This window comes from Camarhynchus parvulus, chromosome 2 (assembly GCF_901933205.1).
Source record: "Camarhynchus parvulus chromosome 2, STF_HiC, whole genome shotgun sequence".
NCBI lineage: Eukaryota > Metazoa > Chordata > Aves > Passeriformes > Thraupidae > Camarhynchus > Camarhynchus parvulus.
In genome coordinates, this window is record NC_044572.1 from 16,669,785 (window position 1) to 16,934,181 (window position 264,397).

Below are 264,397 nucleotides of genomic sequence, written 5' to 3' on the forward strand. Positions count from 1 at the left end.
AATCAAATATTAATACAACATTTTACCATGCAAAAGAAACAGAACAGTAAAATATGCCCTGCATAATATTAAAATGCCATGCAAAATAATTAAAATATCAGTTTTTAATTCTTATGCAGCCATGTCTTCTAGATTACTAAGCTCCCTATTATTCTCCTGAAGGGTTCTCCAAAAATCCTACAAACCTGTATAAATAGAAATTAAGCAGTTCCTGGATTTCTTTTATTTAGAATTGAATTCAACAATGTTTTCACTCCAGTGAATTCATTCTTTCACTGCTATGTCTTTCCAATATTTTAACATATTTTGTGAATCATTGATACTACTACTGGGTACTTGTATTAATGTCAGAGGCAATAGATGACTGAAATATTGCCTCCTCCATGCTCAATATTCTCACTCTTACATCCAGAATTCATTGGCCCTTTTGGATATAGAGGTGGGTGAAGACCTCAAAGCACAGGATCTCCTTACGCTACTTGTAGTCAAGGACCCCTGTTATAAGTGTGTACTCTTAAAGCTGTTGTTTGGAGTGGTGGGAACAAGACTGGGTTGCAATCACTTTTGCTGTTTGGGAAACTAGCTTATCAGATTGTTCTATCATGCCAGTCCGTTCTTTTAATTATTTGTCGCTGTGAGAATTTTATCAGCAATGATTTTATTGTTTTCTTGGAGGCTAATCAAAATAAGTTAACCAAAATAAGCTAAGTCAAACAGGGAGTCAAGATCAATATACCCTTTATGACCACTTTTGAAGTCTGTCAGCATTTTTTTTATTTAATAGACACCATAATGTTTTTCTATTCAAATAATTATTTATTAATTCTTTAATTGTAGTTTCTTGAAGTGTTATTAAGTTAGATATTTTACAGAATAGAAACACATTTCTACAATGCATTTATTCAATTTGTATTCTCACACCAGAGGATATTGAGTTATCCTGAAAATATGTATACTTCTCCATACATTCCTATTGATTTCCATTAATTAAATTGTTCTTCTTTATTTTTTTCTTAGTCGAATCTCCTGTTAGTCATTCTGCCATATACTTGGGATCAATATTAAGTTGACAGGACTATAATACCTATATATCTCTTTTCAACATTGGTACACCCTCTGCTTTCTTTCAGTGCTCTGGAACTTCTCCAGTGTTTGAAAACTGTCTGAAAATGAATATTAACAGTCCATAACACTCTTTGCTGGCTCATTTTAAAATTTTTGGATGTGATTAAACTGTATGTGCTTATTTAAGAAGATCTAATTTTAGAAGATGCAGATAACTAGATCTCCCTTGTTTTTCATTTTAATGTAAATAAAAATATGGGTTTTAAACACTGTAATTAAAGCTTTTGATTAGTCATGTTCTCTATTCCAGAGTCTATCATGATAAATGTACTGCAGACATTATTTACTCACTTTCTTTTTCAAAAAGATTTAAAATAGTTAAATATTTGGAGAATATATTTATGGTTTACAATAGAGGGAACAGTGCAATGACCAATTATATACATGTATATTTGTACATACATGATACAGTATAAAGTAGTGATGTTCTACATAAAATTGATAAGTACATTATGTGCTATTGGTAAAATCATAAAATCATCAATAGTTTTGGTTTTAAGAGACCTTTAAATGTCATCTTGTCCAAACCCACTGCAATGAGCTGGCACATCTGCAACTAGATCAGGTTGTTCGGAGCCCCATCCAACCTAATCTTCAATGTTTTCAGGGTTGGAGCAGCTACCAGCTCTCAGGGCAACCTGTTCCCATGTGTCACTATTCTCATTGTAAAAAATGTCTGCCTTGTATCTAGTCCAAATCTACTGCTTTTTTGTTTAAAAACTACCCCTTGTCCTATTGCAACAGGCCCTGATAAAATGTTTGTCTCTTTTAAGTACTGAAAGGCTACAACAAGGGCTCCCTGGAGCCTTCTCTTCTCCAGGCTGAGCAACCCCAACTCTCTCAGCCTTTCCTCATAGGAGAGTTATTCCCTCTGATCATCTTCGTGGCCTCCTCCAGACCTGCTCTAATGGGTCCATGTCTTTCCTGTAGTCAGGACCCCAGAGGATGCAGTACTGCCCACAGGCTCTCCCATGGATTAGGCGAGTTGTGCTGTAGCTCACACGGCTGCGCAAACCTTCTGACCCCACTCCCACCACAGCTCCCCCTTTATTCTGCATAAATAAATCCAAAATTTTGCACTGGACAGAGGAAGGAACAAAAGACATTCACAAATCAAAGACCAAACTACTGTAACCACAGCCCAAACATGTCTTTTGAAGATAAAACAGCAGTTGTGTTGACTTATGCTCACATTCAAGCTCAACATCCAGAGCATCACACTGATTTTGTAATAATAAAATTAAGTCCTATTTACAGGAATTTCTGGCTGTCAGGAATTCTGGCATTGTGGTTTATTTTCCTGCCACCTGCCATTCCCCTTATTTCTTGACTCAGATTTGCACTCACAGTAGACTCACAGACGGATATTTTCTAAATCATTGTGAAAGAGATTCATGGTTGCTAGATGATGTCATCTGCATGACCAAAGCATCATGGTAATATATTTCATTAAAGAATGTGTGGCATAACTGGTATAGGGAATCAACGATAACAGAATAAATATGCACAAAAATTATAAAATTATTATATTTCTGACCACAGATATTGAAAATATGAAGCTATCTTACATGTGTTGAAATGGGAAATTTGAAGGTACAAAGAAACAGGTTAAGCCCCCAAATCAATGATTCTGGATATTTTATATGACTGAAAAGAGATATCAAAAAGTGATTGGGAATGACTTGCGAAAACACAATTTAAACAGTTGTAGTAAAAGCAAGTGAAAGCTCATGCCTGTCCTGAAAAGCAGCTCTGTGGTGGTGGTTCAGTCATTCCAAATGAACCTTCTTTGCTTCCTCAGGTCTGCATCTCTTTCTATTGTGCCACAAATTACGTGCTTTATGGTGGGGCCCACCATATTCAGAGCAGTTTGTTAACACACTGAAGCTCTTTAAAATGCACACCATGTGTGCACAAAATGTCCTCATTTATCAGATTAGCTCACAGATCAGGCACAATTCAAAAGAGCAGGATGGTGCCAGAACAAGAGTGTCAAGTCACCCTGCAGTGTAACTCAACTCCCCCTTCAATCCAAGGCTGGAAACGAAAAACAAAGAGAACAAATTACTAATTTTCAAGCTTTACCCCATTTTAACTGACAGAGGCAAGTTACATTTTAATGAAGTAAATAATTTTTAAAACCTCTTTCCACAATTTTGGGGTGCATTCACACATTCCTTGCAAGCTACTTCAAAGAGGCCGGGGTGAGGATCTCCTGCACGTCTACAGCTGCTGATTGCTGCCCCTCTGAACTGCCTCTGAAACTGCTCTCCTTAATGCTTCTCTCCTTCTTCCAGACAGAGCAAAGGAGGTTCAGTCAAACAGTTTAAAGGTGCTGACCAAGGCTCTTTACAGATTTGAGCTCATGGGGCAGTGTGAGGATGGCCAAATCTTGGCCACAAAACCATTCCAGCACAAGCCTCTTGCATGGATGCAGATGTCTGAACAAACCTCCATGGCCATGGCACAGCTGGGATTGTGCCAGGGATTAGTGACACTGCCCTGAAGAGCCAGGCTCCCACAGCTGAGCTGAAGCACTTTGGCAATACAGTAACAGGTATTTCTATCCTGCTGGAGCAGGCTGTTTATGAGGTAGACCCACTTATCCATACACCCCTGCACAAAAGTCAGGTGTGTCCTAAACATCTGTGATAAGTAGATAGACAGGATTAATTCTTTCATCATGTAATAAGATCCTCCCTGCATAATAGATGTGGCAGTATGTTTTATAGTATTCAGATTTATGTCCTTTCCTTTCTACAAGCATGATATTGAGAAATGGTTGAGCAACACCAAATAACTTTAAGTGGTAGAAATATGTGCTAAATTATTCTGGATTAATTATTGAGTAATATAATCAAATATCAAACCAGAAAATCAAAATGTCAAGAATAGTGAGAAGGAAGAAATTCATACCAACCCTCCAGCTAAAATCAGAGACTTATTGTTTCTGTGTCCTGATTTCAGCTTTCAGATTACTGATCCATATGAAAATAAACCCTCTTGTGACTAAATCTCTTCCTACTAACCAACAGAGAATGATAAGAAATATGAGATATATCAAATAGTGGTATTTTGCTTTAATATATAACAATACATGCCCACTGAGGGCAAAACATATCCTATCATTACTTTGAAGTCTCTTACTCAAATACTCAAATTCAGAAAACAAATGATAGGAGAAATCTGCTTGGCAAGGGGAGGAGGGGGAGGAACACACAAAATCCAGCCTGCTATTGTGAGATTTCAGACATAAATTAAGGCATGAATTTGAAACTGATATAATAGTTTTGGTATTACTCTGCATATGAATAAAAATTACTTAGAATCCTAGAATTGTCAAGGTTGCAAAAGACTTCTAATATCATCAAGTCCAACCATTAACCCAGCACTACCATGTTCCCTACTGAAGTGCCCCATCCACATGTTTTTTCAACACTTCTCATGACAGTGATTCCACCAGTTCCCTGGGCAGCCTTTTTCAATGCTTAACCACCCTTTCAGTGAAGACATTTTTTCCTAATATCCAATCTAAACATCTCCTGGTGCAACCTGAGGCCATTTTTTCTCATTCTGTCACTTGTTACGTGGGAGAAGAGACCAATTCCCACTTGGCTACAACCTCCTTTCAGGTAATTGTAGAGAGTTGCAAGGTCTCCCCTGAGCCTCCTTTTCTCCAGGCTAAACAACCCCAGCTCCCTCAGCTGCTCCTTGTAAGACTTGTTCTCCAGCCCTTTCACCAGCTTTGTTAACCTTCTCTGGACATTTCCTTTGATTTGATTAAAACCTTTTATACAAAAATGGTTATGCATTAGATAGCATAATTTATACAGGGATTGTGAATTTTGTGAATAAGCACTAGCAATGGATTATAAATTGTTAGATTGTTGCTGTGACCCTTATTCCTAGGCACTTATAAATAAATATATTCCCCTGTGGCTTCACTAAACCTTTGAAAAGTGTATTTCTATGCAAATCTGTGAAAAGCTATATAGCAGTGTTATATGGCATTGCACAAGTTGTCTGGTACCGTAGCAGACTGTGGGACAGCCTGACAGCTGATGGATTGGAAGCTCTAGGCCATTTTCAGTAGGTACATTTAAAATTAGAGGGTATAAAAAGCTGGATATAAAGTACAGAGGACGATTTTGCCATATTCAATATATGTACTGGATAACCTTGTATTAATATCTTAGTTATGCACTGATAATACACAATATTCACATGGTCCTCTGCTAACTCTTACTAACATTGCTTAAGCAGAAAAACAAGTGATCCTCTGATGCAGAAAATGTAGCTGTCTGCCATGCACCAAGGGAATGCCTGGCAGCTGCCAGCCTCCAGCCTAACCCCGGAGTGTGATGGCCAGTGCTGGAAGGTGGCAGGGTTGGGACAGGCTCGCTGCTGCTTGAGCCAGCACCTCCTGAACCGCTGAATGGAACGGCGTCAGCGACAGGCTTGGGTTACACGTTCATGCAGTTTATATCCACCACAGAACTGCAATGGGAAATCACTTGATAGCAATTTATTGTTCTAATAGACTATTATAGCAGGAGGCTATTGTAAATAATACTTAAAGAGGTTACTGAAATGAGGCTTTTTCTGTTATGAAGACATAATATCTTTGAATAAGGCACTGTATGTCAGATTTGCTGCTCTTTTCCTAATGCAGAACAAAAAAGCATTTGAATACTGAATTCTATTCTCCGAAATGAGATAAGGAACCTTTAGGCCACACAATAAAAATAATTTAAAATTATATGTACTAGGCACTCGAGAAAGGATATTCAGCCCAACTTTTTTTTACAAAACTTTTTTTACCAACTTTTTTTTTCTTTCACTGGAAACCAAAGGAATTTTCAAAAGAGAGCCTGTTTCAACAAACTTTTTTAGGATAAAAAGGACCTGCCCCCTTTAGTAGCTTATATGATAATACTCAACCAATTATGACATCCATAAGATCATAACAGATGATGGCACTCCCAAGGTGATTAACTGACCAATACATTGTTTAAACTTGTTAAGAATTTGGTGTGTGGCCAACATAAGTACCAACAAGATTTGATTTTCCAGACCTACAGCAAATGGCCTTTACACCGCAGGAGTAATCGGTAATGATTGTAGACTGTAGTCCATAGATTCCCATGAATTTTTTGGCTATTGTGAGAAAACAAGAGAAAATAAGGTCCTGAGTCCAAGTCTATATCCTGTGCGGGAAGTGTTTGTAGCTTTTTAGAGCTTTCCACAGCCCTCCTGTTCTGTGCTATAATCAGACACCACATATCTAAACAGTCTTCAATCTCATCACAGTTCCTCTTTACCTTTTATTCCTCTTCTCCCTTTTCACACCTGTACATGCCCCTTCTATCTAGCCCTTGCAAGTGTCTCCACTATTTCTTCTCCCAGAATTCATCATACTGTTACATTCCAGATGCCAGGGGACACAATCCCTCTATGCCATTATCCGTCACAGTGATATTGTATGAAAAACCAAAAAAAGTGCAGAGAAAATGCCTTGACCCTTGCAGTGCACAGTGGAACATTATCAGCACAGCCCAGTTCCTCAGTGGATAAATTCTAGCTCTTATAAACTCTATTGAGAGTATGCAAATATATTAGTTCTAAAACTTCAGGAATTCACCAAACGTTGTCAGGTTTTTCAGGAAGAGCAGGAAGTATGGCTCTGAAACTACCTTCTGCTAACTACCTTCATCATTCAAAACAGAGCTCCTGGGGGTGTAACCTCTTGGCTGAAATATTTGTAATGATGCTACAGAAAGCATTTCTTCTTTTTCCTGTCTCACAAATTCCTTGGATGGGAAAAATAAAGTCTGAAATAGAAATATGTGCTACTTGGGCTAAATTAAGACTGAAAAAGGTATAAGCAACTAAAAGCAAAGCACTACAAGGGGAAACAACTGCAAATTTCACACACAGCATAGTGAGGGCTCTATAATATATCTTCTATGTAAAACAACATCTTGATCTCTTTTTCAGACAGAACAGAATGAGTCTTTTTTTTTTTCTTAGCATGTAAGAAAAGATATCTGGTTGTGAGACATCTTTCAATTGATGTAAAAACATAGATAGGCTCTACCTTCCATATTGAAGACATTTTGAGAAGTACAAACATGTCAGATACAGAATGACGAGTCAGACATTTAAAGGGAAGTGATGGCACCCATAATTATCCATCTCACATTCAGAATTACTTTAAAGAATGTTAGAAATATTTTTAATACTAAGTGTGTATTTATTAAATGACACCGTTTAAAAAGTCCCCAACCCTTTAGGAAACACACTGGCCAGAAAGATACTGTGGAGTTATTATGGTTATGACCAAATAAATTAAAACATTCATAGCTAATGGTGACAGCAAATAGCTGAGCACAGCAGGAAGCTGTCATCAGTAATTTACATATTCACTTCTAATTGTGCCAATGCATCATTAAGATTGTTCGTATTTGCATTTGCTGTCCTCTGAACCAAGTCATTTTCCAGTGGCATATATTCACTTTCACTGCAGGTAACTTTCATTACTGGTAATTAAAGAACAATTTTTTACCACATTATTCTACAGGAAACAAGAAGTGGTTGCTGAGATTGATTAATATCTAAACTAAGTTTGAGATGCAATCAGTCTCAGAGGCACAAGAGATTATTCCAGTTATGTAATGAAAAGTAGCAGGAACCCCTCCCTCCCATTTGTTTTTTCTTTTTTTTTTCGTTTTTGAATATCCAAAGCTTATCCTTTAAAATTTGTTGGAATGTACTAGGTGGCCTGATTTATTTTTAAATGTTCCCAACAGAGAATAGCCTCAGCCTATGTGTAATGACTTTTTACCCTCATTTCTGCACAGTCTGTGTTTGAGCTCTGACTGAGAAAATACCAAGGAGGATGTCAATGTTATCTTAGTGTGGAAGTGATTTTCTAGTATACAACTGCACCTGAAGGTTGCTGTGCATCCAGTCGAATCCCTTTTGCCTTCACTGCTATTGAAGGTGGTCTTTTTCAAACACCACTCAACCCTACAGACTCAGCATTGCTTCCAGTTGAAGCTTTACTCTTTCACTGGGAGCTGGAACAGACCCAAGAACTGTAATGTGTTTTCACTTGCTGAAAAAAACCCTATTATGTTGTCCCTTATTTTGCCATCCAAATACTGTGCTTGGTAATACTATCACTGCAAAATTGCTGTCAAATATTTATTTTTATTGGGGAAATAGTGCTCCTTTCTGTAGTAGCATGATGTTATCATTTAATTATTTTTTCTTTTCTGCTTTGTGATGGAAAACTGCAATTCAATGAAGTATATATTTAAATGCAAAAGAGGCACACCAATTAATCAGTACAGAATACGAATGCTTTTAATCTGCATCAAAAAAACGGTGGCGCTTAGAAAAACACCAATCTTTTAAATAGAAAGAACATAAAAGTAATTCCTATCCATGCTCAGATTTCCTCAAATTTCCTCAAGTACAATGAAAAATTGGAATTGTGCAATTAGATTATCTTCACAATAATATATTCTTTTAAAGCTTTGCATTATGCTAAGCACATTTTGATAAGCCTTTGATTTCTTTTTTTTTAATATAATTTTAGTTGTTAAGAAAAAAACCACAGAGATAGGTCAAATGTTGGCTCTGAAACACAGATGTTTACTGTTTTCTGGTTTTTATTCATCCACTGTACCAAGCACAGAAACTAAGTACTGAGTATAAGAAATAAATTAGTCTGGGTATATATATATATAAAGCTGGATATAAAGTACAGAGGACGATTTTGCCATATTCAATATATGTACTGGATAACCTTGTATTAATATCTTAGTTATGCACTGATAATACACAATATTCACATGGTCCTTTGCTGGGACCATGGGTATATATAGGGTATATATGGGTATATATAGGGTAAGTTAGGTATAGCCAGGAGCATGAAGTAATCAATTCTGAGGTGTGGATAAACTAGGTGACAGCATAGTACAATCAACTCAATTATCTGGGATCATAGGATACTGGGAACTGATGGAGAAGAGAAAAAGAAAGGTAGTGGAGCTGCTCCAAGGAACACCAGAGACACTTCAGTTCTGTGTGTGGCAATGTAGTCCAGAAGAGCTTATTAACTCTGTGTTCAGCACTAGGCAGTGGTCTCAAGGCATTGTTTGGAGTGTTGCATGAATTTGCAGAGCCATCTTAGGCTCTGCTTCTCAAGGAAGCAGTTACAGCTCTGCAAACCATGTCTGAGCCTGTGAGTCTCATTAAGCCTGGGTTGGCTCTATATGCATTATCCCAGGAGCATTCTTGGTTGCGCTATTCTCATAGCCTTTATCAAGCAGCGCAAAACAGAACAGAAATGGTGCTAAAGGTGTTTTCAGACTTCAAAACATTTCCCAAAACCTTAAGCAATGTTTTTCTTCCTCTTAGGGACACTCACTCCAAAGAGCTGAGCAAGTAGGACTGCTGATATGGGCCATCTACCCTTTGAGCGCCTGCTTTCAATTCAGAGTCACAGGAGACTTGTCTTCAGGTCTGTTATATTCCCTTTCTCTGCTAGTTTTGCAAATATTACTTTTTCCTGGGCAAGGTGTCTGTCTGCTTTTGACCAGGAGCTTCATGTAGGGTGAAAAACCTTTCCCAGGAAAATTTTTATTTCGTATGTACATATCAAAGAAATTCTTCAATTTTAAAGGATTGCCATCCTCCAACAAACAGCTATTAACTCAGGAAATCCTAACCTACCCTCTAATGAGTGTGCCAAACCTGCATGGGTCTATTCAAAAAGCTGACTTTCACTCCATGCCTACCCCTTGCAATAAGAAGGCTCTTTTCATATTTAAATTACCTTTCCAAAGCCATAAAATAAAAGAATGAAAAAAAATGCTAATAAAAAGGATTACTGCCAGAAGCCCACCTCCTGCTTTAAGTGGCTGCTCTAAAGTCAGCCCTTCCTCAAAATGTTCTTATAACAAAACAGTTTAGCTCCATTTGTTAGTGGTGTAAGAAGCAAGTCATCTTGGCATTTGTCACACAATAGCCATCTTCCCAGGTAGGTCTAGGAGAAGGAAATGGGCTGTCTGAGGTTCTCCATGTTTCTGGCTGCACCACCAGAGTCTAGATCCCCCATTTTCCCGATGTTCTTAGGGCAGTGGATGCCTGACAGTATTTTGAGGGATTAAGAAGATAAGCCTACCTTGTGATGGGCAGCTGGAAGTGACAGAAGCAGAAGGGACCTGGACTGGGAGCTGGGAAAAAGATGAGAGGAATTCCTTGACGCAGTGAAAGTGGAAAGGAAACATCAGGAGACAACCTGATGGCCAAAGGCTGAGCTGACAAATATGCAAGAATGAAAAACAAAATTAAAGAGGCCAAAGGAACAAGGGATCCAGTGGAACACAGGAGGAGAACCACTGAGATGACGGATGGAAAAAAGGGTAGCGGAGGTGACGGAAAAGGAGGATTGCTGACACCAGAGTACTACTGAGGAGCAAAGATAAGCATGCAGGAGGGATGAAGAGGAGAGAGTTTTATGAAAAATGAGGTTGAGACAGAAGGCAAATCCAGCAAGTGAAAATATATTAGAGGAGAAAGGTCATGTCAAAGTACAGTAAAATTATTTATTTTTTGCCACTCTTATCTTGTGCATTCTTAAGCTGCAATTTTGAATCTTATTACTTCTGTGCTCCCCAGCAGCTCAGGCTGCCTAGCAATGCCTGGCTGTGCTGCACAGAGCTCGTGGCTGCCTAGCAACTGCCAGGGGGCTGTGCTGGGGTCTCTGACCAGCTCTGGGATGCAGTCCTGCCCCAAACACCCCTGCTCCCCTGGCAAGCCAGGAGGCAGCATCTCCAGCTGTTAACAGCTTTGATGAAAACATTAAAAATATTAATTGGGAAAAAGGGCACACGCAGGTGACCACAAGAGTGCAGAGTGCATGACAAATTGTCTCCAAAATGCAGGAACAGCCCCCATTCATCTCTGCAATATTCAAACAATCCACGAGGACAACCGAAATATCGATGTGGGTCATTATTCTGGTTCTTAAATAAGGCTCTGTGCTAAAGCAAAGGAAAGCAGCCCAATGCTGCTATGCACCTCTTGGGCAGCTACTAAACAGGTGGAGGAAATACCAAAAAAAAAAGTTAGGAGTATTAAGCATTCACAAAGGCTCGTCCTAGCACAGCCATACTTGTGTAACTATCATTGCAATCAACAAAAATTTTCTTACAAGAAAAGGAGACTTGGCATTTGGCAGCAGAGCTGATGTGGCTGATCTGAACAGCCCTGTGTCCTCTGTGCTTCCAGCTGCCCCCTCAGATCCCTCATCTCCCTTTCCACTGCACTGTCAGAAATGCTTGTGCAGCTAAACAACCGAAACAGGAATCAATCCAGCTGAGAAATGGTCCAACAAAAAATAAAGGGTTATTTTCCAATCAACACTACTGAAGCAAGTACTGTTCGTTCCCAAGGGAAAAACAAAGACACATGCCAATCTATGGCCAAGGAAAGGGAACAGACAGTTACAGAGCTACACAAATTACAGTGCAGGAGAAGTTGCTGCAATACTGCTAAACAGCACTTAGAATACAGTCACATTTCTCTTTCCCATCCAAAAACGGCCTATTGTCCCAGAAAGACAGGATTGCCCCTGGAGATCTCATGCCCCACTGAGGAGGAGAAAATCTCAGATGTAAAGTTGAGACATTGAGAGATATATAAGCACATTTTACTCTGGATAGGATCTCATTTGGGTGATTGTTTAGGTGGAGATTGATGGACATAATTACACGTTTTCCTCTGCCAGTCCAGCAGCCCAAGCCAGGAAAATTTTAATTCCCAGCTCTTTTGCACACTTGAAGTATCTTGTATAAGTTAGGTAATTTTTTTTTTCTAATTAGCAGTTTATTGCTGGTGCAATGAGAAAGTGTGACAGAGCAAAAAAGCCCAAACCCAACAAAATAAACCAAAATTAAAAGAACAACAAAATAAAACAGTTTCCTAAAAGAAACCCCAGTGAAAGCAGTTTAGATACACACTAGTATCTTCAGCAAATGTCAGCTCAAGCCCAAGGTTTATTGATTGTGTCTCAGTGCTGGTTCTGCTAGATTTGCACTCTTTCATGTACTTTAGAATCACTCGGTGTACACACCACGCAGACTCATGGAGCCAGCTTCAATCTATTGCACCTGAGTCAATGCACCACCCAAGAGCCTCAGACACAAAGACACCCAAGGGACCCTGCAGAGAGTTATTGAGAGAGAAGGAGGGCTAACATTGGGCAAAAGCTAATAAGGCCTGCTGATCTTATCAGTAGGGCATATCCACACCACAATTCCCAGTACATCTTACACTGTGAGGCCCCCACAGCAGCACTGCCATGGTTGTATGGCACCCAGATGACAGGTCCTGCAGGAGTGGCTCTGGTTTGGTTGTTTATCTAGCCCAGGTCTAACCCGCGGGCATGAGGACAATGCCTGGCCACGCCACGGCAGCTGCAGAAGAGCCTCAACGCAGCTGTCACAAGGTGGCGACCTTTGATGCGCTCCTCCAAGGTGTTCCTGCGTTGTGAGAACATCTTGAATACACTTGGTGGGGTTTGTTTCAGGTGGCAGCAGGGCACGGGGCTGCAAGCGCTCCTGGAGCCGCTGCTCCACTGTGCGAGGTGGATGCATCCCCTGGGAGCCCCCAGTGCTCCTACCACGGCCTTGCAGGACAAGCTTGTTCACCAAAGTGAAACACAATACATTTAGCAAAACACGTGCCACTCATTCTTCTCATACTGAAAAAAGTCGATGGGCAAGGCCCCACACATTTGTCATTTCTTTTACAGGGGCAGCTGTAACATTTTAAGAAGAGCCAACAATAATTGTGCAGCATTTATGGATGTTAACAGCTTCCATGAAGCCAGTCCGTGATCTGTAGGCAATTACAGACTCATTCAAGCCAATGGGTGTTAAGCAATTTGCAGCCAAAATGAATAGAGAAATCGAATTTGTATTAATATACAGCTGGAAACAAGAAGTCAGTACTGGAAACAAGAAGAAGCCAGTGCCCAAGAGGGGTGATGCCTTGTAAGGCTGACCTAGAACAGAGGCTAGACAGAGGTAAAGAATAAAGTAGGTGTTTATTAGGAGACCTCAGTGGATACACCTTGGGCAGTACAAGAGCCCAGCCAGGGCTACACCCAAGATGAACCCAAAATGGTCACAAAATGGACAACCAGTCACGGGGTCTCTCACTTTTATAAGTTCTGTTCCATTTGCACATTGGAGTTAATTGTCCAGTTATAGCTTTAGCTTATGAAGTCCCAGCCTTCTTGTTTTTCTCTCTTCAGTCCACATTGTTTATGTTCTTAGGCCTGAAATTTGGATCATTTGTCCTTCTCTAGCTTGGTTGCCAGCTAGAGAAGAAATTGTTTTGTCTACCTACTCTGTGAAGAGAGCTTACTATTCCCTAATATGAAGCTCAGAACTATACACTAAAGCAGTACAGAATCTGAAAAATATAAAAGCTAAAACCTGAGGCATCAGGGGTCCTGGTCACACTTGCCTTGGGACACATTTAAAGCTCACCAATATCTTAATACAAACAAACTGAATTATTTTACCTTAAAAGGAATCCAAAATAAAGTGTTTTATTGAACATTACAAGCTGCCCTAAAGAGAGTTATTGAAACCCCTTTGGAAACAATTTTGCTAAGCTGCCAAGTAAATTAACCATCAGAAGATAGCAATGTAGATGCATTTCTATCCCACAGCAAGTGCTGCAAATGTACCAGCTCCTTCTGCTCCTCAAAGAGCTCTCAAATACTTTTCTTGGTACCTGTCTGGCTGTTCCCAGACAGGGGGTGTTTTTGTAACTCCAGCTGCAAAGAGTTTCCCAGGCCCACTGGTCCTTTCCAGGCTCCTCACCTTTCATCCTTGCTTCTATAATTCTGGGCTGAGATGCTGGACTTTGCTGAGCACAGAGGCGAAGTGAGATCTATTTTTTCCCCCTCCACCTTGATTTAGAGAAAGCAACAAGTACCCAAAGCATCCTGACCAGAACAGTACTGCAAACAGGAGACAGACTACAGAGAACATGTAAAATGTCACATGATTATGGAGAGATGAGCCAGTGTTCTCTTACTATAATGTGAGCTTGAGACTGCTTTTTTCTGAAACATGCTGACTTTTTACCGCTGTGTGGATTTCTCTAGGACAACTACTAAAATGCAAAGACTACTGCATTTGTGTTTGTGACTGCAGACACACAGCACATGCCATGAACAGCAGAGCCTTGGAGATGGCTTTTTCTGGGCCTGTTACTCATCGCAAGAGCAGGCACGGACATCTCAGCAGAGCAGTCACCTGCTGTTACTGGCTTCTCTTCTGGCACGATTGCAGAATCAGGATTTTGCTTACAAAAAACACATGCAAGAAAGATTGTACTAAGTAATCACCAGACCTTTGTCTTCCATACCTTTGCTAACGGCCAGAGGAAGCCCTGAACAATGATTAACAACTGAGGTAAATGAGTGGCAGGAATACTGTATTCATCTCAGCCAAGTATTTAAGCTCTTATGAACCTAAATCCAGGCAGCCACTTACTGTTAGTAGTTATACTGGGCAGGTCTTGACTAAGATCTACACAGTTTGGATTCAGTATTTCTCCCTCCAAGGGGGTAATTCCCTGGAAGGGACTAGTTGCCTCAGGCCATGATCATTCTAACATCTTATCAGTCTTTTGTTATCTTTGGAATGGTCTGCCCAAGGAGGTAGTGGAGTCACTGTCCCTGGAGCTGTTTAGGGAAACACTGGCCATTACATTTAGGGTTGTGGTCTAGTTGACATGGTGGTGCTCTCAATGATTTCAGAGACCTTTTCCAACCTAATTGATTCTGCGATCTTCCAAATTTTTAGCCTGCCAGACGGCAGATAACGAGAGCAGTGCTTCCCTCCCAGACCCTTTTGGTCTCTCCTGCAGAGGTGCGCCGCCTCCGGGCAGCACTGTGGGGCTGGGGCTTTTCTGAGCGGGGCGGGGGATGGACATCACTGTCTCCCCTCGTCTCTGGGCTCCCAGCAGGACAGTCCGGCAGTCCCGGCACAGCAGCCAGCCAGGCCAGAGCACTCCGGGACCCACCGCGTCCCTCCGGCCCGCGGGCGGTGCCCATGAGCGGCGGCCGCCCCGCGCATGCGACCGGCGCTGCCTACAACTCCCGGCTGCCTTCGCACAGCGAGGGCGGGCTTTTCCTCTTTTTTCTTAGTTTGTTTTTTTTTTTTTTTTTTTCCCTCCCCTCGGGGGGAAGGATGGGTGGGGAAAGCGAGCGTTCACGAAAGCGAGGCGAGGAGGAATCCCACAATACCAGGCGGGTTGCGAGCCCGGCGCTGGCGCTGTCTCTTTAATGCAAGAGGAAGCGATGCGGAGGGGTGGAAAATGGCAGAGTTGCAGATGTTGCTAGAGGAGGAAATCCCTTCTGGCAAGCGGGCTCTGCTCGAGAGCTACCAGAACCTCACTCGAGTCGCCGACTACTGCGAAAACAACTACATTCAGGTGAGGGGCGGCGGGGCAGCGCACCGGCGGCGGGGCTCGGCTCTCCGGTGCGGGCGGCGGGGCCGGAGCCGCCCGAGGGGCAGCGGCGCCTGGCTGCCCCCGCCGCGGCTCCCGCCCCGCAGCCGGTCCCTCGGGTTTGCCTTTTCTTTCAACTTTCCCAGCTGAACGGCCAGACTTCCCTTCCCCCGCTCCAGAGGGGAAGGGAGGGGGTTATTATGTCAGTCCGGCTCCGAGGGTGTGTCTTTTTTTTTTTTTTTTTCGTTTTTTTCCTCCTCCCCGCTGTATTTATTTATCATGAGTCACATCCCGGAGACCTCTCAGAGCTGGGGTGGGGGTAAGGGAGGCGTGAGGGCCCCCGAGCCTCTCCGTGCGGCCGGCTACGACCCGGTATCCCGGGTTTCCCCACGGCTTCCCGGCGGCGGGGCTCCCTCCGGGGGCCGCGGACGGGCCTCGGGGCGGCGGTCGGTGGCGGTGGCCGGGGCGGATGCGCCGCACGTGGGGCGCGGGTGCCGGGCGGTCCCGCACCGCGCTCCGCCGGGGCCGCCGCCGCAGCGGCGCGGGGAGCGGAAGGGGCCCCGCACACGGGTGACATCACGGAGCTCGGGGACCCGCGCCGGGTCCTCCTCGGCGTGCGGGTCCCGGCGGGGCCGAGGGAGCCGCGGCGCTGCGGGTCTGCAGCGCTGCCGTGAGCGGCGTGCGGGGGCAGGAGGCTGCCCGTGGGCTGGCAGCGCCGTGCGGGCGTGAGGCGGTGTTTCAAAATGGCAATCTGTGCCTCTCGCAGCCTGCCCGGCTCCGACACCCTACAACAGGGATTGCAGACCGCGTCTCTCATGCGGGAAGAGGCTCCGTTGGTTGTAGCCTCTCTCCACCGGTCGGTGTGGATTTTTTTTTCCATCCCATAGATTGCCAGTGCTTCTTGGCCTTCTTTTAAGTCTGCTTTTGTGAAGCTACTTTAAGCACAATTTACTATTATTATTTTTTTCAGGATTTACATCACGTGACTCTAAGTCTCGGTCTTTAGTCATACTGATCTGGATGCAGAACCATCCAGAGATGCTGAAACTCAGCTTTTTTTTTTTCCCCCCATAAAAAATTTGAAGGGGAAAGGCAAATAAACTTTATTTACTAGACAACTGGTAAACTTGTTGAATCTAATACTAGATTTCCTGTGATAAGTATTTAATACAGGTTACTAACATCTTTGGTATCCATCATTGCTGGTAAGCTATCTTACTATTTTTAGTAATGGAGCAGCAAATATGGAAGCACATCTTTAATAATATGAAGTGGGTTTTTTATGAGATATTTGAATTTAAAAACTGCTCTGACAAGCCATATTTTCAAGTTTTGATTTTTTTTTTGGTGGTATACAAGGTAGTATGAGTTAATGTCTATTTAGGCTTCCGAGTTGTTTGCTCCACCCAGAGAAAGCTGCTGATATAAATGCTTCTAAGAGGCGAGGTTCATTTGGTTTTACTCATGGGAAATATGACAAATACATGAGTATGGTAATTGCAGCACAAGTTTTGACGTGTCTCCTGCTCCTGACTTTTCCCTATGTCAGAAAGATGCAGAGAATCTTCAGTCACATAATTTTCTTCAGAGTCACGAAACTTGTCTTTTCTTACTTTCATCAAACAAACAAATAAACACAACACTTGAGCGAATTCCCATCCGGTCATTTGGGGTGGCTTTTCCTTTTCCTTTTTTTTTTTTTTAATTTGGTAGCTCATTTTCACCTCAAGTATCAAGGTCAGCTGGATGTGGGATTGGTGGGGTCTGTTTTATCTTTGTACAGCTGTGTTTACCCCTTTTGAAAGGAAGCCGGAATTCTAAAATTCCTAATGCAGTCTTGTACAGTAGCTTTGGAAGATGTATATACCTCACTTGTATTTTACATGTATTGTACATTTGCTCAGTAAAAATGGTAAATGTATGGATAAAACTATGTATTTTTTAATGTGTTTGATGGAGGTGGTTTTTTTAATCAGCACTTGATGCAAAGCCATCTGCTGTCCAGTTGGACTACTGAACAGATTATACTGTCAGTGCATGTGGTGGGGCCACTGCTGGATTAGGCAATATAACACAGGGCACTGGGTTATGAGATTTGGGTGTATGAGTATTGTGGGTGGGAAGGGAGAAAAGGAAAGGAAGAGGCTTAACAAACATACAGTACAAAAATCTACGTGTTTAATGTAATTGAGCATTTTATAAAAAACACAGACCACAACAGAGAACCTGGCCATGAAGTGAATGTTAAAATACTTCACTAGTAGCTGAATATTGTAACTTACCCGGTAGCATGTAGCTGGTTCAGTTTAGTCACTTTGAATTTGGAGGGGTTTCTTTTTTTTCTGTGGAAAAAACGAAGTGCTCCATAGCGGTAAAAATTACCATGTGCTGTTACCCGCTCTGAGTTGTGCCACTGGGGTGAAACAGGTTTGTCAGACTATTCTGAGTGCTGGCACTAACAATTTATAGTGATTGTAATAGGAGACAGAATGATATTCTCAGTGTTATTGTTTATATTCTTTGCTGACTTAAGCAGGAAAGTAATTTCTGACCCCTAATATTGCTGTATTCAAGCTATATATTTATATGTATTTTATTTGAAAATACAGGCATTTTGTTTTGTCTCTCTTACTTAAGCTGAGAATAATTCTGGTAAAATTTCAGTCATGCTGATTTCTTGAGGAAAACTTGTATTCAATGTCTTTCGAGATTCCTCAGGGGAAAAAAAAAGAGAGAGAAATGGGGAGAAGCTCACCTGGCTGGAACTTGCCTGCCTGATGGTGGATGTAGCTGTGTGGAGAGTAAGTATTCTTTTACTGGAGCATTTAGGAAATATGACAGCATTTGGGAATCTCCAGTTGAAAATTGCTGTTCTCAGAAAAGCAGGAAGCAGTTCCTTGCTAAGACACACTGTGACTGTATCAGAATGCTGGCTGTAACGCAGTTCGCTCTCCAGATCATCATGTATTCTAGTTATCTAGGAAGTTTATTTGTTAGGGAAAGAATTCAGGAGAAGCACAGCACATAAGCTTCTAAGGAAGACCTGCAGTGCTAAAAGGAAAGTACAGTATGGTGGCAGTCTTGAGGGGGATGGGATAAAAAGGGAGACAGAAAAAGGTAAAGAAAACCAAATGTATAAATAGTAACTGAAGAACATTGTGTTGTTTTGGTGGTGATTTTGGCTTTGAATAGAAGGAAAAGGGCATTATAAGTACATTGATGTATTTAATCTCTGACAATATTTAAAATCTGTGATGTTTCTGGTTGGAAGCTTCAATAACAATCAGGTAGAAAATGAGATTCCTGTTTTAGGTCAGAGGCTTAAACTCTGAATGGTTTTAAGAGCAGGTTTTGAACCTTAAATCTCTAAGGCATATTTTTGCCTCCTGGAATAATTTTTCTTATATATAGATGTATTAATTTTTAAAAAATATTTTCAAAATGTAAGTTCCCATAGTTGATGTCTTCCCCAAATCCTTTTGCCTGCAGGTATATTCTGGGACTAGTCCTTTTGGTGTGCTTGTAACCAGAAGGCTGTCTGAAAATCTGCAGCATACAGCTGAAGGTGCTAGTGAGGAGTTCTAGTGTCCTAGACAGTATTAACTTGATCAGTGCTACTTAATACAGAAATAACAAGGGGTTAAAGCATTTGCAGTTCTAGTTATGATTCTTCAGCTGATAACTTCCAGAGAGATCCAATAGTCATTTTTCTAGCTGTATTGAGTTATTTTGGTGTTTTAAGGAACTTATTGTAAATAACTAGCTTATGAAGCATTAGAACGACGCAGGAAATCAGCTTGTGCAGCGTTACTGCAATGATGACTTCCTTTTGAACAACTTCACTTGACTGGTGTATCCCAGAGAGGCCTCACTGCGCTATAAAACTGCTTACATCTCTCCTGCTGTCTAAATCAAGTGTTCCTTATAACCTTGTTTATGCATATGCAGATACACATAGTTTTTGTCGGTCTCAAGCTTCTAGACCACTTGTGAAGATCTATTTGTAATTTTTGTTTTTAAGCTCAAATATAATTTTAGTATGACTGTGAGAATCTCTAAACAAATATTTTGCACTCCTTGTATAAATTCTCATCTTGATAGTCTCAAGTGGGTAGATTTAGCAGCTTTAGAAAAATAAATTGAGAGACCTTTTAAGGAAGTAAGCACTATGTTGCCTAAATGTGTGTTTTTATGTCATGTTACTTCCTTCTGTAGCTTCTGGCTGGTATGTGGAAACTCAACGGTGAATTAACAAGCTCTTCTGGGTAAAACAGACAAAAGCATGGACTGATCTCAGTTTAACTGCTATTGCAAAAAAATTATCTCTCCAGTTGGTAGAAAAGTAAATGTGCGGCATTGAGCAGAAGTGTTGTATGCAGAAAGTTTCATAAATATTTGTGTTATCTTCCAAGATGCATAGAGGAACTATTTTTGCTTGATAAGATGGATGTTCTACGCTTTTACACTGTAGATATTTCCTTTCCAACACTAACGAACCTTTTTTTGTGGCTTTTCTTTAAACATTGGTAGCTGGTCAGACACTCAGTTTCATTGCCTGGCACATGGAAAGTGGCTTAACTTAGTTCGGTACAAAGAAGTTCTCTCAGAATGTCTAATTCAGGAAATGAGCTGCTCTAAAAGGATAAACTCCTTAAATTGTCACTAATACAAATCCTTTATGTGCTGTTAGAACTTGTATGCTTTTATGTTCATAGGTTAATTAGTTTGAGAGTAAATACAGTAATATTTTTTCTTCCATGAGTTTTCTTGCTAAATTTGGAACATTTAACAAAAAAAGCAAATTAAGTTCACTTTCTGTAACACCAAATATAGTTCAAAATTAGAGAGCAATGAGATAAAATACAAATGTATCTCTTATGCTTTGTAGGTTTAAATAATATTCTTTTTAAAAAAGGTGTTGCATTATGCTTTGAAATAATGTTCTTTTTAAGGTAGTTTAAGCAAATATACTGTTTGCCAACAGTATAAACGGCACTGGATGTTTTGTGTGTGGTTTTGGGTTTTTTTTTTTAGAATAATAATGTAAGTACAGGTTGGTGGGTTAGGCTTATAGCTCTTCTGTGCCTTGTGTAGGTCTCCTGTGCCTATGCAAGTGTTTATTTTGGAAAATAAAGCTTTAACTCATAGGCAGCAATAAGACCGTAGCTCAACTTTACTGAATCAGCACGTGATTACACTGAATTTAAAGAAGACAAATCCTAGGGTGTTGTATGTCTGGTTTGTGTCCAGAGAAGGTAGATGATATGAGATGAGCTTTTCCAAATTTGAAATGTTTTTATTAATTTTGGTATATTTGGTTTGAGAAACCAGGAGGATGTTGTTTGCTATTCCTGCTCCATTTTTCTTAAGTGCTACCTTAATCAGGTGCAGTAAAGTGGATTGGGATAAGCTTTTACAGGTGTGAACTGTTTCTTTCACAAGGGAAGTGCTCTCCACCCCCTTCTGTTTGTGCATCGTTGGAAGGAAGAAGCTTGCAGGATGTCTGCAGTCAGTGTATGCCGAGTGTGATCCTTGCCCCCTGTGCTGCTGTTGCTGCGCACAGACCTTTGGAATTGTTGGAAAGAAGAAAGAAGTGTGATTGAATGGGGCAACAATCTAATACTTCCCCCTGGTTCTCTGGGAGGTTGTTACAGTAAGTAGCTCTTCTGGTAAAGAGAAAATAGATGAGCCTTGGGAAGGTCTCGTCTCATAAAGTGGAGAATGAAGGCAATTGTAATGAAGGTGAGAGTACAGGAGCAGGCTGAGTACAAGTAGGAAGTGTTGTACTTCTGAGGGCAAAGTTCCTGTTCGTATCTAATCTAAGTTTAACAGAAGAAAAAAGCCTGAACTCTGAAACAAGAACCGACGCAGCTTCCCAGTATCTTTGTTTGGCATTTTGAAGTGTCTTCGTTTTACAAAAGCATAAGTGGAGGCATGGAATTTGTAACTGGCTCGTGGAAGGTCATATAGGGACATCTTGTCAGATTTGGGAACAGAACCTGATTGTGTGGACTTGCAGTGCTGTTCCCCCTGCCACCCCACCCCTTTCCAGACTGCCTCTGTTGTACTGCAACACAGCAAAAAGTGGGTATCCACAGAAACACAGAGACAGTATGCACAGAGGCAGTGTAATGACTCTTTCAGGAAAATATGCACCTGAAACCATCATTGAATTCATTAGCAGCAATTACTTCTTACGAATTTAACGTATCACCTCTCATAAGAGCCTCGAGATTCTAATTTTTTTTGCTTTGCCAACGTCAGGAGTTACATAAGGCTCACAGCACTGTTTGTCTGCGTGTTGGTGGGTCTTGGCAGAGGCTCGAGAAGATGCTGCTCTATTTCTCATTGGTGAAAGCAGTCTGTGTTTGACATTTCTGGTGACCGAAATCTTGCTTAGCTACAGAACAGTGGGGTGGCAGCTGTGTGGACAAAGTCAGTCCTGGCATACCAAGGCAGCCTTGAGGGATAAGGGGATATCTTGCTCTCTCTGCCTGTGTTCAGTCCTTATTTAATGACTTGGAGGTTAAAGGAGCGTAGTGTGGTTTTTATTGTTGCATGGTAGGAAATTGTTTGTGGGACGCTGCATACTCAGTGTCCAGGCTTGTTCATAACTACCTGAGCATTCTTGCTCTCTTTAGCATCTGTGTTCCCTAGTGTGGTGTTCCTTTGATGTTATTCCTCCCAGCCCAGTCCGAAATCTGAGCACTGGTGACAGAGGTGGGTGGGCTTGGTCAGAGTGATCTTCACCTCCCTCCACCCCTATGTAAAGGCAAGTAAATGCAGAATTTTAAATGGTAGATACTGTGCCTCAGTCTGGCTCCTCCCTTTTCCTGACAGACTTGGTGTCTGCTGTGGGTTGCAGAAATAGTCCTTTGCACCTCAAAACTTGCAGAGAGCCTTGAGAGCCAAGACCAGGGTGCCGTGGAGAATAAGTCTTGGTGTGCTCCTGGAACACAGCTCTGAGTAAGATCGTACTGCAGGTGCCTTTCCTCCTGCACCCCCAGCCTGTCAGTGCGTCCTGATGGTGCTGGAGGTAGGCTCACTCAAGTGTTTCATCAGCTTAGTGCCAGGTAAAGAAATAGAATATAGAAATAGAATATATAGCATTTCTAACAGGTGGGCTCTTGAAAGAATCAATTTTGTAGGCAGCAGATGAAAACAGAACTCTAAAATCTTCCTTCTGATTTTAGAGGGAGTGCGTTACTTTCCTTGGGTTAATTAATAAGAGTGTAGATGCCACCTTTTCTTGAGACTGTGCAAATAGTGTTGCTCATTACTTATGCAAGCCCTTAATGCTGTTAACAGGAGCCATGCATGCTTGCTTTGCAGAACATATATTTGTTACTGTGATGCTGATAGTTCAGAAGAAAAGGAGGGGTGGGGAATTCTGCATGAGACTTTCAACTTGGAGTGAAGCATGAGTATAGCATTTTCTCGTCTAACTTGTGAAATTCAGCAGTTTGTATTAACATGAATTAGAATTTGTAGGTAACCTGCAGGATGAGCTAAAGAAGCAGGTTAGTTTAACTCTGAAAAAGACTGACTACTTAAAAGGGGACTTTATTTTTGTCAAACGTTCCAGCTCAAGTATGTTTATTAAGCGCTGGGGTTTGGCAAACTGAAAAAGTATCTGAAAATCAAAACTTCCCTTTGTTTGAGCCTCCCCTGTGATAAAGTCTCTTTATAGAGATGATGTGTGCCATGCTGTATCTTCTGACACTGTGAAATCTTCTGAAAGAACAGTAAAAGTTGTCACTTCTGCAATGAGATTGCATCTTTCTTGTGTTTCTTATAGCAGATGTATTTGTGACAGTGTCATCCCTCCCTCTCTGAGCCCAAAATAATTAATTCTGTATGCTCTTTTTACAGCAGAAGTTAAAGTGCAAGCATGCTGCTCCATGTTCAAGAAAGCTCTGATACTGTAGTGGTGTATAATTAAAGGGCTCATGAGGAAGAGACTCTGCATCCCTGTCCTAACTTTGTTGTAACCTCAAAGACAAATAGGGATAAAATATGATACCATTCCTACTTTTGTTAAGAGCAGGAAGACCTCTCAGAACTCACACAGAGGAGTCTTACTAAAACAAATGTTGGTTTGACATCCTTAGAGTTGAATGTAATGTTCTTACTGGGTGGTCTTAAAGTTATAAATAGTTCCAAGAAAAAAATGTTTGTTTACCACTTGAAGCATAACAATTCTTGGAAAAGAATTGAAGTGTAGACTCTGTTGGCTACTTTCACACCAGTGTTTCACATGATAATACTTTTTATAAGCTATGCCTTATCAGGCAAGTGTGGGATTTTTTGTGGCTCTTTTTTTTTTCATGGATGATCTTTTACCAGATGCATATCTTCACTTTCATTTTCTGATCTCCTCGTTGTACTTTGGGGTCAGCAAATCTGCCAAGCAGTATTTGTCCTGCAGCAATCATTGTCAGCTGTGCATCTTATTTAACTTTGTTGTAGCAGGTGTGCTACAAGTTAATACTTGAACTGTGGTCCTCATGCAATAGTTCTGCGTTTTCTGAAGCCCATGATAAGAAAAACATCTGCATTAAAAAAATAGGCAAGAGAAGAACAAGGTGTCCAGGCAGGTGCATCAGATTACTGCATGAACATCTAAGTAGTTGCAGGATGCCATGCCATGGCTTGTCTTTTCATGTACCTAGTAATGTTACTTGTTCTTATGTCACTAAATATTACTAGTGATGTTTCTCTCTTTCCATGTGCTTCTCCTGGGCTTAGGATCTTAATGTGAATTTGCTGATTTCTCTCTCCCTGCTCAAGTCTTCTGCTTGCTGCAGATTGCTTATTAGACCTTTTGTCTCACTTTCATGTTGTTTACTTTGTCTCATTTCAGATCTGATCTGAAATCCTATTCTCCCTTGCCTATTTCTTTTAATTAATCTCTTTCTGTTATTTAACTGCATATTTTACTGCCTTGCAACTTATATTATGTAGCTATTTTTCATTATGCCTTTCCAACAAACAGTTTCTACTAGCATGGGTGGTTTGCTAGCAATTTGAAATCTGCAGCTACCAAAGATATTTATACACATTTCTTTTTAAAATTATCTTTGCTGGCACAGAGTTGAGACTAAAGCCTTATCTCTGCAGTAGTCTCTAACTATGTGAGGAAGCCATGATGACCAGGGTACGGAAGAAATGGAATGCAGCTGAAAGACAATGTGGAATAGGACTGATATGATTCTCCCTATTAGTAAAATTCTTATGAGGCCTCTTATATGTATATGCAGCCAGACATTTTCTTTATGAGAAACCTGTCTTCTTCAGGAAACTGGTCCTTTTGTTACTCTTTTGAGACTAAGGAGTAGAATGGTCATAATGAAACTCCTCTGCTTGGAGGGCTTTGGTTCTCTTAGCAGCAAAGGAAAGTGAACGTGGCAGGAGGAATAGCATTCTCTTAATGTGTGTGTGTCCACAAAGCAGAGATGGACCTGACCCTTAAAGGGTTTTATAAAATATGGTTATAACCTGCAAGGTTTCCACTGAGAAGCCTCGTAGCAGGTGGCTTGGATGATGTTTCAGTCAAGGTCCAGAGAGTATCAGACTAAGTAGAGATAGGGTGGATCAACGCACTTACGTTGGCAAGATCTTCGAGACCTGGCTGGGGATTGTTCAGCTTTTGCTTGGCTGTCTGACTTGCAGGATTTCTAAATCTCTGGGAGGAGCTATTGTTTCTATGATGCAAACTCCTGGCTCTAGCTGCATTTGATAAAATATGCGTCTGGTTTGGAAGTGCTTGGCTCTACAAGGGCTCTCTTCAAATACCGTGGGTGTGTTTCCTGCTGCAGCACACCATATGTTCTCCCAGCACTGAAATGATGTGGTTGCCACAGTAGTCCTGGGATTTGGCTTAAATGGCAGCAGATTTTTAATCTAATTTCTAAGGTGTCTTTAACTTTGAATGTTAGAGAAATTGTTGTTGCCATAGATGTATTTAGAGCTTGCGCTCATACAATGCAGCTTACTTTGTATGAAATCTTGTATCTCTTCAGTAGTGACTGTCATTTCTAAATGTGTATTTCATTCTTCTTTATCCATCTGTCCTTTAACCAGTGGAGAATGATAACAGCCAGTGGAAAACTTTCTAGCACACATTCCCTATTTGAAAACCTACTGTCCATCAACGCAAACTGTAAAATCAGCTCTTCTCAGTACTCTACAGTGAATGAATATTGACTGTTCAGAGACTGAGGGAGGTATTTTTGTAATTATGAGAGAAGCTTGTTTACTGGGGATAGAAGCCAAATATGCAGGCGTATGGTACCTGTTGATTTTTGCTTCTCTGCTGGAGAGAGAAGTAGCTGGTTTTGGTCCTGAATGTCATATGTATGGAGCATTTAAATGTGTTCCTTGGGCATGGAAGGAGCTCTAAGAGTAGATAATCTATGTTGGATAGCTTTCTGCCTTGCTGATAGAAAATGGGAATGGTTTGAAGGATTGCTGCAAAGCAGTTTGAGGGTCTTGAGAAACTCCCAAGTTTCTGGTGGGAATAAGAGCACAGGAAGAATGGGGAAGAGAGTGTGTAACTTCCTTCATTGTATTCAGCCACTCTCTCTGGCTAACTGTGGTGCTCAGAAGGACAATATGAAAAGCAAATACTGTTACTATTTGTTTCCTGCCTACAGCAGAGAAATAGCTTTACTTTTTCCCCAGATTGCTGTAAGGGCTTACTGCAGCAACAGTGGGCGTGGGGGAGTATGAACTGGAACAGGTACTTTTACTGGCTGCATAACATCCCACGAGGCCTGGGGGAATGAATGTGGGGAATACTGTGAGTCATACTTGTCAGTCTCATAAAGCAAGAGGCTTTTTAAAATTGGCCTTGGAGGGGAAGAGGTGTTTAATGGAGCAGTTGTGCAGGAGTTATGCAAATAGAGAACATAAATAATGAGCAAAGGTACTCATTTAAGCTTCTTGCCTCCTCAGAAAACGACTAAATGCAAACAACCATTGTGAAAGTTAAAAAAAATGCATCATCATTTAAGTAAAAAGGGTGCAAAAATACGGCCTTCCATTATGATAAGAAAATTCTTTTTTGTGAATAGCAAAATTAATTTCTCTAGTTGTTGAACAGAAAACATGCTTGTTGTTGGTCTGTTTGGTTTTTTGTGCTTGAAAATTTGCAGTTTCCTTTGAAAAACAACAAGGCAGGAAGCTGAAAAGCAGTTCCCTGACCCAAGAGCTGGTGGGGAGGGGAGGTGGTAAAAAGACCAGTCTCCAGTTCTGCTTTGGACATATCTTCAGTGTTTAGGCTGGTTTTGTAGAAAAAGTTTTTTCTTCTCTGTCCCCCTACTCCTGCAGGATTTAATTTACATGTAAATACTGTGTATTCTTCAGTAAAACCAAGAGCATGTTTTTAGAGTACAGCTGCATTTTTTTTTCTTTACTGACACAGCTACTTCTTGCTGTTTTAAATTAGAGTTTTAAACAGGGCTTATGAAATGTAATTGTTCCAGTCCTGGGCTTACTTGCAGACGCTCACATCATAGTGTATCATAGTGAGAATCTTATCTCTGATAGTAAGTCTTACCAGCAGACTTAATGGGCATAAAATTTTCTTGGCAGAAGTAGTAACTTCTGCCTCTTGCAGTGTAGAGAGGCCATCCCAAGCTTTGAAGCAGTTGGAAATGACAGATCCACCATCCCACATGCTGCTCCACTGCTGTACATGTCCTCCCGTGGCCTCCCCTGTGTTTTAGCCCAGCTTCCTCCAGGGTGTACAGGTGCAGAGGTAGTGGCAGTGTGGCTATGGGTGGATACGCAGCTGTGGTGACGTGTTCCTCTTGTCAGGTGACTGTTGCTCTGAGCACAGCTCCTCTGCAGCTGTAATAAGGCCACTCAAGCTGATGACAGAGGAGATAGCAAGGTGTCCTGATGGCCCTATGACAAGTGCTGAAATAGAATAGTTCAGGTTTTGTTTTACTGCTGGCCGGGCCGGGGGAGACAGAGTGATGTGGATATGACTGTTCTTATGCATCTGGTTGCATGGAAATGCAGCTCTACTGTCACCTGTATGACTCTGCACCTCCTGCATATGCTTAAATCTGCCCTCTACTTTGTACATGAAGGGGAAGCTGTCTTTAAAATAATATGAAGGTGCATCTTAAAACCACCAGTGCAACTTCAACACTGATGAGAAAACTTTCCTGTAATTGTGTCTGCAAGAGACATTGCAGCTGTATTTCTAGGGAAAACTGCTCACTTGAACTACTGCTGTACTAGCTAACAGCACAGCAATTGTCTCACCAAGGACTTTGTTTAGAAAACCAAACAAAGCAATTCCCTCGCTCCTGAACTTGATGCTGTATTTCCTATTAAAGAATTTGCTTGCTTTCTTCTGTTGGTTTCTATAAGTTAGGTTTTACCTAATGCTGGATGTAGATATTACCATATTTATTTAGTTCTGGTTATCTATTCTTCTGTCCCCTTTTTTGATGGAGAAAGAAATGACTTGCTGAATTGACTCGCCCTTCCTACTCCCTCTCCTCCTTTCTCCTGAGCCATCTGTTTTGCTCTGTTGTGTGTGGTTTTTAGAGGAGATAAATTTCTACTTGTTGCAATTTAAATAACCCACGATGTAAGTAAGCTTCTGTGTGTAAGGTTTTGGAATGTTGTTGCTAACTGTAGGATAAAATTTTAACATAATAAAAATAATTATGTAAACAGAAGCTGGATGTAGTGTGCTTACAGATGCTATCAAATAAAAATCGTACCATCAGGTGCAGGAGTACATCAAAGTCTGAGCAGTATTTGTTTATGTGATCAGATAGAAACAGAAACTAGGTTGATTTTTTCCAATTACATGTAAGTTCTTATAAAAACAATCACTCCTTGTATTGCAGTCCATTACTTTATTGCCGTGAGATCACTGTATAGCCTGTGTGCTATGTGAGAGTATGCCTTGTGCTGGGAAATAAGCTACTACAAAACTGTGGGAATCCACTAGTTTCTGATTTACGTGCGCTACTAAGTACAGTGAGACGTGATGATTTTCTCCTGGACTGAGTATATTCATCTTCAAGACACTAAATAGTCAGCTGTGTAGTGATACAAAGCATGAGTAGAGAATTTGATCCTATAATGGCCATTGTTTTCTTTGTTTTAAAAATACTGTGATGTTTGGGAACTGCCTGAACTGTAAAATCTGGGCAGCAGCTGTGTGTCTAAAGTGACTCTCTTAAACCTGAGAACTGTTCCTGAATTAGGAACACGTGCAATCCAGAAATTTGCTGATTGTCTTAAAGCCAGTGTAACTCTTTGCTCTACATTTTGTTGCCTTGAGATTCTCCCTGGAGCTGGACAGGACAGCTCCATTCAGGACATGCTAATGACTTTCTGTGCCCTCTTTTCCCACTTCCCTGGATGCTTTGTTGCCCTGCAACGTCTCTGACATCTCCATGGGGAGGAACCTGTTGCAGTGCAGAGTGGCTTTGAGCCTCCTTGTTTTTGGACCAGTCCTTTAGTGGATGCTGATGTTCAGTGTGTTAGAATGTCTTTGACAAGTGCCAAGGATTTCTTTTTCTGAGACAGTCCAAGGGTGGCATTAGAATCACAGAATTATAGAATTTAGATTGGAGAAGGCCTTTGAGGCCATCAAGTCCAGTCATTAACCCAGCATTGCCAAGTCCATTAGTAAACCATGTCCTAGGTGCCACATCTGCACATCATTTAAATACATCTAGGGATGATGATCTAACACTGGAGCTCTGGCTGATATCTCTGATGTCAGAGCCTGCTTTATGTCTGCTCTGAAGAAAATTCTGTTTGATGTCATAAGGCAGATCAGATACTGCAAGAAAGTTCAAGGTGTAGTTTTGGAGAAACTGTATGTGCAGCTATTGGGCAGTGCTTTACAGGAACAAAATACTGTGGTTTCTGTACTGAAGCTTATATTGTCTAAATCATGTAAAACACAGAATGTAAGACTTGGACCAAATTTCTTAGCCTTGCTGTGTGTGCAGCCTTGAAGCCTTACTAATTGAGTGTACAAGGGTTGTGTGAAAATGACACATGGGCATGTCTGCTTCTGTCACTTGAGTTCAGTGTGGCATGCAGTTATGGTTGTATAGACAGACTGTGACAACTGACAGTAACAATGTATTGTGCCAATATATTTACTAAGACATCTCTTTGATTTGATTTGGCAGAAGAACTGAAAATTACATTTTCAACAGTATTTTTATATATTGTATATAAATAATATATATGTGTAAGTTTTTAATAAGAGGAGTGGCTTAGTCCAGAGCCAATGAACCTTATTTGTTGCATTGGGCAGAAAATGCTACTAACAGAGCAGCTGGCATGTACCTTCCCAGGCTCCATCTGTCAGAGTCTGCATTGCTTTATAAATCGCATTCCTAGTGGAGAGATTTATTTCTTGTTATAATGTTTGCAGCCTGGATTAAAATGGAATTCCTCAGTTGTTGTTTTTAAAATTTATTCATTGTTTAAGTATGTATGTGTGTGTTTATTTATATATATATGAATGATACATGTATGTCCCTTAAACTTTCTATTAGAATTAACTTCTCTTAATAAAGAAGCTTTTCTCCCTCTACCTTCCTCAAAAAAGAGGATAATTTAAAAAATTGAGACTCTTCTATTTATAGTTAATCAACAGAATAGAAAACAACTTTCTTTCGAGTAAAAGAAAATCAGGGACACAGTCAGATCGACTAAATTTTGTCTCAGCCCATAGAAATGCTAATTTGCTATCAAGGCTATTCAGGACTGGTCAGGGGAATATTATTGATGGAAATGAAGGATTTGCTTCTAGCTGATTGTCTCGTGCATACAGGATTTGGGGGAAGGGCTTGTCTGCAACAGAGTTTGGGAATTACAGGCACTGCTGGTTACACTGCTGTATGTGTTTGTTAATTTGGTGTGTGTCTTGACCCTTGAGATAAAGAAGCTGCCTAGTCAATGTTTTTTGTCAAGATAGTGTTTCTAAAAAGAAACAGACTGAAATCTTGTTTGTGGACTGCGGTGTAGTGGTGGTGGTGATCATCTCATCTTCTGGTGCCCTGAATGAATTCCAGCTTTATTGTGCAAGGTCTTTACCTGGGGAGAAGAGATTTCAAGTTCTTCCAGTTTCTCTGTGTTTTGTATAGCTGAGTTACTGCATCTTATCTGGAGAAACTCAACAGACATGGTATTATTTCATACCAGTGGGTTTTTTTGTCTTAGATGCTGGAAGGAAATTCCCTGGAGTTGAATGGTAGATGCTAACTTTGCTGTGTTTATTGAGGGTTTCTGCCTTAGTAGATGCAAAGAATTACTGTTTACTGAATGAACTTGAAAGAATTTTAATCATGCTGGTTTTAGTTTTGGGGTTTCCATAGTGAGAGGTGTCTTGGGTGTCTTGCTCTTAATGGTTAGGCATCCTTCTGTACCTTACCTGGCTTTCAGATTCCTACATACTCCTGGAACAATTAGTTACTTAAGTGATTGAAAGCTTTGATATTTCTATTTGACACTGCTTTTCACTATGTGAAGAGAGAAGTGTGCTGAATAGTCTGTTCTACTTCTTGTTTTCACTGTCAGTGAAGGATTGACTGCCAGCCCCCCTGGAGAGGCCTTGGACAGGAGGTGGACATGTTCAGTGACTGCAATATGTTGCTATTAATATCTTGCAGGCTGTGGGGTAATTAAAATCTTGAGCTTTTACTTGCACAAATCACACAAATTCAGGAATGGTAGAAAACTACAACGACATGACAAGTTACGATAAAAATCACTTCAGTAAAACCATTGAACATTTTTGTATTGCATGAACTTTAGTACTGATCTCTGTGATGCAGAATTTTAGTTGAGATTTGCCAGTGGTCTGGAATGTGTGTGGCTTTTTGGCTCTAGTGCTGCTTCGTATGGAGGCTGGGTTGGTCCTGTCATTTTAACAGGCTGTACTTGGACTAAGTCCCTTCCTGTTCTTTGTCCCCACAAAGCTTGCTTTTTAAATTTCCCACAGTTGTTTTTACTGATGATAATAATGATATGAATGGCAGAGCATGGGGTTTCAGTAACAAGAATATGGATAGTGATCTGCTTAAGTTGAACAGAGACATTAGGTGAAGTGTACTGGTGACTCTCTACAGCCTTGTCTGTGGTGCTGTGGGAGGGTGTCTCTTGTCCTAGTACATTGGACAAGGGTTGAGTTTGAACTTCTGAGCTAACCCTTCTGATGGCTTGCTTCACTTTCCAGTGGGGGAATTGGGATGCTGATCAGTGAAGAGCAGTCCAAGTTGTAGGCAGGTAAATTCCAGGCCAGATGTAACTCTGTAGATATTGGGATGCACTCAGCACATCATCCATCCCCTTGAAGTATTGCCTAGCCTAATGCATCACAGAGAGAATTTCTTCAATGGAATTGCTGTATGGCACAAGTACTGTAAACCTGTTGCTGGAGACAATTGGCATACTGATTGATACTCTTATTTTTACTGATTTTTACTCTTATTTTATTGCATGGCATATGTAATGTAAGCAACCCCTTTTGTAAATTTTGAAACCTTAGTTTCTGATGCCACTTTGGAATGCTGTATCATATATCCCTTAAGGCTGTATCTGTGGTGATAAAAACCCTGAATGCTCCCTGCTGAGTACCTGTTACTAATAACCACAGTCTGTGTAGATCTGCTTGGATGGCTTCCAGGTAGGTACTTGGCTCCTGAAAGTTCTTCAGAGTATAGAAACCTGTGGCACTTGCTGCTGTGACTTGTCAGTGGTTCTTTCTTTAATGTATAACTGATACTCTGATGTAATAACCATCCATAACAGCCAAAAAGTCTACTGTGGTGCAGTGTGTTTACAAAGCAGTCTGACAAGCTCTATGAAAAACAGATAAGGGAGAACCTGTATCTGTGTGGTACCTACTTATTTCAGTATGTTACTCTTCAGTTATTTGCAATAATCTAAGGCATGATATTCAACATAAATTACATTTAGCTCCCAAACCAAAAGTCTAATCTAGTGTATATGGCATATTTAAACCTTTTAGAAACACATTACTACTGCTTAGATGTGAAATACTTGGTCTAAGAACATATATTGTGAATAGTTTAGAGATGTCCAAGCTTTTTGCAATTAGCTGTCAGAAGTAACGAATAAGCCCTCAAGACCAGCTTTGATGCGTTAAAAACGTTATCAGATCAGTGAAGCAGCAGCTTCAGACTCATATATCTGAAGCTCCACATAATGTTACAAGCCATCACTTTAGGGAGGTGTGTTCCTGTTTTCTGAGTGTGGAAACCACTTTTCAGAAATCCATTCCTTCTATTTCGAAGTGTCCCCAGGTATTTCTGAGGCAGGTTAAAGTACTGATGTCTAGGAGTCTCTAAGCCACTTCCAGAATGTACTTCTTCACCATTCTGTAAAAGTATTTCCTATTGACTTGAAAAATTAGTTGCTTTAGGTTGAAGTTAACATAAGCCCATAAGATAAAAATTTTGACTGAGCGGTTGATACGGATCTCTGAGCTAAAATGGCAAGACCTTAGTGAAGAAATCAGGACTTGGAAACCTGGACTGTAGTGCTTGTGTTATCAGAAAGCATTTTGTAAGTACCAAAAATAGATACATGATGAGATGAACGAAAGAGAATATTAATGAATGTATTGATGACTTTGCATAGTTGCATTCTGTGAATGCATTCTGTGAATGCATTCTGTGATGCATGATAGAGACTGCTGAATTCCTGTGGCAGCTGATTGTAGTAATCCTAATTTTATCTTTAATCAAGATAGGTATAATTCTTTTTCAAAAAGACCAAAGCATAAAACTGAACAATTTTCTTGTGTTTGCTTGTGAAGCAAATGCACATGTACTGCAGTGTTGCATTTTAAAGGTGCATAAGCAGTGACAGTAGAGGCAAATAGAACTGAGTGTAAAGTGGTTCCTGTAGCTCAATTGCTGAGAGTGATCAAGCCCAGCAAAAGAACTCCAAGCATCTGAAGAGCTATTGAGCACCAATACTTTAGAGCTCTGTTTCACTTACTGATTATTGGGCTGCTTTAAGGCAGTTCTCTGTTAGTTTATCCTGGATGAAGTTTTCTCTGCTTGAATTTGCACATATTCCAACAGCTTGGAGATGAAATATGCGGAGAACCCATGCCACATACTAAGGAGGCATTTTGATTTGGTTTTGCTAGGCCAGCCAGCTTTGGTGTGATCTGATAAGCTGCTTTCTGACCTTTGTCAAATGGAACCAGTTGTTCTGGTGGGGAATTTATCTTACAGGGAGTTTCAAGGACAGCGAATGGAACTGAAGTTGAAAGAGGGAGAAGAGAGGTTGGACAGCAAGTACTGAGGGACTGGTGTGTTTGCAGGGGAAAGTTTGACTTCTGAAGATGATTTTGCAGTGTGAGCTGGTGAGATTTGTGGAGGGAGCCTGTACATGCTGTGTGCTGTCTGAACTGGCACATGGTGGGAATTAGCTGAGAGGGAGATGAGAGGGCAGATGGCTTGAACAATGCACACACAGTGTTGTGGGGATGTGCCTGTGTGGGTGGCAGTTTGGAGAGGGGGAAGATGTGACTTGTAAAGATCAGCTGTAGAGTGATGGAGAGGTTCCTCATCATTTGACCTTGACATGTCACTGAACTGAAGACTCAGTAATTAAGCTTCTACTCTGTTTTTATTGTGTCAATTGCTTGGGTGTAGAACCAGTTTTGACTTTACAATGGTATTTGTGTAAACTCTTCAAGGAAGCTTTATAATACAAGTTTAATTTGACAAAAATACATGGTATGCAGTGTGGAGTGCCATGCAGTTTTAACTCTCTTTATGTACCCCATCAAATTATATGAGAGGGTTTTTAAAAAAAAATTTTTAGTTTTAAATCTATTTATGTGAAGGCAGTTTCAAACAGCAATTTTGTCATAGTCACATGGCTGTTGAAGGTGAACTGGGGATACAGGTGGGAGTTTACAGGAGGGAAACTTCAAAAGCTATGATGTTCTGTAAATAATATCCACTTTGCTACTAAAGGGGATCAAATTTTTGTTTATATCAAGGACAATTCGTGAAAAAACAATTTCTTTGAAGCTTTTAATACTAGATTGCAAAGTAATTCTGAACCATTAGGAAAGAAGTCAGATGAAGTCTTTGAATTGTGTTGTCTCAAATTGAGTAGTTACCTAGTGCTTATGTGTTACATTGAATGTAAACACGTGTGCTGTCTTCTAGTCTGCTTTCAGTTTTTGCTTAAGAAGAGATGTGAAAGTAACAGTTGAAGAACATTGGAACTCTCTGCTCCCTCCTGTTTCTGTCACACAGTTCTTGGCTTCTCCCTCTACCCTCCTGCCTTTGCTGTCTGTGAAGCTTTTAGCTTATATCTTGTGGGTGCCAGCAGTTCGCATTAAAATAATGCAAAAGATTGTATGTCAAGTTAGTTCTAATCTAAACTGTTAATCAGCAAACTGAAATTGCCTGAATTATCTGCAAGGCTTGAAAATGTTCCTGATCTAGTTCTTACAGGACATGAAGTGCATTCCACATCTCAACTTTGTTCATTTAATCCTGCTGCCAATGTAGTCATTTGAGCAAATAACTAAAACGTTTGGTGCTTAGGCAAATGAGAACAAGACATTTAATCAACGAATCATTACAGATGAAAAGAAACTTGTTATACACTGAAGTTTTCTTCTTTGACAACACTCAGTAATGGAGTGCTGTGACTTTGTCACCTCTTAGTGTTTAGCCTAATAGTATTTAATTGAAACTTCATAATAAGAAAACTGCTTGAGTAAAGGCTGCAGATCTCCACTTGAGTTTATATGAAGTTACACTAATGTTGGCTGCTGCTTTATTGGTTGTATCTAGTTCGGTTAACCTTTTATTTCAGGCACCATTGATCTGCTACCTGCATTTTTACCATTTTCCACAGTGGCAGAAATTCAAGTATGAATTATCGGTTGTTTTCTTTAGGCTGTAGTTCAGTAGGGCAATGTTTTTAAAGTCACTGCTAGTTGTGAGTTGAAGTTTAAAATGCCTCTTTGGAAAGTCAACTTTCAGAATTTTGTTTCTTGAACCTTTAGTAGTTGTTTTGTAGGATATGTTTTTTGAAGATGCAAAGTGACTTTTACTATTTTTTCCTGACAGCTAGAAATGTCAGTACTGTTTTTAGATGAAGGGTAACTTTGTTTGCATTTGGAAATACTAAAAAATGGAGTTTTACATAGTCTGTCCTTAGTACATGCAATAGCTGTTCTGCCTTTTGGCAGCAGATTACGTTGAACCATTCTTGCTGCTTCACATTTTAGAAGGCATCTGTATATGGATTCCATTTGAAGGATGGCATTAACCAAGTGTCAAGTGTCACTAATAAGTGTCAAATGTTGCTAGGAATGTTAGTCATGAATATGAACAAAATTCCTGGATTGGGGGGAACTCACTGGTGTTTAAATAATATATGCGCAAAATGTAGCAAAGCATAACATGTTGAAGTATTTAGGTAATGATGCAACTTTTATAATGTATATGAACAGCTTGCCTTCTGGTTTTCTTCTCAAAAATAAGAGACAGGACTTAAAAATGAATGAGTGTTTGGAAACTGGAAAACATAGGGCTCAGTTGAATGCTAATGGAGTGTCTTTGTTTCCTTGCTTTGTGCTTAACATTGTAACTCTTGCGTACGATGTGTGTAGAGTGTTATTCAAAGAAATCAACAATAAAAATAGAAGTCTAATTAGAAGGGGCTATTAATATGGACTTTTTCTATTGGTTGCTGAGGTCTACTGTTTGTTCAACAAATTCATAAAATTGGGACGAAACTAGCACTGAGTCATTGTGTACAGCAAACTCTTCCTTATGCGGTGCATCTCTATTGCAAGTGGAAGGAAATTCTGGATAGCTGCAGTTTGCAAATTGGGTAGCAGATGAAATACATGGCCTCCACTGCCATCTCCTAAAGTGTGATACAGGGAGTGCTTCAAAAGAGGTTTTGTCTGTGTGTTTTCATGGTGGAGATGCTGTAGGTATCTCCCCTCCTGTCAGAGAGGAGGGACTTACTTGGGCCATGCAACTCAAGTCATGTAAACAGTTCCTGATCTTGGGCAGTACCCTGCCCTCTGACTAGGGAGCTGTCCCTCACGACAGATTGAGGACTTTACCTTAGTAAGGTGGAATTTCAGTGGGAAGGTTACCCTTTCCCTGTATTTTTACCCTTCAGGGGAAAGCCTGTCTTCCCTTCTGATACCTCAAAATATCAGTGATGAACTTTCTCAGTTGTCAAGGGAAGTTTGTTAAGCTTTTGTGTGAGGAGGGATAATTTCACAAGTACTCCTGTATGCAGGAGGCCTCTGTACATGCCATCTTGATGCTCTACTCATCCTTCTCCTGGTCTGTGGGAGCAGTAGCCAGCATAGCTGGAGGGTGGGCTTTGTAGATGGCATGGAATAGGGGACACCCAACTGTGGGAAAATATTTTTCTGTCTTAATTAGCCCGGGCTGCATGACTTCATAAGAAATGGCAAAAGGAGAATTTCAGTGGTCATGGGGATTTGGAGGCTTTTTGAGAAATGAGGGATTGGACAGGCTTTAAAAATTTGACTCCAACAAATCACGGTAGTGTTGTTTTTCCTACTGAATGAATTGCTTCTTGGCATCTAAATTTATTATTGTTAAATATTTTTCAAATACTCTCTCGCCTCTGTATGATCGAGATTTTTTAAAATCTCGTGCAGATCAAATACTTTGGCTGCTCAGCCAGACCTTTTTGATTACAGATTCTACCAAATGCGGGTTGTATTTTTTGTTCCTGTCCTTTTTTCCCCATCCTCTTCATGCCCTAAAGCAGATGTCTTGTTTTGCTTTACAGGCTCCAGATAAAAGGAAAGCATTAGAAGAGACCAAAGCCTACACAACTCAGTCTCTAGCCAGTGTTGCTTATCAGATCAATGCACTGGCCAACAATGTATTACAACTGCTGGACATCCAAGCGTCCCAGCTACGGAGGATGGAGTCCTCCATCAACCATATCTCCCAGGTAATCTCTTTTCTTTTTTAATAGAGGACTGACAGTGTCGGAGGAAGCATTATTGTGTCTCTTATTATTGAGTTGGATAGTTTATGTTGATTTCTTTATTGTGATAGAAAATGGTAAGGCTTTTTTCTTTCTAATGTTTATGAAACATGCTTTGTGATTAAGGTCATGACCAAAGTAAAATAGTTCCTGTATCAAGAATGCTGGAATTATATTTGATTTAAAGCAGGAATTAATTATTAAAATTTTAAGATCTGAAGCTGTGGTTGAGGGAGGGGTAGAGAGAAGGATTCTGTTTCTGAAGGAAATCCAGTTAGAAGTGCCATATGGGAGGTGGTATTTTATTTAACACATGCAGTGAGTTCGTTTGTTTTCATAGCCTTGCAGGATATAATTTCATGTGCTGTGTGGAAGGGGAGAGGGGTTCACATGCTGCCACTACCTGCTCAAGCCAAACTCCTTCCCAGCCCAGGCAGTTGAATGAGTGAGCTGACCTGACTTGAACTGTGACTGCAGTATTACTGGAGTTTCTGCAGTGAGGACATGGAGATAGATGACAGGAAAGAATAGGTCTATCCCTCTCTGTGGCAGCCTGTATTTCCCTGGCTGAGGCTTCACCCTGGCTGCCTGCTTCTGTGGGGGGAAAGCATTGCTGCTGCTGCCTGCCTTGTACCTGATCATTGGCCTGATTGTATGCTAACTCAGCCAAAAGTGTCTGCTGTGTTTAATCTGGAAGTGGCTTGCTGCATAACCAGGTGCGTGTCATCTTAGTGCCAATGCAGGCAGGGACAGGACTCAGTTATTTCACCCTTACATTGCTGTTCTGAAATGGGCTTGAGGGAGTTGTTAAAAGCCCAGTGTCCGTTCTCTTGTGCTCTTACTGAAATTCAGTCAGATCTTCATTGAGCTTTGTCCTATGTCTCTTTGAGATGTTTTGTAAACAAATAGCACAGGATGCAACCTAAAATGTTCTTCAGTGCAGCCAGTGAATTAAAAACCCTAGTTGGTCAACCAGCATCCTGTGGGTGGTACACCTTAGACCAAATACATGAAAGAAAATGCTTCTTATGGTTTCTGCTGTCTCCCTTCCCAGCCCTGATAACTCTTACTGGTTTTTTTTAGAGTTGTGAAATGGCAGCACAGTGGTTTTATCAAAAGCATGTCAGCAGGGAGAAGATTCCAGTGCATATGGAAGGGCCCTCCTAGTAACAAACCTATCAGAAAGGCATGTGAGGCTGACATGTGCTGAGAACTAAACAATGCTAGAAGCTGTGTGAAGTATTTAAAAAGTACCTGCCACTGGAACAGGAAAATAGGAGGAAATGAAATTGCTGTAGATAAGCTTTTTTTTCCTGTTAAGTATTCAGAGATGCTGGGATTATGACTATCTTTTAAGAAATGGCTGAAAAAAGAACTAAATCTACAGATTTTCCCAAGCATTGGATGCCGTCTTATACTGAGCACATCTTTTCTTAAGCATTTGAGAGCTGCAGTGTGTGTGAGAAGTGATTATTGTTAAATTCTTATTGGCCACTAGTATGGCTAACCATGGAAAAAGCCAAAATGTTTGATACTAGCATAAAAGGTGTTAACCCACTGTACTATTTGCTGCTTGGACTGAAGGCACTATGCTGGAAGCTATTGAGTCACCTGATACATGAACTGTTTGCTAAAGGCTGTGAACAATCAGTGCTTTGTAAAGCTTTTGAGGAGTGTTTAACAAGGTCACTTGCTTGTAGTTTCTGTCCTGGTTGGTCTTGCCTGAAACTAATCCTTGCTTCTAAATGAACCTCTGCAGACTAATTTTGTAGAATTAAACTGGATACAGATAATGCACACATACCAGCTCAGCTATTTGCTTTGAAGTGTTTCTGCTCAAATGCTTCAACTGCCTTTCTTAAATTTGCTGTCCAATTGCTGTGATAGACTGTTGTGAAATGCTTTGGCATCTCCAGAGTCTCCTTCCCCGTGCCTGTATCAATTGTGAATATTTTCATGTTACTAAAGCATGAGGATGAACAAATTCTCAAAATGGCATTCTAAGAAGTATTGCCTAGAAGCACAGAGCTGAGGCATTGCCAGGTCAATTACTCGATTCTGGGGTTTGCAAAAAAGAGCAGCTGTCTGTGAAATAAGATACAATTTGATAGTTCTTCTAAGGAAGAAAGTCCTGTGGCTCTTCTGAGCCCAGACAGTTTCTGTTTCCATACTGTTTTTCAGTTCACTGTGCGTGTTCTCCAGAATGACTCTAAGCTAAATCCCTGGATAGCTAAGCCTGATTAGTAGCCACTCTGTATTTTTCGTAGCTTTGTATCCTCTTCACTGGAAAAAAACATTCGTGAAAAGTTAGGTGATGGACTAGTGTGTTATATTGTAACTGAAGCCTAATTTTACAGATGGAAATTGTGCTTGGTTTTATAGGAAAAAAATTATTTGGCTTTGGTTTCTGGTTGAGCACAAACATAGAGGCTTCACATGAGTAATCACAGTGTGGTGAGGGAGCACTTTTCTGAGGTGGAGGCAATGGAATGGCTTTCTCATAGCAGCCAGAGCAAAAACCTGCCCAGCTGCATCTGTATTTTCTGTAGTTGCAGTTGTCTATCAAGCTGTAATGCCTGGGTCTGCAGTGACCTGCCATGTGATTGTTTACTACACCCAGTACAGGGGGCTGTGCACATAGAGCTCAGCTCTTTGGTTTAAATCCTTCATGTTGACCTGGAGCATTGCCAAGCTGACCTGACCTTTCCAAGCTGATCTGATATTGCAGAGCAGAGACTTGGTCACTCTTCTGGAGAAGTTTGAAAACCTGTCTGGTATAAGGGATCCTAGTTAGCCTGTTAGGCAAGATCTGGGGGGAAAAAGATAGTAAGTGTATACTTGGCACCAGCACGAGCATCAAGACTTCACTGATGGCATTAACTTAGCAAATGTGCTAGACACCATCCTACAAGGAAGGCCAAATGCAGGATCCAGGGAATACCAGCCTGTCAGCCTGACCTTGGTGCCAGGGAAGGTCATGGAACACATCATCTTGTGTGCTAACATGTGACACATGAAACCAGGGAATCAGGCCCAGCCAGTATGGGTTTGTGAAGGCAAGTCCTGCTTGACCAACCTGATCTCCTTCCATGACAAGGAGACCCACTTAGTAGATGAGAGAGAAGCTGTGGATGTGTCTGCCTGGATACTAGTAAAGCCTTTGACACCATTTCCCACAGCATCTCTGGGACAAACTGGCTGCTCGTGGCTTGGATGGGTGTGCTTTTTGCTGGGTAGAAAACTGTAGAGATGGCCAAGCCTGGGAGTGTTGGTGAATGGAGCTACATCCAGCTGGTCACTGGTCACCAGTGGTGTTCCCCAGGGCTTGGTATTGGGGCTGGTCCTGTTTAACAGCTTTATCAATGGTCTGGATGAGAGGATTGAGAGCACCCTCAGTCAGTTTGCAGACACAGCAAGTGGGGTGGATGTGTTGGTCTGCTGGAGGGCAGGAAGGTTCTGAACAGGGATCTGGACAGGCTGGATGGAATGGAAGAGGCTGGCAGTCTGAGGTTCAATGAGACAAAGCGCCAGGTGCTGCAGTTGGACTACAACTCCATGCAGCATTCCAGGCTTGGAAAACTATCTGGGAAGCTGCCCAGCAGAAAAGGACCAGGGGGTATTGGTCAACAGAAGCTGAACCTGATGCAGCATGTGCCCAGGTGGCCAAGACCACCAGTGCCATCCTGGCCTGTGTCAGAAGTAGTGTGGCCAGCAGGACTAGGGAAGTGATCGTCCCTCTGTACTCAACGCTGTTTCTTGATTGTGCTCAGTTCTTCCTCTCCTCTTCTTGGAAATGAAAGTTGCCTTAAAACATGTACTTTAAGATACATTTTTTGCTGCTTCATTTCCATAAAGTTCAAGAGAATGAAGATGGGGTAGCCAGATTTCTCAGAGGAGAGAGGTTGACAGGGGCATCCTTGTTTACTGTGTCAAAACTGAAAAATGTAACAGATCAGTGCTCGTGTTTATGTCAGAGCTGCAGCACTGGATGTAGCAACTATTCCTTTTTTTTTCCCCTCTACATACATAAACAGTTTTAAAATAGCTCAGTATTTAAATCTGAGCATGAAGAAAGCAATAGTCTCCTTTTAAAGAAATTATAATTTTCACCAGGAAACACTGCCCCCCTTAAACATTCAGTGTGAAGATTTTCTTTTGCATCCGAAGCTCTCCTCTAATACGAAATAGGGACTATTGCAAAAAAGTGTTCTGAAAGCATCACTCTCAGCAAAAAAAGATACACATTTTTTGTTACCATTTAAAGTTAGTTATAAGCTTTTAGAACTAAAAAAAATTTAAAAACTTCCCCTGAATTAGTTCAGAAGAATCTTGCCTGTTACCATCCATGTCTAATTAATTGCATGTATAATTAAAGTGCTGTATGCAAGCAGAAAGCCAAATGCCTTATGTTGCTATGGCATGGATGTGTAGGTAAAGTCAGGGCAACAGTGCAGATGCACAGATGTCTTCTTTTAGGCTTTCTGAATCCTACAGCTGTAGCCTGTGTTGAATCACACATGGACAATTCCAAATACTAAGGCCTTTCCATTGGGTTAGCTACCAGTCAGGACTGGTGTGGACTAGGTTTCAGAGAAGTCCTGCTGAACACGTTCTGGGGCTGTAAGGGGTGAGCTCCAAAGCAGTAGCAAGGTGGTGTTTGACAGGGAAGAGGAGCACAAGAGCTGTTACGTGCTCAGCCCATCTCTGGTGTTTGAAGAGGCACAAGGCAGTGCAGATACAGTGGTGACTCTTTATGATTGAGTTTTTGTGGGAAAGAGCTTTCAGAGTGTGTGTGTACTTTGGATTAATGTGATACTGCATTTAGGGATTGTGCTGTATGGTCACAGCACAGTTTAATTCATTTTTGAAAGCCAAGAAGTAGAAACAGGGTAGAAAATGTGACAAATCTGCTGATGAATGTGGATGGTCATGCCTAGAAACAAGCAATTACATGAAGTACTTTAGTGCACTTACAGATGGGAGCAAAAGACCTTTCCAGATCCTCTTAATGGTGACTGTGCTTGCAAAGTGCAGCTGTCCAGGTACTTCTATGCTGAAGTTGCCTCATTAAAAAGAAGTAAATGCTTAGACCCCTGACCTTTGTCTCTGGCCTAAAGAACATGTGGGCTAGATGGAAGGACTGTTAATTGGAGAGAAGATTAGTCAGAACTAGCAAATGGTTGACTGCTACTATCAGCAGGATCAGTGCTGGAGCCCACAGTGTTCAGAACATTCTTTGGAGACCATTCAGAATATAAAGCATTCTCAACAAATCTGGGACTAATTCTAAGTTAGGAAAGATGATTCGTATGCTGAATGGCAGAGCTTCAGTACACAAGACTCTTATTGAACCAGCAAAATCCTCGGCAAACTGGGCAAGGTGCAAGGTCCTACTCCTTAGGGTAGGGCCCCACGTGCATTTGTATGCACTGGGAGGTGACTGTGTGAGTAGTAATGGGTTGGAAAGGAGTGGTGTGCTGATGGGTGCTGTGCTGAGCATGAGCCAACACCACAAGGCTATCTGAATAAGTGTGGTGGGGCTGCCTTGGGAAGATTGTGGCTGACAGATCAAAGGCAGTGATGTGATTTCATCGGGAGTGCTGGGTCTGGCTTGTTGGTTTTTCTTTTTTTCCTTTTTTTTTTTTTTGTTACCTCTGTATTGTTCAAGAGTGATTTAGGGAAACCAGAGACAGTCCAGCAGACAGGGATGCAGAGATGGTTAGGGGCATGGAGCATGCAGCCTGCAAGGAGAGGTTGAAGGAGTTGTGTTAGTTTGCTCTGATAAAGAAAAAGCAAAGCAGTCGTTTTATGGTAGCCCAGTAGTACTTAAGTCTGTTTCTGTCTCTGCAGTTAGTCTTTTGCCTGATAGTGACAGTGTAATGTTAAACAGCTAGCCATAAGCTGAAGCTTGGCAGATTAGTATATGGAGCTGGGAAAAGCCTTTTTATTTTGGAGTGTGATGCAGCACTGGATCTCTGCCATGACTCTTTTTGGTATTACACTGCAGCAGCTGGATGTATCCTAAAAGCTGACTTTGTATCCTTGAAAGGCATCTGATAAGTTATAGGAACTGATTGGTGATGGAAGGGGGAAGATAATTCCAAAATCAGGGGAGAAACTGCCATCACATATCTACAAATGCTGTAAGTTCCACTTCCATTCAGACTTTCCCCACATTCAGAAGTGCTTGGAGAGACCAAAAGTATCAGCAGGAACTAGTGCATCATCGAATGTTGTATACATTAGAAAGCTAATGTCTTCTGTCTGGTTCCCTTGGACTGCTTGTGCCTGTCAGCAGCTACAAATACTCTAAATATGGCAAGAAACTTGCACCTTTTGTTTAGATGAAGCTTGCCTTGGGTGACGTTCTCTCTCCTAATAAAGTGCTGACAGTTATCTGTGGCCTTTGCTTCACATCCTGTTCTTCATGTTCTCTCCCTGATAGAGGCCAAGGCTCCAAGAAGTTGTGCTGTGCTTGCTCTGTTTATCTGTCTGCTTATGAAAATTGTTTTCAACTTTGTGCATATCAGCTTCTACATGATATATATAAATTGCTCAGAAAATAGTATAATGTGTAAGAGTTGCCTTGTCAGCCATTCAGCTGAGAAATTCCCTTCATGTCCACAAATGAATGCATGTAGGATGTCTGTAATCCCTGTGCAGTTCAGTTGATGCAGTCAAAAAGAAAACTCCAGCACAACAAACAAATCAAAGTGGCCCTCCCATGATACTCAGTTATGAGCACCTATGAGAGAGCAACCACAATGTCAGCCTTTCTGTGAGGGGGAAGAGCAGTTGCTTTGATGAAGAAGAAAATGAACGAGAAACTTTTGGTTTGTACACTTTTTTTCCCCCCCTGTGAAATGCAGGGTTTTGAACATATTTTTTGGGAATGAGCAAAGTTGCTTACTTTAATAGCCATTGACTATCATGAATTCCTTCATATGCTTATTCCCATTCCACTGTCTGCTAGAAGGGAAATCTGAATGCATAGTTTTCAATGTGTTTTAGACCATTAAGACCTTTCTGCTCTATGGTTATTTTGCCATAAGCTCTAGATACCTCATTAAATACTAAATTAAGAGGCCTGATGCAGCCTCTTGTTTTCTGAAATCAAAGCCAAAAATCTGGGCCTGTGAACATGACTCTGAAAGGCCTTTTTGACAATTTTCTGTAACAAAGGAGTCATCAGTGTTTGTGCAGTCTTTTTAATGAAAACCTCTCATATCTGAGATACACCACACAGACGAAATGCGTCACTGACCTGATACGAAGTCACATATTGGACTTTCCAAGGAATCTTGGTTTTTTTTTTTTCAGATGCATCTGGTTAGCTTGCTGCCTGAAAGTGATTTTTCTTCTGTTTCAAGTCTTAGTAACCCACCAGTCTTCACATATGAATAGTTCCTGGTTTAGATAAAATTAAAGTTTTATCTCTGTCAATGTTTTAATTGCATAAATGCAGTGTATGAGATGATAAGAACATTGTGCCTAATAAAACAGCAGGTAGCCAGCAACCAGAGCATTTACTCAGTTGTTGTACCTGTGCCATCCAGTGCAGCTATTTGGAATTTTGGTTTTTGTGGCAGCTGGGTAGTGGTGTGCTTTAGCTGACTCTTTTGGGGGGAATGGAGGGGAAAAACGAGTACAAGAAGCTTACTGTGAGGAAGATGAGCAAGAACATTCAATGTACACCATCATTGGAGCTGCCACTCAAGCACAAGAACAAATCCTGCTGGGTGCTTGTGGCTGGACTTCTTGTGCTATTCAGATAGGAATTGCTTAGTATTTTCTGCTGGCTGGTAATGAGTGCTTAGTTAACTTTGATCTGTGGGTGGAAAACCAAGTAATGATTCACATGAGTGTTTATCAGCCAATAATAACACTGCCACTTTTTATGCTGCTGATGATTTGACTTTGTTCTCTTTATTAGTTGCCTTTCGGGACCCATTAAAATATGTTGTGCATGTCTTGTAAAAGCCCCCTTACAGGTCATGTATATACAGAGAACACTTCATAGTTCATGGGAGGTCTATGAATTACTTGGTAGCTGTTCTTCTAAAGCTGGGACAACTTCTGTTGCTTTCTTGTAACTTTTAAAAAGTGTGTATGAAGTGTGACAATCTGTCCAACTATGTTAATCTTACTAAACATTTGTTGTGTGGCTCTGGAGCCCCAGTGGGAATCTCTTCCCTTACCAGCATCATCTCTGCATCACTAGGGCAGTCACAGACCACAAAGGGAAGTTTCCCTTTACTGCACAAAAATGTGAAATGGTGTTGAGTGATATAATTTGTGGCTAAAGACCTAAATAAGTTATCCTGAACATTGTTTATTTGGGACAGCTTATTTTGCTGGAGAATATTGTTAATTCTTCCCTGACACTGCTGCAGGTGCCATCACAGAGAGGGCATTGTGGCCACAGTGAAAATAGAACTGTAAATTTGTTTGTTTAAAAGCTGTACTCTAGAGAGGTGGGTTTTTTTTTTTCTTTTTACAAAACACAGAATGTGTTTTGAATGAGCACGTTGTGGGTGACAATTAGCTACAGTCGTCATTTGCTCTTTCAGTCATTCCTGTTTGGAATGTTTACTATGCACATAGAAGTAACCAGCATAAAAGTATGTGTGCCTCTTTCTTAATTCTAAAATGCAGATTACTAAAGCTGTGATTTTTCTCTCTAATATTAAATTCTGGTTCCAACAAATAGTTATATTATTTTATAATTTTGGCTAATATTGTACCTAATTCTATCTTATGGGCATAAAAATGTAAGTAATATGTAACCACAGAATTGCGTATTGATTGTAATGGTTTTTTGTGTTGTTTGCTTCCTCTTTGAGAATCTGCTGAGTAGCTGTGACTTCTTAATGAATGTATCCTTGTATGAGTGCTAATGTTTAATGTAGCTTCACCTGTTCATGCCTAAAAGCATTTTCTTCTTCCCCTCACACGTCGTCCTAAGATGATTATTTACAATGGATCCAATGGTACAATTCAGCATGGTCTCACCCCAGGACTGAAGCATGGCTTGCTGTTTCTTTTACTGGCTTCTCTGTCCTTGCTTGCAAGAGAGAAATAATAATCAACCTGATCTTGTCATGCTATCTCAAATTCCTCTGTGTGGCAAGACCAGGAGCAGCAAGGGTATGATTAAAAGCTATTAGGCTTCTATATATAAACTAAGAACAAGTAGGATGGGGACCTTAGAGTTGAGAGGGGTCATAATGGAAATAATAAAACATATAATTGCTTCAGAAAAAGTCAGTTGGGCCATCATTTGAAAATATAAAAACAAGGAAATTGAATAATGACTGAAGGGCTTGATTTGAATGTAGGAATTTCTGCTTGCTTGTTGAACTCAGAGTCTTAGAGGATTATTTTTTTCATTTTAAGTTATTATTTTTGAACTGTGTTCAAAACTGGGCTTTATAAGGTTGCAAGATAAGCCTTCATACCACAAATCAACCTTTATCAGACTGGAAAGAAGATAAACGTCGTCTTTGGGAAGCTGATCCTTCTTTGTCCATTTATAGGATTTTCTTACGTGTGTTGTTAAGTCAAGTATTGAGCGAGATGCAGGAATGGCCAGATGTAGTACAGGACTAGAAAAGATGAGTTCTGCTGTGGAAAAGCAAGCTAGGCTGAAAAAGGTGCTAACTGAAGTTTTTAAGCAGGGTACATATTTTTTGCTCTTTAATAGCTCATAGGTAGTGTATGATAAGCTAATAAGATGCCTGCTGTTGTAGACTAGCAATTTGTGTAATCCTCTAAATAGTTATTGAATTTCTTTTAATTAAAACTTAGATTAAAAATAAGAAAGGAACTTAACTTGAAATGATGCAGTTGACCTGCGCTTGTGTCTTAGCAGATTATGCCTTCTGAGAGTGTAAGAATGGTAGAAATATGTTATTTCAGTACTCCACCTCATGGCACTTTTTGCCTGCTGTGGTGATGAGTGAGATGCTGAAGTAATTGAGGACAATCTCCATTTGTGAAATGGGGGAACCTCCAAATCATAACAGAAATGTTCTAACCTTATGTAATTATGAGTCATTAAGGTAAAGAGAGAAGTCCAGTCAAAAGGCCTGAAACAAATTAGCCTTTCTCAGCTATCTAATCTCTTACCTGTGTCAGTGTATTCTGATTTAGTTTCCTCGTGCATTTTGAATCTCAAGTTAAGAGCCAGCACCAGTAGGGTTATATCACCTATAAGCTGATAGGAGCCAGATCATCCTTTATTTTATTTGTTCCACTCTTCACACTGAGGATGGCCATCACACCACTTCCATATCCCTGGTTTAGCCTCATCCTAAACTGATGTGTAATTAAGCATATCTGGTTTTGTGTTATGGGTGGTATTCAGACCTGTAGATATGTCTGCTAGTGCCTTATTTTGATGGTAGCATGACAGCTGGCCTCAGAAATGCTGCATCTATTACAGTTTCAAAGCACTCATGATGTAGTGGTTGTGTTTGATGGTACTCTGGAGTCTGAATGCTAAAACTGAAGGAGAGAGTTTCTGGGGGTGTTCATGGTGCTTTGGTTAAAATAACAAGCTTTTCCCTTTTCTGAGCTCAGGCTGTGGCACATGAATAAATAACAAAAAGCTCAGGAAGCGGGGGATGGTTTCCATAAGCCTTCACTGAGCAAAACTCAAGTTCAGTCGCTGGGGATTTTGCTGCTTTAAGCAGCAAATTCCTCCTGCAGTGCAGTGTGCCTCTGGGCTGGCAGCAAGAACATCAAACTTCACTCCCAGTTAGCTTGCTTCATACTTCTAGACCTCCATTCGAGGGAGCAAAAGGAGAGTGAGGGGACCACAACTCCAAATTACTGACATCTTATTTTCAGCTCAATAACTTTAAGACTGTTTCCTCAAGCTGCATTAATGTATAGTCCTTCAGTCAATGCAAAAATTTCTTCAGAGGTGCTTTCTACTAGAGCTGGCTTAAATACTCAGACTAAATATATCTCACATAAAAAAAAATACTTGGAAAACTTTAAAAATACTCATTTTCATGTGAAATGTTTGCCTAGAATGTGTTTCAGAGAACGCGGCTGATTGGTCATTATTGGATAATGACAGGTCACCTACTTTGAGAATATTGAAAAGCATCATCTAATCAGTAGAAACTGATTTAAGAAAATGTGGAATGAATTTTTCCAAATGCATTTTTAGAAAGCAGAGGTTCTGCAAACAATTATGTGACTTAAGCAAACATCCTGGGAAAACAGATTGTGAGCAGTCTGCAGATCTTACTTGGATAATTTTCCTGTGTACTCTTACCCTCCTTCCCCTTTGCTGAGATTCCTTAGTCGTGGTAACTGTTAAAACAAATGTGTAGTTGTTGTTTATATTAGCTGTATACTTCTGGGAATAAACACACTCTGCATTGCTGAGTGGATATACACAGTTTAAATCCAAAAAGTACATTGACCTCCCCAGACTCTCCCAAAGCAGTGGGGGGAGGTACGCCACAGAAGTTTGCGACGCTGTCTTTAGTAGCCCATGAAATAGTGAGTGCTGTAATGTACCCTTCATCTCTTGGGGAAGTAGCAGCACCTCCCTCCCTGATTGAGGTAGCTGTCTGTCAATCCCCACCACTCTCCTGTGCGCTCAGGTCTCCTGCAGGTGTTCAGAGACTCTTCAGTGTGTGTTTAGCTGTCCAGCACTGCACAGGTCAGTGTTCAGTCGTGCACATCTGTGGTGGTTGTTACTGTGGTGTGGAAGAGCTGCCTCTTGAAACTGTGTGGTGCCATTCAGAGGCTTATAACCCACCATGGTGTTTGGAGCATCCTCACCAGGGCACGCCTGTGCCCTCCTTAGTTAGCTGTAAGCATTTCAGTGGTCAATATTTGTGTAGCATATGTATAACTTCTGCCTAAAGTGACAGCAGGAGATGGCCAGTCTTCATTTTCCTGCCATTCTCTTGTGACAAATAGTGTTTTGTTCTCTGCCCCCGTTCCCTGAAATGTGGGCTCAATTATCCTGGAGACAAGGTCTTGAAAACTGCAGATTTCCAGCTGCTTCTTTGACTGGCTTCATTCTCTATGTCTTCTCCAGTGGCTAATGCTCTGCTTCTCCCCAAGTGTTTGCAATCATATTTAATCAATATGCTAATAACTGCACAGTGGAAATTGCTGATTTCTGAGCACATTACCAGTCTAATGAATTGACTGTAGCAATAGTAGGATGATACATTCAGCAGCAGGGACATAGTGGTGTGCCTGTGTCTCTGTGCCTATGCACAAGACTTCTCTTCAAGACTTGCCCTGTCTCTTAACCTGCCATCAGGCTGCAGTGTTTGCGTTCAGGTGCTCTTGCACAGGATAAAGTCAAGATCTCAGTTTTGGGTGTGTGCATGTGCAGGCCTGAGGTGTGATCCAGATGGAGGGGCTGAGTTATGGCGCAGCTGCTTCTTGGGCCAGGCTCCCTCTGCCAGTAGGCCCCGCCTGAGTTAGAAAAAGTTTATGGTGGATAAGGCTGTGGCTCAGTAAGGGTAAGTGCTGCTGGGACTGCTGGGGCCATCTGGATATTACCAAGAGATGGAACCGCAGTATTTCATATCAGTTGTGGCTAAGGGTTGGGAGGCTAAGGGCAAATCCTTTTACAGAAACAATGTGCAACTTCCTGCTTGAGTTCTGTGTGGAAATAAAAATGGCAATGGAGAATTAGAGCAGCTTTAGCAATTCCATCTCTGCCTTGGCCCTTCCTTCCCACTCTGTTAAACTGGTAAATGTCATACATGCTTGTGATTTGCTTGTCTGTCTTCTGCTTTTACTTAATATATCCCAAATTGCAAGAAGTCTGTATGACTCAGTCCAAAATAGTAGCACAGTCCTAGGAAACATGTGAGGGCGTTTTTGTCAACTCTCCTTTTTTGCCTGAGTATCATAAGTTTGAGCTGATGGAAGTTCATAATCCTTCTGATCTTGTCCTGTATTGATGTACCTTCTTGCTGAAGGGGGTTTGAGAAAGGACAGGCAGAGTAAGGAAGTTGATCCATTTTGTTCTGTGTTTGTCTTTGAAAACGAAAGGAAGAAACTTGTCAGACCCAGATTGTTTTGGTATTCAAGGAACATGGAAGAGCTCTTTGCTACAAGAATATGCAGAAGACAGTAATATGAGTAGTAAGTGAACTGTCAAATAGAATATGTGTACTGAAAACTTTTAGATTGGAATGTATAGTGGCTGAGGATTGTCCCTGCTGCCCTATTTTACTGATGGGCCCAGGGGGACAACAGGAAACAAATCCTTGTTGTTGATTATCACTCCATTGGAGTAGCACCTCGTAGTGCTGCAACAAAGTTGTTTGCTGTAGCATCTTGCCTACTTTTTTATTAAAATAATCTTTTAAAAGTCCAGAACTTTAGTAGTTCTCTTCTGGATAAAGTGGAATATTCAACCCTTGAACATTTAGGAAATGAGAAATAGACATTTCATGTAGGGTAAGCTGTGTTGGTAAGCAAATCCAAGAGGGTTTGTGGTGTAGATAGTATGGCCTTTAGCCACATGATGGCTGTTGAATTAATACTCTTGAGTTACTCCTGGTGCAGTGCTGACCCAGCTGAAAACCAGCACATATTCCACTAGCTTGTATCACTGCCATCAGATGACATGATCAAAGAGGGATAGAAGGAACATTGTGCCTTGGGTAATTTGTGGTCAGGCTATGTCTGCAGGTAGCTAAAGGATGCCCATCATCATTCCAACGTGTTGTCCTTGTTTTATGTGTGTGGGAAACAGTCTCTGAGAACTGTCAACCTTAGACATCTCATAGGCTCTGAATTCATGTGGAGAAGGGGGATGCTTGGGAGAGGTGTTTTTGTGTATGTGTTTATGAATTTGTGTGTGTATGTGTATTTTTTGATTGGTTTTAGGTCATTTGGTGGTTGGGATTTTCTTGTTTTAACAAAAATGTGTCTGAAAATTAATCCAGACCACTTTCAAGTAAATACCAGTGATAAATGAGAATAGCTTTTATGTAGAGAGTTTTTTTACTCTTTAGCATAATAATTATTTTGAAAAATACAGTAAGTCCACTATCCCATCCACATAACATAACCTTTATTATTGGAAAATATTTTATTTTTGCTATTAGAGCTGATTAAATAAAGCACTGAAGAGGTGATACATTAAGGCTAAGGCAATATTAGCTCACTTTCTCTTGGCGTGGGTTCTGTTCCATGCTCTTCCCAATTTGACTTGCCGACTTACAACTAAACGTGAAGTATTGGGCTTTGGGCTTTTTCTTATTTGTTGTTCAGGCATAAGCATTCTGACTCATCATTGTTACAGCTTTATCAACCTCTTACCTCAGACAAACTTTCAGAAAATTCAGACTTGTTCTGTTGAGTTTATTTTTCATAGGCTTTTTTTAGATGGTTTCCTTTTCAGCCACCTGCAGTGCTCTTTGCAATTGCACATGTTCATCTCCTATGAAGTTGCTTTTTTTGGCAGACGAAATGCTTTTCATTTGACATACAGTTTTGTTCTACTCCCATGGTAGTTCTTTAGTGAGTCCAAACTACTGAAGAAGCCATTTAATTTTTCCTTTCTGTTGTGCTTTCCTACAGTCAAAAATATATTTAGGTTTGTATGTTTTGTTTAATTCTAGACAAGTGCATTGCTTCCAGTAAGGAAAAGAAGGACTCAATCAGCTACTTTAGGATGCTGGAACTCTTATGTGGAAGCTTGCATAAGCATATTTCTTTTTCTTCTTTTTTTCTGTTGAATTGACTTAGTCATGCACATCTTCAGGAATACCCAGAAAAAAAAAATTGAAGTTACTGATATCTAATTTCACAGACTGAAATACACTTACACATATAGCTGGAATTTTGACTTCGTATAATCAAAAGCATTTATCTGCTCTTTAGGGCTGAATACAAATGCAACATGACTACACATCCCAAATGTTGTTCTGTCAAAAATCCATCAGATTGTACTGTTGAAACACTTCTCTTTTGAAGTGTCTTCCAATTTAAAGACTGATTTTAATCAGCAACTGGTGTTAGTTAAGTGTTGAAATGTCTGTTCAGTTCACTGTGTAGAGCACTAGAGGAGAGGAGGGGACACCTTGAGAGTTCTCTTATTGGAATCCTGTCTTGGTGAAGGGGAAGTGGTGGGCCAGAGGAAAGGCTTGAGTAAAAGAACTGACATTCAGAAAGATGTTTGTGGCAGTGTGAAACTCAAGTGAATGGTTACCAGCTGTTAATTTGCCATGTGCTGTAGTTTTGATCTGATGCAGAGCTGGGTCTGTACTTCCTGTTTTGCAGTGCTTCTGAAGCGGTGGGGTGTGGGGTTCAGCCACAGCTGAATCTCCTGCAAATACTGGAAGCCATATTCTAGCGTGATCAGGGATTTTGTATCAGAGCAAGGATGACACCATGGAAGCTATTTCTTTCTCTTCCCCCAGTCCTGACATTGGGTGCTGAAAAGCCATAGACTTTAGGAGGCAAGTGAGACTTTAGGAGGCAAATGCCTTGTCTCCTCTATCTTCCCACAGACATCTACATTAGTGATGCATTTTTTTCTGTTTATTATACTCAAGCTCTTGAAGAAGGTGTTGAAATAGCAGTTGCATTTTAAAGAAAAGAAGGTTATCTAGAACACAAAAAAAAATGTTTTACTCCATATAAACATGTATTGCAGGTCATTGGAGGGCTAGTGGGTTTATTTTTTAAATAATGTTCATAACAGACTTCTTAGTGTTGGGTATGTACATTTAGTTGCTCGAATCATCAAAATTGACAGTAGGTTTTGCCAAAGCACAGGAAGCATTATCTGTAACTCACTTGTGCATTTTCATTAGCAATTAAAAACATCAGTGGAAAATGTTTAACAGAGAAATCTGGCCTGTCTGTCACTGTGTGTCACTGTGCCCAGAGCAGGCAGCTGTGGCAGTGCTGCCTTTACCTGTGCCCACCTGTACTCTGTCTATTCCTGGTGCAGGTGCACAGCTCCAAGCCCAAGCAGCAAAGCTCCTTGCTTGGCATAGCACAGGAAGTCTGGCAGAGCCAGGAATAGAACTTCAATCTGCTGTTTTCCAGGCTCTTGCTTTGAGGCACAGCCCCATCCCACCTCTTCACTGGCTGACATGCTGGCAGACAGCCGCCTCCTGCGTGCGGGGCCAGCTGCTTCTGCAGCGCTGTCTGACCTCCATACTCCAGATGTTTGAAGTTCCATTTTCCCCATGCTTATGTGAACTTTAGCAAAGTGCTTCTGGCATTTCACCAATGCAGTGGAGAGGAGAGAGGGCTGTTGTCTTAACTGTTTTCTTTCCTCTCTAGAGCTGTTAAAGATCTCTTCCTCTGTAGGACTCAAAATCCATTTGCGTTCAGTTGCCATCTGCCAGTCTTACTTCCCACATCCTTCTCCCTGTTCCCAGAGATCCTCTGTGGACCTCTCCTCCTTATGCTCTGTGTTAACATCATCTTCCTTTCAGTTGGGGAAATTGGGGAGCGAGGGGTGAGGGTGTGATGAGGCTTCCTTGTATCTCTCCAAAGATGTTTCTCATTCACAGACCCTAATTCTGTGAGGTGGCATTTTACAGATGAGACCTACTGGCTTCCATCAGGTGTCCCATTTTATCTGATGAGCCTCTCACGTGAACATGCCTGAAATAACCATTAAGAGAATAATGTGAGAAGCTTCTTTCCTTCAGTGCTGTCTGAGAGATGAGCGTGTATCCTCCATAGCAGTCCTCCCATTTGCACTTGGCACCAGGAAAGAAAAACCAGGCATGAACTCAAGTCTGGCTCTTGGACGAGTGGGCTGGTTTCTTTGCTCTGATTCTTGTCCTAGAATGCCGTGTACCGCTCCCAGCCCCTCTGGTCTGTCCTTGCCCTGTGTCCCCTTTCTGGCAGCTTCTCCAGCAGAATGCATGACTAGATTTGCCAATAGGGTACTCTGAAAAGCATTTATAGAAATAATCTTTCAGCCGAACAAGTCTCTCTTTTCCTTTTCTGTACTGTTGTATAGGTGTATGTGCCACTCCACAGGCTCTGTTGTGGAAATTGGGATCCAGTTGGGCTCCAATTCTCAGTGAATCCTAGTCTTCCTTTTGGAAGAAAGGCTAATGGTGGGGCTATTTGTCTATGGCTAGTAATCTTTAAGCCTGTTTCTCTAGCTTCTGTTTTCAGTTTCTTGATTTTAACCACCCTTTTTTTCTTATTTAAACACTTGCAAGCACATGTTCTGTTAGTCAGGAATCAGGTTTTTGTTAAGTATGCCTTGAAATGAATACAGCTTAAACTTGCTATGAAACTGTGTGCATTATTGTTTTGCGTGCTGTGCTTCTGAATTCTGAAAACATACAGTCCTAAATGGGATGTCTGTGGTATACTTCACTACCTGACCACCCACCCCCTATAGCTGTCCTGATATCCCAGAAAAAATCTATGTGAAGTTAGAAAATATCTTCAAGTGTTGCTGAAATCTGGTTTGCTTTATGCCAATGGCAATTACTAGGAGAATATGAGAAAGAATTGCTAGTGTATATAAAAATATGTAAATTCTAAATGAAGGGCTAGCTCCACAGGATGAAATTGATATATAATCTGTGTTCAGACATAATTGAAGAAACAGTGATAGACAGTCAAAATAAGGCCCATAATCAACACTTTTTAAACCCTTCTCTCCATTGGATAATATTAGTAAAATGCATTGTTAGCATTGTGATTTATTTTTTCTATATATATTTATATTTTATGTATAGAAATGTATTTTGAAAGTGTACCTTTATGTATGAGTTACTTCTGGAAGTGGGACTTAGTATTTCTCTCATTATTTTTTCTTTGATCTCTCTAGTGCCTTTCCCCCTCTGCTGGTGACAAACATTTTATATGGACTGTGAAAGTTGCTGTATATATCTGTGTTGATGGCCTTAGTTCATCGTGTCAATCTGTAAAAGCTCTTGAATGTGAGCCCTCTGTGCAGGAAAAGGAAGGTGGCATATCAGATTACATGAGATATGGCTTATCTGGCTCCTCTAGCCTTTTACCTTAAGAGGCCTGGATTTACCAGGACTTGAGGAGATGAAGCTTTCTGGAGAGCCTGTCCTACTATTGTCACTTGTGTCACTTGTCTGTATGTTGACGAGAATGTGTGAGAAACTTCTGTCTATAAACCTACCAAAAACATTGCTGGGTTTCCAGCTCTGGAAATACAATCCTTTAATCTATTTCAGTTGCCTCCTACATTGCCAGCAACCCCATACAAAACAAACACACAAGGTGAAACTCGGATGTCCAAATGCTTCAGAGACCTTAATTTCATGGTGCAGATTCAAAAGACGTGGCAGGATATTCTGAGGATTCTCAAATGAATTTATGTAGTGGTATTCAGGCAACTATTAGCCTTAATGAAAATTGGATTGAAGGGTTGTAATGGTAAGAAAGGCCACTCCCCTTTTTATTATGAAAGTGAAAGATAACCAATAACTTTTATTATGAAAGTGAAATATAACCAATAACTGAAGATCGGTACTTCAGTCAAAGTTTCTTTCAGTTTTTTATATGCTTCTCAGTTGTTGGTTAACTTAACCAGGTGTCTCTGCTGAAGAACTGGGAAGAGGCAAATGCTCACCAAACTGACCAGTTTTGTTCTGTAACTGAGTTGGTGTGGTCACAGCTGGGGTATTCAAACAATTCATAGTCAATGGAATTGAGAGTTACAGTTCACAGTGCCAGTACAGCCTCACACTTTGGGATCTCCCCATGGAATAAATGTGTGCAAAGTGATGAACAAGGGTGGCCAATGCCACTTGTGCCCATGCTCTGCTCTCCGTGTCTCCTGTGAGGCCAGGCCTGCTTAGTGCTTAGGCTCTCCTGGACAAGAGAGGGAAGTAAACTATTTTATTTCTGCAGGTAAACTTCTTGAGATTCTTGAACAGTATCTTGGTGGGGATCAGACCATATGTAAGCAATAGTTTCAAGTCAAATACTTGAGTTATTAGTACTTTCATCAAGAGTTAGTGAAATAGGTAATTTGTAAATTGTGTGGATAGCTGAGTATACATTGTGTCATAAAACCCCAGACGACTTGCTTGAGCTTTTTCATGCCTGATGTGCCTTGAGCCCATAATTGTTCTTTTCTGTAGAATATTTATTTGCAGTTTAAATATGTTCACATGTTCCTGTCTTGAATTTTCTTTACAAAATAACAGCATAAAATGGTGCTCTCACTGAAGAAGTCAGCTGTCTGACTGAGCTCATTAAAGTTGGGGATTTTATTGTTCTTTTTGTAGGTCAAACTGACTTCTTTGCAGGTGGCCTGTGCGATGTGCATTGTCCAGGTCTCTTCAGCTACTTTACTCAATATAACTCATTTATTTAAAAGGTCTTACTAAATATGCTTTTTTTCTGGAAGTAGCAGTGGAATAAACTTGTATTTCTAAAACAGAGCAAGTTGATGTTCTTATTCTCACCAGTTTTCCTTTCAGGGAAGCTTATTGTATAAACTATAGAGGAAGACAATGAAATGTCTAATTTTGGAGAATGACACTAAGGGTTATATTAAAGCTGGGTTTAAGAACAGATTGCAAAGAGCGAGGGTTTGGGTTATTTTATTTATTAAGGGATGCCGAAAGCATCTTAGCATTTGTTTCTTAAGTTGTTTCCTTTGGTTAATACATTTTATAGTCTGGGTGTGGGAACTTGTAGAAAATATTTATTTGTGTTATAAAGTTTAAAACTATATGTATTTTATTGCTGTGTATGACCAAGCAAATCTGAAGCTGTGACTGATTTTTTTGTGGGCAGTAGAACGGATGCTGCCTTTCATATTGAAATGTAAAGAGGTAAGCTTGGAATCCAGACAGTTGTACCAGAGGTTGAGGAAGGAAACAAAACTTTCTCTGCACCACTCACTGTCCCATGCATTGCACAGTTCTATTGACAAAGTTCAGTCTGACACCTGTGCCTTTGCCCAGTATTTTGTGTCACATCCGGCACAGTTTCTGCTGAAAGAAGATACTGTATTTGATGGATTGCTGGGATGTGATATGTCAAATCTAGTGTTCCAATTGCCTTGTCTTTGACTAGATGTCTTTGGGTTCTTTTTCCTTACGCAATTCTTTTATTTTGTACTGCCAGCAATGCCCTTTGGTTAAGAGAATCTTGCTGTTCAGGTATAGAATGGATGAAATTCTGTTCTCTAAATTAACTTGGAATTCAGCGATGCAATGTTTAGTATACAATCATTTAAAGTTAGAAGGAACCAGTAAGGATCATTGAGTCCAATTCCTTAAAGCTCAGCCATATGACTTAGTGTCATCTAGGTGCTCCTTGAACTCTGACAGGCTTGAGACCCTGACTACTTCCCTGGGAAGCCTGTTCCAGTGACCAACCACCCTCTCAGTGAAGAATATTTCCCCAATGTCCTGTCTGAAATTCCCCTGCCATGGCTTGTTCCATTTCCTTATATCCTATTGCTGCTCACCAGAGCAGACGAGCACCTTCCCTTGAGGCATTGTCCCCCTTGAGGAAGTGGTCAGCTGTGATGAGAGCACCCCTCAGCCTTCACTTCCGAAGGCTGAAGAAACAAAGTGGCCTCAGCTACTTGTATGGCTTTCCTTTGAGACCCAAAGTGCACACAGGACTTGAGGTGTGGAGCAGATTCCTTTGGAGAAGTACAGCACCAAGTTTGTGCAGAACAGTTTGCTGAGCCTCAGGACATGTGATTACAGTGAGTGCAGTAGGAAGATGGGGCTGCCAAGTGGTAGCAGGTCATGCTGCTTGCATGGCTGCTATGTCTGGGTTTTGTTTGTATAAAGTAATTGTAATCTATTCTGCTGACATTTAGGTATGTATAGCACTGATGCCCTGTAATCAGGGCTCTACTTGCCTGAAATAAAGTGTTAGTAGGAGACCCAACCCTATATTTAACCACAAACTGAAAAAGCAAAAAAGAGAAACAATGTCAAAATTACAGAAAACTGTTGCCAGTAACCTTTGCTTAGTCTTCCTTGTCTCCTTGCTTTAGAGAAATTGGCATGTTATGGAAGTCTGTGGATTGTGATCCTACATTCCTTCTTCTCTGTGTGAGTTTAGGGAAAAATTGGAAAGTTACTGGTTTGCAGCTCTGTGTGGCACAGGGCATTTGTTTGTATGATGTGAAAGTTCTTAAAAGTATTGCATGAAATGGCCTGTAAAGCTGTCGTTAAAAGTAACCTTAGGATTTTTTTTTTTGGTCTTTTGTGTTTGAATGTTAAATTTTTAAGACCAAGGAAAAGTCCTTGGAGTGACTTTTTGTTCTTCCTTAAACTCATAAGTTGCAGTGGTTCAAGAGTAAAAGGAGTTTGTTTTTCTTTTTCCTTTTTTATTTTAATAACCCCATATGTGTGAGCTTATTAAAATGTCTAGATACCCTTATTAGCTTGGCCAGAGATACTTCAGTCTCTATTTGTTGTAAATTGTTTCTGGGCTAGCATGCCCTAGCACATGAGTAGAGTGGTGTCTGCAGCACAGGATAATAAAAGAACAACTATTTGCTGTATCATTGCTGTGCTTTACTTGGCCTTGAGGCTACTTCTAAGGAAGCAAACAGTTAAATTTTAACTCCACATCCTGTTGTCCAACTGTCTGTTGTTTTTTTTTAAATTTTATATGATTTAAAGACAAATAGTGGAGTCAGCTAATAATTAACAGTTCCTTCAACCTCCAAGCTTCTGGATTAGCTGGCATAGTCCCTGGCACTCAGTTGAAATGGCAAAGGAGTTTGTTTGACGAGTTCATTTAAATTTGCTTCCCAAAGGAAACACATTGTACTTCTGGAAAGACTGTCTTTTCCCTCTTCTCCAAATCAATACAAAGCTGGGCTTTGTTTCACTGAATTATGTTGTCTAGGAGTGAAAATCCCTGCCCTTTTCCCAACAAACAAATTTTATGCTATGTATTTGTTTCAGCACAGGTCAGAGATACCTGAAGCTGGTCTGACTGCTTGCAGGTGCCTGTTAGCCTGTGCTAACCCATGCCAGTTAGCCATACTTTGCTCCTCTCCATCTTTGGTATCTAAAAGTAGATTTTGTGCATGAAATCACAAACCAACTACTGCTCAGCTGTCTTGTTACCATATCAGAGCAAACACTCATAGCTGCAGATGTCAAGTGTGACCAGAGCTTTGGGCATGGTCTGTTTTGGCTGTTACCTGGTATATGTGGCTTGTCTTTTTTGGAAATTTAAGTGTTGACTGGCTGGAAAGCTTTGCTGTCCTACTAAAAATTGCTTGTGTGTTGAGTTTTTCCTCTTTTGAAAGTGAAAAATATCACCTATGACTAAACAATAAACTTCCACATGAACATCAAGCAGATAGAAATGAAAATAGAAGAATGACCAATTGTTGTGTGCTTTATTTTGCATAATGTTCACATAAGACTTAATAATATGCAGATCTAAAAAAAGTCCAATAATTTCTTGAAGAGGTAAGATGCTGTCTGGTAGCTCTGACAGGCAGCCTATTGCTCTGGGCAAAGCATATGCTGTGAGCCTTTGCTTTGCATAGGGGTAAAATCCTGCCTTGCTTTTCCAGTGCACCAGATGTGGTAGGAGTTGAAGTCTCGTTTGCTTTGAACAGCAAATTAATCTCTTGCACAGGCATATCTGAATGCCTTTCAGGATTTACATATGTGCCCTGTTGTTGGCCCTGCACTGTGGTACAGATACTCTTCTTTTTCTCACTGAAATTCATGCCAAGACCTTACAAATCACTGCTCCATACTTAATTTTGGATAAGCTGTCTGGTAACATTAATATATAGAATTTTCCTGTTCAAAGAAGTATTTTCATTAACAGCGATTTGTTGCAATATTACTTGAGTCTGTTTCCAAAGCATGTATGGTACAGCATGTGTTCCTGGGATTTCTTATCTACTGTTCCAGTAACTCACAGAACTTTCATTGTCCATTGAAGGGATGAAAAGTCAGTTTTGTGGACTACCTGCTAGAAAAAGATGCCTTTTTTTTGTACTCTGAAGGGCTTTGTTTTGTTTTGTCTTTTTTCTTTTGCTGTCAGTGTTAAGAGAACTCTTAGTATAAAGATGCATTTTTGTCCGCCCACTGAACAAAAAATGAGTTTCTTAGTAACAACAGGTTTGGTTTGTGAGGATTAAGTAGAAGCATGGATTTATTTCTAGGGACCTAGCTATATTTTAGAGAACCCTACTTTGAAACACTGTTGTATGTTGTTTAAATTGATGTTCTCAGCTTCCTAAATTGCTGTGTTATTCAGGGGACTTTAAAATTAGTTCTTTTTTTCTCCTATGCAGTGCTCATGTATTACAAAATATGGAGAGTTGCTTACTATTTAAGAGTTTTGTAAGATAGTTTGAGACCTGCAGTTATCATTGAACAGAAAGGTTCAGGTTCTGCAGGAAGATTGGAAGAGAGATGAGCATGTAGCACAGCCCTCATAATTCTTTTAGCAAGATCAAGAAAACACTGAAGAGGCAGAACTAATATATATGTTTCAGTCTCTGAAAGGAAAAGAACAAATAATAGCTGCATTTGAAAAATTAGACTAATCTCATTCTTTAGTCTTCATTCTCTCATCTGTGAAATTGACTGCCAGAGAAGACGTGGTTGCAGTGGTTGATACCTGATACTGATGTAGATAAATACTTGATGTATTGGACTGTCTTATTTGGAAAGGCATTTTTAAAATTCCTGACTTAGGGATTTTTCAGAGTGTGAGCATTTAGAACAATAAAGCTTGTTCCAAAGTTTTACTGGGATATTTAATTAATTTATTCCATATAAGCTGATGCAGACATACACACTTAATGTCTTGCATTGCTCTGGAAAATTACAACTCTTATTTCTATTAAGATTCTGTGTGCTTTCAAAGTAAAAGAACCTTTTGCAGTGTTACAAGTAGTCTGTTATTTAGCTGAAGCTGTGAAAACAAGATTGCTTGGTATGACTGTTCTTAGGTGCTTCTCTACCTGTATTCCTGCTTCTAATCTGCAATGCTGCCTAACAGAACTGTTAAGGAAGGGTCTTAACATTTTTATGTCTTTGTGTAGTCGGGAGAATTTAAGATTATTTGAGCATGTGCACCAGTTAATGAAAAAAAACCAGTTCAGCTGAAGACATTTCACAGTGACCACTGAATGCTGGCTTCCCTAGAAATGTTAATTTCCTGAATACTAATCTTGCTTTTTTTATCTTGCCTCATATAGGAGCAGAAATATCAGCTAATTTTGTCCTTCATCTTTGACTTCGCTTCACTAAACAAAACCTTGTCCATCACAATATTCATTTTAGATTAAACCATTTCTAGATATATACCTAAATGAGGTAGGATTTAGGATGACAAGGATTTTTCTTTCTTTCTGAACCTTCACCTTTTTTTTCTGTGATAGCCTTTCTAGGAAGAATTGATGCTAATAGACTAAGATTGATTTTCCTCAGTGGATAAAGTGGTGGCTTGAGAGGTTTTGCTCAAAGGGGCATTTTGTTGTCAGATACCATCTCCTTCAATGAGATCCTGAGGTTCTAGTAGGTACTTAAACCAGTACACTCAATCCCCGAGTCTCGAAATAGGCCTCCTAGAAATGGGACTTCTGTGACATCCAATGCTTGATTTGCACTTGTTCTTCAGCTAGGGTTTAAGCTGTGATTATATTCCGTGAGAAGAATGTGTCTGTTATGTGAAGCTTAGTTTGATTTTTCACAGACTGCTGGACTGATCTTTATCTCTTTTTTTTTTTCTGAATAAAATGCAGCGTATTTTATATTCCTTTACTTGCATCTTTAAAGCTTTGTTTTAGTCTTTCAGTAAAGCTGCTATGAACAGTATGACTGAAACTAGCCCCAGTGCTGAAATTGGTCTCTACCTGTGCAGACTCTCACTCTGATATGCACTGATGGCTTTGCTGAAAGAAATTACCACACAGACTTCCCAAGCTGAGTCCCCTCCGGGGCTCTGAGCAAATTGCTTAGCTTGTCTGTCCTGGTTTCCCAGCTGTGGAGTTGGAGTAATTTATTACTAGTGTCAGTCATAAGAACACTGAGGGTTAATCTGTGAGGACTGTATCTGCATAGTGTCTTTAGGGTGTCAAAGCAGTAACATGTAATTGTAATTTTATTATTAATATTGGTTATTTCATTAAGGTGTAATTTTCTTACAAGGTTTGTGTAGATTAAACTCATTTCATCAATAAGCTGGCATCCTTCCAGAGGCATTAACATTCAGACTCTTTGTCTAACAGTGAAACCTAAACGTGTAGCTAGCTCTGTAAAGAAAACAGCAAATGCCTAAAGAAACCCATACTTTCTTGTTTTTAATCTAGACTGTGGACATCCATAAAGAAAAGGTGGCTCGCAGAGAGATAGGCATTTTGACGACCAATAAGAACACATCAAGAACTCACAAAATTATAGCACCAGCGAACATGGAGCGTCCTGTAAGGTATATTCGAAAACCTATAGACTACACGGTGCTGGATGATGTTGGCCATGGCGTGAAGGTAAGAACTCCTGGACACTTGAGGACCCAGAGTAACACAGACCAGGAGACAGGGTTGGGGCAGAATGTTACTGGTACTAAAATGTTTAGCTCCTTTATGGTAGGAAGGATTATGGGTGTGATATGCTCCCACATACAAACATTTCAATAACATAATGGATTGTTTTACAGTGAGGGTTTTTTGAGCAATGTTTTCCTTACCCTTGTGACTGTTAGTGACAGTCACAGTGTCAGGAAATAATGGCTCATGATCTTAGGCTAATGACTTGTCAAAAAACCATGACTGACTTTTAAAATTATCACTACTTCCTCCTCTGCCTTATCACTGCCACTCAGTTTTTCTCAATAACTATAGAAATAAAGGAAGTCATCTCTTATGGGGAAGTTGGCTGTTGGGGTTGGGGTTTTTTGGTTGGTGAAGAGAAGAAAAAGGGACAGCTAGTTTGCATTTAAATCTCAGTGGCATTTGATGTCTTACTTCCATTGGATAGCCTCGCTTTCCTTTTCTCTAAATAAAAACCTTAGTAAGATAATGTCTACCTCTCTTGAAATGGTTGTAGTTAGAATGAATTAATATAATACCATTTGCTCCCTGGTTATCTCTTTGTAAAAAATACTTTTGTATCCCTCCAGACCAGGTGTTCAAGGTATATTCAGTTTGCAACAGTCTTCTCTTGGATGGCATTTATTCAAAACCTGTGTATCCTCAAAGGATAGCGCATCCCTTGGTGTGCTCTGGTCAGTGATTTGTGCAGCTGTATCAGCCCATCATGTACCCTTTGATTCGCTGAGCTTGAGGAACAGATCTTTGGAATGACTTGGCACAGCAGAGACCAGAGTACCACCTGCTTCATAGTAGCCCTCCAGATGTCCACAGGAGTCTTAATTCCAACACAAGTTAGAAAGCAGTTCTATGCCATGACATCTGTAGACTATGAATTAATGTAGTGACTTTAGACTACCCGATTTTTTTTGTTTATAGGTGAACCTGTATTAAACCTGTAGCTCAGGTTTGTTTTCCAGTAATAAATTAAGCCACTCTCGATGAATAAGTCTTGTGTAGAGGCCTGACACAGACAGAAATGTTCTGAATTGCTATAAAATAGAAACACTGCAGTCAGAAAAACTGATGATTTTTCAGTACAGCCTGCATTTGAGGAGAATGTTCTACGAATAGAGAGTACAGAAATTCAATGTCAGGTTATTGGTTTCTGCATTTAAGCGCTGCTCCAGGGATCAAGTGCTGTAGAAGACTTTAAAAGTCAAATAATTACTGTTAGTCTCTGAAATTGATGCTTTGCTGAACTACTTCTGTTAATGCAGACTCAAAACAGGTTGCTTGATCCATGAAGGCTGAGGTTATTAAGGGTTAACTGTTGCATCTTCCAATATCAGTATTTGCTTTTTGGAGTACTACTGTCTTTATTAACGTGACCCTCTTTTTTTAGTGGGTGCTGTTTACTCATTTCTAGGTAGTTCTTATGGAATGATTTTGGTAAAGGGTTTTTTTGAATGTTAGTGGTTTATTCTATATTGAAAGCTTGGTCTTTTCAGAGGTAAAAAAGCCTCTAATAATAACCAAATTGCCAACTCAATGACAAGACTGCTGCAAATTATATCTTTATATTGTTTCTTTGAGTGACTTGCCTAAGTCTGTTTTACACCTGTCAAAGGCATGAAACAGTTGGTATTTTCCATGTAGACTTGTTACACAAATAAAATAAACTGCCAGCCAGACCTCAGGTATGTAGTTCAAGGTGGCTGCCATGTGTTAGAGACACTGTTGAAAAGAGTGTGCTGAGTTAATGACAAATTAAATGTTTTAGCTGTCTTATTACTTGGATTCCAAGAGTGTGACACACATCGAGGTTCTGACGGAAGTAGCTTACTTAGTCACATAGGTGTAGGCAGTGATGTTACCAGAAAATCAAACCAAAACAACTTCAGAAGCTGGACCAAGTCCTGTTGGAAGTCAGCACAAATGAAAGATGATGCTGAGAATCTGAGTTGCCTCTTGAATCTGCAGTTAGGGGAGAACATACAATAAACTGAATTACAAACTTGTCTCGTCCAGAGTGGTCTTAAAAGATGCTTCAGTCTCTGTTAAGTCTTATTTTCTTGGGCAAAGATTTCACCCCAAATTGGACAGCAGCATGTCCAATAAGGCCTTGGAAAGCATGTTTTTCTAGAGAAAAAGAAGTTTGAGGTCTGCTTAGAACAGTTGTCAGTTTGACTAACTTGCAGATCCTTGAATGTTTTCTGTTATACCAACTGTCAATCAGATACAGCACAACTCATATATTGGCATTTAGGTATAAAAATTATACAACACTTTGAAATCTGTAGACGACAATTTATTGCTGTTAGTGGGACTCTCTTCTGGTGTAGGATTTGATAAAGAAACATAAAGGAAAAATACAAGGAGGAGAAAACAAGGATATTGGATTCAACTGGATTATACCCTGTCTCTGCTTTTACGTATTTAAATATTGATCCTAGGAAAAATGTTGTTTGAATATGCAGTATATTTTATAAGGTGATCCTGAATTGTTTCATATGGAAAGTGTAGATAAAAATGTCTCACAGAGTTAAATAATGAAATTAGGGAGGTATGTCATCCTCAGGGTAAATGCTGTCTTCACCATATGTCTTCCATCTGAGCCAATGCAAAACCACCTCGTGTGTATACTCACACTTCATTTTCTTTGTTTGTCTCTGCTTGTTGTGGCTGTGTGGAAAGGATGCAGAAGCAGATGCATGTGCTTGGGGCATGGAGAAGGGCTCTGCATGCCCCCCTGTGTCTCCCATGCATGCAGCAATTTCTGTGGGGGCAGGTGAGGGTGGAGGTGGCAGTGGTGGGAAGGCAGCTGCTCTCCATAGCAGTTTCCTCACTGATGGGAGACACGTCCTTGGAAGGCAGTGCTGTTTCCTCCTCCAGCACGATCTTGGTTGAAAAGCTTTTGTGGAGCATCCTAGGATCACAGGTGCTTTCTCTTTCAGCCTGAAACCTCCATGGCAGCCCCAAAGTGCCCCAGCTGTTGCACTCCCTGCCCCTTCCCTTTGCAGGGACAGATACAGACAATGTCTCCAAAAATTGCTATTTTTTTCCCTAATATATGTCCCTATGAAGCTGAGGCTGGCATCAGTCCAAATCTGGAGGGCTTGTAAAGTTGGTTTGCTAGCAAGAAGGCTTTCCTTTGCAATACAAATATATGGTGATGGCTCCAAGAAACACACAGGGAGGCATTTTTGCTGGTCTGTTAAATGGTTGCTCAGCTGTCACCCTCAGGCATAGGGGATTGTAGCTAAAGTAATTCTTTGTAAACAAGAGTAAGTGTTTTTATGTACCTTCCTGTGTAGAGTTTGGTTTAAAATTATTAGGCAGAGGCTACTTTAACATTTCCTTCCTCCTTTTCTCCTTTTTTTTTTTTGTGAAAGGAAAGAAAAAAATACTGTGCCAGCAAATAAATAGGTCAAACACAATTACTCATACAGAAAATCCTTAGTTTAAGAGCGGTGAGAAGGAAGAAGCTTTGGAAGCTGCCTTAAAAACCTTAAATTTCCACTTAAAAACCAAATTCAAATTGGCCTTTGAATTTATAATAATCTTCTTTTTGAATAGAAGGCAGGTAGAATTGCAGCAGTTTGTAAAATGGCAGCTAAGTAGGAAATTGAAGTGATGATGCCTTATGGTTAAAGGCAGATAAAATGTTGAGTGCATGCCTAATTGAAATGCCCAACAGCTGTAATTGGATCAAGTTTATTTTGTGGAACTAATAGTTCTTCAAAACCAAACTTCAATTGTATATGAAGATTGATCCCTTTTCAGTTTTATTTTTAAGGGAAAAAATTGTAATTTTGTCACTATAAAGAAATTTTCATTTGGCACATGAAAGCTGTAAGAAGCTTTTGTGCCCAGAAAGTTAAACAGGAGTTAAGCAGTCAGAAATCTTTCTCAAGCAAATGGAAGTGGGAAGGACTCCCTTAAAGTAGGGATTGGGTCAGAACTTGATAAACACTAAGCTTAGAGAAGGGAGTCTTGCTCTTACCCTTCTCAGCATGTCCTGCTTGTCTGCAGTCCATGCTTATATCTGTGTCAGTGCAAAACGAAAATGCAGATGAGATGCTGATGGGAGGGTGAAAGGCTACCTAATCAAGCTTACTTACCCTTTAGGATAAGACTTTTTATGTGTAGCTGCTGGAATATTAAATTTTAAATAATTCACCCTAATAAAACCCAAGTGAGATAGAGATTCTGAGCTGGAGCTGCTGCTGCCTTTGTCCCCTTCCCAGCCTCTGTCAGACATTCACGCTTCAAAGGATGTCATGTTGCCAATTTCATTAATGTCACATCATCCCTCTGGGGTCAGGCCAAACAGTAAATATTGCTGTAGGGTAAAGAATGCTTCTCTGGGGGAAAAAGGAACTTCCTGTTGCCAACTCTAATGACTCTGTTGTGAGTGTTAATACTGTGTGCTTTCCATAGGGCACTTGCTACTGGAAAGTCAGAAGCGTGCCCAGTGTCATCTGACATAATGTAGGTTTCAAGCCTTTCAGCTTGCAAAAGAAATGCAACACTTTGAAGTCTCTTTATTTTCTAATTTTTTTTATGCTAGTCTTACTTTATTGTAGTTAGATTCAATGTCACCAACTCAACTGAAAAGTCGAACTATTTAAAAGCAGGAATCCATGTATCTTTCTCTGAACAAGACTAGGGAGTGCTGAGAGAGCAACGTTCAGTTTGTCTATCATCCACAACAGGTTTTTGTATGCTAATGCTTTTTAATTGGAAAGTTAAATGAAAAAAAAAAAAAAAAAAAAAGAGAGAGAGAGAAGCAATACTGATGAACTACATCTGGTTTCCATTAACAGAAGACTGATGACTCGGTTGCAAATATTAGCAGCACAGGTTAAATTTCCCTGAAGACAAACTTACCTACATATTCAATTTTTAAAGAAATATTAATTTGAAAACTACCTTTCCTGAAAATAGTCTGCTTTACTATAGACTATAAGGAAATATAGGCATTCTGATAAGAAAATTGAGACAGAGGCATAATTTCTTTAAAACTGCACCAGACTAGTGTGGCAGAAGTGTTTTATCCTGAGTATCTGACACCCATATACAATCTGCTTGCTGAACATCTTTGATTACATATTCTACCAAACTCTGTATCTTGATTTCTGTAAGGAAACCATGTTCTAGGCTTGGTGCTTTACTTTATCATTTCCTCAATCCTTACCTCACATACAAGGACCTTTCCAGCTTCTGTTTTTCTTGCTCTGTGTCACCATGTCATATTTCAGAACTGCCTCACCAATGAGAGAAGAGGCAATCTTGTGCAGAATTGCCTAGCTGCACACATATAATAGCATTTCAAAAGATCTTTTGGCCAGCTACCTTTCTGTAGGGGCATTCTCCCATGACTCATAAAGGAAGTACCTTTTTAAGTAAAAGGGAAGTTGACTAAAGAGTCAAGAGTGACCAAGTGGGGTTTTTTCTGTGACAACTGTGATTACTGGTCAAAGATAACCTGTCTTAGGCTGAATATTGCTTTTACAAACCCCATGTATAAAAGTTTCAAGTTTGCCAGATACTTACTGTTAATGGAGATCAAACTGGCATACTTTGAACCCTTGTTTCCATTGAAGAGCATTTATATTGAGTGGTCTTTAATGACCTCTTTCAGTCATCCTACATATAGCAAGATATAGAGTGAAATTGGCTCTTTAAATTCAGGAGTCAGAGAAATAATGAGCGAATACAGCAGGGGAAGCACAACCTGCATAGAGATTTGAAGTTTCTGCGCTCTGAAATTGGGGAGTTCATAGCTGAAATGTGCAGGAGAAACTTGCTGAATATCAGCATGATAAGGATTTTGCTTCTGTGTGCAGGTGGTCTTTTGTGTCCTTACAGATAAATTTGCTCACATAAGTGAGCAAATTTGCAGTCATCCCTACCCCTAGTTTTCCAAGCACAGTTTATAGCTCAAATGATAGATTTATAGTTCCCTGAATCATGACTAATGTTCCCCCATGACTTGTTACTTGGCATGAAAACTATTAAAAACAGTTAGATGGCTGCCTCCTGAGGCCAGCCCGTGGAGTCCCTTGATGTCTTGACATCCTCTGACTATGAGTGTGTACTTTTGATTTCCTCACACTCTTTTCATGCCAATCTTGGTCTTGTCCCTTTGACCTCAGGTACAGCAATCTGCAGTACTGCCTTTGGCAGCAGGTCTTTTTGTACTCTTCAGACTACCAGATCTGAGTATGCTGGAACTGCCAAAAGAGTTGCCTTAAGCAAATAAGTCTCTTGGTACTAGCAAATAAGTCTCTAGGTACTAGCAGTCATTACTTGCCCTTGCAAACCCACAGCTGAAGTTCTGAAGTCCAGGTGCTTTGGATTCCTGGCATGAGTTACAGGAACAGGCTCAATTTTGGCTTTGATAAATGCCTTGCATGGCTGTTGCAAACACCTGTTCTGCCTGTTGCTTTAATTGCTTTGCTCCTTTCCAGCCCATTGCTGGCTCTCAGTCCTAGGCCAGCCTGCTCTCCCATGCTGTCCTAACCCTATGGATGTGTCACTGCTCTAGCTGTAACATTTTGGAAATGAGCAGCATTGACTCTTATTTCTCGAACCTGAGGTTGTGGTTTCTTTCTCCTAGTTTTGTGACAGCCCTTAAAGCTTTATACAGGACAGCCACATGCTTGTTGGGTTTTCCCTGGAAAGACAAGATTTTTCTGCTTGCTTCCTTAAAACATCATCTGCTATATCATTGCAAGAAACCCCAACCAGTACTGCTGCCTGTCCTGTTTCCTTTCTGGGAACATCCTGGTCTGTCTAGTTCTCACCCTCAGCATCACAAGCATCCCCAGCAAGCCTACAGACTGTTTTTGTTCTGATGTGTGTCATCCAGGATGCTGGTATTGGGTTGAGAACTGTCTCCTGTGTGTGCAGTAATACAAGTAGCAGGAGAAGGGAATCATGCTCCTCACAGCTTCTGCTGGAGTTCTCAGCAATGCTCTTCATTTAACTAAGCTTTTTTCATTTTACACCTCCTGTCTCTTATTTTATACCCTCTCAGAACAGTCTCTTCTCTCTTCAAGCTGTGAACTGTGTGCATGCTACCACTTCTCCTCCTCATGCCCTGCATGTCCCTCCTTCTTGGCTCTGACCTTCCTGGTACTGATCAGGCACTTGGTGATGGTTGTGTTCTCCTAACAGGCTGTCAGGCCTAGAGGCATTTGTAGAGAGATGTTTGCATATACATAAAGCACATATCTGCCACTCCTTTAGGTTTTCTGCTGCCTTTTTTCACCTTCTTCTTCAAATCACACTGAATCTAGACCCTGCTGCATAAACTGTTCTTGATTCCAGGCAGGTTTTTAATTGCTTGGAAAGCATCACATTTGGTTTTCAGACCAGGAAATGCAGCAATGTTGACCTAATAAGCTCAGCCAATAAGTTAAAAAAAAAGTCTCCTCCTAATTAATTAGCTTGTTAACCATGATTAGATAGCCATATGGTTCATATTGCTTTGGTTCATTTGCTTTCCCCCCTTACTTAGGTCTTTTGGATCAGGAGTTGCTTTCCCATGTGAATCCCAGTTCCTTTTGTGTTGTGGCCTTCTGTTTTCCTGCTTGTATGACTCTTGTTTATATTGACAACAACAGAGAGGAGATCTACAGACCTTTTTTCATATAGAAAGCAGTATGACAACAGTTTCTAATTCTTCTGAACAATCATGTGTGTATCTGTCTGTATAGTGTTTAACTGCTAGCAAAAGAGATGAAGCTCACCTGCTGTAGTCCTAGGGACAGGAATAAAGGTCAAGAGCTGTTGGACTTCAGATAAATGTTTGGTGAACTTAGCAGTAGAAAGGTTTGAAATAAGAAGAAGATGAAGTGAATCATTGCTACATGTTGATATTCATACTGTCACTGCAGTGGAGACAGAATTTAACAGGGATTAGGAGGGGGAGGGAAGGTACTGACCATAAATGCTGAGTGACACTGCACAAGGGAAGGAAAGGAAGGAAGCTTTTTCCTTTTTTTTTGAGGCAGGCAAATTTAGTACTAGTGGCTGGATAAGAAACCGTGCCACCCTTCCTTTTAAGCTTTCAAAAAAGTTTCTAGCTGTGTCTGCTGGGGAAGGACAGAACCAAGAGTTTCATTTTTTTGGCCTCCTTTAACAAATTCCTTGTATTATGCCATTGCTGTTGGCAACTGGTGAAGTAAGGGGAAGGGTCACATATTCCTGTGAGAAGAGAAAGCAAATTTCATTACTAAAAGCCTGTTTTAAAAATACACTACTTGGGAGAGTACTCTGGCATCTTGGGAACTGAATCTGCATGTTTATCCATGAAATGAGTATGTGGGGTCAGAAGTGGTTTAAATGCCTGTGAATTCTGCTGATGAACTTTTGCCCAGGCTAGGAGTAAATGGATTGACCTTCAAATTTACTTACCAGAGCTAGACTTTTTAATCTGAATTTTGGAACAGGATTTATGTTCCTATTCTTGTAATATGAATAATTTAAGGGCAGTGGCTTTCAACCTCATTTGATTGGTAAACCAAACTTTTTAAGCTGTAAGCAAGCTGTTTTTCATTGGTTTTGCAGACCCTGTCAGAAGTCTCAAATGCACGTTTGCTGTATTGCATGTTTTAATTACTTTGTTTTACTGAGTTAATGGATGCCTTTACACTAGTCTGTGTTTCTTGGAGGAGGAGGAGAAGATGCAAACTCACAGTTTGAAATGCTCTGCCTGTGAAGGCTTGTTCTGGAAGTAACAATTTAATTCCAAACAACCTCAAAAAAACCATTGAGGTAGTTTTGGTTTGGGTATTTTTATTTACTTTTTTTTTTAATTGGTGAAATTAACCCTTTCAAAAATATGACTGCCTATCCCCCTGACCCTTGCTCCCATGACCCCCTTGCTTCCCCCAAAAATGAGAGAACTTCAGTTTATTTAAAATGTTACATTTTCCTCATGAGGCCAAGTTTTGATGGTTTTCCCCCCTGCAATCATGAAGGCTGTTAAAATGATACAGTGGAGTCATATAATGACTTGATTCTAAGAGGTAAAATTTCAGAATAACAATCATTATATCCCTGCCAAAACAGTTTTGAGCAGCCAGCGTTGTGCTGGCTTGAATCAGATTTCAATCAATAAACCAGAGGTGAAAGGCGCTGCTGCTCATCCTGTTTAAAAATTCCCTTTTCTTTATTTACCATTCAATGCAGCAGCTAGGATTTCTTGAAAACATGTGGAGGTTAAGTGTAAAAGCAACAGGCCTGTCAATTCTTTGCATATTGCTGAAACTGTGGTTTTGTGAACGAATTCTTAAGTGCATATTGCCATTGAAATAGCACTGATGTGGTTTTGGACTTGAATGGTCAGCAGAGGGCTTTTCAACTCTTTACTGCCCATGAGGAACCTGGCAGACATATCTGGCAAAGCTTAGCTAAACTTAATTTTGACACAAGTGCTTTTCCTGTGGTCACTTCGTCAGACACTGAATTTTCAATAACTGACACAGCAGAATCTCTCTTAGTGTACTGGGATGAGCTAAGTATCAGTAGACACAAATGATTTCTTTAAAATGTAATTATCTTAGTTTAACCTGTCATATCAGTTGTGATGGATCTGCCATTAATTTCTACCTTTTTCCCCCCCTTTTTTTGCCAACGTTAAGTGGCTAAAAGCCAAGGTAAGAAGTGTTATTTCTCCTTTGACCCACAGTGCCTCATGTGACTGATAGTAGAGGCTGCAGAGCCATTAAAACTGAAAACTAGTGCTCTCTTACACTCTCTTCTGCTTTCCATAGGATACCTAGATTAAACACGCTATACTTTTTTTTTCATTTACAGCATTTAGCGTGTCAATATATCTGCGATACATTGACATCTGCATTTATACATAGATACATTAATTTCTCTAACACATATAGTGCTTTGCTCTGAATTCAGTAGATGCCTTGATTCCCTTCACTTACATTTTTTGCAGGAGACTTCCCAGACAACCTGAATGACTCTGCTAGTCATATAGCAGGGGCAGACTGAGAAATTGTGGGCTATACTGGCTGTATTTTACAGTCAGTGTTAAAGTTTGATTTAAATTATTAACATCCCAATGACAATGAATACAAATGTGGCTTCCCTTTAAGGAAAAAAATGATAGAAGACATTTGTGCATGAACTTGTCAATTGCCTACCTTTCTGATGTCTGTTGTTAATTAATAGTGAAAATAACATTAAGCTTGTGTTTAGACTCTTTGTATTTACTGGTGTCTGTCTCGTGTGTAGCTGAAAACTTGTTGTTTGACAGCTGTCTGGGAATTCTCACTTCATATTCTTACACTTAAAAAAAAAAAAAGCTGTCAGTAATAGAGCTGCTCTGTTATAAAAATAAAATCATGTTTTCCCTTATTTCAGCATGGAAATAACCAGCCTGCAAGAACTGGCACCTTGTCAAGAACAAATCCGCCTACACAAAAACCACCAAGTCCTCCCATGTCAGGCCGGGGAACTCTGGGGTAAGAATGGACTGGCTGGTCCCTCCTGTGTAATAGAAATTTTTAATTGTGCCAGTGTTGGTGTTTCTTAAATTCATGGATAGATGGAAATTCTGGTTGCCTTTAGCAAAAAAAAAAAAAACTCACAATATCCCTTTCTGTATGAACTCCTTCAGCTGCATTGACTCTTGTTTTCAGGATGACTGCAAGAATTTTTTTTCACAGGGAAGGATTTAATATGGATATAGGTAAATGAGGAGGCTGTTGTTATTCCTGACTTTTGGGAAGAAATCCTTAGTGACAGAAACAAATCCTAAAGTTTTAGCTTCAGTGGGGGAAGGACTTTATGAGTAAAGTTCTTGTCTACTCATTTCTTAATATTAGAAGAGCTATGAAGTGCCTGTTTGTGCTGTAGTTGTTGCATTATCTAAGCAAAATTTATGGCATTGTGGCAACATTGATTCTTGCTGGCTTGTGCATTTTCATTTTTATACTTAAATGAGGAAGGATTTTGCTATTCCCAAGTCCCACCGTGAGCAGAGTTCCCTGTATCTGTTTTGCTGCTGTGGCCTGTGGGGAGTGAAATCTGCTTATCTTGGTATGCCAGCAAGTAGTTGTTGCTAGAGACCAAAACTTTAATACTGGAGAAGCTCAGTGCACGTGCCGTATGGTTTTGTCCAACTGTGCAAGATCTTCCAAAAGACATCCTAAATGACCTTCTACTTGTTTCTCTACTTGTTTGTCACACTCAGCCCTCTCCTTATACTGTGGGGGACTGAGGCACTGTAAAGCTGGCTAGCATAGTTGTGGTGGCTCCAGGTATTTTGTCTCAGAGAGGCAGGATGCTGGAAAAATGAGGAGTACTGAGATGGAGCAGGGTGGAGATCAGGAGCAATGATCAAGGAAAATTAGAAGCAGCAACTCTTTTTGTTGAGGACTGAGTGATTTTTAATCCCTATTTGATGCTATGGTGGTAGTGTTTGCTGCATACTCCACAGAGAAATTAACCTAGAGGTTTCCTCAGCATGTTTTCTGAAAATTCCCGTTGCTCAAGGGCATGAAATCAGTATTCCAATTGTGTCTCTTATCCCAGCTGAGAGAGTTGTTTATCAGTTCTGGGAACCTGGGTAGCACTTTCATGTCCTCTTGGATGCTTGCTAGTGAAACAGAAGCGTTGATGTACTGGTGAGCTGCCTCTCTCAATACTCCCCCCTGAACAAGCCAGAGCTGTTTGGTTGCCTTGGCTGATGCCTGATAAGGATTAATCAGCTGAATGTCATTTCCAGATGAGCTTGACAAGCGGCAGCAGTTGGCTGAGGGGGAGGAATAATGTGGGTTTGTAAGAGAGATTTCTATCTGCCCTTCTTGTTCAGGAAGTACAGTTCTTGTCTTGAGCAGCCGTGTTCTGCCAAGGCATGAAATATCACAGGCATGACTTACCCTAATTTATGCAGAAAAAAATCGCTGGAAACCGCAAGGATGCTACTCTGCTCCCTTTGATCCAGAAAACGGAGATAAGTATATAAAACCAGAATGAGCAACATTGGTCTTAAAGTAGGTGCTGCCTGTTGTGCAGCTTGTCCCTCCAGGGCAGGACTATCTAAAGGGAGTCCTGCATGGAAATCAGCAGAGTGAAAAGCAGAAGGGGATGAAGTAAGCAGGAGTCTCTTCACAGGACCAGAGAGAGATTGTGGAAATCATTGGGTGCTCTGGTTTGAACTACCATGGAAGAATAAGCGAATTGCTGGAACTGGATGTGGTGGGAGTAGTTGGAAATCATTCCTTGAGGGTTCTGGAGCAAAGCAAGGTTCTGGGCTCCCTGTAGCTCTCCCTGGTGGCAAGGGCTCCCAGCATCACCCTGAAACATTGGAGGACAGTGAGGTGGGGAATTCTGAGCAGTCTTCTATCTGTAACAGTTCTTTGTCTTCCATCTATAACAATTTATTATTAAAATCTCTTAAAGAAAAAAGTGGAAATACTGTAACTGTTTCCAGATACTGTGGTGTTTGTAAATTAGCTTGTCTATATGAAGAAGTCTAGATGATTTTAATATGCAGGGTGTCACCACCTATAGATCTGCCAAAAGAGATCAGTTGTCGAAAAAAGAAGAAATTTTGTATTCTGGTTGTAAGTAGTAGAGATCTAAGGACTACCAAATAAAAATGATAAGCAGAGAATACTGTTACTGTGCTTCCAACTGAAATAACCTTGAAAAGTAAGTTTAGTACTGTTGCTTTTCACAGTGTAGAGAGAAAGTCAGTAAGTTTCTTAAAATACCAGGAAGCTGTATAACTTAGCAACTCTGTTATAACCAGTAATTTAACAAATTATTAAATGCCAACAGTTCGGTCTTTTTGTTTTTGCTTAGCTCTGGTGCATTGCCAAATTCTGTATTTTGCAATGGACCTGTCAGTTACTGCTGAGAACTGAAGAGCTCTGCGATTCAGTGCAATAAATGCGCTGTTCTTATGGCAGTAATGGGTCTGGTAAATACATCTCAAAAGATCTGTGTTATATTTCTGACTTGATGCAGCCTGCTCAGTTGGAGTTCTCTGGGCTTCTCTTCCTTGGGCCACAAAATGGAGACAGTGAAGGTTATCTATGAGGCACTTTCAGATCTGTTTATGTGAGATGAGGTGCTTGATTACTGTGTGAAGCAGTGCTCCTAGGAGAAGCACTGGTGATTGCAAATGTCACTTGTTCTGTGAATCTTGATTCAGCCTTGCTGATGTCTTAATGAGATGAATACCTTTAGCCAAGAATACTTTTGGAAAGGATTCTGATGGGAAGGGAAGGGGGGGAGGGAAGAAGAGATTGGTACAACGGAAATTTGTCACGTGCTGACGGTTTACCCAGAGTGTTGTGAGATGTAGCTATTGTGTGTTAGGTTGCTCAAATAATGTATTTCAGGTGGTTAGTTTAGTTAGGCTTTTTGACCAGTCTGTGTGCTGTAGGCCAACTTGTATGGATCTATGTAAGAGTACTTTGGGCTGTTGAGTGTGACCTGTCTACCCTGCCCGTTGGAATTTTAATATGTCACAGTGTGGGTCACTGCCATGATCTTTCACAAAAAATTTAGAAAACAAATGGATTTACAACTTCACTTATTTATCCTTCTAATCTACTGTTTCTTTATCTTTCTGTCTTCAAATCTTTTTTGTCTTGACCAGACGAAATACTCCTTACAAAACCCTGGAGCCAGTCAAACCGCCAACAGTCCCGAATGATTACATGACCAGCCCTGCCAGGCTGGGCAGTCAGCACAGTCCAGGCAGGACAGCTTCCTTGAACCAGAGACCACGAACACACAGGTAGGCTGTTTGCCACAGTAACTCTCTTCTGCCTGGCCAGCCAATGCTTACTAAAGTCACAGAAAAGCCTTGAAGCTTTATGCCTCTTGGCTTTTTGTTGGAAGGCAAAAAGGTGAGTTATTCTACCACTGCATCAGCAGAGCTTTACTGCATAGCTGACTTCCCTAACATGAAGTGCCTTCATATTCAATATTCTGAGTGTAGCTTTTTAAAACTTGTTATTTTCTTCTTGAATTGCAAGGCTAAACGTTTCTCTGTGTCTCTTGAGCGAGTTCATTTTTTTTCAATTTGATTTTTATCACAGGCTTCAAACTGCAGGGGAAAAAACAGATTAAAGAATTCAATGTATTTAAAAGGTTAGCTTGTATTTTAGAGAGCTTCTTTCTTAATATTTTTCTTATTTTAAAAACTCCCAGTAGGTAGCTAAACATGGTAGGTCACTAACAGGGACTGACATGAGAGAGTATTTTAGATACAGTTGGTGATATGAAATACTGTTAGACTTAAATAACTTCTAAATGTCGCTGCATGAGGATCTCGTTAGTCTGTTTAGCTGGCTACTGTGAATGCTCCTCACTCCCATCTCACAAGATCTTCTTTTATGTAGGCTGCAGTTAGAAATTCAGCTGCAACCATGGTGACAGGATCAAGGTCTTCAGCAGACAGAACACTAATTTTGAAGGAATTATCTTGGCTTCCATTTCAGATCACCGATTTTCTTTTTTGTAATGTTATTTTCTAAAGAGATATATTTGAATGGTTTGCACTTGACTCTTGACTGATTTATAGCTATCCAGGAGTGGTAAATAAACTAGAACTTCACTGAGTACTCTTAATTAATATGGATGAACTAAAATGAATTTTTGCTTCAAGACATCTTATGTGCTTAGTTTCCTTTACATTATCCATTTAACGCATATAAATTCAAAAGTTAAACTAAGGAGTGCTCTTAGATACAAATAAGGATAGATTCTGCCTGAATTTTGATTCTTTTTCATTTCCTTCTAAGAAAATAAATGTTACAGCCTCTGAAGGCATGTCTAGAAATGTTACCTAATAGTTTACTATGTAGTTTACTGTGTTTTGCATTGCTGGCCTCTGATTTGCATATCATATAACATTAGTTAGACAAATTTTGAGCTGGCTGTACTGTTAGCTTTCAGACCATCTTAGAAACAAACTTATACATAAAAGGTGTGTGTATGGGTAGTGGGGACTATTAGATACATAGAAAATTAAGCACACCATGCCCCACACTCCACCCCAGGTGGTTTATCATATCCATTCTCAGTTGAAAACTTAGCAATCTAAAGTTCTGCTCTGAGTAGAGGAAATGTTCCTTCAGCTGACAGCATAATTAATCCTAAATAATTATTTAGAGTTTAGCCATGAAGTCGTCCAGCCTCAGCATACTACTTTCAATTATTACAAGGCCCCTGCAATTGTTACTCCATTGCCTAGAACTTGCATGGTTGATTACCTTTTAATTTCTTGAAGCATTTAATTGCACATTTTACTAATAATGATGTTTATCAGCTTAGCTAATTCCATTTATTAGGAATGTAATGCATCCAGACTTGATTATCTGTATGCAATTGTAGGTAAAGACAGAGACATTTAATAGGGAGTTTTTCAACAGTCTGTAATTGAGCTAGGCTAGAAGAGCTCACACAAGAAGTGTGGCTGTTGACATGCTTTTGTAGGAGATGCTCATACTTGTGTTTTTCTTGTGCAGTGGTGTTGTCACCTTATTGTAAATCTTCCATACCTTCTGGATGATTTCTCATGGGCAGTTCCTCACAGCACTGACTCCTTCTTTGCAGCACAGCCAGCAAACTCCATCTTTCTCCTCACCCAGCTAACCCACTCTTTTGTAGCACTTGTCTTCTTATTGGACACAACTGTGGCCTATTTAAGGGCAGGCCTGTTCCTAATATTTGGTGATTAGTGCGGCTTCAACTCCTCAGGTGTGAGATTACCTTCTGTACTATTTTCTTACATTCTATCCTTCCACACAGTGGCAGCAGTGGAGGAAGTGGCAGCCGGGAGAACAGTGGCAGCAGCAGTATTGGCATTCCCATTGCCGTGCCTACCCCGTCACCGCCGACCATCGGGCCAGGTATGTGGGACCCCTCCCTGCTGGCTGCAGGCTGCCAGCTGCTTCCTGTGACTAAACATGATGGGGTACAAACTGTCCTGAAGTACAGTCCTACTCAGGAAATCACTTATGAGTGCTGAGTGATGTCTAAAAGTTTTAATTCTTTACCAAGAGTAGTTGCAGGACACTCAGTTACTGAATAATGGATAGTTAAAATACCTTTGCTGGTCCATGTTTTTACAAGGCAATCAAGAGTGTGGAAGAGGAGTAAGAAACAAATGTATCCTTTTAAAGCTTAATTGTAATTTTAAATGTGTATACAATTTGGCATTTCTGGATGCCCTGAGAGCAGCAGCAACTATGTACATGTTTAATGGGAAATACTGGCTTCTGAAATACTCTGCTAACTTTGCCATCTTTGAGGAAAGAACCATGAGCGATCTCTCAGTGTTGGAGGCACACTCCCTTGAGTTTAACAATAATGAATGGTGAGATTGAGTAGGGTCCTTCTTTACTATTATTATCTTAGTAACAAACCAGCCCAGTCACTTACTTTGTGTTTTGCAAGCCCATAAGACATAAGAAAATAGTGGAGTTTTGGTATAATTTTGCTATTGCAGAGATTTCTCTTTTTCTTGCATGACAAGTCTTCACTTCCTTATATACATAAGTGGACTTTACTTTTCCAGGACCTTTTCTGGTCCTGCAGTGGTATAAATAGGCATGAAATCTTACTATCATCTGGCATCCCATAAAAGTAAATGAGAATAAAGATTGGCATGTACAGAGCCCTGGATAGGATCAGGGTCTGAATTAGTATTAGTTAATAGAAGTTGAATTTTTATATTTGTTTGGGAAGCCTATCGAGTGCCTGTACTTTCTTTTTTTTTAACTTTTAATAATATGGCCTAATTAGGAATATAAACTATTTTATTAGCTCACATTTCTGTTCCTCCTGGAGCCCCGCCAGCACCACCACTGCCTCCACCTCTCCCGATGGGCAGTCTGATAGGTGAGACTTGACAATGCTGAAGTGATTGCAGACATGCTGCATAATCAATAATCACCTCTTCCTAATGAACTCAGTGAGGGTGTTTTTTCTTCTGTAGTGGGACCTACGTGATTTTATTACAGAAATCAGTTCTGGGATTTTTTTGGTTTTTTTTCCAACAAATCTAATCTCCACTAATTTTCCATGGTTAAAGCCTCTGAAGCTAAATGCACTAGGTATGGAAAAAAGGCTGCTAGTTGCTTGAAATCTGCTCCCAATTAAGCTAAGATCCAATTAATTTGATCTATAAGATCTCAGAATCTGCTTGAATATTGCTATTAGGCTGTGTAACTCCTGCAGCAGAAACTAAGTGCCAGCAGTTGCACTCTAGAAATGGTAGTTTATGTGTAGGGTGATGTGTGTGTTCTATTCTGTGGGCACAAAGTGACTGGAAAGCACAAGTGTCTGTCACAGTAGCTTGGCTTTGATTCCATAATGCTGCAGGCAGGTGTCAAACTGGAAGACTTGAGGATATGAACTAGCAGTTCTTGAGAAATTGCTTCAAGCACTACATGTAGCAGTTAGGGTGGGATCTAAAAGTAGTACTTTTCAAAATAGACAGGAAAAAATACCCCACCCTTTCCTGTCACAGGCTGATGACAAGGATAATTGATTGAGTTATGAAACTAGCTTTGGAGGCTTTGACCCACGTAACCCTTTGCACTCTCCCTTACTGAAGTGTTAAGTGAAAATGACTTTGGATAGCATCACAGGACTGCAAACTTCTGTCTGCTTGCTGTTTGTGTCTTATATAATTATATGATGTATGTATATAAAAGCACAAAACACTTTATTGCAAACTAGTTTTTGCATTTAAGAATTGTGTCAATTCATGCAACTACAATATGTGAGATTCATTAGTTTGCAAGGTGTGATTTTCTTTCTGTCAGAGGTTAATCTGAAAGAACTTAAACTGTTTTGTTAACCTTGAAGTGTGTGCAGCCAGTAGGTGGAAGGTAAATATGGGTGTTTATCATGAAGAACGAATGACATCCTTGTCAGCTGGAATTGGTGATTCTGATTTGTTAGTACAAATTCCATCAATATAAAAGCACAACCAGCAAATATGATTGATAAATGTGCCAAATGTCTGAAGCTCATGACATTTGTTTCACTGTTTTGTTAGTGTTGTTTTATATTAGATTGGAGGCACGTTCAGCTTTGCAATCGAAATAATCTGTTTTGAGTAGAATGTGGATTTTTTTTCTGTGTGCTTTTTAATAAAGGGTATTATTGCATGTAGTATAATTGAGATACACTTAAGAGTTGGATTCACTTCTCCAGTCCAATCCAGTCTCTCAAAGTACTCTCAGCATTTCTCAATGCCCTTTATATGAGTGTTGGTTTATGTTCTGTGTGTTTTTTCTCATTATTGATTGTAATGGGGATGTTTGTTTTTCTGTTAATTGCCTGTTACTGATCTAAATTATTGGAGAACTGTAATCAAGTATTTTCCACGTTCTGGACTTTTTCTGTTTTCTGCATTCTATCCCAAGTAATGCTCTGCTTAAGTCTTTTCCTTGGTTCCTCTGGCTAATGCTTTTCAGCTGCTCCTGGTTCAGCTCCTGGTTCCCAGTATGGCACAATGACCAGGCAAATCTCACGACACAACTCTACCACTTCTTCAGCATCTTCTGGTGGATACAGACGGAATCCTTCTGTGACTGCCCCATTCTCTGCTCAACCTCATGTTAATGGCGGGCCTCTTTATTCTCAAAATTCAAGTAAGCTGCTGAGCTCTGAAATCACAAACTGTTTTGAGCAAAATGATTGTAAAAGCATGCATGGCATTTTAATCCATTTATGAAAAGCATCAATGAGATTACTACTTTCTTTCCTGAAATAGAAGGAAAAACAAACAAGAAAAACCGTATTGAAATTGCACAGTGATTGCACTATGTGCAATGATACTGTTTTCCCCCCTGACTTGTTTGCTGTTATTCATGACAAGAAATTATTAGGATTGCCTGTCTAATTATAGGCACAATATACGTGGCATTTCAGGTGTGCTTGGAGAACATAAACTAAACCCAGGGTTAGTTTTTTTGTTGGAGACCTGGTGTGGCTGTAGTACACCCCCCACTATTTGGATAGTGGCAAAAAAATACTGTCTGAACACAATGTTCATGGTCCTGTCACACAGTTCCTCGCTGTCTCTGTGTCTTTCTTAAATGCTTTCCTGATTCCAAGTTTCTCCTTTGTTCTTATCTTTAAGCTTGACTTGTAAAGAGCTCAGTCTCTCTCTTTTAGCAGACAACTTCTCTGTGCTTTCACACTAGTAGGAGCATCTGCAGGAGGTGAGGGAGGGGATGGATGCCATGGGCAGGTTTTAGTCAGCAGCCTCCTGCCTTAGGGTTCACTGCAGAAAGATCTGCAAAATAAGGATCTTTGGCTGCTGGTAGGAAGCTCTATCAGGAAACTTCTTCCTTGCCATTTCCATAATTTTTGATCAAGTACGCATCGAGGAGTGGTAGTTGTATAATGTTTTTTTTCTTGGTAGTGTTCAGAATGCCAAGTCTTTAAACTTCAGAGGAATATTTCTTATGAAAAGAAATGTTGATGTTTGGGTTCAAGATCTCTTTAGACCAGTGTTTGCTGTTGTGTACTTACTCTTAAGAAAAGAATGCTTTTAAAATACTTGAGACACCGAAGTGAAGAGTTTTCTGTGTAGTTTAGAAGTATTACATTTGTCAGAAAGTATTTTTATATGCAGACACAGTATCTATCTTTTCTTTTTTTCCAAACCTGATTTTCCTCCTACTCTTGCTCACCCATACTGGCATTTCATTTTCCTCCACATTCTCATTCCTCCAAATTAATTCACCATAACAACAGAAACTCCCTCCTGCCTGAACAGTTGAGTTCCATTAAATAAACAGGATTTTACTTCTGGGAATAGTTCAGTTGTCTTAAATGCTGTGCACACCACTTTTTCTGAATGTTTACATTTGTCCAAAGCAATTTTTTGCTCAAATGCAGGTGCTGTTTCTTAATCTAGCCTCTCTGGTGTTTTCAAAATACTGATGGTCAGCATTTTTTAAACAGTATTTTGATGGGTGTGTTTTGCTACTTGAAACTGTTTTCCTCTGTTTCTGTAACTGGTGATTATTTTTTTAGTGCTACTGTCTTGACATTGAACCCAGGTCCCATGTTGCCTTAAGATTTTACTTTTCATGCTAACAAATGCTCTGGTTTTTCTTAGATGTTTACTTCAATTTTGTGAGACACTGTTTGTTCTCCTGTTTTTATCAATCATTTATCCCATACAGTTTATTTGATTATTGGTTTTGTAATGAACTAAATGCTTCATTTTAATTCATCAAACATTAATCTTAGTTAAAGCTTTATTTAAAACTGTTGCTTACTTGGAAGAACAGAACCTCTTTCAAATTTGGTTCCAACTGGATTTATTACCATGCTGAATTCCCACCTTCACAGGAATTTCTCTGCTCCAGTGCAAGAGAAATTCCACTGAGAAGGGACACTGTATAAGCAAATGAGTTGATGTTTTGTTGAGTTTCTGGGTGAAGTTTTGTTTTATGCTTTATATTCCCTGCACTGAAGGGGGAGATGTCCTGCCAGAGCTGATAGTTTGAGTGGCTTGCCCTACTGCTCCCATTCCCTACCTGTGCAGGGAGCAGTTGAACACTGGGGCTGTCAGCCCAGAGTCTCTGAGCACAGGTGAGGTCATAGGTTTCATTACTCACCAGGCAGGCACATAGTTCGCAGAAGATGAGCTTGCAAGGGCTTCCTGGGGAGCTCTGCACGCTCCTGTAGCCACTCAGAGCTGTTGAAGCCTTTCCCAGCCTTTTAAGTTGCTGGGTGCCCTCTCACCGCTGAAGACTTCATAAAGCTCCACTCTGCTCTAGACCCATCTGGTTTTTTTTTCTACCAGCAAGCAACAAGGTCTCTTTTTTTGAGGAAAAAATGCAGTAAGCTAGCTGACTGCCCCTGTCCCAGCAGAGCCCAGTGGTGGGAGGTGCTCTCTGTGTGAATGTGGAGTATTGGTGCTGGAACATTGTGCATTGCAAAAGTTGTCTTTGCTCTGTGTCAGTGCTGCTTTGCTGCACTTGATGCAGTGCTCCACTTTGATTTTAGAGAGGGAGTCCAGAATCCTGCAAAACATCACCTCTACTTCTAGTAGCTCACTTTGAAAAAGAACTGCTAAATTGAGTAATGCTTATTTAGCAAGAAAACAAAAGCTCAATTTTGTGCTCCCCAGGTGAGCACACAAAATGTGTGACAGAGCAGGAACCTTCGCATGAACCCTGTGAGCTTCCAGCCACACAGCCTGCACTTCATTCAGCTGTTCCCTGGCTGAACACGGGCATGCTTTGCTTTTGATCCTCCATTGGCTAACCACGAATTCAGCCTTGTTGGAAACACAAGCTTGAAGAAGGTTCTTGTGTGTGTGTGTTCTTGTTCTTTACATACTTTGTTTTGTGGTCCTCGTTACTGACGGCTGCTTTTGTTTGTTCCCTTTTTTTTTCTTTGTCCATTTGACTTTCCCGATATGGTGTGTGTGTTGCTACCAGTTTCTATTGCTCCACCCCTTCCCCCTATGCCTCAGTTGACTCCACAGATACCTCTCACAGGCTTCGTGGCCAGGGTGCAGGAAAACAGTAAGTTTGGACAAGCTGAGCTGTTAAAGGGTAGAGCCTACTCTCTTCTAGCATGCATGGCTGGCAAGTCAGACTCTATTTTGTTTCCTTTTCCAGAAGCTAATACCATCTTGCATTCTAGTGTCAATATGCTATTGGAGCTGAAGGGCACACTCTTCAATATTTTATAACACGTGCATGATTATTACTCACCCATTTAAGTCCTGAACTGCAAATTTATTACAGAAGTACAGTGTGAAATGTGGCATATGTTTGGTGTGAATATAAAATTGTATTTTAATTGAAAATACTAATTTCATGTTGAATCACCCTGCCTTTTTCAGTAGGGTTAATTGATTAGTTTTTATTAGAGAGGCTTCTGTAGGCTGTCAGAACATGTAATGTGTAACCATTGATTCCAATACTGTAGCATTTTTCAGCAAGCTGTATAGTCAATTGAAGACATGCAGTCTTAAGATCTAATGTATTACAAAGGAGCTTGTAAGGCATCTCTCCTCTCAGCAGCCTTTCATTCTCCATTTCTTTGTCTTCTCTTGTTTCCCTGCTGAGCTTCTAGCAGCATAGCTCTGCTTGTTAGGTTTGTGAGAGGTGCTCTCTAGCTGTGCTGTGTTTATACAGGTAACTCTGCTTTTACCATTACTGCTTGATTCCCTTCAGGTGAGTGTTACTGTCTCAAGTGCTAGTGCAGGTGTAAAGTCATGTTCCTGATCTGGAGATATCCTTTTCAGTTGGAGTTTGTTGCAGTTCTGTAAACAACTGATTAAATGTGATTTAGATAGAGTATAAACTAAAAAATGCTTTTAAAGTGTTTGGGAACCATTTTGAGATTTGCTGGGATCTCGGGGGCTACTACTACACAGTTGGCCATATAGCTGCAGCATCCATTTAGGGACCCCAGGTCTGAGTAGTGTTGCTGTTCTGCTTTCCATTAGAGCTTTTAAATTGTCGTGTTCTGAGCGTTCCCCATGAGATCAGAGACGTCTCTCTGGTTCTCTTTCGAAAAGAAGGTATTTTGGTGCTATGCTAGGTAAACAGTAAGAATCACGTTGATGTAGAATAGAGTGCCACAAAATTGTGTTGAAAACCTTTCCAAAATAGTAAGTGTAGAGGTAAACCTGCTGAAGATGAAGATTACAGAATATCTTCACTTGCAGATAAACTTGAGAAAATTGACACGTGCTTCTGAATTGTTCTGGGTATTGTCCTCCTGGAGACAACACAGCCCTTGGGAGAGCGGAGGTGAAGGGACAGACTGACTTGTGCGTGCAACAGCAGAATGCAAGCTGACTTGTGGATGAGATTGCAGCAAAACAGCTGAAGCTTAAAATCTGGTCATAGGAATTGTTCTTTATTTTATTTCTTTTAATAGTCCCTTGGGTTGGAAAGTTCTATAATGAGTATGGCTTGGAGCTGCTGCCTCGTTCCGGAGGCAGGGTGCGTGTGGCAGCCTGTGCATACGCTCAGCAGAACTGGCTGTAGAGGCTGCTCTTGGGTTTTGGCATTGTGTGCTGGACTTTCATCAGTCTTGTTTTCTCAGGAAGTCTCTGGTGTTAGGGAGACATGGGTAGACTTGTCTTTTCCTTATCATAGAGATCTGCAGGTTTGGAAAGCAGACTGCTTGTGGGCTTCTTTCAGAGGACAAGGACATAGAGGACTTAGAGACTATGCAATGCCTCTTCTTTTTTTCCTGTGTTCAAACTGTGAGCATCTCCTCCAGAGAGGTTTTCCAGTGTGTCTGGTGCTCAGGGACAGCTGATTTAAAGTTGCTGTACTGTCACACCCAGTCCTTTCACAAGGAATCTGCTGGTCCCCATTTCAAGAGCAAGGATGGGAATGCATACAGGAGAAGATCTCAGTTTGGAGCTATAAAAATACTTGTCCTTTTACCCTTTCTCATTTAGAGTGGCTTTTTGCATGCGTTATTTCCCTCCCTTAGGAGAAGTGATGCTGTCCTAGAATCTGGCTCAGTTTAGAACCAGAAGTCTAGGTTAAGGTCCAGGAGGTGAGAGGATACTTCAGTGGGGTGGCACTTGTCTAATTTTCTATTCCATTCGCTCCCTTTCTTTAAATGCCAAGTTGAATTGTTTTAAATGTTTCTCATAAAGCTTGCAGTTCCTGCACTGCATCTCAGTTAGAGTATGTCTTGGTGCTTTCACACTTGCATTTCCTGCTCTCTTTCCTTTTCAAATATGCAGCTTCATTGTTGAATAAATGTAACTTTTTTTTTGCATTTAAAATTTTTAAAAAAATTTTCTAAGGTAAGGATTTCTCAGGATCTCAAACAATTGTTGTTTCAACTCTGTTTTTTTTTCCCTGGCTGCAGACAGAAACTAAGGGGAGAAATACATTTGTGGAAGATGTGCTAAACTGCAGCACAAAACCAGTCCATTCATAAACAGTGTTGTCATGTGTCTGTGGTGGATTAATGAAGCCTGTCTGTGAGTGCTATTCAGTAACGGGCAGGACGCAGCATTCACTTCGCCAAAGACTTTGTTAGTCTGTCTCCAAGTGACACAAATGGGCTTCTGTGTGGGAGAGGAATCACTAATAAATACAGTGGCAGCCAGTCTTACTGATGCAGAGAGCTGTGGGGTGTTCAGCTCAGCTGGTCAAGTTGAAGAGGAGCTGGGCTTGCAGGTGAAGAATTGGCCCTTCAAGGGAAGGGAGTGGGCTGGATGCCTGGGCTGAGGCAGTCCCTGCCCCAGCAGTTCCTGCCCCTTTTGCCCCTGGCAGCAGGTGCCAGACCTGTCCCAGTGCAGCCAGTCTGACCCAGAGGACATGGGAGCTGTGCCCAAGTCCCTCATCAGGGATGTGAGGCTGAAGAGCAAAGGTTAAGTCACCACTAGAGTAGTGACCAGCCAAAAGTAAAAAGTGTTTAAGCAAACAAAAACCCTATTTCTAATCTCCAGTGCCATTGTAACTATCAGTAGTTAAAGCTTCATTCAGTGTAGTGTTGGTCTTTCTCTGTTGCTTGGCTTTCTTTTCAGAATTTGTGTGCTGGAGCTGCACATTCTGAGGCCTGATGCCTTGTTCCATCAAACCCTGCCTAGAGCAGTAGTTTTTAGCCTATGTTTTCAGTGTGCAGAATCCCAGTTCTCTTGAAAATGAATCTCTGTTGCTATGTAACCAAATTGATGTCAGTAACAGTAGCTTCCTTTCAGTAACTTGTGGCTTCATAGTGCTTACACCAGGGCTATGTGTAGTGGACCACATCTCCCTAGGAATAGGATAAGTGATTTGATGTCCTGCATCTGAGTATGCCATCTCTCTATTTTGCTGCCAGCTGCTGTCAACGTTACTGGAAACTAATCATTAAATCATTTAATGAACTGATTTAAAAAGTGATTTGTACCATAATGCCTTTCTCTTTTTCCCTTTCCCAAAGAAACTTGTAACTGTGCTGATTGGAGAATCTCAGGGCAGGGATTTGACATTTTGGATTATACATTTAATTCCTTGAGCACTTTTTCCTCTAAGAGCAGCAGCTGCCTGTTGTTGTTTTTCATTTATTAATTGACTCCTGAACGTCACACACAAACTAGTCTGCAAGATAAGGATCTGTACAAAGCTTTTCTTCTGCAGGATTACTTGGCTTCCTCTTACCTGGGTGAATCTTAAAAAAGGGAAGAGACTAGTATTTATGATCCACACCAGATCTTTTTGTTCCCTAACACTAGCTCTGAGAGAGAAGGAATCCAAGGAAGCAGTGTTCAGAAGTAAATTGAAGTGACTGTTACAGGCAAAGGATTTGTTAAAAAGCAGTCAAGCTGCTGGCCCAGTCAGAGGCTGTTGCTGCCTGGCTCAGAGGGTGCCACTCGAGTCCTCCATAGCTACCGCTGCAGCGCATGGACATTGGAGCAGGAAGCTTTCCTCTCTGCTGATGTTCACCTTATGCCCCGCAGCATGTGCTTTGACTCTAGTAGCATTTACACATAGATTGGACCACTAATAACGAATAGAGTTGTGTGTTGTAGTTGTTAATACAAAGCCTCTGTTTCTAATCAGTGCATGGTATTATAGTGCATGCTGTGTGTGTTGTCCCCCCAGCTCTTTTATTTACAGTGTACAGCCTCAGGTTTGTTTGCATCTCCACACTGTCTTGATTTAAGAGAAAACAATAATCTCCAAATGTTTCTAGTTGCTGATAGCCCAACTCCTCCCCCGCCGCCGCCCCCCGATGAGATGCCGATGTTTGATGACTCTCCTCCTCCTCCACCCCCACCACCTGTGGATTATGAGGATGAGGAGGCTGCTGTTGTGCAGTACAGTGATCCCTATGCAGATGGAGATCCTGCTTGGGCACCTAAAAACTACATAGAGAAAGGTAAGAGAAGCACTTGCAGCTGTGTTAGTGCAGTATCAGGGGATTGATGGTGTCTGAAGGGAATGAAGGACTTAGTGTAGGTGTGATGAAAACAGTCATTGTCCCTCCTAAGTCAGAACACAAGCCATGCTTTCCTTAGTTTGTGTCTACAAGTAATGTGTTAAGACATAATCCTTCTTTGGACAAATTATAAAATACCTTCAGGCATTCTAGAATGGGTGAGAAAGCCAAGTTTCTTCACGGGAAGCAAGTGTAAATTGGATGGCTTTCATCTTGGATGAGCTGGACTGTCTGTACCTACCTCAGGATTGCTGGGCAGTCCTCTACAGACTGCTGCAAAATGGACAGAAATTCCAAGCTGTATTTATCTCATCAAACTAGATTACTAGAGTGGATTATTACACTTTGAACTATAAAATGTGTGGAGGTCTCCTTGGAGATTTATCAGTGACTCCAGATCAGCAGACTGTGAACTGTGCTTAGGTATGAAGTCACGTAGTAAACATCTCTTCCCATAAATAATGGACAAGCAGATTTCCTGCCAGTGGAGTTGTCTGTGTTGTAGCACTGACCATTTTGTCAGCAGCAGTGCTGCCAGTTTTCTCATGAGCTGGCTGGTGCTGCAGTGAGTACAAAATGGGGCCAGGTACTTATGATATTTGTGGCAGAGTTCCTGTGTTCCCTCTTCACTTGAGCTGGACTGTATGCAGGACATACCCATGGGATGAAAATAACTGATGCAGCACGGCATTGCTAGGCATTAAGACATCAGATAGCTGAGAATATATGTAGGTGTAAAATAGTGGATTCTTGGAATTCATAAAGCTGATCAACTGCATAAAATCCATATTATCTTTTGAATGGTAAGGCTGTGATGTCTGAAGTCTGTATAGTTCGCAGTGGTAGTTTTTAACTCCAGCATTGGTGGTAGCAACATTCTTTTCTTGGGGAAATCTCTGCTTTGTTAATGGCACACAGCAAGTTGGAGGTTGGTAAGAGTAAGGTAGTACCAAGCAGGTACTGAAAATAGCAGATGTTGCTTCTACACTCTTCTTCAGCAACTTTCCTACTTGCACTCAGTGCAGCTCCTTGAAAAGTAGTGCCAGAACTCCTTATGACACAAAAGCTCTGTAGGAATGCCCATTCACTTCTGTGCAATGGCTTTAGCAGTGATGTGTGCAGGGCCACGCTGATGTGCCAACACGGGCCTCAGTGGAATGATTTTTGTACAATTTTTTTGTTCTGATCAGGAGATTCATACTAAGAGATCCACATGCTATTGAGGTAATCTGGTCAGTAATGGGTGCCACACAAGTCAGGCGTTCCCTAACTCAGCTTTTAAGCGTCCATAAGCCCCACTTCACTGTGTCACAGTCGGATGTACTGCTCTGCCAGCAGTTTAACTCCGTGTTCAGTGTAGTCAACACCCACTTCTTAGTGCTAGCTGATGTTGCAAGGAAAGTGACATTCCATTTTCTGGACTTAGTGTTCAACAGGAAAAGCGTGTGAATTCATTACTGAAAATCCCACGACAGTGAACTAATCTTTTAATATTTTCTGAAGTACAATTGTTTTTTAATACTGTTGCTATTAATAAAATGCTAAATGTGTCCCTGTTTATTCCACAGTTGTTGCTATATATGACTATACAAAGGACAAAGACGATGAGCTGTCGTTTATGGAGGGTGCAATCATTTATGTGATAAAGAAGAACGATGACGGCTGGTATGAAGGAGTTTGCAATCGAGTAACTGGCTTGTTTCCTGGGAATTACGTTGAATCAATCATGCACTATGCCGATTAAAATCCTTTGCTTTTCAAAGTTTGGTCTTGTATTCAAGTCATACCATGATTATTTACAAGGGGTAACTAAAAGCTAACAGAATTGTCTTAATATACTTTCAAAAAATTGTGCCCATTTCTTCAGGCCATACTGTTTTAATGGTATGATTGAATGTCCATCTCTGAGTCTCTGGGGACAGTATGTCTTACCTGATGGCAATTTGTAAAACAAGCAACTGTCTATAACTGGTTATACTTATTTACTTATGCATTGTTAATTTTATGACCAGCCTAATTATTATGGGGAAGTAGGGTATAATATTTAATGAACCATGATCAGATTGTGCCATTACATTTTTCAGTACAGCATGGTGTAACTAACACTACGTTAGACTAACATATTAAAACCTGGATGAGAAGTTTAATGTTAGTGCTGGTCATATTACTTTTTGTTTAGACTCTTTGCTCATTCTTGAATTATATTTGTTTAAAGCATGCATACAAACTTATGTATTGAAATATACTTTTTTAAAAATCCAAGATGCTTCCAATTGTTGTAATCTTTACCTGGAGTATTCTCACTAAAGTCTATTACAATGAGTTGTTTGGGTCTAAGGTGTCCATGTGATTCAAAAAATGGGTGGTCTTATGTATGTGTAATTTGTACCCAAGTTTTTTTAATGAGTAAATTTACATTATGACTTTTTCCATTCATAAATATATAAGTGAACCAAAGGTCTTGTCCATTACTTTGTTGGTTGGCTTGGCAAAGAAGTTTGGAATGCTAGCGTAGCAAAATCATGGCTGTGTTATCCCAGGCAATGTACTAAAAAGCAAATGTTTGTAACATGACTTTATCACTGACAGAGGGAAAATAAATTAGATCTGAAACCTGAATTACACACTTATACATACTCTTAAAAGTTCTTTTCTGCCAACACTTAGTTTCAGTGAGGGTTCTTGATTGAATCCAGTTACCTGGATGCAGTGAGTTGGACACCATCTGTAGCTGACAGTTCTGTGTGGGAACTCTCTCTGTGTGACTCTGGGATGTGCCCCACGGAGCAGAGGGACAGGAGCAGGCTGTTCTCCAGACAGCACCCAGGGGAACTCAGGGACTTGGCCATTGTTAAGGGATCACAGGCAGAGATAGCCAGAGAGGGTGTGCTTTCCTGCTCTATGGATTCTGTGGCTGAAATAACCTGAGAAGGAATGTGGTAGTACTGGGTAATTACTGTGAGAGGAATGTGTCTGGAACTTCAAAGGCAGCTTCTAGGGTGCTACAGAATATATTCTATAAATGAGTGATGAAAGTGATGGAATTGCAGGTTTGACTGGCTGGTGAATCATTCATTTTTAGTTTGAGTTAGAAATACCGAGCCTTTCATTTTCTGAACAAAAACATTCATTTGGTAACAATCTCAAATTCTGCATCATGTTAACTGCTAGCAGGTAGCCACCAATAGCATGAATTGAACTCACTGATGAATAACCAATTAAAATCCACTTGTAGTCTTTTACAGTAAACCAGTATCTCTAGCTATATACAATTCCAGGTGCTTCTGTTAAGTAGCCAGGGAAACATCCAAACCCTCTCTCTTCAGAGGAGTTTACCAGCTCCTGTACATGCATGCTCTCTTTATTAGTGTAAACAAGTGAAATTTGGAACAGCTTCAGTTTTCATACACTGATTTATATTTATTCTCATTGTGGCCTTTGTGCATCAACATGTAAACATCTTCCCCATCCCCCACAATCAATAGCCCCCACTAAAACAATTGTACAGCACAGTTTGATTTGCTCTGAATTGCATGGCTTCCTTCAGTAAAACACTTTAGTTTAAAAAAAAGAAAGTAAAACTTCAAAAAAAAAAAGGAGGTTTTTTTTTAAAAAAATAATTTTTGGTGGCTTGTGTTGGAAGCAAATAACTTTTGAAATAAATGTAGGCACAGTCTGGTAAAGTAGCTGCCAGAAGGAGTGGAAGGAGCTCTCTCACTTGTCCCGCATGAGAACCATTTCTGTCAGGTGCACCAGGGCCTCTCTCTCGGGGGACGGCCGCAGCTTGCGGATCTCGCGCGTGGCCGCGTGGCAATAGCGCTGGGCGAGGTAGGTGGTTTGCTGCACACCATCACTCTGAGGGATGAGACAGAAAACAGGGACCTGATCAGCCTCTTGCTGCCTTCTGCCTCTTCCAGTCATGGGGGGAGGTTCTAAGGTCAGTAAGTACCCTCATATATTATATTCTGATGGGAAGGGAAGAGGATTTGTTCTGTAATCAGGGAAACCCACCCACCTGCCCTGAACTGTCCAAGTACTAAAACTCATCCATGCTAAAACAGCAACTCAGCCATTACAAAACAGCACTGGTATTAGTAACAAAGTAGAAACTAATGGTTTATCCCTTCCTCTCCTGCCCCAAATAGAGATGTACAAAACCCCCACGCTGTTCTGAAAACTAGGTAATAATTTTGCACAGACATTACTCAGTCTTTTTAGACCAGAGTAATTTAAAACTGGTGTAGGGTGCACACTGCAGTTACAAGACTGACTGGAAATTACATGCCATTTATACCAGCTGTTAAATACAGCTATGCCTCAGCTGAAGAAACAGAGTGCATACATGAGCTTTTTACTTATCATTTTACTTCATGCTATTGGAGGGAAAAAAAGAAAAAAAGTTCTTCAGTACCTAGCACTTCTGCTAAAACATTGTGCCAGAGGGAGAACTGAGTTGTTCTTACTTGGCATTATTGTACACTGCATGCTACACAGTAGGTATTTGCCAATGCAGCCTTGCTATTTTACTTGAGAGGCAATGAATTTCAGACTGAGCAGCAGGGAGAGCAGAAATATTTGATATCAGTCTTACCTGCAACACATACTTCCATGCACGTTCAACATCTCCTGGCTTACTGAATCTCCTCATTATCATAGCATTCATTTCTGGAAACTAAGCACAAAGGGAGATGGGTTTGTACTTGCTTTTGAGCTGTTTTCCCTGTAGCTGCCTGCCATGCTAAGGTCAGAACACCACCAAAGTGCAGCCCACTTCCCTGTCACTCGTGCTGCTACAGGTATAGCTTCAGGTTTGTACTTGCAGTCTGCACAGAAATATAGCAGAGCCCAAACATTTATAACTGAAACCTGGCTCTGGCTCTGCTGGCTGTAGCAAATTGGTAGCAGAAGTCAGCACCTGCCATTTTATCATGTTAAGCAGATGTTCCAGTGTGGTAACTTCTGATGTGGCTACTGCCTGGTGTATAATCTGCATCAGATACTCTATCACAGATGATGATCAGTGTTGGCACTCCTGGAAGAAGCACCTCTGCCCCCACACATACAAAAGAACCCGGGATGTTGGTTGTTGCAATATTGTACAGTTCAACATGTAAAATCCCCTCATGGTAACACTGGCTGTTATGTTCTCTTACGTTTTCCATTGTGCTGCTATTTTATATACACAGATTTCTTTTTTTTTTTAGTAAGAGAAAAATGACAACTATAAGGTATTTTGTTTTCAGTCACATAGCATTTGTAGTTAGCACTGCATGCTCACTCAAAATTCCCTATGAATCAAGCAGGTAACTCAAGTCAGTTGCTTTGAGAAAAATCACATCACTTAGGTAAATATGCAGCCTCTTCCTTCAGACAGCCTAGAAACAGAAAAACCTAGTGCTTAACAAAATAAGGCTACAACTCAAGGCAGCTACTCCACAGAAGAATTCTTTTTAAGGGAAAGAGCTGTTAGTTCATCTTGCCTGAAAGGATTACAGTCAAACAAAGATGATTTTATTGCCATACACTTGTAAACAATGATCTGCCTTCCTTGCACACCTTTGGGCCTGCAACTGCAGCTTTACAACCTCGTTCAGGCACAAACATGTAGCACCCATCCATGCTGTGACAGTCTCCAATTACTCATACACAGTCTTGGAGATGCATTCAGAAGTTCAGTGATGATTCATACTTTATCTAAAAGAAGAAAGTCATGGCTTTTTCTAGATCCTAGCTTCCTTGCCAGGTAATGACAATTTAATTGCAGTGTTCATGCAATCAGTTTTCACATTATTCATATTTACAGTTATATAGGATGCATATGGGATCACTTTTTATATTTAAGCACTAAAGGACATGAAAATCCCCAAACTTGTAAGGCAGAGCTGTTATTAGCAATTCTGCATATTTAGTGGGCAGCACATCAGCATTTAACAGGAATGCTTATAATAAAACCTTCATTCTTCAGCTGTACTCGTTTAAGAGCAGCTTTAGAATTAGCATACACTAGTGTATTTCCTTAAAAAATACATGGGCTGTTTTTCTTACTGAGGGAGCTAACTTTAAATACTGAATAAATAGGTGCTATATCAAGGTTAACAGTTTTTTCTCCTTAATATTCTAATGCACAAAGGTGTATTTCAGAGGGAGGGGAGAGGATAGGAAGAAAAGGCATCTGCCACTGAAGATCCAGAGCACATTAAAAACTAACGGATGTTTGTCAGGAAGACAACTGGAAGAGTACCAGCTACATCAAAGGATAGCAGCAATACTAATCTGAAAAGACAGCCTATAATTAATAATTACACTTTGGACTGTCTTCAAGTCCTGGCTCATGAGTTTTTTTTCTCACACACAAATATATGAAATATCTTTTAGTAGCATCACAAGTGTCAGTTGAAGCTCCACATTTTTTAGCACTCATCCTTTGTTTATATATCAGTTAAGTCTGCAGTGCTGTTGTTCAAGTTTCTTGGAAACAGCAGGACATTTGCAGCAAAGAAGCCTCCTGGTTAATGAAAAAAACTTTATAAGATGGTCAAATTATATTTCAGTGCAAAAATGTAGACTTCCCATCTATCAAAGATATAAATGAGGAAAAAGTGGCCTACAAAGAACAAGATTTTACAATAGGAGTGACAGATTTTATTTTCTTTTAGTTCTGTATTATGAACTAATTTATCTTGTAAAGCTAATTAAAAGATAGATGAAGTTCAGAGACAGACAACCCAAACAAGTGAATAACAAATAGTTTTAATTTAAAAATTGGAATATTCAACACCCCCAAGACAATCAATGTCACCCATTCTCTGCCAAAATTGGATATTTGCAACATGGCTTGTTTCCTTCTGCACGTGGCTTTAGCACACACAAAAACAGGTTTACAACTCCATCCTCCCTCTCTGCCTGAGTGTCTCACTGTTGTTTGGACAGCTCCAATTGCTGATGACACAGTTCTGAAATAATGATTCAGGAATATGCTTGTGAATCCCCCCAGATGAGTATGGGGAGGAGACACTGAGGACACAGAGAAGGTTGTTCTCAATATGCATTCATCTGCTTTGTCAGTTGGCTGATACTCTGTGCTCCTGTCTGTTCTGAGATACAGATCCTTGGAAATGCCCAAAGGATAAGGAAGCAAACAGATGTGAATGCTCCACCTCCCCTCACAACAGGCTCTTTTAGAGGGGGAAGTAAATGTCAAAGTTGTTGGGTTTTTTTTAATGATTTAGAACTTTTCCCATGTCAAGCTCTAAGCAATTCCACTGAGAGATCATAGATGAGCTCTGCTGGAACTAACTGTGCCAGCTTTTATATCACACTGTGGAGCCTGGTAGGAAGGACTGCTTTTCAAGTCCCAAATCTGCTTGCCTCTGGTGAACAAGACACTGAAGCAAGGAATTAATCCAGTTTCTTTCCTGTTTATGGATTAGCACCAAATTTAATGCTTTTTCATGCTGCTCACGCTTCTGTTTTCATTTTGCTCCTCCAAATAATTTTTAAGGCACTGAAAATCTTGAGCAATTTTAAGCCTGTTTTATTTATGACACTTCCTTTTCTCTTACCTAATCTCCAGACAGGAAACCTACTCATGTTTGTAAATGGATAATACTTGAGGACAGAGATGAAAAGATCAAATCCAATAAATAAAAGTACCCACCTAAAGGCAAGGCAGGGATTTCAATTCTTGGCCCCAGATGGACACAAAGCCCAGAACAAGGCAAAAAAGCCTACATACACAGTCAAGCCTGGGAAGATGTCTCAGGAGAAAACACAAGCAAGAAGCTACTTAGGAATAACCTACACAAAATGTGCTACAACTCTCAATACCTACAAGAGCCTAACAGTAAGTAGAGTTGTGCAGGAAGGTGTTTCTCAGAACTTCTGTGTGCACAGAATCCATCTGATACTGAACCCACTGATTTGTCACATGTGCCCAGGCCCCTCTCATCACTGACACTGGAGATCTGATGTGTTCCAGCTGGTCCTGTGAGGAGCAGTTTACACTTTTCATTTTGAGCAAACAGCTTCCTGCTGACTTACCTGTCGACAAGCAAATAAGACAGGGCCTGTGGCTAATCCAAGCTTGAGATCTGCTGCTGTTGGTTTCCCCAGATGGTCAGCACACGATGTAAAATCCAGCACATCATCTATCAACTAAAAAAATAAACATACAGGTTATTTAGAATTTCTTTTTTAAGTATTAGAGCTAAATACAGAATAATCCTTGTTAAAGATGAGATTTGTAGGAAGGATTAGACAGCCCACTTTGATTTCTAAAACACTTTGGAGAAGTTTAGATTTTAGATTCCATTTAGTTCAACAAAAACACTACCTGAAAAGCTATGCCAACGTTTTTTCCATACTGGTATGCAATCTCATGAACTTTGGGATCAGGGCAGCCTAGAATTGAAACCTGAAAAGACAAAAACCCCAAGTAAATAGAAAGCTTTAGTTAGCATCTACTTTTAGCCCCTGACCATAGGCATGACACCGCCAGCACAGGCTGGAGGGATCTGGGAAAGGCAAAAAAAAAGCTGACTTGGGCACATTCTGGCTTATCTCAGTTCACAACTAGCCAAGCTTACTAGCAAACAAGGCTGAACAGCAGTGCAGTATTAAAACTACATTCACATCTGCAAAGAGATTAGCTTCATTAAATATTTATCAGGCTTAGAAATTACAATGCAAGGATAAAGAGAGAAGAAATGTGGATGCACTTTACATGCAGGGAGGGTAGTAGTTGTATCCAGTCCAGTGATGGGGAAACTAAACTAATTACATACATAAATCAGCATGGGGATAATTGGAGGTCAGATAGCAGATAAATGGACATTACATGTCTCATAAAAGATCACAAAGCTGGATGTGTTGGACCTGGTACAGTAGGGGCAGTTGACATAAGGATGATTATTTTTAAGGTGATGTTAACTGTATCTGACTTGCTCAGGAAGATGACTTGATTAGCCTGCAGGCAAACGTACTGAGGGATAATTAGTGGCAAAGAAAAGACAGCAAATGAAGAAAGCACATCAAGCTCACAAAGGTATGATAAAACATTTTATGTGAATGTACAATCAACTACACGAGAGACAGAAATTTTGCTGAATAAACTCCACAAAACTAAAATATATGACATTAACTAAGGTTTGAGAATTAATATCTTGCCTCGAAGTAAGGGCATTTATGCTATTTGCATTTATGTACTGATTATACATTTTGCAAAATGAGGTTGGTTAAATACTCAACCTTGATTGATTGATTTCAACCTTCAGTAAACCAATTAGAACAGGGGACAAAAATCCACCCTGGTTTATTGCAGGCATTCCAAATCTGCTGTGACCAATGCGAGGAGTAAGATACATTTTACTTAAGACTAAAAATATATGCTAGGAAAACACAATATAAAAATAAATATGTGTCTGTGTGCGTATGTGTATGTATATGTATTCCTCTTTAAGACTGTGTAAGGTAGGATCATCAAAAACCCCTCCAACCCAAAACCAACCCCAAACTAAAAGCAAGTCCAGCAGTAGCTTTGAAGATGAACATGAAGATGGAAATAAGAAACAACGTTATATCCTAATAAATGTGATGCAACTTGCACAAAATGAGAGATGATTTCATGCAGCAGTGCACTTCATATCTGAGCATCACTTCACAGTCATAACCTGCATCTGTGGATAATAACTAAATCCCAGAGGAATCTGTATGATGGAGAAATTAACAGCATCATACATTCTCCACTTTTATTTAAAAGAGGACAGTATAGCAGGAAAATAATGCTACTTATCTCTAATAATCATGATAATGATTATTATAGCCTAATAATGAAGGCCATTAAACAGAGTGAACTGCAAATATGAGATATTTAAATAGATGTGGAACTATCAAAGTAGAACACTTTGCCTTTTTATCCTCCTTTTGATGTTTGTCTCTTAAATAGCAGTATTTGCCCGAAGACCTAACATCTACTGCTGTACCGTGCAAACTTTTGGTTGCTTCTGTAATATAAAACACATAATGCCAGCATGGCAAGGGGACTGCATCCACCCTGTTCCTATGAAATCCTTACCTACCTCCACATTTCATTCCCTGTGGAGGATTAAAATACAGAATTTAGTGACAAAATCCTGGTTAATGGCAAAGGGTCGGACTGGGCAGTAGCTGGCAGAGGAAGTGCTGCATAAAGAAAAGAGCTTCCTCATTTAACCTGAAATTCCTCATTTAACCTGAAAGGTCAATTCTTGTTCACAGAAAAAAAAAACGACAAAAAAATAATTTAAAAATTCAGGAGATTTGTTCTGCCAGTCATCCTCAAGTGGGCAACCCTCTGACCATGACCACATAATAAACCTGCAATTGGGTTGTGTCTGTCAGGGAGTTCCTTCAGGATGCAATTTCTCAAACTGCTCTTGTGGATTGTTGCCCCCAGCTGGACACCGGCCGGGCTGCAGCCAGGCAGCCTGTCACTCCCACATGGAGTTTAACTGGAGCTGTACTGGGATAATGCTCTGGGATAACACCCACATTTGCAAATACAAATCAAGATAACCAAGTCAATACAGTGATGTGTGTTTAAATGATAAAACTCCCCCTTTGAAAACAGCCTAGAGCTCCCTAGATAGGTATGACTGGTTCACGATGAATTTAATCTTGCAAGATTTCAGGCCTGTCCTCCACTAAATCAAGATGAAAAAATCTTTCCTAATACCAAGTGGAACAAATTTGTTAGGAAAGTTCTTTGAATTCAGCAAAGCAGGACAATCTCCTTGGTGCTATTTCAAACACACTTTTTGCAATAAAAAAGTGCTTCCATTATGTTATACAAGAGACTAAACCAATTTTGCCTCTTTACTGAATTTCACATCCATAAAATACATTATCAGCTCTGGGTAGATACATCCTGCCCTGACAATATGGCAGCTGGAGTTGAAAGCATTTGCACATCTCTACCAATGCTCTATAGGTCAGAGAGGAAAACCTGCTGCTGGGCCAGAATATCCTTGAATAAACACTACAAGAGATGTTTGTTCTTGTAGTCCTAGATTTATGGATTCCATGGAAAGGAAAAGGCTCTAAAATGTTCCCCCTTTCCAGCCATTCTCCTCCATGCTCATCTCCAGAAGCAGTCAGGTTCCTGCCTTCTCATTCCTGGCTCATCCACCCGTTTTTCTAGACAGGAGCAGTGTTCCTCTTTCCAGGACAATCACAGAATAGTTTAGGTTGGAAGGAAACTCTGAAAGTCATCTGCTCAAAGGAGAATCTACTTCACAGTCAGAAGTGTTATTTTCCTAGGCACGCTGGCAGGGTTTTGTGATGGAGCCCTGTGCACACACCAAACTAGGAACTGCTCAGAGCAGGAGCTCACAGGAAGATCCAGAGCTTCAGACTATTGGTTTCTTCAGTCCCTTGCACAGCCCTGCCTTACACAGGGAGGCACAAGCTTCCTCCTAATATGGAAATCAACAATCTCTAGGGCACCCTTACACGCAAAGCAAGCAGGATTTAATCCCTCATCTGAAAGTATGCCATACAAAATATAAATAGCTTTATGAGGCTTAGGAATTCACATTACTGCAGGGTTTAAAAAAGACAGAAAACCTGCTCAGGTTATTTTGCTATCTCCAGCTGGCCTGATGACTAAACAGAAATTCCACTCCAGCTTTATTGTTTCTGAATTCTTGAACTAAAGTCACCTCATGTTTCTCTGAAAAATGCCTTGCAGTAACTAAGGTTTCAATGACTCTGGGCCATCTGGCACTGCCTCCTTTTACAATACACTTTAATTGAAATTTTGGTAACATTTCCCCATGCAGAACTGTTGTAGAAATAAACTAGAGACTGGGATGGCTCTTAACATCTTGAACAGACTGTTCTCTCCCTAAGTCCTAACTTAAAAGAATTTTGATTTAAATGCAGTAAAGCTTTGGTGGTACAGAATGTATCAATTACAGTGTATGTCTGGTTTAGACCTTTTGGCAGGGATACTCTCCTCTTCCATTTCTAAAGCATGGCACCATGGAATTCTAAGGTGCCACCTGAACCAGTTTGACATCTTTCCAGTTAACACTTGTATTTATTCAATCACAGCAACTAATCAGGTTTTTCCTATCATTAACAGGAACAGAACTGCTTCTAAAACCCATAGTCTCTCCTCTTAGTTTTGTCCCTGAAAACAAGATCTGAATACTCTTGATTCCCTAACTGAATTTCCTTTCAAGATAGAACTGATGATCCTGCTTATCATTTTTGCTACAGAAAACAGAACTCCCTTCTGATTCCATTTCTTCAGTAACCAAAGCCGCCTAAACAAAAATATCTCAACACCTACATGCAACAAAAAACAAAAACAAAAAAAAAAACAACAACAAAAAAAAAAAAAAACAAAACCAAAACCAACCAACCAACCAACCAAAAAACCAGCAAAACCAATTTCTCCCCCTCCAAAAATCCCTTTTAACTGCTATCAATAGAGCTCTCCTAATCCATGCAGAAAGAAACTGAGGGAAACATACATATTCAACTCATTGGTACTATGTGCAGTGATAAGGATTTGCCATGAAGAGCCCTTCTCTCTTGGTTTTCCTTTCTAACACAAATTTTACAGCATATAAAATTCCAGCAGTTCAGCAATGGAACAAGTCAGACCAGCCACTAGAAGAAAAGCAGCCAAACACCCCCCTGACCAGCATCACAGCCTCAGTCTTGAGGGAAATGCTTAAATCTTTAACTCTTGCAAGTCATGAAAGAAAAAAACTTAAATTAGCACATCTGTAGGGAGAATCCACCCAGTGGAAATGTGATTTCTTCCATCTGCAAAGATTCTTTTAGGCAGACGGTCAAAATGAATATTAAAACTTGGGTATGTTTTTTCTGGGGTAGCAGAATAATGTGATGCTCTTTACTAGTCCAGGTGCCTACTGATATAAAACAGACTTGCAGAAGAAAATTGTCAGGGTCATATTGACATTGATATGAGCAATCCAGAAGACTTAACTTCTTTCCTCCAACTAGAATAAAATGTATTTTCCCTCCCCTGAAATCCAAGTGTCTCATTCTATGTAATCATTTTGATATAAGCAATTTTCAACTGCTGTCTGTTGCACAAATGCACCAGTTCCCTGAGAACAAAGGAAGATGATTAACAGTAGCACAGATTTGTGGTCTAATTCTTTAAGAATTCCTGCTTGCTATAGAATCCATTAGCTATACTGCCTTTCACTAAAAAGAATAAACAAAACTCTCTTTTAGGGTGAGATTATTACCCACCTCTATTTTCTGCACTAAAACTGAACATCTACTTTTGTGTAAGAACATAATCTTGAATTGGATATTTTTGTAATCAAGTAAGAGAACTGAGTGACGGGGCTGGATAAAGTAGTTGGTAATTAAAACTCCCAGACAAATCAAGACAAATCCAGTACATGCTTCTGGTTTTTTACAATGTGATGTAGAGATATCAGAAATTATGTTTTCCACCCAGAGGGTGGCTGGGCACTGGAAAAGGCTCCCCAGGGAAGTGGTCACAGCACCAAACCTGACAGAGTTCAAGAAGTGTTTGGACAATGCTCTCAGCACATGGTGTGACTCTTGGGGTGTCCCATGCAGGGACAGGGGTTGGACTTGATGATCCTGATGCGCCCCTTCCAACACAGCTTACTCTCTGATTCTATGAAAATTGTTTCCTCCCACTGTTACCACTTCAGGTCTCACTCAGCACCAACGAAATAATTACCAACAGCCAGATGCCAAAGAAGTCTTAAAATCAAATTATAGGCTCAAAAATGATCAACTGAGTTTAAAACCAGTTGATCATTTTAAAGTTCCAGAATTTCATAAATTGAAGATTGCCACTGTTATGATTATTTGAACCTCATTTTGATTCAATTGAGAACAACAATAAATCTGTGTATAAATAAAAAAACTCAAAGAAAAAGTGAAAACCGATATTGGAGGCTACACAGCTGAACTGTGATAAAATTCACAATCTCAAACCCATTCATGTTCTGGCAGAATACCATTTGAGGGTTTTGCTTTGGAGGGTCTCCAGAGCACACAGCAATGCTAGTTTAGCTGTGAAGCTTACAGTATGGTATGTTAACTTCAGAAGAGACAGACGTACATACTGCTTTACAACTGTTTGCTATCAGACTCGCCGTCTTCTTAAAAGTCTTCTCGAGGTAGTGAGCAAATCTCTCATTCTCATTTTCCTTGGAACCCAGCTGGAGGAATTCACCTAAAAAGTTGCACAGAAGGGAGATTTTACTTGTGGGTTTACTGCTCAGGCAAGCAAATTGGAAGATAAAAACAGGAAAAAACCTTACCACGCACCAGATCTTCAATCACCTGAGTTAGAACAGAGATGATAGTGGTATTTCCAATTCGTGCTAAAGCTACAGAAGCAGCTGAGAGGATGAAGTCGCCAGCTAGAACAGCCTAACAACAACAACAACAAAAAGGTGATCCCTTAAGTCTTCTCGTGTGTTACCACAGACCATACAATTTCCTTTAGTTGTCAGATCTACTTACATTATGTAACTTTCCTACATAAAGCACATTTTAAGAGCAAAAAACCACATAACCAAATATTGAAATCTGAGTAATTTTTGAGTCCCTATCATATGGTACTGGTGATATTTTTCTGTATAAGCACGGCCCCCCTGTATGCAGTATGTGTTTGCTGATGAAGTTTTTTTGAACATTAGTTCTCTATTTTACCACTTTCTTGTGGCTGTTACACCATGTGAAGTCTAAATTACCCCAAGTTCCTTCCTTGTATTTTCTGGTGAAGACTTTTTCTTGTAATGCTCTGTGAAGAAAACACCAATTTAAAAAAAAATTTCCCACTGACTGAAAACACTTTTGTGTTCACCACTGAATCAGCATCCAGGATGAGGTTCAAGTTTAACGTATTTCAACAGCACTGCAGAGCACGGCACAGGGAATGCAAAATCAGTAACAATCACAGAATGGGCCAGGCTGGAAGGGGCCAGAGTCACCTGGTCCAACCTCCCTGCTCAAGCAGGGTCATCCCAGAACCCATGGCACAGGATTGCATCCAGATGATTCTTGAATCTCTCCAGTGAGAGAGACTCCAAAGCCTCTGCGGACAATCTGTTCACATTCAGCTGGAACTTTCCATGCATCAGTTTTTGTCCTCTGCCTCTTGTCCTATTACTTGAGAAGAGCCTGGATCCATCTTTGTGACATTGCTTTCAGATACATACAACAAGGGCCCCTCTCAGTCATCTCTTCTGGAGGCTGGACAGGTGCAACACTAACACACTTCAACCATCTAATGCTTCCAACAGTTCAGAAAAGGAAAACACATTGGTCTCACCCACAAACTGTGCACACCTCTTCATATGTTTTCTGACATATTGCAAGACCTAGCCATAGTAACATGACAAACCTCTAGGCATTTGTGCTCTGCTGAAATTCAAAGGCAAGTCTTGCATGTATTAGCAAACTCACTTTCCTCTCTCCCCAGATTTGATTAAGTGTCCTTTTTCCTCTGCGAGAATTTGCATCATCAATGACATCATCATGAACTAGACTGGCTGTATGGATCATCTCAGCAATTATGGCCACAGAGCGCTGGCTTGCTTGCACCTCCCTAAAATAAAAAAAAAACAAACAAGAACTGTCAAATAATTAAATCAATTATATCTGCTGCAATACACTACAAAATATCTATTAAAAAACAAACAAAAAAATGTTCCTCTGAAAACAGCTGTCACAGCTTTTTCCTGGTCTGACCGCTTCTTTCAAACCTGGAATTAGGAAGACAAGAGAAAGTAAAATCACATTAGTACAGTAAGTGCAGAGGGATGAGTCCATCCTCATGAGGCCTATTTCTACATTGCTGCATTAACAGCACTGCAAAACTCCTGTGTTATTGACTTTAATCCCTCTAAATCCAGACAGCAATAAACAGCACAGCATCAAGGATGCTTGGCTCTAAGACTGACATCTGGAAAACAGCAGAGAAAAGAAGGCCAGGTAGCTCTGTAGATGAGTTTAAGTTTTCCTTATCTCTGTTGCTCTACCTATAATCATGGCATCACAAACTCTCTACAGCTGGATAACTCTACCAAGCAGCAAGCTGGAGAGATCAGAAGGAACAGAAACCTGCATTCTACATTTGAAAGATATAACTCATAGACGTTATCCTTTACGTTATCTGATTACCTTAAAACCCCAGAGGTTCTTCAGAAGCCTGAGGAATTAACTAGAATTCTACTGCAAGCACTTTAGGACTGTAAACACCAACTACCTAACAGCCTTTGGGAAGATCTAACACTGATGATTCAACTCTCAGTAGTTCACACTACTATTTTTTTTAACTAGGTGAAAAGAAGGTAACAGAAGAACACGGAACCAATTATCTAGAGAACAAAAGAGCCAACCTAGCTCACACAAAGGACCATCTCCCTTAGTATCCCGCTTCCACTGTCTTCTGGTATTTTTCTGTTTCTTACCATGGGTTACATGCAGGATCCCAGAAATGGCTATCCCAGTCAGCCTTGCCTCATAGGTGTAACAAGTCCACACAGACTTTTAAAATACCTCACAGACAAAACAATAACACAAAAAACCCCAAACCCACAACACAAGAAAGAAACTACTTCTGATATATAATCATACTATTTTACAGGAGAACAGAAAAAGAACTGAAACAGAAGATAATTTCACCTCAGCTAAGGGAATTTAAAACTTTTCTGCACTGCCTATGTCCTTTAAAATGTAGTGATTAATCACAAAATGAAAGAACATATTGCAGTCTGCTGACATAACACTGCATTCTGACACCTATCTCTATACAGAATTCTGCACTGCTGTCAGTGGGAGTTCTACATCCTGAACAATAGCAGGACGAATGGGTAGCTCATAGGCTGTGAAAATATGGCTTTTACACAACAGAAAATAAGAGCTGGAAACCTTCATGGTTGTTTGGAGGCAAGTCTTAATATGGACTAGTGATGTAATCAAATGCTAGTTCAGTGTAAATAGTTTTCCAAAATAAATTACTCTTACTAAGTAGGAGAAAACTTACCTTCAAAAAACTGTAAAAGTCTCCAGCCTCTTTCATGCACTGTTCTCCTTTTGGGGATTCTCTTTTTCATTAATTATGTCAGCAGACTGGACTTCCTGCTGGGAAGCAGCAGTAAATGGCAACACTCACTGAATCACTGAAATATTTCAGTAGTATGAAGACAGCACAAAACCAGTTATTTCAAAAGCGGGTTCTGAAAAGTTCTGCATTATACTCTATCTTATCTCTGACAATGACTAAAAATGGCATAGGAATGTTCAGGATTTCCAGAATGTTGTATCAAATGTGACAATTTCATCTGAAGGGGTTTTAAAACTACTGTTTCCACAAAGTCTCAAGCAAGGTTCTTTCCACTGCTGGCAAAAGAAGTTCTGCAATAGTTTTCTGCATGCATCTTGTGAGACTAATTCTAGATCAGTGCATGCCTACTTTTAGGGGAAAAGACACAAACCCCATGATCCTTCTCATCCCCTGCAATTTTTCATATAGCTTTTCCTGCAAAACAAAAGCAAAAAGTGGCAGTAACTCAACAGATAACAGCAAATCCAGTAAGTGGAAAGATGCCATTTTTAGGTCATTCTCAAAGTAAAGATACCCTGAGATGATGTATATTTACAGATATTTTGTACAACTAATCATCTTCTGTTCTTCAGTAGGACCCCCTGCTTGATTCAGTGATAAGGTTTTATAGATGTGCTGTACCCTGAGGTGTTTTCCATTACAGAACTTGTTTCATGAACACTGAACAAGCCAAGGCGGATCATACAGGTTAAGGAACCCCAAATATTTCCCTCCAAATATCCCTGTCCAAAACCAAAACAAACACAAAACAAACAACCAAAGCCACCCAACAATGGTGAGGGGTGAAGTCAAAACTACACAAACCAGTATTTACACTCTCCAACAAACAGCTTGGAGGCAATGTGTTTGCCAGTAAGTAAATACTACCAGTTTAAGGACAGGAAATGAGCATAAGAACTTGCAACATTGTTGTGCTATGGCCACAGTCCTTCAAGCATCATTCTCCTGCTAAGGCCCTGGGGCTGAAAGAAGCAACCATCTCAGAAACAGAGTCTGTGACACAGAAGGGCACTGCAAACTAGGGGAAGCACAGAGACTGCATGTGCTAGCACCAGAGAAAATTGCAGAGCAGCTGGCACCACGGGCTTTTGACAACAAAAAGTTTGGAGGAGTGAAACAAAAGGGAACTAAGGCTGTTGGCAGGTTCTATCTTTAGGAAATATTCAATTTTATTTTACTGTCATTTTATTTGTTTCTCACACTATTCTGATAAATTTATTTCCCTTCCCCACCCATCCCCCCAAACCTTTGTGCTCACTGTTTTACCAGTTATTGGTGTATTTCTTTGGTCCTCTCTTATTTGCCTCTCTCTTTTTGGCTGTAGCAATAGAAATAAAAACCCCAATTTGCAAACACTTTGGAGAATACAGAAACACTAGGTCCTGTCAGGCTCCAGGCAGTGGATGTGTGAAATTGAGGGTTTGCATGACCCCAGCTTGAACTATTTACAACAATTCTTACTCTCACATAAAGCAAAGTTGCTATCAATAAGCAAAAAGCCACGGCCCAAAGGACTTAAAAATTCAGAGTAGGACTTAGGACACTTAAAATTTCAAGAGCAAAGAAACAACACACTTCAGTCACTTACCTTTTTGGCAGTAATTCAGATAATTCTTTATACAACTGTGACCACAATAAAATGACCTCACTCTAGAAAAACAGTTAACCTTCTGAGGGTATAGCGAATACCTCACCTCATTCAAACCTACACATAAATGATCAATGTCACCTAACCTGCAAGCAGAACCACCTGGCCATTCCATTCTCCTGAGAAATCTCAGCTATACTGGAGGAGAAGAGAAAGAGGTCTCCTAGGACTGCCTTGTAAGATCAGGACCTGTAGCCTTCCTAAATTGTTATTTTAACAGCCAAATAGGGAAAAGTATTACCTTTTATACAAAAATTGCAGAAAAAGAAGAAAAGAAAATGAAAAAGCAGGCAAAAGCATGCTGGGTCCAGCAAGTTATACTAGAGTTGAGAATGGCAGCAAGATGAAGAAGAAACTGAAGCTCAGCAATACAACCCCTAGAGGCAAAAGTAAAAAAAAATGCTGGGGATGAACAGTACAGGATATTGGCTCACCCTACAAACCTAAAGGTACTGTGGTCAGTCTCTTCACATGTGGGAACCAAAGCCTCAACAAAGAATAACAATCCTGGAGAAGAATCAGTATTAACTGAGGAAAAGAATGATAAAATGCTTCAAGGGAAATGACAAATTGAAAGTGGAAAAACATCTTAAAAAAACACTGGGAGAAGCAGAATGTAAGGCAAGTATTTTTCCCCCCAGGTTTGTAGAGGAGGAGCAGAGTTAAAAATATGCAGTATTACTTCTCTACATACACAATTTTCCTCACAAACATAAAAAAAGTTGGAAGAACAATTTGCCACCTAGAGACAATGTTGCTTTAAGAAAGAACAATAATGAATCAATCATAGCATCAATGTGAACAAAAGTACATGCATACCCAGAGCAAGTGTAAGACAGCCAGCTTCAAGCAGCTTAAAAGCAAAAGAGAGGAAAACATCCATAAAACTTTATCAGCTCACAGGAACTGGGTATCCACAGCACAAATGTAAATTCCTTTCTCATGGCCTTGCCAACCCTCAAAAGCATTGGTCACCATGCACCAACCAACAAGCAGTACAGTGTAATTAAATATCCCTTATGTTGATACAAGTCTTCAATCACAGGCTTGGAAAAATCGGCACAGGGCACAGAACAGGAAGGTAAATACCCCAGGATTTCATTCCATTCCTTTGCTGAAACACTTTTGTTCTTGCCACTCAGAAATTCATTCTAAAAGCAACATGACAAAGATGGTGACTCAGCCTGGTTTGTACAAGGAACATTCAGATTATTGAGGAAGCTTTTTAAACACTGAATATATTTTGGAGGTGCTGATTAGAACCACAACAGATGTACAAACACTGCCAAATGACACAGGCATCTAGAAATCAGAGGACTTATGCTGAGGGCTGGCTACTGCAAAGCAAATACTTGCCCTAGGTATATGTGGCACTTTCTTACTGGCATAAGGCAGGTCTCAAAACTGGTCCTGACAGTTTTGAGACAGCATAACCTGTGGACAAGAATATGTCCATGAGCATATACATATGTCAAAAGACAGCAAATATGCTTTGAGCATACAGGCAAATTCAGTCTTTCTACTGCTACCTCTCTTTGAGTCACTGCTCTACTCCCACACTGTATGACATCAGTTCCAGCTTTCTCAGTACTGCACACATGATGTCGTTCATAAGCTTTTCATGCTACACACTAGAATGAGATAGAACTATTTTTACCATTATTTTGATTCCAAAGATGCTCCAAAAACTCACTGTCCCTGTTGTTAAAAGTCTCCTCCTAAATTTCCATTCTCTTAGAAACATAACGCTTTGTCTAAAGTAGCTCTTTCACTCTGTTCCTGATAAATTTGTATACCACAACTCTTCAATCTTCATGATTATCCTTGCAATCCACCTCTGAAGCCAGCTGGACTTAACTAATTTTGAGCACAGGGATCAGGCAGGCTGATGATTTCAGGAGGTATGATATACACTCCTGTAGCTGAACTGGATGGCTGATGCATGCTAGGATATCCTTGAGGTTCTTCATAACAAAGGTGGTTGCAAACCACGAGTGACTCTGCCATCAAAAAGTGCTCTCCTCACACTCCTGTTTTTTTCATGTCAAGGTCACTCATGAATATATTAAGACAGTCTGTGGCAAAAGGTATCCCTGAGGATTTGCACAACCAATATTGTTCCTTTTGCTATCTCAGAGTCAATGACACGAAGCAGTCCTGAACCGACAACAGAATCTGGCTGAAGCAAAGTTCATTAATCCTGGATGACTTTTCCTAAAACAAGAGGAACTGGCACACAGAGGAAAGGATGCTGCCAGCTCAGTTTTGCCTTCTCCTTCATAATTATATTCACATAGAAGGGGCTAGAGGGGGAGGTGTTATCCATGCAACAAAATACATGCCATGCTCTGAGGTAGTAATCAAGTCCAACAAGGCATTAAACTAGTCCTACAGAGAGAAAACAGTGCAAGAGCTCAGAGAAATCCCTTAAGACTGACAAATTAGTCTAGAAACACTTCTGGAAAGGGACCAAAGATTATCTACTTGAAACTCTATACAAGGCAAGACTGGAAGCATAGCTGGAAGGCAACTGGAGAACACTCCAGCCAACATCTTTCCTCAAAATGCAAACATAGCAGTTGACAGGAACGTGTGGAGTGAAGCATCTGCAACGAGCCAGACTCAGGAGTGATAGAGAATGCAGGCCAAGCAGGATCTTCTGCTCAGTTAAAACTGCTTTCAAGTAACTTGGAGATCATAAGGATTACACCAGACTAATTAGCTTAGAATCTTACATAAAGCATAGAAATTTGCTACTAGAGGGTGGGAAAAAAAAACTCTTACTGTTTTCAAAATCTCACAGCTTTGAATATAATCATACCACCCCTTTAATAGCTTTTCTGCATAATTACTAAAAAAATCCTACAGCAAACTTATCACAGCAAACTTCTTACCTGTGACTAGAGTTTAATAGGAACAGGAGTGGTTACAAATGAAAATACTTAATGAAGTTTACATAGTTTCAAAGAGTATTAAAGGTTCTAATAAAGCATTTATGCAAGAAAGTAGAACTGACTTAAAAGCCTTATAAATATAGTAATTCAGCAACATTATTTATCCACCCTGCTTACAAGTGCAGTATAGTCCACGATTTAACACATGGAAACATGTAATCAACCCAGCAGCTCCTTTTGCACTGACAACTACAAAAATACAGCTTCAAGATGGAACTTACATTCAGGTTTTACTGAGGAGCAGTTTATTTTCATAAAGCATTTTTCAGAAACACAAGAATGATAACTTTCAAGCATGATGTGTGTATCTGACAGTGACCAACTCACTTGGAATTATTATGGTGAATGTTGCAAGCCCGAGCCATTAGCACCACAATCATTGGTCGAAAGGCCTTTCCCTTCCCATCAAAGTAATAATCACACATTTCCTTAAGTTCTGCTGCAGAGACCAGCAATTCCTATAAAAAGGAAGACCATTTCAGCATGGAAGTCACAAAGTCAGTCTGTTTAGTGTAAGTAAAACAGTATGCATAAGGTTAGTGCTTGCATTCATTCCACCCTGTGTAAGCCCAAGTTATTTTTAAAATTACTATGAGTAATCTGAAATGTAAATGATGCATTCCAGCGCTGCAAATCAGAAGAAAAAATTGCATTCTGGTTCTACAAAATATGAGAAATGCTCCATTTCCCTTCAGTTTAAGTTTCAGACAGCAGTTCATAAACATAAATAACATTACTTCAATAAATATCCATAAATAAATGTATTTCAATAAATATCCAAACTGATGGCTGCTATTAAAAACAATCATCATGACATCCCAGCATAGTCACCAAAATCCCTTACCTTTTTAATATCTTCATAGAGATTCTTCAAGTCTTTTCTACCAAGTTGAAAAGGGTCTTGGTATTTTTCATCACTAATTGTCTTACTGCAGCTGCACCAGTGGGATGTACTTGTATGATGAAACCTGGGGACAATGTTTTTCAAGAGTAGTCTTGTTAGAAGTCAAGTTTCCCTGATTCTCCATACAGAAACATCTGAAAGGATTTCTTGCTCTCCCTCTCCCCTCACACCCCATTTAATCAAATGGCAAAAATATACGAAGACATCAAAACACTCTTTTTCAGACAGACAGTAAGGTGCAAGGACAGAAAAGCTGTGTATTGACGATCATAAACCTTTGGGACCTGGCAAAGTGCATTTGGCAAACACACACACACACACACTCTGCCCTTAACAGATCCCAGATCTTCTGAGACCCAGAACACCACCTTGCTCTCAGTCTACTCCTTTTGAATATACTATGGATAGTGTAGCCTACATTTGGAGATAGAACCTTCACTTCTGGAAACCCAACTATTCTGTTACTTTCTTCCCTCTCAGGTAAACTCCTGAAAAAATATTCCTGACTTAGATTTGATATTTTTTCCTTTGTATACCCAGCTACATAATAAATTAAATCAATACTTCCAGGTAGTGTGATGGTGCTAGGAAAGTTCATCAGAAAAGGGTGAAAGCTCCATCTGGATGAATAAAAATGCATTTAGCTTAGGAGATTTGTTTGTTTGTTTCCTGGATTTGAAGTTTCTTCTTCTTCTAGTATTTCCTTTCCCAAAGTGAACCCAATATATTTTCTTGCAACATTCTTGCTTTACCCGTTACTCTCCGGGATAGACAACTGAGATTCACACTCAGCACTACAGCAGCAGTCTACACTGGAGTAAATAACCTTATTTTCAAAGTTTACAGCTCAGAGGTGTAACTACCCAGTTCACCCAATAACTATGTCCTCACCCACTACACAACAATGTGAATCTCCAACTTACCGCCAAAATATACTACACATTTTTGGAAACGAGAAAGTTGAACTTCTTTGGGTAATGTGACACATCTGCATAAAATAAAACCAGGGACAGTTTATCAGAACTTTAAACTGCCAGAAAACATTTGACTACAAAAAAAAAAAAATGTACCCATCACCATTGTTCTGTTTCTCCATTTTAACAACCCAGCAGCAAAGGGAGTCTCATAACCCCTTCCACACCACGTGAGACATGAGTGCACACTTCACCGGGCACACTGAACTGACTCTTCTGCTCCACAGCCTTGGACTTTCTCCCCTTGCAGGCCCAGCCCAGGAGGCTTATCACTTAAATTACCAAAGCTGCTCCAATAAAACCTTGCTTTTGCACTTGAGCAAGGTGCAATTTTCAAACACTCTCTCCCTGGCAGATAAACGTGGACTGCACCAGTCAAGGCACAGAGAAAAGGACGAGCTGTTTCAGTACACTAACAGAAAATCATGTTCTTGTTTTCCCTGAAGCAATTTCAATTCTGCCTGCTGTTTATAATTTACACCTGACCATCTTCCCTGCTAAATGTCCAGAACCTGACTTCCAAATCTAGCAATCTCTCCAAGGATCCCTCCCTGCAGGCAGGACCCAGGAGCATGGGGGAAGGAAGGCACAGTCCCAGATCCACGATTCCAGCAGATACAGGCTGAGGAAGGAAGTACAGCTTTTACTCTGCTCCTGGGAATGCTGCCAGGAAGTACCGAGCCCTGCCCAATGCTGGGCTGAGCCAAACTAAAATCACTGCAATCCACGTGTTCACCCAACTGCCTCTGGAAAAACTCACACAGAAACAGGGCTCAAGGAGATCCACTCCTCGTGCCTCAGCGTCTCCTCAGACGTGGATTAAAGAAAAGCCTCTGTCTCCTTGGACAATGGGAGACAAACAAAAGCCCTGTAATGGCTCAAGGGCACTCCTCCATCCTCCGTGCTTACACAAGGCCATGCAAGGACACAAGGCGAGGAGCCCAAACTTATCACAGATCTGCAACCCACTGCTGTCTGACTTCAGTGCCCGGCCCTATGGCTGAGACATTCCCAAGCCGCTCTCTCGGACCTCTCACCGCGTTCTGTCGCTAAAAATAGCTGATCCTTCAGCTCGGGCACACACAGACTCCCTCCCTTACACTGCCGCTTGACCCTGGAACAGCGGCTGCCGCGGGATGCTGGGCACGTTCGCCAGAGCACTGTCCCTGTCCCGGGTCAGGACAGCCAGAGCACCTCAGCGAGGCTCAGAACAGCAGCCTGGCCTTTAGAAGAAGCTCCCGATCAAGGCAGTGAGTGAACTGCCCCCATTACCGCTCAAAACGCTAACACACACAAACGCCTTCAAAATCTCACATGACGAGAACCACTTCTCCTGCTCCCACCTAGGGCCGGCTCCAAGAGGCTCACACACTGACCAGTGCCGAAAACCCCTAATCCGGAATTTAACCTTGCACCGAGCGCGCTCCTGCCCCCAGCAAGGGCCCCCCGGCAGAGAACCACCCCCGGGCCGTGGCGCTTCCCGGGCGGAGGCTGCGGAACGCCGAAGGAGCGGCGGCCGCGGGTGCCCGCCCGGCCCGGCGCCCCCCGCCCCATTCATTCCGCGCCCGCCCAGCGCCGCCGCACTCACCGCCGCGCTGGGGGCCGGCGGGACGCGGGGGCCGGGGCTCGGCACGGAGCCCAGCGGCGGCGCCCGGCGGCACCAGGCGCCGCTCCGCCACCACCACCGCAAGGCCATGGTGTCCCCCAGCCCCGCCGCACCGGCACCGCCTCCCGGCACCACCGCGACCCGGACGCGGAAGCCCCGCGCCGCCACCGCCCTCGGGCCCGGTGCCGGGCGGGCACCCCAACGCCTTCTCTTCAGGCCGGGTTCGTGGGCGGCTCTGGAAGGCGAGGTGTGGGGACATGTGGTGGCGGCCCTGGCTGCCGGCCTGCCTGGCCTGGGGCTGTGTGGCCGCGCTTTGCGGCTCCCGCGGGCTCTGCCCGGCCCCGAACGCCTCCCGCCCCCAGCCGGGTCAGTGCCCGCGGCGCCGGGCGGCGGAGCTCTGCGCCTGGGCCCTGTCCTCCGACAGCCTCCTAGGTACGGCCTGCCCGGTCCCGGGGCTCTGTATTCCTGCCCTGCCCGGTCCCGGGGCTCTGTACTCCTGCCCGGTCCCGGGGCTCTGTACACCTGCCCTGCCCGGTCCCGGGGCTCTGTATTCCTGCCCTGCCCGGTCCCGGGGCTCTGTACTCCTGCCCGGTCCCGGGGCTCTGTACACCTGCCCTGCCCGGTCCCGGCTCTGTATTCCTGCCCTGCCCGGTCCCGGGGCTCTGTACACCTGCCCTGCCCGGTCCCGGGCTCTGTACATCTGTCCTGCCCGGTCCCGGGCTCTGTACACCTGTCCTGCCCGGCGCTTTTGCTTCTTGGGTTGCAGCATCTCCTGAAGTAGTAACTAAGTGAAGACCTGATACACACAGTCAAATATAGTTTTAAAGTTAAAACTAGATCGGTTATAAGGAGCTTTCTCCCCCCCACCCCGAGTCCCAGTTATGTATTAGTGCAGAGTTGATAACCTGACACATCTCTGGAAATACACAAAACATTCTAGCTCTCCTAGCTCTTGGGCATACAAAACTGCTTGTAATCATAGAGCTAATTGATATGATAACATTACAGAACCAATTTCATCAGGTGATGCAATTACTTGTGAGCATTAAGAAGTAATCATCAGTGATTAATCTTGTGGCAGCTGGCTATAACAAGATCTGTCGTTAGAGGTAGTGAGAAACACAGCTAGCAGCAAGGCTCCAAAGATGTCAGCTAACTTAAAATTTTTACAAAACAGTGTCTATGAGGTACTGAGATTTTATGATTAATGTGGAATTGTAAGATTGTTGCAAGAAAAAGTCCATAAAGATGATAAACCACACTGGTTTAAAACAATATTTGTCCTCTGTTACTATGGAAAAGTAGGTCTGAAGGAGGAATGAAGCACAAATTCTGAGTACACATGTATGCTACAGCAAGAGCTATGTCTTCTCACCCATTCATTCACTGTTTACATTACTCAGAAAAGATTAATCTGTTTTTCTTGGGTTGTGTGGCGATCATTGCTGCATATGGAGTGTACACAGCAGTTACTGGTGCACAGTGACTTAAATTTGTTGCACTGCATTGTTCAGCTGTGGGGAAAGCTGAACTTCTCTGTCTGCTGCAGGTATCTTTTAGGGTGTCTATAATTGAGTGCAACACCAAACTGCCCTGAGACTGTTCCAGTCACAGTCTATTCACTCTATTCTTAGATATGATTTAGATCTTAAAATTAGAATGTCCTGGTAGATTCTTTAACTCAGTCCTTTTCAGAAATTCCAAACAATAAAATCCTAAATTTATTTGGGCTTGCTTTTCATGAAGGGTTAATATACATCGGTAAAGTTGTAATATTACAAGTTTTAATTGTTTTTAAAGCATTTTGGCTGAATTTAAGAGGAAACATATTAAGAATAATACGATTAATTGTTTTTTATATGGCATTTATTGTCTGTTTCATGTTTACAGATCCTTTTCCAGTTGATGTGATCCAAGAAAATTATGTCCGTAATGTGAGAAATTGCATTTTTTCAGTTGTCTATCCTACACCTTTTAAATCTAGAGTTCGTCTTGTAGCTGTTTCAAAGGTTGGCTATTGTTGTTTTTATTCCTCTCTAATTAGTAGAAATTATTAATACATGTACTATTTATATGCTATTTATCGTGAAACATCTTCTCAATAAATAGTTTAAAGAGAACATTTAAAACATATTGTGAGATGTCTTTTAATGGTGAAATCTGTGGAGAAAACATGTTCGTTACCACTGACAATTTGATCATATTCAAGTATTATTTTTTTTCTCCAGGATGTTCTTGAAAATATTTTGGATCTTGATATATCTGTCAAAGGATCATCTGATTTTCTGGAGTTCGTCAGTGGTGGGAAAGTGATATTTGGGTCTGTTCCACTGGCCCATAGGTATGGGGGTCACCAGGTAAGTATGGCACTCGTTCCTCCAGGTGGAATTGTGTAGGTCTTTGGGAATTACACCTGGATAATACCTGTGAGTACATGAGTGAATGTGAGTACATGAACACTTACTTACATTTGATTGCAGACTTGTTCTTCATAACGTGCTGCAGGTGGAAAAGAACTATAATATCCTTCCACAGTACCCTGTTTACTTGCTCTGCTTTTGTTTGTGCCTGAAGCAAATGATCTTTTGTATTTTCATTAACTGCTGAGTCTGCTTAGCACTCCAGCAGCCTGGACAACTATTAGTATCTAATACTAATAGCTCAGAAGAGGGGAGAAGGACAGAGCCTCACTGCAACACCATGATTACTAAGGTTCAAGTTTCATTGAAATGACTGTGATTATTCATGGAGAAGAATGCTAGGATTTGATTTGTAATTTCCAATTAAAAAAACCAAAACAAGCCATGTGGGTTTAAAGGCTCATTATACAAAAAAGACAGGTCTGTAGCTGTACGTTGTAGCTGGAAGGTAAAAAAATAAAGAGGATTACTGGTGTTACTGTGGTTTTGTGATTCATTTTTGGAGTGAGTATGGAAGTGCAGCTTTAGGGTTCAACATTTTAATGCGAGCACATGTGTCTTTTGTGAGGACCTAGATTTAATATGTATTGTTTCAAGTATAACTTCTATAAATGATAGAGGACAATAACTTGATTTTAATTTTTGTCAGTTTGGTAGCTGGGCAGGTCAGCTGGGGGATGGAAGAGCCCACTTGATCGGAGTATATACAAACAGGTGTGACTTTTTTTGAGTGTCTGATTGAACTCTGTGTTCAGTCTAGCTGATTCATGGTTAACCTGAGGTCTGTTGTTAGAAATGCCAATGGTATTTTTGCAGGCATGGTGACAGGTGGGAACTGCAGTTAAAAGGCTCAGGAAAGACCCCATACTCCAGGTAAGTTGCAGTTGCTCTGTGTACTCTAAAACGGTATGTTTTCTTTTTGAAATTTACTTTGATTTTATGACCTGTTCCTTATTTTTCTGTTTTCCATAGGAATGGTGATGGGAGAGCTGTGCTTCGCTCTTCTGTCCGAGAGTTTTTATGTAGTGAAGCCATGCACCATCTTGGAATTCCTACAAGCAGAGCTGCTAGGTATTTTTCTTTCCTTTGTTCAGAGTATACTAATTAACAGGTAATTTTGTGACTGAGTTTCACTGAACATCAATAAAGCAGGGCAGTTAGTTTCCAAGATGAAAGAACTCTTCATATGTACACAATCAAAACAAAATATATTCTCCACAGATTTTTGGATAAAAATTTCCAATAATAATAAACTCCACCAATTAATTGCATCACATCATTTGCTGTTTCTAGAAATACAACTTAACTTCAGTGTAGTAAAGACTAATTTCTGTAAAGTCAATTCAAATTCTAGAATCTAGCCAACTAGGAAAATGTGGAAAGGGGCTATTTTTGTACTGTCATTTTTAAGATTGCTGGGGAGAATTGTCAGTCATATGAACAAATATTAATATTGGAGGTAGAACTGAATGTAGGCAATTACTCTCAATTCTTTATCTATGCAAACATCCCTTGAGCAGAGAGAGAGTTTGTAAAAAAAATTTTAAAATTAATTCTGTGTGAACCAAAGGAGACTAACACACTCATTCATTTGGATTATTTTCTCAGAATCAAGTAACTGAATATTTTCAGATGATCAAGTTTAAAATACCAAGTTCATTTTGTGTTCCAAGTAGTCTGAAGTCTGTACTGCAGTGTTTCAGGCTTTAGAGAAAGCAAATGTTCTGCAGAAAAGGCCTGTACTCAGCTGCCACATGGCTAGGTGTCTGTATTTGCAAAGTGTCTGCAAATCTCTCTAGCATTAGTTCTAACTCATTTGCTCTGTTGAAGTGCAGCGTTTGTAAATGACATTTTTGATGGTTTATTCACTGACTTCATCTTGAGACTCTTTGCTGTTGGCTGTTAATGCAGAACTTTAAATCTGTCTGAATATCAGCAGGAAATCATTTGGCAAGTTAGAGCCTCTCTTTGCTGTCGTCTCAACAAATTGTTCAGTGCAAAACCAGTATGAAATTACCCCTTTGCTGTGCACGAATTCTACTGAGCACACAGTGTGCTTTAGCTCTCTGCTGGCAGATTGGTTAAATGCCTGGCTCTCTTAACTGTTGTACAAGCTCTCCAGACTGTTTGCGAGACTTAATTTGGAAAAACCCCAGCTGACAGCCATATTCTTCCCGATGGGGAGCTGTTGTACTGGGGCTGGTGGGATGCACTTAACAGAGGTCTTGTCAAGTCTTGGCAGAAGTGGGAGGAAAAACCTTATGGCTTATCTCAGAACACCCAGCAGGTTGGTTTGCTCTATTAATTTTAAGTACTGTGTTCCCAATGGGGTGCTCCAGTTTATGACTATACTGCCAGATACAGAACACTTCATACAGTACCATTTTAGTCACATACTGAGACTACCAGTGAGCAGTGTTACCCATTAAGTCAAAAGAGTGAGCCAATATGCATTGGCTCCGTTTTCTGAGTGGCTTTACTTGCATGGGGCTTGATGTTCATGCAGAACAGCAGGCAGAGCACTGGGAGTGTAAAGTCAAGCCCTTAGGTGAGAGCCAGGTAGGGAGGGATATCAGCCATCCATCCATCCATCCATCCATCCATCCATCCATCCATCCATCCATCCATCCATCCATCCATCCATCCATCCTTCCGTGAGTGCTGTTCCAGCTTCTTTGGTATGGGAGCAATTTCAGTGCTCTGTTTCCTGTGGGTGAGTGTACAGCTGGTCTGTTGCTGCCTTCTCTCCAATAATGGTACTTACCAACTGCAGGGACCATTGGAGAGCTACTTTTCTAGTGGGAGTGTGTGTCTAGGTGGCTGCTCAGCGACCTGGCCAGCTCTCAAGTGTTTCATGTCTGTACTAACTAAATGTTGACGGCCCCATGGATTTTTTATCTGCAGTAGAAGTGCTGGCATTCCGTAGGAATTTTGCAGAGAGCCTGCTAAGAGTTACACAGTAAAAAGGAAACAACCTTTCTGGCAGAGGTCTGTTCAAAACAGTAAAGTTTAGTAGCACGACTTTTGCGCCTTCTGTCCCTAGTGTTCAGCTGCACACAGTATTTTGTAGGTGTCTGAGGTTCCTTCTTGGTTTCTGGGGTTTTTTTTGTGTTCTCTTGAAGGATTAAGGTTTTCTTCTTCCATCTCATTTGCATCAGAGCTTTTTGTACTTAATCCTACAGACATACTAGTTGGTTTCAAATGAGTATTAAAAGAAAAAACAAAACACCCTAATTCTACGTGTATCAGTACAACTCCAATAAAAGGAGCAGATTGATTTCTGAATATTGTCCCCCTCCTGAAATAATTCACTGCCTGTTCTTTGCAGTTAGCAGAACATTCAGCTTGAATAGCTACTAGGTATCTTTAAAAATACTGAATACAATAACAGTAATTTAGTTTCAAACCCACAGTTACTGTTGCAAGCAACTGCACTAGGTAAGACTTCATACTATTTCTTTTTAGGACCTTTTTGTACATATTTATGTTTATATGGATTTCCCACATTTTTTGGTTCAACTGAATTCTTTCTCAAATTTTTATGCTCAAGTATATAAAACCAGAATCTAGTGTACTTCCAAAATTTAACTCTTGGGAATTAACACTGTGGCTGTCTTCAGTCATATTTAGGAATGGAATAATAGGTTTGTCTCTTGTTCTTTGCTGTCTACCTCGAAGAAAAGTTTGGTTCTGTCTTCTCTGCTTTCTTCAACTACCTAATAGGAGATATAAATAACTGCATTGAATATCAAATAGCATACCACCCAACTATATTTTGAATCATGGAGTCATAATTTGGGTTGGAAGAGACTTCTGCTGGTCTAGTCCAATTCCCCCTCAATGAGCAGGGACATCTTCCCTAGATCAGGTTGTTCAAAGCCCCCTCCAACCTGCCCTTGAATATTCCATGGATGGTGCATCTACTGCCTTTCTGGGGCAACCTGTTCAGTGTCTCACCACCCTCTGAGTAAAAAACTTCTTCCTAGAATCTGATCTAAACCTGCCCTCTTTCAGTTTGCAGCCATTCCTCCTTGTCCTATTGCTAGAGGCCCTGGTAAAGGGTACCTGTCCAGCTCTTGTAGCCTCCTTTGGGGCCTGGAAGGGGCTGTAAGGTCTCCCTTTATTCCCCATGAACAGCCCCAGCTCTCTGTCTGTCCTCACAGGAGAGGTGCCCCAGCTCTCTGGTCGTTTCCAGACCCACTCCAATAGGTCCATGTCTCCCCTGAGTAGAAGAATATTTTCCAGTTAACAAGCAAAGATAAAGGAGAATTATACAAACAATTATACAAAGTGAGCTAAATTATCCTCCTGCTAGAGCCTTGAACAAGGAGTCTTCTGTGCCTATTGAGGGGATAAAATCTCTTTCAGAAGGTGGCACCAAGCTGGATTGTTAGTGTTTTGAAGAGAAAACTTCCTTCTTGTTAACCTTAGAGGAACATGATGCCCTTGTTTGTGAGGATTGTGAGTTTGTGAAGATTGATTTTTCCTGACAGAACAGAAAACACAAGGAAATTACATATTTTATTTAAACAAATTAATGCAAGTTGTGAAATACTTTAAAGCAAGTTGTACTGAACTCTCACAAACCTCAATATTTCGATAAACATGAAGATTTATAGGATGTGCAGAATTTGAAGGCAAATGAGAGGAAGAGATTGGTTTTAAAAATCTAAGTACCAGTAGCAGTGATTGCTAAGGATCTCAGACCTGTCCCTGAAGTTTCTGACATAATTTTGGCTCACATAAAGGGCAACCTCCATCTGATGCAACAATTTGGTTTCTAATTTCTCTCTCCTCATGATTTCCATGTTGTCCCCAGGGAAATTGGGACTTAGTTAATGTTACAATCACACTAATCTGTCACTGAGGCTCCAAGTGAATGCACTGCTCTTTTTGAGAGCAGCCATCTTCCAAGAAAAGCCTCAGCATATTCTTTGCCTGTGTCGTTTGTATATACAAGGCTATGCCACCAAAACAATCTTTCTTCTTATGAAGAAAATTAATTTACATAAAATATCACTTTTATCTTCAATATTAATTACTTTTGCTGAGATAACTTTTAACATTAATTTCTTGTTTGCTACAGCTTAGTTGTAAGTGATGATGATGTGTGGAGAGACCAGTTTTACAATGGAAATATTAAGAAAGAAAGAGGTAATGAACATATTTTAAAATGTTACAACATTGTAACTTAATTCTCCATGAAAAAGTGTGTAATAAAAGTAACAAATTGGCTTAATTTAATTTATTATGATTTGAAACCCCTCCTGAGAAAATCTTTATCATTAAAGCTTTATCAATAAAGTGCATGTGTAGTAAAATAATGTTATACATATTCATCTGTTATGTGTTAGGCATACTTACAAAAATACCATTTGAACTGTGTATATACAAACTCTGTGTCTATAGAAACAACCCATGGTGGCTTTTGCTATGGAACTGTTTTATTTTGCTGATGCTCTGTTTACATTTAAACACACTTGTCTTTGTATTTAAGGTGCAATAGTGCTACGACTTGCCAAGTCGTGGTTTCGTATAGGATCCTTGGAAATCTTAGCTCACTCTGGGGAACTGGACTTACTAAGGTTTGAGTTGAATCTTCACAGTAACTGAAATAGTTTTCTCAAGCACCAAATTACATTAGAATTCATGTATACAGTTGGAATTTAGACATAAATTATTTAGCAAGTGAGATTACATAATTTAGAAAGGTAACCTGCTATTTTTATACAGGCATACCAAAGATCTTACCTCACAAGGGTAAAACCCTTGAGATGTTCTAAAAGCCTGGATCTTACAAAATGAGGAAAGTTTTATACCTAAGTACTTCTGGTAACTAAGCGCTAGGGAGGAGTTGTTTTGGAAAGATTTGTAAGTTGAAAGTGTAAGTTCCTACATTTCTCAGTTTTCTGTGACAGGTCCTGCAAATTTCAATGCATGTATCCCATTTCCCTAAGTCTGTCTTGTAGGAATGTGGAGAACTGTTTTGGGAACAGCCAGCTACTGTGGAAGTAACCCTACTCCATAAGAATTCAGCCATAACATTTTCTTTGTGAGAATTCTGATGTAAAATTGTTATTCCTTGTAATCTTCTACTGTTTTTTTATAAACTCTTTTTTTTCCCCTAAAAATTGGATATTGGTGCATGCAGAAGGGTGTCCTGGTGTGCTCTGGAGATTTGATGTGGGTATAATTTTCACTCTGTGTGGCAGTCTCCAATCATATTTATGACTACAACCTTAGGTTTTATCTCTAAGCATTTTGGAAGAGCTTAATCTAATAAATAGACTAAGTCTAAATAGACTGAGTTTTTTAATAACTATTTGTGGCAAGCAGTAGATCAGCATTTTGCTGTTTGAAAGGAAGAATTTTTAATGATCAGTTCAAAAGTACCATTTTTGTTTAAAGAATTCTGTTTCTGCTATTACAGAAGATTGCTGGACTTTATCATCCAGGAACATTTTCCGTCAATAGCTATGAATGATTCAAACAGATACCTGGTAAGTCTTTTTTAAGAGTCATTTTTATTTTCCACAAGCATGTGAAGAAAAATTACAGGAAGATCTTCACAATTTCAAGTTTTACAAGATTTTAAAATTTGAAGTGAGCTTCCAGGTTTTATTAGCAAAAGTTTGTTGATTTTCTGCAGTAAAAAATCTGCTTCTTGATTTTTTTTGTTTTCTCAAAGTCAAATGTGAATATTTTTTACCAGTTTCCATTTTGGAAATGTTTACTGTGAAGCTTCCATTTTCTGTTGTATTTTGTTCTCTTACTGCTCAGGTTGTTGGTGGTCAGTGGTCATGTTGTGATGAAATGTGCTTTTGCTGATGTAAATGTAGTATATATAGTATATTCTAGTACATTGCCTAGTATACAGAGTGTCTTATGTTTTGGTTTGGGATTTTAAAATTTTACTTCTTAGGTTCTTTAAGGGCATCTGTGTATACTTATTTAGCTATAGTATTTGCTGCATAAGGTTCTTCTGCATTCACATAATTTAGAATGGGAATGACAAGTCGTGACAGACAGATACTTAAATTTGAAAAATAGAATGTATTACATATTTCTAAAGTGAATTAAATGCTTATGTATTTCAATGTTTCTGATACAGAGGACTTGAAGTAAAAAATATATTTGATTTCAGGAGTTTTTCTCTACGGTTGTGTCAGAGACTGCAAATCTCATTTCCTTGTGGATGTCTGTGGGGTTTGCACATGGTAAGGTGCCAGATGGCATTGGCTTTAGGGGAGGGGCACTTTACAGTAATGGACTTAAAAATGGCTTTTATTTGTCACCTTGGTATTTTGTTCTGCTGATGTCTTCACCTACAGCTTTATCTGTCTTACAAGGGGCTTTTGTGACAGAGTTACACTGCCTGATCTCTCAGAGCACAGCTCTGACAGGATGAGAATAGGGGAGCAAGAATTCTCACAGCTGTTGCAGCGGTCAGGGTACAAAAACAGGGTGCTGATGCCATGTGTAAGAGTTTAACTGCTCTGAATTTGATCCCTCCACATCCAGCCCTGGCCTGTTACAGTGCTCAGGACATGGAGCTGTCTGGCTCTGCCACAGATTTGTGGGATTTACCCCAAAACAGCAGCAGGAGCAGCAGCCTGGGTGTGCTGCAGGGCATGGGCTGGGGGCACAGGGATGGGACATTCTCCAGAGTCTGATTCCTGAGAGCTCTCTAAATTCAGTGCACCTGTTTCACAGCAGATTGCCTAGAGCCTGGAGTTCAGGTGGAGTTTTAACTTTTGTTTCTCCTTTCTGTTTAACTGTAGGAGTGTGCAATACAGATAACTTCAGTTTATTGTCCATAACAATAGATTATGGTCCATTTGGATTTATGGACTCCTATGACCCAAGTGAGTGAAGCAATTTTTTTTTCTTTACTTATAATAATCTTTTTATATTAAATTGTAAAGTTTCCATAGCATGAAAACTCCTTTCATTATTAGAAAAACCCTAAGCATGTGTACTGTATGAAGAGCTTTAGGGGAAAAAAATTGCATTAGTGACCAGTTTTATGATACACTATATAGGTTGCATTCAAGGACTAAAAGTCTTGTTAATAATTATAAATATTACTATTAAGCCCATTTCCATGAGAGTGTTTCCACTTGAACACCATCAATTCAACAGATACTACAACAGAAGCCTAGAAAACTAGAAATTGTGTAAAAATTGTGCATTGTGGCGGGAAGCAGCCAAAAGCAAAAGTGGAATACAGTAACTTTGCATGCATGAAAGCTCTAGTTTTATAGTCACAGCAGTAATTATATGTTGGAAGAAAAGAAATCAAACCTACACAGTCATGGTAACCTTTCTTTGAAAGTATTAACTCAGCCAGTCTGGGATTGATAGGTACAGGTTCAGTATGTACATAAATGTGTATTCTTAGAATATTGTTTATAGTTTGCAACTGAATAAACTTCAGAATCAGCAGTGGTTATCTTGCTATGTGTTTTCATGCCTGCAGCCTCAAGTTAAGGAAAAGTCATGAGAATAAATGTCGTATTGTTTCTATTGTATTGAACAAAATGGGGATTTTTTTGGTTTTAGATCTTTCTTTATAGGGTGGGTTGAACCCACGTGGCAATTAAGGATCCACAAGCCACTAGTTCACTCCTCCCTGCTGTGGGCTGAGGGAGACAATTGGAAAAGCAAGGCTAAGAAAAAGCTTATGGGTCAAGATAATGACATTTGTATAAGTCAAGGGGAAAAAAATGGCAGGAGTGAGCAGCAAGTGATGCAAAGAGAGTCACTCACCATATGTCACCACCAGACTGATGCCAAGTCATTTCCCAAGCAACAACTGCCTTGGAAAAACTACCCCCAGTTTTTATTGCTGATCATGATGTTGTAAGTGTGGAATATCCCTTTGGTCAGCTGAGCTCAGCTGTCCCAGCTGCATCCCCTCCTAGCTGGCCCACTCAAGCCTCATTTGCTGGGGTTGCAGAATGAGAATTGAGCCCTTGATGCTGGGCCAGCCCTGCTGAGCGATGTGTAGAACATTGGTGTGCTATCAGCACTGCTTTGGTCACAAGTCCAACACACGGCTCCAGACAGGCTGCTGTGAAGAGAACTGACTCTACCAGCCAGACAGTGCACCCTAGAGCCAGATGAGAGGTGCTGGAGTCAAAATTCAGATTGGAACCACTCACCAGATCTGACAGATGAGTTGGAAGTCTCCTGCTTAAAGCTCCATTTGCTGTCAGTGTCCTCTGAGCACTCAGGTGATGCTGTGCATTGATCAGCTTATCTGGGTTTGATCTGAGTGAGGGGCTCCCACTCATCCCCTCACAGACTGCTGCTGTAGATAGAATATTTTACTACTGGATATAAAATCCAGATATAGGCCTATTTTTTATGTGAATACAAAGCTCACTTGTCCAGTTGAAACAAATCTTGCTTAGGTGGCCTATGAAATACATGTTTACTATACAAGTAAATACATGTTTACTATATGAGTGACTTTTCCATAAATACTTAAATCCCAAATCTAGTTGGACATTTGTTTGCTTAATCTATGTGCTAAATACTAGCACTAGATGTAGTAAAAATACTAGTTTTAAGTGTAAAAGACTGTTTTTAATGCAAAAGTGTTTATTTTTCTATGTAACCATCTGAATTTACCTTGTATCTTCAGGTAGGAAAATGTCACTTGTGACACATGGGAACTTCCGTGTGAATTCCTTAGATTTGCAAATAATAGATCTTGAGTTAATTCACTTTAAATAAGTATTCTTGTGATCTAATTTTAAATATTTAAGTAGTTTTAAGTCTTCTATAAGTTTGCTGTGTAAGTATAAAAATGAATGTATTTCAATATTTTAACTTTACTTCTTTATTGTAATTACTCTGTTATGGAAAAATAATGTTTTGTTTGAAACAGATTTTGTTCCAAACACATCTGATGATGAAAGGAGGTATAAAATAGGAAATCAGGCAAGTGTTGGGCTGTTTAATCTGAGCAAGCTGTTACAAGCTCTAAAACCTTTATTGGATCCCAGGCAGAAGCAGCTGTAAGTAATCCTTAAAATATCATAATACTTAAAGGAACTAGTGAGATGAGAGACGCTGTAATCACCATATGCTTAGGAAAGAAAGGGATTTGCTTTAAAAATATTTTTTTTAACTGGGAATTGATTCTGGATTAGTTGTTGGCCAGAATAAGATTGGAGGGCAGGGAGAAAAGTTTTTGTTGGTCAGGAATAGTAGTAAAATAGGACTATAGGGAGCTATTAAATGTTGCGTGATCCTTTTTCCTCTCACTAAGGTAGCACTTTTGCCCATAGTTTTCTGTTCTAAGTTTGCCTAGCTTGTTTTGTAAGACATTTACTTCGGAAGACCATGCATCATCCTGAAGTAATGAAGTAGTATTTTATTAGCCTCTTGTAAAGATTCTTATATGAAGAACAGATCCCAGATGATTCAGAATATCAGTGTTTCCGAGAGAGCAGGCAGAAGTTTTTGTTGTTTGGTGTACAGCAGGATTATACCTGCAGCAGCATTTTAGTTCCTTAGAACTTGACATTTTAGTCCCTTAGGCATTTTAGTCCTTAGAACTTTCTTCTGTTTTGCAGAGCTTCCCAGATTTTGGAGGGGTATGGTGAGCACTATCACAGTCGGTATGCACTTTCAGAACTGAAACCTTCTAGTCACAATACTATAAAATATATAATGTTCACAACTTCCATACTTTGTTACTATTTTCAGTTTCACAGAACTATTCAAAACAAAATTGGGTCTTCTTGGGGAGAATGAGAATGATAACTATTTGATTGCTTTCCTCTTAAAAGTGAGTTTACTTTGCTAATTTTGTTGGCAAACATCTGAACTGGCACCCCACACTTGAAAAGCACTCATAGAAGTATCTGTATTCACTAGATTATGGAAGATACAAAGGCTGATTTTACAATGACATTCCGAGAGCTGAGTGAAATTACTGCAGACCAGTTAAAGGAGCTCCATATTCCTGAGGTATAAATACAAGCACCCAATCCTACAAATGCTTAATATAAAAAGAGTAAATCAAGTTGGACATAACTCTGATATAGTAGAGGCTGTCTCAAGCCATGATTTGTCTGGGAAATGTGTTATTGTGTCATTATTAAGGGACAGAGGGACTAATACACCTGTGTCAGGTTACCCCTTGTTAAGCCTGTATCTGCTTGTCTTGGTATCTAATGATAAGTGAGATTCCATCTCAACATAAACTCCTGCTACAACTCTTTGCCCAGAGTGGCCTCTGCCCGGAGATTGGTTTTAAATGTAACTTAAAGCATAAGAATACATTTTGCTCTTGTGTCCTGCTCAGCCTTCTATCTCATCCTGTGTTGCTCTAACTCAGCCTATACTTATTCTTCAGGACCAAGTATAACCATATATGAAATACATGAGAGAATTTAAATTTTTTACCTGGATGTAGTGCAATCTTTGAAAGTGGAAATATAGCTGACATATTTGAAGTGGACTGAGATGCTAGGCAAGTCATAATTGAATAAAAAAACAAAAGGGAAATTCTGAAAAAGAAGCTTGTAATCTGGTTCTGAAAAGAAACCTAAACTGGAAAGAAAATAGCTTTTTTTGTGAAAGCCAAAGTGATTTTTTTTTCTTTTATTCTTTAATACAATGTTGTATTTCCATGTGATGAATATTGTTCATTTTGCCTGGGAAACTTCATTGCCTTCCCCAAACATCTGATTTATGTCTGTTTGTTTTTGAAGCCAATTTAAAATGAGAGCAGGTGGACTTAGGAGGTTGTTTTTAGGCAGCAGGATGATAATGTAAAACACTGAGTGAAAATGAGGAGTTGATGGTTCTTTCTCCAAGTATAATTAAGTGGTTTTGAGCAAATTTTCTGGTTTTCCTTGTTTTCTTCTGTTAAATAAGAGGTCTGTCCTGACCTTCTCTATGAACTTGAAGCCATTAAGAGTTTAAAAGTTTAGATACTCTAGAGGTAAGCAACAAAAAGCAAAAAAAACCCCAGGAGTTGTGGCCTTGGAATTATTTTTTTTTGCACAGGAGGGTGGTAAGAGGATGGGTGTATTTGTAAGAGAAGGTATTTTTGTCATAGAACCCAAGAGATTTTCCCTTTATGGCAACTCCATCTTCCCATCTTTGAAGGTGTTGGCTGAGGAACCAGCAATTGTGGTGTAGTTGTGATCCTGCTGCTACACCAAGGGTCATTTCCAGCCTTCACTTGGTAGCAACCTGATCTTTTTTTTCCCCCACACAATGAAATTATTTAGCCCACAAATTCTGAGTTCCAAAACTGATGTGGAAAAACAAGTACAATTTTATGCTGGAAAAAAGTTTTCATTGTTTTAAAGAACTTAAAATTTAAAGTAATTTCACCTCTGTTTATTTACACACCAATACATTTATAAGTAAGTTTTCATATTGATTTTTATATCACTTAAGATTTTTTCAGCTGCATACCAAAATTGACCAAAAAATGGTAGAACACTGCAGGAGTCCTTATATTTAATATTAACTGAAAACATTCTGAAATTCCTCCCAAAGCAGCCTAACTCTGCACATCTTTGAACAAATGCTTGATTCTCATACTCACCTGTTATGCACCTGCCTGATTCCCAGCTCTTAGTCATTTCTGTGCTCATTTTTATGATCAAATATAGTTTTCATATATTTTTTACTCTTATTCCTCAAAAAAAACCACAAAACCAAAAAACCCAGATGGGATCAAAACTTTTTCTTCTTGTTTTTAATTTCCCTTACCTTTTTTTTTCTCGAATATGTGCTGTTTAGCTCCTTTTATCTATGTCCATTTCATCCTAATCTGTTCTTTCTCTGAAGTTCATTTTTTGTGTGTGAGCTTTGGCTGCTTTCAGCTGAGGAATATGAAGCAGCTGTTAGTTCAGTGTAATCAGCCAGGGAGGCCTGGTCTGTGTTTGCTGTCCAGCATGGAGGCAGTAACCCCAAGCTCTGATTCCTTGCTGTCAGCATCTTCCAAGTTCTGTCTCCTCTCCTGCTGTCTCTATTCTTCTCAGTTTTCTTCCCTGTAGACTTTAGTTTCTCTTTCTCTCCACCTTTTCTTTATTTATATATTTTGGTTATTGCACAATTTTGGATGAAAAACAACTCTATAAATATATCTGACCCATGTATGAGTCTCAGAAGAGAGTGAAACCTGTAATTATGTAGCTTAAAAAATCAAATAGGCCAGACAATAAGCCAAGGAAGACAGGGGTTAAGTGCTGGAGGTGTTTAGGTAAAATTTGTCATAACAGAGATGAATACATGTGGATGTATCATGCTAGCAAAAATAAATAATTTGAATACAGAGGAAAAGATACTAGTAGAATGTTTAGGGAGAAAATTCTTTGAAGGGTCATAATACGTTTACTTTTTAAATCCTTTTATTGCTCATTTTCCTGCTTTCAGCTGGGATAAGAGTTAATTTTCTTCCTAGTAGCTGGTACAGTGCCATGTTTTGGATTTAGATTGTGAATAATGCTGATAATACAGTGAAGGTTGAGTTGTTGCTGAGCAGGGCTTACACTGAATCAAGGACTTTTCAGCTTCTCATGTTGCCCTGCCAGCAAGGACACTGGGGGTGGACTAGGAGCTGGGAGGGGACAGAGCCAGGACAGCTGACCCAAACTGGCCACAGGGATATCCCACAGCACTTGGTGCCATGCTCAGCAAATAAACTAGGGGAGAGCTCGGGGAGTTCTGCTTGGGAACTGGCTGGGCACAGGTTGGTGAGCAATTGATTTTTCATTTGCATCACTTGTTTCGGTTGGGTTTTATTTCTCTCTCCTTTTGATATTTTCCTTTTCATTGCTATTATGATTGTTATTATTAAATTATTTCAACTATTAAACTGATCTTATCTCAACCCACAATTTTTCTTACTTTTAACCTCACTTTAAACCTCAGTTGAGGGGGAGTATGAGCAAGTGGTTATGTGAGGCTTAGTTGACAGCTGGATCTAAAACACAGTATTTGTTGCTTACTTTGGTTTTTGCTTAACAGAAAAATAATTCTGATTATCTGTCAATAAATGTTTCTTTCTCTTCAGGAATTCTGGGCTCTCCAGGATCTGGGTAAACACAAATTATTTTCAGAATGGGTTACTATGTACCTCCTGAGATTAAACAGGTAAGTCTGTAGTAGTCTGATTGTAGTTTAAAGTGTGTATTTGCCAGAAGCAGGCAACTTTAATCTGCAGTGATTTTGCATAGTCTTTAATAGGTCTAATAAACTGGCCCAAACATGGTTTCATATGCCTTTTTTGTTTTCTTGGCTCTACATTCTGCTGGATTCAACAATAATTACTGTTGTAGTTCTGTTTTGACACTCAGGTACATAAAAATGACATGGTAGGAGTAATTTCTATTCTTTGTCCTTCATTGAGCACCTGAGAAGTTTTCTTTGGTTAACAGTTTTTCTTAAAATATCAATCCTACAGATTCAGTCCAAGAATCACAAACAGGCTTTGCAAGTACATAGGGATGAATAGTGTTTAATTACTGTTTATTTCTATATATTTACTATGAAATCACATTGCTGTATGGTGGCAGGGGATGGAAGTTGAACAGTTGCAAATACACAGATTGTGTTTGGAAACCATAGTGTTGCATAGATAGGAATGCACAGGATTCTTTTGTGTTAAATCAGTAAAGAATCTAACATTTTTTCTTAGTTATATATGGTATGCATGGCTAATACTAGTCAACATAAATACATATCAGGTACTTGGAAATTTTATTCAATAAATAAAATTCTTAGGGGGAAAAGTCAATACAAGGCACAAAACCTACAAGAAAGTGTGCAGTTTTTTCCAAGTCTAATTATTCATAGAGATTCACACCAGCTTCCGCCAAACACAAAAGCAGAGTACTTAATGATTTTAATGGAAGTCAAATAAGATATTTCTAAAAATAAATCAGCTTAATTCTCACTAGCTAAAGTGCTTTCTGTTTTTCTTCTTTTTGTTTGTTTTTGATGTGTAGTAACAATGGTGACTCAGATGCCAAAAGAAGAACAAGAATGGCAAGTGAGTAAAACAATCCAAAGGAATCATCTGCTTGCAGATGGCAAATATCTCTTTACATATGTTTCTTTAGCGTTAGATATTTTTCTTTTTGGGTAGAACTAAAATACAGTATATTTTTGAAGAGGAGAAACTCTTATTGTGCTGCTCCAAATCTTGTAAGAATACACGTTCATTCTGTCTGTCTCTGCCCTTTTTACATGCTACACAGAATTCAGATTTCTGATAGGGGCACACTTTTTCTTTCTGTCACCCAGAGGAAAAAGTCCTTGTGAAAGGACTATCTGGCCATAGGAGGCAAAGAAAGATGCTTTGATTCTTCTAGTTATTCTAAAGACAAAATGGCAAAGGTTCTGCAGTGAGGTATCACAGCAGAAACAGTGCATATGAAACACCAAGAATTGTTCAGCGGGAGATATTTTTGATCTGCAGTAAGCTGTGGTAAATTTGTGAAATTTGCTTATAAGAGAAAATGAGCTACTGAAAATCAATGGCCAAAAGGGAATAAAGGAACTACAAGATCTGATCAAACTCTGCGCATGAGGCTTCACTGTTACACTGCTTTGCAGGGTGCTGCCTGCAAAGCAGGGTGGAAATGGCTGCACTCTTTTGTTAGATATTGATTGGCCCCTTTTCTTCTAAAGCTCCAATTGATTTGCCAGGAAAATGGCAGGAGCTGGCACTGACTTTCAGTAATGAGGTAGTAAAATTACGGAGGGCACAATTTATGGTTTCAGGTTTGCATCCCCATTTTCTAACAAAGGCTCTATCCTTTTTAAAGAACACTTCATAAATTCTATATGCATTTTAGAAAGTTAATATGAAAAGAGCTACCAAGAAGAAATATTTATTTTATTGGTTTTCAATAGGGTTAAAAAGCTTCATCTGTGAGTTTCTGAGGCCCTTCACTCAATTATCATTTTGAATTTTCAAGCTCCTGTTTTCCTCAGCTAAAATTGAATGCTGAAAACTGTCTAAACACATTTCTTATTTTTCTGTATCATTTAAATCTGCTTTTAGAGAAAATCATGACATTCTCAGGGTTTATTCTAAATCAGAAAGGATCCTAATTTGTCAATGATCTTCTGCAAACCATCATTATGTTTTTCTACATGCACCTCAGAGGATCTCATAATACAGGCAGGAGACAGATGAAACATGGAAAAGGGTTTTTGCCTCCAAAATCACACTTGTGCTAATGGTCTTAGTTTTGGTAGCAGTCAAAACTTGATCTGCAAATATTCATGGTTCAGTTCATTTTCTTCCATATAATCAACCATCACTCTATTCATACTACAGAGCTGCAAAAAATTGTAATAGGCTACTGATTTTAGTTTGTTATTGTTTTATTTAAAATCAACAATCCTTGTTGGGCTTTTGCTAGGTGCTCAATATTACAGTGTGACTGAAATTTCTTACAGAGGTTTTTGGGATTTTTTTTTTTGTTCTTTTTTACATTTTTACATCCATGGATTTAAATAGATTACTGGTCTCTTTTAAAATTATTTCAGTTTTTGTTTTGTTTGTTTGTTTGAGCATTTGCTTGTAACAGCTTTCCTTGTCAGCACAACTTCCAGCAGAAATCTGGCTCAATTCAGTCAACTCTGCATGTTTACCCAGCATTTCATGTTGAAGACAAATCTGTCCTGGCTCCTCAGATTCTCAACTGGGTTGGGAAGTTCCACTAAATTGTGTACTGCTGTCTTTGATAGACCTTGAATATACTGGCATTAACACCTCATTATTCATCACCCTTACCTAATTGTAAATGTCATAAAAAATCTCACTTCTCAAAGTACATTAGTTTGAATCATTTAAAGTCATCATTATTCATTTTTTTTCTGTTGTTAGGAGTGTTTTATCTTGCACTGCCTAAACTTAGTTCTTCTGGAGGTGATCAAAAAGTTTTGACAATCCAGGTCTAAAATTGTATTTCTTTACAAAAGCAGCATGTAAAAAAAGTAGACCAGATCATGCTTATAAGGGCACAAAAGTTCTTTTGCTTTGTCCTTTTCTTACCTGGCTTGTATTACTCTTTCATAATTATCTTGTCACTTGTGTTAAATACCGATATTTTTAAAACCACTGTGAAACTTGTCAATTTGCAATTGTTAAGAATTTATTTCTGGGACAAATATTCTCCTGCTAAAATGACTCACAGCTCTAATGTGAATTACCATTTTTTGAATGAGTCATATGTTAACTTTTTCACCGTTTAAAATATTTTTAAAATAGTTATCACACTTTACTATTGATAACCCATTTACTGGATTAAATCAAATGCTTGGCCAGAGCAAATTGTTTTGCCAAGTGGTAAAACACTGTTCTTTAGCAGTTAGGGCAGAGTGTTGTTATGCCTGTCTACAGGTTATCAGGATTCCCAGTAGACAGTTGTATTTATTGGCTTTTTAATATGTGTAAGTACATACTGGACAGTGGGGATATGAAAAAGAAGAATTTCTGTGGCCCCTTCTAATACATTATTTGTACATAAAATAACTTAATAACTAATTGACTAAAGGAATTGAGTAGAGGGAAGTTTGAGATGGTAATTTTGATGATTCCTCTGCTTTTTCCAATACCCTCTTTCAAATATGCCGTCAGGGTATTTATAAGAATATTTTATAAAGGTCCACAGGTTTTTAAAAAGAAATATATAAACCTAACATTTATTAATATAAAACTTACTGAGACATCAGTGGAAAGAGAAGGAGATGAAGTTTGTGTATGTCCATAAATCACAGACTTTTGGTTTCAAGTGCATGAGTGAAACACCTTTGGTATCACTGATCCCTTAATGTAAAAAATGCTTACTGAATTGGGGAAAACATACAGACCAATGGCAAATTAAGACTTCAAAGCTGGCTTGAAGTGTTACAATGATTCTGTAATATTGTTTTGATCATTAGGTAAAGGGAAAACTTACTGAAGTAGAGTTCTAGCCTTTAATTGCAGAACAAAAATAAGAATTTCATTGACATAATCTGCTAGAAAGTTTAGAGAGCCATGTGTGCTTATTAGAATTGCTCCTGGCATATAGTTAGACAAAACTCCTTTTGTAAGTTGGGAGTGGCTCTGCTGTAGGATGTATCCTGGTTTACTAATTCAGCAGTTTCATTTTCCAGTATTGCCACATTCTCTCTACTGCTCATTAGACAAAAGCAGCCTGAAACAAGGCAGGGAAGCAGTGCAGTTGTGAGGGTTTCCAAAAGGATACAACAGGCAGCTGTGGAAAAAACTGAGGAACCTCTGCCTACCCCCAGCCAGGAGATTAAAAGGAAAGTTGAAAAAGTAGTTTCTAAAAAATACAGCTGAAATGTAACATTAAAGGCTTTTATGGCTAAACTTTTGTTACATGACATGGAAGGAGTATCTATATACATATACTTTGAAGGATATCCTAGTAATTACTTTGTAAATTAAATAATACAATATTCATTTTTGTGATCTCCAGGAAGGTATTGACAACATTGAAATGTTTTCTATCAACACAGCAGGAACCTGAGCCATGGTAAACTCATTGCACTCGAAAAGCCTGCTGGTGTTGCTGACAAGAAATCCTTCCTCTGTCAATGTTCTGTGCTACTCTAATTTCTGTTTGGCATTTTGGCACTACTGATAGTGCAAGTTTAAAAAATCCTTTTAGCAACTCACAGAATTAAGTAGATTGATAAATTCCTTTTCCTTTTTATGCATTTTTTCTTGATCTGCAAATTTAACTCTTCTTGAAGATTTCAGTGCATGTTTCAATTACTGTTTTCCTTTTGTTTAATATGTCTAACTAAATTTAACATTATTTACTCTTGGTTTCAGCTGTTAATCCTAGATACATACTTAGGAATTGGATGGCAGAATCAGCAGTGCAAAAATCTAATTTGAATGATTTCTCAGAGGTAAATTATCTTTTTTTTTCTTGACAGATTTAATAATAACTGGCATAACAGCTATTGAAAAAATTTTTACATTTACACTTTGAATTGTACTACATTTTGACCACAATTGTACCATGTAACACCAATTGCTATCTAAAGTATTAACAAAATTATTAGTAGTATTAATTATAACATAAATAGTAGTGACTGTATTAATAGTAGTACAAATTATAGTTAGCAATTCATGTGATAGTTTCTGGAGTCAGGAGGAAAAAAACTTTCCTTCTTTACCAGAAAACATTTGATATAAAAACTTACCCATTTTTAATGGCTTCCAGGTTCAGCTCCTAGAGCAGGTTTTACAGCAGCCCTTTCAGAGGCAGGAGGCTGCAGAGAGAGCTGGGTACTCCCTGCGCCCCCCAGCCTGGGCCAGGCATCTCAAAGTCAGCTGTTCATCCTGAGGGAAATTCAAACAAGCAAGAAGAGTGATCAAGGTCAAAGCTCAAGCCTTCAAATTGGGCTAATGGATCAAGCCACAGGAATTTCTCTCCCTTAGACTTTGTGGACTGGGATCTGCTACTGTTCTTGACCAACTTAGGAAGTCTCAAGATTAAAGAAGTGCATCACTATGGATGGTTGCATCAGCAGATGATACTGGCATTGACAACTCTGCCTCTCACATTCAGCTGTGCTTTACTTTGAGTCCCAATATTCAAGTTCTGCCAAACTGTAACACTTAACCTCTCAAAATTCATGCTGATCAGGTGGGTCTTTAGCTTAAAATAGCTTTTAGTGACTGATCAATTTAAAATCTATCTAAGCTAGTTTTAATAATGCAGTATTTTGATAAATTTTCTTCTTGCTGTTACACACTCATCAAATTTAGCTGTGTTCTGCAGACATAAATGTTCTCAAATCTTGCACACCTAGCACAGAGGATCATCTTAGACCTTGACACCTTTTCTCATTCTGATTATGTTTTGTCCCATTAAACTGACAAAAGATTTAAAGGAAATTCAGTTAAATAGTTAGCAAAGATGTCTGTCTTGGGAGAGACAAAAGATGTCTGTCTTACTCCGAAGTAAGTTTTGGTGTCTTTGCTGGTGTCAGGTGCTTATCCAGAGGACCACTTCTCTTTGAAAGTATCTTTTGATAGGAGTAGAAAGATTATTGGTGCATAGATATGAAGTCTCAGGAAAAATCTGCTGTTTGGCCCTGGAAAAGGACTGTGTTGGGAGCATCTCAGTTGAGACTGCTTCCATTTCAGGTATGGAGGAAGGTTAAAAAGGACATGCTGCAATTTCAGATATTTTCAGGCTAAAATACTGCAAGGTCTAGTGATGTGCAGACCATTTAGAAGACAAAAGGTTAGGTTGAGGTAGAAGGATTAATTTATTTTTGCAAATGCTTTGAATTACAGCTCTTCAATGATTCTGCATTGGAACAATTTTTTGTATTTTGCAGCATATTTTAGTACCAGATCAAGCCAGATAATTGTGTATCAATAAGAGGCAGCTTTGTTCTTTGAATAGAGTTTAAATCTTACATTTAAAAATTCCATGTAACCATGTACCTACACAAAATAGTTGATAGAGGTCTAATCATCACAGCATTTTACTTGATTTTTTGAGTTTTCTGTAGGCTTTGATTTTTTTGTTTTGAAGAAAGTTCAACTTCTTTTGTGTAAGATTAAGTGCATGAATTATGATCGACTGCAGATGTAAAATGTATTAAAATTGATTTTTTTGTGTTGTAACAAAAGAGAAGGGAGGAAATAGGGTGGGAGGCTGAGCATTCTGGTGAGAAGAGTGAATGCTAGAAAAGCCATTGTAAAAGTCTCAGTGCTTTGTGACCTTACTGTGGAACATTTTTCCAAGGACATGTTCTGCTTTATTTTGATGCTGGGTGTATATCTCATAAAAGTAATTTGATTTAAAAACAGTTGACTTGCAGACAGCTGTTGTCACCTAAGTATGTCAAATATGTGCACTCCTAATACCTAGTCAGAAAATGACACCTAGCTCTTCAATGATTCTGCATAATGCTTCCTTCAGTTATATATGGAAAGGGATTTGGAAACAGTAATCCTTTCCTCATTTTTAATTTTTTTTAAACTCCTGGTTTTAACCCTCTTACTTTTAGGCCATTGGTATTTTTCCCCTCCACTTTGAACTGAGGCTTGTATGAGCCTTGCACTGGTCTTGAGGGCATTTCTCAGTTTGGCAGTTTGAAGGTGCTTAGATACCTTTTGAATGTCCCAGTGTGTGAATTCAAGATTTCAGGTGACACTTCTGTTAATGGTGGGCATAGTTCTCTTGGTGGGAGCTTTTTGCTCAGTTCAGCTGAAAGCAAGGGAGCTCAAAAACCAGTAAGAGCTGGATGGACTCTCTCTTTGTCAGCTTAACATGGTGTTTATAGCAAAATCATTTCAGGAAGAAATGCATGTGGTTTCAAACACTGTTTTCAGCTTTAAATAAAATAAAACAAAAGAAAAGAAAAATTATTTAAAGTAGTAATTTCAAAGGGAAAGGTTCTTTATGAAGACATGGTTACAGCTTTCTTATTTCTGCTAAGCTTGTAATGCAGGTATGTAAGTACTGACAAACCAGCCTTAAGCCACAAATAAGACAAGAGGTGACCCAAAACACAGACAGTGGCACTGCCACCAGCTTGTCATTCTCTTGCCTCCACCACCACTTCTGGATCTAGGAATCCATTCTGACAAACACAGCAGGCTCACCCCCTGCTCTGTCAGCTGCTTTCATCCATTTATTTATTTAGACCACACACTTTGCTTTTTATGCTTTTTTATAATTCAAAATACAGAGACATACTGCTGATGGTATCTTAGAAGGTCAGGTGTGCATAAGAAGAGGCAAAGACCAGAATAAATAAAAAGTTTAGAAGGTATAGGCAAAAATTCTTTAAAATATTTGAAGTTCCAATTGCCAGTAAAATGGCTGCTCATTAACTGTGACACTTTGTACAGATATAAAATAGAAGCTATTTTTATTTAAGAGCTAACAATGAATGCTTCCTAAATGAACAAGGGAGAATTAAATGGGGAGAACAAATGAAAAAAATGTGGGAGGAGACATTCCTATCAGGTACAAGATAATTACAAAGTCTTTCTAGGTACAGTTTGAAGACAATGTTAACCAAGAGAAAAAAAAATCCTGCTTACCATAGAAGCATACATGATTTCAAAATAAAACTTTTTTCTTTGTCAAAGGTAACCAGATAAATGACATTTCAAAGCAGCAGCTGTGAATGCTGACAGGTATGACTCAGTTGCATATAGAAACAGGAGTGTATAACATTTGGGGTGACACTGTCAGGAAATGGCCCTGGCCCTAACTTGCATCTCACAATAATCTAGCTGAGGTTTAATTTTTAAGACAGACTATTTCAAAAAATTTTAAAAGCATCTTTGTATTGGAAGAAAACCCCCACAGCTGGAACTCTTCTGATAAAGAACTTTTAAGGGCATTTCTGTGAAAAGGGATCTTCCTTCCCACTTCTCAAAATTCGCATGAGGACATTGTATTTTTCCTTTAACTCCAATTCTACTAAAAAGGCAGCCAGAGTAGATGAATTTCAGTTTCTGAAATGGCTGGCTCCAGACTGCTCACCATCCCTGGCTGTTCTTGTGGAGGGAAGCAAGACTCTCCAGCTAATTCTTACCTTGGCCTGGTGCTGGAATGGGAGTTAACAGCAGGGGATGGTGAGGTGCAGGGGGAAAGGACAAAGGTTACAGGGACAAAGGGGGGACAAAGGGTAGCCCATCTTCTTGAGACCAAAAGGAACTCTGCAGGAGAATTCCTCCTGGAGAATGCGGATCCAGGCATGACCTTCTGTGGTGCCTCACAAAATCAGCTATGTCTTAAAGTCTACCCACTCCCACAGTTCAGGAGCTGTTACCCCTTTTCTTCTCAAGAGCTTTCATTAAGTCAGACATGAAATCTGCTTGCTTGCCTCCCCCTGTAATCAGAGGTGGCCCTGCTGACTGTGGCTCTCCACCTTGTCCTGTGTTTTCCAGCCTTTTGGGAGGAAGTGGTACAGGTTTCTTCACTGGAAGTGGTGGTGGCTTACTGGAGACAGATGGAGGTGGAGGGGGTAATGGCACATCTCCATTACTGCTGCTGGACACTGGTGGTGGTGGAGGCACAAAATCAGGAGGTGGTTCACAGAAATCAGATGATGGTGGTGGAGGAGGAAAATCAATCTTCAGTGTAGGTGGTGGTGCTGGAAAGCTCTCTGGATCTGTTAGGAAAATGCCACTGTCTCGTATCACTTTGGAGGGTAGAACTGGTGAAGCAGAAATAGCAGATGAACGCCTTTCAGGTGGAGGAGGAGGCTGCAGTGAGGTCCTCTTACTCTGGACTTTCTGTGGCCTCAGCAATGGTTGTGTCAGGCCAGGTGCACTGGCATTATTTGTTTCAGCCTTTAATAAGCAGGAAAACAAAAGGACAGACACAGTAAGTAAACATGTAAACTAATGCCACTGCCTAAGAACATAAAAAGATGTGAAAATACATGAGTGTAGTAGACAGGGAAATTAGGTGGAGTACATTTTGCCTGAAACATGAAGAGTATTTTGTTTTCTTTCTGAAGCTGGCCATAGAGGTTTTGACAGTGGAACCCTCCCTGTTGACAGTATTCACAGTGCTTCTTTGAATGCTGTCCACAGAAGATGAGTGCTTTTAAAATTTCAAGTAATTGCAGCTAGTAAGACTAACATCAAGGAAGTATCTTTGGGATTCATTGTCCTTGAGCTTGGAAGAAATGATCTTTGAATATTGACCACCTCTCCTGGAGCCCCCTGCCCTTCAGGGCCTTCTCCCATGGGACTCTTCCAAGAAGATCCCTAAAGATGCTAAAGTTAGCTCTCCTGGAGTCCTGGAGTTTGAAATGTGTCTCTCTGTCCTGCTACCTCTTCCTTCAATACTGAACTCCACAGTCTCGTGGTCCCTGCAGCCAAGGCTGCCCCAAGTGCTGCATGTCCAGCAAGGCCTTCCCTGTTTGTTAGTCTGAGGTCAGGCAACCCAGCATTCCTTGTGGGATTCTTCACTACCTGGGCCAGGAAGTTGTCATCAATGCTTTCTAGGAACCTCCTGCACTGCTTGTGCTTTGCTGTTTTGCTTCTCCAGAAGATGTCAGGGCAGTTAAAGCCCCCCAAGAACCAGGGCCTGTGACTGTGGGGCTGCTTCCAGCTGCCTGCAGAAGGCCTCATCCCCTCCCTCCTTCTGATCGGGCGGCCTGTGGTGAGCACCCACAATGTGTCACCGTTCCTAGCCTGCCCTTTTATCCTCACCAGGGCAGAGCTTGGCACACTCCAAGTGTTGCTTCACATCGAGTGCAACTCCACCACTGCACGTTCCTGGTCTGTCTCTCCTAAACAGCCTGTGGCCCTTCATGACAACACTGCAGTCACGGGAGCTATCCCACCATGCCCATAATTGCAATGGGATCGGAGCGCAATGGCTGCACACAGATCTCTAGTTCCTCCTGTTTGCTGCTTCTAGAGAAAAGTGCTCTGCACCCCTGCAGCAGCATTAATTTTAGCATGAGCTAATTATAACATGTATGCCTCCTCTTCCTCACTCCTTCCCTAAAAACATGGAAGTAAATGAGACACAGGAGGAGGGAACCAGTGGCTGAGTTCTCAGAATGTGATCTGGTCCAGAGGAAGTAAGGTTCAGAACAGAGAAACAGGAGGAACTCAAAGACAGAAACAAGAAGTGTAGAACATGTGATGCTGGTGACAGGAAAATCCTAGGAATTTAATTTCATTTGTCCTGTGCACTTCATGATGAAGAGATTGAATGATGAACTGCAAATAAATGCACTTTTTTTTCCTGTATGATGTTCTTGAGGTTCTTACTGTACACTTTGATATTTTTATAGCCAGATTTGGTGCAAATACATGAAATTTGGAGCTTAACAAGAAATGCATTTAGAGCCTAAGGAAAACATGTAAGATTTTCCCTTAGTTCTTCACAGTTTCTCCTTTCTTAAACACTCATGTTCAGCTGTGTAGTGTTCCCTACTGAAAACACTACTGAATGTCTTGTGTTTCTAAGGCAAGACCTTTTTTTTTTTTGGCAAAGACAGAACATGGCACTAAGGTTCTGGCAGCACACTTTGAGACTATCCCAGCAGGCACATTCCTGTTCCTGCTACATGAACTCATGGCTGCTTGTTCTGAAGAACAGAAGCAGTGGATGGCTGTGCCTTCACCTCCCATCAGAGGCTCCTGGTTCTGCACAGCACACACACTGTTTGCAGTATGTGGAGCAGCCACCTTTCCCAGGAGCCAAATCCTTCTCATTGGCACTTTGAGGGGGAAGACAGTAGGTGAAGGAAAACAAACTTGGGAAACTCGTTCACAGATGACATTTAGCTGTAGTAACTGCTCACTTGTGCCTCAGATGTATCCACTTTCTTCTGAATGTCTGGAAATTCTGCACTGGAACTGGAACTGCAATGATCACTTTGGGGAATCTGTCCATTTGACTGAACAGTACCTGTGAGAAGGAGAGGAGCCAGAGGGAAGAGAGTGTTATGTTTTTGTGATATTAACCAGATCAGGGAATACCCAACTATAACAATTTCTTTACAACTTCCACAAGGAAACACTTGTTACAGAGTCTGTATACATAACTCAGTAAATTCTGTTTTCTACTTCAAGCTCATTTTGTGACTTTTCTTATTCAGTTTTTTACTTAAGGAAAATAAAGTACCTTACATTAAAATCCATAAGCACCTTACATTAAAATACCTGTGTTTCATAACAGCATTTTGAAGTTTGCAGTGTGCTGTTTTATTACTATATTCCCAGTTTTTATTGCCTTTTTTTTGTTTGTTTAATTTAGGCTAAAAACGGAAAGCACCATAGTTTCATATCAGTCAGCATTGGAGTGGAAGGTCTGAAATCCTACCGAGGGGCTGATCCACTTTCTTTAGTAAACAAGATAAAACATGTTCCCAGCTCTGAAATATCTGCCCCATTTGGAATCACAAAGATCTGTGAACTTCACTGTGTTTTCAGATTAGTGCAGATCTGGAAGCTGGCTGAGTTAAAGCTCTGCAAAACATCTGCCCACCATTTCTGCTTGTGCAAGGGATATGCATAAATAACCCAGTACTGTCAAATGGAGTAAGTGAATGTGAGACCAAAGAACAACTTTACAAGTTTAATTATAAAAAATCCCCTGCCCCTGTGTAGTTTGATGAGGACTAAATACTCTCCAGTGTAGTGTAGCCTTTTTGAAAGCTGTATGTGTCAAAGTAGTAGACAGAGTTTGGTGCCCAGAGACCTGCATTGGCAAACCTTAATGACTGCCTTAGCTCTATTATAATTTACAGCTCTGAGATCCAGGAAAGTTCCACTCCTGTATTTCTCAGATGTTAGTGAACCCTTAGCTGTCCACAGGGTAGACTAAGCACAACAATGGCTTTAATCTTAACACATACTTTACTGATCAGCAAAGAGGTTCCAGGAATATGATAAGAAGTAGAATAAAGTATTTTTACTGCCGTACCTGCAAATCCCATGACTGGCAGAGAAATAAGAAAAACTCTGCAGTGTGCCAAATTTACTAAGGCTATTTAAGCTTCAAGGGATGACAGAAGGTGGTTTAACATCCTTAGGTTTTATAATTGTGCTTGCATGTTGTTCAGCATATTTAATCCAAAGTACCATTTGGATCATTCAAACTACAGTCTTGTGTTGAAGGACTAACATGGAAGTCAACAAAGAGATGAAACCAATCTTGTGGCTCTCCTTCCTCAGTGGAAGGAGATGTAAATCCCTGGGTTCTGTGGCCCAGAGGGGTTATGCTCCCTAAAGTAGAGCAAGTTACTGTCTCACCTCCCTTTGTCTGCTGTTCATAGCAGAGCAGGAGTTTGATTTTCATATGGCTCAAAGATGTTGCTGCCCTCAGTCATACTGAGATTTAACTAAATGAAGGAGAGCAGAGAGAGATCCACTTTATCTAGTGCAGGTATGGTGTTCTACTTGGCAAAAATTACCTAACAGAAGGCTGGAACATGGTAATCTGTTTCCTCTTCTGTTAATGGATTTCATAAACTATGCAAGACTTGAAAGCAACACTTGATACATCATCTCTTGCCAGCCAGCAAATGGACTCCCAGACAATACAGTATGTGAGCTCATGCATTCTATTATCAAGATTTATTTTTAATTTAAATGTTATAGTATTTTTATAAGTTGATTTCTTCAGAATTTTATAGTGAATTAGTATTTTTAATGAAAAAAAAGGTAGTCAAAATAATGCAAAATACAGATACCCAAAATCAAAATATTTATCCTTGTAGTGATAAGGAGCATCTGCATAAACGACATCTTCCATCTTTCAAACATTATGATATTGTGATGCAATATCATGCAGGACCACTACATACACTGATTTTTTTTAGTGTTCAAAGGCACACAGGCACAAAGGCAGAGATGGAAACAAAATATTTTGACTGAGGTGCATCTGGGACACTTCAGAGCCACAGACAACACAGGTTGGGGTACATGTGAACATACCAATACTGGTTACAGCACTGTGTCCAGGGAATAATGGCTACATGGTAAGTGAGAACCAAAGTTTCACCTGCCTTCCTTGGCTGCCACTGAAGTTAACAGAGTATAGTTCACAGAGTTCTGTAGTTTTCTATAGCCCAGTTCACACAGGACTGTAATTTTCTATAGCAGATTTTAGCCTATACTGAAGTCAGCTCATACAAATGGCTATGGAGCCATCTGAAAACAGAAGTGAACATCCTTTGTACCTTTTCCCAAACACAAACTAACAGCTGCTCACAGTTAGGCAGTTCTAGTAGCATAGTCAGGCCCCAGGCTTTATATAGGGCAGCTATGACAAGTGTAAGATACCCAGAATCACAGTGATTTGCCTCAATTACAACACTAATGATCGTTCAGAGTTAATTCCATTGAGACAGTATACATGACTAAAACCTTTCCAGGCTACTTAACCATTTAATGCAATCCATTAGTTAAAATTAGCAGATATTCTGTTGAACACATGCAGTGTTCCTGGATTCTAGTCAGAAGCTGAAGTCACAGAGATGTATATACAGCCTTTATAGGGCCTCAGTCCTGCCCTGCCCATATCCAGGACAGATGGCAGCACCAGCATGGAGCCCCCCTGGCCAGCCCCCTGTCAGCACCTGAATACCAATGTTCTACGACTGTCAAACCCACTCTCACTCAAGTAAACTTCCTCCTGTCAAGGGTTGACACTGGTCAGATGGCAGGCACCCACAAAAGCTGCTCACTCACTCTTCTCTGCAGTTGGACAGAGGAGAGAAATTTAACAAACAATTTGTGGAGTCAGATAAGAAGTGGGAGAGATCACTTACCAAATACCATCGAGGTCAAAACAGGCACGACTTAGAGATACAGAGTGAATTTATTGCTAACAAAATCAGAGCAGGATAATGAGTAGTAAAACAAGCCCTGAAAAACACCTTCCCCCATCAGAAACCTCCCTGATCTCAAAACAGTCTGTTACTGGGTCTCTCCACACCAGATGTGTATTTATTAACACAATTTGACTCCAAGGAATAGTAGGAAGACCACCTTCGATCTCCCATGTACTCAAAAAAGATTAACTGAACTGAAGCCCTGGAAAGGTATTTGAACTGTCTACATGAGAAGTCAGAGTATTAACTTCCAACAGGAATTTCAACTTTACCTCCCTTATGGCAGTAAGTACTTGGCCAGCATGCCCATCCTAATAAAGCATATCTTAAGCATGTAACTAAAAATAGTCATGCAAGTTACAGCTACCATTATGCACTGTTATACTGGTCTCAGCAGTATTATGGAGCTACTGGAAAAGTAAGGTTAGAAAATAATGCAGTCCTTTCTTACTCGTGTCCTAACACCCACATTGTTACCATGCAAATGAGTGAAAGGCTTGGACAGAGAGTGACTCACCCTTTCTATAATGATTTCTCATATTTTCTAATCTTTCCATAATGATCAATCTCAGAATATCCCATTCACCCCTTTTACTAATTGGAAGAAAAACTCCAATACAGCCAGTGTAGAAATGGGCAAACAGAAAGTTTCAAGACATGGACCATCAGTCTGCAAAATGTCGATGGAGGATAAAGGACTCAGATGCCAACAGAAAAATGCCTTATTAAGTTGTGCAGATTTAAACTGATCTTCAGTGAACTGTCTTTGTATTCTCCAAATTCTAACTGTAAAGTGAGAGCTTTGCTGCTACACTGGCCTGTCTATAAAAAGATATCTTGCTGAATCCATGGGATAGTTTTCGGGACAAAGACTCTATGCAACAGTGATGATAATAGAAAGGGGCAATAAATGTGACTTAACTACCATGGCAGTGTCAGTACCTGCTGATGAGGATCCTGCAGGGGCAGCTGGCTCCACCACTTTTTGATTTGCCCACCAAGAGGACAAGCCAGCTTTCTTCACTGCACATTTGTAATTGTCATAGAGCGTCTTGCCATACTGCAAAAGAATCAAAACAATAACATGAGTTTGACATTGGCTTGACATAGGCCAAGCATTCATTTTGCCCTTGGACAACTTTTCTGACCTTGTTTCTTCCTACCTAGTTTTGTTAGAAGGTGTGTTTTTCTAATTTTTCTAAAAGTAGTGTGCCTTTTGTGTGTAGGGCCAGGTGGAAAGCACAAAAAACCAAGAATCCCATGACCAGACACAGTCCTGCTGATGGCATTCTTACATTTCATGTTTGTTTCAGTATCTGTAAACTTATTGAAACCTGGCTTTAAAATCAACTGTTCTCATTACATTTTCATTTCAAGTATTCATTACATTTCAAGTATTACATTTTCAAACTGGAGACTTGAGACACTGAATCCCAGGCTCTAGAGCAAACAGCTCTGCCAGTGTAAGACAGAACATAATTTTATGTTCACATCACACTTTTGTTACATGCCACCCTGCAGCAGAACTGTCAGGAAAAAGTCCAAACTAACAGAAAAGAGGAGTAGGTCTATGTGGGAAAATACAGCAAATACCAAGGCTATGTATAAATCCATCCACCTTAATGTTTAGTACAAAGAAAAATGGGCTGTCAATTAGGATCTTTTTAAACAGAGTGAGGTAGACAATTTGGGTAGGACTGTCTGAAAAATGTCACAACTGAACTGGCCAGAGCTTGCACACTTTAGCTACAGCATATTATTATTGAGCCAGATAACTGTGCAGTCAGTTTTATGAGTACATGAGTTTTATAGCTACTGAACTCACTCACTCCTGTGTTAATAAGAAAAACATACTGATAGCTAAGGCACAGGGACATTCAGCAAATCCATCCTCGTCATGCACTTCTGATCTTTGTTTCTGTGGTAAAACGAGAATGAATGTCCATTCCTGTCACAGCATTTCCAGTTGAGGTGATGACAGTCAGCAACCTCAGGAAGACCTGCTTTTACTGAAAATATATGAAAGTAAATTGCTTTTAATCTCACCTTGGCAATTCTTATTCCTGTTACCCACTGATGCAGGGTTGCTTTATCATCACAGCACAAGTACTTGATATATTGTGACTCCTTTTGAATCTGGGGATGCTGAAAGATATTAATTTATAAAATAAGACAAACACAGAAATTAAATCACTATATGAAAGTCTGAAGGAACCACACAATGACCCCATGAAAACACATAATGAAGGTGATTTGAAAAAAAAAAAGGCAGCAAAAACAGAGTATAAGAAATGTAAAAAATATGGTGATTATGAATAATACATGAGTTGCGCCTGGCAGCTTTTCCTTGAAATTATTTAAATGCATTGTAATGTGAATTCAAGGGTTTCAGAAATGTAACAGTGATCTAGAGTTCAATGAAATCTACAATTGTTCTGGTTCAAGGTCTAACATTCAATGTACAAACACTAGAAGGAAGTCTGTTTCTCATTTTGTGGTTTGCCATACATGAGGCACCTAGACTGAACATTGAACATAATTAGTTTTCAAAGACTATGTTAAATTTGTTTAAGTATAAACTTGCAGCTCAAGCATATTTTTCCTTCTAACTGACTGCTTTTCTTTGGGCTCAATTCAAGCTCTCTTCTTATATATTTTTATTCTGCTTTACTCTTGCTGTTTTTGCAAAAATTATATATAAAACTGTTATATGTTCTGGATAGAGGATCATTCAAAATCCAGCACCATCAAAAGTATTCTTTTTCATTTGTTTGTACCAGAAACCTCTACAATTTTAAAGCTTCTTTTTAATTTTGGACAAAATTTAGGATCTCTTTCCTTTACTGATCAAGGTAGTATGGATTGGATATGTGTTGACATATCTTTGCAACTCAAAGACCATCAAAATGCCAGACTTTCTACTTGCCTAGGACTGAACATTCTCTCTAAGACTCTGAAGGAATTTGGTTTCCCTGCTAAAGCAGAAAAGGATGTAAGTCTTTAGTTACTTGGATGGAATAACATACTGCCATCTCCTGATATGCAAAGGAAATAATGAACCCAAAGGAAAACCGCTTCATTATCCCTTATTTATGTGTTCATTTCTATCTATATTCTTGAAAAATTCAAGTGCAGTTAGTGAAATATTGTGAATGCATAAGGAGTAGCTAAATATGCTCAAGGATTCACTCTCTTTTCAACCTGTGCAGTTAAAAATTCAAAGCACATCTCCACCTAGCAAGGACACTGGGTTTAGAGGTGTCATTAAGCCCCCAAAGCACAGCAATGCTGCACATGGGGAACTCAGTAAGGTCCCTCCCAGCACAGAGCACTGCCAGCCTCTGGCTCATGCAGGTGCCACCTCCTCACAAATATCTGCTGGTGGCTGGGACGTCCTGCTGCAGAGGCCAAACCTGCCCACAGCTGGGTGACCCAAAAGCAGAGCCAAACACAGCAGACTTGCTCCTCAGCCACGTGTCCCTTGCTCCCTGCTCAGCACTGCAGACACCAGGCTTCCCTTGCTTGTGCTGACCCAGCTGCTCAGGAGGCCACATTCTGATTTAAATAAAACCCAAAACCCCCCAAACTGGAACTGGTCTGGGTTAAATATAACCCATTTCATCATGCTGTAGCTTTGGTTTATTTGTTTTTAAGCCCAGCAGCCCACAGCATGACCTCACATAGAGCAAGGGAATAAGGAACTTGGAGCTTGGGGAGAGAAGGAGTAGCAAGGGATGGATGAGAGGATAGGACTGCACAAGCCACTATTGCTGCCAAAGCCCCGTATCATCAAATTAGGGAGTAAGAGGGAACATATCATGGAGATAACTGCGAGGAAGAGAAAAAACAAAGGGATATTACCCTTATTACTACTTGTAACCATGTTACAAGTCCCTGCATGTTTGCACTCACCTGCTCACACAGGTCCCAGTCTGCAAACACAGAGCTGGCCATGTCCCCAGGACAATGAATATGCTGAGTTTACTTCCACCCCTGGAAGTGCCTGTGTCTGCCTTATTCCATCACCTTGCTCTGGGGCACTCCCATCTTGAGAGCAAGGGACAGCTCCCACTGCAAGCCCAGAGGTGCCAGCTCACTGTCACCACGTGCCTTAACTGCAGAGCAGGGGCTGTGGCCACCTTGTGGACCCTCACCCACCTGGTACACTCACACATCACCCCTTCACACAGCTCAGGGTACAGGGCTGTTTCTTGTTTTTATACACCTCTGCCATGTATCAAACAGGCCCCTGGACAAAGAGCCTGCTCCAGCTCCCAGCATCTGCCTGTCCTTGTCTCCCACAGCCTCAGAGAGCCTGAATGCTGCTCAGAGTAGGCTCTGCTAGCACAAGACATGGCTGGGACACAATGCCCAAAAATCCTTGTTTCCTTTCACTATTTCTCCATTAGGTGACCAAGCACAGCGAAAATCAGAGAATTCAGCCTGAATGGTACCTTTAAAAGGGAACTGTAAGCAGGCACTTTTTGTGTGACAGAGTACATCCCATATACCTGGGTTATGTTATCACCAATGGACACAGAAGAATCAGGAAGTGCAAACAAAGACACTGCAACCCTCAGTAAAGTCAGTTCTTCAGGCACTTTCAAACAGCAACTAACATTTTTTGCTTCAGTGTGTAAGGTCCTACTGAACCCAGCAGATGGCACCCAAACCTTTAAAAAACCAGAAAAGGGAGCTTTTCCTTCCCCTTCTTTTTCATGGCAAGAAATCCACTGCATCTACGTATTCTCCCCCATTTTTAAACACCACACCTACCAGAGTGTGTTTTTATTACAAGCAAAAATAGAAGACTACCATAATTTAACAAATGGCTCATGCAAACATCTGGAAGAATGTCCCCACTGCATAACAAGGCAGAGGAGGTCAAGGCCTAGAGCAAGCCAGGTAATGGTGCTGCACATACACACAGCCCTGCCACTGGGATCTGCTTCTGGGGTGCTCAAGAGAGGCTGCTGCAGCCCTCTCCTCTGGGGCACCCTGTGGAAATACCAGTTCCACAAGAACACCCATACTGTGTCAGACCAAAGGTCCCTGAACCCAGCACCTGGACTCCAAGAGTGGCCAGAAATGGGGCAAGAGGAAGTACAAGATAAGCATATATGATACTTCCTTCTCTGTAGCTGTCTGTCTACAACGATTTTTGGTGGTTTTCTGAGACTCATGGGGTTTCTCCACAAATAGGCTCTCTTCTTCAGTTTTTATTGAGCATAAAAACAGTTCTGGCATTCACAACACCTTTTAGCAACAACTTACTCAAGTCTGTCACACACTCTATGAAGCACTACCTCCTTCTCTGAACCTGACTGCCACTAGCTCTGTGTAACATTCTTGTTTTGGAAGAGACACTGAATGCCTGACCCCTAGCCAGACCTTTCCATGCCACTCCTGAGCCTAGAGATCCTCATCATACTCATGTCAAGCTGTCTCTCCTTTCTAGTCCACAGGCTTCTAGTCTCCTCAGTCATTCTTCAAGTCAAAGTAATTCCTTACCTTTGCTTATCCTTGTTGCTCCTGATTGATACTTTTACAAGTTTATTATATATTTTCTTTGACATGAAAGGACCAGAACTGCACAGGTGAACAGAAACCATGAACTTGTGCCATGGTAAGGCAACATTTGCTGTTTTATCATCTATGTCTTTCCTAATAATTCCTAATGCTTGATTTATATATCTGACAACTACTGAGCACTGAACCTCAGCCTCAAAATGGCCTTCCAGAATTGCTCAGTCTGCCCTTTCCTTGATGATCTGAATAATATAATATCATCAGCAAATTTCCTCAACTCACTCCTCACCCTGCCTATGAATATTTTCAGACTGTGGGGGGTCTCACAATCCTGAGAAATTGAGGGGGAATAGTCAGTGAACAAGGTGACAGTGTCCCTTGCCAGATAACATGTGAGTTGCTCACTGGCTACCCTTTACCCTGTCATTTGCTGGCTATTGTCTCCACCAGGCAATCCATCTTAACTACTGATATTCACCAGTGGGACCTATTCCAAATTGCCCCAATCAGTTCCTTGATTAAATTACTCCAATCAGCAACTGAGATTAAGTGCACAGTCACAAATATGCGCTGTCAATTAGGGACCAAACGAGCAGGCTCCTGAACCCCCAGCTCTGAGAAGGAAGGTCAGACACCTCAGAGCCATGCAGGCACCCTGTATAATCTCTTTGTTACAGCTGAGAACTGTAATGTATCTCATTTTCCAAGAAGCAGCAGCAGCAGTACTGGCTCTTTTTACATGTAACTTTATGAATAAAGCTTAACTCATTACTGGATCCACAGCCCACTGAGGTCAACTGGAAACATCCCTCTCACCTCACAAGAGCTTTGAATCAGGCCTAAGGAGGACTGTTCCAGGCTGCCAGTACAGAGGCTGCCTACAGCAGCTGTCTGCAAGGCCAGACCACAGGAACAAACACCAGAAGCACCAAGCTTAGCCCTGAGAATTTCTACCCATACAAGATTTTAGTAACTGGCTCAGATGGAGACATTTGGCTTCTTGTGGTTTTTAGATGCATGAAGCATGCCACTTTAGGTAGGAATGTAAAATGTTTCAGCCAAGAATTGTCACAGCCCACCCACCCCACCGTTTGCTCACTTGGAGGAACTGTATCACAGTGGAATTGCTTTGACAGTACAATGGCAGATGTCTCAACTCTCAATGCTGACCTTTACAAGCTCAATTTTCCACTTAAAACTTCACACAAAATCTACTACATAGTGCATTCAGACTCAGAATAAGCAATTTGAAGAAGAACCCAGGCAACTGGAAGTGCCTGGAAATGCTGACTTGGTATGAAGATCCCTAAATGATTCTATGATTCTGTGCGAACCAATTTCCTCCTCTCACAGCTCCTGTGTCTCAGGAGAGTGTTTAGTCCAGCACACAGAACATAAGCAGCCACAGTCACTATGCAAGTCTGGTTTTACTAAACTAGATTCAGAGTCTCTGTAATAACTTGTCTGTGAGACCACAGAGGTCAACAACATCAATAACAGCCAAGTGAGAGATCCTGCACTTTAAGGGAGAACACCACTAACCTCAGTATGCCACACCTCATACATAGAGAACTTATTTTGCTATAGGGTGCAAATGATCTTGAAAAGATCATTAAAATCATCTGACAGCAAAGTGAAAACATCTTCTCTGGAAAGGTTTAGCACCTTTGCCTCTGAAATATGCAGCACCAAAATTAATTATGAAAGACAAGTGCTTAAACAGTAACAACTCTAGAAGTCATAGTTGAAAAGTGGAAATATGCAAGTAGAAAGGCTCTCCAGAATTTTTCTCAAATTAAAAAATTGAATAGTGCTTTGAAATAATATGGACTATAGTGAACTTTCATCTATCAATGTAAAAACTCTTAATAATGATGAATTAGTCACATAATTGAGCCTGATTCTGCAGGTACTAAGATCTGAGCATCTCAAACATCAGGCTACAAAAGGATGTGCCATGTTTCACCCAGAAAAGCACTGAAGAGGCTTGGAACAGAACCTTGTATTCTCCCCTGTCCCACTGTCTCCTCTGTAAGTATCAACTGTCTGGAGATAAAAAAAAGCTGAAGCACTTGAATATAAAGAGTTTGTTTTCTGGAGAGGTTTAAAAAAATATTTGTCCAGAGATAGCATTTTCAGATATAAAGTAAACTCTTTGCCTAAGGAAAAAAAGATAAAACACATTGAAAACCTGAAAAAATGGGAACTGAATGATGTGGTTTCTGTGGTGTCTGCCAAAACAAATGATTGAAGGCCATGTGTGCATGAAATTGGAGATTATCCCAATAAAATGTTCTTTTGAGTTGCCTTCTTCCAACACTGAAGATGAAAAGTAAACTGAAGTTATTCAGGCATCTCATTGCATTCCTTGCCCCAAAATATATGGATCATTGCTCAGTCTCTGAGGCAGAAACAATAGCCAGAAGCATAAAGAGTGACTAACTTTGGATCACAAGCTTTGGCTTTTGGCCGAATTTCACAAAATGCTCAATGCTTTTGGATACCTTAACTACTACCAATGAACTTGCTGTGTTGAACTAGCTTCCCTGAAAAGCTAAGACTCTTCTGGCTCCCACGGCTGGAAGTAGAATTAATAGTCATTACCTTTCAAAAGTCACATTGAAATGGTTCAGATTTGCAATCTACTATTCATCATGGTCAAATTCAAATGCTATGCACCCCTTGCATGAAGATGATCATACTTAGCTGATCTCCTGAAGATCTGTGAACTCTATGTATAAAAGAGTAATTGACCTATTATTGAGGAAATTATTATTTTGACCTATATTTCTCTAATGACCCGAGGCAAAATTTTCAGGTCATTAAAAAATATATATAATAGCCATTGTGACCACAGAATCTGCTTTATGCAGGAAATAATATTTTCCAAAGCTACCATATTCGATTTCTCCCTGTCCATTCTTTGCCCTTATTCTCCCTGCTGTTTATACATTAATCTAGCAAAACTGTGCATGTACATGACTGTAATCCCACATACCTGAAAGTGTTCTGCAATAAAAAGTATTTCTACTTCTGCTTTCTCTGTTAATCTAGCAATGAATTTACTCTGAAACACCTATCTGAAGCACTCATACTAAAACAATTTCCACATCTTTCACATAAAAAAAAATCTCCCACTTTCTATCTTTGTTTCCTGCCCTAGCCATTTGTTCTACATAGTTGTTATTCCTAGTGTTTTCTATCTCAAATACTCTAATTCTGACCTTCTACCTTTTTAACTGTCTTTGTGTTGAATGCATTATGTACATGACTCAGCCTGCATGGAGCACACAGGGTGTGAGGAAGGAGGGAATCAGGAAAGAAGCAGCTAAATACCAAATCACTTGCTAAAATGATGCTGCTATTGCAAACAAGCTGTTCTTTTTGAAAATTTATTTCCAAAATTCTTTGGACAATTCTATTTTTTTTTTAATAATGGTGTCAAATGATGCCAGGAAAACTTAACTGTTTTGACTGCACAGGGAAACGCACCCAGCTGTAGAAATAGAGGATGATTTCCCTTTGTCTCAGTTTATCCCCAGGAAACCAATTTTTTCATCCTAGATTAATTCAGCATTATGCACCATTACCTCCAGATTACTCAAGCATAACTAGCACCAATAAACTATAATTAAATCCACTCTTTGTCACAGGCACATCAGACTGACTAAACCAGCAAATTTGCATATAGATTACCTTGCTATTTGTCTGCTTTGAAAGATTTTTCAACATGGTGTGACAAAATCAGCTCCTGGACGAGCAGGCATGTGCATGCACACACAGAGACAATCCACAAAATGAACATTACAGTCACCATTTCTGCTCAGTGCTATAGATACTGTTGCTAGCATGATGGGCAGATCCCTTCCTTGCTGGTGAAATACCTTATTTTTGTGGGCTTTCGGTTTCAGAATATAAAATAAATCATTAAAGGTCTCATTTACTTCCACAGCATTTCCCATATAACAGGAGATGGCAAATGAGAAAATTTGCAGGGAATCTAGATACAAACCCACACATTTGTAAATGCAAAGGTGGCTCTGAGGAACTAAACCATTCCTACTTGCTGTGTGCTGTGTGTGAATATAATTTTGCTGGAAAGCAGAGAGAATTTTGTTCCCTCACCACTGCTCTCTCAGGAGTGGCCAGCACTCTGTGCAGGGGGGCACAGAGAGCTGTGCTGTGATCCTCTCCTGCCTCCTCTGCTGGGAACAGAGTGACAAATCTGAACTTGAGAGATGCAGGTTTGAATGAGGGTCTTTTTTCAAACTTGGCTGACCTTTCCTCTTCTCTGCATATGAAGATCTCTGTTAGGAAAAGACTCACTTTACCTGATGTCAAAGAGAAGAGTGGGATCTTTAAATTTATGAAAGCATCAAACAGGCTGAGTACAAAATAGGAAGAATCTGCATATTTACAAGAGCAGATGTCCAAAAATATTTCTTATACTCAGAGGCTCTGTTTTTAATATTCTGAGAGTTCTTTGTGTTGTTCCTGGATTTTGAAATGTGGGACTTCCTTGGAGGGAGGAAGGTTTGTTTAGCAGTGGAATAGAACAAGTGCACTGAAGAAGTTTAAAGTTCAGCACAGACCAAATAGCCACTGGGAAATAAAGCACAGTTCAAGTTTTTAGTTGCCCCAAAGCCTAAGGACTCCTAAAAACCAACTCCATTGGAGGCTCTGTGCCAGGCTGCAGTCTTGCCCTTAGGACCCAGGCACATCAGTCCTGGTCTGCTGCACACACACAGAGCCAAAGGTGGCCCTGCTCTCCCCTCCAACCAGCCAGCTGTGCTCCTTCTGGTTGGTCACAGCTGGGCTTTCTGCTGCCTGGTATGAGGAAGTAGCTGCTTTGTTCTGTTATTGCAGTTGTGTCCTGAATCATCCTGAAAGGAAACTTCTGAATAAGCTCAGCAAAACGCTCCCTCTTTTGCTAGTAACACTGTGATGTTTCATTGCTTCTGGCACCCCACCCTTTTGCCCATTATCTCCTCAGTGTCTTGATTATTAACAAATAAGCAAAGCACATCCCATTTTTGTGCTGAGATATGGTATATACAGTGGGGTGCTGACATAATGGGAACAAATTACATACAAGGAGCACTCACAACACATCCTGCTTCTCTAGCTGTAAGTGGAATATCCTACAGTGTGGATCTGCAGAGAAGAATACTTATATTTGAGCGAGTTTAGGTGCAGCTCCCAGGCGGCAAAAACCACCACAGCTTCAGGCTAAGTATCAAAGCAACCTGCCCATGATGTGCATGATCTTGTTGCTACACTAATACCAGCACCCAAGCCAGCATCAGCGACATAACCCAGGTATGATCACTGAAGTTGAAATGAAACACCTAGATTATATAAGAAACAGGACAGAGGGAGCAGCTCCTGCTGACTGGATGCATGTTAGCTGGGACAGGCACTATGACCAAAAGCTCACTGTCTCTGCAAGCCCCATACCTGACTGTAGCCAAGGAAAAGAAACTGGAGAAAAAGCCCACATCCCATTTGGAGAGATCAAAGGGAAGCAACAGTCAAAGAAATGTCATGAAAACTTTGAGGCAACACCCATATTATTCAGGGCTGTGCCAGTCAACCTGAAAAATCTCATTCTGGCTAAAACCAAATCACCAGGACTGTGGTTAACATTAGTTACAGTTACATTCTCTTTACATTCCTGGCAATGCCTGGAACATAGATGTAAAAATAGCAAGAATGCTCTGCTCATTTTTCCTGAGTGCTCTTCCCTCCGTAAAGACACAGCACAAAGATGACCAAAACTGGGGAGGAAAAAGGAAATGTTTTCTCTTTTCTCCCTGCTAATGTGGGACAAGATCTTCAAAGCAGGAACAAATACTACAAATATACATATATTATTTGTTTAGAAGGCTCAACATACGATTGGGGACTGGAGGAAAAGAAAGAACACTTCCTTCAAGTATTAGGCCATATTCAGCTCCAAACCAGCCTACCTTACTGGCCATTTGCTGCCATTTCAATGAACAAATGGCATGTCCCTGTTTTTGAAGATGCCAATAGCTTAACCACTGAGAAATGAATATGGTATTCTTTCAACTCAGTTCTCAAAGCTGGGAAAATACAGTTCTGAATTCAGCAGGATTTTCCACCTAGCACAGAAGCAAGGTACTGCTGAAGCTGTTACACCCTTGCATTTCTCCTGTATTATAAAGTATAAGATCTCTGAGCTGGGCAGGTTCTTTTGTTATGTCTGAAACACAGCAGAGAAAGTAACTTGGCTGATGACTGCTCACTGTTTTGACATAGCAGTTCCTAAGGGGGTCCTCAGAAAGAAATTTTTAAATTCTTAAATTCTTTTAAAAATATAGTGGCATGCTATTAAAAAACTTCCAAAGTTAACAGAGCTAAAAGGGCTTCCAGACTCTTTTCCCAAAATATTTCCTTTGCTTTACAGCCACCTCAGTGAACAGCTAGCATGGGCTGTGGCTGCTACTCTTTCAATTACCTTCCCCCATTTGTTGTAAGACAGATAATCTTATCCTGCCCTCTGTGGCCAGGCACACATAGGGGAATGGGAGAGCTGTGAAAACACAGCAGAGCCTTGGTTGTGGAGAAATTTCCAGCTGGCTTGGACTGAGCTGGGCATCCAAATTTCTTCAAAATTACTAGGCTTCCTGTATCATAAAAACAAATGTCTACCCATTAAATGCATTGCCTTTTCCTCACGGCACCTGTCTGTGAGAGTACTGTTATTTCTTCTAGAGGACTTCATTTGCAAAATATGGCAGGATAAGAAAATATCTCAAGAATGATGGTTTGTTTTCCTTTGAAATGCCACGAGAAGTGTCTCCCAGCAAGACAGATTTTCTTCTGGGAGACTTACAGATCAAACCAGACAGGACAAAAATGTGACTAAGTGTGATAAATGGCTCAGTGTTACCGTCCACACACTTCTGTGTCACCAAGGATCCAATCAGAGAGACTGACATTTAACTTTGCTCTTTCCCTCAGCCCACAGATCTCAAGATGTATTACATCCTCAGCTCCAGCCTCCAAAGGTAAGCCAAGGATATAAGAGAACCAATTTCACCAGCATGGCTTTAAAAAGTAGAATCAATACTCTATTTATATATAGAATTCAAATTAATATACAGAAATTATAATAAATATTAAACTCTCCACCACCCTCAGAAAGCCACACTAAGTGGGACACTTTCATTTCTGAAACAATAGAAATATGAAGACATCAGTATTTGCCTGTATTTCCTGACCAACTCCAACCACTGCAAGTCAGTCATTAAAAAAAGCCAAGTCTGAAACTGAGCAGGTAAAGAATCTACCAAGTTATTATTTGTAGTAATTAAAAGGAAGAACAAGCACTGTAACATAATCTATTCATCACTAAGTTACATTGTTCAGAAATAATTATTGATACATTGTTTTTTCTAGTGTACTGCAAACACATTTTAGAAGCATCAGAGCAATCACAATTTGCTAAGTAGGTTTCATACATTTATAAACCTATTAGACATGAAGCTTTCCCGTGTAAGCTTTTGATATTGTTCTTCCAATTCCACATTAAAGGGACAGCACTAACACCACACACGAAATAAAGCAAGAATTTTAGTTGAGGTGTGACTTTTTGTTAGTGTAAATAGCATACCTCTTTTCAGCAAAGATGCCATTAAGTCCAGAAAGTTTACCTAACTATTATGAACAATTAAACACATTGCTACATGCATTCAAAAATCAAGCTTTTACTTTCATCTGAACAGAATGTGATTAACTGTTATTAAAGTATTCAGATAGTTCTTAGACCAGTCATCTGTTTAGAAAATCAATTTACATCAGCTCCCTTTTTCCTTTTTTTTCATTAAAGGTTGTACTTTTCAGAAGCAATGCTTATCTGTTAACTTCTGAAAGCTCACCCGTGTCTCTCGTAGAGTGTTTTCTGGAGGACTATAATATTAAAACTGTTCATCTGTGTTAATTAGATACAACTGTTTCAGAAAATAAATCTGTCTATAAACCACTTCTGCTTGGCCATTTGCAAATTAGGCTAGCAGACATTTTGGAACTGAATTAAAAAGTGCTTTAAGTGTGCAATTACAGCCAGAAATGTGGTACTGTAAGTACCACACTCTGATGTGAATGTTTCCTGTACTTTTTTTTCTGAGATGGCAAGATACTGTGCTTTCTGACACTTTGATCCCACTGCACGCCTCTAAAAAGAAAAGCAGCAACAAGATTATCTTCTGTCTTGTACACAATGATATGACAGATAGCAAATTACTACAACCTCTAAGCTTCATTTCTGCTGTCTAAACTCGGTGAAAAACATGGGCTTCTTTTCCTTTCCTGAGAGGGATGCAGAATTCCCAGCCTATTTGCAGTGCTATTACCTGGAGAGGCAGCAATGAGATACTTATTCAAGAACAAGCATTGATTTTCATGAGTGGATGAGCAACATATTTTGCCTTCCTGCCAGAAACAGCAGTGCAATAAAATATGACAAATGAGATGCCTATTCCTGCAAAATTTTGCATCTCAGTTCAACAAACCCCTCAGCAGGTATGACTAGACCACAAAAAAAAGTAGACCTGCTTTTTGGTGTATAATCCATAGTGCTCCTAACACCAAAATTAGAGACTGCCAGACTGCTCATCATACATCTGCCCTGGGTGTCATCTGCCCAAATGTGTCCAGTCACCTGAACAGTCAGCATACTCAACCCTGTTTTGAAGACAACTTTAGGATGCAGTGTAGACATATATCACAGGACTGTCCGTAATAAAATCAAGATCCTAAATGTATGTTGCTGATAACAATGAAACAAAGAAGAAATTGCACGTGATTTTGCAGGAGTTACTGTATCTTATCAGGATCCTTGGAGATTCCAACTTAAACATGTTTGCATATAAAGGAAACTGTGTGACATTTGCAGAACTTTTTTTTTTGGTACATTACCTTTAAGACAAAGCAGTAGTCTGTAGGTGCCTTATATTTCACTTTGTGTTGATAACCATAATACACATTCACGTTCTCAAACTGAAGGAAGCATGCCAGATCCCGTGATGTCTACAAATGAAAACCAAGCCCATCATTGTTAGAGCAAATTGAATTTTTATGTGAAACTCATTAATAGAACCTTTATCAAATGTACAAATGCCAGTGAAGCTGACTGAAAAACCCAGGATTAATTTTAGGTGTCTGCTTTCTTAAAAAAAAATAGTAAGAGGGTCAGTACATATTATGAATTATCTGTAACACAGTTCAACATTTTGCTCTTGTTCTGGTTATGCTGTGCTTCATTGCTTTGTGTGGAGATTTTAGCTTATGTCTAATAGGACAAAAGAGAACATCACAGTAACAAACCACACCCTTAAAATTCTGAGTGGAGAAAGAAGGTTTGGGGTTCTGAATTGCTTTGGGAGCTTGTTTTTCTTTTGTACATGTAACAAACAAACCTCATCAGAACATAAGCACATGTTTAATCTGTTTTGCTTTGGATTTTCTCAAATTTCTTGGCATCATTCTATTTCTGTTTATCATAAGATTTGCTTGTTCACAATATATTGCTAAAGTAACAAGGATTTCTATTGCTGGGTGTTTCTCAGTGATGAATTCTGCCTACAGTAACTTTTGCAATCCTTTGTGTGGAAATGCAAAAATAGCCATCTCACATGGTCACTGTTGGCTAAACTGAGAAATCAGGAAATTGTGGGGGAAAAAAGGAAAAATAAAACAACAAACCACAAGCTACCTCTACCTCTAAAAATGGGGTATGATATGATATGGTGGTATGTTATAATATGCATATGATGGTTCTTGTCTCCTGTTCTCGTTCTTAATGATAATTTCATTACAATATGCCCTTGAGTTGGCTTTATTTACAAACTGAGTTTGCAAGTAAGATATGTGGTGAAACGATTCCTACTAGATGTAGCCAGGACTTCTCTCTTTCTCCTGTCTCTGTTGCAGCTGATGATGCCAGAGATTTTGTCAGTGAGTGTGTGGACCTCGGTTTTTCAAACATCCTTAAGTTCCTAAATGTGCTCAAATCCATCCCTAATGTGTTGTTCCTTTCCTTTAGGAACCAGGCAATAGTGATTAAGACCGATATGAATGCAGTTGTTATTATCTTCTAAGGAACAGATTTTTATGCAAGGGACAAAGGCACTTAATGTGAGTATTTGTGCAATGTTAACATGACACAGCAACGTTAACTCCACAAAGCAACACAATTAGCAGCAATAGATTTTTTAATTCTCTGTAATTCTGATGCTTTTCTTTTGTGACCCTGTCCATTAACAGCAGGTTTTTGAATGGGATGTAAGTAGAGCAATGCTGAAGAAGGAAATTAAGACAGCAGTGCTGACTGGTGCTGGTTTGTTAACAAATAACCCTGAAAAAAACCCCACCACTAGCATGTGTATAAAATTATCTGAACATGACTCCGTATTTTCACTTTCACCATGTATTTTACAGCCAGCACAAAGTACCAAAGGTAATCCAGATGTCTTTGCTTTTTTGTAAATACTGAAAACAGGAATATATTGGATGAATTTTAAAACAGCTGCAGCTGAAGATATCGTTGTCCGCCAACTGTTCATTTCTGCATCTCAAAGAAAGACTGCTCTGCCCACAACTGAATGATATGCAAGGTGCACGTGCACTTTTCATGCTACCCTGACAAGGGATGAACTCTCATAATTTAAGGGCTTTGACTGAAGAGCTCTACTGAATTCTACTGCAGTGCTTTGAGATATTTAACACCCTCACAGCATCCTGCTCATGTCCCAGAGATTAGATCTCCACAACAGACGTGTACCTCATCCTCAACTGTTCCAACACAGAGTGCAGTAATCACTTAGATCACCACTAAGCACAGACTTGAGCTAAGAGATTTGACTTTCTCTGGAATGGCCAAGACATGTGCATAGTCATCCTTTTGCTGAAGGCCGTTACAGGTGCAGGGGCAAACAGATGACTGTGCTACCATTTTAAAGAGCTGTGACTATGTCCTAAAGAACTAGATTTGTTGTGGTAATATAGTGACTTTAAAGCACACAATTCCTCAAACTGCTCAGTTACAGGCAGGGTAGTACATAGTCTGTAATGACGAACAGGCAGTAAAGTGTTAAACAGCTGTTACAAGGGGACTGTGTTGCTCCATCTGAGTCTATGTTTACAGCCTACTACCTGATAAAAGAGAGCACTTCCCTCATTTGCACTATGATGAAAAGTCACTGGCACAGGTATCACTGGATGATGAAAAAAGGCTGAGTAACTCTCAGGACATGCTTGCCTTGCTTTGGCATTGTACTACTGGTCAATGTTGGAGGCATGCTACAAGGAAATGTCCAAGATGGACTTTGCATTTGACTACTCTGACACTTTTTCCACCTTAAGTGCCTTCTAAATAGCATTCTAGATCCTAATGGATAAGGTATTGTGTGTACAACCTGATTTGAGGCATGAAAGCCATTATCTCAGGGTCAGGTAAAGTCAAAATAAATTGCTGTGAAAGCAGCAAGGTGATCTGTGTTTCACTGTGGCTCGGTTATAAACCAGTCATTGGAGCAGCAGCACAACATCCCTTTACAAGATAAATTTTTTTCCCCTTTGTACTTTAGTCAGGAAATAACATAAGTGTTAAGTTTCAAAGCAGAAATCCTAACAGTAAAGCTTCACCACCAGCAGCATTTCTAAACATGAAGCATTAGCAGAGCTGTAAGTGGTAACAGAAGTGGTTTTCAGAACACAAAAAAAAAAACAAAACCAAAAACCACCAGTCCCAGAATCCACTGTTCTACCTCTTCACTGTGGAAATGAAAAGCCAGCTGCCCTTATGTGCAATACATCCAGTGCGGGCAATTCAGACTCTTTAGATATTTTGTAATACTAAATGTAAGTAAATTTGATTCAGCCGGGTAGATGCTTCTGACTCACTTCTTTCTACACAAAGGACAGTCTTAAAAAGCCATAAAAGACACAACACATTCTCTGGGTACAGATCACTGTATTAAAAAGTACAGTGTCTCACATGCTGGTTACTGGTGCAGAAAGTCTGTATCAAACAAAGTAAAATTCTACCTTTTTTGTGACAAGAAATTAGTTTACTTGATAACTTTTTAAGATTTTCTTTCACAGGGAACCCATATAACAGTGAAGCAGTTTGGCAGCTCACCACCAGCTGACAGGTGCTATGCTGTTTTTCTTTCCCCTCTTGCCTTCTGGAGAAGCACTATTTTATCAATGCTTTATCTATCCCTTGAAACCAAAAGGAGAAAAACGTGAGAAGATTCAGTGACTGCATTCTAGTATTTGCACAAGTGGTGTAGTCAAAGTTGAACCATGGAAATCTCAGCCCTCTCAGATGCACCAGACAGTGCTCTTCAAATGTCACCTTGGGAGTTCTACACTTTCACCTCCATGAATTGTTTTATTGCTAAAAGGATTATTTGGCTTCCTGACCTTGGTTTTTCCTCTGGGTACATAATAAATTCCAGAAGCTCGTAGAAGAAAATAACGCCTCTTCCAGGACTTTTTTCCATCTTCTTTTAAATAAAGGGCCCCTTCAAGCTCTGGCACAATGACAGATGTCCCACAGAAGCTTTCCTGTGCAACAAGAATAATAATGCACAAAATAAATCCATTAAGCACAATCCTATCAATATATAGCAGAAAAATCGTCCCTTGAAAAATAAAGACATTTCTTGTGACAGTGAACATATGAACATGGGGAGTGCAGTTACTAGGGAGATTAACACCTTAGACAGGCAAAGGAAACTTTTCCAAGCTAATGCTGGGTCCTCACACACTGATAAAGAAGGCTTGCAAAACCTCCATCCCTTAGGGTCAAGCAAAAACCTACAAAGGCTTTTAACTAGACATAGATGTGCTCAGTGAAGGCTATAGAACTGAGTGGTTGATACTATTGTTGGGTTTTTTCCTCTACTGCAGTGTTTATAGATTCTGTAGAGAAATACTTTGGTACTGAGATTCTTTAGAGACTGCTTAGAGCCCTAAAAACAGCTCAATCTCTGCCTTCACTTTCAAATACATGCTAGCATTTCAAATACTATTTAATTAGATAAACTAATTGTTTGCTTGAAGGACTTGGGTAATTTTGGGGTAATTTTTAATGCCAACACACTTATCACTTAATGTTTTCACTTAGAATTCAGCAGGATTTCTGCTGGTTAACATCTGGTGCCTTCATGAGATACACTAATTTCGAAATGTGAGTCCTTAGTCACCTGAGAAAAGCATTTCCTTTGTGAGCTTTTACCAAACTGCTTGCCTGGAGAACTGCAGTAATCTCTTCTTTCAAATAACTCTGGTTTTCTCTCTTTCAAGTGTACATCTGAAGGAAAACTTGAGCAGGAAAGGCAAGAGATTAAACAGACTTCTGGAAAAGTGAGTGTGCCTTTTTCTGTTGTAGTACAGCTAATAAGTTGAGAAGTAAATCCACTTCTAACCTAAAGATAATTGTTTGGCACTGATCAACCTTACTAACAATAAAAAGTCCCAAGGACTGGCCTAAGAGTGAATAATCTGCATTTTTAACGAGGAGCAGCCGATGCAGAGGAAAGTCAACATATTAAGCCCGAGATACAAATACACCAATGATCACAGAACTTCCTGTTGTTACACTATTTCCCACAAAGAACTACACATTGTTACTGCAGAGCAGATCCAAATGGTGGCAGAGTCTTGGTGACATTTGCATCAGCAGCCCAATAACTTGGCTTACCTCCAGCAAAGCCTCTTTGTTTTTATCATTCATTTCTTTGCTTTCTTTCTTGCCTTTGTTCGCCAGGTAGAAATTCTGACAAAGACACAAAAGAAGTTCATGTTCATTATAAAGCTGGCAAGACAAGTAACTAGATTGCTACAAACTCACTCAGGAGTTACTGAGTCTTTCAATACTGAGTATCTATCAGCAGGTGCAAGAGACAGATGCTTATGGACTCTTCTAACAGATAAGTTTAATCACATCTGCTGCTCATGAATTTTAATTCTTTATTCTGAATATAATCCAAAGGTAATACAAGATTGGTTTTGCCCACATAAATATGGCCTCCAAAAATTGAAACCAGTGGCTTATGTTTTTGGCTGTTTTTCTGGATTGATGGTTTGGGTTTTAGCATTCCCATTTTCATTGCTTCCTATATGACTACAGGTTGTAAAGAACCTAAAATTTGGTTGCATGCTGATATACAATGAATACAATGCAGTACCAAAAGGCTAGAAAGCATTTTGAAGGCTTTGTAGGAAAATTCCCTACAACCCAATCTGGTAATTTGCATCCTTTGTATCTTACACTCTGGATATAACTCAGCTGTCAATTTTTAGTTAAAGTGCTTACATGTCAAAGCCTTTTTCCAAAGTTACTACTTGCTACTTTTGTACCCCTGCTCATGCTCTTCAAAATACTTTTTTGCAGTGAAGAAGCTGTTCAAAAATCTAGAAGAAATCTGAAGAAATGATCACCATGATATCTTGGCACATGTGCTCCAGCCTACTGAAAATAAAGCCTGCACTCCTCTGTTTGTGTGACACTGCAGCTGCCCTCAGAGGACCCAGTTCCTGCCTGCCCCACAAAAAAGGAACCACAGTGCCTCGAGGACATGTTCACCCATAAAAACAAATTCTCCTACTGTTAAACAGCAATAACCAGTCTGCATCCATCTGCATTGTACCGATGGACAAAAGGACAGCACTTGGAATTATGTGCAAATTCTGACAAGTGGGAAGGATGCTAGGACTTGTGTGCTGGAGCATGTGCAGTGGCTTTGCTCCACAGCAAGCAGGGCTAGAGAAGCAGAGCTGGCTGCCTGCAGACTGTAAGGCAGTGAAGGAAGGAGGGAGATCAAGGATGGAAGTAACATTTGGATCCACGGCCTAGAGGCCAGAATAGTTACACTCAGAATCCTTGTGGTTTACAGTTTTTCAATTTATCTGACTTTTCATCTCTATTTTTTCATGACTCAGGACTATGAGAAGGTGACAACATGTTTACATGCCTAGAACTCTTCAAACCTAAACTGCAACATAAATGCAAACATTACCAAAATAAAAATACCAAAAATACCAAACAATACCAAAATACAAGTGAGAAGTGTGTAAATAAAGGAACAGGCTGTTGCCATAGTATAAGAAAGAAACAAAGAAGCAGCAAATCTGCCCTGCCAGTAGACCACATCTACAGCTGTGCAATTTATCTGAAGTGACACACTGCTCTTCCACACAACCACATCTTCTTTTCCAAGCAGTGCTGTGAACAGATGTCTGCCAGAATGCAAGCCTCAGAGCAGACAGTTTTTGGAGGGGCACCAGGAGAGGAAGCAGAAGAGGTCTGGATCTCAAAACCAGTTCTTTAAAAACTGCTTTCTTAAAAGTTCACATTAAGTCAGGGGAGCTCAGAAACACAGACACCTGCAATGTGGCCTATGCTGATGCCATGTCTACAGTGTGAGAAACTTTAACATTCAATACAATAGACATTATCCTAGGAAATGCAACTGGCTTCAGACTGCCTGGACAGAATTTTAGTCCAAAGCTGTAGGTAAGCAAACACTAAGGACCACAGCTTTGCAGTTACATCTAAAGACAATATTCAGAGTGGAAAAAACCCAAAATCAGCTCAAAACAAAACCCACTTAAAAGTTCTGAGCAGCTGCAGCCCAGTGATCTGCGCTTGTGCAACAGCTCTCCTTGAGAGGCAGCACCACTGCAGCCCTGAAGCGTCAGAGGGCACTGCTAGGCTGGGCTGGGCCTCCAGACCTTGGGATGGATTTGAAAAGTACAGGGACATGCAAGCTGTAAGGCTTCTTCTCTAGATCATTATAAAGACATAGTACAACCACTAAAATACACAATGAAGATTTATCAAGGTAAGTACACTTTGTCTGAACAAGGCTTGGCTCATCAACTTTACTACTAGTGGGGAGAGCATCCATCTGACCAAGTCAGCCTTCTCTGGACTGATAATACAAAACCAAAGCTCCTCTGACTACAACTGATTCACATTCAGGCATCTGGCATTTATTTAGCAGAAGCCCAGACCACCCTGTACTGAAATAATCAATCCTAAAGAGAGAAAGTTTGTAAGGATATCCATGCTGGATCTCTAATGCCACAGCTTTTTCATTAGGGGCTCTGTCAACTAACCCAATGTTACACAGATGTGCACTGTTGTCTTTCACCTGTCAACACACACTTCATTTATTACTGATTACCTTCTTTATGTCTCTTTCCTGAAATCTGGAAGTACATATAAACATATTTGTCAGTGGCTAAAAAACTGGGGAGCAGCCTGAACACTGTACTTGTTTCATTACTGTGTGGTCTTCTATTTTTGATCAGAAGCACTCATCCTAGAGGAGGCAAACCATGTGTGTCCAGAAGAGGTCATTTCAAGTCCTGTAGTCAAAGGCCATGATAAAAGGCAGGCTCTTTCCTGTGTGAGGACACCACTGGGAAATGCATGTTTGGTTTGGGATGTCAGGTCATTAACGGGACAAGATGTAGCTGCAGGGCAACTTCCTACATATATCTACAGATTTGAGAATTAACTATTTCTTACATTCTCAAGATAAGGCTATGCATACAACCTTTCCACTTAGGGTTATACCCTTCTCCTTTTGTGTGGAAAGGCAGGTAAAAAAATAATCAGGATGTATCTCTCTGCACTGTATAATGCTCAAACAGTGGAAGACAGGAAGTGTTTTCAGTAGTGTCCAAGAAAATCTGTGTTGGCATGTAAGCAAAGCAAACCTGGATCATGATAAAACAGTACTTAAATACTGCACTATCAAACTTTCTGATTGGTGTTCATGTCTCTATACTCAAAAAATGAATTTCCTAAATGAAATAGCACCTCTCTCACACCTTTCACTTTTTTCATTCACAGACCCATCCAAGTGGGAATGCAGCAGCAACTACTTGTTGCATGGCAAAAAACAGGTGCTCCAAGACAGCATGCTCCCTCTGCCTCCTCTTACACTTAGGTTGTATTTTTGCTTTCAAGCTCTTGAGATTGATTTTCCAGAAGATCTGAAAAATTCACAACAGCACAGATCAAACAGTGTGCATAAAACAAGGCAGCGGCTTCATACTCACGACTAACTTCTCTGAGCAGTGGGCTGCCTGCTTATGCTCATCCAACCTGTATCCAATGTGAGGCAAGAACTGGCCAGCTCCCATCCCATTTCAGATCATTGTAACGGCTACTCAATGCAGCATGGTTTGTGCGGAAAAAATAAAACAGAATGAGGTCATATCTGCAACTCATATCATGGTGTGTCCCCTAGGAAACTGCACATTAAAAATATTAGAAGATGCCTATAATTGCTCTGAAGATCATAAAAGTACTAAAATACATGAAGCTAAAGGCAAAGCTCTTTTGAAACCCCAAAAGGAGAGAGAAATTAAGATAACAAAACAATGGGAGTACAGTGAAAAACACCTCCCTTTTCTCACTTCTATTTCTTTGCACTTTTGCCAGCATACTCAATAACCGGGCTCCCTATCACCTTTTTATGTTTCCATCACTGGGTAACAGTGGAGACAAAAGGAAAACCTTGATTCATAAATGTGGCCAAGCTGGTGAAAAACAAAAGTATCACCTGGTCGATAGTAGATAAATATTCAAGCATGAAACTTGCTATAGCTGTCTTGTAATGAAAAATGTTACAAATCCTTACTCCACCTCCTTCTGAATGCTGTTGAGAACTCTTGCTCTTCAGAAGAAATAAAATATCAATTCAGTGTATGGGTTCTCCTTTGGAAGGTGTAGATCTAGCTTTTGGCTTACATATGAGGGAGCAGAAGCATAAAGTACTCACTGTACAGACTTTCAATAATTGTCATAAATACTGTCCAATAATAAGAAAACAAACAAACAAAAGCAGATAAAGGTGGCGTTGCCTGCACTGCTTGATTTTATCAAAAAAACCCCACAGGAAATGGAAGTTCATGCAAACAGAACTAAAGACAGTTTTCAAAGAGCATGACCAGCATTTACAGCAAGGAGTTTAGATTCAGCTATACCTTAAAAACAGCCATTTTCCTTCATTTTTCTTCCTTTTATAGCATCTTTTAGCTGAGAATTATTCTTTGAGTTTTTGGAAAAAAGGTGTTGAGACCTGACAACCTTTCCTTTCAAGAGAAAACCAGCATCACTCAACCACATGACAAAGCATCACCTTTCCAATGCTGTAAAGGTTCTCTTTATTTTCCCATGTACCAGTATGTATTTTTGTTTCACTCTTTAGTCACAGACTTGTGATGCTCCCTCTTTGCAGATGAGTCACTGATGGCACTCATGGAACAGTCTTTTACTGCAAGTTCCCTACAGGGTCTATTATATCACAGTGAGCAGAGGGCAAAAGCGTGCCTGTCTTCGTGGCAAGGGGGACACCTGAGAATTTTATAGAAGCTTTTTCTAAAAGGTATTCCAAACACTTAAAAAATATTTCAGAAACAAAGCTGCAGAAAAACTACGAAGTGCTGCATGACAAAAATTACAATCTTCAAAAAAAAGCCATGGGCATTAACTGAGCAACATACTGTCAGCATGTAGAGAATAAATCCTGCATTCTCAATTCCCCCTCAGAAAATGAAACACTTTTAGTTGTGTTGTTAAATAGGTCTATAACTAGTTCACAGAAAGAAACAATAAACACTGGCCACACACAGACCTTCTTCAGAGGTCTACTTGTTTTAGGAAGGCATCTACCCATCTTTATAAGATTTTTTTAAAGCACTAATTGTGTCCAATCTTTGTGATGAAAATTTTGTATCACTAATTTGTCTAAGAATAAACTGCAGGCACTTAGCCACCATTGGGATTTGCCTCTTTTTTTTTCCCCAGAAAAAGATATGCAAGTTAAAAATGGGTGAGATCTCCACAAAACCCTTCCAACAGAATGAGCATGAAATAAATAAGGAATTCAGCTGCTGCATAGCATTAGCACCACTGGGTGTGTCAAAGAAAGCATTCTGCAATTTGTGTACTCCCAAAATGAGTTTTATGTGGCAGCCTTGACTGAGCCAGGAGGAGGCTGAATATACTGAGCACACAGTCCCAGAGCACAAGACTTCAGTTTTCCCTTTGGTTACACCACAATTTCCGTATGTAGTTAGCTAGGCAATCACACACCCTATCCCCCACAGCTCAGCATTTCTTGGTTTGCCTGTTCAGGGACGCACTGCAGATGTGTATTTTACCATCTTTCAGCATTTAGTGTGAGCTCTGTACAGCGCTGATTACTCTCTGCCACAAAGTGCTGATATGACTCTACTATTTTTCCCATTCACAATGTTTGAGTTTACCACGCCTGACAGATGGTCAGAGTTTATTACTGGCAAAATATTTCAACAGTGTGATAGCCACAACTGATCCAGTTTGCTCAGACTGTTCATTTTAGAGCTTGTCACAGAGGGGCTAAAGCTCAATGACTGCAGGTTTGTCCAGATCCAGCAGACACACGAGGACAGACCTACACTTTTGTTTGGTTCTGGTTTAGGTCACGTTTATTGCTAAATTTCATTGCAACCAAAATGCAATATTCATCAGAGCAGAATATTCATCAAAGTTTTACTTCCTGTTTGAGGAAGTGCACAGAAACCACTTACCCAAATAACACTACAGGGTACAAATCAAAGGTGGAGTTGAAACTCTGCTGCTGGGTAAGTTTACGTGCTCTAGAAAAGAGGACACTTTGAGCCACCATATTGTATTTCCAAACCTGGTTTTGCTGTTTCATATTAAAAATCAACATTAACCCATGTACACTGCAGGGTAAGTTTTCTTTCCCTGACTGTGGATACTTATATCAATGAAGGAAACTTCTTTCCTGTAGGTTTTATTTGAAATACAGGCTCATTCTATAAAAAATGCAATTCCCTAATGAGCAGCTTGGTGAGATTTGCTGCCAAATTACATATTTGACTCTTTTTTTTCAGCAGTGCTGAATTGCTCATTTATCTCTTGCTGCCCTTAGGAACAAACCAGATGCTCAGTGAACTAACAGTCAGCTGACATGGGGAAATGATCCTGTGTCCCAGAATCCAGCAACTGCATGTTCCAGGATGTTTGTACATACAGCTTTGACCACATAACACAACAAATACAACAATTTGTACACCTATCTGAATAATTTGATGCAATTCAGTGCGCAGACGCTCCCTCACAAAGCTAAAGTGCCCAAGTTACTGATAACCCAGTTCTCCTCAGTATAAACAAAATCCAGTAAATCTTCTGCAGCATTCAGTATACCCTTATGAAGTTTTATGTACAACTGGCAAAAACTGAGCCTTCAAGGAAATATTTATATCCATCAGCAGAAATAGTGTAGAAGCTGTAGTAAAAACAAAGGCCAGGTTTTCACAGCTGTGCCATCTCACACAGTTCTAAGAGCTGTATCCAAGCAGTGGCTTGTACTAGAAGTGAACTACATGCTTCAGTTTTTACCTCTACAGACAGGACTCTAAAAAAGTATCAGAAAAAAAAAGCAGAAAACTCTAATTTTCAAATCCTTGCATTTAAAATCCTGGTGGGTTTTTTGGTTGAAAATGTAAGTTTTGCTTTCTCTGAACTGACAGAGCTGAAAGAAATTATTAATGTGATACGCAGCATGGAGACTAAATTACCTTAATTTAGACTCTTATCCAAATATCATATTAGCTTACCTGGGGATTTTTAAATAAAGCATATTTTTGACTTTTTTCCAAAAACAGAATCTTATTCTCAGTGTCTCGAGTCCAGTCTGATAACACTTCAACAACATTTTCATGGTCTTCAAAAAACCTTTCTGGAAAGACAGAGAAGGTAATGTAAGACATTCAAACTGTTTCTGCCCTCTCCTGAGACTGCAGAAATTCCTGTGTAAGAATGTAATCATTATCTGATGCTCCCTCACTCAGCGCTGGGACAGTCCAGCACTCTTTTCCACTGCACAGATGGGTGCAGAACCCATCACACACCACAGGAAATTGTGTCACATGGAAGCGCAAAGGAGCTACAGATGACACCTTATGTAGCTGTGCCATGCTCCTAGATTCCTCCTGGATTCCTCCTGAATCTCTGTACTGCTGTTTGAAGACTGCAAGGGATGGAAGCAGTGGCCCACCAGGAATAGACAGTTACACCCATGTATTTCATGGCTTTCTGCTTTTGATTGATTTTGGTTTTTTTAAGGTTTGCAGTACCACAGACTGGGGGGTGGAAGAAGGGATATAGATAAACTTTGGCTAATGAATTAAAAAAAAAAAAGTAAAGACTTAATTTATTTGTCTTTTTACTTTACTTCTTTACAATGAAGATTTGCTTTTTGTCAGCAGGAAGAATTCTATGCACTGAAAAGAAAATGTTTGGTTTTAACCAACCGTATTTAAAACCAGAAATAGCAAAGTAGAAAAAATACAATGATAGAACTAATGTCAAGATATACTGGTTCACCCAGCATCTCTGTAGTTAACATCACCAGGGATGTTAGAGACCTAATTTCAGCTCTGTCCCCTCCTGATCTGCTCTGAACCCCACTCCTCCACCCAGGAAAGCCACAGGGTGTGCTGAGATTAACTGAAGTATCTCTGAAACCACTGCAGCTTCATTTAGATAAAACATATAAATTGCTCAACATAAAAATAAAACTCCTTTTAAAGGAAAAGGAATTCAGCATAACTTGACAGGTCATTTTGGAGTGTCCCAACCTGTACTTTTCTACAAATTCAGTACTGGGATAGGGAATTCACCGAGCTCCAATTTTCAGTAGAATTTTGGCTGTTTCCTGGGATCCTGTAAAGGATCTTGTGATATAAAATTAGCTTGGACCTTCAGTTCAGCAAGAATTATTTGCTGCTCAGAGTTGCTCCTTAAAGTAAACATAATTTTATTCTCTTTAATACTTATGTGGAAGGCAGGCAGAAAGATGAAGTGCAGAAAAGTTCTGTCTTTGTGCTGATAGTAATAAAGCTATCTAGAGTAGCCAAGAAGTATACTGACAAAACTAAAAAATGGCTCACATTGTTCTGATTTTGAACAAAATTAACTGCATGTTGCTGCACATTGGAAGCAGAAGAGAGAACATGTACCATCCCATTCATATTGAAACTGCCTTCTGCAAACAAAAAGGCTCCATCCTCAACAGACCTGGACCTAGTAATAGATTACTGCATCAGGGTTAATAGATTTTTCCTTTTTTCTTGAACCAGATACAAGTTTACTTCCTTTCGTATTTTTCTTCTGTCCTGGCTTTTAAAATAATTTTAATTCATTATGAGAGTAATTCCTTACTGTACCAATACCCTAACACTAACCAGATCACCTAGCATTAGCTGGGACTAAAGTAGCACAACTAATTTTCACAAAAAAATTCCAACCATTTACCCCTATGTTTATAGCAAACAATCTCCTTGATACCTTCCATTTTAATTGCATGATGAGAAATTCAAATATCTGCCCAGATTACGCAGAAACACAAGTACATTTGTTTTAATGACTATGGAGATTCAGAAACCATATGTTTTTGTGATGTTATCCTAATACTCAGACATGTTTGTCCAAGTCACACTGGACAAAAAGGGAGCAACTTTCTAAGACAGGAAAACATTCCAAAATTATTCAGTGAGTTTTGTCAGATTTCTAGGGTGAAATGACATTTCCAGTCTTTTCTTGGTTAAGATAAGCAGGTACAAAAGAATGCAGCACCATTGTCTTCATCAAGTAGCAAAAACAGATTGGCAGTAAATTTCTGCACCACTCTTACAAGCAGATGAACATCTCCTTGCTCATGACCAGTCAGGCTTTTTTCCAGTTATTTTTAAATTTCTATTGTTTAATTTAGCAGAATGACTACACCTGGGGGTCTTTTAAAGTGCAATATTGATCTTTGAGTTTATTTGAGAATTTTCCCATCTCTGCTGGGAGACTGTAAACTGAGAATGTTAAAGGCTGTTTGACAACTTCCCATTTCTCTAGGTCAAATGTGACTCTGAAAGAAAGTAGTGGCAATTTTTCTTCTCCTTTTGATGTCAATACCTTTTCAGGCTGGCAAACAAAAAGATTCTAAAATATTTCACAATTAGAGAATACTGTGTTCTTAATGAAAGAAACCTTGAAGCCTTTTTCAAACAAGACTTACTATGTTGCACAGAACAATTCATAAGTTTTGCACAGCTGTTTCCTAGTACCTGGAGGCCAGGTTAATTACTGCAGAAGTCATAACTTACCATCAGCAGAGCTGCAGCCCCATCACAGAGCAGTGCCCTGTACACAGCTACACTTAAAAAAACTATTACCACAAATGAAGAGCATTAGAAATGACTGAAACACATTTCACTGAGTCTTGTTTAATGACATTTGTTTGGCCAGTATGTAATACATGCCTGCTGACAGTACTCCAGCACTGCATCCTCTCTTCAAAAAGTGGATTTGACTACTGGTGTGTTTGGGTTTGTCATCACCTTGAAATTCACATGGCTCCTTCATTTTGTGTAAAATAAAATAATGGAAGTGGTGAAAAGCAAGGAGCCTTCTGCAGGTCCCAGCACAGCTGAATGGACTCATTTCTACAGCACAAACACACCAAACATATTCCTGCAGCATCCCTAAGCTTAGAGTCTGTGATATTCCAACATCACAGGATACATGGGCAGGAGAAATGTTACTATCTTTTCAAGATTACCAATGCATACCTGATCTTCCAAGATTACCAGCCCTCTATCTATCTGCTATGTGACTACACCACTCACCAATCTGCAGCTCTGGGTACGTCTCATACAGACACCAGTCAACGTTGCAGTCACAGTGGGTTTTCTCAAAGAGGTTGTCCAGAACATCCCGTGCCACCTGGCGCTCATCCACCATTAGGGACTTGGTGCTGTTATCATCCATGTGCACCTTGATAACAAGCTGAGAACAGTCACAGAACAGGCAGTTAATTTCAGAAGCAACAAAAGGACTCATCTGAATCTGCTAACATGGATAAGAAAGATAAAGGCTGAAGGTTATTACTGATTCAAAGGTATCCTGTCCCACAGCAAGCTGAGAGAATAAAACAGCTCAGAAATCTTCACATTATAATTTTCCCCAAAATAAAGATCTTTTCTCTAAAAATAGAATTAAACCTTGTCCTATGCATGATTTCAGGAAAGGTGAAATTGCTATGAAGAAAAAGCAGAAGTTAATCTCTTTTCTAAATCTACTAGATGTGCAATTAAGGAAAATGCTTGATAGGGAAATCAAGTACAAAAGGACAGAGCGTCCTTAATGCAAGCTACAAATGTGGAAAATTTAGTTTTAAACAGAAAAAGAATGGAAGAATCTTGCCATGCCAACAAAATAACCTGAAATTGGATTGTACTAAGATGGGCCATAGTCCAACTGTCATCAATAAGAAAACAGATGAGCTCACAGAATATGCTGAGTTGGAAGGGACCCATCAGGATCATTGAGTCCAACTCTTGGCCTGCACAGGACAAGCCCAAGAGCATTGCTCCATGTGCCCAAGAGCTTCTTGAACCAAATGCTTCTCGAACTCTGTCAGGCCTGGTGCTGTGAACACTTTCCTGGAGGGCCTGTCCCAGGCCATTCCCTTGGGTTCTTTCACTGGCCAACACAGAGAGAAGATCCCCTCCTCTTCCCCTTATGAGTTACTAACTGACCAAATTAACCAAAGACACTCATTACTTCTTTATATGGTGAAGTATTTGTTAAACAAGAAACACAGTGAACTTTCTTCAGAGGGGAACAATGCAAGAAAATGCTGAAGTACCTAAGATATGATAAAGAACTGAAAGTACATTATAAGAAAGTACTTAAAATGCTCCATTAGTACTAAAAACAGCAGAATAATTCTCTACAAGGTCTGTACATTGCTGGTGAGTTGGGAGGACTTTCCATATTTTTGTTTGAATAGCTCTTTATTTTAAAATGTGTGCATAAGAAGGTTTGGTTCTGTAGAGACAATCTGTGTAAAAGGTCATGCAGAAGCAGAGTTACAATCCCCAAGAGAAAATCTACATTATCTCTGAAAAGCAAAAACAAATGTAACAAAAGCCATGAACTTGCTTTGATTCCAATCCTTGGAAGAAGAATCTTCTGTAAAATAAGCATCTGAGCCATAATGCAGATTAAACAGAAAAAGAATGTTGTACATGCATAATCTAACACGCTTAAGGCAAAAGATGATTTATGTCTGGTTATAACTGACTGCTCAGAAACATGCGTGCAGCTTCCATCTTCACAGAATCACCAAACAGCTGAGATTGAAAGGCACCTCTGGTGGTCATCCAGTCCAGTTTCCTGGGCAGGCAGGGCCACCTAGAGACTGATGGCCAGCACCCTGTCTGATGGTTTGCTATCATCTCCAGGGACGAGATAACAATCTGCCTGGGAAACCTATGCCAGGCTCACCCACCCTCACAGTGAAGAAGTGTTTCCTGGTGTTCAGAGCCTCCTGTTTTTCAATTTGTGCCCATTGTTTCTGGCCCCATCACTGGGCAGCACTGAAGAGAGCCCTGCTCCATTCTCTTTGCACCCTCTCTTGAGGTTTTTCTAGAGATAGACAAGCACCACACAGACCCCTCTCTTCCTTAGGCAATCTCAGCCTCTTCTCACAGGAGACACTCCTGATCATCTTCACAATGCTTTCTGATCATCTTCCACTGGGATGGAACTGTCTTGAGTTTGAAGGAGGTGATCTTTAAATATTAACCAGATTTCTTGATCCCTTCTTCCCATCAGGAAATTCCACATGGGACTCTTCCAAGATATTTGAAGAAGCCAAAGTCTTCTCTCCTAAGTCCAAGGCTGTGAGTTTGCATTTCACCATCATCTCTGCCCTCTGCTTTTAGTAAAAGAGAGAAAACCAGCTTTCTTGACAATAGTCAACTTAGAATTCAAGAATGACACAGTAATTCCATTATAGTGACCTAGTCACAAGATTGAACTTTACTTCTACTGTATGGTTACAAATATTCACGGGGGGAAAAAAGTTGAGAAAACAAAGTCTCCCAAAGCAGAATTGCTAACATTACAATGAACAGAGGGTGACCAGTGAGCAGTCATAACTTTAGTTACAGAGCTTTACAAAGTCAACATCAGTGTAATCCTCCCAATACATTCTCTCAGAAGGAGCATTTGTACATGAATGTAAAGTGTTCTGTGGGAACCACCTCAAGACTGGACATTCCCAAATTTATTGGAAACTTCCATTCTTCCTGGAAGCTCTGCAGGCTGCAACACTTCCCATCTTCTTTGAGCAAGACTGAAAGATCATGACTGTCTTTAGTTCACATCCACTATTCAGAGTTACTGAACACCTGCAGCTTCTAATTTGTTGATCTAAAATAATTTCTATTATACTTGTACATTACTACACTGCTGTGAAAAGATTTAGCAAGAAGACCCTCATCAATTTAATAGGGATTAGCTAAATCCACTGTATCCACTATAAAGAAAGGTTTAATACTCCTGGAATCAGCACAGCATAAGTAAGAAACCTCTTCATGTATACTCTGCTTTCTCTAAAGCAACTTATCAGAACAGTGGGTTTTGTCCCAACACTGAAAAAAAGAAAAAGATGCAATGCTTTCCAAGTCCTCTAAAAAATAAGTCCCTTGGAGGTAGCATTCACCCAGAGACTTCTCTTGAGGTGGATGATGAGAGCTCCACAGAGTATCTTTACAGATAAAATATGGAAAAGCCTAGTCATTTTAGTAAGAAATTTATTATTAAGAAGAATGTTAACAGATATTTAGGTGGTGGCTCTTATAGTAGCATTTACTATTTTATGGCTCACCTTTTTAACTTTGGCTTCCTTCAATTTCTCCAATGCAAGTTTAATTTTGTCAGCTTTAGCCTTTGCCTCTAGTTCTTCCTGAAAAGACACAAGATATTTAGTATACTTCTTAAGTAATCTCAGCAATTTACATTTACTTGAAAAGGGTTGATTCTTGATATTTACATCCTGAAGATAAAGCTTGTCACAGCAACCTTCATACACACAGATAATTTCCAGCCTTCCTTGACCTAAAATCCTTCAGACAAAGCTTTGATTTTCAAGTCCAATGCTCCCTGCTGCTGCTCAGCCATATAGTTCTTACATGATCTGTTCCTCAAATGCTACAAGGATACCTGAAAACTGGACTCTTCCATGTTTCTGTACATGCAGCTGATAGAAAAGAGAAAGTGAAGGACGATGTAGCCTTGGTGAAATAGCATTGTGGATGCAGCTCCTTGGAAGAAAACTTTGATTCTCATTAGGGTAAGAGAAATAGAATTTGTAAGATTTTACTGAAATTTTGGCTTGCAATTACACTACTTACAATTTTATACTCTGCATTCAGTACATGAATTTACTTGAATTCTTTGACTTGCCACATATGATCTCTTACTGCACAGATACCTACTGAGAGGAACACCTCCATTAGTTGGCTTTTATTCTATGAATGGACCTATTCATATTAGCACAGACACAGTTAGAGCACACAAATTCATTCCACAATAAGAATCCCAAAAATCTCATTATCATCCAGCTCTCCTTTTACAAAGCAACTCTATCAATATCATGCCTCTCTCTTAACATCAATGACATTTGTGATCCAAGAAGACTCAGGATCCCCAGGTGCTAGGAATTTTAGCTACATGTACCAAATGTAGCACTAGCTGCCTCTGTGACAGCTGTATGGATTGGGACTGTTTCTTTATGCCACCTCTCTTCCAGAACTCTCTCCAGTCACATTTGGAGTTAGAAAAGCACATTTTGGACAGCAAGTGATTGGGTTCCTGGGGTTGCCCTGGACTCCTCCAGTATTACTGGAGGTTTCAGTTTCTTTCCATCTTAACATCCCTGTTGCCTCTGCTGAAGACTGTCTTGTATTTGCTTTTTTGCCTCTCTGCTGATTTTTGCTGTCCCTGTTGCTCTCTTACTTTCATAGTTTCCTTTGTTTAAAAGGGGTAGGATTTTGGGCTACACTACTCACAGGCTACCAACTTCCAGTCAAGGACTGTGGGAGAAAGTTCCTGTTCTGCTCCCACACAAGATTTCTGTTACCTTCAGCCTCCATTTGCTACCCTAAAGTCATAATTTTTAGTGGTCTTCAAACCAAGAGAACTGACTGCAACTCATGGAAGATATACTTGCAAGAAACTAAGCCTAACTAAGCATTGCCATCACTTCCCTGTTACTGAAATATCATACAATCATAGCAAAGAAAGAGAAAGAAGGTTATCTTATTCATCCCAAGTTTTGGGGCATGTTCAACAGTAGCTAAAGTACTCCTGACTGACTGACTGAACTAAACATCTTTTGTTTTATCACTGCTTCAAGCATGTTTCCTGTTATCAAATTCTCCACTATAAATACCATGCAATCAGTTAAAAATATCTCATTTTTTTTCTCTGCAGGTGTGGAAATTTGCATTGCTATAGCTCAGCAGTGCTTAACTTAGAGAATCCAAAAAAAGCCTCTGTAGTTGAACACAAGCAGTTGCACAAAGGTGGCTGCTGCAGGAAGGCTGATGGCTGAAGGCTGAGGGAAAAGCACACAGTTTCTCACACTGTGACCCTCCCCTTACCACTTGTATGAAGCAAGCAGGAAAAGCATCTTAACCAAAGTGGCTGAGTGTGGTGTGGGCAGGCTTGCTGATGAAAATTTTAGGCAGATATAATTCAGGCTTCATCCGCATGTGTTGAACAGAGTTCTCACACTGTATAATTTGTGCAACAGAGCTCTCACCTGACAGCCTTCCTGGTTTCATAAGCTTTGACTTAATGCAGAAAAAGGAAATAAACTATCAGATGCAAAATTTTAGCAGTGTTACAGAAATGCTTTGACAAGCTACAGGATTTGTTTTCCCACTACAGGATCACCACCATGTTTTCTGGATCTAAACAGAAACATGCAAAGTCCTCATGTCAATAGCAAATGCAGAAGCCTTATTTAGCTTAAGGGCAGTTTTAAGAAGAAATGTCAGAGTTGATGGAAACCTATGAGACAGCTCTATGCTTCCCTGAAAGAAAGGCTGTACTTCTTTATTTTGGCACACCTAAAGGTTAGAAAATAGGAGCTTAATATCACAGTGGCATTGAGAATTACTAACACTGTTCTTATTTGACTGAGGATAACCACAAGTGTTAAACACAACTTCAGCCTTGATTGGCTCAAGAATCACTTATCAAGAATCTGGCTAACAGGAACATGGTTTTTGATGATACAAAATACATTTCACTTACAGTTGAATTTCATTCTACTGAGAAGAAATGTCATGCCAAAACAAATGCTAATCAAGACAATGAATATTAATTTGAAGTTTATTCTTTCCATAATTTTAAATGGTTATTACCTCCATCATTCACACTGCAGTCTGTGTAATAGCCCTGTGGGCAATTTTGTGGACAGTAAGCCACAGTGGGTATGCCATTAGTATTTGAATACAACCTGTATCATAAAATGAGGCAAAGGCTGCAGGAAAAAGCCAAACCAATGCCTCAATGAGGAAACAAAGTACTGCTATTATATTCCTTAGAAACGCTTCTACAACCTGTTCCTATCCTTCTCTGACACTCCCTGAATCTGGAAAGAGACCAGAATATCATTAGAGATCAGTCTCAGAGGAACAGTTCAACTGAGGGAGAAGTGACTTTTGGCTACATATTTTTCATATAGAATTCCAGTTGTGTTTAGCAAGTATATACTCTTCCCAGTCTAAAATCTTGTTTGACCCTCAGGTAATGCGCAGTGTCAGTTAATAAAGAATTATCTCAGTACAACACTCAATGGAAAGAAATTCATCATGGCTGATTTCAGTGTGCTTTAGATCCCAGCATCAATAAAAATGCTGCCTGGAAGAGAGACTTGAGGGTCCATAGTCAGGCTCCTAACCAAAGCAGGATGGCCACCAATATTAGATCAGGTCAGTCATGATTTTGCCTAGCAAAGCTTGGAAAACCTCCAAAGAAAGGGAATCTGGGATCTCTCTTGGTCACCTGTTCCAGTGCTACACCACCATCTCAAGGGGAAGACATTTTCCTAATGTCCCCTCTGAAACTACAAAGCTACAATAAGTAGCTGTTGCCCCTTCCACATTGATGACCTAACACTACCATGGAAGAATTTGGCTCCACCAGCTTTGCATCTATCCTTCAGGTATGTTTTGGCTGTCATTAGATCACTCCCCAGCCTCCTCTGTCAGAGTAGACAAGCACAGCTCCCTCAGCCTGTCCTTGCTGGCCCCTGATCACTGCATGATGGCCTCTGGCCATTCCATCAGCTCTCCGATGGATACTCTCCAGCATCTCCACATCTAGAACAGAGTGCAGTATTCCAGCAGTGGGACCACCAGTGCCAAGAGAAAGGAACAATAACTCCTTAGTTTGCTGGCCATACTCCTCCCAACAGAGGGCAGTTTCCTCTACTGAGATGACCTTTCACTCAAGGTTCTTATTCACTGTGGTACCCAGCAGGACCTCCTTTTCAGCATGGCTGCTGCTCAGCCTGTCCCTTCCCAAACTGTACAAATGGTTATTACACCCCAGGTGTGGGACCTTGTACCTTGCTGGGTTTCTGAGTATTTTGCTGGCCCAGTCCTCATGTTTTAAGTCCCCTTGCATTGAAGGTCTGCCAGTGATCCTGTCAGTCAGTGCCCTTAATTAAAAGCATCTTCAGCACAGCTGCAGGTGGGTTTTTATGTCATCACTCAGATCGCAGACAAAAATTTTAAACAATATAAACTCCAATGCTGATCCCACCTGCTACCAGACAGCAAATGTTCACTTACTAGCCCTTGAGTCTGGCCAGTGTCAGCCCACCTAACTAGCTACCCTTCCAGACCAGAAGTTTGGTACTTCCTTAAAGATCATGAGTCTAAATCAAGATGGGGAAATTTTTGAAGGAAATGGATAAAACTCATCTTGATAGCATCTCTTCTATATCAGTCGTACTAGTTACATAAAATACTTCAGCTTTTGAAGCTGTTTAGTTGGTATTTTGCAAATGTTGATATTCTTTTAAGACAGGAAGTGAACTATTATCTTTGAGATGCAGAAAAATGGCAAAGCTTTTCCCATATGTTTATGAGTTTCATTCCTCAAACAGTATTGAAAGGTCCTGAGCATCAAATGAAACTTTATCTAGTGAATCACTTTTTATGTCATCAGACATATCCAATTTTCCTATCCAATTTTCTGTTCCTTTTGCTGAATATGTCTGCTGTATGATTCCAAACACAGGGGCAGCAGTGATGTTGAGGTGATTCACATTCAGTTCACGTGGGCTTTTAAACAGCAATGAATTGACCACAGTTTTAAGCAAAACTGACTGACACTTTTCATCTTCCCAAAAATATTTCCAATCCTTAAATGTAAACACCTTCTCTCAATCATAATTACTGCCAACATGAATACTGAAAGAGATATAATTGTGTATTTCAAGATTTCAGATTCATTTTTTGAGGGGCTGCATCACTCTTTTAATGCCTTCTCACAGGGCTGTGACAGGGCAGAATTCTCACATTATCTGCCTCCCTGAAACCCCATGTCAAAAACATACGACAAATATCACATTTTGTTTCAGTTGTTATAAATAGTATAAATATTCAGTTGTATAAATAGTTATAAATAGTTACCTACTGATAACTTTGGCACCTTCTAAGAGCATATGTCTCCTATTGCAGATAGGGGTCTTCGTTACTTCCTTTCAAAGGAAGGAAGTGATTCTTCATTACTTCCTTTCAAAGGCAAACCAAGAAGAGCAGTAATTCCATGTTAGGACCAGGAGAGGTACCTCTTGTGCTTGTCCCTGGACTTAGTCACCTAGCAAAACTACCTACAGCAAATATTGAGTTTTCCACAAATGCACTGCTTTTCCTATTGCAACAAATCACTTAGGCCAGGGATGGAGCTGGGAAACTGTCACTATAGGACACGAAAGAACACAAGCACAACACCATTCTCAAGGTGAAAGAAAAAAGGGAAGTTTAATTTCTGACTCTAATATTTATAGTTTTCTAAAAGTGATAGCAGATTGGAGGGTGACAGTGACACCTCTCCAATGACACTGGTCAAACGAACAGCCTATCAACTCTCTCTTCCTCCATAAAGGAATGCAAAACAATGGGTTATTTACAGAAAGTGTGTGAGAAAGTTCACTACAAGAATGTCAACATCAGAAAGCTTAGAACATCTTAAAAAAACAGGGTGACAGGAAACACCCACAGAATTTTCTCATCAGTACAAATAGCATGGACTGCAATGAAGACACATAGTGACATCTTCACGAAGTGGAGGTCATTGGCCATGCTTTGCACTGATGCCAAAACCAAGCTCTTTATAAGAAGATATTAACTGATCAGTGCTTCTTAAAAGAATTCAGTGATAGATTTTCTGTTACAATAAACCATTTGCAATGATTATGCCTGTATTGGGCTATCAAAATGATGATTAGAAAGATGAAGGAATGGGCAATAGGTCAAGGAACAGGCAGAAATTGCTGAGGCCACAGCAGTAAAAATTTTACTCCAGAGTTCATTCACATTTCATCATTGCAGAACCTTCCCAAGATGCATCTACCTGGGAGATCCATCAGTGTTCCAGTGCCAAATACCACTTGCAAAATGACAAGAACTAGTGAATGTTTAAAACAAGGTTTGACCCAGACTTACCTGAGTAAGTGGCTCAGGAGGAGGTGGTGGAGGTGGTGGTGGAAGTTCTGGTTCAGGGTCTGGAGGTGGAGGTGGAGGGGGCAAATCATCCCCAGACTGTCCAGTAATGGTAACATAGGGACTTACTTTAGAATAAATGTCATTATTCAAGCCTGTTGAAGGCTGAGTGACTGTACTTTGCTGGTTGCAAGAAGAAGCTTTCTGGGCTTGTAAAGTTTTCTGTTCAACATCATTAAGGTCTGCTACAAGGTCAGCCATTAAAGCATCCAGGTCTTTGTCCTCTAGGGCATTTAGGGATTCTGTAAAGAAAATCACAAAAAGTGTCAGAGAGTGAGTGTAATGCAAAGCACTGTTCCCAGTTCAGCAGAGATTAAATTGCAGAAGGCATGGTTACAGGGTCATAGGAAAGGAAACAACATTTTACATGTGTTCAAGAAACAAACGTGCTTTCGAAACAGTCATTAATCTGGTCACACTTAAGTTCAGAGTACCAGGAACTCTAGGAATACAAACTAAACAGGACAGGAAGCTTCAGTTCCAGTGGCACAGTCTCAGGCCCTTATAATGTTACAAACATGGCCCTGATCCAGCAAGGTCACTGGGTGCATGCTTAGTGATATGAATGCAAGAAATTCCATGAGCTCCCATTAGGCTGTAAGCACATACATAAATGCTTAGCAAGTTCTGGAACAGCACACAACAATCCATGTAACTGAGGCCTAGATCAAGCATATCTCCATGTATTATTGCTATTCTACAATTCTAAAATTAAAATGAAGCAGAATCAAAGAATATTAGAGACAAGAAACTGCATGGTATCATCTGCAGCACAGCAGTAATTGTGTGATCTGTGATATACCACATGGGTGGTACATTACACATGCTTTTGAGGCTCCTTTAAACAAGGAACAAACAAAAATGTCTCTTTTAAAAATGACTTATAAACCAGATAGAAACATTGTAACTTTTTCTTTCTGATTTCTACTCTAACAGATTATAAAATAAAATCCCATACCAGAACTTCACATGTAATTTGTGGTTGTTTGAACTAGCCATGGTGTAAAGAGATACTGTGGAATAAAACCCTGTAGGATGCTTTAGCTTTCTAGAAGAAAAGGGTTCTTTAAGATTGAACAAGAGTCGGTGGTTTAAATCTCTTTAAACAGAGTCCAGTTAAGAACTAAATAAACAAATAACTGGGAAAACCTTTAAGTGAGATTTTGAGAGGGATGGAGAGCACTGAATTAGATACTCAAAAATGCTAATATAGTCCAATAAAGAATAGCAATTCATGAGACTAAGTGTGAACATGTCACTAGGCCATCTCAGTTTACTTTGCTCTCCCTGTTATGTCAGTATAATATTTAATAAGTTTTTCTTTACGGTGGGAAAGTTGGCTTATGATCCTCTCTATTAACATAGTTCTACCCACTTTAGTGATAGAGTCTTTAGGAAGCCCAACAAGGAACCGATCCTGGGAAAAAAACCAACTCAGGTTAATGCAAACAACCAGCCCTCAGTCAAAAAACCCCAAAACACCCCCCCAAAAAACCCAAAAGGCAATCACAAACAAAATCAAAGGAAGGGTTTTTACTTCAAACTCAGACAAATCCCCTCATTTGGTTTGCCATACAGCCTCAGCAAGCAGCTGTACATGCAAAAGTGACAGTGCAAACCAAAATGAGAATAAGCACTGAAAAGTGGAAGCAGCTGAAGCTGATACTTCCACTGGACAGAACTGCTTACGCAGCTCTGACATCACACTGAGGAACCTTGTCTTTCACCAAGTTAAATCCTTACATTAAAAAGGTTACATTTCAGAAAGTTTTTGTGAGACTTCTCAAGTTTGTTTTCCTCTACACTCAGACATTTTTAAAAGTCTGACTTCTATTTAAACTGACTTCTATTTAAACTTCTATTTAAATGCCCAAAAAAATTGTTCCCTCTGAAGTTTCCTAAATTGAGACACAAAAATATACCTCCCCCTCCAGCAAAACAGGGTTCTTTTCTTTGGTTTGGGGTTTTTGATCAAGGGTATGTAAAGGTTTTCTTCTCATTTGTTGCTGTGAGATATTTTAAGCAAGTATAAAAGGTATGAAAGAGTCCATTCAGCTACTTACCATTTAAATCTTTAAAACCAACTGTAAAGCTATATTCATTGTTGGACACTTTGGGGCATGGAGGTGGTACAGTCTCCACTCCTAAACTCTGTTAAGGTAGAAGAAAAATAGATATCTGATAATATTGTAATGGCAATTACTATTGCATGCATTAACATTTGAAAACCAATTACCTGAATTTATCTAATGAAATAAATTCTTCTTCAAGAACAGAATGGCATGCACTGGTTTATTATGTTGGACTGGAAGACTAACTAGGGGCAGGACAAGGGTTCTAGCACTGTCTCACAGTCATGGCAAGGCATTTGCTGCTTCTCAGTGCAATGTTGATGGCAGCAACTTCTGTCAGGCAACACCTGGGCATGGTGTGGGGAACAGCAGAGAACTGGACTGTTTCTAATTGAGACAGTGGGCAAAGCCAGACTGATTTTCAGCTTCCTTGGGTTTTTTGAAGGAGGGTGTGGAAAGAGTTTAGCTGTGTACACATTTGAGCCACAGTGTCATTTGCTTTCCAGAGTGCTTTATTTACTAATATAAATGAAACTTAGCTGTTGCTTTCTCCTATTGGTTGAAAAGAACCAAAACCCAAATACAACAAACAAAACCCCATGCTGCTGCAATGTAAACTGCAAACCTGTGTAAATAGGGATTCCTAGTTTGCAGCAGAAAAGGTCAATTCTGAATTTTCATTTCTTTTTCAGCCCTGTTATACCATGTAGAGGTATCTCTGCATGCTTCTATAATTTACACTTATTTTAGGAACTGATAGACTGGCGAAAAAGTGTGAAAAACTATCTACAGTCTTGTTTTGAAAGTTAAGAATCTGAGGGAATTAACAGATCCAGTTCAGTTAACTGAAAGTCTTCAGGCTTTCAGACAGCCCTGCCTGCTTCTCCCATACCAGGCTGATGTGAGATGTGATGCCAGAACTCTAAAGAGGAGGAGAAGCCTGTCCCAATTTCAGGAACACCCCATCCCACCCAGAACTGCACTGGGGAGCTCAGAGACAAGAGACTCACTCTCTTACACTCTTTGCACCACTGCTCTTGTAGCACTGCTGTGCCCAGTCTGAGGAGGTAAAATTTATCACAGGCAGTCTTTTGTTCTTTTGAAGGCATACTAATGAAATGAGATTACCATAAATCCCTCCACAGATATATAAATACAGAAAATAAATATGCACCTTTACAAAAAGCCCTAAAGAGCAGAAAGGCTACCGAGAGACAAGGTATTGTGATTTGACAGCTAACAATAACATGTGAAATCTTGGCTTTCACCCAGTTTAAACACAATTTCTATTCTGTGCCTCAGAATTATTGATATTTATTTTGTCAAGCACTGGTATTCACCAAGAACAAAGATCCCCTCAAAACAGAGACTGTAACCAAACTCACACATCCAAGATGACAACTTAAGTGTTTTCAATCATTTATTTATTAAAATACAACAAATGTATTCCCTTTGTAGATCTTTTTTCTAGAAATAAAAATTCTCCTTTCATCAGCTTTTGCAGGAAGTATTTCATGATTAGAGCTTTAGAAAAAGGCTCATGCTGTTTTATACTCTCAAGAGTGTATTCTGCATTGGGAACAAAATCTCCATGAATTCTTGAATACCACCCTCACTGCAGCTTAATATTTTGCCATATGTAAAGAATCCTTTAAACATATCTTCAAAATGTTGCTTTCATTTCCAAAGTTCACATTTGACACTCAGGCTACATCCCATTTACCCATGTATGCTAAGCATTCATACCTGAAAATTCAGACTCAAACTCTTCCTGTTTTCACAGAATTCTTTCCTTGCTTTGGATCAAGTCCAGAGGAATTTAAATTGTTGGAATGGGGATTTTTTCAGAAAATGTCTTTCACAAGCATTTAGGTCTCTTTAACAACCTACCCTGTACTGATATTACCTTATTCTTTGGGCCACTTGTTTTAACTTTCAAGCAGAGAAATTTAGCTGAAGGTTTACCACAACAATGTAACTGCATTTATTCAGAGTGGAAGTGCACGAAAAATGTAGAACAGTTCCCTCTTTTCTCTAACATGTAATAGCTACTTTTCTAATCTTGATAGAAAAAAAAATATTTACCTGAGTCAGCATGTCCATCTCCCCAAGTAAATTGCTGAACATTTCATCTATATCATCACAGGTTTGCTCCATCTGAAAAAAAAACCAAACCACAAACAAGAAGTTCAGTTCATTTCAAAGCCAGCAATGGTTGAAACCAGAAGATACATAATGCTCTTTTATATTGTGTTCACAAATAACTTTAAAACAATTGCTCGTGATTTGCAAAACCCTGAATCTCTACCTTAGAAGTATCTACTAACAGTTCAGAACCCTCATGCCGTATATGCTAAAACACACACTTCAGATCTATGCTTATAAGAAGTTCCAACTACATCCTTTTATCATTTACATTTCATAAAAGTCACCTGCTAATAAACCATGGTTGTATCTTAAACAAAAAAAATGCAGCCTGTGAGAGGAAGAGAGGGAAACAAAGTTTGATGTTGAGAAATTCCTGAACATTTCATCTTGAAAGACGTTTCATCTTCTTTGGCTTAGATAACTAATACTACAGGAATTTATTGGGTGTTACCTAGTACAAAATCAGGGTATGGTTAGGTATGTGACCACCTTTTTGGCTCAATATTTCTCCATTTTTCTTTCAATTATTACTGCACTAAGAGAACTGCAGTCTTACCTAACCTCAAGAGATGTGAGGAAGCACACTGAGACAAGGAAAATGGGTACATGCTGCATGACCATGGATGGCAGCACTTGTTGCAAGAGGGCAGTGTGAGGACACAATCCCACACCAGTGGTGCTCAGCTATGGGGAAGGCACAGCTTCTGTAATAATCCTCCTCCTCATAAATCTGCTCCTTTGCAGGGAAAGAAGCAGTGTAAAAGGGTATCTGCTGTGGAATGCTAACAGAGACAAGGACTAGAAGCATCATTTTATGAAGAGGCTCAAGCCTGCGAAGGATTGAGAACTGTGGTACCAAACACATAAAACCAGGGTTCAAACTAGGGCCAAACTTTTAACATGTAAGTAGTCCTATCAGCTCTCTGGGGTTGTGTGCACTTGTATTGGATTTTGTGACAAGGTTTGGGGGCTAGTGGGGCATGGCTGCAGTGGTGGCTTCTGTGAGAAGGAAGTTCTCCCCGTGTCAGACTGGGACAGGAGTTTGTGGTGGCTCCAAGACTTGGCGCTGGCCAAAGCTGAAACCACTGGCAATGCTGGTGGCACCTCTGTGGCAACGCACTTAGGAAAGCGTAAAAAGTGCTGCACAGCAGCTGTGAAAGAGCAGTGGGAAAATATAAGCGATATAACCCTGCAGACCCCAAGGTCAGTATTGAAGGAGGGAGAGATGTCCCAGATGCTGGAGCAGAGATTCCCCTGCAGGCCATGGTGAAGCCCATGGTGAAGCAGGTTGTTCCCCTGCAGTCCATGAGGGACCATGCCAGAGCAGATATCCACACTGCAGCCTGTGGAGGTCCTCCTGCCCTGAATGAAGATGAGGACCATGGTGCGCCACACTGAAGCAGGCTCCTGGTGGGAACTGCAGCTTGTGGAGAGGAGCCCACACAGCACAGGTTTTCTGGTAGCACCTGTGACCCCGTGAAGGACCCACGCTGGAGCAGGCTGCTGCTCTAAGACTCCATCTTGTGGAAAGAATCCAGGCTGGAACACCTGTTGAAGAACTGCAGCATGGGGGAAGGCACTAGGTTGAAGAAGTTAATGAAGTACTGTCTCCCTTGGGAGAGTCCCCATGCAGGAGCAGTGTAAGAGGAAGGAGCAGCAGAGATAAAGCATTATGAACTGACTGCAAACCCCACTTCCCATCCCCTTGTGCCACTTGAGTGGGAAGAGGTAGAAGAGCTGGGAGTGAAGCTGAACCTGGGAAGAAGGGAAGGGTGGGGCAAAGATCTTATTAGTTTTCTTCTTATCTTGCATTACCCTACCATCTTATTAACTGGCAATATATTAATTTAACTTCCCTATGTTGAGCCTGTTTTGCTCAAAGGTAGTTGGCAAGTGATCTCCCTGTTCTTACCTCAATCCATGAGCTTTTCATTGTAATTTCCCTCCCTGTTCTGCTGAGGAGGGGAAGCGATAGAGCACCTTGGTAAGCACCTGGTAGCCAGCCAAAAAACAACCAACCATCCACAGCAAGATGAGAACCAGGCTGATGCAAGAAAGCAATTAACTGAGGACAGGAACAACTCTGACGAGACTAAAGACTGTAAGAAAAGAAAACCAGCAAGTTTCCTGTTCTTCAGTCTTAATGCTTTTCCTTTAATAGAGCATCTTGAGTCATGTAACTATTACATGGATAAATTATAAAGGTCACTAAACCCTAAAATCAGTATCTGCTTTTTGAGAATTGTGATGTAACTAAACAAGGCACAGGCAATCAAGAACTGAACTTTCAACTTTCACATTTCTCTCATATCCCAAAAATCAAAGACTTAAAGATTTGGGAAGTGGGAATGTCTTAAAGACATTTTAATAGGATGTGGTTGACAGAGCTGAGGGCAATCCTAGCCCAGCCGTGGAGATTGCACAGCTCTGCCCAAGGAACAGACATCACACAGGACTGAGTGTGTGGAGAGTTAAAGTCATCTTATCTGCTTCCTTTCCAGCTGACAAATCCACACAGGATGGCTCACTCACTCTCTGTCTGTATCACACTTCTCACACAGAGCCTTGTACACAACATTCTGGTTTTGTAGACTCAGCTGTATGCTGGTGGCATATGATTACTGAATCTTAATTCATTTCTTTGGATCAACAGCTGTGTAGCTTCCTACACACCTGGCACTTGGAGAATCAATTTTCATAGAAAGGCTAGATCAAATGGCACTTATTTGATCAGGCAGAGTGAAGATACATTTGTTATGTGACAAAAAATGGAGCAGCAGTTCATACTGACAAGTATCTCATCAGTGTTTAAATAGTGCTGAATAATTTTATGTTTTCCTGTTTTCTGATTTAGGGGATCAAAATATCTTCTAAGGAAATCTTATCAGTTCCAGTTATTCGTATGGTTTTGGTAGATTTTTTTAAGCACTAGCTACATCAACTTTCAGGAAAAGATCCTCATACAAGTTCTTTTGACAAACTGAAATCCTCCTTTATTATATTTTTACAGAATAGAAATATAAAAATGGCAAAAAAAATTACTTGAGTTGTAACCAGTTGCAAGTTCTTATAATGAGGAATAGTAAGAACTGTCTAAAAAGGTAAAAATCAAACTTAAGGACCCTCCTCAGTAATTAACAACATAAACAAAAAAGATAAAGTCATGTTATCACGAAGCCACTGCCTGTACTGCTATTTTATTTTCTCTTGAATTTCTATTGATTTGGTTAAGGAAGACAAAATTGTTATCATAATCAACAAATATACTGAAATTTTTTATGTTAAAACACACTGAATGATCTATTAAATTAGTATAAGAACTCTGCATATTTACCAAAGATCTTGCCAAGAGCTAGAACAACTTAAGATAGTAATATGAGTCCACGATAACATGGAATTGCAGAGGACTGTCCATACTCTCTTCTTCTCTCCACTTATATCCATTTCTTTTATTTGATTGCCACAATAAAAACAAACAGATAAGAAAACTTGGAAATTATTGGAAATTATCCTGTTGGATGTTGCTGCATTTTGGATCAGCAAATTTTTCTGAATTTTACAAATAGCCTTGAACTTATTCAAACCAGAAATTCAAGGTGAAATGCGTAGGTGTATTAACAAAACAAAGGAAAAGATTTAGCGAAGTGCCCAGAAGAATACTGAGCTTCATACCCAGTCCAACTCTACTGTAACTTTTCCATCAGGTTTTTCTTTATTCTGTACTTATACTAAGAACTCTTAAAATCACTACTGCCTACAATAAATCAAAAAAAACCCCTAACCAAACAGAACAGTACTTTAAGTTTCCCAGACTATGCATAAGATTTTAAGCGGAGAAAAAAAGAGTTACAGAGCCAAGTCATGTAGGTAAGAAAGAGAAAAGAGAAGGAAGAGAGAAAAAACAGAATCTAAATAAAATGAAGAAATTGTGGTTGTCACAAAAAAAAAAAAAACAAGCTGAGAAGGGCCTTGTGGGAAGCCACATATGTGAAATGTAACGTATTTTTAAAGTGACTGATTTTCAAACTGATGCCTTCTGGACAATAGCACAGTAAAAAGTACTCCTTGTTTTTTTTATTTCCCCCCTTTTCACATTCTCAAATCTTCACTAAGCTCTTATAAAAAAACTATTTTTAAAATTTTATTTTATTTAATACTCTTACCTTTTTCATATCTAAGAGATTGGGACATCTTCTCTTCAACGTCCTATTCTAACTACCAACGAGTCTCACTTTTAGTTTATGTAATAGATAAATATTGACTCATTAATTCACCCCACTATTTAACAGAAGTCCTGCAGAACCACTGGATCTATTAATTTTTTTTTACCTTCCCAATTTAGATAGGAAATTGAATTGTTTGATAGAATCTTTAACACTCCACAGGAAGAGTAAAAACAGTGGTACAAAAATCACCCTGCTTAAAAAAAAACCCAAAAAACCCCCTATTTGAAAATGAAATGAAATCTGAAAAAGTGACCATACAGTGTACATAAAAAAACCCCAGATATGGTACTATACCAAGCAGAGTTTGAACTGTTAGTATTTTAGAATCTGATAGTTGTGAGAAATACTCAAAGCTAGCCCCTGTTCACAGAAGATGAAGTTACACAGGAAGTTACGCGGTAAAAAGGTTTCTGCACTGGCGAAAGCCCAAGGCCCTGTGAAACCGAGCAGGAAACACCAACAACATTGTCATCTCTGGAACTCAGTAGAGTTGATGCAGTTTCACCAAAGGGCTACAAAAAAAAAGGAATGAGGAACACCATGATGTCAGAAGATAAAGACTTAGAGTGGATTAATGCTACAAACAGTATCAGGAACCAGCCCACTTAGTGACCTGGTGAGCTGGTGTGTTACAGACACACTCATTACATTCAAAGTATTGTTGCTATTCTTAAACTGCTACATACATAAGTAGCAGAGATAAAAATACATGAAGTATATTTTGACAAGTGACACAGAAACATCAAAAGCACACCTTCAGGTCCTAGTCTCTGCACTACAGAGTGTAAATGTCAGAGTACCAGGACCACCAAAATGAACAGTTTGACTACCCAGGTGACCACTAACAGCACAGCAACCTCCTGCTATTGCTTAATGCTTAAATGCTTTCTGGAGTGGAATGAAAAAATCTTTAATATTTTAGAGAAGTCTCCCTGAGGAGTAAATTGCTCAAATCAGAGATTCACCCTTGTGTACTACAGACTACACAAAGGAGATCATCCCACAGCAAAGACAGAAGATGGAAGAAAACTAGGGAAGCATGATGAAAGTGACAGAGTCCCACCAAAAAGTGAAAAGCTGGAAAGAGAGTAACTGATTGTCACAGAAAGCAGGTGTGAAACTAGTGTGATTTAAAAATGCACCAAAACCTAGGGGAAAGTTACTGAGGCAACATTTCATCCTGACTTACAACACAAATTTAATGGGGTAAGTAAATGAAAGTCCAAATAACTGTTCCAGGGAAACACACACGGTGTAACTGTGAAACTCATCATCAAAACTGGTGAGTAAGCAAGATGAGGAGTTGGTTTTCTCTACATGCAGTTGTAGCTAGAAGTGCTAGTGTAGCAGAGAGCTTCAGGCAAGGATGATGAAGCTCATGATTTAAGACCTAAAATAAAGACTCCACCGATTTGGAACCAGAGCAAAGCTTTCACAACACACAGGTTACCCCACACCTTCCAGCACGAGATTTCTTGCCTCTTTCTGAAGTTCCTGATGTCAGCCACTGCTGGGGATAACCTTCTGGCCAGATGGACTGCAGGTCTGAAACAGATCTAACTAGGTTCCTCACAGTGATTTTACAGCTAGATGTCAAGGAAAATCTCATACTACCCAGGTCTCTCATATACCTAAGTGAGGCAGGATGGAAGTTCCTTAACCAGCTATTTCATCACATCTAGTAAAAAATCCTTAACAGACATTTAGGCTCACTTTTATGAAGTAAAGTACAAGAGAACATCTGTCTCTGCAGACTTCAGTCTAGAGGAACATAATCCAATTAGTTACTAATTCTAGTAGATACTACAAATGGAAATTGAAGTTTTGGACTGATACAATGGTAATGGTAGCTGACCTCAAGGTTTCAAAATCACAATCAGATTTGGTAATTAGCATGTTGACTTTCTTACCTACATGACATGGCTCTGTAACTCTCTTCTGCTCTAACACTAGCCCCTATTTTGAAAAGCATGGATCAAAAGCAATTAGACTGCTTCCAGCGCTGTACTTACCTAGCATTGATAAGCACAGTATTTTCCAATAAAAAGCTTGCACACACTGATAATTCTGAAAGCAGTTTTTTGCTAATATTCACTATTCTTCTGGGAAATGTGGTGTGCCAATAACTGTAGGCTTATCTGCAGCTGAAGTTACACTGCATATTTATCTCAGGGATGGTGTGACCTGCTATAACTCCATTCATGAGGGAATAAAAGTGACACACTAAAACACAAGTAGCTTCAGGAAGACTGTACAACTGCAGAATATCCTTATTATATAATAAATAAATGACATCTGGCTTTGGATTAACATTAAAGTGGCAGATAAATACAATCAAGAGAGCCCTACTCTAATGTTAACATGGGGTACTAGAGCTCATATTCTACTAATTCCAGAATCACACACCCAGAGATAAACACAAACATTGTTAGATAAAAGCACCCCAAACTCACAGATCCTACTCATGTTTCACATATATTTTAACTATGTCATTTGTACAATTAAACCTGTTGAAAGCTTGTTCACTTTTTGCTATTTTGGAAATACTTAGTTATGTCCCATGTTTTACAGGAACAAACCCACAGTGAGGACTGATTTTGGAAAAAGTCTTTATTGTCTAAAAGTCCCAGATTTCACAGACCTGAAAACGACACTGTTTCACTTAAATGATGGCAGCAGTTGTATTTGACACTTGTTTGTCAACATGATGATAATAATAAACACTACAGGAATTCCTGTGCCATCTTTTTCAGTGATATTTGAGTACTCCATTTTCAGAGAGAGTGACAGAGGGGGTGAGGAGGGTGGAGAGAGACAGACAGACATTTAATATGTTTGTAAAGCGCCACAGGATGTTGAGTGAGGCCATCCTCCAGATGCTGCTGCCTCAGCATCCATCACCTCTGTGATGGATCCCCACCATCCCCTCTCCCCCCATGCACTGCCCTAAACACACTTTTTTTTAACACCCTTGTCAAGAGTGGTGCCTGGGAGAAGCAGCTGTGGGTCCTGCTCTGAGGGTGAGGCAGGATGACAAGATTACTGAATGGTCACAGAGGCTCACTTAAGGGAAGCTGAAAGGAACAAGGGACTACCTAAAAGCTTACTCACAGTATGTAAGGAAGAAGTTACCCAAGGCCAGAGGAGGGGGTTAGCAAAGGGCTCCGGCTCTGCAAGAGGACAGGAAGAACATTTAACCTGTGGCTGAGGTAAAGGGGTGTAGAGGGATATGGCATGCAGGCTGGTGTGAGACTCCTCACTAAGATCCTCTCCACAGTAACTCTCAGGCACACACACAGTCTGGATGCTGGGCTCCAGAAAATGTGACCCAAATATACTCAATCATCTGGGGAACTGTGGGTTAAAAGCACCTTATGAAAGGTGGGGGGAAAAACCACCCCGGTGTAAAGCACATATGCAAGGAGGAGAAAGCTTGGGAGCAATTTCTATGTACCAGAACTGCACTTTGTACCTTCCCCTCAGCTCCCAAAGGGGATTGTTTCTATGGAAATCAAAACAGTGCCACTTCTGTTCATTTTTACACAGTATCCTCACATCAGTCAATGTGCTTCAGTCTGGCTTGTGGGTCTAAGAACATTATAGAAATACAGCTACAGTTTTGGTCATCTTTTTTTTCTTTTGTCACAGAATTATTTACTGCAGAATAGTCCAGTCTGGGGACCTTCTCCTCATGAGCCATACAAACAGGGCAAACTGCACAGAATAAAATGGTAGGAGAAGACATATTTTCAGCCCTATGCCCTCACCCAGACTGGTAAAAAAACCAATTCCCTATTCTGTGCCAGATTAATGGCACACAGGAACAATATTTCAATTCTGCCAACATATCTTCTCCTGGAAAAGGCAGAAGGCTGGGTGGAAGTGTGTCCCCTGAGCTCATGAACCACCAGCTCACCCAGACTCATCCATTTTGAGTTGATAACATGTCTACTTCAGCTCTACTCAGGTATAGACAACTTTAGACATACAAGTTAACAGAACTCAGTATGAGAACCTCAGTTTTAGGTCCCCCCCTCCCTTCCCTGCCATGATGGCAAGGCAGAATAGCAAAAGAGTAATGTAACCCTGAGTAACAGAAGTTGATAGTTTCCACATTCCTTCCCATAATCTGTATTTTGTTGATGTTGGTGCAATGTTTTCCTTCCTGTTTTTTTTTCCTGTTACCCAACACTGCTGTCCAGAACTTAGATGACAACAAGAGACTGTCTTGCACTTTAAACAATTGCCAGCAAAATAATGTAATTTTGATGTTTAGCTTCATAGACCACGAAGTAGGCTGATCCCACATTAATAGGTTGTCTAACAAGCAGAATACAGTAGACAAGGAAGCCCACAGATGAGAGAGGAAGGCATACAGGGGGGTACAATGAGAGAAAAATCCTTTCCCTCCTCAATTCCCTATAGAATCAAGAGATGTTAAAAGTGTGGAATAGTGAAAATAATAGCATAAACTTAGGAGGAGGAAAAGAGGAAAGAAAAGTTACAGTGCCAAATCTGAGTGCAGGAACTGCTACGCTGGATAGCCAATGGCTCAGCTTTTCCAACACTCACTTCCTCCCACAGTGAGCCACTAGGTAAGTACAAGATATGCTACAAAGGTCCATGACACAACTGTCTCCCCATACAAATAATTTATTCCTATGACCTCTCACTGGCAAAAGCTCTAAATCACCATTTTCTTTCCTATAATCACATGCTGTTACTACTGCCAGAAAAGCTTAAGGGATGGCACACATGGTATGAGAAAGGAACACTGAAAAAGGAAAAGACACTAACAAAAAATGCTCTCACAGTAAGAGTGAAGCAAATTTGTAAAAATTTTATGGATGAATTTGTAAAAATTTTATTGAATCCATCTGTTTATTTAGTACAAAGTTCATCTATTAAAATCAAATAAAGCAAGTAATGCTTTAATATGGATTTAAAGATATTTCACCAAAGTACCTTGCTCAGTAACATAGTGAGTAGTAGAAAAATTAAATGAAGATTTTTTTTTACAAATCTCAGTTTTACTACTGCCTGAAGTGTCAGGTACAATTCCAAGGCCCACTGCCAACTTTTCACCTAGCAAATTTGCTTTTTTCAGTCTATACAATGCAGTGATTACATGCAGCTTTAAGCAGCAGGTTTCAGATGCAGATGTGTAAGGAAAAGTGGAAGCCTGGAGTCCCCACAGAGAGGACACTGTATTGGTGTGGCAGCGGTTGCTTTGTCACAAGCCAGAGAGCCCTGAAGAAAGAAAGAGTCGTGAGAAGAAAATGCACCAAAACAAGAACCTTGTGACATTTCCATTCTTAGATTTCTCTAAGGTTTTCCATGAGAAGGAAATGTCACTGCCTCCCTCTCTTTTTTTCCCTCAGAAGTGGAGGAGGGATGGAACAATGCTGATCTAGTCACAGCAACTCGATCATGACACTGGGGAGACAGACCATTCTAATGACAGATATGAAAGACTTTGCTGGATTCCATGTAAGAACATTCTCATGGGACAGAACTGGAATTAAGTTTGTGACGGATTCCTTCCTAGAACTGGCATCCAAAACCACTGGCTCTCTCTTTGTATTTGTATTTGTATTTGCTTTGTCAAACATTAGGTCTGTCACCTTCCCCTCAGTCATGAGGATATGGTCACTAAGGGACAAAACTAAGCTGTAACCACAACAAATGTTTGTGAATGTTGTTTGTGTTCATGGTTTTGGCACATATTCTTGCTTGGTCAAGGCTATCTCAGGTACTTACATCCTGCAAGGCACATTACAGCAGATATTTCAAATACAATATTTCATCAAAAAGCAAAGAGAACAGTAATGCCTATTTGACTGGGGGGGTATTTTTTGTGTGTGTTTTTGTCTTTTTTTTTCTTTTAATTCGCAATCAGACGGAAAAAACACATCACCTTTCAAAAATATTTTTGGGCTGATAATCCCTCTTATTTATGTGCTTCAATGAAATCCCCATAGCAAGTGAGGGAATGAGGCCTTCCAGTACTGTTAGAAAATACTAGAAAAATCTTCAAAAGTACATCAAAATCTTGCTCTGATGCAGAAGTAAAGTAATCATGTGTCTGCAGCCTGGGTTACCTGAAGATGCAGTGAGAGTACCAAAATGGATCAACTAAGGCCACCACGGAGCATGTTTTCATTGCTGCCAACATGGCCTTGATGCTGACAGTTTAACCATTCTGCTGAGCTTCTTAACTTTCCTGGTGAGTTGCCTTTGAGGCAGACACATAATTTTGCCTAAAACTGGGACTTCAATGGTAATTTGTCATTTTTATCAGCAAAAGCATCCAGTGAGTGCCTGTATGATTGATTTTAGCTTCTAGTGATTCTCTCTATGCTTGATGGACCAGCAATGCTGCTAAAGGCAGATTTGCCCCCCTTCCATCCTCACTCTCCCTGACAAGTACAATGACAAGATTTTCACCAAAATATTTACTTTATCAGATGGATTGTCTGAGGACAACTGAGGACTTTCCGTTGGTAGTGACACCAACCATGCAGGGTGTGCTCATCACTGATAGCAGACCCAGAGAGTTTTATCCCTCAATACTGATGTCACATGGCACACTTGTACATCCGCTGCTTTAGATCACAAATACAGAGTGAAAGCAAAAATGGAAATGCACTGAGATGTACCCAGTGCAAAACTTCTATCAGATGTGATTTTGTTCGCATTTCTAAATGGAGCAGCAGAGCAAAATTTGTTTTGTATACACACTGAAGGTCGTCCTTCTTCTAGGATTCATAATGCATCTACTCCCCAAAATATTCCTAATACTTCTAATGACTTTAGTTCTTATCTATTTGAGCCTAAATTCATAGCATGCTGAATCAATGTTCAACATGAAGAAACAGAGCTGTGTGCAGGCTGGAGTAGCTCCTGGCAGCAAAAAAATATGAGAGCAATTAGGACACAAATCTGAAAGATCACTTTACTGGAAGAAAGTCTTTGAAACTAATGACAAACCTAAAATTTTTGAACTATCATTACCAAACTAGTTTGTGAATTCGCACAGTAAAATTTTAAGTCAGATTAAAGTCATCTGTTCTTCCTTTCCATTCAAAACCCAAAAGCAATACAATGAATTGAAACTGAGAGGTGTGAGGAACATATATGCTGCTGTAGTTGCTCAAAAGTGTCCTACAGAAACTTGAGAAGAACATATCACCCAGTTTCTTTCACAGTATAACATACATCTACACTGGTAGCTCTACTGGTAGTATCTAGGGTAGCTAGGGATCAATAGGCTGGACAATAAGGAAATGCCCTAAATGCCTGTTTTTCCAAGAGCCATGGAACACTCCTAATCATGGAAAGACATATGATAGCATTTCTATGATATCTGCATCTGATGTGGTTGTCCCAAGCTCTTTTTAGACAATGAAGGGAAAGGAAGACAATTTTATAGAGCATGATTCATGGCTGCTGCCTAAAACTGTGCCACCAAAGCAAGGTTTAGCAATATCTATCTCTCTGTGTAAGAGACTGTAAAGGTGACTCAAAGCCTTATGTGACTCAGATGCTCATGTCTACAGCTGGATGAGAAGAGTCCTGCCTCTAAAGCCCAAGAAGTGCTCTGCAAGGTCTGCATGGATGCATGTTACCATTGTCACTAGAGACCTTCCAAAGGAAGGCTAAAACTTCCATATTGCTGGAGGCAAATAAGAGGTCTTGTTTTCACTTTAACCCCAGATCAGCACCTGACCATGGGAAGTCATCATCAGAACAGGTCAGACTGACCTACGACAAAACAATCAAGATATACTGCAACCAAAGATGGAAAAAATAGTCTGTGAGAAAGGAAAACCCATATAGTTTGCAAAGAGAGCAGGAAAGAATAAGGGCCTTGATATCCTAATGATATACAGGAAAATGAAATTCAGCTACATTCCTGTAAAGCAACCTCTGAAACAGAAGCATGCTTTTAAGAAAATCCATGTTCCCAGATCATCTTATCAAAGGTCAGATGTTAATGAATCTGCAAGAAAGACAGGTCCTCTCTTGAACAAGGCAACCCCTTCTCTCATCTGCAGCAGTGCTACAGACTGGCAGTTTTCTCACACATTTTTCAGGGCCAAAGAGATGCAATAGCTGATCCCTCCATCCACAGGTTGGCTCTCTCTTCATCACTTAGGGCAGAACAAGAGAAGGAAAGCTTTCTGCCTCTTCTTCCTCTTACTGCTTTAAGATATTTCTTCTAACAGGAAAGGTGAAACACAGCAAAAGCAAAATCTTAATGGATTGGGTAAATCTTTTTACCTGTAAGAAATCTTGGGGCTCAGTACTGGGTTAAATTGTTACAACATCCAACAGGCCCATCTGCTTATATTGCTGCCTCTTTTGTGCAAATTGTTACCCTACCAAACGTGTTAGTCTCTTTATAAATTACAAAAAAAGATCAAGGTTACACCTGATTTACAGGTACATGAGCTATGGCATGTGATCTACTAGCCCAAATATAGTGACTTTTGACCTGCAAAAAACCAAACTTTGCTGCAATAAACACACTTGATAACAAAATAAAAAAGCACTTCAAAAGCATCATGCCCTGCTTGAAGATACTACACACTGATAATCACAAATTCCAGTATGAACAATTAAAACACAATTTACTCAATAATTACATTGAACCATCAGTCACTATGCCTCCAAACATCCAAACAGTCTGTAACACCCACAGGAAGTATTTTTAGAAGAAAGAGAAGACACAGAGAATTATTAAACGTTCCTTTCAGAGATAGTACATTTTTTCAGTTGTGTTCTCAGATGGATCAGAATTTTCTGAGAATAAAACAAAGACTACTCAGTTATTTGTAATACTCTATTGATTCAACCTCCCAAAGACATTTGTATGCCATATTTCAAACCAAATTATTTCAATTTTTAAGCAATGCTTGCACAAAGCATTAAGTACAATTAAAGGTAATTGTCTGCTTAGAAAGCTCACTGGGGAAAACAGAACCGAAGAGGTTCAGTAAAAAGTTAAACATTCTGTTTTAGACATCAAGTTTTAACCGAAATTTATACTCTTTACAAAGTTACCAGAAAAAAAATAATTGTAGATTTAGTGGAGACAAATGATTAGGAGACTGCATAGGTGGAGCAGGTCAATAGTACAGCTCCCTGGAGCACTGGGGCTCACCTATTTGTCTCTAATGACACAGATGGACTACATCCAGCCCAACTACATTCACTGCACTGTTGTGCAGCAGCAGGGTAATTGATCAACAAATCAATCAAAATCAGGGTAAAATCAGCAAATTTCATGCGTGAAATAAGATGGAAGCAGGTTTGGAAGAGATGAGAAAACACACACGTCATGTAATTCATAAAGAGGAACTAGAACCAAAGAGGAAAAATGACTGCCAAAGTTCTGCAAACAGGCGTTCTGAGAGGGAGAGACAAACCGGAGCCAAATTTTCTACAGAATCAGAGTCATCTCGGGCAGAAAGTGAAAAGTTTAAAAGTCAAAAAGTTAAGCTGCTAGTTTGGTGGAACCCTGCTTATTTTGTTTGTAGGCTGTGTTCCTGCAACAAATTTTTAATGACAGCTAAGACCAGTTAGGCAGCTGGATCGTATGCTGCCTAAAAGACACCACTGGATACCTCTTCCCGGTGTGATAATGAATGGATTTAATAACTTCTCTTTTGGTGCACGAGGGATTGAAAAACCACCCCAAGCTCGTGGAGATTGCATTTCAGTTACTTCACTGTGTATTCGGCTGAGGGCATCCTGTGGGATGGACGCTCTCTGAATCAGGCGACACTTAAGAGCTTTTCTCTGCACCACGTGGCCAAAGATCACCAGCCGCGGAGAGATGTAAACTATGTTCCTTGGAAGTCTGTCCTGGCTATTTGGCCACAACCCCACCACCTTCTACACGCTTAGTTTCAGACTGCTTAGCGCATCCACATGGTGTATTCTCTGTCCGCTGGGTCCGCAGCTCTCTCCCCCCTGCCTTCCCCTTCCCAACGCTGACCCTGAAACGGGGCACCGCGCGTCCCTCGGGATCCCCACCGGCCTCAGGGGAGCTCTGGCACCCCTGCCTTGCAATGATCAACCCCCGGCTCACTTCCCCCAGGGAGGGGGCACAGAGAAGGTCTGACCCAGCTCAACCCCGCCGAGGGGAACCACCGGCACCGGGACCCAGCACCGCAGCGCGAGCCCGCACAGTCCCGCAGAGCCCGCCGAGGCCACGCCGGTGCCGAGGGGAGGGAGCGCGGTGTGCGGGGCTCTCCCCTCTGCGGCTCCCCCCGCGCTGCCCAGAGCCAGAGCGGGCTTTGCCGCACCTCCCACCCCGCTGTGCCCTCGGGGGCCCGGCGCTCCCTCCCTGCCCGCTTTACCTTGGCGGGCGGGCGGGCGGTGGCTCCGGAGGCTGTGAGGAGGCGCGGGGCGGCTCTGCGGGACCCGGCCCGGCTCAGCTCGGCTCGGCTCGGCAGGGCCCGGCGCTGCCGGAGGGAAGTGGGGCCGCCCCGCCGTGCTCGCAGCGCCGCCCTCCGCCCCCGGGCCCGCCAGAGGCGGCAGCTGCTGCCCTGCCCGAGTCCCCCGGGCAAACCCCGGCCGGACCGAGCAGCCCGGCCCTGCCCGGCCCGGCCCGGCCCAGCCCCTGCGCTCCCCTCCCGCGGCCGCTCTCGGCTGGACAGCGCTGTCAGGCGCGCTCCGGTTTTCAAACAGAATTGTGTTTCTTTCCCCGCTCCATTTAGTGACTCTACATCTAAGGCAGCGAACTGCTTTCATGGCATTTTTTTGTCACTTCGTACCTTTGGAAAAGGCTGCCTTGAAGGGTACTTAGATTTTATTGATGGAGCAGGAATTATTTTATAACACGTTATATTCCATAAAAAGTTGGGGAGGAAAAAAATAATCGAGACGTTTCCATCTGAAGTTAAAAAAGCAAGTGTCAGAAAATTCAATGTGGCCTTGGAAGCGTTGATGTCACCAAGTTTAAGAGAGATTTTGCATACTGTAAGCCATGTGAAGATAGAACTCTCTTGATTCAAAATCCTGGTTTTGGTACCTATAGCTTTGCCAAAACAATGCTTTTAGCAGATTTTTTTCTTCTATATCTAAAGCACTGACAGAGAAGTGTAGTGAAAAAAGGTGAAGATGTCACCATTGCCTCCTTCTGTTACTTCAGTTTAGAGAAGTCACCAGGTAGTTCAGCCTACTCTTGTGTTTATTGGAAATTGGTATTAAAATTCCAGATTTTGCTCCAAAGTAGCCAAGAAATCCTGTGTTTCATTCCTCCAACACTGACGGAGATGAAATAATTATAGCAGAAGGATTTTAAACTACCACTATGTTTTGCACAGCAAATATGTTTCAATGCTTTAAGGGGTAATTGCTTTGAAAAAATACAGCTGAGACAGCTCAGCCATATTTAAGAATGCATTTAGGAAGTAGTGCATTGTTCTTCTCATGTTATTTAAAAACCCCAAATTATTTCACCGTCAAGCTGGCTAAAATTTACCAGAGCCTTTAGTGAAGTCAGAGCTTCAGTTTTGGCCAGGCTCAGGAAAATACATCTAAATTTGGCAAACAACATTTGTAAAATCATGGAAATAGTTATTAAACTGTTAGTTATTAGTTGAGGAATTAGGGAGTCTGAGATTCCATGGATACTGCATATTGTCTTTGCTGACTTTATTTGTAGTTGCTCCTTTTGATTTATTGGTATCATTATGGTGCCAAAGAAAGATGTAATTTCAAAAGATTCATTGGCAATTATTTGTTTAAATTTATCCCAAAATCAAATTTTAAATCAGCACTTAGCACTGAACACTCTGCATGTATTAAGGAGTAATATTGGATGTGCATTTTGTTGTCAGAAAGTGTATTTTTATTTCTGTATGTGACCTACCAATAACATGGTCACACCCTGAATACACTGGTGGTTTCACGCTTATTTAGCTGTTAAATACATAACCAAAATATTTGTTAAGATAATATAGAAAACATCTATTCTGCTTGTACAAAGTAGCCTTTGTTTGCTTTGTCTCTAGATTTGTTCCTGTCCTTTCCAAGTATCCTGATAAAGGCTGAGAGAGCTGAATGGCAGTATTTGCATACCTTTGCAATATATTTGCATATATTTTGCAGCTCTCCGAAGCTCACTTACATTGCCTATAAGAGGAACAGTGGAGATAAGAACAGCATACCTCTAGAAAGCAAAGGAAAAGAACAGAAATCCCAGAAAATCTTAAGTGCTATCTATGCAGTTTTTGGTCTGTGTTCAGGAGCATGACGATTGTGCTCCAGTGGGATGGGTGGAGGCCATCACATATTCATAGGGTGGGGGAAATGCTACAGCAGATACAGACTTGATTAACAGTGTGTGTTCTAAAGTTTGTGGGAAGAGGAGGTGGAAATAAGTAAAACTGCCTAATTTGTTTTCCATCAGATGAAATGAATATGCAGCAGAATCGTTCCCGTGAATTCCAGCCCTACATTCTGCCTGCTCTCCTCTAGAAGTTTTAAATTTTCTAATGGGAAGAGGAGATGTGCACCCCACCCAGGTTACAGTTGGTCATTTCTCAACAGTTGCATGATTCAAGTGCAGTTAGAAATGGTTCTTTTCCTTTTCTTATCTTGGGTGAGTAGATCACTGGGTGGATATGCTGTCATTTTACACCCTTGCTGAGGAAGAAGGGAGTTTTCTTGACCTCTCCAGTCCTTTTGGATTGCATGTCCTAGTAATGTTTCTATAAAGCAGCAGATAGTTTAGAATTAGAGCAGAACATCTGTTTTTGAAAGGGAAAAAAAAAGATATATTTCTTGTGTCAGGAAACCAACCGTCCTTTGGAAAAAAACCAAAACATTTTACCATAAATGTGTTCCCTTAAATTTTATTGAGATCATTTATACACTGACAATAATCACCTGACTTTGTAGAGACTGACCTTAATTTCCTCTACAGGGTAAATGAGACACCATGCTAAGATCTTACCAGCCCAGAGTAATGCAAGATCAGCCCATAGCCCTCATGTTATGAATGAAGAGGGTGCAGATATGTAAAATATTGCCAAGCCATTGTGCTCCTGGCCAAGATTGAAAAAGAGAAAAATAAATTAGTGCAATTAATTAGAACTTTTGTCATAGCAAAACACAGAGAATTGAAAGGGTTGTTTGTTTTGTGGTTATTCAAACAAAATAACTTTCAGGTGGAAGAATGGAAGTTTTGGTCATAGAGAACAAAGGCATAGCTACAAGCTACAAAATAGGATTTAAAATATGTGTTAAAGGGAAGTGATATCTAAAGGCTGGAGTATCCTCTTTTCAAATAGTACCATGCAGATACTGAAAATCTTTGGTACAATGACTGCATGATCCTCTAGGGTACATCAGATAAGTCCTTTCATCACAACACTGTTTTTCCAGAAAGCTTTAGGAGATTGCAATTAGTGAGAAGTGACTCACATCACCACAGCAGACTGTAGTGTCAGAGCATTCTGGAAAAATGTTTGGTATCTTCTTATAAGGCCAAAAGCAAAAAGTATATGTATAAGGAAGTAGCAATGACAGGTTTTATGTTCTTCCAACATGTATTAATTATATTTAAGGATAGGTTTTTAAAAAAATTCAATTGTGATTGTGCAATACGACAGAAGACCTGTAAGCCCTAAGACTTCCTTACAAGAAAGATGGAAAGCTCTCATTTAAGAGTTTATATCAAAGAAATTACCAAAAGCAACATTTAAAAAGTCACAGTAAATCAAATTGAAGTACAACTGCATTGTATACAGAAGCTAGTTAACAAGAATATCATATAAAGTTCTTTAAAATTATAGCAAATTAAGAAGCTGAAACTCAGTGTGCTAAAGAGCACCATGACCCTTCTGCCCATCTTCTCTTCCATCCTTTTGAAGGCATCTTTCAGCAAATCAGAACTAAAAATAGAATTATTTCTCCATTACTCTTAAGAGGAAAGCATTGGTTCTTACAGTAGAAAACCAAAAGCAAAACAAACCAGTATCTTAACCTGGATGAAAAGCTGAAGAAGATGTTTTGATCTGAAAATGTTAGCAGCGAAACTGGCAAACTCATTGAGAATGTTAGCAGTGAAACTGGCAGGAAATTAGAAGTACTTCTGAAAAGTCTGTGATCAAAGCTTAGTTAATAGTATTCTATCCACCATCATAATTTTAAGCTGTATTTCCATTTTTAGTTTTCTTTTGTGTATGATAGGGCCTTGACTTAGTCAATGGCTTCCATTTTTGCATGCAGAATATGTTTAGGAAACTATTTAGATATCCAGGATTTACGCTGTTAAAATTTCTCCAAGGTCTTGATTAATAAGACAGAGATGCCTGAGGGAGACTATTTTGCTGGACTCAATGAGTTTTGGATCAGAGTCTAAGTTTTCCTGCTCTCACATACAAAAATCATTGTGTACATCCATATTTCTTCTAACTGTTCATACATAGCAGATCTCTATATATATCCCTTTCTGTTCCTTGTAGACATCTGTTCAAGTGAACCCCCTTCTTCACTGTGAGAGCTGAGCATCTAACATAAATTGCAGCTGAGGCAGGAAAAGCCTGACTAACACATCTCATTTATTACCTTTATTAATTTTATGATAAATGAAATCAGCTGCACCCTTAAAAGGAAACCTGTCTATGTCATAGCATGGAATATTGAAATCTCATCTAACTTGTTCCAATACTTGTTATTAACTAGAAAATTGTAACCTGAGGGTCTTCATTTGAAAATGTCAGCATTTATTATTGATATAATTTCTTTAGCTGTACAAAATGGGCTTTTTGATATTGCTCAGAGCAATGTGTGCAAAAGTTAGCTTAATAAGAAGTATAATTTTAAACTGAGCATTTGATTTTACAAATGCTGTATGTTAGATTTCACATGTATGACAAACTAAGTGTGAAATGAGTAAGGTTTTGAATCTTCTTACTGAAGTAAATATAAGGTACTTGAAGACAAAGGAAGAGAGAATTCTCTTACTTTATTAATAGAAAGAAATTAATTCTACATTTTACTAATTTAAAGCTATTCAACCCTTTCCTTACTCACTTCTTTCCTCTGGGATTTATTTCCCTATGCACTTTTCTTTCCTGATTGGTAAAATGTTGTAAGCATGGTTTATACAGGTAGAATGTTCTCTTGAAGTTTCATCAATTCAAAGGTGGATGTGTTAGCTTGTGTGAGAGCAAGCATGGAATTTGGTCCTCTGATCACACTAGTTTAAACATTCCCCTTTTTATAATAAAGTTTAAGTGTTCTCCATTACCTGCTACACATTGACTGTTTCATTACATTCACATGAATATTGAATATTTCCCCATTTCCTGGAGGCCCAGGGAAAGCCGTTGGAACACTTAATAATCTTCTTTTGACAACACAATAGTAGTTGCAAACAATTTTATAACTTTGAGATTTTTTTTCCTATTGTTCAGGGTTCAAAAGAAATTTGTTCCACCCCCTGCCCACTTCCCAGGCATCCATTATTTTCACAGTGATTACAGAACTCTTTAAGGAGATCGTTGTCAGCATTTTTTCCTGTCAGAAAGTATCTCCAAAATCTGAGTTTGTATTTATTCTTCTTTTCCTCTCAGCAAGTATTTTTAAGTACAAATGCCAGGTTACACCTTTTTGCACGTTTCATTTTCTGTAGCTGCATGTCAGTATTAGGCTGCAAAGTTTTCTGCTGTGTGTCTGTCACTTAGAGCATATGTGTAGTGTGTAACATTTGTCCAGATGTAATATGCATGTAGGGTGAGGGATAGCATGAGGAAAGCTGCACTATAAACTACCTGTATGGTTTTTTTGGTGTGCAGAAGTGCAAAGTGGAGTTTTTGCATAATCACTTGTTTCCCATCTGTGTAAACGCTGTCTGCAAGAAACAGATGGAAACCTTAAGAAATAGACATCAGAACTATGTTTTACCCACAAAGTTCCTGATATCTCCTGCAAAAAACATTTCAAGTGTGTGGCACTTAGTGCTCCTAAGGGGGGAAACTAGAAAGCAGAACTTGCTTTCAGACCATGTACTAAATATCGAAGCAACTGTGGGAACCTATTTTTAAGTTTCATCTTCTAGCCCCACCTCAAAGGGAGGTGCATATGAAATTAGTTCATGCATATGAAATTCACAGCTGGAATTTGGCTACACATTCAATCCTTCCTGGTAGGTCTCAGTGAGCCAGACCAAGTGGTGTCATAGAGGCGCAAGTTGAGTCTACAGAAAAAGTACATGTAATGCAAAAATGTAAGGCTAAGAGTTTTGTCATACCCTGACAGTTTTGACCTGTGTTGGCCAGCTCAGATTATGTTAGATTTGTGTGAGATACAAGACAATATTTAAACAAATAAATATTGTTTAGTTTCCACCCTACCACCCTACCTTGTATGATGAATCCTGAGAGAAAAGCTATGTGCTAGAGTTTAACACACTGCAGCAGTAATCTCAGCTTTACATGGCTGCTGATAAATAAGATAGCAAGGGAACAGGTTTATTTCCCTATTGTTCATAAAATATTTGCTCCAGAAAATTATAGATTTTCTGAAGGGTAGTATTTACTTTGTTCAGGTAATGTACAGCTGAACTCTGAATATTTCTATTAAGAATTTGGAGACCTTGAGCTTTCTATCTTTTTTCCTTCAGCTTTCTATGGCCTATAGTTGGTGCTGGTCTGTAACCAAATGTCTATGAGTCAAGCAAGAGTCAAGGTGAGACTCTCGTTCAACAGTGCAAAGAAATTACAATAATCCAGCTGTGGCCAATTGTGTCACTTTTACTCAAAATGCATCTTACTTGATTCACAAGAGCATGACAATGAAAGGTTTACTGGGATAGAACTAATAATCTGTGTTTTCCAGATGAAGTTGGCAATATAGTTTTTCCATAGAATACAAGTTGAATATGTGCTCCCTTTGAATTTAATAGAATCAATAATGTTTAAAAGAGGAACTTGACAATAGCATTGTGCTTCCTCTGGCAGCTTTTATTTTTGTTAATGTTAGGAGAAGGCAGTGAATTCCCACTTCCTCTTTAATTGAACAACTTATGTTTCTACATTGCACTATTGCAATATAGAGTTGTATTATTTTTAGACTATGGTTATAACTAATATATTAAATGCTGTCATATTTCCCTCAAATGATAGCTTGAGTGCCCATTTGTCAACAAAAAATAGTACTGTTGCACAATGATACAGCCATCTGCTGACCAGAACAGAGCTTTCTGTGAGAATAAGGAAAAACAGAAGTTAAAATCATTCAACAGCTTAGGTATGCCAGCCAGAATCACATGCTTTACTGGTCTTTCATGTTCCTGAGGATGAGGGTTCCTATGTACTAGCTATGTCCGTGGTGCAATTTAAAGTGTTTGTTGCAGGACACATTAAGGCAAGATGCAGCTTTGGGGTAAAATTTTTGAAGAAACTATGTCAAATAATATATCTTGAGCTTGAAAAAACGGTTCCTTCTGCTCCAAAAATAAAATAAGCATGAAAGATCTTTGGCTGATTATGTTTCTCTGAAAGTAAGGAGATTACTTTCTCAAACAGACTTAACTACTTCAAGATCTTAAACAGTTTTGTCCAAGACTTCTTGAACAAGGGGTAGTTTATGGTTGTACTTCAGCAAAGCAGCTGAGGAAGTGCTTTGTCCCATACTCATGATCACTCCACCATGACTGGTGTTTATGCACTGTGCTCCTTATGCATGTTGTAGTTTCTGATTCTGCTCCCTTTCTGCCACAGTGACATTAATCTTCATGTCTCATGTTACATCTGAACATAATTCAGATTGTGTACTCTTCACATTTCACTCTTCAATAGTATTTTTGCTCATTTTCAAATGAAAATCCTTTGCGATAGCATTTAGATTATCCCCAGCTGCCAGAAACTTTTCTAAGTACAGGTAGCTGTAGTAGAATAGCAAGTATGTGTACTACATTATCCTGGATTTAAAAAAACCTTTTGCAGAGACTTTTTAGAAGTTTTAGATGTAAAAAATAACATGTGAAGGCTGTCCTAAATTTTAATAAATGGGCAAAGAAGAGATGAGGGCTTATGAGTCTATAATGAAAGAGAGGTGGTGTGGAATGTGGAGAGTACATGGAGAAACTTGAAAAAGATCAATACTTCGTATTTGATAGAAGTGGGAAGCCAGTGCCAGCTAAGGAATGCAGAGACAAAATGACAAAATAAAAGTATTAGGCCTAGAAAATAATTTTCCGAGCAAGAAAGAATAAATGAGAAGGGAAAGACCACATTAGGAAACCATGGATAAGGATATGAAATGAAAGCCTTGCTTCAAGCTTTGACATATGGAAAGAGAGCACCTATTTTAGAGGTGCTGCAAGAAAATAATCAGCAATCTCTAGACACAGCTGGCCTAGGAAAATCTGAGTCAAAGATGATGCCCAGTTTACAGCAGAGAAGGAAAGTTTGTGGAAGCGAGTATTTTCTTAAATCTTCTTAGGCTCAACTTGAGCTTGAGTTTACAGCTGGATAAAGAGAAAAGTTGAAAAACATATATTGCAAGTGAACCTGGAACATATAAATGTGCATTCCAAGTAAATTCAGCAACTGGCATGCACTCGTTTTTTTAAGCAGTCAGTATTGTCACATACACAGTGTGCACTTGATTTGTTTCTTTTGAAGACTGTAAAGCAAACTTTGCCTTGGTGGTAAATTGTTGTAAAAGTTATAAGACTTTCAGAGATCAATGCAGCATCTTTAATCATAATTTTCTTCTGTATTCAGGCTTTCCTTTTCCACGCCTTGTGATGTATGCATACAAAAGGAACATCCCATTTATGTGAACATACCCCAGAAAAAAGTCTTCAACATTTATAACTTTGCAAATATGTTCTTGTCTCGTGAAGTGAAGATAGTCTTGCTTGACAACACTACATACCACTTTTCCTCTGCAAGGATCATATGAAATTAAAAATATAATCCTCTTCAACTAAAAAGGAAAATTTCCCTAGGTTTAATCTCTCTTATGAGCTTCTTTTCCTCTAGTAACTGTGGGTGTCACACTCCTTCCTTCTAAAGGAAGCTTGTTCTTTCCCTTAAAGCATATAAACCGATAATAAAGCAAGGGAGATGAAAGTGAAGGACCTAAACAAGGGTGTGGAAGACCTGAGCTTGAGGTTTTTCAAGTCTGCTACTGGATATTTGTAACCATGATGCTAGTGCCATTAAAAATGACCTAAAAATATCAAAAGAGCTAAATATTGCCTTAGATGATGAAAAATATTTGGGTCCCATTAGCTCTGTGACTGTGTCTGAATGCCTGGAAGTCTGCACCTTAACTGTCTAGGACTCAAATCATTATGGGTGAATAATGGAGAGAGAACACTTCTTTAAGTCTCAGATGTGTTCTGAACATACCTGCACTGGACTGTGACCCTCTCACAAACTCTGGCCAGGTAAGTACCTCAGAGATCTAGACAGGTGACTTAACCATAGCCCTGAAACTCTAATGCAGCTCCTGAAAATACAAACACAGGATGTAAGTGGAACTAATGTAGTACATGAGAAGAAAGACACAGATATTTAGCCTGCTCAACAGCCTTTTTCTTTATGGAAACAACTTTTTTTGCCAGGTTAATATTATTTCTAGAAACAGAGGCCAAAACAAACACTCTCCTTGGACTTTTTAATGAAAATCTATCTTGAGTAGAATAAACTCAGCTGGGTCTCGATCAATCAGTGTTTGAAACATCTCCAGTTTGACTGTTAATGTGATTTTTTTGCCAAAATCTTACACTTTAAATTTATTTTAGTACTACATTGTTGAGGAAAAGTCTTTGTAATTGATCCTAGCCTATTTTTGGGATTACCAAAATAAGGTCTTGATTGTGGGCAAATAGCCATACTGAATAGAGATCCCAAAATGGCTCACAGATTGGAGCAAAGATCAACATAAATTGTTTACAAAGGGTATTTGAGAGACCATCAGACACTGGAGCACTATTGAGAAGAGGCTGGTGTGTTACTGTGCAGATTTCTGCCCTAGGAACCACATAAGTTAATTTGCTTGTTTTATACAGCAAGAGTGCACTTCCTTTCTCAAGGAGAAAAGTGAATCCTTATTTACAGAAAGGCACAAAGAGAAGCTTATCTTGGATGTTTGTTTCAAGAGCTTTTATAATTGCTAGGAAAACACAGAGCCCCTGATTTACATTTGCTCCTTCACATGAGGTAAATAGGATCAAGTCTACAGTATTTAGTAGCCTAAACAGTCACAATTTACTCCTTCTTTCAAGAATAACTCCCCTGTTCTTAAAACTTCAAGGCTGCATATGGAAACTCACAGATTTAAATTGATAATGCTGCCTGTCTTTGCAGAAACTGTTCACAGCTATGCCCTTTCCTTTGGGTATATTTTTCCTCTACATGAAAAACCTCAGCTGTTCTTGGATGAATGAAGATAAAGAACTGGAAACCTATAAGCACTCCATGGTATCACTCCTGTGCTGTTTCTCCCATTGTTGGTCTGGAAAATCAGAAATTGTCATAAAATGAAAGAAAGAAAGGAAAAAAACTTGTCTTAGTAATTATTACAACTGAAGTTTTCTTCCCATTTTCACCCTGAAGGCAAAAGGCACCAAAATGCATTCCTATCTTTCTTGTAGCTCTGCAGTCTGGCTTTTTAAAATTACACTGTTACAAGTTGTGTGCATAAAGATTATCTAGCTGTCTTCTCATTTGTTCTCTTTGGCAGCCTCAAGACTGACTGGTGATATTTTTCAGCATTAGTGAAATATAGACAACACTCAAGATTTTGTGATTTTCAATTCCAGGTTCAAGTCCCCATTTTTAACATTTTATACATTTAGTGACTGAATGTCTAAAAAACAAACAGAAATATTATGAGATTCAGACCTGGTGTGTCTCTGGTCTGAAATGTCCACTGGAAGATTTCACATAGGTTACATTTAATTTCTTCATTTTTGGCTGGTGCTTGACATAGTAATTGTTTCTAACTGTTAGACATAAATCAATTAGAAGAACCATTGCCAAAAACTTTTCAAAATATTAAGTATATAATTCCAAAGACAGTTGTTTTTGGTTTGGGCTTTTTTTTTTAAGTTCCAAGAAAACTTATCTTAACAGAATCTGTCAACCAAAGTAAAATATAAACAGGACCATCTTGTCCTACTTCCATACTGGCAAGTCCTGTACAGAAGTTTTGGAAGTGAATTTTAGGTTTCTTAGTCTGTTATTCTTTATAACATAAGACAAAATCCTCTACACATACAGTCTGTAGTAAGCCAAATATTTTGTGTTTCAAAAAACATTGTTTTGTGATTTGAAGACTTTCAAAGATAATGAATCCAGTGTTGCACTCAACCAGTTCCTGAGTTTGCAGGGTTTGGGGGTTTTTTTCTGCTTTGATTTTCTGCATGACACCATTTATAATTGGTTGCTTTACCATTTACTCTAGTGAATCCAGGACCTTTTCATCTTTTTTCATTCATATTGGCTTTTTAAAATATTTCTTTTAAGCACTATTTTCCCTTTGGGTTCTTTGATGTTCTAAGAGTAGTTGGTACATTTTAATCTGACCTACACCATAATTACATATGTTTACTTTTGCAGGGGCCATGGAGTTTTGATAGGTGGTAACCTGCCTACAATTTATTTTATACCAAATATTTAACATACAAGTATACACAAACCCAAAGCTTTTATTAAGGCTGTAAAATACAACGTTAATGACCTGGGAAATGCAAGAGTTGAGGCTGCTGATTTAAATTAATTTCTGTCACATTTTTTGCAAACACCTGAGTATGTATTGATGCAAACAGTTAAAAACTGGCAAAAGTATAAAAAAACTCAGACCAGATTTTATAATGGGAAAATCTGAGAGAGTATTACTAGCTAATGACAGTTTCTGCTACTCCTGTAATGAAAAAGAGAAACAACAGGTTAGATTTGAGGTTGTCCTCTGGCCATTAGAAACAGTATATGGAAGGAAATACAGCAGCTAAAGTGGATAAGTTAGATATCTCTTGCACTTGCTGACATTGATTTAAAACACATTATTTTTGTCCAGCTAGGGACCCTGCCCCGCAATTCTTGGTAGCCTGAATGTACACTGATGTGATGTCCCTCAAGCACACTTTCTCTTAGCAGATCGTCTGTATGAAGAGAACACATGGGAACACAATAAAGTCTTCCAAAATTTGGTCTACAGCCACACAAGAGAAATCTTCCCTCATCATTTGCATGCTTTTCCCATTGTCATGGTATAGGGACCCTGAAGAAAAAGACAAGACCCCTTGTTAAGGTGCTTTGATCAGGAGAATTTCTGGGCAGCCTGGTGGTCTGTGTTTAACTACAAGCCTTCAAAGTAGAATGCAAAAATATCTGTCAAGGAGATTCTCTCTAACCAAGTATGAAACCATTAACAAGGATTCTGTGCTGTGCTTCTAATGCTCATGTGGCATTACTGAAGGAGTGCAGTCAGCAATTAGGGGAACAGAAGGTGACTCAAAGATTATTGTTACTTCAGGAGGCTGAGACTCATAGCAGTGAACTAATGCTGACCAGCCAGTCAGCCAAGTCTGAGATATTTTTATCATTGTGTCATCCAGCTATGAGTGCATCTCTTGGAAACACTGTTCTGTTGGCATGTTTTCTGTCAGAAGTTGCTGGTTCACTGAGAGTGAAACATTTCATGAAAGCTTGTCTCAGTGAGCCTTCTAATGGAACACAGATAACTTTTGATAGTCCTCTGCAAGGCAGGACAGCTGCCAGTTTTCCATTCAGTCAAATCTACTCCTGTGTGATGGTCTCTTCTTTGTCTCAGGGATCCAGGAATACAAGGACCTCCTGGTATTCAGGGCTCCACTGCTCTTGGAAAACTTGTTGCTTTTTGGAAATTCTGTGGATCCTTTTTTCCCAAATAACATTGTTAGTGGAATGTCAATTTCCTAGGAAATGTTTTAACAGTTTTCTTTCTAAATTGGGACAAATTAAAATTTCACACTGGCAAGATTTCTCAGAAAATGCAAAGTCTGAGCCCTGACCAATTCAAAGTATTCATAGTACACTCCAGCTGTAAAATCCTAGATTATGTGAAGTCTGAGAGCCTGAAGGCTTATCCACAGGGCAGATACAGCTCACTCAGAGGAAGCAGTTGTAACACAGAGCAGGTCTGCAGAGCTGTGTGCAGCCCTGTGAGCCAGTATGGAGCACACCGACACACTGATATGAGGCAGCAGACTGTTTTGCAGAGAAATTACACTGGGCTGTGGAAACAATGAAATGCTATTAGTTTCAAGCTGTGCTGTATGCATTCTCCTGCTCAGTTTTAGTACAATTAAGAACTACATTGTGAAAAGGATCTAGTTTTCCCTCAGCAACTGGAGAAAAAGGTTTGTATTTTTTGTCTATGGTCTATTTTGACCATAGATGTAGAAGCCACAGAATAATAAACTGGTACTACCAGACTAATTTGATCTGGTTTTTTATGAATGTTCACAAAAATTATTTCAGGTGATTCCCTAAAATTGGATTGATTGGATAACAGGTAATTCCCAAACTTACTTAGAAAAGGAGATTCTTCATTTGCTTGTAACTACACTGCAGAACTATTGCTGCTGCTTCTGTGCAGGTGGCTATTGACAATAGGTGTTATCTGAGATCTTTGGCATTGATCTTCTCACAGAGAACAGCTCTTCTTTTTTTCCAGTTCTCAGTATCCATATGCCAAGGTAACAACTTTTTCTTGGGTGTAACTTAACAACAGTAAAGTGTGTCCCTTGAACTATGCTGTTTCCCTTTTCTATTGTTTTCATGAAACCCTGAAATCTTGTGGGGGACAGGGATGTTGTTTTAGTATTGTCATTATTCAGAGGAGTTTTGACATCTTCTCCCTTTGGACAGCTGTGAGTTCCCATTTCTTTCCCCACACCAAATAGATGGTAAACTGTTACCTGTAAAGGGCTGACAGTCTGGACATCTAAGGGAGGCTGACTATCTTGTGGGATTGGACGCTAGTTCTTGATGGAGGAGATAGCAGAGAGAAGTACTGCTTCAGTGACATGGCTCTCTGCTCTGTTCATCTACTGGTTCAGTCATCTAAGGTATAGTTACAGGCAAATTTGTCATCACATACCATTGCATGCCATTTTGCATGACCTAAAATCATTCAAGGAAGGAAAGAATAAAAGTTTGAGGTCTATCCATTTTGTATTGCAAACTGTTTGTAATGGCTGTTTTAGGCAAAACTTGTCAATCCCTTGACATGTACTATTACCAGTTCAACTATTATTAGTTCATCTATACTTTGATTAGGAATCTGTTTGCAATGTATGGAATTAATTTATTGAAATCCAGCCTAGAAATAGGGGGCTGAAGATTAGTGGACATTTAAAAGAATTTCTAAACAAAAAACTTAGCAGTTCTGAAAATACTGAAAACACCTTGGGATTTAAATTTGCTAATTTTCTGAAAAACAGTGAAGGATACAAGGCATTGAGCAAAATTAGAGTGTTTTAAATGCTGCCTGATAGCACGTTAGATACATTCTGGCAGGATTTCTTTCTCCTTAGTTTCTTTTTCTTTCTTAGCTAATGTTCATGCAAAAATCCCATTAGCTTTAATGGCAAAACTCAAAACTACTCCCATGTTTTTCATCTGGAATAAGTATTGATTTAACTATCAGTCTTCTTTGGTAAACAACATTTACTAAAAATGACAGCAATACTTGGAATTTTAGCCTAAAAATAGTCTTGTAAAAAATAAATAATTGAAAACAACCAGACAAAAAATACTTATTTTGTTCTGGTTGGGTTTTGATTAGAGAAAAATGCGTATCTGGAAAGGTATGCACTGTAAGCAGTGCTGCTTGATGTAGTATTAATTCAAATTGCTAAGTTAAGCATGTCTGTAAGACCTGCAGGATCAAATAATTGTTCAACGTTGCTATTGTAAAAGATTGTGAAAGGTGGGAAAATAATGTGGGGTCTAGTGGCAGGGATTTTTTCCAAAAGTGCTGCATGGTTAAACTAGAAATTTAAGAAAAGTAAATAACATTGAACAAATGTGTTGTGTATGACTGCTTTGGATGTGTTTTGTCATCCACATTGCAAAATATCATCCAACTCCAAACGTTATTCAAAAATGCTTAATGCAGGTTGTCTGGACTTTTCAAAAAAATGGCTCATGCACAGACAGCACGAGAAAGAACATTTTACTTCATTCAGCTGCCTCAACAAAGAAACAAGCAGAGAAAATGTGCCGCTGAGCTTTGGTCAAAGCCGCTGGCCTTTAAGGACGCCGTGCATCCTCCCGGGGTCTCTGTCCCCTCCGTGCCCGGTACCCAAAGGCAGCGAACCCGAGCGGGAGCGGCGGGGGAGAGCGGGCGAGGGGAGCTCCGGGGGCGGCCAGGACGGGACAGGGCCGGGGACAGGACGGGACAGGGCCGGGGACAGGAGGGGACAGGACGGGACAGAGCCGGGGACAGGAGGGGACAGGGCCAGCTGGGCGGGCAGGCGCGGGGCCCTGCTGCCCTCTGCCGCCCCGGCCCGGCAGCGCCGCGGGCCCCTCCGCCCCGGGGCTGCGCGGGCTGGGGAGATGCGGACGCTCCCGCAAGGGTCTCCTGGCCTCGGTAAGATGGATCTCGAAAGGGGCAAAGCCCACCGACCGCTGCACGGGGAGCGAGAAAGCTGCTGCGTCTGCTTGAAGATGGAGCTATGTAAATCTGGTTTGGGTTCTTTCTGGGTTTGTGGGCTGGTTCAGAGCAGCAGGGCTGTTTTGCAGCAATTACCCCAGTCTTTCTTGTCTGTCACGTTCAACTTTGGCATTTGCAGAGGGTGCTTTTTGCGGGAATCTAACAGGATATGCTCTTTTCTGGATAGACACCAAACAGGTACCAGTGCCTGACCACGGCTGTAGCTGTACAAACCAGTTCTGTGTGAATTTTAATTATTGCCAGGTCCGAAGAACACTCCCCAAACTGAAAAGAGTGTAGATGTAGGAGCCCCTTACTCACTTTGATCTGAGCCACTTCTTTTGTGCCAACAAACACAGCCAATCTTAAAAATGCCATGATAAACAAAAGCATTGCTCCAAACCATCTTTCAAACTCGTGAAGTAGGGACTCGCCATCCTTACCCAGTGCCCATGCAGGGAAGGAAAGCAAGAGTACAACAGGTACAGCTTTACTTACAGTGTGTATTTACAAACAAGTCACTGACTTCAGTTTGGATGTTCAGCAGGTTTGCTGGGTGATTCTGGTACCAATGCACCTGGAGACAGTACCTACAAATAGTGTCATATAGCTGATATGCCCTGTACTAGACATCAGCAGAACATACTTTTTTACATGTGTCACCCCCTCCGTTTAATTGATGCACAGCTTTTCAATCATAAAGGATGGCATCCATGTGTTTGTGCTACTTGTCAAACCAATGGCAGCATTTCTCACTGCTGCATTCTGTGCTATAGACAGTTCCAAAGTGAAATGTGTGAACCAATACTCTTGTTGGCATTATCAAAAAGCAATTTTTTTTCCAGAAAAGGCTCAGGTTTGAAGGTAAATTCTATTCTTATTTTTTGCATTGGTATATAAAGAGCTCAAATTCAGAAGAGTTGCTCTTGATCTGTGTAGTGTCTGAGAACATCATGTCTCATGTCATTTCATGAATTATTAGCCTGAAGTTGTAGCCACTCTGGGAATCATCCCCAACTCTATAGCCTTTTTTATGGCATTTCTGAAGATGATCCAAAGATGAGTTTATATCTTATGTAGCTTTATATGTACTGGCACAGATCCCCTAAATAATACAGCTGTGTTACTCATGGCTGCAAAACCTATCAAGGAACTAGAGAAAACACACAGGTATTCATTTAGAAGAAAAAAAACTAGCTCAAGCAGAGCTCCATACTGGAGCTGGGCTACAGCTGGCCTGTGGATTCCCCAGAGGGACAAACTCTGGAGGTTTATCTCCATTTATTCTATGCCTTTTTATAGACCTACTGCAAGCCACATGAAAACACAGGCTCTCTCAGGAGCATTTGACCCTGGAATTCTATTTCTGTTGAAGGTCAAGGCAAAGAGTCAAGGAGCTGTTGGGCATTTCATGTAGGATCTGAGCTGACAGGTATCCCTGTCCCAGGCAGGTGTTCTAGAACCTGGCAGGTCACCAGCCCTGCAGAATTCAGCAGGGGCTACACCCCCTGTGTGTTGGAGCCTTTACTGCTGCTGCTGCACAGGGCATTTCAGTTTTGACAAGCCAGTGTTTTCAACATAAGTAATGCTTGGTCAAAAAATGGCGAGCCAGTTTGCAAGTGATGTATTTGGTATGCTTTTCCAGTAGCAAAGGGAAATAGTAAAGGAATGAGCCTGAATTAAAAAACAAAACAAAACAAAACCAAACCAAAAAAACCCAAAAAAACCAACAAAAGAGATTCCCAAGAAGTTTCAAACAGTTTTTGTAGGGAAAAAAACCCTGAAACCAATCAACCAACCAACAAAACAATACTGTTTCTCCTCTTTCCTCTATAAGTGATAGCAAAGGGACTGTGTGAGAGCATTGCAAAGATACTCTGAAGATGTTTTACATGTGTGTGAGCCCGTGGACGGAAGGAAGCTGAAGCTAATGAATCAATAAATAGAATTTTCTGTAATTCTTCTGCTCATAGCTATTGTATCTGTGCCGGCCGACTTCCCAAAGCGGCGTCGCAGTTAGTGCTGAGCTGGACACATACTTGGTGTCGCTTTCCCGCGGCAGCATGTGGAAGAGATTAGATAAGCGAGGTGGCTCCTGCTGCGGGGAGTTATTCACGCCTCGGAGCGCTTGAAAGGTATGCTGATCCTCACACCTCGGTGTGAGCGCAGCCAGAAACAGCCCGGGGAAGCTGCTTTATCAGACAGCAAACACACACGGGCATAGCCCCATGGCTGCTCTGCTCAAAATCGGTCCTTCGCTTCGGTTCTGCTGCGGCCCTCGGTAGCTTCCGAGAAAGCGGTTATCTTCGATGGAGGCTCCTGATGATCGAAGTGGGAACCAAGAAATCCAAACTACCAATAACTTTTTCAGCCGCGTGAAATTTTCTTTACTGAAAACTGCGTCGCGCGTGTACTTCACTCCTGTTGGGTTTGAGGTTTTGGTTGTTTGGCTTTTGGGGTTCCCCCCCCCCCTTTTTTTTTTTTCCTGAGGCTCAGTAAAACCGCTCGAAACAAAAGCCAGCCTTTAAAGACATGTATACATCCTAGTCTGGGTGCCACGGGATAACACAGCCGAGAACGCCGGCGGGAAAGCCGGAGCCGGCGGGAGGCGCGGGGCAGCACCCGCCTCCGTCCCAACGCCGCCCCGGGCAGCGGCAGGGGCTGGAGCAGCGAAGGAGTTAAAGGGAGGCGCTTGGGAAATCTGATGCTAACGAAGCTCCAGGAATGTTGCACATTTCCATTCCCCTCCAGCTTTCGGAGGAGGTTGGTCCCCGCTGCGGGCAGCCGCTCCGAGGAGCCCGGCCCCGAGGCCGCACTTGCTTCGGGCGCCGCCCCGCACCTTCCCGCAGGTTACGCCGGGAGACTCCGGGGAGGGACGGGACGGGGGTGAAAAGTTTTTTCTGGATTTGGGATGCTGTGACGGTGCCTGCACAACTGATGGAGAGAGCGGTGTGGGGGGCGGGGTTCCGCGGCGCTGCGCACCCCGGGCTAGGGCGGAGGGCGAGGGGCATCTGCCCTGACCCGCCGCGGCCTCTTCTCTTGCAGGCGCGGCCAGAGATGCCGGGGAGACGGCTGTGGTGGGCGCGCTGCTGGCTCGGCGTCTGCCTCTCGCTGCTGGGCGCGGGGGGCGGCTCGGCCGAGCCCTGCCAAGGACCCCCGTGCCAGGGCGGCTCCGCGCCCCCGCCGCCCTGCCGCGGACCCCGCTGCGGCGGCCGGGCCGGGCGCCCGGCGCGCTCCTTCCTGCACGGCGCCGCGCCTCTGCGGCCGTCGCAGGGCAAAGTAGCGCCCGCCGCCCCGCTGCCCGCCTGCCCCGGCGGGGACTGCGCCGCCAACGCCACCCACCGCGACTGCCAGGGCCTGGAGTGCCGCCTGCTGCCGCCCCGCCTGCGCCCGCGGCCCCGCGGCCCGACCTGCGCCGCGGCCGCCGAGGGCTGCCCCGAGCCCGCCCTGCTGCGCGCCGCCGACAGAGCCGCCCAGTTCGCGGGGGACGACTTTGCCCACGCCGCTCCCGAGCGAGGCGGCGGCGCCCCGGGCGTGCAGCTCACCTGCGACGTCAAGCCAGGTGCGGGGCGGCATGAGGGACCCGCGGGCGGGAGGGCACACGCTACACCCCACACCCCACGCCCCATCACCACCCTGCCCTGGCACGAAGGGTTCCTGCAGCCCGCGGAGGCTCGGTGTGGTCACGGAGAGCCGCAGGGTGCTGGGTCTCCTCGGGCCGGGCAGGTGTCTGCTGGGCCAAGAGGCTTCAGCACCTCTGAGAGCCCGGCTGCAGGGGCACCTGAGCGACTGTGCCACACCTCCTTGTTTTGGGAGAATCAGGAAGAAATCCGGCGCAGGTCTTCACACCATGTGAGGGAGTTGCTGCCGTGGCTCCTCTCTCTGCTCCCCTTCATCTCCCCTCCTTAAACACTTGCACCTAGGAGACCTAGAGCCGAGTAAACGTGGCAGAATCTTTTTTAGTGCAGTTTTTAAGTTTAAGTCTCTCTCTTCGCAGTCTGGTACTTCTGGTATTCTTAATTTATAGCACTGTCGTAAAAAGCTTCCATGGGGTGCATTCCATACCCAGGCTGGTGCCATTGGTAAGAAGCCTGCTCTTGGTGCCAAACTGTCTCGCTGTAATAGCCAGGGGAAAAAATGGTAAAGTGTCTCTTGCAGTGCATTGTTCAGAAAACTTGCCTGTCCATTGGCAAGCAGAGCTCTGGTGAATTTGATATGCCTGGAGGAAGCCAGGTATGTCTGTGGTTATACTCATGGGTCAGCAGAAGGTGTCTCAGGGATTTGTGGTTTTACTGACATGAAGAGCACCAACAGGTCTTTAATAATCACAAAGTAGTTTAGATTCTGGTTTAATGCCTTGTCTGAAAGATAGCAAATATATTAGGAAGGGTGGTTTATTTCCCATTGATGTTAAAAACTAATGAAAAGCGTGAAGAAGGTAATTTAAGCTTTGTCAGATTTGTGTGGCAAATGAGTGCCATGGCTGCTTCAGACACCAGAGCACATGCTAAGCCTACAAGTTACCATGGTCTATCTAGTGAAGTGACATCTCCTCCAAAGGAGGCTTCTGCACTTGGTGATTCCAGCCCCAGGACTGACATTTAAGCTCCCCTGGGCATAATGCAGTGACACTGTCTACCCTCATCTTGCCTGAAACTGTTCCCAGATGTCTTGGAGAACCTCTGTATGCTCAGTGACCAAAGGTGGACAGAAAACAAGTCAGTATGGTTAGCCTCCCTTTTCTCTGCTTCTGTGCATACTCTTCTTTGTACCATCACCATAAATGCCATGCCTCTGTTTTTCCAAAGAACCCAGGATATTTACATTTTCTTTGTCCATACCAGAGTCCATCTCTGTGTTATATGAGCCTCAGCAGATAGCAGGAGCATTCTGCTTGTACAGAAAAGAGTAATACTTTTGGATGGCGCTGAAAACAGATATGTTTATCTCTGTTCAAGTCTTACAAAGAGCATCCAGCTCAGCATAACCTCTTTCTCCAAACATCATCTTATTCTTGGTTTGTCTCTGGTCAGTCTGCGCTGCCCAGTCTCCAGTACCATCAGCAGTTACAGCTAACATGGTGAGTTACATCCACCTCTCATCTCCAGGGCCTTAGGACTGGGTGCTTTGTCCCTTCTGATGTGGGTCAGAGGAATTAAAGCTAAAGGGTCAGAGGGTGAGGATGTTTGGAGACTCAGAGTTCGCTCTTTCAATTTTATGCTCTTTGCCTGATGCTGGGTGAAGTCTTGGAGGAAGAGAAGTGTGATTAGAAGTTGCCCTTAACAAAATCCTTGAATGCATCAAGGGTGACTTATGGGCAGTGGTGATCATGGATTGTGCATTCATCTTCCTGTGGCAGACAGAAGTGTCCTATATATTGGAGAGAAAGCAGTGTACAACTCTGCCCACTAAACCATGTAATCTCATGGAAGGCACAGTCGACACAGAACACACAGCAAGCAAACCTCTGATAGCACACAAGGTTCTATGTGAGATTTTAGATGAGGACAACTGCACCCTCAGAAATTCTTCTCTTGTCCTGCTATTGCCTTGTGCCCACTGCTGCAGTTGGTGTGAAGGAGTCTTGCTGTAGACATGCTTTTGTCCAGACTGGACAGAGGACATACATACATGTTTTGCCCATTCCAAAGACAGGACCCAGTCCAGATCTTCATAAGGCAGCTTTCTCTCCTAGGAGTGGAAGAACAGCATACTGAATTCATCAACATCTATCAGAAATTCCATGTATTTGGCATCAGGAACAAAAAATAAGGCATGCTGACTGTCTTTGGTTTTCCTTCAAGTGAGTATGTAGGCAAGCATCCAGTGTTCTGCTCTGCTTGTGACCTCTAACATTCTCTGTGTTTCCCTGAGACCTTCTTTTGAATGTAGGTCAGTGGGTTTCCTACAGTGGGGCAGAGGAATAACCATTGGCAGATGCAGTCAAATCTTGCAAATGAGCATGGTTTGTATAGCAATTCCAGCATTTCTTGTCTACTTAAACAAACAGAACAAATAATGTGATAATCAGATCTCTAATCGGGAGAAATGCATTGACAATTGTCTGGGGAGAGCTGCAACTCAAACAGGTGGAATGTTCATGACAAGGGGAAATGGCTTTCAATTTACAAGAGAGTAGGTGTAGATAAGATATTAGGAAGCAATTCTTTACTGTGAGGGTGGTGAGGCACTGAACAGGTTGTCCAGAGAGTTCATGGATGCCTCAGTCCTGGAAGTGTTCAGGGCCAGGTTGGATGGTGCTCTGAGCAAGCTGGTCTAGTGCAGGGTGTCCCTGCTTGTGGCAGGGCACTGGAACTGGATGAGCTCTAAGTGCATGTTCATTGGAAGAATAACTCTTCCAACACAAGCCATTATTCAGTGATTCAAGAGACAGGTCAGTGACTGTTCCTGTCTTTCTGTGTTTTTAGGGGAACATTTCTGTCAAGGTACCATTTCAGTACATCACTAATACCAGCTGAATGGGATGTTCCTTTGCTGTTGACCTCTCCTCAGATAGCAGGGGAGCTGGAATATACTGCCTAGGTGACCCACAGGCCATTTTTCTCCCTGCATTAATTCACTATGCACAGGTGGAGAGCGGGTGACCCACCCCAGTCTGTCTGCCAGCTTTGTGACAGTGCCTGAGTAGATTTGTAGTGATTCTTTAGTAACTAAAATATCCCTGCTCTAGTTAACCTGCTGGAAAAAAACTGTGTTTTGGTGAACCAAGTAGTCTGTTCAGCCTGTTAAAAAGCCCCATTCATATGAGGTGCAGTGTACTCAGATGCTTGCTGAGGCCATGCCTGATGCCAGCCCTCCAAGGCACAGGCCAGTACCAGGGACTCAAGCTGATTCCCAGTGTGGTGTCCATGTCTGCAGGCTCATGTGCATGAGGCAGGTGCTTGTCACAGCCAGCACAGCCTGTCTGCAGGATTACACAGGCCTGCTATCTGGAAGACTGAAGACTGAATCACCTCTTATTTTGGCCAGGTGAAGATGCTGGAGTGCAGGCTTGTAGTCCCATTTCACATCAGATGAGCCCATTGTCCCTGCTATTTCTCAGCAGCATCTTACTTCAGATGAAAGACTGGCATCCCAAAAGAAGGAATGCACAGAAACTGGGTTTTGTTTTCTTATCCTGGTCTTTGTTTTCTCAAATCCAGTATACTGCAAACTAACCTAATATATAAGTTAATGCTGATAAATAGAAATTAATGTGTGTCTTATGCTGTGAGTAAAACTAACCAAACAGCAAAATATTTTGGGAACTGTAAACAATAACTGGATATGGTCTTTGTTCAGTGTGTCATCCTTCATCTTCTGTGCTTGTAAGAACAAAAATCAGTGCTGCTTAAGAACAGATGAGTGATTATACGGATTGAAGATTCTCTCTGGCAGTGTCCAGCAGCAGATCTGTAGAAAGTACAACACAATATTTTCATAGATAATTTTCCCAGCTCCAACAGTTTGTTGCTTAGATTTCCTGAATCTGATCAATGTCTATCTTTAAACCCCAAATTGATTTTATTTTTGAAGTTTTAGTGTGTATGGAACTGCTGCCTTCATTTAATGTCCTTTAATTCTTGTATTGGAAGAAAGATAGAAGAGTCTTTCTGCACTTACTGGCTCTAGGATACCTATAATATAGCACAGTTGTTTGGTTTCTTTTTTTCTTTTTCCTGATCCTGAAAAGTCTTACCTACTTTCTCATATTGCAGCAGTATCATATGTTAGATTTTCCTTGCTGCCCTTTTTGTGAACTTGTGAGTTCTTTTATACTCCTTCTTGAGGTGGGGAACCAGGACTGCATTGTGTTTTCAGATGCTCTATATATTAATGTAATGTCATAATGATATATTATGTTCTGTTTTATGTTCTTCTTCTAATTGGTCCCAGCATTTTATTTGCCTTTCTGAACTCTGTTGGGCACTGAACTGATGATTACATGGCTCTCTAGCTCAACATCTATATCTAGATATATTACTTCAAGACCATTTTCAAGGAGTAAAAATCTACAAGTATGACATTTGATCTAAAAAAACTTGGATTATTTTTTCAGTGAGAACCCCAATTCACCTTTATCTCCTCTGAACTTCTTTTTTGTCATTTTGTTGCTGCTGCTCAGTATCACAGACTCCTTTTGCAGGTCTTTGCAATTGACCCTTACTTTTAATACCCTTAATAGCTTAATATTCACAGCAAGTTTTATCATTTCATTTTATCACTTCTAGAGTGAAAATTGGCCATTTACTCTTTACTGTGTTTGAACATGTACATAAGAATGATAAATCTGTTATGTGGTGATTAATTTATACCCTGAAGCAGGGGCAAATGATGATTTCATGAGCTGCTTATGAAATGGAAAACCTTGTGGTTCCATGAAGGGGCTACAAGGTTAGTAAAGGAAGCTGACCTTATAATGATGACTTGAATTTAGTGAGGCTTTTCATTAATTTGCTAAAATTTGAATGCCTTTGAAGAGATAATACAACAAGCTTGGACAATAATAGATCATTTGTATTTCAGGAGAAAATGAAGTTCCATCTGAAGATGCCCTAATACTACAACTGCACCTTGCAAAAGGGCACGAGAAATTCACAGAAATGCTAAAAAGCCAACAGCAGATCATTGTTGATTTGCAGCAAAAACTTGCTGAACAGCAGCACGTGTTGGTTAGCCAGCAACAGGAGATTCTTGAACAGCAAAGAAAAATGTATGAGCAAATGGATCTGATCAAAGTCCAGTATGGCATGCTTTTTGATACAGTGAAACAAATGTCATTTCAGAGTTTGCAAGAAGATATTCAAAATTATTTTGAAAGTCATCTTCATGGGCTTCAGAACCAGGTCAGAAATCATCTCCAGAAGTCATACTCTGTGCACAAAGTAGAAGTGGATGCAAAAGTGATTAATGTTGGGGAGGCTTTGCTGGACTGTGGCCTTTGTGAAAGTGACGAATTTTGCAATTTCCAAAAGACTCCTTCACAATGTGAAAAGTGCACGTTGTGTCCTGCTGGTTTTTTCCAAATGGCCGAGTGTTCTGCAAACTCTGATCGGATTTGCCAGGTGAAACATAATTCTGTGTCTTTCAATTACTGCTTATGAAGCATTGTGTTGGACATATTGGGATAACATTCTGGGAATTACTTGGAGAGCTAGAGAAATTCACTTTGAATCATGTGTTTTACTGAATGGGTCTATGCCAGAAGTTTTTTTTTTGTGTATTTCTCTTTAGCATTTAGTGTTCTAAATGAGGCACTGGTTTGTGCCTGTTGGGTGTGACACTTTCCCAAACCTGACAGCTGGCAGGACTTTGATTCTTTTCTTTGTGGTAGGGAAAGATACCCTAAAACATTTAGACTTAGGTATGCTAAATTTGTTTATTTAATTCCATTACAGTCTGCAGGAGCTTCTAGACATCTCTGAAAAGCACAGGAAAGCTTTATTAAGCATAAGTCAGACATTTGTTTTAAAGTTTGGAAACAGAAGTTGTCAGTTAAAATAAATGTAAGAGCTAGTTCCTTCTTAAACATAACATACAAATACAGAACTTGGATACTTGTTAAATACATTTTATTATAAAATACATTTTATTATACAACACAAAACAAGCGTGCAAGCAAAATAAGATGGTTCTTTGCTTGCTTTCTGTCATTTAGAAGTCCTAAGATAAATGGGCAACTTGATATTTAAAGCAGTATCTTGTTTGCTAAGTGTTGCCCCCAGTTCTTAGCTTAGCATGAGCCTGACCAGCTGGACCAGATACTGAGAGCCTGAATGTGTCTGTCCAGTTCCCTCTCTGCTAGCCTCAATTTTCTTTAATGCTTTAAAGCATTTAAAGGCAAATGTCAGCTGTTTTTCTTTCCCATCTGTCTTCTGTAGGGTGAAAGGAGGACTTGTTGATAGGGAATATTACTTTCTAATTTACTTTTCATGTGTGTTTTAGTTAGGAGCTTCCTCCCAGACAAAATGTCCTTAAAAGCCTTTCCTAGGACTGTCTCAAGTGTTGCATTGTCCTTAAGATCAATTGATTGATGCCCCACTCTTGGGGATGTGCATCATAACAAGAGTTACATGTGCAACCCCTCTGTTCACCTCGTCCGCACACTGTTTGCTTTCTGTGGCATCACACAGTGGTTCTGGATACCTGGTTAAAATAGGTAATAAATCTAAATCAAAATTGTCCTGCTCTAACATGCTTATGGGATCAACCTGTTCTCCATCCCTACATACACCTTTTATGGACAGATGGATGTCACAGAGGCTGAAATGCCTGTTGCAAATTTAAGTTGTCATGTTAAACTGTTTCAGTATGATTCTTGTGATTTACAGGACAGAGATGAGTGCATTGAATCTCCAAGCATTTGTGGTGAGAGGATAAAATGCCTCAATACTCCAGGTAAGTTACATTCTCTGATAATTAAAGAATGAGGATAATTAGATCTTCAGGAACAGGCCAAAGAAATAGATAAGGACTCAGGCTTGTATGTCAGTGAGTAGTGACATGCACAGCTTGCTGGAATCAAAGGAGTTAAAAAATACTAATCTGTAATTTGATAGCGGTTCTTGTGGACAGTGGGGTATTTAGGACATTAATATCCTTTGCAAGCATTGGATGGTCTCTTCTGCCTTATTTTCCTTGGGGTTTATATGCTTTGTTTTTAATTTTCTCTTATGACCTTCCTTCTTGTTTATGCTGATGCGAATAGGGCCCAAATCAAAGATATTATTCCTATTTGGAGAAAAATAGTTGTCATTTTCCTTCTGGTGCACTGGGGTAGATACCTGATTTGATCTAATGAAGACTCTTATAAGACCTCCCTCCATTAATCTTTTTCTCCTTAGCAATAATATTGTCAAATACTGAGTAAAGATCAACAGTTTTTATTATTTGGGGACACTTTAGGGGAGTTTTTCAGACATTTAAGAACAAATCTGTCTGGTGTTTTGCACTGCAGGCTTCATTATTTCATTACATTCTCATGGCAGTCAGACACAAAAGAGCAAAATTAATAGACATACTGAGCAAATTTTAGCCAGGTACTAATTTGGTCTTTATACTGGTCTAATTTTTGGTCATCCAGAAAACCTTGAAAGGAACTCTGGTCAAATAGAGCATTTTCACCAGTTGTGACCTGTACCTGACGTCTCTCAGTCAAATAACCCAGGAAGGGCTTTGTTAGATGCTATGTTTCTCTTCCTCTAGGCTTTTAGACTTGTAAGAAGGTGTGGCCTCTTTGAGGGGCAAGGGCTGTTTTCAGCTGATTGTGAGTTATTTTGTGCCTTTTTTACCCAGTCACTGGTGGAGAAAAATGTGGAAGCCTAGGAAAGGATTCCTTTGTCCTTACTTCCTGTGGACAGGAGCTGTGTTGGTTTGGATGGTGTTACTACAAACTCTGCAGTAAACTGGAAATGACTTGAGGAAGAGAGCCCTTAGCCTTGTGTAGTAAATGCTGCTCACAAGGTACCATCAGTCTTAAAAAAGAAGAGGGAAGACATTTTTGGAGAGTGTTGGAGGTGGACAGTTGGAGGCAAGACAGTTTAGAGCACAAAATTTGAGTCAGAGCATTGGAAAGGTGTAAGGCTTTGTCTCGTCTTTAATGAGACATTGGGTTTGCTCCCATTTGTGTTTTGTTGGATGGAAGCCCACAAGGCCTCAGCCCTAGGAAAGGAGAGCCACCAATGTGGTAGCAATTTGGTGTTGCTCTAGTCTGTGGCTTGGGAGAGGGAAGGCTGTAATGAATTTATTCAGTGGGTTCTGTGGAGGGGAACCAGACCAAAAAAGGGTCTGTACAACTGCAGGAGGAACGTAAGTGAGGGCAGAACACTGCCAAGAAACAGATGGGTAGTGATGGTGTGTCAGACCACAGAAAGGCAGTAGCAATGTATTTGGAAGGAAAGGAATCTTCCCTCTCTTCCTCGTCTCCCAGTTTTAATGGTGGTGTGTAGATATGTGAAAGCAAGTTATTACCCATCACCTGCACAAGAATTAGTGTCCTGTCAACGTTGTTTCCATCTGTCATGGAAGAGAGAATGTTCCTGTTATTTTTTGTAAGAGGTGACTTTCAGCCTGTCCGTTCGTGGTAGCTCATGATCTTACACAAGTGTGATTAACGTGGCAAAAGAAAGGCTGAAACAGAATGTCTGTTTTGGGTGAAGGAGGGAAGAAGGGGATGTGATGTGACATAGGGATGGGATGTGACATACGAGTTCCAGATGTTGAATGTGGTTTCTCAAGCTGCACGCAAAGGTTGTTGCATCTGTAGCAACTCTTGTTCAATGTGCAGTGTGAGGGGAGACAGAGCAAATAACAGTAAAGAATCATGTAACTAGGAGCCTCTCTTTCTTCACTCTTCCACTTTCCTCTACATCATACCTTCTTCCGCTGCTGCTTTTTTCACTTCTATGTGGGATGAGAATTGTTGATTTATTTGATTAAAGGCTAGTCCTTAAGTCATTGGTCATTCGATAACAGGGGTATGTAATCAGTGAAAATAGAGTTTGGTGCACCATTTCCTTCTTAGACAGCCGTGGGAGAGTAGTCAGATTGTTTATCCAAAAAATAGAATCAGCCAAAGGCACTCTCCCTGGAATGCCATGCAAAATAAAGAGGACTTACTGTAGAGCTCACTGTGGGATGCAGGGGAAAGAGGAATGAAAACCTTGAGAGATAGTCCTGATTTGTAATGAACCATATTGATATGTGATGATCCAAATTTGACACAGAGTGTTTAAAAAGAGAAGGAGTCCCATGCTTAATCTGCCCAAATGTAACCTTTGCATCAGGCAGTTGTGAGTAGTAGCAGCACAAAAATACACGCATAGCTTACTGTAACTGCCTTGCAATTACCTGGCCTCTGTGAATGGCAGGGGCTGGGGAATGTGCTGCAGAAAGACTCAATTTCACAAAGCCAGGTTGAGCGCAGCTGGACTGCTCACTGTGAAACCAGGTGCAGCAGTGCTCAGAGGAAGGAGCCAGGAAGAGGTGGCAGAGGTTGTAAAATGATAAAGAGCAGTAGGAAGCAGTCCCAGCATGCTGCTGTGCTGGTTTCTGATGTTTGGCTGTCATTTGTTGCTGGACCTCTTCTTGGCAAAGGGTAGGGTGCTGCTCTTGCAGCTGTGGCCACAGCAAGGAGCAGTCTGGGTGCTGCTTTGAAGTCACCTATTTGAAGTAAACCCAGGGGGAACACCTGCTACAGTTCTACCTAATAAAAGACTAGGCAGTAAATTAGTGCATATAGCCATCACAAGTATTTGTGAAACATGATACTGGTAAACACTCAAATATACACTAAAATATTTGTGAGAAACAAGTAGCATAAAAAGTGTTCCTAGGCACTACTGAAGATTTTCGGTGCCATGTGAACCAGCTGTATGTGTGTACTTAGTTAATCCAGAATTTCTCAGTGATGGTGGAGCTACTGATATGAGAAGCAGAAGTGGTTAAGAAATGTCATGTGAATAAATACATCATGGTTAAAACTGATTTCAAAGGGAAAGATTGTCTGGGACTTTTTTCTATACTCCCTCTATAATGTTTTTAGTGTAAAAAAATGTAGTCTTATTTATTTGGCTTTTGTTTCTCATAAGAAAACAAAACACTTCCAGAGAGGAACAAAGTGTTAAGTTTCTCTTGACTTTTTTCAAATGGAAAAAATCTTAATGTTCTGTAGTGAACTCTTGATAAAACAGTACCTGATCTTAGAAGGAATATTCTCACATCATAAATTGTACAGTCCTATATATTTGTGTTAGTGGAGAATCATCACTTAAGTGAATGAATCATCACTTAAGTGAAATAGACAAAGTGATATGAGGGTGAATATATGAAGCCTGTATAAATTAACACAGTGTCTGGTGTTCCTCTGCTGAATAATGCAGTATCAGAAGTGAATTCTAGCCAACATCCTGACCTCCCCTGTGGGCCAGGTTCATGTGTACTTGAAGTTTGCAGCAAGTGTGGTGAGCTTTTCTGTCTACATCAGCAGTTAGCATAGCCAGCCCCACCCTGGCCTATCAGGGGAGAATCCATTGTTGGGATCCATGCAAATACTGGTAGTCCCAGTCTTAGAGCAAATCCCAGCCAAGGTACAAGAAGTTTCCACCTAAAGAATAATGCAAGTGTATGACATAGGATCCAGATACTAAAGGATATTTAAGATCTATTAGAAAGATGATTATTGAGTTTTGATCACGGTGGTAAAAAAGCATAAATGACTGCATTAGCAATTAAGTTTTGAGGCACAAGCTGCAGGTGGTTATTTAGGATGCCTCAGATCTTGTGTGTTGATTCAGATCCTGAAATCTCCATGTACGAAGGTTTTGGGTTCTTGTTGCTCCAGGTGGAAGCACTGGCAGCTGGTGGTGCTCTTGGAAAATTGCCACAGAAAATTACAGGCTGCTTTTAAAACCTGGTTTTTTGGTGTGCATTCTTTGATCCACTGAGGTCATGGCATACCATTTAACAGCATGACATTGCTTTATGTCAAACAAAGTAATTTCAAGCAGCACATGTATATTCTCCTCACTGTTTGCAGCAATGCTTTGCTTTAGCTTGATCACAACCACTGATGTGCTGTGTCTTAAGGCAGTAGTTTTCCACTTTTTAAATGCATGGACTACTGCATAATGATTTTAAGCCTGCTGTTTACAGTTTTGGTTTTCCTATTTGTCCCTGTACAGGATTTTAAAAAACTGTATGTGGAGTGAATACCAGGGGTCCTTGTCCCTTGTGTTGCAAAGCGCTGCTTTAGCAATCACAGCAACGACATGCTACCCTGTAGCATGGCTGGGCAGGCAGCACACATTTCTCCCTGTGTAGGGGAGCTCTGCATTAGTTGAAAGGAGCTGCTCGGTGTACCAGTCACTGTGCCTTTTACATCAGAGAAGGAAGAGACTGGAGTTTGGAGCAATATCATTATATCTGATACATTACAGATTTTGGTTAGAATTGGCCCTATGTAGCTTCTTTTTCACTCCAAACCATTGTGCTTGGCTTGAACAAGGTGAGTTATGTGTAATATTTCCTCTGTAATCAATCAAGATTCCTTTAATAGCATAAAGTGATCTAACATCATAACTATCTTCTGTTTTCTTATTTCTGATCAGATATATATCAAAGATACTTGATATGTGAAGCTGTAGAGTTCTTATTTTTAGTATTTTAAAGGTATGACAATAAAAATAGTCCATTTCCTGTAAACAGGTGGTTTCCGATGCCTTGGAATTGCTGAGAAGGATGCAGCTTTGGGAATGTGTGGAGAGGAATATTTCTTTAATAAGGAAATGCAGGAGTGCCAAGCATGTTTAAAGTGTGAAGATGGAATGGTGGCTGTGCCTTGTTCCACTGTCAGTGACACGATTTGCTCAGCAGCCAGTGAAAACAAGCTCTCAGAGTCTTGGGCTGCAAACATCGTTCTGCCCTCTGCAAAGTCTGGCGTCTCTCAGGTCTACTCTGGCTTGAACTTGAAGATAAAAGGAAAGCTCCCCTGTGATATCCTGTCCACTGAAGAGAGCAGCCTGGTATTCAGGCAACATGGTCTGTTGTGGACTGACCTAAATTTTGCAGTAAAGCACAACTGCAGGAACTTCTTGCAGCTTTCCTTAAAGCTTAATGGCAGCGAGGAAGACCATGAACTGAGTGGTGTTCGGATTGAGCAGCCAGAGGGAAAATATTTCCAGAGCACGAGTTTAAGTAGTGCTGCTGAAGTGGAGCCCAGCCAAACTCTTTCTGTGTATTTGAGGAGCCCTAATCAATTCTGCAATCAAAGCAAAGACTTAAATATTTATGATCTTAATACCCCACTCAGTTTGTTTTGGTTGTCCCATGACACAGGTGCTGTGGCACTCAGTGCACAGATGTCAACAGCCATGCATTACCAAACCAACTATCGACCTACCTTTAAAATAATTTCTGTTTCTGACCCTTATATGCTAAGTTTATCTCATGATGGTAGAGCTATAAAGTTCACTGAAACTGGTGTTGTCAAATTTGTGTTTCATCAAGCATTGTATTCCATGGGTCATACATGTGTCCGAGAGGGCTTCTCCCTAATTTCTTACATCAATAGGAATGGTACCAACAGAGAATTAATGAATGTATATAAATCTGGGGTAAATTACAGGGACACATCAATATCTGCTTCTGGGGCCACAAAGGTTGATGCTGGAGATCTGGTTAGCTTTGAGATACTTTCTCCTGCACAGTGTAATGTTCGGTATTTTGGAGATAGTTCTGGAATCAGTATGTTCAGCCTCATCTGGATCCCTTCAGCAGTTTCTAGTGCCATATCAGCTACAGTTTCTGTTACAGGTCTCCCTACTGGAGCAGTGAGAAACAAACTACTGGATTTCACCCAGGTCTCATCCAATGAGAAACAGATACAGCTGGTTTCTTCTGGACAGCTTGCTCAGAAGTATTTTATTTTTACTGAAAAGGGAGTTGCCAGCATTGCATTTAACTTAAAGCTAATCCATTCGTGCAATGTGCTCAAAGTGACTCTCAATCAGCTGACCATGGATCACATGCAACCCACAGCAGTTGCTCAGCAGATTGGAGGTCAGATGCCAGAGGGAAGCATATGGACCAGTGTGTCCCTCCGTGCATCTTTTGAAGTACATAATGGAACACTGGTATCAGTTTCTCTTGACTGTGTGCGTGGAAGGATCAACCAGATCACTCATGAACATGGAACCAGCATATCTATTTTATGGATTTCATCTTAATTTCTGCCCAGTGAAGTTAGCATGGAATTGGGGTTTCAATTGTATTTGGATTCTGCTTTGATTCTATACATATTTGACACTATACTGTGTTGACTTGAGCAGGTCATCCCACAAAATGCTCTCAATTTTAGGAATATTTAAATATAATCATAACTGAATTATCACTATTTAAAGAAAACAAGAGCTTTCAAGTGAAGATTTTAATTCTGTTACCATCTTCAGGCAGGGGAATGTGGAATTCAGATCAAATTCCCTTATTTTAATTTAAAAAAATGTTTATTTCTGGACCACAAAAAATTGCAGCTGAGGGTAAATAGCATTTAGTACTGTAACTGAAAGCAGCACAGCCAAATAATTGAAACTTGCTTTAATTTTTTTCATGCAACAGGCTAATAAAAAGACTAAATGTACTTTCGGGCTAATTTGTCTACATCTTACAAAATGTTTTGCTTTCCATAAATTGAGAGAACATGCCTCAAATAGGTGATAATGTGGCAGCACTAGAGTATACATTCTTAATATTGTGGAAAGGGACTGGGTCAAAAATAGGATATTATTTTTACAACAAAAACAGTGGAACTAATGACTGCTCTAATTTCATTTGGAAGTAATCTGCATTTAAGGAATTTAGGAAGGCTTTTCTCTGTTTTTAGTTTTGCCAGTGAAAAGTTGCAGAATGAGAAGGAAGGAAGTCTCTTCTTACAAGGAAGAGTACATAGGCAAAAAGAAACAAGTATATTAAAAGAATCTCTTGAGAATTGGACTTCTGAAAATTAAGCAAATTTTTATTCCGTTACTTTTAAGCAGCAAAATATTTTTCTGATTTAAAACCCCCATTATTCACAAATCTGTTTATTTTGTCAGACAGGTACTTACATTTAAAAGGCTTTTTATTTTTGTCCAATCAATCAGTTAATTCAACAAAATGGTGTATTCATTGATGCTAATTTTTATCTTCTTCCAACTCTTCCATCAAACTAGTTCTTTCTTTTTCTAAACTATATAGACTGTTTTATCCCATTTTCTTCTTTCTCCTCTACAAATGCTTTTCCACTCTCCTTTCTCATTTCTTTTGTTAAGAGTAAAGGACAAGCCTTGTCACATCTCTTTCCAGCTTTCAGCATTCCTACAACAGGATACATGTTTGTGTCACAGATGTAACTACAGGAGGGGGATGTTACCAATGCACTTGCAGGCTGCCTTAAATTAACCCTACTGAAAAGAAATATTATGCACTATATTACTTTAATGTGTCTGCCTGAGTATGTATAGCTAAGATATATGTACATTGCTGTGTTTTAATCTGTTTTGGGGTTTGTTACACTGTTTTTGCTGTATAATGGCCTCCTATAATTTTCTGTAATAGAATGAACCCAAGTGCAAGACTTCTGTCTGGTCATTGGTTTAACTTGTGACATTATAACTGTGTCCTTAACATCTGAAGTTATCTTTCCATCATTGTTTTTTTCTTCAAGAATATGCTCAAGGGTTCAGGCTTTTGACAAACTGCTTTCCTGCTCCAAATAGAGAACAGTAGTTGTTCTTGCTTTCAGCTGCAAAATCCAAGCAGCCTGTCAGAGGACCCCTCCCTGGGCTTTGTGTTGCAGCCAGTGTAAGTACACAAACCAGTAATCCTGGTGTCCCCAAAGTCTGTCAGTGACAGAGATCTCAGTGCCTGTGTGTAGCCAGCATCTCATTCGTTCTTGCAAGGTCATAAGGAAGGATGGATTAAAACTGCTATTGAAGGTGTTCAACATTTGCACAATACAGTTATCATTACAGAGGTCATTTGTAGTGGTAGAGAAGGACTTCTGGAATGAAGAGCACCTGTATCTGTGTGCAGAAGAGCTATGTTACCTGGGAGCAGAGCAGTTTTTCTGGGAACTTCACTCTTGGAGCCTACTAAGACTGAACAAAGATGAAGTGGCAGAGGAGTAAAAGTTCTTCTGACATTCTGCTTTCTGTACAAGGGTGCATGTGATGTAGGAGAAGCTCTGCAGAGAGCACACCTGGGTATTTTTATGGTAAGAGTTGAGGGAGAGACAATGTTAGAGAAAGGTAGAAATTATAGGCTTACGTTTTTGTTTTAGAAAAAGTTAAGGAAGCCACTTCCTCACAAACAGAGCCCCTTATCCTTTGCTGGTTTGTGCTCTGCAGTTTTGTTGAAGGTTGTCACTCACCAGAATGACAGCTTAAGACTCATTCTAGATTTAAACCTGTGTAGCAGAGATCAGAATCTGGTGTTTGAAATAATCTGGTACATCTTCAGCAAAGTGCAGATGTTACTTGAATATAGTAAACATTTGTCTATATGTGGCATATAGCAAATCTAATGGCATGGTTTGTCTGAGTATGCTTTATTTGAGTGGGATTGTGAGATTAGTGCAGTTAAACAGGGAAGAAAATGATGCTACAATCCTGTATTATGCATGCTGGTGGTATTTGTGTTTAAATGCACTGTTATTAAAGGATACAGAAGGTACAAGGAAGGTACAAGTGAACATTATTACAACTGAGAGAAGTTCCAGAGAATAAATTCTTCAATATAATAAAACTTCTTCAATATAGTAAAAGGGTTCTGTGGAGAGTGCCCATAATTTCTCTTAAATTCAGAGTAAGTTTTTAGATGCACAGTGGCAGAAACACAGTTTGTATCCATCTGGTCGTGATAATGCATCTAATAATGTTTTACTTATGTCATCTGAGATAAGGCACTCAGAGAGTGGAGATATGTATTATCTAATTATCTAATATGTATTATTAATTGCAGTTTGCAGCAAGATTAGCTTTATTTCAAGAAAGAGGAGGCTGATCATTGAGCCTCTTTTGAATCTCTCCCTTTCAAAAAAAGAAAAACCTGGATCTGTCATTGAGGGCACTCAGACCTTGGTTATAACAACAGGAATTTGAGTGAGTATGTTGGAATCAGTATAGAATTATGATAGCCTAATTAATGGCATAGTATATAGCCTTTGCATCTATGAAAATTATATATATTGCCTCATACCATGCAACATTAAGTGGTGCACTACGTCCTGAATAAGATAGAGTTCAAGAGGAATCGATGCACAATGAATGCTAATCTTATGGCACTTACCCCATTTGCTGTAATAAATTGCATGTTTTGTTGACAGGTATCTTATAAATTATATTTACAAATTTAGAACTTTTTTTCCCCATATTTTTTTCTATTAATAGTACAATATAATACTATGAAGTACAGAATTCATTAAAAAGCTTTTATTTTGCATGTTTTGAGACTACATTCATGAATATGGTTAAAGTAGCTGGAGACAGGCTCTTCAGTCTTTTCTGTCAGAGAATGTTTCCAAAGGAAGGATTCACAAAGTAACAGAGTAAGTATGAGGATGGTAGATTCTACCTGTACAGAATTAGTTTAAGTTAAAACATTCAGGAAAGCAGGTGGTTATTTCACTGTGTTATGAAGATAATGGACAACTTCTTGTTATAGAAAACTTGACCATTACAGGAGGAAAATAATTTAGGTTGTATAGTGCTGCTTATACAAAAGAAAAAAAGATTTGGCTTACAAAACCTGCATAGATTTGTATTGGGAAACATTTTGGAAGTTCAAAGGTTTTACCTGAATATATTTATTACCTATGCAAATTTTTTATGCTTTCTGTCAAGTCAAAACTGGGCAGAATATGTGAAGTCTATTTTAATGTTGTGGATATTCCTCTGTTCTGTGGTCTCTGCAGATTGCAGTACACTGTGAGAACTGTACTATTTTCTAGTGGTGCTTTTAAAAAATTTTTCTACTTTGAAATATTACCTTGTTTTAAAAATACTGTTTAGATACTTTCCTTTGTTAATATTACATTGTAATATGTTTTAAGAGAACTTCACTGAGATAAATAAAATTATAAAACTTCACTGATATTCTTGTTCTATTCTAAGGGAGACTAATGGTGCCTCTTGTGTTTTTTACTACTGACTCTCCTGGGGTCAGCATTTCACAGATGTGGTCTGAGTTAGTCACCTGTGCCTGCTGAAGTGGCACTAAACAGGAACAGTAACAGTGGACATTTCTAGAGATCTGCTTGCCTTCTGTTCCCATGGTTGAAACAGCAAGAAAGATGAAAATTGTCATAAGAGCAGTGCAGTTTATCCTGGTCATGGCTAGTGCTCCACTAACACAGAAAAGAAACAAATTTGTCCTGCCTTGGTGCTTCATAGGCTCTCTGTTATATTTCAAAGCTTTTATGGTGTTGGGGGTGGGTCCAGATCAGACTGTTGCAGTAGCACAGCTGTGCTTCTGTCAGGGCCTGGCCAAGTTAAACTCATGTGTTCTCAGTAGAAACTTTACAAGTGTTTTCGATTGTACATCTGTTTCTTCTTTCTGGGGATGCTGTTGTTTATTGGATGTGAACGGAAAGAGAGGTGCTGTCAAAAAGGGATTGCAGACATCATTAACATACTCTAAATTACCCAAAGATAACATTCAGAGGAAGGAGAAAAGAAGTATTTGTGAAATACTTTTGTTGAAAGTAGGACCATCTTCCTCCAGGCTGGATCAAAACTTCCTCTTTTCTTCTGGCCTTCAGCAGCTGACACTGTTTAAGCCCTTTCCCTAACAGCCCAAACCATCTTGATGTTTGTCTGCTCCCCACGATGGCTGTCTCAGGGTCACCTTACATTTCTCTTCAGGGGCCTGATGTTCCCTTGTACCACATCCACATGTGCAGGTCTAAAAGCACACTGTGCCACTGAGCCTGGTGCCCTTCCTCTGCTAGGAGGGTTTGCCTCCTCTGAAGATATTTACTGTGCTAGTGGCAGTGCCTTATTTCTGCTGCCTGGCAGAAATAAGTAGTGAGTGAGCCCCAGAATAGCTGAGTTGCCCATCTGCTGGGCCTCAGCATCTCCCTGTCTGTACCTGTCTTTCACTGTCTGATTCTGGTTGTATGAAAGCCAAATAACTGTAAAAGAGGGATCCAAGAAACTCGTTTGCATTAAATAATAAAATTGTTATTGCTAAACCAGAGTTTCTTGTCCAGCTGCAGTTTGCACAGATTTCCTCAGCCCTTCTCAGAGCTCTGCAGGCACATCGTGACCTGCAGGATTGCATCTTCTCTTCACAGGCTCTTCAAGGGGAAACGAGCTGCTCTCCAGACATTCTAGTGCAATCCAGTTAAATGGCATCTCTTGAAAATAGCCTTAAAAGGCTGGATGTGATTCCCTTGCTAGAAGGATATTAATGCCTGGCTTTAGCAGAACCTTGAAGTAAAAACCTGTCATGGTTATATACATACATGCCTACATAGATGTATGTATATATTTATATAATCATCTTGGTCTCAGTTAAATAGTATTTTCTCTAAAAGAAGAACTGTGGAAAAGCATTTTTGAAAGTTCCTGCATCTTCTTATAAAATCAATGTCTTCAACTTTGCCCTTTGACATTTTTTCACTGGAAACATAGAAGAATGAAAGGGAAATTAAAAGAGAAGATTGGGGGAATGGAGATAGAAGGGGAGAAAAGTGGAAGAATGAAAAAGCAATCTCCATTGTTTAGGTAATTCCATGTATAGGAATTTAAACTAGTTTTTGTCAGAACTTCTTGGGCTTTCAGTATTTAAACATTTGTGGAACTGAAAATTCTATCACATTTGGCTTCTTTTCTGTCTCTTTGAAGCATTTCCCACCCATCAACTTTTGTAAACTAAAGTGGTATTAGAGTATCCTGAATATGTTAAAGTACTTTACTCAGCTGGAACATTAAGTTGGGTAATTTGGTTAATTAAATACCAGTTTATATTGGGAAATCTGGATATATTTGTGGGTTTTGGCATGCAAACCTCAGTTTTCATCATTACCTCTTGACTATGTTTATATTGGGAACTGCTTCTCATTAGATAAATGAGCCTTCTCTGAGCTCCATGTTTTCATCACTTGACTGCTAATGGTACCTTTAATTCTCCTTTGGGTGTTTTTCTATTATAGCAAATAATCTAGACATGTACTAAAGTGTCTTCAGGAGCTCTGTGCATGTGGAATGTTGTCAGAATGTCCTGGTCACAGTTGGTGTTTCCTGACTTGCTTCATTGTTTGAAATCACAAGTTATATTCAGTTCAGAAGTCCATATGATAAATATGGGCTTTCAAAGCAACTTTGGCCTGGTGAGTGATTTAGACTGGTAATCACATCTGAGTTGCATGATTGCAGCCTTCTCTTGCAGAGTATAAAAAAACATCTGAGAATACTCACAGATTGAATGCAGGTGTCTTGAGTAAAGAGCCAGAGGAGCTTTACATTAAACTCAAATAAAAAACTCTACTCAGGAGGTGAAAAAATAAAAATACTTAGTATATACTGTAAAATACACTGTTTGTTGAAGGAGAAGTACATTTGTTGGTTTTATTAGGAGAGGAGAATGAAAATGTGTGCTTTATACCAAGTAGAGAAGACAAATTGCTTAAGATGCCTTTATGCCTGAAAATGCTCTATATTTCATTTCTTCTTGAACAAGTACCTAGATTTCTTTAAACCTTTGCTTCATACTAGTGCCACATCAGTAACTTTAATACAGGCTTGATTTGTGCTAAAACCTTTGAGGATATTTTTTCCCCCCAAGTGCCAGACAAGTGTAATATGTTTCAAACAGCACTGAGCAGTCCTTGAAAAATAGTGTCCAATACTGCAAGTCTCCCAACAGGTGCAAGCTCTGTGATGCTGTCTGAGGCAGCAGTTTTTATCCTCACCTGTTTCAGTCTCCTGAAGCCCTTGTCCCAGGGTGGTCAAGCTTCCCCCCACCTTTTGTCCTTGCTAGAGGTGTGCAGTGACAGCTGTATTGGGTGGGAAGCTGGAAATACTTGGATGTGACTTGCTATAAATGTTTTTTTCCCTCTTATTTATCCATTCTGCCTTTCATCCTTCTTTCATGGTTATCCATAAGGCTGAAAATCCACTGTTCTCACCTCTCCACCCCTGATGTGCACCTGTACTTCTGCTCTCTCAGGTTTTGGTGTGTGACAGGGGTTTCAGTTCTTGGTTTGTGTCAGCAGGCTTCCCTCCCATACTCATAAACACCACATGCCTCTGAAAGCCCAGATACTGCATAACCAGAGGTGATTTGTCCTGTTTGGACCTGTAGAGCCCTAGGAGACAGTGAGGTGGCATTTTCAGACCCAGAGATGGCCCATTTCCATGACAGTGCTCTTGCAGCATTTCATGCTTTTGGCATCACCCCTTTCTCTTGAGGTATTGATATGCTTGAAAACTTCTTTCAGGTTCTGTGTTTGCATATGCACTTGAGAATTCACTTATATCCTGGGAGGAGAGTGAATACCTCTTATTGTCTTACCTTTGCAACTACTCCCAAAGCCAACTGTATGGAAAAGATCTGCTTTCATCCAGTCTTCTTCTTTGGTTTCCAGAGGCCAGAACACAAGTCCTACCTTGCATATAAGATAGTAAATACTTACAGGTTTATTGGTGTGCTACTGATAAAATATATTTCAGAACTGACAATCTCAGAATCTGGCCAGCTTTGCAGGCATATTTAAATTACAATGCAGGTATCAAAGTCTTTGAAGATTTGTTTTTGTCCAGGTTGGGCATAATATTCTTTGATAAGAAACAGGTTGGAGAGCATGGAAATACTGATTAAACAGGCCAGGCTGGCTGTGGGAGGGGGACCCCTCCTGAAACTCAGGAGTTGTCATGACTGAGGGTCCTGCTGCAGCCCAGCCCTCCAGAAACTGGAGTTTGTGGGACCTGAGCAGTCTCCAGGACATGGCTGGGGTGTGTTGAGGTTATTTTGCTGTTGTAGCATTTTTGTTGCTCATTGCTGTACTCCTATGGGTAAATAATACTTTCCTCGGAAAGTTGCCTGTATTCAGTATCTAACAGCAACTTAAGGGAAATTTGTCCCAGAAGCCCATCCTGGTTTGAATATCTGAACAAAATGCCTAGAAATTGCAGATGATGAGGCATGGAGGTCTTAATGAAATGGGCTGAGTTTTCACAATCAGTAGGAGCACAGGACGCATCACTTGATAATAGAGACTTAGGCTGGAACTGTAACAGTTGCCCTTCGTTTTTGTGCTTTCAAAACATGCTAAACCCAATGCAAGTGTCCAAGCTAAGGTCTGTTTTAGGGATTGGGGTATTCTTATGGGTAGTTCCTGGCTGATAAAGAAAAACTATTTCTGACTTAAAGACGACTTCCTTCTGTCTGTGCTGTAGCTCACCTCATGTATATCCATATCACAGAGCCTCCCAGGAAACCAGCAGATAAAAATTCACTGGACTTGACACTGATGGTGAAGTGTTGAGGGCTTCTGCTCGCATGTGTCTGGATTTATGGAGTGAAACGTGAAATCTCCTCTGCCATCATTCCTTCCAGCTATCTGAAAGATCCACATGGATCTGCTCTCTTCTAATAAATAACCGCTGTGAAGCAGGGATTTGAATTACACTATTTTTGGTAAATTGAAAATCCTTACTTCAGCTGTGCTATGGTTACTGACAAGATCTGTCACTGAGGTCTGGATCAGGAGGCAGATACTCAGTCTGCATTCAAGCTCCCAGCCCAGACTTTAGGACCAGGATACCCTTACCCATCACCAAAGGAGCATTTTAGCCCTGTTGACAGCAGTGTCTTTGGAGCTGAGCAGTGGCAGTGGCTGTTGCTACACCAGGAGGATGCTCCAGGCCCATCCCCATCCCAGAACACCTGGTGTTCCCATTCAAAAGCAGAAACTCACCCACCCAACACTGACATTTCCTCTGCTACAGCAGCCCCAGCCCATGTGCAGGAACATCTCTCCAGAGTTCACATCCTTGCAAACAAGCCAGGCCCCTGTGCTCAGTGGGGTTCCCTACAAGCAGGAAAAGCTGTGGATGGGGGCTGCTGGGGCCCATTGAGGAACAGAGACAAGAAAGATCTTTTTCTGGTTTCAGGGCCACTAAGTGCTGATTGTGCTCATGTTACCCTTGAGGTGTTTCTGTGCCCTTCAAGGCTGCTAGCAGAGGTTTGTCTGCTAGAGAGGATTTTTTTTTTGTTCCAGTGAAATGCTCTGAGCAGGGCAAGGCCTTATTTATCACTGCCATGGCTGAGCAGTCATAAAAGTGGCAATAATAGTTAGTTGATAAGAGCAGGAAAAAGGCAGGTCTCCAGCCCTGGGGAAGGTTTTGACAAATGACTTCTCACTGGATTGGAGGTGTTGCTGGCTTGGAGACAGATGGGCTCATCAGTTGTATGCAGGTAATGCTACAGGTAAGTGAGAGAAATTACTGTAGGCGTGGCTGAGGTCATTACAGCAACCTCTTTATCTGCCATTGGCATCTTTTGCCTTCATAGCTAACTCGTTTTTCTTTGAAGGAGATCAGGGAGTGAGGGGTGAGTGAACTCTCTAGGCACAAAGAAAAGGATGTCTCTTGATTTTGGTGCCATGCATTAAACAGGTGTGTTTGTGACAAATCTTTGCCCCGAGCTGTTTTGTTGCAAGTTACATGGACTCCTGACTTGCAATCAGTTAATGACAGATTTCGTCCTTTCTTTTAAAAAATTTTGTCTTTTCTATTCCCTTAAGTGTATCACAACAGGTATCAGCTGGCATTAACTGTAAAATTTGTTTAAAATTTCTGTACAGATTTAGGTGAGTGGCAATTGAGTGTTAAATTCCCATAAAGTCCCTTTCAAAAGGAGACAAACAGTCTGTAGCTTGCCTTGTACAAAGTTCTGGGCAGTACAAATTTGTCATGTTTCTCCTTTCATATTTCTGAATGAACAAATAATTGTAAAAAAAAATTAATGTTTCAGGTAGGCATTTTGGGGGCTTTAGTTTATTTTTTAATATGAGATCTAAGCTGATATGACTTAGGTGCTCTAAGGTCAACAGTGGAGTCTTCAAAGACCAAATTAATCTGACAAAAGAAAATACTCAGAGCAGAAGCTGTAAGAATGAAAACAGAGAAGATCAGAGTCAGTCCCTTTCCTCATTTTCTGTGGATTCCAGCTAAACCTAAACTTTATTTTAGATGCAACAGGATGTGTTGGTACTTTATTAGAAAGAAAAAGAGTGTGTGAGGGAAGAAAACTGGGAATTCCTCCATCAAAGACCTTGGAAATGTTTTTGAACTGAAGTTTTAATGGTAGAAATATTTAAGAGTGTTTATAAAGGTAGATTGGATGGGATTCTCTCCTCTTGACACTCATTTGTTTTGATTTCTTTTTGCAGCTTGTTCATATTTTATATTTGAGAAAAAAACTGAGAAAAATATTTCTCATGAGCAGATGAAGAAATTTCTTAAAAAACAGCAGGCAGTAGAGATCTTCAAAGATTTTTTTAGTACACTCATATTTTTTCCTTTTTGAGAACTATTGAAGCAAGGTCTGTATCAATAAAGACAAATGTGTAATCTTCAAACATCTAAGTGAATTAATGGCCAGTTGCCCATTTTTTCAGACCAGACAGTCAAAAAGGAAGCAGCACGTTTGACAACCCAGCCAAAGACTGGCAGGACAGGAGGTGCCATTCCCCCTTGCCACTCCTCACCTTGTGCTGTTGAGCCCCAGTTTAGAGAACCTCCTGGTTTGGAGAAAGGCTATTGCCAAGCTTTTGGAGGTTTCAGAGCAGGTTCTGACACTGAGAGCTCAGAGCAGAGACACTGAACCCATTACACAGCCTGAAATCACTAGGGACTACTCTATGCACTGTGGACGATTATTTGGGTCTTATTGGTGCTCTTTCTAGTTATCTCCAGATTTCTTAAAAAGGACTGAAAGCCCATTGCCACAGTCTGTGTTTTCAGTGCATTTCCTGTCATCCAGAGCATGCCCTGAGAGTCCTGTGCTCTTTCTTCTGCTTTAGAAATCTAAAAAATGTGTGTCTCAGCACAGCAAATTCTACTATAAGAGTAATGGGTTCTAATTGTTTCTTTGTTCTAAAGAGAAGAAAATTCGCTGGACATGTGACAGACTAGAAAAGAAAATTGAAATACAGAGCAAGGAAAATGCAGCCTGAGCACTGGGTAGATATCAGATGGCCTATTTCCATATAATTGGGCCATTCCTTCATCTTCCCTAAATTGAGAAGACTTTCCCCCTTTCTTCTCTTCCAAGCTTACAGGGAGCTGTGCTGGTTTGAAGGCAGAAGTGAACAGAGCTTGATAAAATGTCAGACTTTTATGGGTAATGTCTGCTCATTTCCTTATCTCTACCTTTCCAATTTTGTAATAAAACTGCTAATATGCAGATGAGAAGAGATTTTTCACATACCATTGCTTGATTCTGAAGTACAGAGCCTTGAACTACATCCGTGTTTCCCTGCTACATCCTGAGAAGGAAGTGTTGCATGTCCTTGGAAGTGAACATGGAACAATTCCCTGGCCTGTATCACAAGCTGGGCTTTTGTTACCTTTACATTCTTCCCTGGCAGTTTATTGTTGAACCATATAAAAGTCATGGCACTGGCTGGATCACGGCTACAAATGCTCTGTTCTTGTTTAGATTTCAGGGATCTCACCACAGACTGCTGGGGTAGCTGGGCTGGTGGCTCAATCTATTTGCTTTTGCTGCTTTAAAAATGGGATAAAGGACCACTGCACCACTACAGGGGTGTTATGAGGGAAAAATTCATTCCTGATGGCTGTGAGGTATTCAGAGGCAGTGGTAATGAGGCTATATGGATGTCTGGAGTATGTGCTTCACTGCACATCTGAAGCAAAACACGTCTGTTTCCTTGGCAACCTCTGCATCTGTACCATTGTAGCTGCTCTCCACTGGATGTGGAAATATCAAGCATCATTACTGAATCATGCTCACATTTTGCTCCATCCATATTCTGCTATTAAAAAAATTCTGTTTGTTACATTGACACTGTGGGCTCTGAATGATGCAGGCCTATTCCTGTGTCTCCCTTCCCTGTGTCCCTGCACCTCCCTCCCTCCAGCCCCCCTTTTCCTCAGCTTAGCCCTCTCTTCTGCTAACAGCAGAAGCCTCGAGGTCACCCCACCTTTGGTGGGAAGCAGCAGCACTTCTCTAAGCAGTGCATAAATAGGGTAATATGGAAACACATCATGTACATGTCCATGCACTGCCCTTGAGGAAATTAAAACAACATGAACTTCCTGAACAACAATTAGTGCTGCCATCTGTTACTGTCAGCAGATGTATGTGATAACCTTGTGCTCACATTCTTGGAAAGAGCTGTGTGTATTTCACTTATGTTATCCATAACATCCTTTCCTTTTTGCAATGTAGAGACAAATGATATTATCTAGCAGTTTTATCCTGGTGTGTCATGGTTGTATGAATGCCTTTACATAAAACAAATATCACAGAGATCTGCAGCTCTGAGCTGTGTGCAGTCACTGCTTCCAGGCCAGTGAGGGTTTATATCCCATGGAAGCCCAAGGACTGCTCCTGTGAGGAGGTGCTCACCGCAGCCTGCAGACTGTGCAGCCTCATCCTCCCAGTGCAGCCAGTGTCTGTGTCCTCCTTTGAGCTGCTCTGTGTTAAGATGAGTGGTGGCTGCCAAAGATCCAATCCCACGTATGGAGAAAGGCAAATGTGCCATGTTTAAACAGTTGTCACCAATTCAAAATAAAAACTTCAGGTTTTAGGGTTCTTCTCGCTGTCAGTCTAGTCCAATTATCCTGTAAAGATAAAAGGGAAATACAGGAAAAAAGAAGAGTTGAAAACACACCTAAGTTCAAATTCTCATGCTCTGTTTATTCTCAGCACCTGCATCTCTTCCACTCAATTTCTCTGGGATCCATTGCTCTGAGCACTACTTCACTTGCCTTCACCTCTGCTCATGAACAGGTTTGCAGCTCTGTACATTTGTGCTGGGTAATGTACCATGAAAAAATGCCTAACAAAAGGGTTAAGGTACTGCAAGACTGAACATAAGAATCAATTTCTGCTTAAGAAATGGAAAAGGAAGCACAGAATGTGGGCCACAAAGCCTGTTCTGTAAATCTGCCCAGTCATTCAGTGCTTATCTGAGCATGATATTACCACAATTATATCTTTAGTGTGAGTGAGACCTCCATCCATTTTCTAAAAGCTGGAATGTGAATATATACAGAAGAAATGAGACTCTTCCTTATTTCTGGCAAGCTCTGAAGACAGATAAAGGAAACTTTTCTCTGTGAGATCTAGGAAGATTATCCTAGCAGTCCCTCCTTTCCTCCTTACAGTTTAATGTTTATACATCTCCTTTTGCCTAAAATAGGTCGTTCTCTACTAAGCTCTGTTTTCTAGAGCAATATCTGCTGCAAATTAAGGCATAAGGAATTGCTCTAGAGTATCCTGGGAGACCATTTTCCATTTTAAAATCAATGCTAATTAAGTGTACGTACTTTAATGTTGACATAAATCAGTTCCAAATTTTCATGCTGCCAATATCTTACAGAACATCATTTACCTTGATTCAAATGAGCTCTTACCTCAGTGTACTTTGTGTGAGTCAATTAATTGCCTTTGTTTTTACATAAACATTGATACACACACATATAGTATCTACATATAAAGAGGAGGTAAAAAATATTGGGGATTTAGGTCTTTTGGCCAGATTTGATTGAAATTCCCCCTAGCTGTAAGACTCCTCTGAAACCAAGTCTTCTAAAACATCCTAAGTAGGCTGTTGGGTAAAACCAGAAATCTCTGTATGTGTTTTTGTGAGAAGGCTCTGACATAGATGTCTAATTCTGGCGGGGTAGTCACTTTTTGCAGCTCTCCTGTAAGAATTCAAATTCCTGGAAGAAATAGAACTTCTCCCCACTTCTTAGTATTTCATGCAATTAGATGTACTGGTTTTTGTTAGGATGCTCTATTTCTCTGAAGATTATTAAAGGATTAGAGCATTTTCCCAGCAGGTGTTTTAAATAGCTGATCATGGACGCAGCATCAGAGCTGTACTATAGGAAGTGTACAGAGAACAGCAGAATGTTCTTTGCATTTGAGTAGGTAGCAAGAAAGCTTTGCCTATGTGACAAAGAGATTTTATGGTACACATGTCTGCTTTAATGAGGGGCAGGGTAGGAGAACATATATACATATACATATGTGTGTATATATATATGTGTATATATATAGATATATATATACATACAGACAAAAATATACCCCAGAAATATGGGAGCCATATGGGGGAACAGAGTAATTCCCTGTACTGGGAAAAAGGCTCAAGTGTGACAGAAATCTCAGTGAAAATAAACTTCAGGATTCAGTAGGCACTTCTGCAAGGGATTAACAAAGCAAATGTGGACTTGCCTCTAACAAGAAACAGAGTCCCACATTCAATAAAAAGCAATTAGACCATTATATTTAGGTCATGGTAAAACTGTGAGAACCAAGGAAGCACACTCTTTCTTATTATAGTTCATGTTATAGCTGTGCACCACATTTCACATTGATTGGATTTCTAGATTACCTCCAATCAAAAAAAAACACCCAGGCTTCTTGATTGTATGGTGCCTAATGGACTGCATTTCTGCAGGGAATCAAGTCAAGCCTGTGTGCTGCCTTCAGCAAAGCTGCTTTAAGAAACCCTTTCTTCCTTCATAACAGCTTTGAACAAGAATTGTAATGCTCTGCCAAAGTTTACCACCTCCAAGGTGTGAAGTTATGGCTGGTTTCGAGGCCATGCTGTAAACCAGGTCACTGAAATGTTTAAAATAGCCACCAGAAGCTCCAGGGCAGGGGGATTTGAAGGCAGCTTTGTCATCACCACTAGCACTGCATAACTGCTCAATAAATGTCATAGCTGAGTCCAGGTACACAAAAGAAACATGGAAATCCATGGAAGCACATATAGAATGAAGAGTGCTGTCTACCCTTGCCTTCCAGCTGCATGGTGACCAGCTACTGGGCACAGCTGCAAAGAGAAAAAGAAGCAGCATCCAGCCCTTGGTTTAGTTATACGCAGCACATATGATCACACCACATTATTGGGAGCTACAGATTTGTTAGCAACCTGCAGTTGTTCCCAAATTTCATCTTGACTTTTAGAACTGTTGGTTGGAAAAGCCCCTGTGTGATTATTTTCATGATGTTCTTTTCTGACTATTCCTGAACGGAATGTTTAATTTTTATTAAAAGGTATTTTAATTAATTAAATTGCATTTTAATAAATTAAAACACTTCTTTCAATTTGTTTAAAATTAAATAGAACCAGCAAATTTAAAATTACTTTACATCTAAAAAGGTGTTTAATTTCATCCCAGCTCATCCTCACCCTTCTGTTGATAGACTTTGGCAATTGTTTTGAGAAGGAGTGACTTAAAACCAGATGTAGAACCTTGTATGGACACCAATGATTCTTCTTTCAAAAAACTTCTTCTTGCAAATCCAGCAGTGATCTTGAACACATTGTCTTATACTTGGACCTATGATTTCAGCATCTTCTAAACAATAATCTGGAATAGCAACCTTCCTGTTGGCAGCCCTCAAATGCTTCTGTAGGATTAAGGAATGTAGCCATAGTGTCCAGACCTCTGACTTTGCAGATTTTGCCAAGCTGCTAGAACTGTACACTGGAAGCAGCTTTGGGACATTCTCACTTGAGTTCCTGCGCCTACAAGCAGATCTGGAGCATGGAAGTTAAAAATCTCTATCTGCCTTAAGAACAAGAATCTCTTAGTGCAATCTCAGTGGGGACATGTGTCTCGGTTTGGAAAGACAGGAGCCTGCCAAGGAAGGCAGGAACCTCCCCTGAAATGGAGAATGTAAACCCTCCCCACCCCTCCGAATTGCTATAATTTTAAATTAAGGGGCTCTCAGGCAAAAATATGGGAGCAGGAAACAACAGTTCTTTAATAGGGAAGAAAACAAAGAATAAAATAAACAATGCAGTCCACTAGAACAGCGCTGACAGAGTCAGAACCCAACCTGACACCCTGTTGGTCAGGGTTTTGGTGGTAGTCCGATTGAAAATGTGGCTGCAGTCCTCTGAAGTATCAGGTGTGGTTCTGTTGGAGCAAGGGGGTTCTGTAGAGAAGGATGTAGTCTTCCTCTGAAGATCCAGTGGAGGAAGAGGCAGCTGCTGTTCCTCTGGGGAATCCCGTGGAGAGAAACTCTGTTGGAGTTTCAGAATCTCAGACTATATCGGGGTAGCAATGCTTGGCTCCTCCCTCTGGGCGGAGCATCTCACAATGGGATGTTATAATTCTTATCAGTCATGCACTGATATTCAATAATCTGTTATCAGCAGAGGTCCCCTCCCGAGGGAGGTGTGAATGTGGTCACTCAAAGAGAGAGATAAGGCAAACTGCCCACTTGACAAGGTAATCAGCCATACAGATGGTAATGGAAAACATCTTGCATGCAATCTTCAACAACATGCCATAAGACCGATGTTCAGTCTCTGTGTGTGGGCATTACCTTGGACCAGAACTTACCTTTAAAAGGTGCAATAATGCAACAGCAACACAAGTCCTTTGCTGCTGGTGGGGCTAAAAACCACTTAATATGTCCAAGAGACTTCAGTGGGTGTGATGAAGGTGGGATGTGGGCTGTTCAGGTCCTTGTAGCTGTGCCTGGTTACAGTGCTGGGTCATCACAGGCACACTGAGAATGGAAATTTAAGCATGTGCCAAAAGGTATTGCCTTTAGCTTATGTTTTCCATAAGTTCATCTTCTTCTTTAGTTACTGTCAAGTGTTATAAGCTGTCACTTCGAAAAATATTATTCCTTTGAGCGTATTCTTAAAGAGAATATTCTTAAAGAGAATCCATTCCAGCAGGCTGAAAGAGTTTAACACCATCATCTGCTCTATTCCTGGATCCCTGTGTGTGGGTAATTGCCTGGAATCCCAGCCTGTCCCATCTGCTTTCACTAAAGGGCAGTGTATCTCTGCCTTTAGGAGATTAAAACCAGACACTTACTATTTGGGCTGTGACCATCAGGCATCAGAAGGAGACAACACTAAAACTTTGTTTGAAACAAACTAAGTGTAACAGAAACTTTCTTCAGTTGAGTTGCAGAGTCTGTGCATGTTTAACACATAAATGATGCTTTATGCTTCACCAAAGACAAACCACCAAAATATTAATCATATTTGCACTGTTTGAAACTGTTTCTGGAGAAGTACCCTAAAAATTCAGTTGGGAGGGGTGTAAAGACTCATTTTTTTTCTTTAAAGATAAAGATTGAGCTTTCCTGGAGACAAATAGACATGTCATGAAGAGTTTCAATTTGGGTGTTTCTTCAATCAATTTGCCTACATTTGGCATAGAGCAGTAAGGAGGTCAAATTCCCAGTCATGTAGCATCCCAAAAAATACAGGACACACACATTCACAGATACAAACACACAGAGCCCTAACAAGAGTGGTAACAGGGGAGAAAGCAAAATGCACACCCAAAATATTACCTGCATGACTTGATGCACTGCTGGAAAATGTCCAGCTTCTATGGTGTTCCAGGAATACATAGCATATTATTTCAATTTTTTATTCTGTTTTGCTTTTTAACCACACAAGCTACATTTTCCTGGTATTTATGGATTTGCGCTTACACTTTGTAGTCCAATTCTTGCATTCAGATAGAGGCAACCGATTTCATTCACCTAAAAAGCAGCTGCATCAGGGCACAGAAGATACCTGAAAGAACTATTGAAATCTCTGAGTCTGAAGACTAGCATTGTGGATAGTCCTGTGGATATCCTTGTGGATAGTCCTGTGTTTCCATCTGCCTTTTCTTCTGACTGGTCCTTTTCAGTCAGACCTCCAGGAGACACACATGCCTGAGGCACAGCTGTGTGTTCGCCTGCCATTCACCTCCCAAAGCCTCCTCAGGGTATCTTTGTAAAGTAGTGGATGGTGGTAGTTTCATAGACTTTTAAAATAATGTGATGGGAGACTTGTTTTATAAAAAGATTTTAGTTTTCTTCAATATGTTTTGAAAGAGGTGCTAAAACAAATTGGTAATTAGTCATTCACAAGCAAGATAGTGTAACACCTAAAAGTTTAATTCTGTTTCCAGCAAAACCAATGGCAAAGTTCCCACTGACTACACTGGAGCAGAACCTGACATTGGGTACTTGACCTATCTTCTAAAGGCAAAGAGTTTTTCAGTGAATATAATGAGCCCCAAAATAACCACTAGAATAGCTGTACAACATTCAGGAACTAAGAAACTCAATACCCCTTGTACTTAATTAAGAACTAACAAGGAAAAAATTACCTGCCATTTGCTCTGCTCAAAGGAGAATCAGATTAAATTTTATTTTCTCAAAGCTTTTTTTAGACTAATGACTCAAATATTGTTCAATGAAATTGAATTACCAATACTGCTACTGTTTCTATTTGTTGTACTCCAAAGGGTAACATGGGTAAGCAAATGAAAGAAGGCTGTCAATACCTCTATCTATTCAATACAGTACAAGCTCTCTGTGCAGGTGTGTGTAGAGATGCAACATGTGTGTGTATATATTAAAATAACATGTGAATGAAAAGATATAAGCATTTGCTAATTATCTTTAGGAAATGGGCACACTCATACAAATCACTCTGAACTAGAAGAAAGCATATTTCCCCCCGGAATAAATATACCTTTGTGGAGTGAGGCTCACTAACATTGTTGTACTCAAAACCCTTGTATATTTTTCAGGGGAAAAGAAAAGAAAAGAAAAAAAAAAAAAAGGGTCCAACAATAAGCACCCAAAAATTGTAGTGCAATGTACTTTTCCTTGAGGTATGAGATTGAATTAATTGAAGCAGAGGAGAGAATGAAATGCTGCTGCCCCATTTCTGGTGGGGGATGCCTGGATAAAAGACATAACAGCATCTCCAAGACTATGTCTGGCTTTTGCATGTGAAGGAAATCTGTGGGAGGGGTCTGTGGAAGAGATAGTAAGAAATCCAGTTTGTTGTCCAGAAAGAGCTGCACTGAGTGAAACCTGCCCTGCGCAGCCACACCAACCTGCAGCTCCAGGAGCCAGGCTCAGGACACCCCCTGGCAGCTCCTGCAGACTGGCCACACTGAGGACGTTGTGCCTCAAAGTCCCTCATATCTCAAGGTGGGGTTGCAGATTTTGAGGCTTTAGTAATGATTTGATCTAGTTGGTTTTGTCCCATGCCTCAGTCCAAATTAAGCCTGTGGTTTGCAATGCTGAACTGGCCACAGAGGTATACACAGATTTCAAATGCAAATTGTTGCTATGACAACTAAATATACAAATATCCCTGACACCTTTTCACAAAAAAACCCACCTCTTAGAGGTCTTGTCATGAATGTCTGGACATGATAGGTTTTTGCTTTATAAGAGATAAGAACAATATGGTTTTGCAGCAATTATCCAAGATATGCCCTTGAAGAAAAGCAGTTTAAGCAGCTGCTGCTGGCAAGCTTGTACATACCTTGTGGATGCAGAGAACATCTGGAATAACCTTGATACAGCTTCTGGTGAGAAAGTAGAATGTTTTATGCTGCCCTTTCTCACAGCTTTTCTTACCCTACATTTTTTCACTGGTGAGAGTTTCTTGGTGCCCCTCTGACTCCATCTTGCTGCTGAAGCAGAGCAGGAGCACAAGCAGCAATGTCCTTCTACATGCATCAATAACAACATGGAAGAGGAGAAAATAAGTCCAAAATATCATTTTCATACTAGTATATTTAAGAAGAGTTTGTAGTGAATAATCACATTGGCCTTTTTTTGGTATAATTTTGGATTGAATTTTTTTAAAAGAAACAATTACTTGCAAAATTTTCCAAACCAAAGCCCATCAGTTTTTCCCCAGGTAATTTTTTTGTTGGTAGAAACTTATCATTACCTTTGGCAGAGTATGAGTATGTTCACACTTGCCTTTGCACAGCTACTTGAGCTTTCTACAGCAGTAGCAGGTAAGATGAGGGTCAGTAACCAGAAATTGGGGTCAGTTTTCCAGATATCACATTACGTAGCTCAATCACTATCTCTCTCTAGAATGTTTCATCTAAAGACAATAAAGTTGATCTGCCTTTTAAAGCAAGGTCACTCAGTTTCTCCTGATTCAATCTCCATTCTGTGACTTTTTACACAAAGACCGAAGTGAGACTTGCTCACAGCTGTTTAGCATGTGAATGGGTGTAGTTTGATGGGAGCTGATTTGAGTATCTACAGAAAGTGGAAACAATGCTGAGTTAGTGCTCCAGTCCAGTATCTTCTTAATTTAAAGGAAAGAGAATTAAACCTGAAAAGAAGCTACAATATCACAGTGTGATTTCTCCAGTGGGAATTTTGCATACAAGTCCCAGTAAATGTGTGCAATTCAGACAGCATATTTTCCTGCTGTCAGGTGGGAGAGATTGATGCATGAAGTAATTGGATGACAAATAAAGCGACAGCAAAGAAACACTTGTCCAAGTGTTGTGAAGCTGCAGGGAAAACAGAACTTTCCCTGCTGCGCTGTAATGTTTGACTTTTCCCTTGGGGAATTCCCAAGCCCTGGCCCTGACCCTCACAGAGAATGGCAGAAGGCTCCATCAGGACCTGCAGCCGGCCGGGGGTGAAGGGCACAGGCAAAGACAGGGCTGAAATATCCCTGACTGACTCAGAGGGGACCCATGGAGCCAGGGCTGAAATATCCATCCCTGGGGCTGACTCAGAGGGGACCCATGTAGCCAGCTCCTGTTCATTTGCATGCTAGTCTCCAATGCTAGTCAGCACTTTTCACAGAAGTTGTATAATGATGGAGCCCTGAAATACAGTCATTTGGTGACATCAGAGCAGTGAGATACTGCTCCTTGCCATTGCTGTCCAGATGATTTCTGCTTTTCATTACAGCAGTATAATAATAAAATCAGAGTCTGGAGAAGGAAAATGACAGACAAAAGCAGACGCTTGCCAGCAGTGTGGTATGACAAAGTCCCTTGTTCTGGCTGGATATATAAGCCTTTTACATCAGTAGGAAGCTATTTAGTTCATTCTCATTAAATTTATTGGGAGTGTGACTTTATATAGGTCTGACAGAATGATTTGGTAAAGCTGGCAACTGCATTTTTCTAGGTGTCTTTTGCTCTAATGCTGAAAGAGCCCACCAGGAAATAAACCTGGCTTTAGTGGTCAACTTCAGCAATTAGTGGGAGAAAACAGCCAGAAGATGCTAAGGTCTGCAAAGCAATTCCTTTGTCAGGTAATCACACCTTTATGGAAAGACCCTGAAAATCTGAGGATGTGCTACTGCACATCCAAGCTCCAATAGTTTTCTCTGTATGTTTAAGGATCTATACTAGGGAAACAAGAAAAAATGTCTCATGATTGAATGGTTTGGGTAGAGGGGAGAGGCTTGACCATTGCTTAAAACAGAATAGTAAGAAATTGAAATTGAGAAATGGTCAGTTTTCTTTTTTTTTTTCCCAGTGATAAAAAGCTGATGTCCAGATCACAGCCATTTGTCACATTCATTTGCAGAAAAATACATGAGTGAAAATCACAGTAGGGGTAAAACTGCAAGAGGCTTGAGAGGGATGTTTAATGAAAGGGGGGTGTCTTCAGAAGCAGAAAGAGAAGATAGGCCCCTTAGGTAAACATTTCTAATGCAATAGAGTAATAACTCAGGAGCCAGGGGCAGACTGCTCGTGGTGCTCATGGTTTCATACTGCACATGATGGAAACAGATCTTAGAGACTCTGCAGCACAGCAGGGACAGCAGGGCTGCCCAAACCCTGTGGCACTTCAGCCCCAGCAGGGTGGCATTTCAGGGAGCAGTAAGATGGTCCAGCCTGGCCTCACTCCAGCCCTTGGCTGTTCCCAGATATTGCTTTTCTTGCTCACTGATCCATGCCTGTGTCCAGATCTCAAGGGACATTTGTTCCAACAGGAAAACCTGTTCTTTTGAGAAGAAATAACTTTCCTGGTTGGTATTCTGAAATGAGCAACAGTGCTGGTTACTATGCAAGGCTGAAAGAGGGAACACACATGTGAGCGTGGGCCACAGCATCTTTTAGAGCATCCCCAGATACTGCAGCAGTACCCAGAGTAAGTTCAGAAGCAAAAACTCAGCTAAGTTAATCCTGGAGAACTTCTTGCTGCATATTAAAATGTCTCATTTAATTTAATGATCAGTGTGTTGTGGTTTTAGGGCTTGGCAGAGGAAAGCTGGGAGAAGCATCAATAGTGTTTTGCTATGAGCTGGGGTATGGTGCTGCATGTTGTCATTTAAACATTTGGCCGCTTGTACTGAAAGGAAAGCAGAAGTTACCTGCTTCCTATTTGAAGAAAAATATGAAAAGACTGTGAAGCGCCAGATAGAAAATGAGGACTAGTGAGTGCTCAGAACACACTAAGCATTATATAGCAAACACTTTAATGGCCACATGATTACTCAAGTGTTGAGTTTTGCAAGATTTTGTTTCTGGCAATTTATCCAAAGAAGTAGGGGAAAATGCAGTAGGGTATGTTGTAAAATAGGGGTGGATCTGAAAATAAAAACTTCTCTTGCAGCATTTCATGATAGTTTAATTTACAAAGAAGATTAAACAAACTGAAATCTATTAAAAAATAACAAGCATATGTCTAAGAAAGTAATTGCCCATACTAGAATCAGACTAACAAAATAGTTTCCATTTGTAACTGCATATGCAGCCAAATCCCTGTAATTTTCATAGTAATCTGAAAACTGAGTCATGACCACTTCAGAAAAACCTTTGTATGCACTGAGTTTACAGAAAACTATAATGAGTTTAAAACCATCATTTAAAAACTGAAACACATGGGGGTTTTTTTCAGAGTACTGGAACTGCAAGTTAGTTAAAACTACAGTTCTTGTTTTTATTTGTTTTTTTTTCCTATTTCATCTCTGTGTAGCATGGTCTGTTGCTTACTAAATATTATGACTAAAGACAGCTGTGTTTATTTCTTTTTTTAAGAAAGTAGCAGCTAGAAAAAAAAAATCCTTGCTCTTTTTTAATTCACACTTAGGAAATGTGGTGATGTCCTTGTAATCTTAGTATCTCATAAAGAGAAAGAAATCTGCAGCATACTTCTAGGCACTTTCCAAGTTATTTTTTTATTGAGAAAAGTAGCAGATCAGCCACTAGCCATGAAATGCAGCTGATTTACTGGAGCTTGTTTAAATGCTAACAATCATTAATGCCTGTTAAATAATAAGGCATACACGAATAATCCACTTTTTTCTGTACATGACACATGGGCTAATGTGTACTCCGAGGTTTTCATAACCCTAATCTTCTCTTGATCCCTGTCCTTCTGCTTGAAACATCTCAGGCACATTCCATCTAAAGCTCTTCTAATAGAAAACATCAGCTTAGGGTAATGAATGAAAGACAGTGCTTCATTGACCCTGGCAGAGTTACTTTACTTCCATTTACTTTCAACAAACACTTGATTTCCATATATATGTTTTGTATATATATCTTAGGCTCTGAGCAGTGCTGTTACCTATTCATGAAACATTTTCAAAAGACTTCTGTTACCCTTGCATTATGGAATTTTGTAGGAAATAAACCACCCTGAAGAATTAACAGAAAATGTAATCCTGGCCACAGAGGCCTTCATGGGGTTTCAAAAAACACAGGCAGGACCTCACAGTCTTCAATGAATGCTCCAGTTTCTATTTTTTTTAATATAGCAGTGCAGTTCTTCTGTATTTACCAAATTTTCCAAATGCTTTTTAAAACATTAGAGAGTCATCATTTTATAAGTAATTTGAAGGCATTTCATGCACTCTTCTCATATTCAGAAACACAAGCTTCCTTGTTTAATTTTTGGTGAAGAATTATTTTGTCACAGTACAGTTCACCCAGAATAAGGGGCAATAGCTCACTGTGCTGTCCAGGGGCTGGGAAAACTTACACAGTTCAAATTCTTGTTTCTCTTTGCCTTCCTTGGAGAATAAATCAGCAGCCAGCTTTTTGGAGAGTGGCTGGCAGTCCTCTCAGCCTTTGCCCTGGAGCGTGGACCTCCAATCTGTCCACCCCTGTGCTTGCCTGCAGGTTTCCCCCCATCACTCTGCCTGGGAGCAGCAGGCTGGAAGCAGCTCATTTTACAGCCTCAACTCCTTTCTATCCTTTGTGCACACCCAGGATGGCTTTAAAGCTGATTTGTAAAAAGCCAAATTGCCAGCCTGCGCAAGCCTGTCCTCTTGATAAGTACAGGGCCAGGGGTGGGTTCCCCATCACCCACTGCCAAATGCAGCCACTCTGTCACTGGGGCTTGGGACCATGTGAAAACAGCATCAGACCCAACCAGCTCTGGGGCCACCAAGCAGCAGAGATTGGCCATTGGCTCCTGGGACTTCTGGAGTCAGCAGCACTTCTGACTCTGACTTCAACACAGTCAGAATTTCAATCACCAATCAAATTAGACAAGCTGCAGGAACTTGTCTGGAGTTAGCTTGAAAGCACCTCCTATACTTGCAACTTTTAATTTTAACATCATCTTCTGACATACACTGTCTTGATCTAGAGGAAAGCACTGCCCTAACAGGCAGCTCTGTGGTGTGCTGGGATGCTCACCTGTGCTGCCTGTGGTACTTGGCAGCAGAAGGCTTGGCTGGAGGTGGTGGGAGTGCACTCTCCTCATCCCAGCACAGCATCCTCACATCAGCTTGCCTTGACTTTAAAAAAAACTTTCTCACAGGCTTAATTTTTATTGGAGCAGGATTGAGAAATAAAATAATGAGAAATTTCTCTTCTGTTTGTTGGCCTCCATCATAATTAACATCCCTCCTATGCTTCAGCCGCTCCTTCTTAGCAGGCAATTAATGCCTGAAATGTGAAAGCTTGACTGCATGCCCTGCCTTAATCTCTCTGACTCACTCATCCCCAAACCAGTCCACGTACCTAGGCTTTGAACTTTTCTTTTTAAAGCTTCATTATGTAAAATATCTTCTACAGAAAAGAAAATGTTTCTGGGCAGAAAGTTAACTGCAAAGTTCAGCTAAGGTTTTATTAACAGCTTAGCATGTTTAATTCCACGTTGCTATTTATCTCTGTTGTGTGCCTCATTGATAAAAACATTATCTTTATAGACATATGGTAGTAAAATGTGGATAAAGTATGATGTAAGTATAAACATGAGAGAAAAAAGAAATACAAGAAAATCAGGTACTGAGAATAGACACATATTCATGTCTTAGAAATGCAAGAAAACAAAATGAGAGGAACAGCTTTATTTAATGAGTTTATATATATTGGTTATTAAAATGCTTACATGAAAATGTGACTAGGAAAAAAATGAGGAATCACTGTAATGACATATAAAATAGTGTTTTATTGTACCAGTAGGTTTCTCCAGATAGCTAGCAATGAAGGGTGAAGTATATCTCAGCTGCTACCAAGATATTGTTAGTCTGCTTACAAATGTAACAATTTAATTGCACAGTCCTGCATCAGCTTGTCTCTTTTAAAAACAATGACATTGAAGGTGAGAATGAAACAAATTTCATGTTGCTAAATGATTCACCAAGGCAAAACTCTAAGGTCTCCTGAATGCAACAGAAATACAGAGAAATTACAGGAAAGACTAACAAAGAAATCCATCTTAATCATGTCACATTTAGTGGCCCTCCTGCATAGGTACCAGTGTATCAGGTAAATCCTTCAGCTCTTCTAGGCCAGTGGAGCTCTGCATTATTGATGTCTGGTTGTTATATCAGCTTTCTGTCCCTTCTCCTGTCAAACTCAGGCTTCTGTTAAGCAGTCAAACCTGCCACTCACTGAAGGTCTTCTTCTTGTGAGAAGAACCAGATCACAATTGTGTGCTGTAAAAAACAACTACCTAGTCTGAAAACATTGTCCTTTCCATGGAGAAAAACCCATCAAGCTCAGAAGGGACAGCACATGATACCTTTTATTTCCCTCTGCACCCAAGTGCTGCAAACACATGGCAATTGCTACCATTTGTCTCAGTGCACAGTTCAAAAATGCTTTACAGTCTGCAGTTGTGAGGGGAGGACTTTTTTCTTCCACAGTAAATGACTGATCTCAGCATAATGGCATATTGCAGCATTTTTTATGCAATATGAGCTTTTCCTCCTACTCCTTCAGCCAAATTCTTAAAAAGAGTCAGTGGAAGACACCTGCAGAAAATTAGACATCTTCCCCCCCTTTTCCCAGTTTAGAAGAAGCAAATGACAGCAAGTTAAAAACATATGAACAAGTGGCAGGGGGAGCGCCTGTTCCCCTCTCTCCTGTCTGCTGCCATGGCTGTGTCTGCACTGTGCATTTCATCTCTCACCTCTGATCTCTTCTACTCACTGATATTTTGAAATTCACCAACAGCATTTGGTCATCTTTCTCTCACATTTCAGCCCCAGAGAGCTGTGTCTGGTCTCCAGGGTCGGAGTGGAGGGAAGGCTGGGTGGTCACAGTGTACTGCACTGCTTCCCCAAATCATCTCTGGCAGCAGGGCAGCTGCCAGGCTGCCTCCACCTCTGCAAACACACCTCCAAGGAAACTGTCACACAGGGTGAGAAACACGTTTATGACTTGATGAGGCTGAAACGAGGGAATTTACACCAAGGAAAAGCCACATCCACTGCAGAGGGCTCAGACTCAGCTTTAGTCACTCTGCAGTGGCTGATGGGTGGTCAGGTTTAAGCTGCCTTACCCCCACCAACTTGTCACAGGCCAAAGGGGACAAAAAGACAGAGCTGACTCACTTTGCTGTGTTCAGGGCACAAACAAGGTCCCATCAGGAGGCAGTGTGAGAGCGCCTCAATCTCCAGCTGCTTCCTGGCTGGCTGTGATGGACTCTTTCCCAGGGGCTTCTCCAGGTGTCTGGGGCAAAGGAGGAACTCTGCTAGAAATGAAGTGAGGTATGGAGGGAGAAAAGGGCCAAGTGGGCTCAAATATAGCTTGGGGCAAACCAGCTTTGGTTGATCTTCTACCTAGACAGAAATGTGGTTACAATCTCAATGCGTTTGGGATATGTAATTTCTGAGATGAGTATGGGCCATTAATCCTCAAATAAGTTTTTGTTGGGAACCTTATCTGTGTGGAAAAATGGCAAGTTCAATAGACTAAATAGTGCCCAGAAAAAGCACATTAGTTTTAACATGATTTGGTTGATCAGAAATTAAATTGTGGAGGGACACAGATATAGCTTTTGTTTCCTCAACACAAATTCATTCAAGTCAGCTTGAATAGACTTTAAAAAAAATCTTTCTCATATCATTGAACTGAAAATCCATTATTCTTCATCTAAGTATCTTCATTTTTAATTTCTTATTTCTTTTCCTCTTAATTTTTTAATGAAGTAGATATGTTTTCTTATTTGGACTGTCAGAGCATAGCAGTTACCCAGTTCCTGGTGCCTCTTTAAATGTATGATAGTCATATCTACAAACTGAAATTTGCCTCCAAAAATGTGTGCAGGTCAGGAACCCTTTCGTTAGTCCTGTAGTGATTTGTAATGGTTTGGCAGCACTTTATCTCTCCAGAAAGCAGACAAATACCCAACACTGGGCACCACCTGCCACAGGGGCATGAGGACCTGGCAGGATACTGCAAGGATGGGCAGTAGCTGGTTCCTCCCACTCCAGCTGACTCCAAAAGCAACTCCCTGTTTGGGCAACCCCTTGGCTGGGAGGTGAAAAGTGAACGTGTGAGTCCTGCCCTGGGAGGGTTCCCTGAGAAATGGCTGTGGCTGAGGAGGTGCTTTGCATCAGCAGTGACAATCCAGGTTTCTCCTTGGCATTTGCCTGTCAGGCCTTGCCTCATCTCTGGGCTCAGCTGATTTGTGAGGTGCCACAAATGGCATTGAAACAAATGGACATTAGTTCAGGCAGCCAAGACATCCTGTAAATCATGTAGCTCATAAACTCTGCCCAAGTCCATTTGCAGTCAGTAGGAATTTTGCCATAGATTTGGGCAGGGCTGGATGAAACTCAGCTTGTGTGGGTGGAGAGGGGTGAGATTCACAGCCACCTTCCCTCAACACATATCTGTCAGTAGCTGGCACTACAGGGGTATTTTTATCACCTGCTCAAAACCGCCCTGGGTTAATTTTCAAGGTGACTCAGGGTGAGAGAGCATCCAAGATCATCTGGCTGGAAATATGAATTGGACTCATCACCAGCAGGATCTGGCTTCTGTATTTCATCCAAGACTAGACCAGGGCTGTACTTTGATGTGCAGCATCAGTGCCTGTCCCCCTTCTCCAGACCCAAGGGAATTGTACGCCCTGTCCTGCTACCTTGGTCCTACACCCATCCCTACCTTCTCCCTCCCAGTGCCCTGAAGCCAATGCAGGGAGACTGTCAACTCCATGACCTGTTTTATCTGCTTAAAATCTTACAGTAGCTATGAAAACAAATTTTTAGTGTGGTCAGAGTACATAGGCAAAACAAACTGACAAATTTGAAACAAATTCAGAAGACTGAGTTTGTTTCCCTGCTCCTGGTTTTAAGGAATCAAGATGAGCACCCAGGCTACTCCTCCACCAGAACTGCTGGGAGTGAATTCAAACTCCCCCCTTCTCTCCCTCTTTGGCTTATTTTGTTACATTCAAATTTCAGTCAAAATATGGATTTCTGGTTCTGACCTGTCTCATGGTACTGAAATTTGAGATTTTTAAAGGAAATTTCTGCAGCATTTTGCAACAGTTAATGATCTAGGAGACAACCAACTCTGTGGTTAAGGCAGGGTAACAGCAGTCTGGGGAGCTGGCAGGTCAGCAGGCAGGTCAGCCTTTGCCAAAGGAGGGCAATAAATACAGCTCCTTACATCTGTTATAAGGCTGATTACCTGAGATCTCTACAGCTTTCTTGCTACACTGGATTTCTGAAAAAATAACTTCATAAAATTAACTTCATGCTGATCCACAGCACAGACAGTCTTGGAAACTGTCACTGAAAGGCACTGAAAGTAGTCACAGATCAACCCAGGGCTGCTGCCTTGAGGCACAGGAAAATACAGCAGGAGAATCTCAAAGGGAGTCCCTGGTCCTTGCCTCTGCTTGAAGTGGGGTCATCTGTTTCTTGCTTAACATTTGTCCATCCTGTTCTGAAGACCTCCAACACCCTGTGATTCTCAAGGTAATCTGTTTTCAGGCTTTATTAGCTTTTACACTGAAAAGCTGTTTCTAATATTGATTTGTATCATTCCTGATGCAGTTTGAGCATGTTTCTTTTCTGAGGCCTTCGTGACCACAAAGAAATAAAAATCCCTTCCTCCTACAGCAGTCTTCTAGATATTAGCGGACTTCCATCATAAATTTGACATGGTTTTTAGGGAGACAGTTCAACTTTCACTATTTCTTTGAAGATTATATGTTTTTAGATTGCTAATAATTATTGTTCTCTTCTTAGTATCTTCCTGGAAGTGTGATGCCTAAAAGTGAGTATTATGTCCTTGCTGAGGCTGTACCAGTCCTCACTGTTGACTAGGTCTGAAGGATGACTCAGTCTGTGTTGCAAGCCATTTTCCCACTCATATATTCCAGGCTGACTATGTACTTTTTCTCTCTGATAAAACATTGTTCAGCAATAATTGAGACCCTTTTTTGAAAGGCTGTTACATAAAGCACCTTCAATCTATGACTGTGATTACTGGCAAGGTCTTGAAAGCAGGGGGGCTACAAGGGTGGCTTCTGTGAGAAGCTGCCAGAAACTTCCCTGCATCTCACAGAGCCAATGTCAGCTGGCTCCAAGAGGAACCCACCTCTTCCCAAGTCTGAGACCATCAGTGGTGGTGGTAGAGCCTCTGCGATAAGATATTTAAGAAGGGGAAAAACAATGGTGGAGAGAGGAGTGAGAATATGTGAGAGCAACAACTCTGCAGACACAAGGCCAGTGCAGAAGGAGGGGCAGGAGGTGATGCAGGAGCCAGAGGAGAGATTGCCCTGCCCCGTGGTGAGGCCATGGTGAGGAGCTGTGTCCCTGCAGCCCATGGAGGGGGAGCAGAGATCCACCACAGCCTCTGGAGGAGCCCACCCTGGAGCAGGGGGACGCCCTGAAAGAGGCTGTGACCTTGTGGGAAGGCAGTGCTGGGGCAGACTCCCGCCCACCTGGTGACTTGTGGGGAGGAGCCCACAATGGAACAGGTTTGCTGGCAGGATTTATGATCCTGTGGGACGCTCATCCTGCAGCAGCCTGTTCCTGAAGGACTGCACCCCATGGTAGGGACCCACACTGGAGCACTCATGAAGAACTGTAGCATGTGGGAAGGACTCAAGTTGGAGAAGCTGGTGGAGGACTGTTTCCTGTGAGTGCAACCCCACAGTGGAGCAG

At 40.4% G+C, this 264,397-nt stretch overlaps 5 protein-coding genes across 12 annotated transcripts; 3 read left to right on the forward strand and 2 right to left on the reverse strand.

Moving 5' to 3' along the window:
- The first annotated feature begins 15,403 nt into the window (after positions 1-15,403).
- Positions 15,404-91,624, forward strand: ABI1 (abl interactor 1). 8 transcript variants are annotated; one of them, XM_030943672.1, is made up of 12 exons: positions 15,404-15,654; positions 37,513-37,680; positions 63,008-63,184; positions 72,883-72,897; positions 73,622-73,722; positions 76,872-77,012; positions 79,031-79,131; positions 80,048-80,122; positions 81,709-81,885; positions 84,697-84,783; positions 88,922-89,107; positions 90,736-91,624. In XM_030943672.1, the coding sequence occupies exons 1-12, from the start codon at positions 15,538-15,540 to the stop codon at positions 90,909-90,911; spliced, it is 1,521 nt and encodes a 506-aa protein (XP_030799532.1). In that variant the 5' UTR covers positions 15,404-15,537; the 3' UTR covers positions 90,912-91,624. The 8 variants fall into 8 exon arrangements, with proteins under 8 accessions (XP_030799532.1, XP_030799533.1, XP_030799528.1 ...); XM_030943668.1 differs by lacking the exon at positions 84,697-84,783 and having other exon boundaries at positions 15,406-15,654; XM_030943667.1 differs by lacking the exon at positions 80,048-80,122 and having other exon boundaries at positions 15,406-15,654.
- Positions 91,625-92,385: 761 nt separating this feature from the next.
- On the reverse strand, positions 92,386-114,649 carry PDSS1 (decaprenyl diphosphate synthase subunit 1). The gene is given in 12 exon segments (XM_030943674.1): positions 92,386-93,022; positions 93,759-93,839; positions 97,208-97,321; positions 97,500-97,580; positions 103,294-103,403; positions 103,492-103,603; positions 104,642-104,783; positions 111,234-111,364; positions 111,751-111,874; positions 112,734-112,798; positions 114,373-114,601; positions 114,603-114,649. Coding segments are annotated over 12 exon segments (1,377 nt in total). The 3' UTR covers positions 92,386-92,881.
- On the forward strand, positions 114,551-138,063 carry LOC115901221 (protein adenylyltransferase SelO-like). Its single transcript, XM_030943664.1, has 19 exons — positions 114,551-114,822; positions 116,281-116,399; positions 116,619-116,747; positions 117,460-117,524; positions 117,627-117,683; positions 117,783-117,881; positions 121,897-121,964; positions 122,308-122,395; positions 123,241-123,310; positions 123,955-124,027; positions 124,592-124,675; positions 126,706-126,835; positions 127,397-127,441; positions 127,530-127,611; positions 127,701-127,793; positions 130,861-130,940; positions 131,795-131,838; positions 135,649-135,728; positions 136,046-138,063. Exons 1-19 carry the CDS (start codon positions 114,648-114,650, stop codon positions 136,166-136,168), a joined length of 1,704 nt encoding a protein of 567 aa, XP_030799524.1. The 5' UTR covers positions 114,551-114,647; the 3' UTR covers positions 136,169-138,063.
- A 1,551-nt stretch (positions 138,064-139,614) lies between these two features.
- On the reverse strand, positions 139,615-202,327 carry APBB1IP (amyloid beta precursor protein binding family B member 1 interacting protein). Its single transcript, XM_030944114.1, has 14 exons — positions 202,215-202,327; positions 187,559-187,630; positions 185,465-185,552; positions 183,345-183,643; positions 177,485-177,562; positions 174,435-174,594; positions 171,372-171,493; positions 164,428-164,502; positions 163,146-163,289; positions 159,636-159,746; positions 147,210-147,308; positions 146,106-146,223; positions 142,128-142,234; positions 139,615-140,151 (listed from the first exon to the last, which is right to left on the reverse strand). Exons 2-14 carry the CDS (start codon positions 187,628-187,630, stop codon positions 139,615-139,617), a joined length of 2,010 nt encoding a protein of 669 aa, XP_030799974.1. The 5' UTR covers positions 202,215-202,327.
- Positions 202,328-220,932: 18,605 nt separating this feature from the next.
- Positions 220,933-238,141, forward strand: LOC115901152. The gene is made up of 4 exons (XM_030943538.1): positions 220,933-221,089; positions 226,054-226,592; positions 227,859-227,925; positions 232,732-238,141. Exons 2-4 carry the CDS (start codon positions 226,131-226,133, stop codon positions 234,249-234,251), a joined length of 2,049 nt encoding a protein of 682 aa, XP_030799398.1. The 5' UTR covers positions 220,933-221,089; positions 226,054-226,130; the 3' UTR covers positions 234,252-238,141.
- Positions 238,142-264,397: the final 26,256 nt, after the last annotated feature.

Bases quoted from the DNA above. Each gene is read 5' to 3' on its own strand.
- ABI1 (XM_030943672.1), top strand. From the start codon at position 15,538: ATGGCAGAGTTGCAGATGTTGCTAGAGGAGGAAATCCCTTCTGGCAAG. The intron at 15,655-37,512 runs GTGAGGGGCGGC...TTTGCTTTACAG, and splicing joins GCGAAAACAACTACATTCAG to GCTCCAGATAAAAGGAAAGC. The intron at 73,723-76,871 runs GTAAGAATGGAC...TGTCTTGACCAG, and splicing joins TCAGGCCGGGGAACTCTGGG to ACGAAATACTCCTTACAAAA.
- LOC115901221 (XM_030943664.1), top strand. From the start codon at position 114,648: ATGTGGTGGCGGCCCTGGCTGCCGGCCTGCCTGGCCTGGGGCTGTGTG. The intron at 117,684-117,782 runs GTAAGTTGCAGT...TGTTTTCCATAG, and splicing joins GGAAAGACCCCATACTCCAG to GAATGGTGATGGGAGAGCTG. The intron at 130,941-131,794 runs GTAAGTCTGTAG...TTTGATGTGTAG, and splicing joins TACCTCCTGAGATTAAACAG to TAACAATGGTGACTCAGATG.
- APBB1IP (XM_030944114.1), bottom strand. From the start codon at position 187,630: ATGGAGCAAACCTGTGATGATATAGATGAAATGTTCAGCAATTTACTT. The intron at 163,290-164,427 runs GTAAGCCAAGTT...CTTGTTGCACAG, and splicing joins ACAAAGAGGCTTTGCTGGAG to GAAAGCTTCTGTGGGACATC. The intron at 147,309-159,635 runs GTAATGTACCAA...AATATCTTTCAG, and splicing joins ACTACTGCTTTGTCTTAAAG to CATCCCCAGATTCAAAAGGA.
- LOC115901152 (XM_030943538.1), top strand. From the start codon at position 226,131: ATGCTAAAAAGCCAACAGCAGATCATTGTTGATTTGCAGCAAAAACTT. The intron at 226,593-227,858 runs GTGAAACATAAT...TGTGATTTACAG, and splicing joins ACTCTGATCGGATTTGCCAG to GACAGAGATGAGTGCATTGA. The intron at 227,926-232,731 runs GTAAGTTACATT...TCCTGTAAACAG, and splicing joins AAAATGCCTCAATACTCCAG to GTGGTTTCCGATGCCTTGGA.